The following is a 288,358-nucleotide window of genomic DNA, read 5'->3' as shown; positions in this document are numbered from 1 at the left end:
CGTATTTATGGGGTCCATGATTTGGATTCCTGACTGACCACTGCCGGCCGTAGTGGCCGTGCGGTTCTGGGCGCTACAGTCTAGAACCGAGCGACCGCTACGGTCGGAGGTTCGAATCCTGCCTCGGGCATGGATGTGTGTGATGTCCTTAGGTTAGTTAGGTTTAAGTAGTTCTAAGTTCTAGGCTACTGATGACCTCAGACGTTAAGTCGCATAGTGCTCAGAGCCATTTGAACCATTTGACTGACCATTCAACTTCCGTTTTCCTCTGTTTTTCCAAATCGCTTGAAGCGAGTACCGCAACACACGCCACGGACTTTTCTTCTTGACTCTTCAACCGAACAGACGAGGACGCATTGTTGTCGTTTACAATACGCCGCGTGTACAATCGCACCGCGCGGGGGCGTCCCTTGGCGAACTTTAGTCACAGTTACTGTTACGAACAGACCTGCGTAGTCCCATAACTACAGAAAATCAGATGACTGTATATAAAATATTGTTCACCAAAATATCTCAACAATACACAATTTCACCAAGTACCCTTTAATATAGACTCGACGAGTATTCTCCAGATCACTATATATTTTTCCACGAGGATTCTGATATCAAAATTAGACAAAAATAGCTCACACAGAATTTTTAAGATGTTTTTGTTCCCGCTCTCCATTAGCGACTGAAACAGCAGGAAACTTATACACAAGATGTGTCTCTTAACTTTCTCACCTCAAATACCTTTTGACTAGTTAAGATACGTGTAATCTTTTCTCTATAGTGAATGGGATATTGCCATGAGAACGCCGCAACTGTATATTATTCGAAAAATATATATTTCAACAGTCTTATCTGAAATTGTTACAAATGCTTATCAGTTTAGATCAGTTAATGATCCTATTCAGCTCTATAAATAGAAATGGAACATTAAGAATTAGCTTTGTGGGAGTAGACAACAGGTTGAAAATACATACATTTTCTAAAATTACACCTGATCAATCATGATCAAACCACTGAATGATATATCATTCAGTGGTATGAACATATTGCTCATCCAGCTCTCCGCCTTACAGACTGCAGATTAAAACCGTGCTCCAGACCGAGTCTTGAACCTGAAACTTTGCCACGGGTGAGTCAGTGCTCCACTGACTGATTGTGAGTTTCACCTCCGCTAGTACCTCTCCCCTGCCTTCCAAACCTCACACAAGATTTTCGGGGCTAGCTGTTAATAAAGGATTCTTGTAAGTAGGAGTATGCAGACATGTAAAACAAGGCAGGGTATGTAGCATTTGACGATTCAGAGTGACATTATTTTGGGATAGTGAAAACCCAAGTGACATTTTCGTACATTAGGTAGAAACTCACGCATTTTGTGCTTATTGACCACATCATTCCTCCACAATAGCGGATTTTATTAGTGGTTATATCACTACCCTTAATCTCACATTTTTTAAAACTTTTCAAAACCAAAATACGTGAAATAACAGATTAAAGTATATAAAACTGATTGACGTGTGTGGTGATGACAACTAGATGGGCCGAGTCATGCTGGGGAAAGTAATAAGGGGTGTGTGATTCCGCGGAATTGGAGATACAGGATTTGGGAACTTGACGCGGATATTTTGGGAGACAAAAATGGAACTGTGGCGACGGTGTTTATGATGTGGGAGGTACAGTGTAGATAATGGAATTCTGATTTACAGAAGGGATAGAGAGGAAGTAGCCTATAGCTGGAAGGAAGGACACACTTCCACGTGAATTATTGGTACAGGAAGTAAGAGCTGTTTGAAGTTGCACTTGGATTGTATTTGAAATGCATTGAGACAAACAGAAGACACGTGTTAACAGAGGCACTGTAGCGGCTCCGCTTCTGTGAGTAGTGGTCAGACAATGGGATTTTATTGGTAAAGTTTGCGAGATATAAAGAGCTACTGGAGGTTTCTACAGTTGCGAGGACGAGCAGGAACTTAATTAAATAGTGAACAATGCAAAAGCAGACAGATGCGGGTAGCAGGTTGGAGAGCGAGAGTGAAAAATTCGCAAGGGACGAGAGATTCTGGCAGGAGCAAACCAAGCAGTACTGAGCACATGACTGCAGATCGAGCTATGGTGGAGGGGCGTACACCCATCTCGCTCTCGATTAATGCAGAAGCATTCTTTCAGTTAAGTACCCAACATATGGATGTGACGATATTTACATTTCAGATATTTTGTGTAGTATTTACATGTGCTGAGACAATTTCACAGTACCCTACTTGTAAATGGCAACACGGGCAAAACTGCAATAGCGTTGTTGCATATAATAATCCATGGGCGTAGCCTCTGACGACCCTCTTGTAGCCCAAGGCTGAGCTATTAATTTTGAAGTAAGTTAATAATTTGGGTGGCTGGTCACACTTTCAAGCCACTAGGCAGAAAGAGGTAGCAAGGGTAGAATTTGAATAAACAGTTTTTATAATACTCATCTTTCATTCTTCTTCTTTGTTGTAATTGTAGGTTCGTAGTCCAATCTAAAACGTAACTTTTTATACTGGTCTAGAGGATGCTTGGCTTCATTTAGTGAATAATATGAACACTGGTGGACTTTCTGGAGTTGAACACGAATATTTTCAGTCATTTCAATTCACAATACAAAGCAAAGTCATCCACGAAACTAACACAACACACATAACTTGTACTCCATCTTCGCACTTCAAACTAGTACAACCAACTACTCAAAGATTTACCTCCAACAACATGTAGCAAAGAAAATACTATCGTACATCATCTTTGAAACATACATTTAAAAAATAAAGTATAAATAATTGTTTATCATTGCTTATCTTTTGAAGAAGTCCATAATTATCATCGTAACTGCGTTAACTGTTTATGTATGTTGACGTTTGTACATTTTCGTATAGCTGTAAGGTAGTGGATTTCTGGTTTTGAGTCTTCAACTTGGAAATCGGTCATTTCATATGATCAAAGATCTGTTACTACATTTATCTCACCACCACCAGTTTTACCACAAGCCAATATTCTAAACGTCAGATCGATATCATGCCGTTCCACTCTTTCTCTAGAACAGGCACGAATGAAAAAGAAATGACTGTTAAAAAAGCTGACTGTTCATGTTTGTAGAAAGATTTGAGGAAGCAATGAAGTGCTGTTTCAGAACGCGCCTGACACCTAGTGAGGGGAACGCGAACTGTTTGTAGCTCTGTTTGTGTCTGTAAACTGTATAACATTATCATGACACGAAAACGCAACAAGATTCTGATAAAAGATACATAAAGAACAACTTGTCATCTGTAACTCGTGAATCGTGTGAAAACCAAGTGGAGCATATAACAATAAATATAACTTCTGCTCAGTACATCCAATAGAGTTGTTAGTAAATAGCCTACTCGTTTTTAGAGCAGACAAAAGGAAAGTCACAGTGTTGCGAGTTTCAGTGGAAGTATCTGTGTGAGCTCTGAGTGGGGCTTTCATTTGCACGCTACGAATAAGGAGTGGTGAGTTAATTGTGGCTTTTAATTGTCGGATGTCCCTTTGTGGAAACAAACAATAAATATTAAGAGAGAAAGGAAAACCATGAATTCTCGTGCCAGCCATTCATACGATCGCTACATACAATAAAACAAGTAGTACTATGAGTTAGTCCATACAATTGATGAATCTTGGTAAAAATCAATTGGACAAACTTTCAATGTGAACATAAAAGAAAATATTAGCTCTTAGGGAGTAACTGTGATGACTTACTTACTTGGCAAATTGTATATTTTAAACAGCCATATAGTTTAAGGAAAAGCTATTCCTACATCACTTAACCTAAAGTAAAAAGGTTCTAAATTAGTAACTGAAAATTTAATTATTGAATCCAGTAGCCAGAGGCTGATATGAACCATAAACTAGGGCAACTATAATTTGCCTTAGCTGAACAAATGGTCAACTAATTAAAACAAACTTTTGTAGCTATGGAACTCAACTTCAAAATCCGAAAAGTGGTTTGAAAACAAAGTTCATTTATAACAGATCAATAAAAAGTCACAAAGGCCTTGTTGGCAGAAAGCTTATTGTGTGACAGTCTTTTTGTTGTGCCTATCTGCGACTCAGCATTCCGCTATATGATGAATAGCAACTATCCTTTTCATAATATTGTTACATATAGTAAATTTTATAAACGATAATAATGCTCTTCTCACGTCCTGACTTAGAGACACCGTTACCACGTTGCTGCAAGCTCAGTGTTCTGCACTCTTCTCTACAATCTCCATAGTCTTTCAGGATGAGAATACTCAGCGTTTTAACAACTTGTCCGTTCTTCTAAAGCACCATTCATTATACAGTTTGTTCTCGTGCTAAATTTCAAATAATTTATTTTGATAATCTCTAAATTCATTTTCCATTCACCCATTTGAATATCTCTTCATTCTTGTTTTTGTGCTACCAGTCTACTCCTCTCTTCCTCCAAATTACATTTCGTAAGTTTCGGGTCTTCCATGATCAAAATCATCTCAGGCTACACTACCTACACGACATTTCACTAACCTTTTTCTTAGCTACTTATCCAAGAACCCAAAGAAAATTTTCTTTCATCACAAAAAGTTTCCTTTGGTGCTGCTATTCTCTCTTCTACTTTTTCCTCACTCTCAAACAACTGATTATTATGCGCTTCACATGCTTAACTGTCTTCATGTTTCACGTCCTGTCAATTCTCACATGCATCTAACTTTTTTGTATTCGTATTTTTAACATTTATCTACATTACTGTGTGTTTCACATATTTCAATTTTTTCGAAACTACTATTGATTATCCTTTCATCTGTTGCACCGCCTCCTCCCTGTTCGAAATGTTTATTAATTATTTCAGACGCTGTGCACAGTCAGCCTTAAATAGCACCCCCGTTTCACAACCCTTTACAACTTTAATTCCTTTATTATTTCTTCTTCAGTTCGTATTTAATACGATGTCCCTCAGTTCCTACTGCACATTTCTAGAGGTTGTGGAGGAACTGTAGGACATGAAGTTTTACTTACATAAGTATGTCTAGAAACGGTCTGTTTTTATGTTGCAGGGAAAATAAAATCGATTTTTTTATAATAATGTTTCTCGGTCAGTCTTATGCCTACTATAGAACAAAACTTAAACGCAATACCACTTACATATTATGAGACTTGCAAAGATGTGGAAGCTGATTTAAATAAAGGGCCATTTGCATTGGTAAAGGTAGACAGCAGCATTCAAGTTCATAAACAAATGGGCTAACTAGCAAACTGAGCGAAGTACAAAGGACAAAAGCGCGATAATACTTGAACAATCGGCTTTATGCCACACTTCAAACAATGACAATCTGTCTGAAGAATGGTAAATACATAATATAGATTAATTACGGAATTATAGACAGATACAAATCTATATCTCGCAACACTAATGGTATTCCTCAAATAAATGTTCCTTGAAAATATTCAGCTACATTTTCTACACTAAATTTTAATCACGAATGCTTTAAGGAACACTTCTTCCCAATATGATTCGTGGGTACGGCAGAATTCTCATGATTCATTAAGAAAAGGAGAAGATATGAATCAGGTCTTGTTTGGGTGCAAAAAAATTGTAAACGGAGATCAGTAAATTGAAATAAATGTTCATATGTGTCAAACTGTAAACTACCAGCTTGTCTGAAAACACTGCTGATTTCCAAAGAAATGCTTGTAAAAGTTTTCAGATCAATAAATGCTAATTCACACTACATTGACATTAACGCATGAGTCAGAACATTCTGTGTTATATGTACTACAAAATAATGAAACAAAGTTCCGTGAGCAAAACATTCCAAGAAAATATCGTGCGATGTGATGTGATGTACAGCTGAAGATCAACAAGCGCACGTGCGCTTGTGCATGTGTGTGTGTGTGTGTGTGTGTGTGTGTGTGTGTGAGTGAAACTTTTAGAAATATTAATAATTAATAACAGCAGCAAAAAAATGAGTGGCTGTATGGACTTGGTTTATAATACCAATATGTTAGTTGCATAGTTTTCCAGTGTCATTGAGTACCCAGCCAGACGAAGTAATGATACGACACCATGATCTGATACCACACCACGTTCTCTGTTTATAGTCTACTGCCATCCATCTGATCGTCACTTGCTATTCAATCGCTAAGGAAGGAACTTCAGCACTGCAGATAGTACAGCTGAGAACACATAGGCTGAATATATCGACGTGCTAGCTTGCGACGTAACGCGACATAATGTAAGAAAGGGTTGTCGTGTGTACCAACACCGTTTTTCGCAACTCGTGTCACCATCCCATAAAATATTGCGACCTGAGTTGGAGCCCTGCCACTGCAGAATATTAGCAAAAGCAAGGACGGGAGGAAGATTATGTCGCGGTCTTACAGTAGGAACCGTACCGCTGCAGAACGTAGTGATCACAGGATCAGAACCATGATCCTTTCGAATACGAGCCTGCTGACTTATAGTACTTGTTGCACTACCTCGCTCGTTATATGCGAATCGATAGTGCAATGAGTTAAGTACTCAAAATATAACGGATATTTTCGTCTACTAAAGCACATTACGTTGAGGTTAATTTGTCAATCTCTGGACCGTTACTTATACCAGTTTTTGGGCTCGTAACAATCTTCTGCCCGAACAGGCCACGGAGGCCCAACGGTACTGACCGGCCGCCGTGTCATCTTCAGCCGACAGTCTTCTCTGGATGCGGATATGGAGGGGCATGTGGTCAGCACACCGCTCTCCCGGTCGTATGTCAGTTTGCGAGGCTGATCTTCTGCCTGATAAACATTAATCAAATACCTGCCTCTGTAGCTGAGGTCACCTGTGCAGTGGCGCTCTACTCTGAGGTAATCTGGTTCGAATCCCAATGGCGAGTGAAACTTTCACTGCCAGTATTTGGCTGGCAACAAAAGACAGATGATGGCGTAAAGTTCCTGAACACCAGTCTTTGCGCCCATGTCGTCGATTAAATTCCAAACCTCTCCACAGTTTCTATGGAGTCAAGGTATGTGGCACTGTGACACTATTCTTGGTGATCAGACTGTACCGTCGGATGGGGACCTTAACCTCGGCGACCCCCTCGGTGCTATTCGCCAGGAGTAGGATATGTTCCGGCACTGAATTTCACCCTCTTTTTCCTCTTATCATCATCATACAACACAAACGTAACACTACACTACACACGCGTCTGTTACTCTCATTTACATTCTACAAACACACATACGACGTAACTTGGCGACAGTCAGCTGTGGCACCCGTGGGATATCCCAATCAATAATGGCATACAACATTTACATTTCCAAGTTTTCCCTATGTAAAAGTATATGTCCTGAGTAGTACCTCTAAATGATCTGTTGACACAGTCAGCACGGGTTCAGAACGTACCGTTCTTGCAAAATATAACTAGCTCTTTATTCTCACTAAGCAATGAGTGTTATAGACAGGGGATCTAAAATTGATTCCATACTTCTAGATGTTCACAAAGCTTTCGACACCGTTCCTCACAAGCGATTTCTAACCAAAACGCATGCCTATGCATTACCGTCTCAGCTGTGCGACTGGGTTTGTGGTTTTCTATCAAAAAGGTCACAGTTAGAAATAATTAACGAAAAGTCATTGAATTTAACAGAAGTATTATCTCGCGTTCGCATGGAATTGTTATAAGCCTTCTGCTGTTTCTAATCTAAGTGAACTATTTAGGAGACAATCTGAACAGCCATCTTAAATTGTCTTCAGATGATGCTGTCATTTACCGTCTAATAAAACCATCAGAAGATCAAAACCAATCGCAAAATGATTTAGACAAGGTCTGTATGTGGTCAGAAAAGTGACAACTGGCGCTAAATAAAAGTGTGATATCATCCACTGAGTAGTAAAAAGTATCCGTTAAATTTCGGTTGTGTGATAAATCACACAAATCTTAAGTTGAAACAATGTTCAAATGTGTGTGAGTTCTTAAGGGACCAAACTGCATAGGTCATCGGTCCCTAGGCTTAACACTACTTAAACTAATTTAAACTAATCTATGCAAAGAACAACACACACACCCATCCCCGAGGGAGGACTCGAACCTCCGGCGGGAGGGGCTAAATCTGAAGGCTGTCAAAATAAGTAAGTACCTATGAATTATAATAACAAACAACTTAAATTGTACGATCACGTACATAATGTTGGGGGAAGGCAAACCAAAGACTGCGTTCTGTCGGCATAACACTTAGAAGATTAAGAGGTCTACTAAAGAGACTGCCTACACTACAATTGTCCGTCCTCTGCTAGAATACTGCTGTGGAGTATGGGATGCTTACCAGATTGGATTGATGGAGGGCATCGAGAAAGTTCATAGATGGTTCAAATGGCTCTGAGTACTATGGGACTTAACAGTTGAGGTCATCGGTCCCTTAGAACTTAGAACTACTTAAACCTAACTAACCTGAGGACACCACACACATCCATGCCCGAGGCAAGATTCGAACCTGCGACCGTAGCGGTCGCGTGGTTCCAGACTGAAGTGCCTAGAACCGCTCGGCCACTCCGGCCGGCAAAGTTCAAAGTCAGTCAGTTTTTATGATCGCGAAATAGGGAGAGAGTGTCACGGATATGATTCGGGAGTTGGGGTGGCAATCATCAGCACAAAGACGTTTTTCGTTGAGACGAGATATTTTCACGAACTTCAATCTCCAACGTTCTCCTCCGAATTAGAAAATATATTATTGACACTCTGCTCCATGGGGAGAAATGATCGCTGTAAAAAAAAAAAAAAAAAAAAAAAAAGAGAGAGAGAGACATGAGAGTTCGCGTGGACACATTTAAGTGTTCACTTTTCCCGTGCGCTGTTCGAGAATGGAACGGCAGAGAAAGAGTGTGAAAGTGGTTCTTCAAGGCACTTCAGTGTGAACTGAAGAGTAGTCACTTTAATGTAGATGCAGTGACCCCGAGGGTAATGAAGGTAAGTCGGAGTACAACATTCCTCCCTCATCAATTTGACTCTCACTAGGCGCTATTATGTACCTGTTGTAAATCAAAATTGTGGCCACAGCTGACTTTTCCAAAATAAACACCTCCAGCACTGCCATCAAATGACGCCCTACGCTGAGGATTTAGCAGCGGCAGGTCGACGGAAGAAATTCCTGCATCGACGGTAGCGCCGAAGAGTTTATTTCTAAATTCACAGCGGATGACCCAATCAATATTAAGACACATCTGTCTGTGCACAAACCTACTCCAGAAGTAATCAGATGATACCGGGAGTCAAGCTTCGCTAATTCTATTTGTGCTGTTATTTCTAAGAGAGATTGTTGATTTCAGTCTGAACTGGAAGTGCTGTGACTGATGGTCTGAACTGGAAGTGCTGTGACTGAGGTTGATCTGCTAGGAAATCCGCCGCTCCCGAGTGCGCCCGCTCAGACCTGCTGACGACGTCAGTGAGCCGACGCGAGGAATGGGCTGCGCTGGGAGTCCCCGTATGTGGGCCGCTCCCCGGACCATGCTCCCATTATTCTGGCCGGGCTTCACCGCCGCACCAATTAACGCCGTTCAATCCGTGCCAGTAAGCAGCAAGCAAAGCGGTCGCTCCTAAATAGTTTCTGTCCTTACCTGCACATCTTCACTTGCGAATCCCAAACTGTTGGATGTCTGAACCGGTTGTGTCAATTTTATCTTAATGTAAGTGATACATGTAAACACACAGTCGCGTGTGACTCTGTAATTGCCACATAAGAATGAACTACATACCAGGTGTACCGGTATGAAACGAGCATTAAGATACAAATGTGTCGATAGGAAACATTTGTTGTGAACGAGCCTTAATTATTTTTTTGTTTTGTTTTGTTTGGTTGGTATGACATCTGTCAAAGATATTTAGTATACATCAAGTCATGGAACAAACAACATCATATGTTTTCATCGTGTTAACAGTGACGAATTTTGTACCAGAAAGTGATGATTTGCGGAAAGCACTAATTTTTTTGTTTTCATTTGAAAAAAAAAATGCTGCAGAGTCGCATCGAATGCTTGTCGAGGCATATGGTGATCATGCTCTATCAGTAGCAACATGCAATAGATGGTTTCAACGGTTCAGAAATAATGATTTGGATGGAGGAAATGAAGAACGCGGAAGACCACCAAAAAAGTTCGAAGACGCCGAATTGCAAGCAATATTGGATGAAGATAATACTTTGAGTCAGAAGCAAATGGCAGCAATGCTAAATGTTGCACAACAAACAATTTCTGACCGTTTGAAAGCTATGGGAAAGATCTAAAAGTGTGGAAAATGGGTGCCACATGAATTGAATGAAAGACAGATGGGAAACCGAAAAACCATTTGTCAAATTTTGCTTCAAAGACATGAAAGAAAATCAATTTTGCATCGAATTGTTACTGGCGATGAAAAATGGATTTATTTTAAGAATCCTAAACGGGAAAAATCATGGGTTAATCTAGGACAGACAACCATCAACATCGACTTCAAAACCAGATCGATTCGGCAAGAAGACAATGCTCTGTGTTTGGTGGGATCAGAAAGGTATGGTGTATCATCAGCTTCTAAAACCCGGCGAAACTGTGAATACTAATCGCTACAGACAACAAATGATCAATCTGAACTATGCATTGATCGAAAAAAGACCAGAATGGGCCAGAAGACATGGCAAAGTAATTTTTTTACACGACAATGCATCTGCGCACAAAGCAAAACTAGTCCAGGATACAATCAAAACACTTGGCTGGGAGCTGCAACCCCACCCGCCGTATTCACCAGACTTGGCCCCTTCCGACTACCATTTGTTTTCATCAATGGGACACGCATTGGCTGAGGAACACTTCGATTCCTACGAAGAATTCGAAAATTGGGTGCCTGATTGGTTCGGTTCAAAAGACGAACATTTCTATTGGCGTGGTGTCCACGAATTGCCAGAAAGGTGGTCAAAATGTATAGAAATCAACGTTCAGTACTTTGAATAAAATGTTTTTACTTTTCAATTCAAAATTAGTGTTTCATTTTCACAAAAAACGCTCATTTCATACCGGTACACGCAAAGGGAGGCTTTTTTTTTACATCACATCTCGCATGCAGCCTCTCCTTTCCACATAGTCCGCAACTACAGCTAGTAAAAATTATCTAGAATGCTTTTGAGTTGACTAAATAAGATTTTCAGCAGGTAGTTTACGAAGTAACTGAAAAGGAACTGAATGTTATTTTCTTAATTATTGCAGCGAGATATGGAATGTTGTTGCGAAAAATTGCAGTCTGCTAAGCAATTCATGGGGTGATTCATGTTGGAGATTAGCAGAAGGCACAAGCAAACAAAAGTATCAGCGAACAGACAGTGATGAAATGTAGATGAACGGAACATGTATCCATCCAAGTTCCTTCCTGGATTCCAAGGCGTGAGAAAAGACGCATTCGGTGAACTAATGGAAAGCGGGAAGAAGGCACTCCAAAACGCAGGAACAACGTAGACGCGTACAGTAGAAGACAGAGTAGCGTGGAGAATTCTAGAGGATGCTACCTCTAGACTTCCCCACGCATTTCCATCTTCAGCCTTAACTCTGCATCAGATGTCAAGTGATCATGATCAATGATAGTGATCATGATGCTAATGGATAGAGTTGGCTTAAAATCATGGCGAGGCGTCCAGAATTGTTACATTAGATCAGGGGTGTACAGAGTTCCTTCTTTGCGGCTTTTACCCCTCACTGTTGGCTATGTAAGGGCACCAAGAATAAAGAAAATAAATAAAAAAATACCTATTTATGTATTTACATGAACTGTACCGAGGACTAAACAATGTTGTGTCCTACAGGCGCACGTGGAGCTCTTGTTGCCGTGACTGCTTTGTTCCGCAAGTGCACAAATTCAAAAATAACGTCTCGTGAGACCCACAGGTTATTCTTATGAAAAATTGAGATCCCCTGCCCCAATGCCAGCTACATTGGCGCGGCTCAAAAGAACTAAATTCTACGAGGTCCGCGTTTTCCTTTCCGGGAGAAAGTGACAGACGATTTTAAAAAATTGCAGGATTGGCGGGCCACCAACAGATCCACGGCCGGCCCCAAGAGATACCCTGGCCCCAGCCTCTGCATCCCTGCCTTAGACCTACCCTCAGCAAGAATGGTCCCCCCTAAAACGCATTGTTGTCGTAGGACTATGTCACCGAATCCCTAGGAACGTCCACTGAAATTAATTCCAAACATTAAAACCAGGTAACTTAAAGAGCGGAGGGCCTCCTTTTGCTTCTGTTACAGCGTTTCATCTTCGGGGATAGATTACCGCTAAATTCTGATTTATTCAAAGAGAACTTTTTTGTCATTTCTCGCTAACTGCGACGAATGGTTGTCTCAAGATTCTGAACCATTTAATTTACGACGCTATCAACGCTTTACTTTACCCTGAAGGTACAAGGTTAGATTCCACTCAGGCCTTCATCTACGTCTACATGACTGCTCTGAAATTCGCATTTAAGTGTCTTCGAACCAGCTTCAGACTCCTCCTCTACGATTCCACTCTCCAACAGGGTGCAGGAAAAATGAACACATAAATCATTCTGTACAAACTCTGATTTCTCTTATTTTACTATGCTGATAATTTCTCCCTATGTAAGTTGGCGGTAGTAAAATATTTTCAAATCGGGAGGAAAAAGTTGAAGAGTGAAATTTCGAGAAAAGATCTCGCCGCAAAGAAAAACGCCTTTGTTTTAATGATTGCCAGTCCAACTCGCGTATCATATCCCTGATATTCTCTCCCTTATTTTTGATAATACAAAACAAGCTGCCCTGCTTCGAACTTACTAGATGTCCTGTGTCAATTAAGTCCGGTAAAGATCCCATACAGCACAGCAGTATCGTAGCAGAGGACATACAAGCGTAGTGCGGGCATTCTCTTTAGTACACCTGTTGCATCTTCTAAGTGTTCTCTCAGTAAAACGTAATCTTTGATTTAGCTTCCCCACAACATTACCTATGTGATAATTTCTATTTAAGGTGTTCGTTATCGTCATTCATAGATATTCAGTTGAATTGACAGCCTTTAAATTTGTCTGATTTAGCCTGTAACCGAAATTTACAGGATTTCTTTTTGTACTCATGTGGATGACTTCATTTTTCCTCGTTTTAGAGACAACTGGAACTTTTCGCACCATAGAGATGTGTCTAAGTCATTCTGCAATTGGTTTTGATCTTCTGACAACTTTATTAATGGTAAATGGCGGCGTCATCTGCAAACAATCTAAGAGGGCTGCTCAGATTGCCTCCTAAATTTTTTATGTACAGGGTGTCCATAATTAAAGTTCCAGTTTCAAAACGCTGTAGAATGAGAAGCACTGATCTGAATGACTTAATATTTGAACATTTATTGACTTAGGTGGACACGTCATGGAACAAAAAATAAAAAATAAAGGTTGGGTAAATCTTAACAATAGATGGCGCTGTAAGCGTCATAACATGCCCACGAACAGGCGCGCGCCGCACGGCTGTTACTCAGGTTGCGTCCGAGACGCCCTACGACTGTTTCCACGAAGGATCGCCCGCTGGTACAACTGTTTTACGAGATCAGTGGTGGTGCGCCACTAGCCCTGCCAAGTTCCAGACGCTCAAGGGTATGAAAAAATTCATTGGTCCCGTGTCTGCTAAGAGTCGGGAGAAACTGATTACAAAATTCGAAGAGACACTCTTAGGAAGTGCAATGTGGCAGTGGTAGGAAGCAGTTGATCCGACGTGTCGAAGATGTGGCCGCAGTATTGCAGGAGGGATCGAGCGGTGGTGTACAAGCATGGACGGGAATTGCCTGAACGTTGGACACGCCTGGGAGCTCGGTGCATAAAATCCTAAAAAAATCCTGCATAGCTATCGTTACAAAATCACCCGTGTTCAGGAGTCGCTTCTTGTTGACCTGCCAGCAAGGCAAACTGTTGCTCTAGAATTTCTTGCTCGCATGGAAGTGCACAGTGAATGGCCATGAAACATTCTGTGGGCAGACGTGTCAACATGCAGAATTGCAGAATACGGGCAACGGAATATCCGCACGCCCATTCTGCAAAGGTGATTGTGTGGTACTGGTTGACGGCATCGTTTACCGAGGGCAGTATTTTTTCGAGATGAGAACCTTTTGCTCACCAACGTTATTCCAGCCCTCCAACAGCGTGGAATTGTGGGTAGCATTGCTCCAACTACGAATGTAGCTTAACTGAAGGTATGCACTGCGCAAGGCATTCTGAACGTGACCCCCTGGGACACTCCAATCTGTTACGGAACACGCTGTTTCTCGATTTCTACTTGTGGCGGAAAACGGAGAACATCGCATTGATCATGTCTTGGACAGTTCCCACGACGAATAGAAACCGATTTTTTTTTTATGCCGTTTTTGGCCCCAGAAGAATTAAAAACTATGCCATTTTGCTTTTTGTGCGGTTTTTGGTTCCAGGACCATTAAAGACTGATGTAATTTCGCTTTGCATATACGGTTTTTGGCGTCAGCACAATTAAAAACCGATTTTTCCGATCCGCTGTGGGTTTCCCTAACTGTTGACTATCGAGTTTGTAAGGATGGTGTAATGTGCAACGCAAATCATAGCCGCCTATTGCGATTCTTTTGTTATTTAAAGCCGGCCCCATTTACGTTAAGACGCTTACAGCGCCATCTGTTGGTAAAATTTCTGTTCCATGACGTCTCCCCATCTGCGTGAGCAATATGCTGTTCAAATTTGACGTCTTTCTGAGCAGTGGTTCTCTTTCCACAGCGTTTTGAAAATCGAACTTTAGTTATGGACATCTTGTAGATTAGAAACAACAGAGGGCCTGTAACATTTCCTTGCAGAACGCATGATATCACTTCTGTTTCACTCGATGACTTTCCTTTGAGCATGACATTCACTCGGTTGTCTTCGAACAATAAAGACAATCAGCCTTGGTTTGTTGATGTGTAGTGTATTACCGCGCAAACACAGAAGAGCTCACATTCTAAAAAGTTGTAATGCGGTGCGAAGTGTCTAAATGTTTATAACGTTTTAGTGAGTATCTTTCCCTCGTTTAGAACTGATGGTTCGAACACAAATCAGTCTAGACAACCCAGCCACCTAAATCGAGCTTCACTGTACCGTTCGCACGCGCCAATCCATGTAACGTGACTAATCGCCTCAGCTCCACACGCCATGCCCAGTTCTAACAGACTCCTCTCATTCGTTCGTGCAGTCGGTTGCTTCTGAGCAGCATCAAACAAAGGAACCGATTTTGTCGCCTTTCTGTATTCATTCTGTCACTCATCTTTCCATCTGGCCCTAACGGAAACCTTCTACCAAAATCGACAAAGATGCCTGAAGACTGGTTCGTTTTCAGTGCTTTAGAGTTTAGCAGTATCTGTCATTTCATCTCTTTGGTTTACCAGTGCCGCTTACTTCACAATAACATCACAAGCAGTACAAGTGGCAAATTTATGCCCTAAGAAACCACTCTGAGGGACTGCAGGAACTTTTGGGCGCCGTTAATCGTCACACTCAAACTTCTGTTTTCTCCGCTGGCTCACTGTAAGAGAAGAGGCGTACTTTATGTTGGGGTTTTGTGCCTGCGCCTATACAAGCTCGATTACTTCCTCTGACGTCACACAGATCGCATCGTGGGTGGTTGAGAGACTTTTCGTCACACAACAGTTGGTAGAGGGAAGTATTTTGCATACAACAAACATAATCTATCACCGCCTAAACAGCTGATGATTATTGATTAAATTGCTTTATTTTTCTCTCAAATGCATCGTACGTAATGAAGTAAAATATACAGTTTAGTCAAGGAGAAAGACACTGACCAACAGTTACTTCTTAGGAATGTATAATGACATAGAAAACGACGCCATTGTTTGCCATAAAACAAAATCATATTTTTAAAATAATCCAGTGATTATGTTTAAAGTATGTTTTTGTTTATGGTGTAGTTTTCTAAATAATTAAACATTCCTGGTCAGTGTCTTAAATGTTGACGCTTTCATTCCAACAAATTAGGTCTCAAACTTCAGAATGTGATGCTCTAAACAGATCTTATTCCAGACAACCGAACCAGTAAGACGAATTGGGTTGTTTTCCGGTCCAGGCTGACAGACTTCAGTCATTTATCTCGAGAAATCTGAAAAAAAATCGTTCACATTTGTGCATGAAATCTTTAAGAGTTGCCGCTGAATGCAGAAAAGAAAGTCCAGTGCGATTACCACCTCTTGGAACATTTCAGATGGCGGACAACTGAACCATTCCGAAGACTGAAAAGTGAGCAGATACGTCAGTGAGTTTAATGCTGTCCTTTGCTACAGTTCAGTCTTGTTTATCCGTGTCACTGTGCACTAAGCTCTGGAAATCATAAGCTAGTAAGTGAAGGATATGATTGAATCTGTTTAAGTAATATATTCGCTGATTTCTGAATCCATTTTATCCAGTGTAATATGATACCCCATAGACGGCCCCCCTCCCCACTTGCCACCGCCCCTGGTTGAAGTAATAGCTATGTCATCATAACAAGCAATAAAATTTTTGTTGATGTCAAGCTCTGTTAAATCAACAGCTGACATTTCAAAATGTTTGTCTTCATTTAATGTACTAAGATCGTGTCCTGACGTAAGGTCTGTCTTCTTTTTCTGATGTAAATGCATGGTCATACACCCTTAAAAGTAGGCCTTTCATACACGACAGTACTACATATCAGATACCTGTGTCTCTGCACTGGTGCTCAGTAACAGAAACTACTGTTTATACAACACTTGCCTATGAGATTCAGTGTCATGCTACTGGAATTGGCAAGTCTAATTAGTTAAATGTGGCCGTTCCAAACCCCATTATGTACAATACTTCGGAAAACGATTCACAGTTGTATACAAGAAGAGGGCCTGCTTGACAAAAGACTGACGTTATTTGTCTAGTTAGTCCAATAGGATTGATTTATAATGGCTCGACTCAGAAAAGAAGTGAACTGCGTGTAATAACGTACAAATTCTGACTTCCTCTAGACAACAGTTACTAGTAAAATAAATACAAGTGACTGAAAAGAAAGTGTGAAAGTATTTGGTTGACATGGGATCTATCTAGATCGTCCGTGGAGCTCTGTGCACCCCAGCGTTACGACTACTCAATATATAGTGGCCATATTTGAATCGTCTACACTGAGTAAATACATAAAAGTCTAAGAACAATAATGCAGTCATCGTAGAGGCACTGAGTGACCTGACGGGACGTGGTGATTAGCACTGTTATGTAAGGGACGACCGAGTTAAAAACCTCCGTCACGTCAGCCAAATTTAGGACCTCCATGGTTTCCGTAAGTAAATCGTTTAAAAGCCAAATGCCAGGGTGGATGTTTCAGAAAGAAAGTGTCCCATTCTCATATTGCGTCTCCGTCTCTAATTGGATCGTTGGCGACGGAACATTAAACCATCTATACAGGTCACAAAGATGAAAGACGGAGGGAGGTGGCGCAGTGGTTAGCACACTGGACTCGCATTCAGGAGAATGACGGTTCAAAACCGCGTCCGGCCATCCTGACTTAGGTTTTTGGTGATTTCCCTAAATCGCTTTAGGTAAATGCCGGGGTGATCCCTGTGAAAGGGCACGGCCGACTTCCTTCCCTAATCCGATGGGACTATGACCTCGTTGTTTGGTCCCCTCCGCCGGATCAACCAACCAATCAAATATGAAAGCTTCCTCAAAACGTACGCCGAAGGAGCTTTTTTCCTGACTCCTACTGTAACAACCGATCAACTGGACGACACCACATAGGCTCGCAAACAAACTGTTAGTCACTCCCTTAAAAGATTGGTCTGCCGCTTTGGAGCGCTGTGGATGAAGTTGATATGGTGCCAGGCGGTCACGTGAACTGCAACACTACCCTAAGTTATGGCAGTGCGAGGCCTACGAGAAAGACAGGCCGTGGCGCGAACGTGACATCACGTGACATTGCAGGTCTTACGAGTGCCGGCAGCCTTTTCCGTCGAGGAGCGAGCGACTATTTCGGGCGAGTTTAATAATTCTTGACTGCGCGTTCAAATGCATGCAAATTCTCGATAGCACACGACAAAAATTAAGACCCTTAACCGGTACCCCTTCAATTAAATATTGATTTTCCGTGGACCCTGCACGCAGCCGAGCGTTCCCGAAGTGCGGCGGACAAGCCTACTAATATGACGTCACAAGTTTAGTTGGCTCGTGGCAGTGACGGAATTCGCGGGAAATATGGGCCCCGCAACGAACTTATGACCTCACACCAGTTGTCCTGTCCAACATACATCGCGAACGCTGGCCTACATCCGGGGCCAGGAGGAAATCAGTAAGTCATGAAACAATACCCAATAAAGTCATTAACTTTGCCGTATGTTGTCTGTTTAAGTGCGTAGCTGGGAAGTATTAAAGTGGTCTCAAGTAGTAACTTACTGCCCGCTCGAGACGGTCGATTCAACTTGTAAGACCTGTCGTGCCACGTGCTGCGACGTATGCGGCAGAGCCCCGTGGCAGTGATGTGGTGTGTATGTGCGTGTCGGTGGTTCAGCAGATGACGGTCCAATGCCTAGCGTCGCTGCCTCTGGATCTGGGCGTCCTCGGTTCGATTCCCAGCCGGCTCGGATATTTTCTTCGCTCGAGGACTTCTTCTCATCTTCATCGACGCGCAAATAGCCGCGTCCGTTGGGAAAAATGCGTTCATCGCTAGGGTGACAATGTTGAGAAACATCTCCTTAGTAGAAATGGTTCAAATGGCTCTGAGCACTATGGGACTTAACATCTGAGGTCATCAGTCCTCTAGAACTTAGAACTACTTAAACCTAACTAACCTAAGGACATCACACACATCCATGCCCGAGGCAGCATTCGAACCTGCGGCCGTAGCAGTCTCGCGGTTCCGGACTGAGCGCCTAGAACCGCTAGACCACCGCGGCCGGCGATTTGTTGGTGTATCGATGCGGGCTGTCCAACGTGTCTACATGGGATAGTTGTCGTAGAAAGATCCTATACCACAGGGACGGAAGACAAGTGTGAGGTTTCGTCATTAACAATTGGTTTCAAACCCGACAGCAACTGCTGATAGCGCTGAATGCAATTTCATTTCAACCAGTTTTCGAGACTTTATTGCGAAGGGAAATACATTGAAGCGCCAAAGAAACTGGTATAGGCATGCCTATTCAAATACAGAGATATGTAAACATGCAGAATACGGGTCTATGGTCGACAACGCCTGTACAAGACAAGAAGTGTCTGGCGTAGTTTTTAGATCGGTTATTGCTGCTGCAATGGCAAGTTATCAAGATTTAAGTGAGTCTGTTATAGCCGGCGTACGATCGGATGGGACACGCCATCTCCAAGGTGGCGATAAAGTGGGGATTTTCCCGTACGACCATTTCACGAGTGTACAATCCGCTAAAACATCAAATCGCTAATGCCGGAAAAAGATCCTGCACGAACGAGACCAACGACGAGTGAAGACAATCATTCAACGTGACAGAAGTGCAACCCTTCCGCAAATTGCTGCAGATTTCAATGCTGGGCCATCAGCAAGTGTCAGCGTGCGAACCATTTAACGAAACGTCATCGATGTGGGCTTCTGGAGCCGAAGGCCCACTCGTGTACTCTTGATGACTGCACGACACAAAGCTTTACGCCTCGCCTGGGCCCGTCAACTCCTACATTGGACTGCTGGTGACTGGAAACATGTTGTCTGATCGGACAAAACTCGTTTCAAATTGTAGCGAGTGGATGAACGTGTATGGGTGCGGCGACAACCTCTTGAATCCATGGACCTTGCATGTCAACAGGGGACTGTTCAAGTTGGTGGAGGCTCTGTAATGGTGTGGGGTGCGTGCAGTTGGAGTGATATGGGACAGCTGACACGTCTAGAGACGTCTCTACCAGGTGACACGTACTTAAGAATCCTGTCTGGTCACCTGCATCCATTCATGTCCAGTTGTGCGTTCCGACGGACTTGGGCAATTACAGCAGGGCAATGCGACACCCAACAAGTCCAGAATTGCTACAGAGTGGGTCCTGAAGCACTCTTCTGAGTTTAAACACTTCCGCTGGCCACCAAACTCCCCAGACATGAACATTCTCTGAGCATATCTGGGATGCCTTGCAACATGCTGCTCAGAAGAGATCTTGCACTCTTACGGATTTATGGACAGCCCTGCAGGATTCATGGAGTCAGTTCCCCCCAGCACTACTTCAGACATGCCACGTCATATTGCGGCTCTTACGTGTGTTCGCGGGGCCCCTTCACAATATTAGGGAGGTGTACCAGTTTCTTTGGCTCTTCAGTGTACATGCATCATATTTTTGGCAAAGGCCATTCCTGACAGCGGCACATAAAGCTGCAAGTATTCAGTGGGCCACACAACAGAGAAGCTGGACAGCACAAGCTGCGCGGAGTGGCTGCGCGGTTTGAGGCGCCATGTCACGAACTGTGCGGCCCCTTCCGCCGGAATAAGTTAGTTTAAGTTGGTTTAAGTAGTTTGTAAGTCAGTTTGGTCCCTTAGAAATTCACACACATTTGAACATGGGGGCAGCAGGGGATTGGACGCACGTAATACAGCCCGAGGAGTCGCGAATGTGCCTTGTCAAATGATGGGAGATTTCGAGTGCGCCGTCGACCCAATGAGTCGTTTAACCCGCAGTGTGATGAGGACATATTCAAGCTGGACGTGCTTCTGTAATGTTTGAAGGTGTTTTCGTACTGTGACTCAACACACTCATTTTGGTTACCACGTACATGAACCAAGGTGTTTATTCAGCGACCTCGGTGACCAAGTGTTGCCCTTTTTTCTACAGTTTCGTGATGAGCATGCTGTGATCACTCCCGTCATTCAAGATGACCACAGCCATGTCCACAGCGCTGCACGCATACATAACTCGTTTGACGAACTGTCAGGTGCCATCGCACCTCAACTGTCCTGCTAAATTACTCTATCTTAACCCCATAGAAAATACCTGGGAGTATTTGGAACAGTGAATGGAAAGTCACAGTCAGCTCTACGGAATGTAATCATCAATCAGTGGTGTAAGAATGCAGTCTTGCGGCGGTAACAATGAATAATGATAGAGCACGAGAAATACTATACGAGGGTCTGCGCATTACTGCACGGAGACCCTTACCAGAAGAACCCACGCCGCCTAACATCGACAATAATAAAAAATGAAACACGAGCTTGTTAAGAGTCATAATTGGAAGAAAGTATGGTCAACAATCTTCTGCTTCAGGCAATAAGACCACCTCCTGTTTATGATCTGAGAAGAGGAGGAGGAGGAGGAGATTGATGTCTAGCGTCCCCTCGACATCGACGTTATCAGATACGGAGCACAAGCTCGGATGAGGGAAGGATGGAGGAGGAAAGTGACAGTGCCCTTTCGAAGGAACCATCGGGGCATTGGCCCTAAGCGGAAAACCTAAATCAGGATGGCCGGACGCGGGTTTGAACCGTCGTCCTCCCGAAGACGAGTCCAGTGTGCAGAACGCTGCGCTACCCCTCTCGGTCTCTGTCTAACTGCCTTCCACCTCATCGTCTAACTGATGAATAAATTGTCGAATCACCTGGCATCACATAAGCGTGACTATGCATACAGTTTTAAGAACTGCCATTTGCCAATGACTGCAGAACGATTCTACTGCCTCCGTAGCAAATCTCAAGTAAGGACCACGAAGACAAGATATCAATTAGGACTCGTAAAAAAGGATACTGAGGGTCTTTTTCTCTCGCTCAGTTTCCGAATACGAGATACCCTCCGCCATGAACTCTCTGTATTGCACCTTGTGGAGTATGTACGTGGATGTAGATAAAGAAGAACCCAGGCCTATCTTATCAGCCTAATTGACCGTCTTCAACTTAGTGAGGATAACGGATCCGTTTTGATGTCGTGGCACCAGTTACGAAAGTGCCAAACACAGCCGGCCGGGGTGGCCGAGCGGTTAAAGGCGCTTCAGTCCGGAACCGCGCGACCGCTACGGCCGCAGGTTCGAATCCTGCCTCGGGCATGGATGTGTGTGATGTCCTTAGGTTAGTTAGGTTTAAGTAGTTCTAAGTTCTAGGGGACTGATGACCTCAGATGTTAAGTCCCATAGTGCTCAGAGCCATTTTTTTTTTTTTTTTTTTTTTTTTTTTGCCAATCACATATTTCTTTGACGTAGTATCCCATGTCTTTGAAAGTGAAAGGGTTGAGCTGTTTAGGCAGACACTTATATTTTTGTGCAACGGTCAATATTACAATCAGAGCTCCTTTTGTTGAAGAGTTCTTTATGAAGAAGTTCAATGATATGGTCGTAGACGCGGCCCATTAAAGAGCTGTTATTTCTTTCGATACGTGGGCGATACGTTCGTCATTTGGTTACACGGACGTAAAAACGTATACAGTCCCTGAAACATCTCACCAGCATTAACACTAACATCTAGTTCATTATGGAAGTAGAAAAAGACGATGCCTTGACCTTCTTCGACGCCTCCGCAAACGAAATGGATGCCAGAAAACCCGCCGTACAATTGACTGGCCAAATACTGATCTGTTGTTTACAATTGCCACAGTAGTTATTGCGCTGACGACGCTTGTACGCCAGGGATAAAATCGATCTCGGAACTTTTTCGGACGGACGGTGTACGTTCAATTATGACGACAACGTAGGCACCCGTGACATCACCGGAGTCAGCTAGGGTATACAAGGGGGAATCAGCAAGTCGTGACCAGTCGTTCCACTTGGCAATGGCCAAGGAGCAGCTGATCGAAAACTCGCACCTTTTCAACCACTTGACTCGGCTGGTTTATCCATCAACAAGTGGCTTCAGAGGGATGCAGCACACCTGCAGAAACTTTTTGTCTCTCTCTTCTTCGCCAAACACAAGCCGTTATCGGCGATAGATGTGGTATTCCACTGTTTTAGCGTCACCTTTGGATGGGGGGGGGGGGGGAAGGGGGTGTTTGTCAATTGTTCTTTCGTTTACCTGAATCAATATGCATAATGTAAATGCACAAATTTCTGTGAACAGTTGTTAACAAAAACAATAAATCAGTTGTACATCTTTTGTGTTTTTGTAAATTATCAGAAACTAAGAATACAGTGGCTAAAACAAATTATCTTAAATAGAAATCTTAGATTGACCATTACAAGATTCTTAACTTGCCGTGCAGACTTCCCGGTTAAGTAGTACAAAATTTACCTGATACATTAGCAAGGTGTGCTTTGCTGCGTCCGTGTTTCCCTTTGTAACGCCGGAAATGCATATCCCCCTATTTCCATCTATTGTACTATAATTTGTTTTCCTTGTTTTGTTACCTCAAGATATGACATTTCTGTCTCTTTATATATTGTAATTGTTTTACTGTTTGTATATATATATTTATGCACTCATGTCGATGTATAATTGGTTTGTTTCGTAAATATTATTTGTATTTTTACGCTGGGTCTTGCCTAGGGAAAACTGCTATCGAACGATTACGTCGATAGGTCGTGTGACGAATCAAAGTGTGTAGGAACTTTGGCAGTGTTAACTCTGCCGCGTGGAGCGCGGGCAGAACAGTCAGAGTCTGGCGGGAGTAGCTAGTGGAGCAGGTGTTGTGTGACGCTCCCGCGAGTTGCCGCGCTTTCGGGGTTTGGCAGCATGTAATTGCGCTCGACTCGCGATGATAGTTTCTGACATGGTGTCGCGGACGGGAAGCATTAGCTGGCGCACATCAAGAGCCCGTTTCGCCTGGTGACCGTGTCGAGAAGAAGGCGCGCCAACATCCAGCTTCTGCAACAGCGACGGCCGACAATGAGTGACTGTCGCCACCTCCTCGATCGACGGCTTCGAACCTTCAATCAACCAACAAGGAAGACTAAAAGCACGTAAAGTTTCAGAACTGTATGGCAGACCTCAGCTTTTCAAATTGTTCCATTTGCCTCGCAAAATTACAGCAACTTAGCATGAACCTTTCTTGCTCATTGTCCCAATTGCATTGCCAAGCAGGGTCCCTTCCTTTTCCGAAATGAACCCGAGTGTCGTTGAAATTCAAACGCCAGCATAATTCCATTTCACTGCTTTAATTTCAAAGTTCAATTCAAGCATTAGCTGGCTACAATAGTTAGATTACACAAGCACAAATTAAGAGTGCGAGTTTTGTTACCGTATTTTAGCTTACCTGTGACTGCAGCTCAGCTTGGTACGTACTAAATTTTACTATTGTTAATTGTTCAGAATCATTTAATTCAAGTTCAAAGTTAATTCTCTTATTTCTAAATTGCGTAGATTCAAGTAGCTTTTGAAATGATTGTTGAGGTAGTCCAAGACTAACCTTATTTTACTGAATGTCGATGTGCTTCAGAAAGAAAGCTCACTATTAACTTCAGTCACTAAATTAACTTTCGATTTTCCAGTTTTATTAATTCTTTTGCTAAATTAAGTCAGAGTGTAGCGAAATTTATTACTTCTGACAAACTTTCAGTTTTCACACTACACGTGTCAACCTTCAGTTGCCACGCTTCTAGTGCTAATTATATGTGTAATAACCTTACTTTTTCAGTTACTATAGTAATTGTCCTTAGGACTGGCGACCGTGATTTCCTCCAAATCTCAAATATCTAATTACCGCTAGTTAATTGTTAACGTAACGGCCGCACATTTACTTTCTTTATTAACTTTATCCCTATTTCAAAATTAATTTCCACCAGTTTCACTTGCATTTTTCCTTTCATTTAGATGTAACCCTTTCCTCCCTCTTTACCGATAGATTAACTTCGGTGACGATTGCTTTTCCCAAATTTCCATTAGGTACACGCGGTTTAATTTTTCACTGTCATTAAGGTCGATAAGTGAGGGGGGAGGTTACACGTGGCGACCTGGTGACAGGACAATCTTCAAATTTGAGATTGTTCTGGACACGAATTTTGCATTGTACAAATCTCGTAACAAAGTACTGGTTACGAAATGGTCGATACGTCAGCGAGAATATTAGTGTGAGGAATCCTAATTAGATTTGAGATTTGGCATTTATATTGAAAATTATTAAAATGAGTGAAGGCAACAATTACCAAAATTTGGTAGACTTGGATACGGAACAATCGGCCGAACAGTGGGAAACGCGCACCGCGGTACCCATTGTTCAGGGGCAGGCGGCTAGCATGAAAGACGCGACCGCCGAAACGCAACAAAGAGCAGAAATGGAATTCCAAACTTTAGAAAATGTTTCAGAATCAGAAGTGAAAATCAAATCTGAATCCCTTGATGACGAATATGGGGGGACAATTAAAGAGGAAGCCGCTACGGAAGTAAAACCGGTAGTTTCCGGGAATTTAACTGATTTATTGAATGTTTTGATTAACGAAATCAAGAGTCAATCGGTCAAGCAAGAAGCTCAGTCTGAAAAATTTGAACGAATGCTAGACAATCAGAACAAAGCTATTAACGTTGTTAACAACAATGTTGGAGTTGTTAACACAAAAGTTGATAAAATCAAAGAAGATATTGTTGTAATTAATACCGAAATCGGTAATCTTAAACAGGAAATGATAGGCGTTCAGGCGGAAATTGCGAGCATAAATAGTCGTTTTTATTCCGAAATTAGCAGAATCGAGAAAAGTGTAGGAGAATCAGTTTCTCCGATCATCGAGAAAAAGGTGTCGGAACAAATTCAATTAGTGAAAAAAGAGGATCAAAAGAAGGTGGAAACTTTAAAGGCTTTAGTATCCGAAGTAGATACCAAAGTGACGAAGCAGGCTAATACCTGCGAAGAGAAAAAGAGGGAAGTAGAAACGCTTGCGACAACCACTTGCCAAGTGATTACGAGGGTGTCGGAATTAGAAAGGAAACTTGACGAAGAACAGAGCTATGTGCCAATCTGTGCACATAGTTCGGAGTTGTTGATTAAAGAGGAGCGGTTCGACCCCTTGAAAAAAGGCGGTATACACCCGACGGATTTCATTAAAAATTGTGAAAGAGTTTTACCCAGATCATGGACTGATGAGAGAAAAATTAATGCGATTATTGATGTGTTGGCTGGTGATGCCAAGCGTTGGGGCTTAAAGCTCAACATTACGGACCTGACTTTTGACGAATTTAAAAATTTGTTTCTGGCTGAATACTGGTCAGAGCAAAAACAGCAAAGTGTCTGGCGCGAATTTGTCGTATCGAGGCCTTTCGATGCGAATTCGCGCGGTTCGATGAAGGAGTTTTGTGAGGGCTGGATCCGCAAGTTGGAATATTTGCGTGACCGCCGCTCGGAATCCGAAATAGTCTGGGAACTCTACAAGAAGCTTCCAGATGATACAAAACGATACGTAGGAAGCAATTACAGGACAATCAATGATTTCCTGGAAAGAGTGGAGGACGAGGACAATTGGCGCAATAATCGCGACAGTGGCAGAGGCCGTGGTAACAACAACGGGTACCACAGCTACCACAACAACGATAACCACGGGAATAATCCATACCGCATCCATGGCAGCAATAACAATAATGGTTCGGACCGTAATAACAATCGGTACAATGCAAATAATAACAGGAATGACGGAAACCAGTATCATACTAACGTGATACGGGCTTCACAGAATAGTAATAACGCCAGAGGGTGTGATCAGCCGCCTCAGCAGCATCCGGGGACTGTATCTGCTGGGACGAGACAGGGAAACCATTAGCCGCGCCGGTGAGGGGCCGACCGGGCGTGGAGAAATTTTGGCGGCCCAATAACAGTAGAAAACCCAGGTGTCGTCGTTATGAAAATTCCGTATGGAATAATCAACGGCGGGAGAGTGTGCCAGTGTTAAGAGAAAGGAGTGCGCCCACAAGTAGTAGATCAGCTGTATACACGGCAGTAGAAGGTACATTCACTGTCTGTGAGAACAATTTAAGTAGTGTTCCGGAAATCGATTATAAGGTGCCAGCTGTAATACCCACAGCGGAACTGGAGATTGAGTTTAAGAATGATTCGCAATTGTTGAGAGAAGATCAGATGTCGGATAAAACGTCCGTCATCGAGCGAGGGGATGCAGAGAGGGATGAGGTCTGGTTAAGGCAGTTCGGTCGCTTATACGACGAACTAAGAGATTATAGGGGCCTGTACGGGAGAAGTATTTATGGAGAGCGCGGGCAGAATTTGCCGCGTCTCGTCCCACAGGAAGATAGTATTTGTAAAGTGTTGGAAAGTTCTGGCCCTAACCGGCAGACTTTACCAGAAATAGTTGATGTTAATGGGGAGCACGAGCAAGATTCGTCGTGTTTCGTCCCGCAGGACTTGAATGTTGAAGTAGTAACGGAAAGTTCTGGCAATAACCGGCAGACTTTACCGAAAGTTGTAATGGTAGAAGTAGCCGATCCATCCGACGCGAACATCCAGTTTAAACATTGCGAGAGTATTAAGGAGAAAGATTACGAAAATTTTAGTGATAGCCGGACACGATTGGTAGAAAACCACGTAGATTACAGTGTGTATGAGGTTAGAGCTGACGTTATACGGTCAGACGATAACAGTGTGGGTTGCGCAGATCTAGAGGAAGTAATTGCAGATACTACTGGGCACATTCCTCCAGGTAGATTGGCAGATGAGATCAATCTGACTAAAGAGGAATCAACGAAGGTGACAATTAGTGAATTGATAGCAAAGCAACACTCACTAGTTGACGAGTTACAGGAAAAGGTTTCGGTATTGGAGGCGACGCTACAGACTAAGCCTCAGGACAAACGTGTTGAAATTAAAAGTGTATGTGAAAAGAGGCTGAAAAAGCCGCCAGATAAACCGGATTTAGGATCTAAGCCGGATGGTTTTTTGTGGAATGACCTGGATATAGACGAGGATTTACTGTGGGAAAATAAAGAAACAGTCGAGGGCAAGTGTAGACAGGTAGTAGTGTCTGTTAATATGCACGACCTACAACTAAACGTGTTGATTGACACCGGTGCAGAATTGAGTGCTGTATCTGGGAAAATATTTGAGTTACTGAAAGACAGACCTGGCATCGTAGTTATGCCAGTAACAGGAGTGAAAATTATCGGTGCTACTGGGAAGGCCAGTAAACCGGTCACAAAACAGATTTTTGTCAACTTCGAGATATGTGGGGCACGATTTGAACAAGAGTTTGTCGTCGTGCCAGACTTAACTACGGAAGTAATTATCGGGTTAGATTGGCTATTAAAGTACCGTGCAGTGATTAACTGCGAAAGGAAAACTTTGACATGTATGTCACTAGATAAAACAATGGTAGTTGGTTTTGACGAGGCAGGAGACGGTGTGCATAGGCAATACCAGCCTATGCACATTGTTAACTGGCCGGATGACATTGACGTAGGAATGAGTTTGAACTGCCGTAACATGAGGAATTTCGGCATTGACAAAAGTGTAGAAAGTGAATTGGAAGAGATAATCAAATTCCCTCCACGGATTAACATTAGTATTGGTGTGAAAAAGGATCGTTTGCGAGAAGTAATGAAGCTAAAAGCCGATACTCGCATACGTCGTCATGACGCTAAAGCGCGTTTTGCTAAGTTTGCAATCGGAGACTTAGTACTTGTAAAAGCTCATGAGAAATCGGGCGAGATAGACCATGAAATCTCTAAATTTAAGTTTGTTTATAATGGACCATATAAAGTCATTGGTATACCTCACACAAATGCTTACGGAATATTGTAGACTTGAAATTGTACCAACCTAGGTGACCAAGGTCATTAAAGAAGTTGTAATTAATAAGTAATTAATTTTGATTAATCAATTTAATTTTAATCAATTTAATCATGATCTAATCAACTGAAAAATCCAAGCTGCTAGTTTAAGTTTTCAGCTGAGTCACAGTAGATTAAGGAATGTAAATATGATTTTATAACTAGCTGTAAGATTCCATGAATATGTGTTTTACTAGTCATTGCCGATGTACTTAGACGCTGTTTTAAGTTTCAGGCTTATACATGTGTGATGATGGACAGTGTTGAGTTATCCACTGTGATAGTGTTAATGGACTCCTTGAGATTACTCGGGAGTGAGTTTTTCCTAAAGAATTCAGTGAAACGGACGTTCTGGAAACGCCGTCACAAGGGCGAGTGAGATCAAGCGTGCCGCACACGCGGGCGCAACAATACTAGCGAGGCGAGCCGCTGTCGGCTCTTGTGCCGCTGTTGGCTCTTGTGCCGCTGTCGGCATTCTTTGTACTTGCGAGTACGAAAGGCGGAATAGTTTTTCTTCCCGGACAGCTGATGTGAAAGAATTCTGCTGTCAATATTTATGTTTTTTTCGATCTACTGAATATTATTTTCTTGTTTAGCGTTAAGTGGAATCTCATGACGAGATATTAATTATGAAAAGGTTATGTAAAAATGTGTATTCTATGTAATTAATTATTAATTTGCGTATTTTGATCTACCTGTTTTTATGACCATGTACTCTGATTAATTTTGCAAATAGTATTCCATTTCTCATAGTGTTACGAATTTTAATGATTTTGGAATAGCTAAACCATTTTCTATGTTTTCTATGAATTTTAATATGTTGTCAACCTGTTTTATTTTGTGCAAGATGACAGAGTGGAATAAGATTAGGAGTGTCTCCACTCAATTATTATGGTCTAAAAATTGATTTATGCTTAATTAGACGAATGCTAAATTTTGTTGATGTTTTGAGCATATGCATTTCCGCTGTTTCTTTTTTGGGACATTTTCTGAGTCTGTTTACGTTACACGAACATCCTCAGACAATGTGGGGCACGTGTAACGCCGGAAATGCATATCCCCCTATTTCCATCTATTGTACTATAATTTGTTTTCCTTGTTTTGTTACCTCAAGATATGACATTTCTGTCTCTTTATATATTGTAATTGTTTTACTGTTTGTATATATATATTTATGCACTCATGTCGATGTATAATTGGTTTGTTTCGTAAATATTATTTGTATTTTTACGCTGGGTCTTGCCTAGGGAAAACTGCTATCGAACGATTACGTCGATAGGTCGTGTGACGAATCAAAGTGTGTAGGAACTTTGGCAGTGTTAACTCTGCCGCGTGGAGCGCGGGCAGAACAGTCAGAGTCTGGCGGGAGTAGCTAGTGGAGCAGGTGTTGTGTGACGCTCCCGCGAGTTGCCGCGCTTTCGGGGTTTGGCAGCATGTAATTGCGCTCGACTCGCGATGATAGTTTCTGACATGGTGTCGCGGACGGGAAGCATTAGCTGGCGCACATCAAGAGCCCGTTTCGCCTGGTGACCGTGTCGAGAAGAAGGCGCGCCAACATCCAGCTTCTGCAACAGCGACGGCCGACAATGAGTGACTGTCTCCACCTCCTCGATCGACGGCTTCGAACCTTCAATCAACCAACAAGGAAGACTAAAAGCACGTAAAGTTTCAGAACTGTATGGCAGACCTCAGCTTTTCAAATTGTTCCATTTGCCTCGCAAAATTACAGCAACTTAGCATGAACCTTTCTTGCTCATTGTCCCAATTGCATTGCCAAGCAGGGTCCCTTCCTTTTCCGAAATGAACCCGAGTGTCGTTGAAATTCAAACGCCAGCATAATTCCATTTCACTGCTTTAATTTCAAAGTTCAATTCAAGCATTAGCTGGCTACAATAGTTAGATTACACAAGCACAAATTAAGAGTGCGAGTTTTGTTACCGTATTTTAGCTTACCTGTGACTGCAGCTCAGCTTGGTACGTACTAAATTTTACTATTGTTAATTGTTCAGAATCATTTAATTCAAGTTCAAAGTTAATTCTCTTATTTCTAAATTGCGTAGATTCAAGTAGCTTTTGAAATGATTGTTGAGGTAGTCCAAGACTAACCTTATTTTACTGAATGTCGATGTGCTTCAGAAAGAAAGCTCACTATTAACTTCAGTCACTAAATTAACTTTCGATTTTCCAGTTTTATTAATTCTTTTGCTAAATTAAGTCAGAGTGTAGCGAAATTTATTACTTCTGACAAACTTTCAGTTTTCACACTACACGTGTCAACCTTCAGTTGCCACGCTTCTAGTGCTAATTATATGTGTAATAACCTTACTTTTTCAGTTACTATAGTAATTGTCCTTAGGACTGGCGACCGTGATTTCCTCCAAATCTCAAATATCTAATTACCGCTAGTTAATTGTTAACGTAACGGCCGCACATTTACTTTCTTTATTAACTTTATCCCTATTTCAAAATTAATTTCCACCAGTTTCACTTGCATTTTTCCTTTCATTTAGATGTAACCCTTTCCTCCCTCTTTACCGATAGATTAACTTCGGTGACGATTGCTTTTCCCAAATTTCCATTAGGTACACGCGGTTTAATTTTTCACTGTCATTAAGGTCGATAAGTGAGGGGGGAGGTTACACCTTGGCGTACAGCAGCCAGATTAGACGACAGGAGTTGATGTTTCACATGTTGCAGTAGCGTCTACATCTACGTACATACTTCGGAAGCGACCGTAGGGTGCGTGACAGAGGGTACGTTGGACCACTAGTAGTCAGTTTCTTTCCTCTTCAGTTCAAAAATAGAGCAAAGGAAAAACGACTATCTACGTGCCACCGTACGACCCCTAATTTCTCGTATTTTTTCATGATTCTTACGCGAAATATATGTCGACGTAGTAGAATCGTTCTACAGTCAGCTTCAAATGTCAATTCTCTAAATTTTCTCAATACTATTTCTCGAAAAGAACGTCGAATTCCCTGCAGGGACTCCCATATGAGTTTTCAAAGCACCTCTGTACTACTCGCATCTTGATCAACGTAACGGTAACATATATAGCAGCTCGCCTCTGAATTGTTTCGGTGTCTTCCTTTAATCCGATGTGGTTGAAATCCCAAGCACTCGAGCGGTACTCAAGAACGGGTTGCATTAGTGTTCTATATGCGGTCTCCTTTACAGATGAACCACATTTTCCTAAAACTCTTCCGATAAACTGAAGTCGACCATTCGCCTTCCCTGCCACAATCCTCAAATGCTCGTTCCATTTCATATCGTCGTTCAACGTTACACCTAGGAAATTATTCGATTTGACTCTGTCAAGCACACACTACTTATGCCGTGTTCGAATATAACGGGTTTGTTTTTCCTACTCGTGCACATTAACGTACGTTTTTCCACATTTAGAGCAAGCTGTCATTGATCACATCAACTAGAAATTTGTATCCTCCGGAAGTCACTCAACGCGGACACCATTCTGTACACAACAGCATTATCAGCAAACGACCACAGACTGCTGCCCACCCTGTCCGCTATATCTTTTATATATATAGAATATACCAGCAGTACCATTACACTTCCATGGGACATTCCTGATGAACACTCACCGTTGAGGGCAACATACTGGGTCCTATTACGTAAGGGGTATTCGAGTCAATCAAATATCTGGGAATCTATTCCGTACGAATTTTTCGATGGCGCTGAGCCACACTACTGCAATAGTTTATAAAAGAGTAAACCGCCATTTGACTGTGTATTTTTATATTTATCTTTTCTACTACCCACATGTCGGCTTTTATGCCATTATCCATAACAATGCTAGAAGTTGTTAGACCATTATTAAGTCACGTCTGTTAAGGCTCTCCAAAGAATTTCCTGCTTTGGACTGCGTTAACAGACATGACTGAATAATGGTCTAACAACTTTCAGCGTTGTACTTGATAATGGCATAAAGCCGAAATATGGATGGTACAAAAGATAAATATAATAATACACAGTCAAACGGAGGTTTACTCTTTTTAAAACTATTCCGTATGCTCGTGCCCAGTTAGCAGTCTGTAGTGGGGCATCGTGTGAAACGGCTCTCGGAAATCTAGGACTACGGGACCCGCCTGTTGCCCTTCATCCGTGTTTCGGAAGAAGTCATGTGAGAAAAGGGAAAGTGAGTTTCGCACGATCGATGCTTTCTAAAACCGTGGTGATTTGTGGAAAGGAGCTTTTCCGTCACAAGACACTTTATTATCTTATCTTATTGTCGTAGGTACAAGAATTCTGCGGCAAACCGATATTAAGGATATCGGTCTGTATTTTGCGGGTCGATTGTTTTATTCCTCTTAGATACAGGCATCAACTGCGCTTTTTCCCAACGTCTTGAGAACTTTCCCTGGACTACAGATTCGTGATAAATGCAAGCTAAGCAAGGGACCAATGCCGGAGAGTACTCTTTACTTGTTTTCTACTCTAAGTTGCTTCTCTACGATGTCCTCGTTACGTGAGTCTATGCGACGGTCGAACGACGGTATGCTTGTACTATCCTCCTGCGTGAACGATTCCTTAAATGCGAGATTCAGAACTCAGAACTTCATCTTTCCTTGTTCTACATTCTATTTCCACGCCAGATTGGTCAACGAGTGACTGGATAGTAACGTTCGACCCACTTAGCGATTTTATGTAGAACCAGAATTTTATTGGTTTCTCTGCTGGATCCTTTGTGAAGGTACGACGGTGATAGTTGTGTGCATCGCGCACCGATCTTTATCCTGACGTACAAATCTCCACTATCTTTTACCTGTCTTCATTTGCGGAAGCAGATTGAGCTCACACATTCCACTACACTTTTATTTTTGTTTAAGACGACCCCCCTTCAACTCCTACTTGCTTTGTGTGGTTCCACGAAAATTCTAATCTTTTGCATATCCAGGCTACATGCCAATTTGACGGTTATTGCAAAAAAAAAAAAAAAAAAAAAAAAAAAAAAAAAAAAAAAAAAAATCATTCATTTTTAATTGACGGCAGGGAAGAATATAGTATGTCATCAGCGCTAGATGCCATACGGTGCGATGTAATCTTCCTGAAGCCACCGCGAGCTACCTCGAGAACTCCGCGAGGCGCGGCTGCTCCGCCACGCTGCCGGTAGCTGTGACGTCAGCACGCGCGCGCCCGTGTCGTTTTGCGCTGCTCTTTCGACAGCTGTAGCTGACGCGGGCGTTCCGAAGCGCCAGGAACGCTGTTACATCACGGGCCTCCTTTTCATGCCATAGGGGCTAGAAGTGGGGCAACCAGATGAAAGTAGTACCTTCGTCGTTACAAATTCGAGACCATGCGCGCATACATGCTTTGCATCACACACAATATTAAGAGAGTCCTCAGTATTACAACGGCTGGAATTTCGAGTTGTCTGAAGTTGTAAACTGGGAGTGTATGCAGAGCGACCGGAAACACGGGTGGAGAGACGCAAGTTACGATCCTGATTATTTGTCAAAGCAAATTCCAGTTCATCCGTTCACCATTATACTTCGAACAACACGCTAAACGCAATACCGGGGCATCTCATGGGATTAGGTCACAGCGGAAGTATTTGCTGCACTTACAGGTATAGCACTTGTCCCTACACACACGTCTAGTTACGTATGCATGGTTTGAGAGGCAGCTATTTTATAAGGCACTGAGGACGCAGTCGTTTACGGAACGTAATCAGTGCACTGGGTATCTGAATGTGCGACAAAAAAATACTGCAGGTATCACAAAAAAGAAAATCAAATGTGTGAGAGTGTAGCCTAATGGCGCCATTTAGAAACCTACTACAGTATACACCTCTTTTAATTTTGAACAGAACATGACCACAATACAGACGCGACAGAACACATTTTTCGAAGTAGTCGTACTTATTTTGCGTAATAACTAGTGGCTATGTATAAGAGTACATTGATTTATATTGTAGTAAATGCGATTTAAAATCAAAATGCACAAGAGGCGTTCAATAAGTACTGCAACACATTGATTTCAGTTGAAGAAAACGTGGTTCATGGTGTGGGTTCCTGTCGTCATGTCCTAGTTCATGAACCACGCGCAACGTATGAGTGGCCAAGTAAGTGGTCCTGGCAGTCGGGATACCAGTTACTTTGGAATAAGGCTGGGCATCTCGGACATAGTCTGAGTCGTGGTCACCTTTGTGCTCAGACGGCAAAGACTACCAAATCCACCGGTTAGTCCCTCAACCGTTAGGCGTAAAACCCAATGGGACCCGGGGCAAGTAAGGCTAGCAACCTGCTTCCCTGGTACTTTAAATATGATGCTGGCAACAATCAGAGCAAAATGCCTCGGACCTTTGGAGGTGACGGAGTCCCACCTCTAATTGACAAACCAGGGACTCCTAAGATACGACTCGGCAAACGAATGGTAACGAGATGGGGAGCTTTAAATATCAATGGGGGCTACTCTGGGAAGAAGGTAGAGCTGGCAGAGGCTGCAAGTAAGATGGGGTGGACGTTTTAGCTGTTAGTGACATTCGGGTAAGGGGTGAGAAAGAAGAGGAAGTGGGAGAATACAAGGTCTACCTGTCAGGAGTCAAAGCAGGAATAGCACAATGGGGTGTAGGGCTTTACATCAGGAAAGAAATGGAACCCAGCGTAGTTGCAATAAGGTATGTAAACGAAAGACTGATGTGGATAGATTTGACAGTGTCTAGCAAGCAAATTAGGATTGTGTCAGTATATTCGCATTGTGAAAGGACAGATCAAGATAAGATGGATAGTTTTTATGGCGCACTCAGTAATGTAGTTGTTAAAGGACAGTGTTCTGCTCATGGGTGATTTTAATGCCAGGATTGGAAATCGAACAGAAGGGTATGAAAAGGTTATGGGTAAATTTGGAGAGGATATGGAGGCCAACAGGAACGGGAAACAACTCTTGGATTTCTGTGCCAGTATGGGCTTAGTAATCAGAAACTCCTTTTTTAAACATACGAACATTCACCGGTATACTTGGGAAAGTAGGGGAACCAGATCTGTCATTGACTATATAATAACAGATCAGGAATTCAGGAAGGCTGTGACGGACACACGTGTATTCAGGGGGTTCTTTGATGACACTGATCACTATTTAATCTGCAGTGAAATTGGTATTGTGAGGCCGAAAGTGCAGGAGGTCAGGTCCATATGTAGGAGGATAAGAGTGGAGAAACTTCAGGATAAGGAAATCAGGCACAAGTGCATAACAGTGATCTCATAAAGGTACCAGTTAGTTGAATGTAGTCAATTACAGTCATTGGAAAAGGAATGGACAAGGTACAGGGACACAGTACTAGAAGTGGCTAAAGAATGTCTTGGAACAGTAGTGTGTAAAGGTAGGATGAAGCAAACAGCTTGGTGGAATGACGCAGTCAAGGCAGCCTGTAAAATGAAAAAGAAGACGCATCAAAAATGGCTACATACTAGAACTCAGGTAGACAGAGAAAGTTATGTTGAAGAAAGAAACAAAGCCAAACAGGTAATTGCAGCATCCAAGAAGAAATCTTGGGAAAACTTTGGAAGCAGGTTGGAGACTTTGGGTCAAGCTGCTGGAAAGCCATTCTGGAGTGTGATTTGCAGTCTTCGAAAGGGAGGTACGATGGAAATGACAAGTATTTTAGACAGGTCAGTAAAACTACTGGTGAATCTTGTTGATGTCTTGGGCAGATGGAAGGAATATTTTGAAGAGTCGCTCAATGTAGGTGGAAATACGATCAGTAATGTTTCAGATTTCGATGTACAATCGGATAGGAATGTTGATGGAAATAGGATCACATTTGAGGAAGTGGAGAAAATGGTCAATAGATTGCAGTGCGATAAAGCGGCTGGGTGGATGAAATTAAGTCGGAACTCATCAAATACAGTGGAATGTCAGGTCTCAAATGGCTACACAGGATAATTGAAATGGCGCGGAAGTCGGGACAAGTGCCATCAGACTGGACGAAAGCAGTAATCACACCAATCTTTAAACATGGAAACAGAAAAGATTGTAACAACTACAGAGCGCTGTGGGTAAAATCTTCTCAGGTATTGTTGAAAGGAAAGTGCGAGTATTAGTTGAGGACAAATTGGAAGAAAATCAGTGTGGGTTTAGGCCTCTTAGAGGTTGTCAGGACCAGATCTTTAGCTTACGGCAAATAATGGAGAAGTGTTACGAGTGGAACAGGGAATTGTATCTATGCTTTATAGATCTAGAAAAGGCATATGACCGGGTTCCCAGGAGGAAGTTATTGTCTGTTCTACGAGATTATGGAATAGGAGGCAAACTTTTGCAAGCAATTAAAGGTCTTTACATAGATAGTCAGGCAGCAGTTAGAGTTGACGGTAAATTGAGTTCATGGTTCAGAGTAGTTTCAGGGGTAAGACAAGGCTGCAACCTGTCTCCACTGTTGTTCATATTATTTATGGATCATATGTTGAAACCAATAGACTGGCTAGGTGAGATTAAGATATGTGAACACAAAATAAGCAGTCTAGCATATGCGGATGACTTAGTTGTGATGGCAGATTCGATTGAAAGTTTGCAAAGTAATGTTTCAGAGCTAGATCAGAAATGTAAGGACTATGGTATGAAGATTAGCATCTCCAAAACGAAATTAATGTCAGTGGGAAAGAGATATAAACGGATTGAGTGCCAAATAGGAGGAACAAAGTTAGAACAGGTGGGCGGTTTCAAGTACTTAGGATGCATATTCTCACAGGATGGCAACATAGTGAAAGAACTGGAAGCGAGGTGTAGCAAAGCTAATGCAGTGAGCGCTCAGCTACGATCTACTCTCTTCTGCAAGAAGGAAATCAGTACCAAGACTAAGTTATCTGTGCACCGTTCAATCTTTCGACCAACTTTGTTGTATGGGAGCGAAAGCTGGGTGGATTCAGGTTACCTTATCAATAAGGTTGAGGTTACGGATATGAAAGTAGCTAGGATGATTGCAGTTACTAGTAGATGGGAACAATGGCAGGAGGGTGTCCACAATGAGGAAATAAAAGAAAATCTGGGAATGAGCTCTATAGATGTAGCAGTCAGGGCGAACAGGCTTAGAGGGTGGGGTCATGTTACACGCATGGGAGAAGCAAGGTTACCCAAGAGACTCATAGGTTCAGCAGTAGAGGGTAGGAGGAGTCGGGGTAGACCAAGGAGAAGGTACCTGGATTCGGTTAAGAATGATTTTGAAGTAATAGGCTTAACATCAGAAGAGGCACCAATGTTAGCACTGAATAGGGGATCATGGAGAAATTTTATAAGGGGGCTATGCTCCAGAATGAACGCTAAATAGGCATAATCAGTCTTAAATGGCGATGATGATGATGAAGAAGAAGAAAACGCAGAATTTGTCGCGGGACATCGTGGAATATTCCAGCCTCACCCCCTACAGTTTCTGAAAGTTCCGATAGGTGGCAGCGCTATACGTAGCCTTCAAAATAGCGTCTGTAACGGAGATGCGTTCCAAGCGGCCAGCAGTCATTGAGTTTCTTTTGGTGGAAAACCAGAGCAACGTAGATATTTATAAGAGCCTGCAGAATGTCTACGGAGACACAGCAGCACGGTGAGTGGTTGGGCAACAAGGTCGTGCTAACCTGTCCCGTCTCCAGCTGTGACTCTAGCAATGTTGGAACGCGTGGAAACTCTCATTCGAAGCGGTCGATAGATCACAATCAAATACCTCGCTGCGCAACTGGACGTCTCTGTTGGTACTGCTGAAACACTCGTCCACAAGCTGGAGTACTCCAAAATGTGTGCCCCTGGGTTCTTCGCCGTCTGGGAGATGACCATAGACAGCAACAGGGTCATATGTGCGGAGTTGCTTGCGGTTTACGAGGCTGATCGTGAAAATTTTTGGACGAACATCGTCACAGGCGATGAAATTTAGGTTCACCACCCAGAACCGGAAACAAAACAGCGATCCATGGAGTGACAGCGCACCAGCTCTCCCCCGAATAAAAAGTTCAAAACCGGACTCTCAGCTGGTAATGTCTTCTGGGGCTCTGAAAGGTTTATCCTGTTTGCTGTCCTCCCTGAAAGCACAACAATCGATTCTGAAGTGTATCGTTCTACCCTCAGGAAATTGAAAAACGAATTCAGGTGTTCTTCGCCACAAAATCGCAAAACGATCTTCTTCTCCATGACAGCACAAGGCCTAACACGAATGTGCGCACCTGAGATGAGCTCACAAAATTTCATTGAGTGTTCTTCCTCATCCACCCTACAGCCTATATCTCTCTTACTTCCATCTGTTTGGCCCACTGAAAGATGTACTCCGCGGGTGCAGTACATGGATGATAGGGGAGGGGGGGGGGGTAGTTTATGCAGCAAGACGTTGTTTCCAACGTCGACCAGTTGAGTGGTAACATGCAGGCATAAAGACCCACATAGTAACGTGGCGTGGCGAAAGATTATGTTGAAAAACAGAGTTTCGTAGCCAAATGAGTTGGGAATAGTATGGTATATTGGAATCTTCAATAAAACCTACCTCCTTTCAGAAAAGAAATGTGTTGCATTACCCATTGAATGTTCCTCGTACAAAGAGGACGATGAAGTGAGAGAGAGAGGGGGGGGGAGAGAGAGAGAGAGAGAGAGGAAGAGAGAGAGGGTGAGATATGTGGCGGGGAGAGAGATGGGGAATGACAATGTTTCCACAACTACAGGTAAACATCTTCAGTCTCACATTATGGGCGCTTGTCCGGTTAGGAGTAAAACCAGATCCGATATTGCTTGGAAAGGTAAGTAATTTGTTTGCTTTTGTAACTGGGGAAGACAGATATTCAGGCCAATATTAATGAGGAGAGGATGGAGCAAACGCACTGTATGGTAATCAATAGGCGCGTAATAAATGTATTTCTCTGTAGGGAGAAGTAAGTGTCGACAGAGACACATTTGGCTGAAGATACGTGTTAAAGGAGCACCAAACACGGCCATCTGATACTCTTACAGACCCTCTGCTTGAGGAACAGCAGAACCGGAGTATTAGAGGGAAAATCTGGAGAATATTTCGCGTAATTTTCCTAGTCTTACAGTACTAGGTGGAAATTTCAAATTGCCAGCTGTACATTCCAATGCTCAAGTGTTTAAGGTGTGTAGCTGGGACAGCGAATCACGTGAAATGCTTCTAAATGCCTTATCCGAAAATTACCTTGAGGAGCTAATCAAAGAAGCGACTGATGAAGGCAACGTATTAGATCTGGTCACAAAAAAGCCCGAACTTTTCGACTCAGCGTAGAGCAGGGAAACAGTGAGCACAAGGCCGTTACAGCGTCATCGAATAAGGCTGTAAATATGAATGTGAAGAAAGGTAGTAAGTTATTTTTGCTTAGAAAGAGCGAGAAGAAACATTTCAGATTACTTGGGCGGTCAACACGAAAATTTCAGCTTTACATCTCAAAAACGTTATGCGCCAATGGGAGAGGTTCAAGAGTATTATAGAACACGTCTAGGCAGGTATGTGGCACTGTGACCATAATGACATCGAAACGGAGAATGACAGAACGGGCCCAAACAGTAAACATCTTTTCCCAAACGGTTTGGGTGAGGAAGATCAGACTATAGTCCCTCCTTTAACTTGACACACGAACGCCAAAATGACAGATATCAAAGTAAGTGACCAAGAGACAGAAGATCACTGAAGGCCACTCGACCCGGTGGGATACCAATAAGATTTTACACAGATATGCGAGAGAACTTGCTCCTCTTCTAGCAGCAGTTTAACGTAGGTTGCTGGAGAAGAGAAGCTTTCCTAATTATTGGAGAGAAAGCCCAGGTCATCTCCGTTTTCAAGAACGGTCGTCGAAAAACTTACATCGGCCTATATCTATGACGTCAGTCTGTGGCACACTTTTGAAACACGTTTTATGCTCGGGTATTATGACATTTCTGGAGACCGAAAATCTGCAAGGGTCAGGCAAACAGCGTTCGTTTGAAACCCAGCTCGCGCCGTTCGTCCACGGGAGCCCAGACAGCAGTACATACTGTCTCCAGTGGGCCGATGCCGCTTTCCTTGACTTCTGCAAAGCGTGTACGCTCCCGTTAGCTGAGTGGTCAGCGCGGCGGAATGCCACGCCAAGGGGCCCGGGTTCGATTCCCGACTGGGGCAGGAGATTTTCTCCGCTCAGGGACTGGGTGTTGTGTTGTCATCATCATTTCATCCCCATCTCCGACGCGCAAGTTGCCCAATGTGGCGTCGAATGCAATAAGTACTTGCCCTCGGCGGCCGAAAATCCCCGAATGGGGGATTCCCGGCCCACAATGCCGTACGCTCACTTCCATTTATTTCCGCAAAGCGTTCAATACAAGTCCTCACTGCTGCCCAATGTTCAAATGGCTCTGAGCACTATGCGACTTAACTTCTGAGGTCATCAGTCGCCTAGAACTTAGAACTAATTAAACCTAACTAAGGACATCACACACATCCATGCCCGAGGTAGGATTCGAACCTGCGACCGTAGCGGTCACTCGGCTCCAGACTGTAACGCCTAGACCCGCACGGCCACTCTGGCCGGCCTGTCCAATGTACGTAATACCAGTATACTGAACATCAGACTAACTCTGTGAGTGGGTCGAAGCGTTTCTAGCAAACAGAATACAACATGTCATTCTGAATGGAGAGGAATCTTCAGACATAAAAGTAACTTCGGGAATACCAGCGTCCCATGAGGGTGATAAAAGAGTATTACGTTCCGTAGTATATATAAATGGCCTAGAGGGTAACATCGTAAGTTCTACGAGGCTTTTCGTGAAAGATGCTATCGTATACCTAGAAGTCGAAAAGGCAGAAGACTGTTCCGGAATGCTGGATGACCTGCAGAGATTCTACATGCTGTGAATGGAAATTGGGCATCAACATAAACAATTGTAACGTATCGCGTAAATCTATACAGAAAGACCTATAATTGTATAGTTACACGACTGCAGATCAATCACTGGAAGTAGTTAGTACCACAAAATATATAGGAGTATGTGTACGGAATGACTTGAAATGGAACGACCACATAAAGCCGGCCGGAGTGGCCAAGCGGTTGTAGGTGCTACAGTCTGGAACCGCACGACCGCTACGGTCGCAGGTTCGAATCCTGCCTCGGGCATGGATGTGTGTGGTGTCCTTAGGTTAGTTAGGTCTAAGTAGTTCTAAGTTCTAGGGAACTGATGACCTCAGAGGTTAAGTCCCATAGTGCTCAGAGCCATTTGAACCATTGGACCACATAAAATCAATTGCGGTTAAGGCAGACTGATTGTAAGAGTCCTGAGGAAATGTAGTCCATGAACAAAGAACGTAGCTCACAAAATCCTCGTTCGTCAAATAATGAATATTGCTCGGTAGTCTGGGATTCGTACACGATTGGACTGATAGATTAAAGACAGAAGATCCAAAGAAGGGCGGTATGTTTCGTTTTGGGTTCATTTAAGAACAGCGAAAGCGTCACGGAGGTGATCGATCCACTCAAGTAGCAGATGCTACAAGAGAGGCATTGTGCGTCACGGTCTTGTTTACGGTTGAAATTCCGAAAGGGTTCGTTCCTAGAAGAATAAACCGATATAAAGCCTCCTCCAACGAATGTCTCAAGAAAAGATCACGAACGTAAAATTGAAAGATTCGAACTCACAAGGAGGCTTAGCGGCGATCATTCGTGACCGGCACAGTATAGCGGGAAGCGACACACGTACAAAGAGTACCCTCCACAACTGAGGTGTCAGAGAAATTTCTTCAAAGGAAAAACCCTCCAGCTAAGCGACATTAAAAAAATGCGAATGATTTAAAAGTTTCGCGTGCGTCTAGAACGCACATTCCAACAGCGATGGGATTATCTTTTTAATGTTACTTACAGCATACATGACTTTCGTAAAAAATCTTCAATGTTCTGAAAAGAAAAGCATCAGTAATAATTATTGCTATAAAAGTGATGTTTCAGGCTGGTGCTCTGGTTGTTTGCGTCATTGGTCAGTCATGGCCGTACTAACTTGGTTACTTCTGTGTGATGAATGAATGCAGCGTTCAATAAACATCTACGTTTGAGTCACAGCCGTAAAAACACAAACACATAGTTACCCTATTGTTACCCAGCACAACTACTCAAGAGAGACATACACGCGTTACACATATACGAGTCCCAGAACGTGGACAGCAGGAAGACAGGCAATGGTAAACCATCTCCACAAAAACCTGAAAAAGAAAACAACGCGAAATTCCCGCGTAGCTCTGAGGGTCAATAATGATTCGTGCCGTATTAAACATTTATTGCGTTACGACCGGTTTTGTTCTTAGAACATCTTTAGGTTTCCGAGTTGTGCTAAAATCATGTTATAAATGGTCCGGTTGTCGTATATGATGTTAAAGACCAGATTTAGAAACAATTATCACAAATGTTCTACCGACAACCTGGCGGAAGCATAGCGAGCAGACGCGGCATGCTGCATAAAGTAGACCGTCTACTGTGCGCACGCTTCCGCCGGCGGTCGCTTGAGTGTTTGTGATAACTCTTAATGAATCTGGCCTTTGCATTGATACGAGGGCGTGCTGAAAAGTAATGTCTCCGAATTTTTTCCTCGGTCGATTTTCGTGCTTCGCTGACGCAAATTGCAACGTTCTGCGCTAGAGCATGTAACAATGAAGGAAACAGTGGTCTTAACTTCAACGTGTGTGACAGAGCTCGGACTGTACGAGTGCTTACGGCAACAGACGAGACTCGTCCGAATCGGGATGATGAACTCGTCACAAAATACCGTCGGATAACACAGATACAGCTCTCATGTAGGTGTGGCATATCACGAGATCGTGTACAGGCCAACATAAAAAAAATGGTACAAATGGCTCTGAGCGCTATGGGACTTAACTTCTGAGGTCATCAGTCCCCTAGAACTTAGAACTACTTAAACCTAACTAACCTAAGGACATCGCACACATCCATGCCCGAGGCAGGATTCGAACCTGCGACCGTAGAGGTCGTTCGGTTCCAGACTGTAGCGCCTAGAACCGCTCGGCCACCTCGTTCGGCAGGCCAACATCATTGCAGAACTGTGATACAGAAGTCTGTGTGCTCTGTGGCTCTCTCGCAGGCTCACACCTGACATGAAACAGAGGAGATTAGACATATGTCAATAATTTCTTTTTCGATTTGAGTGCGAGGGTCATGGGTTCCACAATAACACTGTGAAAGATGATAAAAAGCTGGGTTCACAATTTTGACCACTTTGACCCCGATACCAAAAGAGAGCAGCAATGAATTCGCTACGAAGGACCACTGACGGCACAAAACTTCAAGACCACGCCATCAGCAGGAATATTCGTGCTCACAGTGTGGTGGAGTATTCGAGGTGTGGTGCGTTTGGAATTCCTGCCTAAAGGCATCATCGTACACTCTGCAGGGTCCTGCGATGCGATCTGAAAGCTCAAAACTGCGAATTACAAGAATTCGTCCATACACGGAGTACGGTCTCCTCCAGCATGACAATGCCTGACCACACACGGGCATTGCGGCATCTGAAACAATCCGTCGCCTCGGGCTCCCTGTCATCCTTCATCTTCCCGACTTGGCCCCATCTGATTTTCATTTGATTCCGAATCGTAAAGAACACCTTCCTGAAATTCACTTTGGTGGTGATGAAACGGTGCAAGCAGAGGTGAGATTGCGGCTCCGTCAACAAAGTCAAACTTCTACAGTGACGGCATCAACAAACTGGTCTGCCGTTGGGAAAAATGCGTTCATCGCTAGGGTGACAATGTTGAGAAACATCTCCTTAGTAGAAATGGTTCAAATGGCTCTGAGCACTATGGGACTTAACATCTGAGGTCATCAGTCCTCTAGAACTTAGAACTACTTAAACCTAACTAACCTAAGCACATCACACACATCCATGCCCGAGGCAGGATCTGAACCTGCGGCCGTAGCGGTCGCGCGGTTCCAGACTGAAGCGCCTAGAACCGCTCGGCCACAGCGGCCGGCTCCTAATAGGTATGTTACGTTTCCTAAGTGTCTTGCCAATAAAACGCAGTCTTTGTTAGCTTTCCCCACAACATTTTCTATGTGTTCCTTCCAGTTTAAGTTGTTCATAATTGTAATACCTAGGTATTTAATTGAATTTACGGCTTTTAGATTTGACTAATTAATCGTGTAACCGAAGTTTAACGAGTTCCTTCTAGCATTCATGTGGATGGCCTCACACTTTACGTTATTTAGAGTCAACTGCCAATTTTCGCACAATACAGACATCTTTTCTAAATAGCTTTGCAATTTGTTTTGTTCTTCTGATGACTTTGCTAGTCGATAAATGACAGTGTCATCTGCAAACAACCTAATACGGCTGCTCAGATTGTCTCCCAATTAGTTTATATAGATAAGGAACAGCAAAGGGCCTATAATACTACCTTGGGGAACGCCAGAAATCACTTCTGTTTTACTCGATGACTTTCCGTCAGTTACTACGAACTGTGACCTCTCTGATAGGAAATCACAAATCCAGTCACATACCTGAGACGATATTCCATAAGCACGCAATTTCACTGCAAATCGCCTGTATGGTACAGTGTCAAAAGCCTTTTGGAAATGTAGAAATAAGGAATCAGTTTGAAGTCCCTAGTCAATTGCACTGAACACTTCGTGCATGGAAAGAGCTAGTTGAGTTTCACAAGAACGATGTTTTCTAAATCCGTATTGACTGTGTCAATAGATCATTCTCTTCGAGGTAATGCATAATGTTCGAACACAATATATGTTCCAAAATCCTGCTGCAAATCGACGTTAATGGTATGGGCCTATAATTTAGTGGATTACTCCTACTACCTTTCTTGAATATTGGTGTGACCAGTGCAACTTTCCAGTCTTTGGATACCAGCCTTTCATCGAGAGAATGGTTGTATATGAGTTTTAAGTATGGAGCTACATTACATCAGCATACTCTGAGCAGAACCTAATTTGTATACACTCCGGAACAGAAGAATTGCTTATACAGGGTGATTCAAAAAGAATACCACAACTTTAGGAATTTAAAACTCTGCAACGACAAAAGACAGAGCTAAGCACTATCTGTCGGCGAATTAAGGGAGCTATAAAGTTTCATTTAGTTGTACATTTGTTCGCTTGAGGTGCTGTTGACTAGGCGTCAGCGTCAGTTGATGCTAAGATGGCGACCGCTCAACAGAAAGTTTTTTGTGTTAATGAGTACGGCAGAAGTGAATCGACGACAGTTGTTCAGCGTGCATTTCGAACGAAGTATGGTGTTAAACCTCCTGATAGGTGGTGTATTAAACGTTGGTATAAACAGTTTACAGAGAATGGGTGTTTGTGCAAAGGGAAAAGATCTGGACGGCCGAAAACGAGTGATGAAAATGTAGCACGCATCCAGGAAGCATTTGTTCGCAGCCCAGGAAAATCGACTCGCAGAGCTAGCAGAGAGCTGCAAATTCCACAGTCAACTGTATGGAGAGTCCTACGAAAAAGGTTAGTTATGAAACCTTATCGTCTGAAATTGGTTCAAGCACTGTCTGCAGGCAGCCCGTGACAGAGCACTTCATCACTGGCCTCCAAGAAGCCCTGATCTTACCCCCTGCGATTTTTTCTTATGGGGGAATGTTAAGGATATGGTGTTTCGGCCACCTCCCCAGCCACCATTGATGATTTGAAACGAGAAATAACAGCAGCTATCCAAACTGTTACGCCTGATATGCTACAGAGAGTGTGGAACGAGTTGGAGTATCGGGTTGATATTGCTCGTGTGTCTGGAGGGGGCCATACTGAACATCTCTGAACTTGTTTTTGAGTGAAAAAAAAAAACCTTTTTAAATACTCTTTGTAATGATGTATAACAGAAGGTTATATTATGTTTCTTTCATTAAATACACATTTTTAAAGTTGTGGTATTCTTTTTGAATCACCCTGTATAATTATGTAATATAAATACAGTTTAAATTCAGAGGCATTACGTTTCAACAAACCCTCATATACGACAACCAGACGATTTACAACACGATTTTAGCACAACCCGGCGACGTAAAGATGTTCTAAAGAACGACGCGAGGTAGAAAAAACTAACAGCATGTTAATGATGTGACACACTGTGGAGGACAGTGTTCCCTGATTAAAAGCTGAAGACTGGCGACAGAGAGAGACACCGGTTCGCATGCATCGCGCACATTGAGGACAGAATTTTACGTAACGGCGGTTGGTGTCTAGTGCGATGTTTTGAATGCGCCGCCAGTGCGATGTGGGACGCGCAGTCCAGGCCACGCGCTCGTCGCCGGCACTCCAGCTTTACGTAAACCGGGCGACACCGCTCCCAGCTGTTGCCCTCCTGTAATGCCGTTTCAGGCTGTCTTTTTGACAAGGTTAGTGGTGCCAGCGGATATTAAGTGCTGCAATGCTAAGCGAGTAGAGCTAAAGTATTGTCGAGTTGTCGTTGTGGTCTTCAGTCCGAAGACTGGCTTGATGTTGCTCTCTACACTATCCTCTTCATCTCCGAGTAACTACTGCAGCCTACATCCTTCTGAAACTCCTTGCTGTATTCATCTCTCGGTCTCCCTCTACGATTTTTACCCCCAACGCTCCCCTCCAATGCTAAATTGGTGATCCCCTGATGCTTCAGAATGTGTCCTACCAACCGATCCCTTCTTCTAGTCAGGTCGTGCCACAAGTTTTTTTTTTTTTTTTTTTATTCCCCGAGTCTATTCAGTACCTCCTCATTAGTTACGTGATCTACCCATTTAATCTTCAGCACTCTTCTGGAGCACATTTCAAAAACGTCTATTCTCTCCTTGTCTAAACTGCTTATCGTCATTGTTTCACTTCCATACATTGCTGCACTCCGTACAAATACTCTCAGAAAGGACTTCCTGACACTTAAATCTATACTCGATGTTAACAAAACTCTCTTGTTCAGAAACGCTTTTCTTGCCATTTGCTAATCTACATTTTATATCCTTCCTGCTTAGACCAAAATCAGTGAATCTACTTCCCAAACAAAATAAAACTCATCTACTATTTTAACTGTCTCATGCCCTAATCTAATTCCCTCAGTATCACCTGATTTAATTCGACTACATTACATTATCCTCGTTTTCTTTTGCTGATATTCATCTTATACCCTCCTTTCAAGAGTCTGTCAATTCCGTTCAACTGCCCTTCCAAGAATTACAATGTGATCGGCAAACCTCAAGGCTTTTATTTCTTCCTCCCAGACTTTAAGTTCCACTCCAAATTTTCTTTTGTTTTCTTTACTGCTTCCTCAATATACGGATTGAATAACATCGGGGATTGGCTACAACCCTGTCTCACTCCCTTCTGAACCCCTCGACACTTATAACTGCCATCTGCTTTCTGTACAAATTGTAAATAGCCTTTCAAATGGTTCAAATGGCTCTGAGCACTATGGGACTTAACAGCGGAGGTCATCAGTCCCCTAGAACTTAGAACTACTGAAACCTAAGGACATCACACACATCCATGCCCGAGGCAGGATTCGAACCTGCGACCGTAGCAGTCGCGCGGCTCCGGGCTGAAGCGCCTAGAACCGCTCGGCCACCGTGGCCGGCGTAAATAGCCTTTCGATCCCTGTATTTTACCCCCGCCACCTTTAGAATTTGAAAGAGATTACTCCAGTCAACATTATCAAAACCTTTCTTTGAGTCTACAAATGCTATAAACGTAGGTTTGCCTTTCCTTAACCTGTCTCCTATGAGAAGTAGTAGGTTCAGTATTGCCTCGTGTGTCCCTACATTTCTCCGGAATCCTAACTGATCTTCCCCGAGGTTGGCTTCTACCAGCTCTTCCATTCTTCTGTAAAGGATTCGTGTTAGTATTTAGCAACCGTGACTTATTAAGCTGATAGTTCCATAATTTTCATACCTGGCAGCACATGCTTTCTTTTGAACTGAAATTATTATATTCTTCGTTAAGTCTGAGGGTATTTCGCCTGTCACACACAGCTTACTCACCAGATGGAAGAGTTTTATCATGGCTGCCTCGTCCAAGGCTATCAGTAGCTCTAAAGGAATGTTGTCTACTCCCGGGGCCTTGTTTCGACTTAGGTCTTTCAGTGCTGTGTCAAACTCTTCACGTTTTATCATATCTCCTATTTCATCTTCATCCACATTCTCTTCCATTTCCATAATATTGTCCTCAAGAACATCGCCCCTGTATAGACCCTCTATATACTCCTTCCAACCTTCTGCTTTCCCTTCTTTGCTTAGAACTGGGTTTCCATCTGAGCTCTTGTTATTCATACAGCTGCTTCTCTTTTCTCCAAAGGTCTCTTTAATTTTCCTGTAGGCAGTATCTATCTTACTCCTAGTGAAATAAGTCTCTACATCCTTACATTTGTCCTCTAGCCATTTCTTCTTAGCCTTCTTATACTTCCTGTCAATCTTATTTTTTAGAGGTCTGTATTCCCTTTCGCCTGCTTCACTGTGTTGTCAAGATCCTTCCTTGTTGCTTTAATCACCGCGGTATTTTGGTGATCTTGACAGGGGCGAGGCTCCACTGAACGTCTTAAAAAAATTCACTCTTCCATCTTACAGCAGCAAATCGTTGCTGTGATTTGGCATTTATTGGTTTACTAAGATTGTAACAGCCTGATCCACAGGGTGGCAGATAAGAATGGAACACCGTTTTAAAACAAAACAGGAGGATAAACAGAAATCTAAAGTCAAGTAGTATGAGATGTGAGAGAGAGAAAAGCTGTGGACCTATGATTAAGAGCGCGACGGTTAGTTTGGAAGCCCCCACTTGGATGCAACTCGTAATTTACAAACGGAAAACGGATCATGTTACACATACAACAGTTAGAGAGTTAGACGTAAAAAATAATGGCTCCTTTCATTTGCAGTTATGGCTCAAGTTTCTTTTTTGCGTCTGAGGTGAATGTTGATAGCGTTAACGCCAGCCGAACTCATTAAGGTCTCCCTTATACCAGGAGAGAAGAGCAACCGTTTTATCGTAGGGGAATTCAGCCAACAGAACATCCATTGCCCACAGCTTGGTGATGAATTCTCGTGAAATTCCGTCAAACTGACTCTGGTGCAGGCAGACCGGAAGCTGGGTGACCGAAAACGCCTACGGATGAAGCAACTCAACCACTGTCCTGACATGCTTCAGTAAGGGCCTCCGCACGCTGAGCGACTCAGAAGCAACTGGAGGCCGACGCGAGTTGGGAACGGGTCGGCAGCGAATCACTTCCTGTGTAGCTAAATAGGGCTCCTCAGACGGCGCGACTGCAGAGTGACTCACCGATCAGTCGCTAGCAACACGTTGCCAACCAGATGCCAGCCATTTGGAGCCTGCGTTGCCCAGTGATTTGAGTTGCGTTGTATTCTGGAAATCAGCTCTGCCTGGTTTAATTCCACAATGAACGAACAGGCTGGGAACATTACCTTTGTACGGCAAATCGGAAAACATCCCATTTTATAGAACTATCAGATTCCAGACCACTGCAGGAGAATTTTGACAGAAAAAGTGGGGTATGAAGAGGGAAAAGCATTTCATATGACATGTATAATGTACTGTACATCTATTGTTTAGAATAAAATTACCACCACTTCAATTGAAGCAAATGTACACAAAAAGAACTTGTAAATAATTTTGTGTGAATACTAGCCTTTGTTGTCCTGTAAAATTACATTGTCAGGTGGAAACGAATAGTGAAAAGTCACAAATCTCTGATACTTGTAAATACCACTGTGTTCACATACAAATGATTTAACGCGCACAAACCTCCTTCACCATATTTCCATGTATATAAATCTCATGATATTTGGGTTTCAAAAAAAAAAAAACTGATGGCGGAAGAATCAACAGCACCAATCACTGTAGCACCGTTGAGTCGTTCTATAAACAGCTATTACATCTACATCTACATCCATACTCCGCAAGCCACCTGACGGTGTGTGGCGGAGGGTACCCTGAGTACCTCTATCGGTTCTCCCTTCTATTCCAGTCTCGTATTTTTCTTCGAAAGAAGGATTGTCGGTATGCCTCTGTGTGGGCTCTAATCTCTCTGATTTTATCCTCATGGTCTCTTCGCGAGATATACGTAGGAGGGAGCAATATACTGCTTGACTCGTCGGTGAAGGTATGTTCTCGAAACTTTAACAAAAGCCCGTACCGAGTTACCGAGCGTCTCTCCTGCAGAGTCTTCCACTGGAGTTTATCTATCATCTCCGTAACGCTTTCGCGATTACTAAATGATCCTGTAACGAAGCGCGCTGCTCTCCGTTGGCTCTTCTCTGTCTCTTCTATCAACCCTATCTGGTATGGATCCCACACTGCTGTGCAGTATTCAAGCAGTGGGCGAACAAGCGTACTGTAACCTACTTCCTTTGTTTTCGGATTGCATTTCCTTAGGATTCTTCCAATGAATCTCAGACTGGCATCTGCTTTACCGACGATCAACTTTATATGATCATTCCATTTTAAATCACTCCTAATGCGTACTCCCAGATAATTTATGGAATTAACTGCTTCCTGTTGCTGACCTGCTATTTCGTAGCTAAATGATAAGGGATCTATCTTTCTATGTATTCGCAGCACATTAAACTTGTCTACATAGAGATTCAATTGCCATTCCCTGCACAATGCGTCAATTCGCTGCAGATCCTCCTGCATTTCAGTACAATTTTCCATTGTTACAACCTCTCGATACACCACAGCATCATCTGCAAAAAGCCTCAGTGAACTTCCGATGTCATCCACCAGGTCATTAATGTATATTGTGAATAGCAACGGTCCTATGACACTCCCCTGCGGCACACCTGAAATCACTCTTACTTCGGAAGACTTCTCTCCATTGAGAATGACATGCTGCGTTCTGTTATCTAGGAACTCCTCAATCCAATCACACAATTGGTCTCATATACTCTTACTTTGTTCATTAAACGACTGTTACAGCGGCTTGTCAGCTACATACAGCCTGCAGTCTATATTTTTTTCTATGTATGGATGAATCCAGAATTTTCTTCATTTTTTTATGCACGAGTAAATAATAGTAACAGAGAAGCACTTCTTCAAAAATGGTTCAAATGGCTCTGAGAACTATGGGACTTAACTTCTGAGGTCATCAGTCCCCTAGAACTTAGAACTACTTAAACCTAACTAACCTAAGAACATCACACACATCCATCCCCTAGGCAGGATTCGGACCTGCGACCGTAGCGGTCGCGCAGTTCCAGACTGTAGCTCCTAGAACCGCTCGGCCAGCCCGGCCGGCATCACTTCTTCCTCTGTGGTTGAATCTGTGCTCGATATGCTGAGTGTAACCAATTTATGTTGGGGTGCAACAAAGAATACCCTCTCTCGGCTCCTGAAGAACAGACACCACGCAGAATCCGCAGCTGTGATACATATTATGCAAATTGAAGGCGGAGGGGGGAGAAAGAAATAAGTGAAGGAATTGATGATTGTCAACTGCATCGAGACTTGATGTGGAATCGGAGGCGACGACTGAAAAAGGTACGCCGCACTTGTGCTCGACCCGGGATTTCCTGGTTAATAGGCAGTTGCGTTAACCACTGCCCCATCCGGACACATTTGTCGCGAATCCAAGGACTGCCAGTAAGAACAGATATCACGCATTCATCCAACTGATTCGCCTCGATGACCAACGAATCCACAACCTTCAGTGCGGATGCACGATATCGTTCGACCTCCTGCGGTAATGCAAAAATTAGCGAGCGTGGAGGACACGGACGGACATTTCGGATAGGTGGGAATGTGGGTCGGCTGGGGAGCGTGCCCAGATAGTTCGTATCATCTGCGGTAAACACTGTGTCCGGATGACGCAGTAATTAATACAACTGCCTCGTAAGTGGGAGATGCTGGGTTCGAGTCCCAGTCTGGCACACATTTTCACTCGTCGCCGCCGATTCCGCACAGATACCTGATGCAATTGCTATCGTCAGTTCCTGTCCTTTCCATTCCTTGTTCCTCCTCCGCGTTCAATTTACGTAATCTCTGAGTTGCTTCGTGTGCTAAACTGCTTTGTCGGCAACTGGTCGCCGATACAGATCGCATGCCCGTCGCGTTCGTTTTCAGTCGCACCCCGTGCAGGCCGCCTAAAGGTCGGGACACACACGTCCGGGCCGTGCCAGGGCCGAGCGTCGGACGAGTGACGGCCGAGCTCCGGTCCGCTCCTGCAGGGGCCACACATGACCGGGGCACGTCCGTGTCTCTGTTGTTCCTCGTAGTGATCTGTGTTTCTGTTTGTGAAAGCTGTAAAACATGTTCACTAATTTTCGTTATAGTGAATTATGACTTATAGCAATTGCTTTAGACGAAGAGGAAAAAGAACGAGGGCAAACAAGAAGAAGAAAATTATGGAACCATTCGGTATATTGCAACAGAAATTTCGAATATTTAGAAGAATCCTTCAGGGAGATCCTAATAACCTTACAATGATTATGAAGGCTGCGTGTGTACTCTACAACTTTATTCGAAAAATGGAAGGTTATATGGTGCCTGAACAGAGGATGGATCAAAAGGAAACTGCTTAGGGATCCGGAAGATTATCAAATCTTCGACACCTACCTCGAATTCGTGGGAGATCAACAGATGCTGCATTTGCTGTACGAGAACAACTCGAAAAATTCCTGAATTCTCCACAAGGGACTGTGGAATGGCAAGAACATGTCACCTTGGCGATATAACGATGACATAAACCAAACATCTGTTTGTAAAATAAAAAGTAAATAAATATCTTTCGGGTATTAAAACTTGTATAGTTTTTATCTTACCTTTGGCTTGTAGATCTGTTGCAATTGTCTTCCAAACTCTGTCTTTGTACTCGATATTCCTGTAGTTTTCACTTCCCTGATCGTAAAGAACAGGAAACTTACGAACTTCCTCTATTAGTCGTTCCACATCCATGTTTTGTACACAGAACAGTCTTGCACAGCTCACAAGACAATTCTACGTCAGGCCGTGTCCGTCACGCGAAAAATTAAACACGGCCCAGTCAAGTGGGGCCAGCTACATTTGTTTTAGTGATGTATTTCGTTATCCGGGTGACGGCCGATACTCGGACGTGTCTCGGCACGGACACGGTCCGGACATGAGTGTCCCAACCTTAAGAGTTCAGAACGCAGTCCTCGCCGTCTCTCGCAAAAAACTGGGCTCAACCGTAGAATCAGAATGTTCGCCAAACATAAAAGGCAACTTTATGAAATACAAATGTTACAATATCTCATCGCCGACGTCGCAGATCGTTGGTTTCAGTTTGCGGAATGATTTATAACGTACCTACAAAAGGTTTTGTGACACCTGTACCTGAGGTTCCGCAGTTAATAGAAACAAGGCATCAGTTTCGAAGAACAATGTTTAACCAAAGAATGCAGATATTTATATCCGCACAGGGTTTTGTTAAGTATAAGAACGATCGAAACATAAAAACGATAAGTTAATGGGTTACTGCGGATAGTAATAACTTTGAGTAACTGAATGGTTGAATAAATTTAGATTAGAAAATAATTACGGTCGACAGCTCACAAATGAACAAAGATAATTTGCTTAAAGACTGACGTGACTGAAATCATGTAAAAACTGGGATTGAATGATAATGCAACAACTGAACAATATGCACTCGGGCGAGGTTAGATGTTAAAGACACGGGTAACATGGACAAAATGATATTAATTTGGTGTACACTGATATTATTTATAATTACGCACCCCAATAATGGGTAATGACCAGCAACACTTCATGGAAATCGTACTGAATTACGTAACACCGATAAAGGTGGCTGTTTGTAAATTTGCAAAAACGTTAACGAAACAAATTACTGTTCCGTAAGGGTCACTCTTCAGATTACGGCCGTCAGTGGTTTCATTTAAAGTACAACCATTTGGCTACGACAGAGTTACAATGATATAAGTAGATGAAATGTAACATACAACATAAAATTAGTTCATCGCAATAGCGTCAACATACTTTCGTTATTGAAATACAAACTGCTTTTGATTTGACCAACTGTCTGTAGTAGTATGTATGAAGAACTGTAATTACAACTGCCTCTGAGTCCAATAATTATTTAAATGAAAGTTAGCTTTAGAATTAATTCGATTTATCTTATTCTGATTATTTCTTTCACTTGTGACTTTCTCGGAAAGTTTACGATCTGTGTAAATAACAGTATAATGTTCGAAGAAATTAACCACTACGCTGGCAAGGCTTGTACACACCTAATTTTTTGTATTTGTGGGGATTCAAACGCTAAATAAATGTAAACATGGTCCGTAATAGGCTGTACTGTGATGTTTATTTAATGGTGCGATTAGCTAATTTCGACTAAGCGTCATTGTCAAATACATTTGTAACATCTGTATTTCATATCATTTTCAAATCTCTCTTAATTACAAATAAAAAGTAACCATATTCCGTCATTTTTTTACGAAACGATCCACGCTTCAATGACACCTTTTAAGATGGTATTCTGAACTATGCTCTATGTCCAACAACATGGTAATATGTTGCAAATATTCTTGATAACGACGCTTAATCGAAATTAGCTGATCGTACGATTAAATAAACATCGCATTAGAGCCTATTACGGACCACGTTTACGTTTATTGAACAAAATAACTGGTCTGAACTTACTTTGTGATGAGTTGCCTTTGATGCAACGTAATGTTTCTTATGGTATCAATTTTTGCCAACAGGCTCCTCTTGATTAGCGAGCAGCACACAATAATCTTGCTTAATGATCGGATCTTCTTATAACCGTGTACTATGCCCATAAACGTCCTCGTTCACTTACATAGTCTCCTTGCCACATATTGCAAAACCAATTCCAGAACAATTTCCATTTTGGAATTAGCGTTTCAACACTTCAAATTTGTGTCCCACCACAGATGATACGCAGATCTCTTCTTTGCCTCCACTATTACGACAGCGCGTTCGCGCCAACGATGTTATTGTTGCATTAAAAGATATTCTTTGGGCTCCGTGCAGTTCTCATTTCCGTGACATTACCATCCTGTTTACTACAAAGCTTCGACATAATATTTATTACTTGTTCTTCTCGCATCATATTACAGTTTCCTAAACACTAAATACTGACAAATCTCCCAAGTACATACATACAAAAAATGGTTTTAAAATCATGGAAATAAGTGTCTGTAAACTACGTGAGGCGCTGCGCAGCAGTGTTGCAAGTGACAGTGAAACCGGCCGAACATCGTCATCTTTATACTCAATGTTTACGGATGAGACCAATTTCTGTGGGACCTGACTGTTAATAAACAGAATCACGGCTACCTGGCAGGTATCAACCCTCAGTGGATAATCCATCGAAGATAAGATAGTGTAGCTAAAGTGGTGTTTTGGTGTGGAATGTGAGGTTTCCGTATTGTTGCACCCTCTTTCATTCAGGGAACACTAACAGCAGCCCGTTATCTGCAGTTGCAGAATAAAGACGTACTGTCGCCTCTTATGTCGGAAGACTGGATGTTTCCAACCCCTTTCAGCACGATGGTGCCGCACCTCATTACGAGCTAGCTGTCCAGGTGTTATTTGGGCAGTCAGTTCCCCGGAGATGGACACTTGGTAAAGGTAAAGTGGCGTTCCACGTATTTAAGTCCATTAGATTTCTACCTGTGGAGACATGTGATGGAAGATCTAAAAGCTTGCACACCTGGGGGAATGGACTGTCATCCGTTCTCGCATTCCAGCACATGTGTTGGTTAAAGTTCATGAGGAATGAGTGAAGCGGATAACAACAATCTTACAAAGATCTGTGCATGTCGCTCACGTCCTATCTGTTTTATCATCAGTATTTGCCTTGTTCTGTACATAATTCCTATACTCGAGAATGAAGAAAGCTATATTAAAATGAAAGATACTGTTGTTGTTTTTGTAAAATTCTTTATCTGTTTGACATGTCACATGGCCCCTTTTCGATTTGAAAATTACGAGTTGCATCCAAGCTGGTGCTTCCCAGCTGGCGGCCACATATTACCAAACCAATGTAGTAACATAACCTCGCAATCATTCACGCCCCTCTCCCATCTCGTACTAACTGACTCTAGATTTCTTGTTTTATCTGAGCGATTCGACACCTATGGGGCTCCCTATAGTACTATTTTTATTTATAAATCTGTCATAAAAATAAATCTGCAAGACCATTTCCCAAGTCATTGAACCTATTAGTGTGAGCTAGCAACAGCGTACTGGAGATAGCGACACACAGCATCTGCACTGGATCTTAGCACGTTGGCGAAGAGGAGAACTCGTAGCGGGGACGGTGGCAAACAGGCATTCGGTTGTCCAGTAGGTGAATGTCTTTCGCTCCCCTAATCATCGTCTGAATCTCCCGCGCAGCAGGTTGCCATTGTCCGAAACTTTTTAGATGTAGTTTTTTTATGCCTCAGTGAATAACGGCTGTATGCGCTCAACAACCAACGAACAATTCGAAGTACAAGAGATAGCCTCTAAGTATAATCATCTCCACGAAAAAACAAGCAAAGTCATTCATTTTTTTGTCTCTTTGCAGGCACATCCCTGCAGACTTCTATACTGTAGAACCCATAGCCACAGTAGCATAGGACGCCGCAAAGGGACTCAGAAAGTCAGTTGCGGCCAATTCGTTCGGCAGCTACGGGGCACGACAATGCGACAGCGCAAACGATCAGCTTTCTCTTCGCCCGTCTGCTGCCCAAAATAACGGACATTTCAACCATTCTCTGATCTTCAGCATCTTCGCAGCAGCCTGAAAGCAAGGACTCATAAAACCATTACCCGAGAAGAAATCTGCTAAACAATCTTACGACTACCGGCCCATTTGCATTCTACTAGCATTATCCAAGACTTTGGAATACACAATTCACGAATGGATCACTAATTAGTTAACATCAGATTACCTTTTAGATGAATACCATTCAGACTTCTTGCAAAATCGCCGCACAACGACAGCTCATGTAAAAGTGACTGACGAGATGAAACAAGCTGTGAGCAAACAACAGGGGTCTATTATGTGCTTTTTGGATTTCAGCAAAGCTTTCGGCACTGTCGACTTTGAATTCTACTTGCTAAACTCACAAGTCAAAATTTTTCTACATAGTGGTTACAGTCACACCTTACATCTCGCCAACAGTGTCTAATGGTTGGAACAAAAAGGTCTTACATGTTAATGATGTGTCAGCTATTCTCTCCCACTCCAAAAATAACCTATATGCTGACGACATTCACTTATATCTAACTGCAAGTCCAGAAAACGTGTGCACAGCCATACAACATGTAAATGTCGATTTACTTGCCCTATCAGATTGGGCGCAGAGCATAGGTTTGAAATTGAACGCACCTAAGTCGCAAGCAGTCGTAGTCGCCCACAAAAGGCTTACTATGCCTCTGTTCCTTCATTAATCCTAAACAGAAGAGAAATAGCCTTTCCTTCGTCTGCAAAGAATTTGGGGATAATTCTGGACCACCACTTGGACAGGACTGAACAGACAAGTGCAGACTGTAAGAAGGCGTCACCGTCACTTCACTAACTACTGAAATATAAAAAAGTATTTTCTTTCGCGCTTAAAAAGAAGTTCGTATAGTCATTATTACTCCCCATCCTTGATTATGGTGACGCTGTTCTAGTAAGACTTTAGTACGAATGTTCACACAGGCAGGAACTGATGATGAATGCTGGTGTACGATACGTTTGTGACGCACGCTTTTTCGACCATATCACACAAGCCTACAAAAAACAATTATCATGGCTATGGCTACGTGCCGATAAGCGTAGAGACTATCGTATTGTATGTTTGCTGCATGGTCTTTTCAATCACTGCACTCGCTCTTATTTATCTTGAACTCTTATACTACTACGTGAACAGCACACTGCTGTTCCCAACACAGTGAAATTTTCTGTGTACCATACATAACACTGTCAGGTTCTCTAAATCATTTCTGTATCAGGAACCCGACTTTGGAACAATCTTTCCAAAATTCCAGAGAAATTAAATTCCTTCAAAACTTCAAAAGACAGCTAATGGTCCACCTTCTGTCACAACAGCCATCTCTCTCACATTCTGTACAGCTCACTCCCCTCTGTCCACCTTCCTTACCTGTCCCTTGTCGGCAGAGTTCTCTGTTTTTATTCTGTTCTTTCCTAACAACCACTGTCATTGTCATTTCAGTCTTCTCCTCTTTCTTTATCCAGTCTGCTTTGACACCACTAAACATAACTTCAAATGTGCTAAGCTAGTCTATATCATTCGAAATGAGTATCACTATAATAATAATTAATATTGTTGTTAGTGTCAGTTATTATTATTGTTGTTATTATTATTATTATTAGTGTGATTTGTTATTATTATCAGTGTTATTATTTTTATTATTATTATTAGTGTCAGTTGTTATTATTATTATTTCTGGGAATGTTTTGTAATATCTTTGGTATGTCAGTTATTATCATCAGTGTTAGTAACGTTTTTAGCATTTGAAAGGGAACAACGCAATAATCCAAACTGAGTTATTTGAAGAGTACAGCAATAACGCCCCATCATACAATACAGTACTTAATTGTGCAGACGCTTTGACAGGTCAGACATGTGTCAATGACGAAAAATGAAGCAGCACACCGTCTCTCTGTAAGAACCAAGAATCGCAAGCGAAGAGGACGCCCTGGTGCTTGAAGACCATCATATCACAACTGAAAATCAGTCATGGAATGATTTCCAACACCTTCCACCACATTTTGAACTTGACGAAGCTTGCAGCCTGCTGGGTTCTGCATCTGCTCACAACCAGTCAAAATGTCAGCCGAACCAAGGAAGCAGTAGAAAAGTTGCAGCAGTGTCAGGCCAGTTGGGATGACTTCTGTAGTCACCTGATCACAACGGGCCAGTGCCGAGCGTGTCACTGTGATACCGAAACGAAGAAGCAGAATAAGGTGTTTTAACATTATGCGTACGCAGGCGAACTGTTTGGCCGCCTAAAACTGGAACGAGGTGAGATGAATTTGTTTGTGCAGCTGAAAGCTAGCAAGAGGCCCCAATGGCTCAGGACGTGCCGCAGCCGGTCCAGAAAGGTGGCGAGTACTGCCCTGTCCAGGTACGAAGGCGGCCACTGTGGCTCGAAATGGGAAAGTCCTCATGCAGGGAATTTGGACGGCAGTTTCTCGCTTAGCTGAAGAACAGACAATGCACCAGGAATGCCGGAATGTCAGTCTGAGATACGGCTACTTTCAACTCTTCCAAATTCTATAATGAACCACTGTTACCTAGTAAAGCAAATCTGCATGCGTCAGTGATCTCAGAAAAATGGGGCGCATCCAGTGAAACAATAACATTTCCAATATCTTAAAAACTACAGAAGTTGATAATTTACAACGATTAAATATTTCACAATGAACCTTAGAATTAACATCTTTTAGACGCTGCATGCGATTTTACTAAGCGATATCTCAGATCAGATATAGGAATGCATTGTAACTATCGTCCCTGAGAGGTATGTATCTTTATCTATTTATTTATTGATTTATTATGTTTTCATATTATTTTCATTATGCAAACGATTATCAGAAAGTCATATCCTCCACAATAACACAGCACCTGAATGCATCATGAATACCTCATATCTTGTCATCCTTGTGAAGTTGTTTAAGGAATATATCACTATTTTGCCAATAACTTTTGTTTAAACATAACTACAGTCGATAACACAAAACTACGGTAATTTAAGAAGTGGCCAACTCCGTGTGTTAGCTGACACAAATATTGAGAAGAGTGACGAAAGACGCTACTATCAAGTTCACATGTATAACGACAATCTGTTGTCATTTAACGCGATTGTACTTACACAATAATACAGCCTACTTATATACGAACAAATTCTTATTTATATTTTTTGTAAAAGGTATAAGTATGACCAAAGTTTATAGGTTTCCTTTATTTAAATATTGCTGTGATTAGTTATTTTAGTGGGCTAAGTGGTCAAGCAGAGTCAAAATCATGTCTGTAGAGTTTAGGAATGACGTAGTTTTGGTGGGAATGGCCTTCAGCCAATGAGAATTAAACAGTGGTGGAACACTGCTGGAGTCAATTGGAAAGAGATACTTTTCTAGAGGTGTGAGCAAAGGAGAGACAGATACACTTTTTTATGTTAGATCTTGAAGAAGCCAGACACTTTACATTGAAATGCTGGAGAAGACGCTTTACATAGAGAACTAGTGGAAGGCAGACCTGCCTGTGGCAGTGTGTGTTATTTGGCCGTGACGATGATAGATTCTGGGCAGCATACAGCCTCTACCGTACTTTAACTTTTGAAGAGACTCTAACCCTCACAAGGTCTGAATGTGCTCCAGTGCAGAACTGTAACTTATCCACTGAATTATTTTGAGCTGCTAAATATTTCGTGCATTGTGATCACGCAATGGACTTCATTTTTCACGTGCCTTTAATGACTGTTTAGTTTGGGGATTTTGCTACCATTCTCGTAACGCTCTCAAAGCAGTTTTATTGATTTAATAAAGTTATCTTTCTCTCTATAATAACTGTTAATCCTAGAACCACTTTCCACTTACTTGAGATATACTTCCTTGAATAACCGTTATTCAACAGAATGCTCTGATGTCGTCTACATCTGTTACTGATACACTCCTGGAAATGGAAAAAAGAACGCATTGACACCGGTGTGTCAGACCCACCATACTTGCTCCGGACACTGCGAGAGGGCAGGGCTGTACAAGCAATGATCACACGCACGGCACAGCGGACACACCAGGAACCGCGGTGTTGGCCGTCGAATGGCGCTAGCTGCGCAGCATTTGTGCACCGCCGCCGTCAGTGTCAGCCAGTTTGCCGTGGCATACGGAGCTCCATCGCAGTCTTTAACACTGGTAGCATGCCGCGACAGCGTGGACGTGAACCGTATGTGCAGTTGACGGACTTTGAGCGAGGGCGTATAGTGGGCATGCGGGAGGCCGGGTGGACGTACCGCCGAATTGCTCAACACGTGGGGCGTGAGGTCTCCACAGTACATCGATGTTGTCGCCAGTGGTCGGCGGAAGGTGCACGTGCCCGTCGACCTGGGACCGGACCGCAGCGACGCACGGATGCACGCCAAGACCGTAGGATCCTACGCAGTGCCGTAGGGGACCGCACCGCCACTTCCCAGCAAATTAGGGACACTGTTGCTCCTGGGGTATCGGCGAGGACCATTCGCAACCGTCTCCATGAAGCTGGGCTACGGTCCCGCACACCGTTAGGCCGTCTTCCGCTCACGCCCCAACATCGTGCAGCCCGCCTCCAGTGGTGTCGCGACAGGCGTGAATGGAGGGACGAATGGAGACGTGTCGTCTTCAGCGATGAGAGTCGCTTCTGCCTTGGTGCCAATGATGGTCGTATGCGTGTTTGGCGCCGTGCAGGTGAGCGCCACAATCAGGACTGCATACGACCGAGGCACACAGGGCCACCTCCCAGCATCATGGTGTGGGGAGCGATCTCCTACACTGGCCGTACACCACTGGTGATCGTTGAGGGGACACTGAATAGTGCACGGTACATCCAAACCGTCATCGAACCCATCGTTCTACCATTCCTAGACCGGCAAGGGAACTTGCTGTTCCAACAGGACAATGCACGTCCGCATGTATCCCGTGCCACCCAACGTGCTCTAGAAGGTGTAAGTCAACTACACTGGCCAGCAAGATCTCCGGATCTGTCCCCCACTGAGCATGTTTGGGACTGGATGAAGCGTCGTCTCACGCGGTCTGCACGTCCAGCACGAACGCTGGTCCAACTGAGGCGCCAGGTGGAAATGGCATGGCAAGCCGTTCCACAGGACTACATCCAGCATCTCTACGATCGTCTCCATGGGAGAATAGCAGCCTGCATTGCTGCGAAAGGTGGATATACACTGTACTAGTGCCGACATTGTGCATGCTCTGTTGCCTGTGTCTATGTGCCTGTGGTTCTGTCAGTGTGATCATGTGATGTATCTGACCCCAGGAATGTGTCAATAAAGTTTCCCCTTCCTGGGACAATGAATTCACGGTGTTCTTATTTCAATTTCCAGGAGTGTATTATAATACACAGACTCCGTCTGAGCAATCCTTGGAAGGCCGAGTGGTGCCGACCAACCGCCATATCATAATCAGGCGATAGGTGTTCCTGGATGGCGGTATGGAGAGGCATGTGGAAAGCAGACGATCCGCTCAGCCGTTGTCAGTTTTCGTGACCGAAGCAGCTACCTCTCAATCAAGTAGCTCCTCAGTTGGCTTCACAGCTTCGGTGACCTGATGTCATCCGGTGTTACCACTGTGTCGAGGCCATTGACGACGTTAGAACAGAACCCTTTTTATTAATTCCTCAGGTGCCTTTTATTTAATATTTCTGTTTATTTTGTTAACTGGCAATTCTAGCCAATGCATAGACTATTTGATTGAGGGAGCACGGCGACGGTTTATTATCTGCAGCGAGTTAGATGCTGGGCATGAAAGGAGACGTGTGTGGCTCGCCGCTGCGACATTCCCGAAGTATTCGTTCTAAACTGAGCCTCGCATAGACCAATTACCTAAGGTGCGAGCAACATTACGTTAAGTCGCAATCGCTTTGCTCGTATGGAATGCTGGTTAGGGAAGCTACTCAGCAGAATATCTCTTAGGTGAAGTCGCACAGTGGAAAAACGCCGAAAAATACCTAGACCCAACCACCATCGGGCAAGCTGATACCGGAAGCTTTTTGCGACTGCCACGGTGTGATGCTAACAGATTGAGCTCGTAAGGGACAAGCTGCCACAGGAGCATAATATTGCCGAAATGTCCTGATGGGGTTACGGGAAGCTCACAAGACAAAGCGCCACGGGAAGTTGTCCGTGGCGGTGTTTTTTGCACCACTACAACGCCACACCCCATCCTGCACAGGCCAGTCACACGCGCTGTGTCTCTGGGCTGTCACACGTCGCCTCCTGCGGCCCCATCCCTCGTATTCTCCTCACGTGGCACCCAGTGACTTCTTCCTCTTTCCTCTGATGAAGACACCACTGCGCGGCAGGCATTTCCAGAATGGCGACATGAGGTGCTTTTCGAGATGAAATGTTTTCAGATGAGCCAAATTCAGATTTCTAAAGCAAAGACCTCCGCTAAGTGAGCCATCGTTTGGAGTGTGAATTTATAGAGAAAAGCTAACACCAAGGTCCATAGTCGAGATTTCATTTTCTCTTTTTTTCCGAAGTGATAACGCTTTCTGACTACCCCTAGTATGTATATGGAAACTCAAACTATGTCCAGTTTGATATTCTGTGTGAAACTTCTTCAATAACTGTTATGTATGTGATGTAACCATTCAATTTATAAAGCTTTCCTAGTACATAACATTGTACATAAAGCTGTAGCCAGTTGTGATGTTTGTACACCTCAGTTTAACTTGTTCACCTGTGTTTAATGCTGCTTGTACGGATGACGTAACCTAAACAAAACAAAAAAAAAACTCTGTATTTTAGCGTGAACACTCGATTGTCAGAAAGTGGCTAGCTGCAAGTCGCGCTCTTACTTACTCAGCCCTGACCAAATGTATTCATACATACGCCTCGAACAACGAAAATGGGTATCCTGTGGACATACAATCCATCTAAATCAAAAAAAATTGTTCTGGGTTTGGGACCGCATTGTCAACTATAAAATTCTGACGTTTCGGCGGCTACTTCAAGACGCCTTCCTCAAGGTGCATCGCCAACTGCTGAAAGGCAGTAGTTTGATTACTTATGTTCTATGGAGGAGTGCTGTCATTGGTTATGAGGGTGAGGAGGAAGGGTATAAGGTGTCCTTTTATTGGTCTCTGCATTGCCGGAAATAGGCGTTTTCCATTGGAGTTTCCTTTATTGATTGCCATTGGTGGAAATCGGCGAATAGCAGCCCATTTTCCTATTCGCCGATTTCCACCAATGGCAAGCAGTAAGGAAACTCCAATGGAAAACGCCTATTTCTGCCAATGGCAACACGTAATGCAAAGACCAATAAAAGAACACCTAATACCCTTCTCGTCAGCCTCATATCCAATGACAGCACTCTGTTAGCCGCTCTGACAGAGAATGAATATTATTGGCCGCCAGCGGCTAGTGGAGGGGGATGCGCAGGAAGGTTGAAAAAAAGGGCCGCCTTCTTACATGACGCGTAGGTACATTAAATATTATTTACCATTTGCAGTTGTACATTTCACATAATATGCACTAGTACAGTTTTTTCTCTTCGAACTGTTACTATAAATACATGACGCAAAGCGGTTGAACTCTGGTTGCTAATCTCCATTTCACGTATTGCACTATAGCAGGCTGGTGGAAAAAACGCTCTTCCAAGAAGTACCACAAATAACAGTCACTTGCAGAACTTTAAACATATTATGTTTTGTTTCTTGGCAGGGCCAGACATGTAGAAGTCCCTCATTAAATAGAGAGTGATTGTTTACGTAAATTGCCTTGATGCAGAGAACCCACCAGTATCAGTTTACATGTGACCTCTTTGCAACAGCGTATCAACTAGGGGGGGGGGGGATAGGGGGAGGAGTGGTAACAGGGGGGATAGCCGCACCCTGCGAACAGTCCACCATTTAAGAAAATAAAAACAGCTTGACATTCTAAGAGTGAGGAGAGTAGTATTCTAACACTGCCCCCTTTTTCCCTTCCTTCACGACCACCTCTTGAAACTCTGGGAGGAGGGGGGGGGGCGAGATACATTTTCTGCCCCTTCCCCTCAGAATTCACTTGGAGTTTTATTTGATCTACAGGTAGAGCCAGTGAAAAAATTATGCCGCTGTCAAGAAATATGGGAATATGGGATAAGTATTTTTGTTGGTAGCGATTTTCGCTTATCACTGAAGCATCTCATAAAACCTGCTACATTCCGTCCTCTCCCTTTGTCCCATTTTTCTGTCTGTGGCTACTAATGGGGGACAGCCTCTTTATGCATTTGTAACAAATTTCTGCATAGCACTTTCGAACAGTAGTTGAGACTGATCGGGCCCTCAGGACCGGCTGTGTTGTGTAGGCGAACTACAGGGTGGCCAGGACGCCGAATTTGGGGGAGGAGCCCCGGACTTACAAGAAATCTTGACTGTAAAAAACTGCTTTTTCTGTCCCCTTACGTTGTCAACTGTTATCCTCTGCAAGTGCGTAATAATATACTGCTCAAAATAGGTACTGCCACCACTCTCAATACTTATTGTTCAGTTGTCCGCCTCCGGTAGCTGAGTGGTCAGCACGACCACTCCTAAGGGCCCGGGTTCGATTCCCGGCCGGGTCGGAGATATCCGCCGCTCAGGGACTGGGTTTGTGTTGTCTTAAACATCATCATCTCATCCCCATCGACGCGCAAGTCGCCGAAGTAGCGTCAAATCGAAAGACTTGCAGCAGGCGAATGGTCTACCCGACGGGAGGCCCTAGTCACACGACTGTTCGGTTCCTCTTGAATCTAAGTCCACGCACGTTCGCAGATCTGCAGGTGGTGCAAAACTTCTATTCTGATCAGTTTAGTCTCGCGGTCATGCAGGCGCAAGCCACGTGCGATCCTATCGAAAATGACAAACACTGGCCAACAATGCCCAAGCAGCAGTCGGTATGCCTGACCTGGCTCGCCGCTACGACAATGTCCGCCGCACCCTGCGAACAGTCCAACATTTAAGAAAATAAAAACAGCTTGACATTCTAAGAGTGAGGAGAGTAGTATTCTAACACTGCCCCCTTTTTCCCTTCCTTCACGACCACCATGCCTTCACTTCGTAGCAACATCGCTATGCATTGTTGCTCTGGTAACAAAGGTATACAATAGCCAGTGATTTTTCTTCAGTTTTCTACACAGAGATAAAGACACACACATTTGATTTGCAGTTTCGAGATGATGTGAGTGAACCTTTGTGGTGAAAGGTATGTAATTATTTTGCCATTTATTTGCCATAAATCTCCTAGTTCATTGTTGATTGTTCTCAGTAGTTCACTGAATAACGTTAATCTAATTATATTTCCACACTTCTCAGTGAAACTTTTATGGGAATGGGCAGGGGGAGTATCCGTAAGTATAGGCAAAAGGAAGGATGTCAGTTATTTCCGATACAGTGGAAACGTTTTTGAGTTAAAAGGGCTATGAAATATTAATGTAAAAGCGACAAAACAGTGCCTGTATCTACAGTGGAATGTTCAGAACTCGCTTGACTATCCATATCAGTGGCAAACAGGTCAGCTCGAAGGATTCAAGCAGGAAAAATCAAAGAAATGTTCCAGAATTAATTAACAATGGTTGGTGAATAAGCATTCCCTACCACCACAACACAACAAGTAGAGGTTTAATCAAGAAAAGAAGTCGATATTCACTATGTAACAATGCAAGTTACACTCATACAAACTTCCTGCATATAATATCATATCGAGAACTAAGATGGAATTCATCTCCTCCTATTTGCTGATGACACTGCTTTCCTAGCCCTTTATCCTACCCTTCAACGGTCCCAACATACCCTCCAAACCCACCCTGACCAGTTCACCGCTTGGTGCAACCAGTGGTTCCTCCATATCAACCCATCTAATACCCAGGCGATCATCATAGACCGTACCACCTACTCCTTTTGTCTCTGTGATTTCTACCTCACCATTTATGGCTGTCCTATCTACCCCACTCCTACCCTCAAATGCCTTGGCCTCACCCTCGACCGCCACCTCACCTGGATTCCCCCCCCCCCCTCCTTACCATCCAACGGATTCTGTCTCCTGAAACTCCTTTCTGACTGGACATGGAGTCTGCATCCTTCCACCATCCTTGATCTGCCCCATCCTTTGTTATCCCAGCATTGCTTGGATTTCCGTCCCTCCCAGGTTCTGTAAAGCCCTCCAAATCCTCAAACACCATGCACTCCACCTCGCCTTCCACATCCACCTTCTGTCCCCCACGCACATCCTCTACGACCCCATCCCCTTCCCCCACCATCTCCTTTTCCTTGAACATACCCACGCCCTGTATATTGTCCACCGCCTCAACCCCCTCACCCCCTGGAGTCTCCATTCCTCTCCACCCCCAGCCTGTTGCCGCACCTTTACCATTGTGTCCCACTCTCTCTCCATCTACACACCCTCCACCTCCTTTCCCAATGCAGCTTCCAGCACCTACCCCTCCCGTATGATGAGCTTTGCCCTGACGCCTAACCTCCCTGCCAACTCTAACCCCACCTTCCTCCTGCCTTCTCCTCAGGGCTCCCCCTCCTCCCCCTCCCTTGTCCTGAGCGGCTTCCCCTCCTACGTCCCCTCCCTCTCCTGTGCTCCCCTTCAGTGTCTCCGCACTCCCTCCTGCCTTGTCTTCCCTCTTCATCTCCTGCCCCACCTGTCTCCTGCCTCTTGGTGCACCCCCTGATACTCCTACTCTTTTCATCCCCTCCCCTCCCCTGCTGCACGCTGCTCTCCCCTCCTTTTCCATTCTCTCAGGCCTCTCCCTCAACAGGTCCCTCTTGGCAGTTTTATTGTTTGTCGTATGCACTTCATCTCCTCAAGTGGTTTTAAAGTGTCTTGCTCTGGAGTGTTTTTAATACAGTGGCCCACTTTTAACCTGTGCATGTGACTTCAGAGCACTTTTTGTGCTCTCCAAATCACCAACGCTGCTTTTCTAACTCTTTGTCGACTTTTTTAATTGTCCCCCCATCAACGTCTCCATGTCAGTGTATTTTTACCTCCATTGTCTCCTCTCACTCTGTTTTTATGTCCCCCTTTTATCTCCTTTAAATGTATAATTTTCTTCTTTTATTAGCTGTCATGTCATTCAGCTGAAGAGTGGCGGATTGTACCACTGATAGCCCTCTCCTGCCCATTTGGGCCAGGGGAATGAAATCACAAGAAAAAAAAACTAAGATGGAATAATTCTCGTAAGTTGCAAGAAAACTAGTATTTTGACACATGCGTTTGAGCTAGGTGTAGCATTGCAAGAAAATCCCTCCATAGCCCACTGCAGCTTTTCCCAAAACAAAGTACTCAGATCATGCTTTTATTCCACAGCAAGAGGAAGTCCACTGCTGTTGCAGGATCAGAAAAGTAAGACGTGTGTTCCGAAACATTACTATATAGCATGTTGTTACGAAGTTCATGACATGCACTACAGTCACATTTCAGTATGAAAATTTTAATTAATTTGACTAGTTACAAATATTCCTCATCTACGTCTCACAGGAATACATAATAAATTCATGATTTTACACACGCAGCTTTGTTTAGGGGCCACATTTCTCATAGTCAACCACGCGATAGTAGTTAAGCACTGTGTTATTATTGTTGCAGCCTGTGTATGGAAAACTTTTTCTCGCCCTGCAACATAAAAGAATCGAAACGGAAACCGAATTTTGAGGCAGAGCTACATCATTTTCTGAAATTAGTTTGTTCGGAAAACGTTTCACTATTCACAAACAAAAATTGAGAAAATACTGTTTTGGTTTGCGCCTGGGTTTTCTTTCCGCTATGCGACGTTCCTCGTATGATTTCACAAAAAATTGTATATTATAGTCGAACATTCGTGCTTGGCAGTGAAGTGGCTACGCATTCGGTATTAGTCATAGTTTTTACGATGTTTATAAATGAAGTATCATAACTCGTTGAACATAATTTGAAGAATTTGCAGTAAAGAATTACCTCACTGGATATTTCACGTTTTGTACAGATTAGGTCATGTATTGCAGCGATCGAACTGAAGCTAACATACCGAAGTAATTTTTTGTAGTGGTAATAAAAATGTATCTTACCAGAAACGAGTACCGAATAGGAATTGTATGCGTTGGTGATACGCCACACATGACAAACTTCTGCACGCCATGCATAGTTCAGCGTGAAAGTCATTACACAGAAACAGTTCAAGATATTGAAACAAGGTTCTAAGCAAATAATAGTACACAAAGAGATGAGCAGTTACCTGTACAATAAACACTGAGATGTTTTAATCTATCACAATGTGGAAGTATATTAATGATATTCGTTAGCTTATGGAAGGAAAAATACAATGCTAGAACGCAAGTCAATACTTACAATAAAACTTGTCGCAAAAACAGCAGCAAGTAATAATATACAGTCTCTTCTGCCAAGAAGTTTTAATATACTGCAAGTACAGCTTCATTCTTGCCTGTTACACAGCCACTGAGAAGAGCACTCGTACACAGAATACGAGATTAGAGTTCTCTGTATTTCATACCAGTTTCATTACAAATGTTATATGTAACTGCACAAACTTTGTTCAGTGTACTTAAATTGATTTAACAACTTAAAGTAGAATGTCAAATAAACACAAAAAGGCAGTGCTTCACAAGGCAGTCCATCATTGAACGAATATAGTAGTAAACATTATCTTTACAGCTCAAAATATTTTATTTACCATGTGAGTTTCCTTTTAATAAATCATCAGTCACTATCGATTTGGTATTAATTGTGCAAGTTTTTTGTCATGTCTAATGTTAATGTTCTACCATTTACACTGCAATATTGCTTTAAGGTGTAATTTGCACCCTCCTTTGCAGTTCACTATATAGATGTTCAATAATGTTTACAGTGATTCCTCTCACTTGCAATACATTCAATTAGAGTTATAATGTCATTTTTAAATTTCAGTATCTAACTTTTCGATCCCTTTTTATTTGTACATCGATCAATGGGTCATGGCTGATATTTATATACGATTATTACTGTTTTGTTATTTTAGGTGTCGTAATGCACAATGACACAAAAATCTATCATGGAATTTTTTGGAGATGGCAGTAGCACTAAAAAATCTCAGACCGTCTGTATCAGCGTTACCCATGCCAGTGGCCAGTCTGAGGCTGGTAGTACTGGTACTAATCGAAGATACAAGAAAGCACAAGCATTGATACTGGTAAGCTAAGTATTTTATGGTCAACTATGAGTGTTTCTTTCTAAGCTTGTGCTGTTGTACTATGCACTCACTATTATCATTCTTTGATTGTTGAAAGCTATTTTTATATTATTGTTCGCGTCATGTAAGAACGTGGCCAAATTTTCAGCCGTTCTGCGCATCCCCTCCACTAGCCCATGGCAGCCAATAATATTTATCCCCTCCACTAGTCCCTGGCAGCCAATAAGATTTATTCTGACTCCGAGCGGCTAGCACAGAGTTATAGCTAGAAGCTGAGAATCTCGCTCCTACGTGCTGCACTATAGCCGTACTTCGCCACAACCGATTTATTCATTCAACTGTCAATTTCTTTTTTTTCTTTTTTTCTTGCAGCAATATAGCTGTGAATTTGCATTTGGAAATGTTTAAGTGCGATTAAAAAAATGTCAGGTGGCGACAATAAACATGAAGTGCTTCACAGGCAGACGAAGCGGATTATTTACCGCATTTATAACTTTTTCAAAAGTGAATTTAAAATCAGGTCTCCTACTGTTGACATTTGAAAACACAATAACAGACTGCAGAACGATGTGGTGTCGGCAAGAGAACTGTAAAAAGAATTGTAAACGGAAGTGTCAGAGCTGTAGGAACGATAGAAACAGTTGGTCTCGTGTCGCCTGGAAAGCATCGAAATCGCTAAAAACCTGTAACACGAATGGATGGTTTTAACAACGATGTTTTAAAGTGTTTCATGTGAATGATGAATGCCCAATATCACAAAAAAGCGTTACAGTTATGCAGCTTCGTCAATGTAAAAAATTTTAAAAGACGTTGGTTCCAGATACGTTAAGAAGAGAGTTTTTAGTTCAAAGAAGTGACATAGATGCAGCACGAACTGTATCCCACGAAAGGTTCACGATACAAGGGAGGAGGTTGTCCAACATTGTGTTACCTTGATGAAACATGGGTCAATTAGAATCATTCCAAGAAGATCTGCTGGGAAATGAGTGATGGTACTCTCAGTTTAAAAGTTCTCATAGGGACAGGTTCTCGGATAATTATTTTGTATGCTGACTCTTCTTTCGGTTTTGTTTCTGAGAATAAACTTGTATTTACGTGTAAGAAAAACTGCAGTGATTACCATTCGGAAATGAACGTTGTCATTTTCGTTACGTGATTCACAACTCTTGTCATTCCTTGCTTCGAAGTTAGTCATTGCCAATTACAATTCAACTGTTTTAGAGAAAACATCAAGTACAAGTACCAGAAAAACGGATATTTTTCCCTGGCTTAAAAATAACAATATTAAGCACCGCATAAACCAGACTCGTGCGGATCTCGTGCAGCTCGTTAATTTATACAAGTCACGTGACAGAAAGTACAAACTTGACTTCCTTGCACGTGAATTGGGGTCACACAGTTTTGCGTTTATGCCCGTGTCACTGTCAGTGCAGCCCCATAGAATTAATTTGGGCAAAGGGTTTTACGGCTAGGCAGGAGAAAAAAACAAAACATTCAAGATAATATACAGTGAATCGCTTGTGCATGACGCAATACACAATGAAATAACAGACAACATCCCCCCCTCCCCTGTAGTGTGGGCACAGTCTGCGTGGCATGCTGAAAAGCTTCAGGAAGAAGAATTTGACAGGGAAGTAATGATGGATATAAGCCTGGAACCTATCATCGTAAATTTACAATCAGATTGTTCAGAAACAGACTCAAATAGAAGTGACGATGGTATTACGATATCGACTTTGGAACAAACAAATAATATTTCTTCGTTTTGAAGACTCACGGTTAAAAAAATGTTTTGTCAACATATAAGTTGCATACGTAACAATGAGAACTTCCTAGCCTTTTTGATTAGCACTTCGTATCCTTTTAGTTATGCAGACTATAACGTTCAAAATATTGCCCAAGGAGAAGTTAAGCTTCTCCCGTCATGTTGTTTACTACAATAACATGCGAGAATGTACCTGGATACATTCGTCAGAAGTCCGATATTTGCACATGTAAACGTCTGTCATTTTCAAGGCACGAACTGGATAAGGTCCTAAAATGACAGTAACTCTTACTTGTCGAGATATCGGTGGATTTCGATATTATCAGTGAGCACTCCCTGGAGTTATACGCAGATGGTGGTTAACTGTTTGCTTGTTCAATGGATTTTAAATGCGGTCTCTCACTGTAATATCGAACGTGTTGGTTTACACTCATACTGCCCGTTAACAGTGAAAAGTATGACAACTTACTGACAATTTTTACGATAGTCTTTTACATTAGTCGTTTCTACCACTAATTCATTTCTGCACGCAGCGATTGCACTTAATTTTAGTCAAATGTCAAGCAAATATAACCATTTCGGTTTGTGCTTGAAGTTAACTTTGTTGTGTATTAAATTTTTATTTATAACGCAGTTCAAATAGCAATAAACGGTAATTATTGCAAGCAGTTTCAATGACCTTATCGTTAGACAATTGTGATGTTGAGAAAAATTGTACTCCACGTCTTCACAAAGCTGTGTCAGCTGTTCCCGCCTCCTGACGTCACGCAGAGTAAATCTGTGGAACAGTGGACGCAACGTCGTCAAGACGTGACTTAATGTTTCTCTCATGTCGATTGATCGAAATTGGTTTTAACTTTTATTATTCCCCTCATATATTTGAACGCGTAATACAATGTACCGCAGGCATACGAGCCAGACTGTTGCCCGCAGCAACGCAGTTCGGCAACGTGGACTCTGCCCGCTCTCTGCTGCTGCGCATGTGCGGTTCTCATCCCCCCAAGCTTCTACATCTACATCTACATCTACATCCATACTCCGCAAGCCACCTGACGGTGTGTGGCGGAGGGTACGTTGAGTACCTCTGTCGGTTCTCCCTTCTATTCGAGTCTCGTATTGTTCGTGGAAAGAAGGATTGTCGGTATGCTTCTGTGTGGGCTCTAATCTCTCTGATTTTATCCTCATGGTCTCTTCGCGAGATATACGTAGGAGGGAGCAATATACTGCTTGACTCTTCGGTGAAGGCATGTTCTCGAAATTTCAACAAAAGCCCGTACCGAGCTACTGAGCGTCTCTCCTGCAGAGTCTTCCACTGGAGTTTATCTATCATCTGTGTAACGCTTTCGCGATTACTAAATGCTCCTGTAACGAAGCGCGCTGCTCTCCGTTGGATCTTCTCTATCTCTTCTATCAACTCTATCTGGTACGGATCCCACACTGCTGAGCAGTATTCAAGCAGTGGGCGAACAAGCGTACTGTAACCTACTTCCTTTGTTTTCGGATTGCATTTCCTTAGGATTCTTCCAATGAATCTCAGTCTGGCATCTGCTTTACCGACGATCAACTTTAAATGATCATTCCATTTTAAATCACTCCTAATGCGTACTCCCAGATAATTTATGGAATTAACTGCTTCCAGTTGCTGACCTGCTGTATTGTAGCTAAATGATAAGGTATTTATGTATATTGTGAAAAGCAACGGTCCTGCGGCACACCTGAAATCACTCTTACTTCGGAAGACTTCTCTCCATTGAGAATGACATGCTGCGTTCTGTTATCTAGGAACTCCTCAATCCAATCACACAATTGGTCTGATAGTCCATATGCTTTTACTTTGTTCATTAAACGACTGTGGGGAACTGTATTGAACGCCTTGCGGAAGTCAAGAAACACGGCATCTACCTGGGAACCCGTGCCTATGGTCCTCTGAGTCTCGTGAACAAATAGCGCGAGCTGGGTTTCACACTATCGTCTTTTTCGAAACCCATGCTGGTTCCTACAATTTCTAGTCTCCAGAAAAGTCATTATACTCGAACATAATATGTGTTCCAAAATTCTACAACTGATCGACGTTAGAGATATAGGTCTATAGTTCTGCACATCTGTTCGACGTCCCTTCTTGAAAACGGGGATGACCTGTGCCCTTTTCCAATCCTTTGGAACGCTATGCTCTTCTAGAGACCTATGGTACACCGCTGCAAGAAGGGGGGCAAGTTCCTTCGCGTACTCTGTGTAAAATCGAACTTTCTGCTCCGCCTCTATGCGCGGAAGCGCCATCCTATGTGACGCGGGATTTATTGTGATGTGTGCGAAATACGTTTTTATCCTTAACGACTTCAGGTACAGGCGACGGACGTAAAAGTCGTGGCATAGGACTGTCAAAGTATGGAGACATCCTATTCTCACATGAAAACACAATGGGCTCAATTTCAAGTACACCTGCTTCTGAAACAAAATTTCATCCATTAAAGAAGCATGAGTTTCCACGAAAGAATGGAAGACCTTGTAAATCGGAATGTTTTGTGGCTTATCCGTGTCTACATTAGGAAGAAAATAGTGGCAGTGTTTTCTGCTATGACTGCATTTGGTCTATCCACCTGGTGAATAATAATAGACTACAGAAGGAGACAGGTTTTCCTAAAGAAGGTTTCTGTAACTGGAAAAAAAGCTACGTAAAAGTTCAAGACATAAGAGAAAGGTCTTTTTCGTCGAGAGTCTCTCGCAATTATCCAGCAACTTGAAAATTGCACACCTGTGATTGCCGAAGTCGAGCGACATCCGCTGAACCGCTCACTAGTAATTATCAGTTCATTCAGATTCCTGGGTCGAACAGGAAACGCACTGAGAAGTCATGAGACGGTTTCTGGGAACCTCATGACATTTGTCGATGAAAGAATGATGTGTCAGAACTGGAGATGTAACGCCGGAAATGCATATCCTCCTATTTCCTTCTATTGTACTGCAAATTTTTTTCCTTATTTTGTTACCTGAAGATATGACATTTCTGTGTCTTTATATATTGTAATTGTGTTACTATTTGTATATATATATGTATATATATATATATATATATATATATATATATGCATTTACGTCGATGTATAATTGGTTTGTTTTGTAAATATTATTTGTATTTTTACGCTGTGTCTAGCCTAGGGAAAACTATGCTATCGAACGAATACATCGATAGGTCGTGTGGAGAACCAAAGTGTTTAGGACCTTTGGTAGTGTGAGCTCGGCCGCGTGGAGCGCGAGCAGACAAGAGTCTGGCTGGGGTGGTGCAGTGGAGCAGGTGTGTTGTGTGACGCTTCCGCCAGTTGCCGCGCTTTCGGTGTTTGGCAGCATGTAATTGCGCTCGACTTGCTATGATAGTTTCTGACGCGGTGTCGCGGACGGGACGCATTAGCTGGCACACACCAAGAGCCCGTTTCGCCTGGTGACCGTGTCGAGAAGGAGGCGCTCCAACATCGAGCTTCTGCGACAGCGACGGCCGACAATGAGTGACTGTCGCCACCTCCTCGATCGACGGCTTCAAACCTTCAATCAACCAACAAGGAAGACTGGAAGCACGTAAAATTTTAGAACTGTGTGGCAGACCTCAGCTTTTAAAACTGTTGCATCACAAAATACAGCAACTTAGCATGAACATTTGTTGTTCATTGTCCCAATTGCATTACCAAGCAGGGTCCCTTCCTTTTCTGGAATGAACCCGAGTGTCGTTGAAATTCAAACGCCAGCATTAAAGTAATATCATTCCATTTCACTGCTTTAATTTAAAAGTTCAGTTAAAGTATTTATAACTGGCTACAATATTTAGATTACACAAGCACAAATTAAGAGTGCAAGTTTTGTTACCATATTTTAGCTTACCTGTGACTGCAGCTCAGCTTGGTACGTACTAAATTTTACTATTGTTAATTGTTCAGAATCATTTAATTCAAGTTCAAAGTTAAATCTCTTATTTCTAAATTGCGTAGATTCAAGTAGGTTTTGAAATGATTGTTGAGGTAGCCCAAGACTAACCTTATTTTATTGAATTTCGTAGTGCTTCAGAAACAAAATTCACTATTAATTTCAGTCACTAAATTAACTTTCAGTTTTCCGATTTTATTAATGCTTTTGCTAAATTAAGTCAGAGTGTAGCGAAATTTATTACTTCTGACAAACATTCAGTTTTCACACAGCACGTGTCAACCTTCAGTTGCCACGCTTTCAGTGCTAATAATATGTGCATTAATCTTTCATTTTCAGTTATTATAGCAGTTGTCCATAGGACTGGCGACCGTAATTTTCCTCAAAACTCAAATGTCTAATTAACGCCAATTAATTGTTAACGTGACGACCGCACATTTACTTTCTTTATTAATTTTACCCTTCTCTCAAAATTAATTTCCACCAATTTCATTTGCATTTTTCCTTTCATTTAGATGTAACCCTTTCCTCCCTCTTTACCGACAGATTAACTTCGGCGACGATTGCTTTTCCCAAATTTCCATTAGGTACACGCGGTTTAATTTTTCACTGTCATTAAGGTCGATAAGTGAGGGGGAGGTTACAAAGATATGGCTAAAACGCCATGACACTTGGTTGGCACCAGCGATACAAAACGAAGTACTGGAAATTATGGCTCACATGATCCAGCGAGAAATGGTGCAGCAAATAAAAGATTCCTCATTTTACGGACTTATGGCACATTCGACGACAGACGTGGCTGGCCAGGAGCAGTTCACTCTTTGTCTACGTTAGACGCTCAAAATAAAAGAAATTTTTCTGGGTTTATATAGTCCGCCGGACTCCAAGGCGCTACCAATAAGATTGTCATTCGAAATTGAGTTTCTACACACCCACTTTTCCGATGGTCCAGCTGATACGTCCGGGCGGAACAAAGGGGTAAAGGAATTTTTTCTTCAAGACCTGCCAAAGAGTTGTTACACCCACTGCAGCAATCATTGTTTGGATGTAGCTCTACAGGAAGTTTCAAGAAGCTGTGATCCATCGAGCGATGTGCTCGTAGCTGTGAAAGACGTCTCAAATATAGTTCTAGAATCTGCAAGAAGGAAATATGTGTATGTAGATGTGCTACCGTCTGGTGTCGATGAGACAAATCCAAACCCAAAATCTCGACTGATATCAATGTTTCCTACCCGGTGGGCTGGATGAGTAAGACCTTTGACACGTTTCAGAGAAAACTATGAGCGGATCCAGAAAACGGTGACCAAAATATTGAATGTACTAAGCTCAGTTAGAGACGAAAGAAGGTCAGTCCTGCGGGGCCATGCGAAGCGGCTCGAAAAGTTTGAAACTATTTTTTTTTTAACATTAGCAAGTGAAGTGTTCGGACTGTGTGAGTAACTGGCCAGATTCTGTAGAATCCAAATTTTAGTGCAGCCAAAGTGTAAAATTCTGTAGGGGTTCTAAAAGTAGCTCTTGCAAATCTTAAGACTACAGAAGCATTTGATATGCTGGTAGAGAAATCAAAAGATTATTTTGTAAATCTAAATATGAAAGACCCAAATATCTCGAGGCCAATAAAAATACTAGCGAATTGCAGCACGCAGAAACACCGCCTGTTCCCAAAGAATTGTCTAAAGAACGAAAATTTAGAAAAGATTTCTTTGAAATTCATCTCCTTCTGAATGAGATTGGTCGAAGGTTCAACCAAGAGGATCTAAAGCGACTCTCCCCTCTTGAAGAGGTACTTATTGCGTTCTCCCAAACACATCCTCCATCTACACGACGTTTGGAAGAATTGTTTGGAGTACATGCAACAGACTCAAACCTGGATGGGCTTCATGCACAGCTGGAAATGCTGCGTACCATTATGACTGGTATAAAACCATGTAATGTATCCCCTATTGGAAGAAAACTTACTGCTGAACCTGGTAGGGTTAAAGAACTCTTTCAGAAAGTTTTTCGCCTCATCAGAGTGGTTCTGACAGTCCCAGTATCATCAGCACCCTCTGAGAGGTCATTCAGCGCCTTGAGACGACTTAAAAGATGCCTCAGATCAACAAGGACTCAGTCGAGACTCACCCATCTACTCCTTCTCCATGTTCATCAAGACAGGGCTCCAGAAATGAATATCATGGATGTCATGAAAGAATTTGTTTCCCGAAGTTTCGAAAGGAAACCTACATTTTGAAACTGTACGTATAATTTTGAATCTAAATGAAAACAAGTGCCTTCTTCTTTTTCAAACAAATTATGTTTTTCTATTTTTCACTAAAATGTGATGCACAGTGTTTGTAAAACAGTAATAATAACAAAAGGTTTCTCTCTGGTCGACTGATATTGCAGTCTACAATAAATATGAACTCCTTTTCGTAAATGGTCTCAAAACAAAGTAGGACCAATGCCTTCGTAGATAAATTAAAGCAACGATATTGCTTTCAGAGAATGTCCTATAAAATTGGGTCCATATTAGTATTGATGAGTTGTTTCTCTCTGTAGAACAACACAGCGCTGATTACCTAACACACCTTCCCACACTATCGGGATGCATGTATTCTTAACGGTTTTGCTGAAAGACATAGTCAGTAAAAGGGTTTGCTAGCACCCCACCCGCCTCTAAAGAAATAGTTGGTACGTCACTGCCTCTAGGTAGTTTTCTTCAGACGCTAATCCGGAGTTAAACAGAAAGGTTTAAAGTTCAGAAACTTCAACTCTTATATTTCAACGCATATTATGTGTGTTTCACACCATTTTGCTGGTTACATGTCATGAGGATTTTGTCACGCCAGTCTTCACTTAAATACTGAGGTCAACCTACAATGTTTCTAAGCACAGTATATATTCCGTATATGAACACACATCCCGTTGTTTTCCATTTCGTAGACACGCCATATATGCTGCGTTTTGCTGTAATGCTTGCAGTTACGTTAATCAGAAAACAGTTCGGACTCTCGTAAATGATGAGTACGTCAATAAAAAGCTTACTGTGTCTTAGCCCATACTACAAGACACCGCCATCGTCAGGATATTCTACAGCATACCAGAGAATCTCTCCGAGTCCATTTTTCAGATATGATTGACGAGGGTATCATTGCTACCCCAGATAATGTTTTATTTTAGTAAGCTAGATCTTGAGACGTTTGGTTCGTTGTTAGTATTATACTTTATTTTGTTCATTCTAAGATAAAATATTCCTTAACCTCTTATATTGCGTTTATTGTTCTAGGCGCGATATATTTAGAGAAATATTTGTCATTTTAAAAATCAAACATCTTTACATTTCTACATTTAGACGTCGACATTTGCTTACTCGCGAGTAGGTTATGTATGTTGTGCTTCGCTTCACTGTAAACGAACAAAGATGCTACATATAATTGTCAAAACCTATCAGTGTTCGTAGTTACAAATGTGACGTAGTTACTTAATGAACATTATACTTCGACCATGATGGAATTCGCTCATACAAGCCTTTTTTGCAGAACGTAGTAATACTGTTGAAGACAAATTGTCATTTCAAATATTGCGCGTCCGTACACCTGGTTCCACCCACAGGCTAGGAATATCTGTGGAGTGAGTATAATATGTGTAGAGGTATAATGTACCTCCATGGTACTGTCACTGTTACTAACATAAAACTTGGATTACATATGACGTTTGGTGTTTGAGGTTGGGGATAGAGTACTGTTCGAAATTCATACAACGCAGTATGATACAGAATAACGACTTTATTGTGCTAAAATGGTACACCATGACAAGGCACATCCACACGAATCAAAATCATAGAGCATACTGACTAAACACAATCAACTCCAAAGGCAGCCTGTTGTCAGGCAAGGTCGATAGTCAGCAGGGTTATACAACGTGGTTCCCCCATGTGTGGATCACTTTGGAAAGGTGACTGTCGTGGTCGCACGATGGTGCAAAAATATGACATCCATGCGACGGTGTGGTAGTGGGCGATGTGTCGTGGTCGTCATGCAGGACAGTGTACAAGTTAGATGTGTCAGAGGTATGGTGGTCTCGCACCCGTTGCACAGCACCTATGTGGCATCTTGAAAGTATGCGGGTGGGCGCGTATGCGGGTGGGCGCCGAGTCCGGCAATAGCGGGACTTTTGTAGAACGTCACTTGTCAAGGCGTTTAAAAGGGTTCAGCTTGCGGGAAGTAATCTTCGTGGTCCTCGATTGGGGCAGCGTAGGGGTACAATGTCCTGGGGGTGGCAATTGTGAGGAAAACATCTGTAGGCCCTCGTAATGCGCTGTCAGCCATGTCCCAGTCATTGGACAGTTCGTAGGAATGTGTGAAACGCCATTCCCAGCATCACGTTTGGGATGTTGACTTTTGAAGACCAGGAAATTATGATCAACTTGACGTTAATGTCGTCGGGTAGAAAGTCTTTGGCGTCGAGGTACACTAAAAAATTGCTGATGGCCACAGAGTGTCTGGTTAAGTCAGCTTGTTGTGTGGTGGAGATTAATGTGCCATCGGTGGATGGGTTGTCCTGAAGTATCCACATGGGTTTTAGACAGTCGATAGATACCGAATAGATACCCAATTCGGTCTTCTATTCAGCATAATTTTGAACATGTGTGTGCCGAGTTTTAGAGCCTCGTGCGGACCTGTATAATGAGGCTGTGAAACAGGCCAAACCCTGTCATCACGAAGCATGACGTGCTTGCTATCTACGAGGTTCTAAGTCATTAAAATTTTAGGGGTGCTGTGAGGCTATGAGGTGGTATCTTGAGCTGTGCAATGTATTCTTTTACCCTAATGGCGAGAACAGTAAGTTCGGTGGTTTCCACTAGCGGCACCTGTAGCACAAAGTCAGCAGGAAGGGCGAGTGGCTCGCAGTACAGTACTTCAGCGAGGGAGACGTGGAGATCGTTTCGTGGGTGATACATACACCGAATAGCACCCATGGTAAAGTTTCAGTCCAGAGACTGCCATAGCTTTTAGTATGCGATATCATCGTTCCACGAGACCATTGAGTGTGATAAGCGGTAGATCTAAAACGATGAGTTCTACGGAAGTTACATAGTTCACTGAACAGGGCAGATGCAAATTCTTGGCCTTGGTTGGCGGTCGTGGACACCAGACATACTTGTCAGGGAATCCAAGTGTCAGTGAAGGCTCTGCCTGCTAACCCTGCTGACATATGTTAAAGAGGAATGGGTTCAAAACACCACATTACGCGGTGACTGGTTGAAAGGATGCATTGGTAATATTCAGATGCAGGGATGAGTCCCACCAGGTCAACTTGAACTTGCTGGAACCACTTTTTCAGCATAGTAAACTGTGCGAGGGTGTCAGCGCATGGCGTCCTATTTTGCTTTTTCGGTAAGGTATGCACATGCGTGTTGTAACGGGACATCCTCCTCTAGCATTACTTTTCCCCAACAGTGGCTGTCGATACCAGTATTATTTTTAGAATTTTGGACAGGTAAGTATTATCTCAGCTGCTTTTCTGAAAACATTCATATAATTTTATACACAATGTGTTATATTTCAAGCTAACATTTATGAAAACGAATTACGTTATTTTGGAAGTTGTTGTTGTTGTGGTCTTCAATCCAGAGACTGGTTTGATGCAGCTCTCCATGCTACTCCATCCTGTGCAAGCTTCTTCATCTCCCAGTACCTACTGCAACCTACGTCCTTCTGAATCTGTTTAGTGTATTCATCTCTTGGTCTCCCTCTACGATTTTTACCCTCCAGTACTACATTGGTGATCCCTTGATGCCTCAGAATAAAGCTGCATACCCTCGGGTGATGCTGAGGGAATTAGATTAGGAAATGAGGCACTTAAAGTAGTAAAGGAGTTTTGCTATTTGGGGAGCAAAATAACTGATGATGGTCGAAGTAGAGAGGATATAAAATGTAGGCTGGCAATGGCAAGGGGTGATGCTGAGGGAATTAGATTAGGAAATGAGGCACTTAAAGTAGTAAAGGAGTTTTGCTATTTGGGGAGCAAAATAACTGATGATGGTCGAAGTAGAGAGGATATAAAATGTAGGCTGGCAATGGCAAGGAAAGCGTTTCTGAAGAAGAGAAATTTGTTAACATCCAGTATAGATTTAAGTGTCAGGAAGTCATTTCTGAAAGTATTTGTATGGAGTGTAGCCATGTATGGAAGTGAAACATGGACGATAAATAGTTTGGACAAGAAGAGAATAGAAGCTTTCGAAATGTGGTGCTACAGAAGAATGCTGAAGATTAGATGGGTAGATCACATAACTAATGAGGAAGTATTGAATAGGATTGGGGAGAAGAGAAGTTTGTGGCACAACTTGACCAGAAGAAGGGATCGGTTGGTAGGACATGTTCTGAGGCATCAAGGGATCACCAATTTAGTATTGGAGGGCAGCGTGGAGGGTAAAAATCGTAGAGGGAGACCAAGAGATGAATACACTAAGCAGATTCAGAAGGATGTAGGTTGCAGTAGGTACTGGGAGATGAAAAAGCTTGCACAGGATAGAGTAGCATGGAGAGCTGCATCAAACCAGTCTCAGGACTGAAGACCACAACAACAACAACAACCCTCGGGAAAAATTACGGCTGTAGTTTTCCCTTGCTTTCAGCCGTTCGCAGTACCAGCACAGCAAGGCCGTTTTGGTTAGTGTTACACGGCCAGATCAGTCAATCATTAAGACTGTTGCCCCTGCAACTGCTGAAAAGGCTGCTGCCCCTTTTCAGGAACCACACGTTTGTCTGGCCTCCCAACAGACACCCCCTCCGTTGTGGTTGCACCTACGGTACGGCTATCTGTATCGCTGAGGCACGCAAGCCTCCCCACCAACGGCAAGATCCATGGTTCATGGGAGTGGTTATAATCGACAAATACTAGTTCTGAGTGTACAGTTAAAAATTTTTATAAACATTTGAAATCACGAATTACTTGACACATTTAAAATTTCTATTATTAATCACGCAATCTAGTACTGTTTATTATGTTTATTTCTGGATTCATTTATGAAATAATAATCGAAAATAATGGAAATTCATTTGTCAAAAAAAATTGTAATCCTTTGGAATACTGTTATTACCGCAGAGTGAAGTAGTAGTAACCATGTCTCTGATGTGATCGGACGTATTTTCGAATTTTGGGTGAACAATGTAACTTCGCATTTGTTAATGTGAAAATTCAAAAGACTGTATGATAGACCAGAATGTGACAATATATATTAACATAACAACAAAAATTCTGCAACAAGAATCTTCAAAATTATTTAGATGAATTCAACCATGAGGACCTAAAATGAGCGAATTTCAGCTTCAAGAATCAGACCCCTAGACAAGAAGAACTGGAGCCGTCTCTACACGAAAAGCTAAGTAAACTAGAAAGTTTATTGTAATCTTCACTCCTCTCATTTTTTTCATAGAAGACTCTGCTTATTGTGGAAAATAACTGGAATTAGGAAGGAGTGGGCAGATTACGGTGTCCACTTCTTGCAGTCTTTCTTGACGTTTGGCGATAGGAAACGATCTGTAATGAGACATGTCATCGGTCACATGCTGAGATGTGAGAAGTTGTGCAGCTGGTCGAAGATGATTTTCTGGAAACGTTAAAGTACAAGAGGACAAGCTCTGTTTTGTGACATGTCACACAAGGTCTGTCTTGTTATGCCCGGCTTCAGACGACGTTCGAATTTTAAGATTAGTAGCTGTACCACTGAGGAGGTCTAGGAGGTATTTCGCCTGCTGTTGAGCCTTCGTAAATTTATCATAGTCAGTTGGTGCAGACACGGCGTTGAACTGTGACAGGTAATCGGCGACGACATTGTCTAAACCTTCCAGATGAATAAAGTTAGTTGTAAATTACGTGGTGCAATCTAGGTGGTGGATGTGTCTTTGGCACAAGTCTTCCAATGGGCTACTGACTGAGTCTGCTAGTGGTCGGCGATCAGTATAGATCACTAGTGGCCTGCCTTCTATGCTGTCCTTGAACTGCAGAATCGCCTCGCAGACCATGAGAAGTTGGCAGTCATAGGTGGGCCATTTGCACTGTGAAGGAGTCAACTTTTCGAAAAAAGTGTGAGTGGTTGCTGTACACCTGCTGCTTCCTGTTGGAGGACCAGACCGATCGAAAAATCACTCGTATTTGATGTTATCTTTAATAGTGTGTTAGGAAGTGGGTGTGTCAAAGTCATCGCCTGAGTGAGCTGGTCAAAGGCATTCTGTGTGACGGTGGTCCACCACGGCTCCCGTTTACCATTAGTGTTTCTACCTTTGAGGGCCTCTGTGAGTAATGGCAATAGTGGTTGTCTGCAGGGAGTGGCACCTATAGAATTTGATCATCGCTATAAATCGATGTAATTTTTGGTAGTCTTATGCAGCCGGTAGTTGGCAGAGGATTTCCGTTCACTGTGGTGTAGGGTGGATGTCCACAGCGATGATAACGTGACGGAGAGTTGTTGGAGCTGGAGATGGCTTTGTTCATCATTAATTATGACACCGTTTGCTGTCATTATATCGAAAACTTGTTTGAGGTGAGTTATGTATGCCATTGTGCTACGAAAAAATGTGGATGTCATCGAGATAAGTGCAGCAGAAAAGTAGCTTGAATAGAATACCATCTAAAAACCGTTTCTACATTTGCGCTGCGTTTCTGAGGCTATATGGCATTAAGAGGTACTTAAATAGGCCTAAATGTGTGATGATTGCTGTCTTTTGCACATCTACTTCGCTCATCGGTATTGGATGATTATCTCGTTTTCAGTCCAGCACGCTGAAGATAGATGCTCCTGCAAGGTAGTGAATAAAGTCCTGGATATTTGGTACTGGGCAACTGTCAATTATGGCACGTGTATTAAGAGTTCAGTAGTCACCATATAAATGTAAAGCACTGTCTTCCTTTGACGCTAGTTTAGTGGGTGAAGTCATGAACTGTGTGAATGTCTGACTATTCCGGCCTTCAAAAGTTCATCGACAGCCATCTTGGTCAACGAAGACTGTCTGGCAGGAGCCGACGTTTTCTGTGTCGGACTTGGGGGCCTGGCGTGGTGGGGATCTTGTGTACCGTTTGATATGTATGGTGCACTGGGTAAATTGCACTCTCAGATAACCTGTAGGTAAATGGGTGCATGGGTCGACAGCAGGGAAACTTGCATAGGATCTTTGAGGAGTGCGTGGGTGGAACTGCTGCCTCAGAGGCTGGTGTAGACGCATCAGAAGTGTGTTGTACTGGCGCGACGGGATCATTGTAGACGGACGAAGTTAGTCGAGAGTACAGTAGGTTGTGTCATGCTGCAGTGGGCTTCTAAGACTTATTTGAGTTGCCAATCGTATCGTTTCATTCTTCTGCGTGAGGCGGAAGGACTTCAGTCGGATTTGGAAGGAAAGAAACTGATTTTTGTTTGGTTTTAATGAGTGAGTTGAGCAGTCAAGTAGATGACTGTAACTGTCATTCGTTGGGGTACGCTGCTTTGATTCGACTGGAAAAGATGTAGTAAGGATGTGTCGTTATTCCGTGAGGGCGTAGCTGTGACGTCGGCGACTTCAGGGCCAGTATCACGTTGAATCAATGTGCTGTTGGATAAGTCTAGTAGAAGCCAGGAAAGGTGGAGGAAATTGACACTGAAATCGGACGTTGTTTGTGGCTGACGTTTCGAACCCTAGGTCCAGTTTGCGAGGCTCCGACGCATAAATGGTGACTGCTGCGTCGTTCACTGCACACAGCTGTACGTACAACGGTGCTGCTGAGTACTGTGGCGGGAAAGATCGAATGTGTCGCACTGGAATCGACTAAATAGGATTGTTCTCCGGTACGGTCCTGAATATACAGCCTTCCGTTGTCGGTGAAACGTGAGCCAGTCCTTTGCTTCGTGACATGAAGCGGCTTGAATGATAATCGTACGCCTATCACGGGCCGCGCTGCTGTTTTGGGTGATCGCTAGAACAGCAGCTGCAGCACGTGGCATCCCCTAACTTTTTTTTTTTTGTAATCTTATGTGATTTAACTGCTAAGGTCATCAGTCCCTAAGCTTACACACTACTTAACCTAAATTATCCTAATGACAAACACACACACCCATGCCCGAAGGAGGACTCGATCCTCCGCCGGGACCATCGCCGAACTTGACGTTGCACCAGCAGAGACGCGCGGTGGCGTCATGGAGTGTGCGGTCGCCAGCAGTCTGTTTTGTTGAGGCAGCTGCATTAAGGTCATCGTCTGTGGCGCACGCCTCCCTACATCGCAGTCGGATGCGGTCGGGCCAATGTGGCTGTCGCAGGAAGCAAAGCAAGCCGAGAACGGTGCTGCTGTCCACATGGTGGTATTGTTGTCAACTGAACTGATGCATTGTCGGTGTTGATAGCGGCGAAAATTCTATCTGCTAATTTGTGTTTCTAGTCCAACCGTTTACTCGTTGCCGAGCATTGCGTGTTGCACTTGAGACGGAAGTTTAGCTATACACATCGTCCACAGCGTGTGATAGTGCATCAGTTGAAAATCGACTGACGTTCGTAACGAGCGTCATAGTTGTGATGAGGCCACGAGCAGACCAGACCTCATCGGCGGCGTCAGTGTCGAGACCGGGATTAGTGATCGTGATGTTGTCATTATGACTACGGTTGCGAAAGTTAAAAAGTCGGTCAAGAAGGCTAGGAGAGCATTCTTACTAGAAAGGGCAGATTAGCAGTTGTTAGCATCCCACTAAGTAAATGAATCGACTTCATGTACTTCCACACTGGACTCGCATTCGGGAGGACGACGGTTCAATCCCGCGTCCGGCCATCCTGATTTAGGTTTTCCGTGATTTCCCTAAATCACTCCAGGCAAATGCCGGGATGGTTCCTCTGAAAGGGCACGGCCGACTTCCTTCCCAATCCTTCCATAATCCGATGAGACCGATGACCACGCTGTCTGGTCTCCTTCCCCAAACCAACCAACCAACCATGTACTTCCGGTACGATGGGCGTGGAAGAATTATGGGCAAATTATAAACACGCTGTAAATCACGCATTGGACAAGTATGTGCCGAAAAAGTGGGTTACGGACGGAAGAGACCCCCCCCCCCCCCCCCCCGTGTTTTAACAGCGCAGTTCGGAGAATGCTCAGGAAGCAAAGGCAGTTGCACTCGCGGTACAAGAAAGATCGGGAGAACGAGGACAGGCAAAAGTTAGTAGAGATTCGTGCTGCTGTAAAAAGAGCGATGCGCGAAGCATTCAACCACTACCACCGTCATACCTTAGCAAAAGATCTTGTTGAAAACCCAAGGAAATTCTGGTCTTACGTAAAATCGGTAAGCGGGTCGAAAGCTTCCATCCAGTCACTCACTGATCAGTCTGGCCTGGCAACGGAAGACAGCAGAACGAAAGCTGAAATTTTAAATTTAGCATTTGAGAAATCTTTCACGCAGGAGGATCGTACAAACATACCGCCGTTTGAGTCACGTACAAATTCCCGTATGGAGGACATAGTGATAGACATCCCTGGGGTTGTGAAGCAGCTGAATGGGTTGAAAATAAATAAATCGCCAGGTCCTGATGGAATTCCAATTCGGTTTTACAGAGAATACTCTACTGCATTGGCTCCTTACTTAGCTTGCATTTATCGCTAATCTCTTGCCCAACGTAAAGTCCCGAGCGACTGGAAAAAAGCGCAGGTGACGCCTGTATATAAGAAGGGTAGAAGGACGGATCCTCAAAATTTCAGACCAATATCCTTAACATGGGTTTGTTGCAGGATTCTCGAACATATTCTCAGTTCGAATATAATGAATTTCCTTGAGACAGAGAAGTTGCTGTCCATGCATCAGCACGGCTTTAGAAAGCATCGCTCCTACGAAACCCAACTCGCCCTTTTTTCACATGATATCTTGCGAACCATGGATGAAGGGTATCAGACGGATGCCATATTCCTTGACTTCCGGAAAGCGTTTGACTCGGTGCCCCATTGCAGACTCCTAACTAAGGTACGAGCGTATCGGATTGGTTCCCAAGTATGTGAGTGGCTCGAAGACTTCTTAAGTAACAGAACCCGGTACGTTGTCCTCGATGGTGAGTGTTCATCGGAGGTGAGGGTATCATCTGGAGTGCCCTAGGGAAGTGTGGTAGGTCCGCTGTTGTTTTCTATCTGCATAAATGGTCTTTTGGATAGGGTGGATAGTAATGTGCGGCTGTTTGCTGATGATGCTGTGGTGTACGGGAAGGTGTCGTCGTTGAGTGACTGTAGGAGGATACAAGATGACTTGGACAGGATTTGTGATTGGTATAAAGAATGGCAGCTAACTCTAAATATAGATAAATGTAAACTAATTCAGATGAATAGGAAAAAGAATCCTGTAATGTTTGAATACTCCATTAGTAGTGTAGCGCTTGACACAGTCACGTCGATTAAATATTTGGGCGTAACATTGCAGAGCGATATGAAGTGGAACAAGCATGTAATGGCAGTTGTGGGGAAGGCGGATAGCCGTCTTCGGTTCATTGGTAGAATTTTGGGAAGATGTGGTTCATCTGTAAAGGAGAGCGCTAATAAAACACTAATACGACCTATTCTTGAGTACTGCTCGAGCATTTGGGATCCCTATCGGGTCGGATTAAGGGAGGACATAGAAGCAATTCAGAGGCGGGCTGCTAGATTTGTTACTGGCAGGTTTGACCATCACACGAGTGTCACGGAAATGTTTCAGGAACTCGGGTGGGAGTCTCTAGAGGAAAGTAGGCGTTCTTTTCGTGAATCGCTACTGAGGAAATATAGAGAACCAGCATTTGAGGCTGACTGCAGTATAATTTTACTGCCTCCAATTTACATTTCGCGGAAAGACCACAAAGATAAAATAAGAGAGATGAGGGCTGGTACAGAGGCATATAGGCAGTCATTTTTCCCTCGTTCTGTTTGGGAGTGTAACAGGGAGAGAAGATGCTAGTTGTGGTACGAGGTACCCTCCGCCATGCACCGTATGGTGGATTGCGGAGTATGTATGTAGATGTAGTTAGTTTTGTTGAGGCAGCTGCACGAAGGTCATTGTCTGTGGCGCACGCCTCCCTTACATCGCAGTCGGCTGCGGTCGGTCCAATATGGCTTTCGCACGAAGCAAAGCATGCCGAGAATGGTGCTGCTGTCCACACGGTGGTAGTGTTGTCAACTAAACTGATGCATTGTCGGTGTTGATTACGGTGAAAATTCTATCTGCTAATTTATGTTCCTAGTCCAACCGTTCACTCGTTGGCGATCATTGCGTGTTGCACTTGAGACGGAAGCTTAGCTATACACATTGTCCACAGCGTGTGATAGTGCATCAATTGAAAATCGACTAATGTTCGTAACGAGCGTCATAGTTGTGATGAGGTTCTGTCTATTAACTGTTGTTCGTTGCAGATGACTTGTTGCTGCTGCTCCTCCGGTGTTCTGGAGAGGCGTTGTAGAAGAACTGAGTTGGCTGTAAAATATTTTTTGTTGTCTACCGGTGGTGCAAGGGTGATGTCCTTCTCACGTCTGCGTACTCACCCAAGTGGCTGAGTAAGTAACGTCACTGATGACCATATGCCTAGCTTTTTTTTTCTTTTTTTCTCATGTGTGTGTGGTGGTGGTGCTGAAGTCTGATCAACTTCGTTGATTTTTACTTCTGTAGGGAATGGAAAGGGTAAAAATTTTCGGTTTATTTATTTATTCTTCTTTCAGCTTTAGTCTGGGCACACAGAAGGGTCCTTTAACTCGCTGCTTTTGGTGTGTGTTTGGAAACATGTGTGCAGAAGTGCTAAAGGACTTTATGTCCTTAAATTATGGAGAATTACGTAGGGATAACATTTACGGAGGCTCAAATACTATCGCCTTCTGTACTTTATATTTGTGGTTGCGTAAGGGTTCTACCGTACCTACTGTGGTGAGCTGTGGTGTACTGTCGCGTATCATGTCCAACTTCCGAAGTAAGGTTCAGCCTTCTCCTTGACCTTGTCGGAGAGGTAAGTTTCGCTTAAGGCTCGATGAATATCATGATTCCGGATCCACCATTGGGCTCAAGTGATCCATCGTAGGCATCTGCTTTGTATAACCTGTAACTGCTTGTAGTTAGTGGCACACGTAGTACCCCAAGAGGTCGATCCATACAAAATAGATGGTTCGACTGTGGCGTGGTACAACTGGAGTTTCGTGCGTTGGCTGAGGTACGAGCTCTTCAGAAATGGGAGAAGAGCTCCCAGCATTTTGAGGCCAGACGTCTTCTTCTCCATAATGTGATGACTACACAGCAGTTTGGCGTCCAGATGCACTCCAAGGTATTTTACAGTTGTTGCCCAGGAGAGTGGCTGCTCTGATATCCGTAGGCGTTCATTGACTACGGGGTCTCCGACGTGTGAAGACAATAACTTTGGTTTTCTCTGCATTGGCCGTTATTTTGTTCCTGTGAGTCCAGTATATGTCTAGCGAGAATGCTGTCCGCCATAGCGAGCCATACAGAGAGCTGATCGGAACGAAACGGCGGCAGCTTGGGATGAACACCAAATCGGTTGGAAGCGACATCTGTGGACGTAACAACTGGCAACGGTAACGTAGACGAACGTCCATTTCTGATCGCGGCGCGGTTTGTAGCGCGGGAAGACTGGCTCTGCATTGACGGCTGCGTCAACACCAGGTCGAAAATTACCTCGCGCGGCGTGGAAGAAACAACGTCCATGGCGAGTGTCACTCCACTTCTTTAGAATACACTCTGATGGAGAGTCGGTTGCGAAGCACTTTATACTGCGGCACAGCACTCGTTTGCGTAATTCGCGAATTGTGATGCACAACGATTGCACAATGTCTGCATTGTCGATGCGTAGTATCCGGTTCGGTGTTTATTTACTGTAATTCGCGGTCATCACCAGTGTAGATCTGTACTGTGGGCTACGTTACGAAATACATACAACTCGATACGGTACGGAATAACATCATTATTTTGCTCGAATGCTACACAATAACAAGGCAAGTTCGCACGAGTAAAACCTCGGAGCTTATTGACTGCACGTATCAACCCCAAATATAGTCCGCTGCGAAGCGAGGACGATTGCCAGCTATGTTACACAACGTGGTGTCCCCAAATGTTCTTTGTTAACGTTTTTCAACACTCAACACCCAATAATCATTCAAATTATCATAAAAATTACAACAATTAAAAAGTCAAGAGTGATGAGGTGTTTCCAAAAGCCGCATGGCTGCATGAAGGTGTTTTATTCGCAGCTACCGGTTCCACATCAGTATAGCCGCATCTTCAGGTTTATAATGGTTAAATTTCGATAATGTCGATAGACAGTTACGGAGTCCCAGCCTTCGGGAAGTTATCCACTTGAGAGTCAAATCACATTGATGGGTTGTCGTAAAACGGAGTACAGCCAAAAGATGCTAAGAGTTAGTAACATATTGGGCTGAGTTTGTTAAATTAAAGCCGGTCTATACTTCCGGTAAATGGACGTAAAGTACACCAAAGTATAGTTCAACAACCCATGGATCTTACTTTCATTTCGACATCCAAATTCGAGATTTCTGAACGAACAGCGCGCGAAATTGCGGCTGTGACGCTTTTAGTCACTGTGACTGCCGCGTTGGAAAACTGGTGTGAGACCCTGGATACTAAACAGGCGGGTAGACGCCAACTGGCACAATTAGAATTAAATGACACAGGAATATGAGAACACGCTGCTGTATAAAGCAGCGAGTAAGCTCACCGTCTGAAGGGAATCAAAGCTTCCGGAATCACTCAAGTGCTTGGCTGTATTGTATTTGCTGTATTTCTCTTAAAAGAGCAAACACTAAATTGTGCCAGGTCGAAAAGTAAGTGTCAATTGTCCAATGGCCAGGCTCATAGCCACGGCATATAATTCATAATGTTCTGAGACAGCAAGCATTAGCCAAGCAATACTGCCACTGCCAAACACCTAATGACGTCACAACGCCTCCTGAAGGCAGTATTGTTAACTGTCCATGTGTGCACAACGACACGTGCTCAACATACGATAATCCAGTAAGAGGTGAAGTATTTGCTCAGGTTCAAGGTAACTGTAAAATGGGTTTGAAAAAAACAAAAGAACAGGTGATTAACACCACGAAAGAATCTGCCTCTCGTTAAAAAAAGAATCTGCATGTCGATAAAAATGTGAAATGATCGTATGGGATTTTTTGCTGGTCGACACCATCTGGGGTTGTTCGGCCTCGACACAACAATAACAGAAAAATGTGTAAAGAGGTACTTAGTGACGTGCATTCAATGAATCGCCATGGCAGTAGAATGTAACGAAGTATCGGTGTAACATTGAAAAGTAGTCACTATAAGCATAAATAAGATATCATCAATCCAAAGGTAGGCTTCAACATTACAGTAGTGCCGTTGACTTGCTTCCTTCCAATCTGTGAAATTACTCAACCGTGCAGTCAGGAAGGATGGTTAGATTATTATACCCCGTCGACAACTTACTCGGATTAGAGGAAGGTTGATGAGAGAAATCAACCGTGCCCTTTTCTATGGAACCAAGCAGGCAATAGCCCTAAACTTGGATAAGTAGTTTTATGTAGCCAATGCGCCCTTCGATCGAACAGCTTTGAAGGAAGAATCGTTGTAGTGTTAAAACCGATGAGCGACGCGCCGTGATATATTTCAGAAGACCTAGTTTTCCATCTGCAAAGCTTCGTTAGAAGGTCCACTACCAATGAAGTTTTGAATCCTTGAGCTACACTATTCCGTTTACTCAATCAGTTGCGCAACTTTTGAGGAGAGGCTGCAACATTGTTCGTTCAAGATTGTATGTTTACGTGAACGTTTTTCTCTTAACTATTACTATTAGATTAGGTTAGTTGTACCATTGTCATTTCTTTCGAAAATTTAGTTTTCATTGTCAAGTGCGATCCGCACTGGTTCTGTGTTATTTTGAGCTCCGTAAAGCGAGGATAAGTCTAAGTCAGATCGCTTCTAAGCCTGCAGTTATGAAGGTGACTTATTTACTTACAGGATGTGAATACTGCCGCCGCGTGAAATCACCTGTGGACTGTGTCGTTATGGAACATAAACTGTGCTGAAAACAAACATCGAAAATAACACATTTCTACACAAGAATCCCTATCACTATCCCTATCTCTCTCTCTCTCTCACCGAGCGAGGTGGCGCAGTGGTTAGCACACTGGACTCGCATTCGGGAGGACGACGGTTCAATCTCGCGTCCGGCCATCCTGATTTAGGTTTTCCGTGATTTCCCTAAATCGCTTCAGGCAAATGCCGGGATGGTTCCTTAGAAAGGGCACGGCCGATTTCCTTCCCCATCCTTCCCTAATCCGAGCTTGTGCTCCGTCTCTAATGACCTCGTTGTCGACGGGACGTTAAACGGTAATATCCTCCTCCTCCTCTCTCTCTCTCTCTCACTCTCTTTCTCTGTCTCCGTCTCTCTCTCTTTCTTTTCAACACACACACACATACACAGGTGCGCGTGCCATATAGTTGCAATATATATGGCAAGATTGAGTAAGGTGAAAAAAATGCATGTGAGGAGATACTTTTTATGTAAGTACATATAACTCCAGCCACTCACTTTTTTTGAATAGTTATTTATTATTCCAGGAACGGGTTTTTGAACCTTTTCAGGTTCATCTTCAGATAGTTTTCTGTAAGTTACATCACTAGTTCTAGCATAGTGGTGGGTGCTAGCTTGCGACAATATGGGCGGCTTTTCTCTGCTGCAGCACATGCTGGATGCTGGCAAAGTTTCGCTATCACAGTGCAAATACATACAGAGTGTGTAAAAATTGTGAAATGATGTACCAACTGGCCATCAACATGGAAGAAGAAAGATGGTTACTAACAGAAAAAAGCCGGAAATACTGTCGCAAGCCAGGACCCAACATCATGCTAGACATAGTGAAGTAACTTACAGAAAACCATGTGAAGATGTATCTGAAAAGGTTCGAAAACTGGTTCATGTAATAACAAATAGCTATTTAAAAAAATAACTGGTCGCAGTTTTATGTATGTACATTCAGTTAACAGTCACGGGTTCTAAAATATCCGTAACTGATCAACTTAATATTTCTTATCCTTTTGCAAACTTCCATGGACTTGATTGCTTTTTTGGTTTTTTAGCGGTGTCGATAAATCTCTAATGATTCTAGCAAATCTATAGGTGTATCCATGGAGTGAGATTGGTTTACCTATAGAGCGATCATTCAGATGAGAACAACAGAATTTTGTTGCCAACAAACGTCGCTCTAGTAAGTGCCTTGCAGATTTCGAATATAATTACATCGCTACTACAGACAGTTCCCGTGCAAAGATAGAATCGCTTTTGTACTAGCGAGTCAAAGACATCTCAAAGTTTCAATTCGATATATTAAATGAACTTGGCTTAAAGCTTTGACGACATAACGCAAGGGTATTTCGCTTCTTTGCGATACCCGTCGCTATGGTATCAAGAAATTCGTTGAAACTCGAGCTTGTACAGACAGCTTGTTTGAGGAGAAAATGCCGTACATTCCGATATTGGATTGGAGGTACCCCCCCCCCCCCCTCCCCCCACGTTCGAGAGATAGCACTTACGATGCCTCGGCTACGATTGTAGTCCGATGTCTACGGATGGCTGGGAAAACGGCCCCCCAGGGTTGACGACAGTGCAGATTGTGAATCTACATCCACTCGTCCAACTGTCTTCATTCACACGAAACATGAGTCGTGAAGTTCAAATGGTTCAAATGGCTCTGAGCACTATGGGACTTAACAGCTGTGGTCATCAGTCCCCTAGAACTTAGAACTACTTAAACCTAACTAACCTAAGGACATCACACACATCCATGCCCGAGGCAGGATTCGAACCTGCGACCGTAGCGGCCGCGCGGTTCCGGACTGCGTGCCTAGAACCGCATGAGTCGTGAAGTCCGCAGGCTGGTGTATAGGTGTGAAAACAACGCTGCCCACCTCTGCCATGAAAACCGTGCTAAACCGTTGGTCTGTATTTACCCTGCATTTTTGCACATTCAGTAGATAACCTCTTCAACAGTTCTGCTATATTTCTTGTTATCCTTTCTCACTAATCTGTTGCCACAGCACAAACTGAAACGATGTCTCCGTAGGTACAACATCGCTCGAGAAACAGAGACACAGGACCCGTATTTAGCGTGCTGAGTGCCTACCCGCTGACACCTACAAAACAGTTCACTTTTAATCCTGTTGGTTGCACAACACAGTGAAAACATCGACCTCTTTTCGATATCACAGCCGCCTCCCGAGACGTCCCCGCCGTCTGCGACCTGTGTCTGAAATTCCAAACGCGGCGGGCGACTAAGCGTCGCACATTACGTAAGGATTCATAGTAACCGTTACCTTGGCCGGTGAAAGCCGGGTGCGTGTCTTATACGGCCATCAGATTCGTGGCCAGATGATGGACTACTGGAAGGAATCAAAAGTACCAGTCCGACTGTCGAATGAAATGTGGCACATCTTTCCATATGCAATGAGGGACACCGCCGACCACCACCGATTAGTATACCTGGAAAGTCGCATAACTCAAATGGCATTCAGCTAGGTTCGCATAAGCGAGTAACGGAATTGGTCTATGTATTTTCGAATAATGCTTGCGACTCCAAACCTCAACGAATTCTGGGATACTGATCGTTCGTTCATTCCACAGTCTAGTGCTTTAGCGTCCAACAGAGTGCTTTTCCTTCAACGTTAATGTTAGTAGTTTCCAGTTCTTTTGTAGACATTCAGTTCCTATCAGAGACAAACGAGGTATCATATGGCACTTAATAGCACAAAGTGATTCAGGCGTTGTTTCATATTGTGGAACACTGACCAATTCTAAGAACAGACGATGTATGCTGCACTCAGAAAACTGCATACCTTCAGCATGAACGTTTCCCGAACTTTCCAGCTTTTACCAGTCCAATGTTCTAGTAGACTTACCTTCGATTTATAATTCTCTGCCCCTGGTATACCTTTTTGTTAGGCTCGATAAAGGCTTGCGTCTGAAATAGGTTAAAGGGCGATCAAGGAACAACTGAGTGTTTAAAGTTCAGTTAAATAATAGTAAAAGAGGAAACAAGCAGCAGCTATTTGTAACACGTTATTGTTTAAAAGCTTCCTTTTACCGTGTGCCTTGTGCAGTCACAGTCTTGGCAGTCCAGTGAAATATTGAAGTATTGTACCAAAGGTTATGAAACAAAAATTAGTTTCGTCAAATCTATGAAAATTAACGCTGCATATGTAGACTAAAATGCGAAAAAGCATACCTAATATCGCTGTCTCTCTCTCTCTCTGTCTCTGATTGCTCTCACGGCGATATAAACTAGTAAAATTTTCTCGAGCTTCCTACCGCGTCGCGTGGCTGAAAATCCACGAGCTTTCGGTCGACTGCTCCTCGTCCATTGTCAAGTGGTGATTGTGCAGTGGTTGCTGCTGCCGTTCTTATGTAGTCGCACTGCCGCCAGTGACGTCACTGGTACCCCGTCCAGCTACATCCAGACTACAGTAATTTCTTCGTTGCGCGCCCGCCGCACCCGCTTCAATATTTCGATTCCTGGGTCGTAAGCTGTACTGAGGTGCACGCCATCGTTTTTATTAAGGTTGTTCTCAGACGTTTTTATCTCGATCACTGCTTTGATTACGCTATCCCAGAAACAATTGTTCGTTTAATAATAGATGTCTTGCAAATCGGTGATCGTTTTATAGAGCAAGTTATACTGCCGTTGATTTCTCTGGATATCGTAGGCGCGAACAACTCTCGTCTGTCCGACATAAAACTGTCCACATCCACTCGGTATTTTGCATTTGCTGGGAGTTCTGAGGGACGCATCATGATTAAAAGACGTCACGAGTTGTCAATTTTTTTTTACGGATTATGCCTCTTTAGGTGCCGGCTAATCTTTCTTGTCACTGAGACACAAAACGGTAAAACGCAAGCATCTTCTTGTCTTCCCCGGCAGCCTTTTGCTTGTCTCTGTTGGGTGAAATGGTATGCGAAATTTGTCGGTTGTTGTAATCGTTTACCATCGATATTGTTCGTCATTGTCTAGTCCACCGCGGATATTTACGCACTTGGCGCGACTGGTTGGTGAAAGAAATGTTATCAATAGTGTATTCGATCCGTCAACGGAGGAAGCAGTCCTTCTGAATCAGATCTATAGTTGAACAAAGCTCAAAGTAAAGTTACCTCACTTCACAAATTAAAAACGAAAAAGCCTGTGGTGGATTCTAAAAAGAACGTCTGTGTTTCAAGGGGCCCAAAGGAAATATCGTATGGTACATAGGTTTGTCAACGGCGTCTGCTTACGAAGAATCATTCCGCCGACAGAATCAATCTGTAAGAGAGAACTGTGTGTGTGACGACGATTCCTCCTAGACACAATATCTACCAACCCTCTGGAATACTGACATCAGGGCAATAAGTTTAACACGTGCTCATAATACCACGCTATGGCCTCACTTGCTAGATGCTACCATGAAATATACCGACATACGCTGATGAGAAAAATAGTACGGTCATCTACTTAATAACAGATTCGCAATAAAAGAGTGATTGTACGTGGCACGGATTCTACAAGTTCTTGCTAGGATTCTAGGTTTCTGGGAGTATCTGCCACTAGGTATCTACGTGCAGGTGAAGCAATAAATTGCAGGCCGACAGCTTGTTCGCGCAGAGCTTGAGCCCGATAACGTGTCGGATCGGGTTCAGATCAGCCGAATTTCGTTGCCAAGACCTCAACGTGAGTGAAGTGTAACGTTCTTCACTCGCACAGTTCCGACCCTGTAGCAAGGACAGCTAGTCCGCTAGAAGAGTGGTTCCTGACTTCTCTTAGTGCGTTACCCCTGATTGCAATCAATTATTAGTTAATACCCCCCCCCCTCTCCGTTCTCCCCACTATATCCCCGTTCCTCCGCTTCCCCCCGTTCTTTCCACCATCATCAACTATCCGCCTAGCACGTAACTAAATTTTAGGATGAAAAAAATTCTTGAACACGTGACCAAAGATATTTAGTTTTTGTAGGTGTTTTATAAAATTCAAATGATTCAGATGGCTCTAAGCACTATGGGTCTTAACATCTGAGGTCATCAGTCCCCTAGACTTAGAACCACTTAAACCTATCTTACCTAAGGACATCACACACACCTATGCCCGAGTCAGGATTCGAACCTGCGACCGTAGCAGCAGCGGGGTTCCGGACTGAACTGCCTAGAACAGTTCGGCCACAGAAGCCGGCGTTTTATAAAGCCACAAACTAATGAGTGAATGAGACTAATAGTATTATAGTATTACTTATATCTAACAACCTTTTTATACTTGAGTTTTTCTCAGTCAGCACACATCATAAATCATGTTCCTAAGCCATTCAGTTCCTTGTTTTTATTTTTATTTTTATTGCTATCGTAGTCGAAAATCTACTTCCACCTCTACAAATCCTGAATATCACGTTTCTTTTCCATGAGTTACGTTCGATTTGTGTGTGTGTGTGTGTGTGTGTGTGTGTGTGTGCATGTGTGTGTGTGTGTGTGTGTGTGTGTGTTTGTATGTGTGTGTGAGTGTGTGTGTGTGTTTGCATGTGTGTGTGCGTTTGTGTTTGAGTGATGAAGCAATACCCTGTGCATCGTGAGTGCAACCTACAACTCTTATCTGATAAGAAAGTTAAATACCGAGCGAGGTGGCGCAGTGGTTAGACACTGGACTCGCCTTCGGGAGGACGACGGTTCAATCCCGCGTCCGGCCATCCTGATTTAGGTTTTCCGTGATTTCCCTAAATCGCTCCAGGCAAATGCCGGGATGGTTCCTTTCAAAGGGCACGGCCGACTTCCTTCCCCGTCCTTCCCTAATCCGATGAGACCGATGACCTCGCTGTCTGGTCTCCTTCCTCACACCAACCAACCAACCAACCAAGAAAGTTAAATCTCTGTGACAATAGACACTTACTACAAAACATGCTTCCCCTTCAATACTCATCTCCGTGGCGGCATTTGCTTCACCTGCTCCCTGCACCTCGTTTTGACATCAACGAATTTAAAACCACTGCTCTATACTCTCGGTTGGGGAATCGCTTGTTTGTTGGACACTCTACTTCTGTACTGGCAGAAACTGGAACGCTTCAATCTGCCAATGCTTTGAATCTGACCACTGCCACTAATAATAGTAATAACAATAATAATTCGAATCGAGAACAGCTGCCAACATGAGTAACGTAGAAGAAAATATCCTTGGAGTAGTGAAGCAACATAAATCACTTAATAAAAGCAAGTCTTCTGGTCCAGACTGTATACCAATTAGGTTCCTTTCGGAGTACGCTGATGCATTAGCTCCATACTTAATCATATACAACCGTTCGCTCGACGAAAGAACCGTACCCCAAGACTGGAAAGTTGCACAGGTCACATCAATATTCAAGAAAGGTAGTAGGAGTAGTCCACTAAACTACAGGTCCATAACGTTAACGTCGATATGTAGCAGGATTTTGGAACATAAATTGTGTTCGAACATTATGAATTACCTCGAAGAAAACTGTCTATTGACACACAGTCAAAATGGGTTCAGAAAACATCGTTCCTGTGAAACACAAGTAGCTCTTTGTTCACATGAAGTGCTGAGTGCTGTTGACAAGGGATTTCAGATCGATTCCGTATTTCAGGATTTTGTACCACACAAGCGGCTTGTAGTGAAATTGCGTGCTTATGGAATATCGTCTCAGTTACGTGACTGGATTTGCGATTTCCTGTCAGAGAGGTCACAGTTCGTAGTAACTGACGGAAAGTCATCGAGTAAAACAGAAGTGATTTCTGGCGTTCCCTTTGCTGTTCCTTATCTATAAACGATTTTGGAGACAATCTGAGCAGCCGTCTTCGGTTGTTTGCAGATTATGTTGTCGTTTATCGACTAATAAAGTCATTAGAAGATCAAAACAAACTGCAAAACGATTTAGAAAAGATACCTGAATGGTGCGAAATGTGTGAGGTCAGCCACATGAGTGCTAAAAGTAATTCGTTAAACTTCGGCTGCATGATAAATCAGTCTAATCTAAAATCCGTAAAATCAACTAAATACCTAGGTATTACAATTAAGAACAACTTAAATTGGAAGGAACACATAGAAAACGTTGTGGAGAAGGCTAACCAAATACTGCGTTTTATTGGCACGACACGTAGAAAATGTAACATATCTACTAAGGAGACTGCCTACACTACGCTTGTCCGTTCGCTTTTAGAATACTGCTGCGCGATGTGGGATCCTTACCAGATAGGACTGACGGAGTACATCGAAGAAGTTCAAAGAAGGGCAGCACGTTTCCTATTATCGGGAAATATAGGAGAGTGTCACAGAAATGATACAGGATTTGGGCTGGACATCATTAAAAGAAAGGGGTTATTCGTTGCGACGGAATCTTCTCACGAAATTCTAATCATCAACTTTCTCCTCCGAATGCGAAAATATTTTGTTGACACTGAGAAACGATCACCACGACAAAATTAAGGGAAATAAGAGCTCGTACGGAAAGAGATAGGTGTTCGTTCTTTCGGCACGCTATACGAGATTGGAATAATAGAGAATTGTGAAGATGGTTCGAGCCAGGCATTTAAATGTGATTTGCAGAGTATCCATGTCGATGTAGAATACTGTGTACAGCACTATAGTAACCCTTATGTAGTTACTATTTTGTCATGTAGGCAGTTAGTTCGTACATCTGCTTCCAAGTGAGTAATGGAGCAAGCTTTGGTGTATGGCAGGAACTTGGGGAAGAATTTTCATGAGAGGTTTAGCTTTTGTTACACTTATGTCTCAATTTTACCGTTATCGATGTGTGATACAAAACACACAGTATGTGAGGAAGAAGATGTTCATACATTTATTTCGTAAGCTATAACCTACAATGCACAGTGTCCCTCATTGAGTAATTGAGGAAAAAGAAACTATTAATAACATATATAATCAATATTGCAGTCTTAGAAAATTATGTAATAATAGACCTAACGAGCTTTTAAAAATAATTTTGCTTCATGGGTGAAACACAGTCAAACCCTTTTGGTTTTTACCCCTCAGAAAAATTCATTTTACCCTTCCGGTGGTGATTACCCCCAGGTTCGGAACCACTGTGCCAGAATATGCGATAGCAGTCGTGGGAGACATCAAGAATGAAGGGTGCAAGTGGTCTACAGTAATATTCACACGGCCCACTTCTGTCGTGGTGCTTTCGATTGTTACCACAGGTAATAATCCTGGTGGATGTCCCCATAGTGCAATACTGTCCCCACTGCGGTATAGTCCAAAAATCGCTGTGATTCACCAAAGTCTGCAATGCGCATCAGTACCACAAACAACAGAGACATCTGGCTGCAATCCGAAACGACGAATGGTAGGCGTTCTTGAAGACACGCCCTCGCTCTCAACACCACATCGCACAGAGCTAGGTACACTATGTGATCAAAAGTATCCGGATACCCCCAGAAATATACGTTTTTCATATTAGATGCATTGTGCTGCCACCTACTGCCAGGTACTCCATAGCAGCGGCCTCAGTAGTCATTCGCCTTCGTGAGAGAGCAGGATGGGGCGCTCCGCAGAACTCACGGACTTCGAACGTGGTCAGGTGATTGGGTGTCACTTGTATCATACGTCTGTACGCGAGATTTACACACTCCTAAACATCCCTAGGTCCACTGTTTCCGATGTGATAGTGAAGTCGAAACGTGAAGCGACACGTACAGCACAAAGGCGTACAGGCCGACCTCGTCTGTTGACTGACAGAGATCACCGACAGCTGAAGAGGGTCGTAATGTGTAATAGGTAGACATCTATGCAGACCATCATACAGGAATTCCAAACTGCATGAGGATCCACTACAAGTACTATGAAAGTTAGGTGGGAGGTGAGAAAACATGGATTTCATGGTCGAGCGGCTGATCATAAGCCACACATCACGCCGGTAAATGCCAAACGACGCCTCGCTTGGTGCAAGGGGCGCAAACATTGGACGATTGAACAGTCGAAAAACGTTGTGTGGAGTGACGAATCATGGTACAGAATGTGGCGATCCGATGGCAGGGTGTGGGTATGGCGAATGCCCGGTGAACATCATCTGCCGGCGAGTGTAGTGCGAAGAGTAAAATTCGGAGGCAGTGGTGTTATGGTGTGGTTGTGTTTTTCATGGAGGGGGCTTGCACCCCTTGTTGTTTTGCGTAGCACTATAACAGCACAGGCCTACATTGGTGTTTTAAGCACCTTCTCGCTTCCCACTGTTGAAGAGCAATTCGGGGATGGCGATTGCATCTTTCAACACGATGGAACACCTGTTCATAATCACGACATGTGGCGGAGTTGCTACACGACAGTATCATCCCTGTAATGGACTGGCCTGCACAGAGTCCTGACCTGAATCCTATAGAACGCCTTTGGGATGTTTTGGAACGCCGACTTCGTGCCAGGCCTCACCGACAGACATCGATACCTCTCCTCAGTGCAGCACTCGGTGAAGACTGGCTTGCCATTCCCCAAGAAACCTTCCAGCAGCTGATTGAACGTATGCCTGCGAGAGTGGAAGCTGTCATCAAGGCTAAGGGTGAGCCAACACCATACTGAATTGCAACATTACCGATGGAAGTTGCCACGAACTTGTAAGTCATTTTCAGCCAGGTGTCCGGATATTTTTGATCACATAATATATTTCTTTCTAGATCGTGACCAATATGTGTACCAAATTCGGCTGAAATCGTTCCAGGGATTTAGCATGAGCTTTTTGCCAGTGGATCTGCCCGCGCACGCACATGTCAAATGTATTTCATACACATTTAATATATTTCAAACCCATTCTTACACATATTTGACCATTATCTCTAGCAAATTTCGCCGTGCAGTTTCATTTTCAAGCAGGTCAATGTTTACAGAGTCGTTATCTCCAGAGCTATGAATTGTACAATGATATAATTTTGCAGGTACATCCAGTGGTATATGTGGCTACTATGTGCGAAACGTTTTGTGAACAGAGTTAGCAGTAAAGCAGTAATAAATTAAAACGCCTTGCAGGATACAGCAGTTTTTCACGGACGTCAGTATTTGACGTCATATCTGCTTAATTATGTGCCGCACTATGATATATTTTTGCCGGCCGAAGTGGCCGTGCGGTTAAAGGCGCTGCAGTCTGGAACTGCAAGACTGCTACGGTCGCAGGTTCGAATCCTGCCTCGGGCATGGATGTTTGTGAAGTCCTTAGGTTAGTTAGGTTTAACTAGTTCTAAGTTCTAGGGGACTAATGACCTCAGCAGTTGAGTCCCATAGTGCTCAGAGCCATTTGAACCATTTTTTTATGATATATTTTTGTATGTACATTTAGTGGCATATGTGGATATTGTCTTCGAAATGTATTGCGAATATAGTTGGTAGCAAAGAAGAAATAAATTTAAACGTCAGCATGCTGCGGCAGTTTGCGCGCATGTCACTGTTTATGACGTCATATCTCCTGAACAATATGTCACACAGTGACATAACTTTGCTAGTACATTCAGTGATTTCATGTCAGTTCTATCTGTAACATACGTCGCGAATACAATTTGTACCAAGAAGTAATAAATTAAAACGCCGTGCCTGATGTGACAGTTTTATTGCATGAACAATGAAAATGTAGTAATCGATAAACTTTTTTCCTTTCATCTTTTTTTGTGGGTTGTCACCGACAAAAAAATTGGTAAGGGTGAAATTATGTGTAGAGTTTGTTGTAAGCCACTAAGTGCTTAAATAATAGATGAATAAGTGAGGGTATTCGAGCGTCGTGCGCTACATTGTGGTTTCACCGCCACCCCCACCCCTCTAACAGGTTGCTAGCTCTTACCCCCATAGCGATTCTTTCCAGACAGTAAGTGATATGTGTACCAAGTTTGGTTGGAATCGGTCCAGTGGTTTACAAGATGTGGGATATCCATACACATAGTATACGAACATCCATTTTTATGATATGTAAGGATTACATCTTTACTTCTGAGTGGGGCAAAAGTTGTGAATGTTGATAATTGTACACACTCCCAAGTGAGACGGTTTCATATTTCACAAACGATCGACGAATCTTTTAGGCATGTGTTGAGCGCTCTGTAGCACTAGCTAACACGAGTGAGAGAGTTACATTATCGTCTAAGTATTAGCGCGCTAATGCACAACGTAAATTTCAAGAGCAGTCTAGAAAATTCGCGACAAAACGCTGGAATACTGAAATACAGTTACAAGATCGTGTACTATGCAAAAGAGAAGATCGCTTACATTAGAAAAGAAGTTATGTGGAATCTTAGAGTTTTCTGGATAGGTAGGTCCACTTTATTTTCTTGGTTTTTCTAACTTGTATGTTACTTCTTTTTATTTAGTTTTTATATAGTAACATTGGTACCCTGTTTCAGCACCTTTACAGCTAAGCAACTGCAGCTTCTTACTCCTTGGCTCTCTCTCTTTTCAAGCATTCATCCCGACTTGTGGGGTTTGCTGTTTTGCTACGTCTTCTCCATTCCTCCCTGTCGTTGACATCTTCTGGTCTTAAGCCAACAGCGTGCATCTCTCCCCTGACGTTGCCAGTCCATCTCTTTGCCGGTCTTCCTCGTCGTCTTGTTCCTCCTGGGTTGATGTGGAGTGCTATTTTTGCAACTGAATTGTCTTGGTTTCTCATGACGAGACCATACCAGCGGAGACAGGCCTCCCTCACTTTGTCGGTGATCGGCGCGACACCAAACCTTTGCCAGACGTCTGTATTTTCTACGTGGTCACATCGTGTCAGCCCCATGGACCATCGAAGCATCTTCATCTCCATGGTGTGTAACATTTGCTCCTGTTGTTTCGTCATAGGGCGACACTCGGACCCATACATTGCTGCTGGGCGTACCACGGTCTTACATACAGGGCTATTACAAATGATTGAAGCGATTTCATAAATTCACTGTAGCTCCATTCATTGACATATGGTCACGACACACTACAGATACGTAGAAAAACTCATAAAGTTTTGTTCGGCTGAAGCCGCACTTCAGGTTTCTGCCGCCAGAGCGCTCGAGAGCGCAGTGAGACAAAATGGCGACAGGAGCCGAGAAAGCGTATGTCGTGCTTGAAATGCACTCACATCCGTCAGTCATAACAGTGTAACGACACTTCAGGACGAAGTTCAACAAAGATCCACCAACTGCTAACTCCATTCGGCGATGGTATGCGCAGTTTAAAGCTTCTGGATGCCTCTGTAAGGAGAAATCAACGGGTCGGCCTGCAGTGAGCGAGGAAACGGTTGAACGCGTGCGGGCAAGTTTCATGCGTAGCCCGTGGAAGTCGAAGAATAAAGCAAGCAGGGAGCTAAACGTACCACAGCCGACGGTTTCGAAAACCTTACGGAAAAGGCTAAAGCAGAAGCCTTACCGTTTACAATCGTACAAGCCCTGACACCCGATGACAAAGTCAAACGCTTTGAATTTTCGGCGCGGTTGCAACAGCTCATGGAAGAAGATGCGTTCAGTGCGAAACTTGTTTTCAGTGATGAAGCAACATTTTTTCTTAATGGTGAAGTGAACAGACACAATGTGCGAATCTGGGCGGTAGAGAATCCTCACGCATTCGTGCAGCAAATTTGCAATTCACCAAAAGTTAACGTGTTTTGTGCAATCTCACGGTTTAAAGTTTACAGCCCCTTTTTCTTCTGCGAAAAAACGTTACAGGACACGTGTATCTGGACATGCTGGAAAATTGGCTCATGCAACAACTGGAGACCGACAGCGCCGACTTCAGCTTTCAACAGAATGGTGCTCCACCGCACTTCCATCATGATGTTCGGCATTTCTTAAACAGGAGATTGGAAAACCGATGGATCGGTCGTGGTGGAGATCATGATCAGCAATTCATGTCATGGCCTCCACGCTCTCCCGCGTTAACCCCATGTGATTTCTATCTGTGGGATATGTGAAAGATTCAGTGTTTAAACCTCCTCTACCAAGAAACGTGCCAGAACTGCGAGCTCGCATCAACGATGCTTTCGAACTCATTGATGGGGACATGCTGCGCTGAGTGTGGGAGGAACTTGATTATCGGCTTGATGTCTGCCGAATCACTAAAGGGGCACATATCGAACATTTGTGAATGCCTAAAAAAACTTTTTGAGTTTTTGTATGTGTGTGCAAAGCATTGTGAAAATATCTCAAATAATGAAGTTATTGTTGAGCTGTGAAATCGCTTCAATCATTTGTGATAACCCTGTACTTTTGTCTTTAGATGCTGAGGCATCTTTTTATCGCAGAGGACTCCAGTGACGTGTCTCCACTTGAGCCAAGCTGCATTCACGCTCGTCCGAGTATCAAGAGTTGTGTCGCAGTCTGAGGTGACGACAGACCCTAGGTACTCAAAATGCGTGGTCTTCTGCAGGTCTTCTTCGCCGATACTTGTGGTGCCTCTGGTTTGGGAGCCGCATTCTAGGTACTCCGGCTTCTGGACACCGAGGTGCAGTCCATTTCCAGCCAGTCTGTCCTTCCACGTTTGAGCCTTGTGCTGGAGTTCAGGGCGGGCTTGGTCGGCAGGTACCACATCATCTGCATAAAGAATAGTCCAGGGGTGTGAAGTCTGTATGTCAGCTGTTGCCGTATCCATGCAAAGGATGAATAGCAATGGTGAAAGGGCAGAACCCTGATGAATACCAACAGTTATTTCGAAGGGCGGAGAAACAACACTAGTGGAATTACCGTACAAAAGTTGCACTCAGCTTACATACTCTTCAGGTACGCCATGGCTGCGAAGAGCTCGCCAAATAAGATCGTGTGGGATACGACCGAAAGCCTTTTCTAGGTCTAGAAATGCCATGTGTACACTCTTCTGTCTCTCTCTGTGTTTTCCATCAAAAGGTGCGTGGCATGGATAGCATCCATGGTGCTGCATCCCTTAACAAATCCAAACTGGTTTGGTGTTACAGAGACAATACTTCTGAGTCTGCTATCAAGTACCCGTTCAAATATCTTTAAAGTATGACACAGGAGTCGAATAGGGCGATAAGTCGCGCAGTCGTTCATGTCTCCTCTTCCCTTCCAGATTGGAACTGTTATGCTAGATGTCCGTGCTTGTGGAAGTTGTTTTTCGGCGATGACTCGGTTGAAGAGAGAGGCAAGGAATTCTGAAGCAGGCTTTCCGAGCATTTTCCAGATTTCCGCTGGTAGGTCGTCTGGGCCAGTTGCTTTTCCATTTTTCATCTTGCTAAAGGCAAGCATTACTTCCTTGGGGGACGGGTTATAATTTTAGTTAATATTGTGTTTATACTGGTTGCTGGTGAGGAGGAAAGTTAGTTATTAGTATTTTATTAATGATCTCATTCATAAGCAGCCATATCACAGCATCACAGTCGCTCAAGAAAGTTATAATTATGCTCTACTTGTTTAGTGAGAATCGGACGATGGCTCTCCTTGTCCGCAGTCTCGATGATTCTAAGCGATCTGCAATCCTGTGTAAATAAAATGTCTTGGTTTTCTTGCGTTGCGTAGTCGGTCGGGAACCCTCAGATCAAGCGGAAAGTTTGCTTTGATAGAGTTTAATTATCCGATGAAATAATGGAGCTCTTGGATCTAATAATTGCGGGTTCGTTTCCAATTCATCGGAAATTCCTTCTGATTACCAGCGAAACGACACCTCCGTGCAAGTTTCCAATTAGAGAATACATATATACTGAAATTCCTTACACACCTTTGGTGTAAATGCTCAGTATATATTTTCTTGAGTAGCATACAATATATTTTAAATCTCTTTCTTCCAGTAATTTCGATAGCAAAATTACAATTATTCAATGCGGCTATTCAGCACGGAGAAGATCCTAGAAGTCCCCTCAACACACCAGAGAGAATATTACAAAGAGTAATTATGCGCTCATGGAATAGTAATAGTACTGTACTACTTCGCGCATCGATTCTGCGAATATATAGATGGTCAAGTAGGAAACGTAATTCACTCATAGAATTGTGCAGGGATAATTAGTAGAATAGAAAGAGATATTACAGGGTCCCAATGTAGGATCAGGACAAGTAATTGGTGGATGCGTAAACTCTTTGTTGCTGGTGTTATGAAAGTAGTCTGTCTAACGCTGGAGAAAAGTTTGTTTATCTCTTAGCAGTTTGGCGTCGGCTCCCTTGATGCGCATGACGTGTCCAGTGTCCTGAGTTGAACTGTGACGTGACTTAGAAGGACAGTAGATGTTGTTTTCTCCCGATGGTGTGTAAAGCAGGTCATACAGTGTCTGGTAATATTGGTCTTTTGCTGCAGCTACTGATCTTTTTGCTGCTGATTTCAGGCTGCGATATTTCTGGAGATCAGTGTCAAGTCGTGAGTTCCACTAAGTCCTGTACGCCATCTTTTTCACCTTGATTGCTTGCTTGACTTCAACGGGTTTGTTTATCAGTGTATTTTCTTCCAGGTATGGTTTTTCCCAGCGTTTTTGTCGCTGTTTGATGTATTTGTTCCACAGCATCTTTCCACATATCTTCAACCGACTGATCGGTCTTCACGGAGAAGTTTGCCAAGGCTGCCATCAACTCGTTTCGCTGGGTATTCGTTCGCCACCACTTAATCCGCTGAGGCCCAGTCTTAAGTTTAGGTTTGGGCTGTATAACACACCTACGAATATCGAGGACAAGCAATCGGTGTTGAGAGGTGATGCAGTCGTACGGAATTACTTTGGTATCCGTTACCGGCTTCATGTCTTGTTGACGAACTAGCCAATAATCGATCTGAGTAGCATGACCTCCATTTGTATAAGTAGCCAAATGTGTTGGCCTCTTTTTGAAGTATGTGTTGGTCACAATGAGATCATGAACTTCTGCAAAATCAAGTATCCGACATCTATCATCGTTCCGCACGCCGAATCCATCTCCTCCATGGCATCGCATATATCCTTCTTTGTGATTCCCGACATGTTCGTTTAAAACTCCTCCAACAATGATGGACTCATCCTGGGGAATTGCTCGAAGGAGGGCGCCCAGACTGTTCCAAAATTGTTGCTTCTCATCCTCAGTGCATCCAGTTTGAGGTGCATAGCAAGATACAATGTGGGCAATGATAACTATTGAATCAATCTTGGTAGACATGAGCCTTTCTGACACCCTGTTGACACTGGTGACATTGTTACGGAAGTCCTGGTCGACGACTATTGCTACGCCGTTTCGTGTACTGGTACTACGATAGATGAGTTTGTAGCCATCACCTATTTCTTTTGCCTTTGAACATTTCCACTTGGCCTCCTGGATGCAGGCAACGTCGACACGTCTGTTTTTACTGTTTTTAAGCATTTCTGCTATTTCATGATGTCGGCCGGTCAATGAACCAATATTGAGGGTAGCAAATCTCAATAGTTGTTTAGGTTGGACTAACTCTTTAACCTACCCCGCCCATGAGCAGGCAACCCTCGCCCATTTCTCACGTCACGCGTCACGCGGACGCAAGTGGCGCGCGTTGCTCCGGGGCGTGGGAGGGGGGGGGGGGGGGGGGGGGACGCCCTATCATGCTCCGAATTTAGAAGAGACGTTGCCATAGATGCAACAGAAAATAACTCAACCGACAGGTGGCTTCCTCTGTCGCTGAGGGCATTTTATAGCAACTGCCAGCATGTGATTAGGCCGCCCCTGACCTGGAGAACAGACGCCAGCTTCGCCGTTCCGAATTCCTTCTTCTCCGCCGTCGCTGCCAATGAGGCCTTCACCCGTAACCCTGGGAATGGATTCCGTGTTATACCCCACGGGATTGGGTCCCTGCCTGAACTCAGCCATCCTATCACTCCGGGCTACTGAAGTGTAGGATGCCCACCCCCGCGACGTGGACGCGCCAGACAGGAATTACCCCAGTGGAAGAACAGGGAAGGGGACCCTACCGCCCTGGAGCTGGGTTAATGATTGTGTATGCTGCCACAATGAAAGGCTTCTCACTCCTTGGCTATTCATAAAAAAATACTTCCATTAATACCGCCTGCGCCAACCTACGCCCCCCCCCCTCCCCCCCCCCCCCCCCCCCACGGGACAAGTTGGCCCATCAGTGGGGGCAAGTTGGCTTGTGGGTGTGATTTCATTATTTAATTTAATTACGACACTGATTGCTTAATGGAAAATATGACGATTTAATACTCATAAAAATCAAAATCGTAATTTGTGTTGTTGTTGTTGTGGTCTTCAGTCCTGAGACTGTTTTGATGGAGCTCTCCATGCTACTCTATCCTGTGCAAGCTTCTTCATCTCCCAGTACCTACTGCAACCTACATCCTTCTGAATCTGCTTAGTGTATTCATCTCTTGGTCTCCCTCTACGATTTTTACCCTCCACGCTGCCCTCCAATACTAAATTGGTGATCCCTTGATGTCCTACCAACCTATCCCTTATTCTAGTCAAGTTGTGCCACAAATTTCTCTTCTCCCCAATCCTATTCAATACCTCCTCATTAGTTATGTGATCTACCCATCTAATCTTCAGCATTCTTCTGTAGCACCTCATTTCAAAAGCTTCTATTCTCTTCATGTCCAAACTATTTATCGTCCATGTTTCACTTCCATACATGGCTACACTCCATACAAATACTTTCAGAAACGACTTCCTGATACTTAAATCTATACTCGATGTTAACAAATTTCTCTTCTTCAGAAACGCTTTCCTTGCCATTGCCAGTCTACATTTCATATCCTCTCTACTTCGACCATCATCAGTTATTTTGCTCCCCAAATAGCAAAACTCATCTACTACTTTAAATGTCTCATTTCCTAGTCTAATTCCCTCAGCATCACCCGACTTAATTCGACTACATTCCATTATCCTCGTTTTTCTTTTGTTGATGTTCATCTTATATCCTCCTTTCAAGACACTGTCCATTCCATTCAACTGCTCTTCCAAGTCCTTTGCTGTCTCTGACAGAATTACAATGTCATCGGCGAACCTCAAAGTTTTTATTTCTTTTCCATGGAGTTTCATACCTACTCCGAACTTTTCTTTTGTTTCCTTTACTGCTTGCTCAATATAGAAATTGAATAACATCGGGGAGAGGTTACAACCCTGTCTCACTCCCTTCCCAACCATTGCTTCCCTTTCATGTCCCTCGACTCTTATAACTACCATCTGGTTTCTGTACAAATTGTAAATAGCCTTTCGGTCCTTGTATTTTACCCCTGCCACCTTCAGAATTTGAAAGAGAGTATTCCAGTCAACATTGTCAAAAGCTTTCTCTAAGTCTACAAATGCTAGAAACATAGGTTTGCCTTTCCTTAATCTAGCTTCTAAGATAAGTCGTAGGGTCAGTATTGCCTCACGTGCTCCAATATTTCTTAGGAATCCAAACTGATCTTCCCCGAGGTCAGCTTCTACTAGTTTTTCCATTCGTCTGTAAAGAATTCGCGTTAGTATTTTGTAGCCGTGACTTATTAAACTGATAGTTCGATAATTTTCGCATCTGTCAACACCTGCTTTCTTTGGGATTGGAATTATTATATTCTTCTTGAAGTCTGATGGTATTACGCCTGTCTCATATATCTTGCTCACCAGACGGTAGTGTTTTGTCAGGACTGGCTCTCCCAAGGCTGTCAGTAGTTCCAATGGAATGTTGTCTACTCCCAGGGCCTTGTTTCAACTCAGGTCTTTCAGTGCTCTGTCAAACTCTTCACACAGTATCATATCTCCCATATCATCTTCATCTACATCCTCTTTCATTTCCATAATATTGTCCTCAAGTACATCGCCCTTGTATAGACCCTCTATATACTCCTTCCACCTTTCTGCTTTCCCTTCTTTGCGTAGAACTGGGTTTCCATCTGAGCTCTTGATATTCATACAAGTGGTTCTCTTTTCTCCAAAGGTCTCTTTAATTTTCCTGTAGGCAGTATCTATCTTACCCCTAGTGAGACAAGCCTCTACTTTTTTACATTTGTCCTCTAGCCATCCATGCTTAGCCATTTTGCACTTCCTAACTTTGTGTTATCATTATTATAATAAGAGTTTCATAGAAAAGTATGTCCAAAATTTTCATCCGTCTTCGTCCGAGTGCTTGATAGGGTCTTCATAGATCAAATATTTATTAAAAGAGTCCTTTCTTGACACATTAACACATGACAGGTGAGCACACCGCTTAGGTGAAGGGCCATCTTCATCAGTGAACCACGGTTAGCAGCGTAGGATCAAATCTGTCTCTCTTACATATGGAGGTAGGTAGTCAGCTGCGGTGAAAAAGTCCCTTTTTAATGGGGACATGCCTGTCTCTTTGAGTCCAGTCAGTCTGTTTCTGCGCGTAATTGCATTTGGTTGTTTGGTTTTCACAATGGCTGGGATGTCTTTTGTTGCGGTCGGTCGTTCGTTTGCTGTCATTCACGCATCGCACTCTGAGTTTAAAAACTTATTAATGGGGCCGTAAACACTTCTGTCGAGGGATTGCAGTTTGCGGCTACAGTTAGATGGAAAAGACAAAGGTGTGACGCTATTCTCCAAGCAAAAATCGGAGACTTCGGCGGATAAATGGGAACAATGGTTGTCAATAGGCACCAAGCAGGGATGGTCTTTGGGACATCGAACATGTGGCACAAAATGATGCATGTATTTCAAGAACTAGTTTCTGTCGTCTAGCCTCACGGATGGGTGCCATCTTTGTACGCAACAGGATTGTTTCTGATAAAGTGGGGCTTGAAGTTAACCCTAAGGAATATGAATATAACAAGCACTCTGTTGTCAATTGCACTAACAGGTAAAGCCATAGTGATGATGCTCTCTCAGCAGGTGCTAGCCGCTCTATTTGACGTAATCCCCTTGGAGCGGCTATTCTGTCGGCATGAAGTGATTCCAACTTTATCTACGTGCCAGATGCCACCAGGTATCAGTTTCAGTCTTGTCGAAACATTGGTCATGTTTTCAAAAAACAAGGCTGTGTTGTGCTTGTTGAAGCTAGCCATCGTACCAAACTAGTTGCCTGAGGAGGTCACATGGAGAGTGTCGGGTGTCTTTTCAGAAATCCGGAAAACTAATAATGTCCCGCCATTCCAAAGTTTTTCCAGTTTTGGGATGTCTTACGTTTTGAGAAGCAACTGCATAGGTATAGCAAACGCCTGACTTCATGTGGTGTAAGGCCAAAAGTATGTCTCACCAGATTTAGTAAGGTGCCCTTCACGTATGTTTTCCTGCGTTGGATATGATTTAGACTTTGACTACGTTGGACCTGTTATTAAAGTTAATAAGATTGCTTACTTACAAAAAGACAGTGGGGCAGGTCGCCCATGTGGGCCCGACGTGTCCATACTTTAGTGCTCGACAGTATAACTGCACTGACGCATCTGTGGAAAGACGACAGTATTGTTCCCACCAACCTTCTTAGTCAGTAGCTTATTCTAACAGCAGTTTTTAAAAAAAACAATTCAGATTGGCCATCGGCCCCTATGATCTATTTACCCCGCTCCCTGCTTCTTAAATTACTATACTGCTTTAGCTTTTTCAGAATTTCGACTTTTTTCAGAATTGTTATCGAGCTCCACATAACAAACTACAATCTTAATGCTCAACTGAATAACGCAAAGAGCACATTTAAAATACTTATACTGCGTAAAAGCCAGTGTCATGTATCAGTGAATTTTATGTCATGTTAACCGATCATCCACGTATTTTTGGTCAAGAAAATTTTTCATGTCTGATCAGAGACTGGTAAGTATTGAGACGTTTAATCCCAAATGTAGTTGAAAACGCATTCATCGTCATGAATGTGCAGTGAGTCAGCGCTAACCTGTAATCTCAAATGTCTGGGGTTCTGCTCCATGTTGATCTCTAAATTTTTTCTCAGTGCTTAACGCAACTTTCGCCCCTGGCATTCCTCTGTACGTGGTTCAGAGTTTCACTGTAAATTCCGACACAGCTGGTGATCAGAGCCAATACGTAAGCCAGAGGAAGTTAATGCGCATCACTCGTAGTAGATTCACGGTGCCAGTTCCCTCCAGCACTGCTTCAGTCATTAGTCGAGTCCATGCCACGTCGTGTCGCGGTACTTCTGCGAACTCGCGGGGCCCTGCACGATATGAGGCAGGTGTACCAGTTTCTTTGGCTCATCAGTGTTGGTGGAATGTGGAAAAAATTACTTTCTTTTATGCACAACTTAAAACAACATCCATAAATAAGAGGTGTTTTCAGTCAGTAACATAACACATCTTTTTCTCGGCCAGTTTCTGTTGAAAAAATGCGGAATTTATTGTGGCACATGGTAAAATATTCCCGTTTCATCCCCTATAGTTTCATGAAGTTCCTATGCGTAGGCTTGAAAACGGCGTCTGTAATGGAGGTGCGATCCCAGCAAAAAGCTGTCACCGATTTTCTTTTGACGGAAAACCAGAGCGTCGCAGATATTCATAGGCCCTTGCAGCTTGTCTACGCAGACCTGTCACTCAGCAACAACACCGCGAGTTGTTGGGTGAGGCGGTCGTCATCATCGCAACAAGATCCCGCGAACCTGTCCGATCTCCCAGGTGCCGGCCAGCCCAGCCACACACAGCTGTCACTCCCGTAATGTTGGGACGTGCGGACACTCTCATTCGAGGTGACGACGGATCACAATAAAAATCCTCGCTGCTCGACTGGACGTCTCTGTTGGTAGTGCTGACAGTCTCGTCCTCCGGTCGGGGTACTCGAACGAGTTTGCTCCTTCGGTTCCTCGTCGCCTGACAGAAGGCCGTAAAGAGCAACGAACGAGCACCTGTGCGGAATTGCTTGCGCCTTACGAGGCTGATCGTGACAATTTTTTATGGAACACCAACACGGGCGACGGAATATGGTTTCAGCACTTCGATCCTGAAAGACAACGGCAATGCATGGAGTGGCGCCACACCATCTCTCGTCCGAAGGAAAAGCTCAAAACCGCACACTCAGCCGGTAAAGTCATGGCAACGGTCCTCTGGCACTCTGAAGAGGTTATTCTATTTGATATCCTCTCTAATGGTGGAACTATCAACTCCGAAGTGTATTGTGCTACCCTCAGGAAACTGAAGAAACGACATCAGCATGTCCCCATAAAAATGCAAACGAACTTCTCCTTCTCCACGACAATGCAAGGCGTCACAGGGACAGCCGAGTGGAACTGGCAAAACTGTTCTTCCTTATCCAACCTACAGCCCGGATCTCACTCCCTCCGACCTCTATCTGTGTGGCCCATTGAAGGTTGTACTCCGCAGGGAAGCAGGATGTGAATGATGGGTAGGTTATAGGCCCTCCCACTAGGGTGGTGTAACGCCGTCGCACTGAATGGAGATCATATTGAAAGACAGGATTTTGCAACCAAAAGAGCGGGAAATAATGTAGTGAATTGGAATTCTGAATAAAACAAAACTGCTTTCAGAAAAAAACAATGTGTTGCGTAGATTACTGAACTCAGCTAATCGTTAAACTCTTACTAACAATGTTAACTTCGTTAAACGTTTTATCGCTGATCGTTAACTGGTAATGAAAGACTTTATGTCGTGGGTATAGTGAGATGAGCAAGTGAATCAAACATATTACCGTTGCTTAAATAAACTGAAGAACCAAAGAAACTGGCTGTAACCTCCCCACAAATTAAAAAAATAATATCAATAATAATATTCACATTTAGTGTAACCTCCCAAAGATTAAATTGCGTAACCTATCAATAATAAAATGTGACTAATCTGTCAATAATAAAAAATGTCGCTCACTTATAACCTTTCAATAATGACTGTGAATTCAAACTGGTGAATTTTGGACGTCAGCAGTACTGCGTCATGGCCCCGAAAGATCATTCTGAATAAAAAAGAGAAAATTCTTACCTCAATGAAGTCGCCGGATAACGCATAAATGTATGCTCCTATAAGAAATTATTCTGGCACAGCTCTGTGCGATGCTGGCCGATAGATTTGTCATTTATAAAAGTAAACAACTGATTTTTCTTTTCAATAATCGGAATGACCAAGGATTGGAGAAATTAGTAAATTCTTTAAATTGAAATGAATGATCGTCAAAAGTTACTTTTTATGAGAAAGATTATTACTAAGAGATTTTTTTTAAACATTTACATGGGACTTGAGATAACAATACTACATATGCGCGAGGCTGTTTTTACCTTACATTATATCGCTCAGGCTCCGCCATCGCTCCCCAAGACCGGCCCAGCCAACACGATACACACGACTGCTCGCTAGCAACTACTTACTCCTATTAACACACAGTTCCTACTGCAGTCAACACTGCTCTTTGGTCTGAGATTCTCTTATACCTTACATATCGCAGGCAGCGCGTGAGCAATACATCGAAATTACATCTGCTCGAATGCGCTAACAACAAATTCCTTAATCATGGACCTCTTACATGGTACACCTACCTAATATCATATAGGACCCTCACGAAGTGCCGCAACACGACGTGGCATGGACTCGACTAATGTCTGAAGTAATAATGGAGGGAACTGACTCCATGAATCCTTCAGGACTGTCCAAAAATCCGTAAGAGAACGAGGAGCTTCAGATCTCTTCTGAACAGTACGTTTCAAGACATTCCAGATATGCTAAATAATGTCCATGTCTGGGGAGTTTGGTGGCCAGCAGAAGTGTTTAAACTCAGAGGAGTGTACCTGGAGCCACTCTGTAGAAATTCTGGACGTGTGGGGTCTCGCATTGTCCTATTGGAATTGTTCAAGTCCGTCGGAATGCACAATGGACATGATGCTTACGTACGTGTCACCTGTCGTATCTATATGTATCAGAAGTCCCACATCACTCCGACTGCACACGCCCTACACCATTACAGAGCCTCCACCAACTTGAACAGACCCTCCTGACATGGGGAGTCCACGGATTCATGAGGTTGTCTCTGTACCTGTACACGTCCATCCGTTCGATACAATTTGAAACGAGACTCGTCCGACCAGGCAACATGTTTGCAGTCATCAACAGTCCAATGTCGGTGTTGACGGGCTCAGACGAGGCATAAAGCTTTGTGTCGTGCAGTGATCAAGGGTACACGCGTGTACCTTTGGCTCCTAAAGCCCATATCGATCATGTTTCATTGAATGGTTCGCACGCTGACACTTGTTGATGGCCCAGCATTGAACTTTGCAGCAATTTGAGGAAGGGTTGCACTTCTGTCACGTTGAACGATTTTCTTAAGTCGTCGTTGGTCCCGTTCTTGCAGGATCTTTTGCCGGTCGCTGCGATGTCGGAGAATTGATGTTTTAGCGGATTCCTGATAGTCACGGTACACTCGTGAAATGGTCGTACGGGAAACTCCCTAGTTCATCGCTACCTCGGAGATGCTGTGTCCCAACGCTCGTACGCCGACTACAACACCACGTTCAAACTCACTTAAATCGTGATAACTTGCCGCTGTAGCAGCAGTAACCGATCTAACAGCTGCGCCAGACACTTGCTAGATGGGCGTTGCCGACTGCCGGGCCGTGTTCTGCCTGTTTGCATATCTCTGTATCTGCATACGCATGCCTACACCAATTTCTTTGGCGCTTCAGTGTAGAAATGTTTTGGTTGGGGAAGCTTAAGTAGGACATCAAAGATAAACAAAAAAATACTGTTTAATCGTTTAATTGTTTAGTTTAATGATTATTCAGTTATCAATGTTAAATCACGGAAGAATCAAAGTACAACAGAATTAGATGGTAATCTTATATATGGTGTATGTTTTTTTTCCTTTATGAATATCAACACGTTAAAGTTTTCATCCGAGGGCGAGGCTCGTTCAGCAGACAAAATTTTTTACCTACGGAAAAACGTCGTTCGACTGCAGCACTCGAGGGTAAATTTCCTGAAACCTGTTCCCCAAGAAATACTGCATCGTTGAACGAGCCTTTTGACTACACGTCCAGCCACATTTTTACTGCACCCTGGACTTTTCACAGACATACTACTACCAGGCTACTCTTTAGATTGAGTGGTCAGACCAAAAAAATTTTCCCTTCACCTTCATTGTCGAGCTTCCGCCACCGCCACTTAAAGTATCTCTGTCTTTTGAACTTTCGACGGCTTTGTGCCTTAAAGTGTATTCTACAACGTTTTCCATTCGTTTTCCTGCTACAGGGTCCACCAGAAAATGTATACACTCTTTGTCAGGCTCTTTCGATATATCGAATTGTCGCTCGATTTGAGTTACGAGTGTGTTGTAGTATGGTCTTTGGCTCAACAGATCTTAGTACTCTCATCACGGTATGAAGAAAACAAGATGACTGCAGCACGCTTGACATTCGAGCAACGAAAATGTATTGTGAAGTGGTTTTTCAAGTTTGATAATGCAGTTGAAGTGCAAGGTCAGTGGAGGTATTGAGAAAACAAGATGACTGCAGCACGCTTGACATTCAAGCAACGAAAATGTATTGTGAAGTGGTTTTCAAGTTTGATAATGCAGTTGAAGTGCAAGGTCAGTGGAGGCGGAAGTTTGAAACAGAACCGCACCCCCGCCTGACAATTAAACACATCACTGACAAGTTTGAATTGCATTGAACGATTTGTGATATTCACAAAGGAAGATCAGGAAGACAGCGTACAGCTACAAGTCCTGATTCGTCAGCTCTCGTGTTGGAAACGTTTGTTAATTCTCTATAGAAGTCTGCTACGCAATGTGCATGTGAAGTGCGGATTAGCAATGCAAGTATACGAAGAATTCTGAAAGCTGCAAAATTTACATTCCACGATTACTGCACGCGATTAATGATGACGATCCTGATAGCCAAATGCAATTTTGAGAATGGTATCAGCAAATGGTAACTGATGACGAACAATTCGCGTCGAAGGTAGTGTGGAGTGACGAGGCACAATTTAAACTTAATGGAACCGAGAATGGGCATAACGGCAGTGTGTACTGGGCGCCGGAAAACCCGTTGTTTATATGGATAAAGCGGTCAATCTATAAGGAGTTCATGTGTGGTGTGGACTATCATCTAGGGCCTTAGTAGGACCCTTTTTCTTTGAAAGTTTACCTGGAAATGTTACAAACATCAATTTTGCCAGGTATACGTGTGCTTTATGAAGCTGATGAAGAGGTCTTCTACCGACAGGGCGCCACCACACTACCACCTAGCTGTACGAGCTTTCGTGGATGACGATTTTCCGGGGCGTTGGACTGGACGAAGAGGGCCCATTGAGTCCCCTCCACGGTCGCCAGATCTAACATCTATGGACTTTCACTTGTGGGGAACTGTGAAAGGCAACGTCTATCGACGTAAGCCACGCATGCTGGAGGAACTTCGCCATGAGATTACAGTGAGATATGCAGCGATCTCCACTGTGACTTTGCCGGCCGAAGTGGCCGTGCGGTTAAAGGCGCTGCAGTCTGGAACCGCAAGACCGCTACGGTCGCAGGTTCGAATCCTGCCTCGGGCATGGATGTTTGTGATGTCCTTAGGTTAGTTAGGTTTAACTAGTTCTAAGTTCTAGGGGACTAATGACCTCAGCAGTTGAGTCCCATAGTGCTCAGAGCCATTTGAACCATTTTTTTCCACTGTGACTTTGACTGATGTAGTTGCGGCGGCCGCTCGTCATTCTGTTACGTGATAGCCGCCAACGGTGAACATTTTCAACATTTAAAGTAACCATGCGCTAAACTGAAGGTTGTACAACATGTGTTATCAATTATTAAATATAAAATAAACACATAAGTAATACTTTTCGTTCCTTAAAGTGTATGTACACTATTGGAAATTAAAATTGCTACACCACGAAGATGACGTGTTACAGACGCGAAATTTAACCGACAGGAAGAAGATGCTGTGACATGCAAATGATTAGCATTTCAGAGCATTCACACAAGGTTGGCGCCGGTGGCGACACTTACAACATGCTGACGTGAGGAAAGTTTCCAACCGATTTCCCATACACAAACAGCAGTTGACCGGCGTTGCCTGGTGAAACATTGTTGTGATGCCTCGTGTAAGGAGGAGAAATGCGTACCATCACGTTTCCGACTTTGATAAAGGTCGGATTGTAGCCTATGGCGATTGTGGTTTATCGTATCGCGGCATTGCTGCTCTCGTTGGTCGAGATCCAATGACTGTTAGCCGAATATGGAATCGGTGGGATCAGGAGGGTAATACGGAACGCCGTGCTCGATCCCAACGGCCTGGTATCACTAGCAGTCGAGATGACAGGCATCTTATCCGCATGGCTGTAACGGATCGTTCAGCCACGTCTCGATCCCTGAGTCAACAGATGGGGACGTTTGCAAGACAACCTCCATCTGCACGAACAGTTCGACGTCGTTTGCAGCAGCATGGACTATCAGCTCGGAGACCATGGCTGCGGTTACCCTTGACGCTGCATCACAGACAGGAGCGCCTGCGATAGTGCACTCAACGACGAACCTGGGTGCACGAATGGCAAAACGTCATTTTTTCGGATGAATCCGGGTTCTGTTTACAGCATCATGATGGTCGCATCCGTGTGTGGCGACATCGCGGTGAACGCACATTGGAAGCGTGTATTCGTCATCGCCATACTGGCGTATTACCTGGCGTGAGCCGGCCGAGGTGGCCGAGCGGTTCTAGGCGCTACACACTGGAACCGCGCGACCGCTACGGTCGCAGATTCGAATCCTGCCTCGGGCATGGATGTGTGTGATGTCCTTAGGTTAGTTAGGTTTAAGTAGTTCTAAGTTCTAGCGGACTGATGACCTTAGAGGTTAAGTCCCATAGTGCTCTGAGCCATTTTTTGAACCCGGCGTGATGGTACGGGGTGCCATTGTTACACGTCTCGGTCACCTCTTGTTCGCATTGACGGCACTTTGAACAATGGACGTTACATTTCAGATGTGTTACCACCCCTGGCTTACCCTTCATTCGATCCCTGCAAAACCCTACATGTCAGCAGGATAATGCACGACCGCATGTTGCAGGTCCTGTACAGGCCTTTTTGGATACAGAAAATGTTCGACTGCTGCCCTGGCAACTCCAGATCTCTCACCAACTGAAAACGTCTTGTCAATGGTGGCCGAGCAACTGGCTCGTCACAATACGCCAGCCAATACTCTTGATGAACTGTGGTATCGTGTTGAAGCTGCATGGGCAGCTGTACCTGTACACGCCATCCAAGCTCTGTTTCACTCAATGCCCAGGCGTGTCAAGGCCGTTATTACGGCCAGAGGTGGTTGTTCTGGGTACTGATTTCTCAGGATCTATGCACCCAAATTGCGTGAAAATGTAATCACGTGTCAGTTGTAGTATAATATATTTGTCCAATGAATACCCGTTTATCATCTGCATTTCTTCTTGATGTAGAAATTTCAATGGCCAGTAGTGTACATTTTTCTGGCGGACACTGTATTTCCACTCGACTGTTGCCATACATTTTCGACTGCCAACACTTGTTTTTCTCGCTCGCACTCGAGTGTTTTCATCAATCCCGCGCAGCTGGCGTAACCACACACCTACATGATCCGAACTTGTCAGAACATGATTTCCGTGGGCGGCGCGGCGTCATTTTTGTCCTAAAGATTAGGTAACTAATTAACGATTAACGGACTCAGAGAAAGGTAATCTGATACTCGAAAAGTTACTTTCATTAATTAACGATTAACGGATAAACGGTCTTTTTGCCCAGCTATGATGATATCGTCCCCTTCAGAAGAGCTCATTATTGGAATTGAAAATGAAACAGAAACGTGATCTTGCCGTCTTGTTGCTTGTCGTATCACGAGTCGCAGCGCTTAAATCGCAAATTCTATCGCCCCAGTGAGAAGCGCGCCCGCGTTTGCTGCAGTCTGGCTTTAGTTCGTTTTAGATTTACAAGTTCGTTTATGTGAGTAGGATGGCAGTTCACTAGCTAGTTCATAGTTGCCCTTCATCAGCTTGGTTGTTTTTTAAAATGTGTTCCAACAATGCATTTCTAGTACCATAAACTTACAATGAGAGCGAAGATTCTTGTGACCTATGGAACGGATTTTAGTTCGTTGTTGATCAGATGACGCAGAAATCACTTGAAGTAACCAAGAAACACTACGAATAATCGAAATCGGAATGTGTGGACAGAGGTTTCATTCTCAGTCAAGCCGGCCGCGGTGGTCTAGTGGTTCAGGCGCTCAGTCCGGAACCGCGCGACTGCTACGGTCGCAGGTTCGAATCCTGCCTCGGGCATGGATGTGTGTGATGTCCTTAGGTTAGTTAGGTTTAAGTAGTTCTAAGTTCTAGGGGACTGATGACCAGAAATGTTAAGTCCCATAGTGCTCAGAGCCATTTTCTCAGTCAAGTTCGAAGTCTTTAACCCTGCGCCACACAATGCAGTGTGTTTTCGAGAGTCAACAGTTGTCAGTTTTTAGTAGCTACCCAAGTTTCATTGTACGTACGATGACAACGCCGGGAGCAGAAGAAAGACTCGCCTCGCTTTTACTGCTCATGCTGTCAATATGCAGGGTGACACTTATTGAACTAGATGAAATAAAATCGTCATAACTTCTGAACAGTTTGCGTTAGAACGTTCAAACTGCACTGTTGGCTGCGGGGCATGATGGGAATTAGTATGTGCATACATACGAAGCCCACTTTCATTTGCATGGGTTCGTTAATAAGCAACATTAGCGCATCTGGGGGACTGAGAATCCACAGTTTGCAATCGAGAAGTCACTTAACCCTCAACGAGTGACTGTGTGGTGAGCAGTGTCCAGTAACGGAATAATCGGTGCGATATTTCTTGATGGTACGGTGACTACCGAACGGTACGTGAAGGTTTTGAAAGATGATTTTGTCTCCAATATTTAAAGTGACAGTCATTTCGACACGATGTGGTTCATGGAAGACGGAGCTCGACCCCATCGAAGCAGGAGCATTTTGGTGACCGCATTCTAGCTCTGGGTTACGCAGAGGCCACTGGCATAGGCCTCGATTGGCGCCATATTCTTCAGATCTGAACGCGTGCGACTCCTTTTTGTGGGGCTGTATTAAATACAATGTGTACAGCAATAAGACCAAAACCATTGCTGTGCTGAAAACAGCCATTCTGGAGGTCATCGACATGTTCCGACAGTTCAGCGGGCTTGTAAAATTTCGCTATTCGTCTGCGCCACACCATCGCCAATGATAGCGGGCATATGGAACGTGTCGTAACCTAATATAACCGAATATCTGTAGTGACGTTTACATGTTGAATAAAGTGTGTGCATGCCTTAATCTGTAACTAATTTACGTTTTTCTTCATATAGTTCAGCAGTTGTCACCCTGTACTTCGCATTTGCTACTACGGAATTAAAATGTCTAAACATATCTTTGAAGTGATAGACCATCATTGCAGGTCGTAGATTTTAAGCCGCATTTCACAAAGTCGATATGAGCCCTACGATAGATGAATTCGACATTACTCATTAAGCAAGGAGGTGCCATGATAATGGAATGACCTCGCATTCGGCGGAATGGCGCTGCAGTTTCAGGTTTCCTATGGCTTTCCTGAATAGTTCGAAAAGGACACTGCCTACCTCCTTCTCTGTCCTTCCTCGATCCCAGCTTATCCTCCGACTCAAATGACCTTGTCGTCGAAGGGACGTCATAGCTTCATCTTCCTTTTTCGATGCTATCTACATTGCACAGTAAGCACCCGCCAGGACAGCGGTGCGTGTGTTAAAGCGCCGGCCCCGAATCAAATCCGCCCGGCGAATTAACGACAGATGTGGTTTTTTGGCGGTTTCTCACATATCACTAGATGAATACTGGGCTGGCATCCAAGTTACGTCTCAATTACACGTTTCACAAACCATTAGAAAACTTCTGCACACTGTCACATAGATAGCACTACACTCAGGCAGTTGTGGAATGCATATTTTGTTCTGGAGGGGAGCGGAAAGAGGGGGGGGGGGGCGGGGGAGAACTGGCTGGTCGGTCATCCGCCCACCCCTAAAATGAACCGTGTCAAATCCGTTTCTAACCATGTCGACCACATGCCGCTGGTGCACAATGAATGGCACAAGAAAAAGAAGATGACGCAAACTGCACAAAGTACTATATCTTCTCTGCAATTCGTAAAATGCTTTAAAGTAACTCGACGAAGAAATACGACCATTGTGCGTGACATTTTCGGACCACATAGTATTAATACTGTGTCAGCATGACAGATAGTGTAATAATGACCATAATACAGTGAAACCTCGTATAGCGAGCATAATTCGTTCCAGAGCGTTATTCATAGTGCAAAACACTCATTAAGCGAAACAATTTATCCCATATAAATTAATATAAAGGACGATAATGCGCTCCATACAGAAAGGGTACTAAAAGTTTTATGTTATTCACCCCATTTTCTCAAAGAAAATTATACATACAGTATTATGTACTTTATTGTTCTTTTTTATAGTCATTTGCTTCTGCTGATGCTTCAGAAAATGTGACACATCATTATCATCAAATTTGTAGGGCGCGTAGCCACCGCTTTATCAGGGTAGTGATTTTCAGTGTGCGAAGCACCGATTCCCATGCTTTCAGCATTTTTCCTATTATGCCAGAAGATCGCTGCTTTGTTGGTACCGCCTCCTCTTCCTCCTCCTCTGAAGAACTCCTCTCCACAACTTCCTGCTGTGAAACGCACTGCAACTCCACAAGCTCTCCGGTGGTCTTTTCTCGGCTGTGATCTTACACAAGCTCATCTAAATCATTGTTAGTCACTTCTAGTCCCATGCTCTTCGTCAAAGACACAATCTCGTTGACTACAGGCTCCACAGGTACTGACTCAAATGCCCCAGAGTCACATTCGACAACGCACTCTGGCCAAAGCTTCTTCCAAGCAGAAGTGAGAGCTCTCTCGGTAACTCCTTGCCACGCCTTTTCGATCATCTTTACGCAGGCAACAATGTTGAACTGATATTTCCAAAACTCCCAGAGAATGGGGTTGGTAGCTTCAGTCAGCTCAAAGCAATGCTCGAAGAATGCTTCAGTGGAGAGCTTCTTGAAGTTAGAAATAATCTGCTGGTCCATAGGCTGGACTAAGAAAGTGCTTTTGGGAGGCAGAAATTGGATCTTGATGCATTGAAATTCTTCAAGGAGGTGGTCGTGTTGGCCGGATAATGGGCGGGAGACATGGAGTAGCAGATTCATCTCAATCAAATATTTTTTCACCGAAGGACCAAACACTTCATTGATCCAATCGCAAAAAAGATCACATGTCACCCAAGCCTTGTTGTTGGACCTCCACATCACATTCAACCTCTCTTCTGGACGTTACACTTGTTGAAGGCTGGTGGAGTTTCTGAATAGTAAACAAGCGGCGATTTAATTTTCAAATCGTCGCTTGCATTGACACAGAATAGCAGTGTGAGACGGTCTTCCATTGACTTGTGACCTAGTAATGCCTTCTCCTCTGCTGTTATAAAGGTACACTTCGGCATCTGTTTCCAGAACAGACCGGTCTCGTCACAATTAAAAACCTATTGTGGCAGATAACACTCAGAATCTACGAGCTTATTTAAATTGCTGATGAGTTCTCTGCTGCGTTTGTGTCGGAGCTGGCTGCTTCGCCGTTCCTCACAACGCCGTGGATGCCGATACTTCTCTTACGACTCTCAATACGAAACCGTTATTTAGGTACTCTTGTCATTCCTTTAGAGGCATCTACCTCCTGGGAAGTGGATAGGTTGAAGTTAGATATAGTGGGAATTAGTGAAGTTCGGTGGCAGGAGGAACAAGACTTCTGGTCAGGTAACTACAGGGTTATAAACACAAAATCAAATAGGGGTAATGCAGGAGTAGGTTTAATAATGAATAGGAAAATAGGAATGCGGGTAAGCTACTACAAACAGCATAGTGAACGCATTATTGTGACCAAGATAGATACGAAGCCCACACCTACTACAGTAGTACAAGTTTATATGCCAACTAGCTCTGCAGATGACGAAGAAATTGAAGAAATGTATGATGAAATAAAAGAAATTATTCAGATTGTGAAGGGAGACGAAAATTTAATAGTCATGGGTGACTGGAATTCGAGTGTAGGAAAAGGGAGAGAAGGAAACATAGTAGGTGAATATGGATTGGGGCTAAGAAATGAAAGAGGAAGCCGCCTGGTAGAATTTTGCACAGAGCACAACATAATCATAGCTAACACTTGGTTTAAGAATCATGAAAGAAGGTTGTATACATGGAAGAACCCTGGAGATACTAAAAGGTATCAGATAGATTATATAATGGTAAGACAGAGATTTAGGAACCAAGTTTTAAATTGTAAGACATTTCCAGGGGCAGATGTGGACTCTGACCACAATCTATTGGTTATGACCTGTAGATTAAAACTGAAGAAACTGCAAAAAGGTGGGAATTTAAGGAGATGGGACCTGGATAAACTGAAAGAACCAGAGGTTGTACAGAGTTTCAGGGAGAGCATAAGGGAACAATTGACAGGAAAGGGGGAAAGAAATACAGTAGAAGAAGAATGGGCAGCTTTGAGGGATGAAGTAGCGAAGGCAGCAGAGGATCAAGTAGGTAAAAAGACGAGGGCTAGTAGAAATCCTTGGGTAACAGCAGAAATATTGAATTTAATTGATGAAAGGAGAAAATATAAAAATGCAGTAAATGAAGCAGGCAAAAAGGAATACAAACGTCTCAAAAATGAGATCGACAGGAAGTGCAAAATGGCTAAGCACGGATGGCTAGAGGACAAATGTAAGGATGTAGAGGCCTATCTCACTAGGGGTAAGATAGATACTGCCCACAGGAAAATTAAAGAGACCTTTGGAGATAAGAGAACGACTTGTATGAATATCAAGAGCTCAGATGGAAACCCAGTTCTAAGCAAAGAAGGGAAAGCAGAAAGGTGGAAGGAGTATATAGAGGGTCTATACAAGGGCGATGTACTTGAGGACTATATTATGGAAATGGAAGAGGATGTAGATGAAGATGAAATGGGAGATATGATACTGCGTGAAGAGTTTGACAGAGCACTGAAAGACCTGAGTCGAAACAAGGTCCCCGGAGTAGACAACATTCCATTGGAACTACTGACGGCCTTGGGAGAGCCAGTCCTGACAAAACTCTACCATCTGCTGAGCAAGATGTATGAAACAGGCGAAATACCCTCAGACCTCAAGAAGAATATAATAATTCCAATCCCAAAGAAAGCAGGTGTTGACAGATGTGAAAATTACCGAACTATCAGTTTAATAAGTCACAGCTGCAAAATACTAACACGAATTCTTTACAGACGAATGGAAAAACTAGTAGAAGCCAACCTCGGGGAAGATCAGTTTGGATTCCGTAGAAACACTGGAACACGTGAGGCAATACTGACCTTACGACTTATCTTAGAAGAAAGATTAAGGAAAGGCAAACCTACGTTTCTAGCATTTGTAGACTTAGAGAAAGCTTTTGACAATGTTGACTGGAATACTCTCTTTCAAATTCTACAGGTGGCAGGGGTAAAATACAGAGAGCGAAAGGCTATTTACAATTTGTACAGAAACCAGATGGCAGTTATAAGAGTCGAGGGACATGAAAGGCAAGCAGTGGTTGGGAAGGGAGTAAGACAGGGTTGTAGCCTCTCCCCGATGTTGTTCAATCTGTATATTGAGCAAGCAGTAAAGGAAACAAAAGAAAATTTCGGAGTAGGTATTAAAATTCATGGAGAAGAAATAAAAACTTTGAGGTTCGCCGATGACATTGTAATTCTGTCAGAGACAGCAAAGGACTTGGAAGAGCAGTTGAACGGAATGGACAGTGTCTTGAAAGGAGGATATAAGATGAACATCAACAAAAGCAAAACGAGGATAATGGAATGTAGTCAAATTAAATCGGGTGATGCTGAGGGAATTAGATTAGGAAATGAGACATTTAAAGTAGTAAAGGAGTTTTGCTATTTGGGGAGCAAAATAACTGATGATGGTCGAAGTAGAGAGGATATAAAATGTAGACTGGCAATGGCAAGGAAAGCGTTTCTGAAGAAGAGAAATTTGTTAACATCGAGTATAGATTTAAGTGTCAGGAAGTATTTTCTGAAAGTATTTGTATGGAGTGTAGCCATGTATGGAAGTGAAACATGGACGATAAATAGTTTGGACAAGAAGAGAATAGAAGCTTTCGAAATGTGGTGCTACAGAAGAATGTTGAAGATTAGATGGGTAGATCACATAACTAATGAGGAAGTATTGAATAGGATTGGGGAGAAGAGAAGTTTGTGGCACAACTTGACTAGAAGAAGGGATAGGTTGGTAGGACATGTTCTGAGGCATCAAGGGATCACAAATTTAGTATTGGAGGGCAGCGTGGAGGGTAAAAATCGTAGAGGGAGACCAAGAGACGAGTACACTAAGCAGATTCAGAAGGATGTAGGTTGCAGTAGGTACTGGGAGATGAAGAAGCTTGCACAGGATAGAGTAGCATGGAGAGCTGCATCAAACCAGTCTCAGGACTGAAGACCACAACAACAACAACACCTCCTTGTTCGTGAGGATAGTGCAAATAGTTGACATAGACCGATTGTATGCGCGTGCTAAATCAGCAACGCTTACAATACGTTCGCGTTTTTCAATGATTTTAAGTTTCATTTCTAAGGTCATTATCTTTTTCTTATGGTCGTCTTCTTGTTACTTTATCTTCGGGGACATTTCTGTGAAGGTAATTAAAATTTGCAGAGAAAAGAACAATGTGCGAATAGAAGTTTAAATGTGTGATCACAAGCTACATAAAGATTGTAGCAGAAAGAGCGCCAAACTCAGACTGCAGTACGTACCAAAGACATTGTTCATAGGAGGCTGCCGACAATGAAAGGTATTCATATAGTTGAACGTTTCCCTGCCGCACGCGAACGGCAGATGACGTCACACTATATTGTCGTCACTCGTTATGTGAAACATCGCTCGTTAAGCGAGTCATTTACGATTTGTTTTGCTGGCTATGGGAATTGTGCTTTATGAAGGTGCTCGTTAAGTGAGGTTCCACTGTAATACGATCACAGCCACCTCCAAGTCTCGACGTTCAAGGGAACTGGAATGCTCAGTCACTTCTAAATGTTTCCCTCCTCAGTTGCTGACGTCGAAGAAGATAGATAGCCTGTAACTGATATAACAACGCACCCACAATGATCGCACGTATTTCGACAAGGTCGAGATAACGACGGTAAAGGATGAGAACGCCTTCGGTAACGAATGTCTCCTCACTGGGAGACAAGCGATGCGGAGAATTCCCGCAAATGACGCAATGAAAGTTGACAGTCGGTGACTCACACGCGTTAAGTGCGGCGCTGCGCGGCCAACAAGACGCGAAAGCTGCACCTGCAGAAGCTGTCGGCGATTTGGAAAGGAACTGCATCACGCAAATGCTTACAGTTTCTGAGACAACAGAAACAAGTCCTCGCGTATAGCGAAGTCACACAAACGTTTAATTCGCTGCTGCCAGTTGTAGGTGTCAACTACACTTTACGGCTCTAAAATCTAAATTCTTTCGCAGGTCTTCAATCCTCGTTCAGCTTAACCGAGTATCGAACGTGTACTTTAATATATCTGCGTTCAAAGAAGCCATCATGCAAAACAAAACAAAAATCAACAAATTAAGAACTAGATTTGTTCCGTACCAAGCTACGATACAGATATTTTCTTTAGATGCTCGACCACTACCACGGGATCATGCGTACGGCTAAGCATTACGTGAATTCCGTTATGAGCTGTTATTTTTTGACTACTGTCTCCTTACAATCTTCCACTCATACTTTGACTCCTGCCGGTGACTCACAAACAGCAATTTCATGGGTAACAGAATTAAACGAATTGCATGGCATACTGTACGCTGATGAGCCGAAACGTTGTGACCATCTGCTTAGCAGCTTCTTGGTCCGTCTTTGGAACCTAATAGGTCACTGATTCTGCACATCGGGAATCCGGCAGTTTGTGGTAGTTTTGTGCAGGTATGTGGCATTAGTTGTCAACGCACACGTCACGTAATTCGCGTAACTGACGGGTCGCTGATTTGCGTACGCGGTGATGGCACTGTATAGCAACCCATATGGGCTCCATAGGATTTACATCGCGCAAATTTGGTCGCCGAGACATCAACGTGAGTTTACCATAACACTTCTCAAACCACTGCAGTACGGTTCTGGCTCCGAGACACGGACCATTATACTGCTGAAAGATGACATCGCTGTCAGGGAAGACATCAAACATGAGGGGATGCACGTGGTCAGCAGCTGACAGCGTGTCTTCGACTACTACCTCAGGTCCCACGCAAGCGCAGGAGATTGTCTCTTGTAGCACAATGCTGCTCCCGCCAGCCTGCGTCCGTGGCGCGCTACACGTTTCCAGTCGCCGTTCGCCTCGATGACGGCGTTTGTGGAGACGACCAGCGACGTAGTTTAGCAGAAATATCATTCACCAGAAGAGCCGACACCTTTCCATTGATCGACGGTCGACTCCTGATGGTCCCGTGCTAACTAAAATTGTAACTGAAGTTGTCACTGAGTCAACATATGAACACGTAGGGGTGGTCTGCTGTGGAGCTCCATGTTTAACAATGTTCGATGAACGGTGTGCTCCGAAACACTTGTGCTTGCACGAGCGTTGTGCTCTTTCGGCAGAGATGCCACAGATCACCATCTGTCCTACTTTACACAGCGGACAAGCCTCCGAAACCCACGTTCTGTCAAGAGTCGTGGACGTACAACCATTTAGCTCCTAGTGGTGATTTCACTGTCTTACCTCTTCCCGTAGATGCCCACGACAGTAGCACGTGAACAATCGACCAGCCTCGCCGTTTTCGAGATACACGTTCCCGGGTTCTGAATAATAATAATAATAATCTTTCCTCTGTCAAAGTCGCTTATCTCAATGCATTTCCCCAACTGCAGACCATATCTTCGCTAGAGTGATCCTCGGCCCGTGTCTGCTTCGCATACGTACTTTTGCTGTCGCGTCACGTGCGGCGAACACCACAAGGCCGTATCGAATGTCGCGGCGGGCAGTGGTCATAATGTTTCGGCTTACCACTTCATTGCTGAGAAAATTATTGCTCTCTTGCGGTCTTGCGCCGTTAAGTCCAGCGCATCTCTTTTGCCAAACTGGCCGATTCTTGATTAAGAGTTAATCCGGCTACTGAACGAAGCGTCAAAAGATTAAAACAATGAACACACTATCTGACATCCTAAAAACAATACGCTGTATGCGAGGGTGGTTACAAAATTGTATGGCCTGGAAAATACAAAGTTAATTTTTTGTTTGTTCGCATTTGTAAGTGCGCTGTCTTCGTACACGTTGAAAAGGAGCCAAAACGGAATGGCGCAGCCTACTCATCAAGCAGAGTACTGGGGGTCAACTCGCTTTCAGTATTTGATGGGGACCAATGTTGCTACAGTCCATGCCGAATTCGTGGATAATTACGAGGAAAATTACGACAACAATGCACCATAAAATGACGCAGAAGTTAGATGGTGGAGACGCGTCCAGCATGGTGAAACAAATCTGAATGACGAAGAACGGAGTGGCACACCATCTCCCTGTGAAAATCTGGGAATCACGAGACAAGTGGACACCGCAGTGGTCGAAGACGGGTGTATCACGATCAGGATGACAGCGAATTATTCACTGTATAGTTTGCACAGCACCTGCCACAGTATTCGGAACAATCGCGGCCCGCTGGGTTCTGCAACCGCTCATACCAGCCATGCAAAAAAGCCGCCGCACCGGAACAGCAGCGGAAATGTTACGGCGGTGCCAGACCATCCAGATCACACTGACCCCGTTATCCGCCTGGCCAGAATCCCTATCAACTATTTTGCTAAATTTGCACCAGAGTTCCTCTACATGATCCTGCCAAGAGCTAACAATTCAAGTTCCTCAATGGGGTTTTACAGGGTCCAGTCACGTTAGTGTCACCACCTGCCAAAAGCCTGACTAAGAACCTATTGCAGCGCGGACTTGCAAGAAGAGAGCCAATGACGCTCTGGAAGGTACCAGTGGGGATGTGGAGACACGCTGTCTACAGTTCCGTGGCCAGTGCGCTAGGTTTCACGGTTTAGCATCTGTGGCGCGAAAAGCCCGACATAGATGGTCCCACAGATTGTCGCTTTGGTTTAAATATGAGGACTTTGGTGGCCTGGGGAGTACGGTAAACGCATCCTGGTGCTCTTCGAACACTCACGCCCATTGCAAGTTGTGCGGCACGTTGCTGGTAGATGCAATCGTGCCGAGGAAAATCAACCTGCGCGTAAGGATGGACACGGACCCCAGGGATAGATGCTTACTTGTGTTGATCCACTGTTACTCCCAGAATGATGATACCATCCAGAGAGTGTCACGAAAACATTTCCCAGACCTCAACAGTCCCTCCTCTGGTCTGGACTGTTTCGACGATTGTTGCAGGGCCGTACACGCCAATAGCAAACTGTCTGATGAAGCGTAAAACGTGATTCGTCTAAAAAGGTCACATGCAGCCAGTCACTGGACGCCCAGGTGCGGTGTGGCGTGTAAACTCCAGCCAGTGTTCAGGAAGGGTGCACGAACTAGGCACTTGCTGCGAGGCCCCAACATTTTTCTGAGCATTCGTTGTGGGCACACTGTTTGCTGGTAACTCCTTAGTTCATCTGGGCCATCAGCTGGTCAGTAGTTGCACGTCTGCTCACCCGCACACATCTTCGCAGCCGTCGTTCATCCCTGTTATCTATGGCCCGTGGTGCACCACGTTGCCTGAGTGCGAGTTTTGGATAGCGCCATTTTACCACTTTAGCCATGGCGCCACGTGAACAGTTTACACACTTAGCGTGTGCCCGATGGGCAATGATCGTGTCCTCTTAGACGTCTAATAATCCGCTCCTTTTCCACATAACGACAAGGACTGCACTGTGTTCGGCGTCTCTCCATCACGATTTATATACCCTCCAGTGCTAGTACTGTCCGCCACCGGTAGCTGAGTGGTCAGCGCGACAGACTGGCGATCCTAAGGGCCAGTCTGCCTTCGGCAGGGCAACAGAGCGGACGCGTACGTGTTGACTTCGTGCGGCGCGCGAGCTCGCCTTGTTTACTTTCTGACGGCCGTTGCTTAAGTGCCGGCTTACCTTGTACGATCCATGGCGAACCGTTACCGTAAATCAACACTCCGATTTACTTTCTGCAACGATTATGCCCGACCCAAAGCACTTGAGGTGGAGCGTTTTCTGCGAGAGGAAGTGAAGATCCCGGCGACCGATATTATAGGCATACATTTGTCCATCGTGAGCAGCACGGTCTATGTGAAAATCATTAACGACGCGGCGTGCGAACGCATACTACGTGAGACCAAACAGGGGCTCCGCTTCTGTCACGCTGATGGCAATGTGGGAGAGGTAACCGTCGACCACGCAGGCTTAGGTATGCGAACGATACGCATTTTCGAATTGCCATTCGAGCTTCCAGCTGAGGAAGTCGTCGCGGCACTACGCCCATACGGCACAGTCCACGGCCATACTGCGGAGAAGTGGACACAGTTTCGGACGTATCCTGTCCTAAACGGGGTCCGACAGGTCACCATAGATCTCCGAAGCCACGTCCCGTCCTACCTACAGATCGGCGGATGCCGTGCCATAATTATATACGATGGCCAGCCTCGGACCTGTTCCGGGTGCGGCAAAGAAGGCCACCTTAGATCCGAATGCCTACAACGGCGTATTACGCAACTTCCAGCTGCCGAAAACCACCCACGTCACAACCTACAGTGCTACCGGTGACCTATGCCGCTGCTCTGGCTTCTCCTACCACTTTGCAACGCCGCCCGGTCACCACAAACGACGCCACCAACGAGCCCGACCAGACACCGACGGAGAGCGCCTCGGACGACCCGCCGCCTCGGCCGGCCATTGACGCCGCTCCGAAGATGCCGACGCAACCAGACGCTGACCCTGATCTCGGAAACACGATGGAGATCGACTCGCTCATCGTTCCTACAGCGGCCTTTCTGCCAGAACGACGTGACTCCCTTCCGTCGTCGGACACGGAGGGTCGCACAAGGAAACAACGTTCCCCGAAACGTCGCAAGCGAAGACGTCGCACCGTTTCCGGCCAAGAGGAGACGTTACAAGTCGAGGAGGACGTACCCGTCGACCAGCACGAAGCCTCAGAACCCGCTACTGCTGACGAAGACGTCATGAGCGCGGAGACATCTATCGGTGTGCCTGCGCCCCGTGCTGACGCTGAACTAAATCATGAACGTCTCACAGGCGACACGACACTACGCACAATTACAACATCTTCTGAAGACACAATGGACGATACACCAGTTTCCGCTTCGACGGCGTGGCACGAGGAGGAGGTCACGGAGCAGGAGCCGTTACGGGACCCTGCGCCGTCACGGCCGCACCACTAATCATACTCTCCCCAGACTCCCCTGCGGCCCAGCGGGATAACGTTCCGCTGCGACGCCCACACCCTTGCGCGGACGGCGGAGTGGACCAGCCACCAGCAATCCGACACCAGGCCTACCGGATAGCAACCATCAACACCAACAACATCCGTTCCAGGGTGAAAATCCGCCTTATGCAGGAGATGTTCTGGGCTTCGGATATTGATTTCGCCCTTCTGCAGGAAGTTCACTTGGCTAGTCTCCCGGATATTAATGGCTATACCGCCCACGCCTCCGCGAGTGATCCTATGGGCCGCGGGGTGGCCATCTACGTCCGCCACGGGATTTCTGTGACCGATGTCGCCTTCCTTCCATCAGCTCGGGGCATGGCACTCACTGCCATGGGGACACGCATCGTTAATGTCTACGCTCCCTCAGGCACCGAACGACGGCATGAAAGAGCCCAGTTTTATTCCGAGGAAATCGCTCCCCTGTTTTTAGGGCGTTATGACCATTGCCTACTAGGAGGTGACTTTAACAGCGTTCTGCATCCTAAAGATCAGATTCCCCACTATACTACATGCCAGGAGCTACGTATAGTGGTGCGAGACCTCCTGCTTCACGATACCTGGGAAGTACAACACGGCGACCTTACTGGCCATACCTTTCTTACAAGTCATTCCGCAAGCCGACTAGACAGGATATATGTCTCACAAACTCTTAGATCTGCGATACGGGGTGCCGAACGCTGGCCGCTGGCCTTTTCCGACCATTGCGCTTACATCTGTACGGTCCTCCTTCCGCCGCAATCAGTATGGCGCAGCCGTGCGCCATGGAAACTCAATACCTCACACTTGCATGACCAGGCGTGTCGCCAACAAGTCACTGACACGTGGACAGCCTGCGAACGACGCCTTCCCCGCTACCGCTCGACATTGACATGGTGGTTGGACTGCGCCAAGCCGGCGATCCGGAGGACACTGATGAGATACGGGAAGGACATGGCCGACTGGCATCGCACCACTGTTGACTTCTATTACGCGATTCTCCGAGATCTGGATGCTCAACCGCCAACCCCGGACAACCAGTTGGAACGGCAAAGAACTAAGGCGAAGATAATTGCGCTGGCACGCCGGAAATTGCAAGGGGTCGTGATACGGACGCGGCGCCACGATCACGCGGATTTAGAAATTCCATCCATGCATGATATAGTGTCAGACAACCGAAGGCGTCGTCGGCAGATCATCAGCACTTTGACAACGCCTCATGGAACGCAGGTGACCACTCAGAATGACATCGTCCGCGCATTCGTCGAGCACTACCGTCGTACTTATAGTGATGACGACTCTGAAACTGCAGCAGACGACTCCATTTTGAATTACGTCACGCGCACCCTCCCCCACACGGAGGCGGATGCTTTGACAGTGGCGGTCACGCTAGACGAAGTCAACAACGCAATCGCCAAAGGTGCAGTCAACAGATCGCCCGGCATTGACGGCTTACCGATTGAGTTTTACCGTACCTTTCGGGACCTCATGGCCCCACGGTGGACGACTATGTATCAAGAACTGATAACATCTGACCAAGCAATCCCACCCGCCTTTGCTGAGGGCATCATTATACCAGTCCACAAACCGGCCCGTGGTTCGATGGTCACGAGTTACAGACCGCTCACCCTCCTCAATGCCGATTACAAGATTTTCGCGCGCTTACTGGCAATGCGGCTCCGAACTACACTCCCTCATATCCTCTCGCCAGAACAAACGACGCCTGGCGGACAGATTAACATACAGACTGCCACAGGGGAATGCCGCGACTTATTTGCGATAGCGGCGGCCTGCAGGCTCCGGGCAGCGGTCGTCGCTATAGACTTCGACAGCGCCTTCGATAAAGTGCGTCATCGTTTCCTGTTTTCGGTGGCAGCCCGAATGGGCATCCCCCCTCCGTTTCTCGACGTCATCCGGCGTCTTTACGACAGTGCCAGTTCACGTGTCCAAGTCAATGGACGTATAGCAGGGCCGGTACCTATCTGCCGTTCGATACGGCAGGGGTGCCCCCTCTCTACCCTCCTGTATGCTATTGCCCTTGAGCCCCTTATTGGGGGCTTGACGACCAAGCTTTCTGGCCTCACCCTACGCCAACACACTTTTCGCTATCGGGCATATGCTGATGACCTCCTCCTCCTCATTCGCTCCGGCTCTGAGATTCGGGATGTCCTCGACTTGATTACCCGTTATGGGGCTGCCGCTGGCAGTGCCATGAATGTCGCCAAATCTTCTGCAATGTACATTGGACGAGGCCTCCAGGAGGGTGAAGTGGCACCACTGCCGCTTGTGCGGACTTTCCGGTACCTGGGCATTACCTTTACCCCCACGGTCACACGCACGGCGGCAACGAATTTCCGTCGCCTGTTACACATCATCCGCAACGACGTCCGCCAGAACCTCTTGCGCCGCCAGGACACACTTCAAAGGGTTGCGTTTCTTAATCTTTATGTGGCATCAAAATTGGTTCACATCGCGCAAGTTCTCCCTCTGCCAACTGCAATTGGGCGCAACCTTCAGGCGGCTTTTGGCTATTACCTCACGGCTGGTTCAATGTTTAAAGTCCGTTATGAGACACTTACCCTGCCCACACGGTATGGTGGCGTCGGGCTCGTCAATGTCCGTATGCGATCTGCAGCCTTGTACATGAGTACCATGAGAAAACAGTGGATGGGCCAGGGTACATCTCTAACACGCAGCTTGCTTGAGGTCCTCCTACCAGCTTCCACCCCACCACCAGTGTCTGTCGGCCATATCGTGCCTCATTTGTCCCATCTTTCGACCTTTTTCGTCGACTACAGTTATATACATACCAGTCTCCCAGATACACGCCCACCTAGGACTAAGGATTTTTACAGCCTGTTGCTGCGCTGTGTTCCCCGGAATGTGATGGAGACCAAACACCCCTCCATCCAGTGGCCCATAGTGTGGACTACCGTCCACCAGCCCTTCCTCCCTACGAACGTCCGGGCGCTGTGGTATCACATAGTCAACAGGAAATTTGCCACGAAGCAGCGCCTGCACAACATTGGCTTGTCAGAATCCCCTCTTTGTCTCCTTTGCCAGCAACTGGACACTGATGAACACCGTCTGACATGCGCCTCATCGCAAGATGTATGGCGCTTCGTGCAGCAAATCATTGCCTGCTATCTCCGGGTGCCACCGGACACAGTCGAGCCTCGAATGTTTCTATACCCGGAGGACCGACATTTTCCCGCCGCCAAATGTCATGCTATTACGTGGGTCAAAGGGTGGGCGGTCGCTTATCTCTTTAATGAGGGACCTAAATCCCGCCTCGACTTCTGGACCTATTTACGAACAGCCCATGCAGCTCTCGAAAACACGCCACGTTACCGAACATTATTTGCTAACTATCTTCGAGCGGTCCTTGTTAGACCTCCACTGAGTTGGGGGGTGCCTGGCACAGAGGGCACCCACCCCTCCTCCCCCGGCGGTGTCTGAGTTTCAACCGCCTACGATCTATTCTACTTCTGACCTCCGCGGATGGGAGAGCGCGTCGCAGATTGCGCGGATTTTATTTCTTTTTGCTTTTCCTTTTTCCTTTCTTTTTCTTTACCTAGAATTTATATTTCTTTTATCTTTCGCATATGTGTTCCCATAATTTCATGCTATTAGTGAATATTACAAAAACACATGCAAATAAATAAATAACAACGCCTTCCACTACTGTTGATTCCTGTTTCTCCCACTTCCCTAAGCACCACAGGCTCGGTGGTGGTGCGGGGGACACTGTGGCCAGGCCTCAGGTTTCGACCCCTGCCCACTTTGCCCCCCGAGCCCCCACCGGTCCACTGTGATAATTAATTTATATAAAAAAAAAATTAAAAAAAAAATAAAAAAAAAGGGCCCGGGTTCGATTCCCGGCTGGGTCGGAGATTTTCTCCGCTCAGGGACTGGCTGTTGTGTTGTCCTAACCATCATTTTTTCATCCCCATCGACGCGCGGGTCGCCGAAGTGGCGTCAAATCGAAAGACTTGCACCAGGCGAACGGTCTACCCGACGAAAGACCCTGGTCACACGCCGCTCACTCACACTGCTAGTACTGCCACCTGCCATCTGTGAGTGGTTATTGCAGGTTGACGTCGAACATAGGTGGCGGCCACATTAATGTGACTGTACCGCGTATAACGACCGGCTGATGTTGCTTTATTAAACGTTGCTGCTACCTAAAAAATAGTTCAAATGGCTCTGAGCACTATGGGACTTAACGTTTAAGGTCATCAGTCCCCTAGAACTCAGAACTACTTAAACGGATGCCATATTCCTTGACTTCTGGAAAGCGTTTGACTCGGTGTCCCACTGCAGACTCCAAACTAAGTTACGAGCATATGGGATTGGTTCCCAAAAATGTGGGTGGCTCGAAGACTTCTTAAGTAATAGAACCCAGTACGTTGTCCTCGATGATGAGCGTTCATCGGAGGTGAGGGTATCATCTGGAGTGCCCCAGGGAAGTGTGGTAGGTCCGCTGTTATTTCTATCTACATAAACGATCTTTTGGATAGGGTGGATAGCAATGTGCGGCTGTTTGCTGATGATGCTGTGGTGTACGGGAAGGTGTCGTCTTTGAGTGACTGTAGGAGGATACAAGATGACTTGGACAGGATTTGTGATTGGTGTGAAGAATGGCAGCTAACTCTAAATATAGATAAATGTAAATTAATGCAGACGAATAGGAAAAAAAATCCCGTAATGTTTGAATACTCCATTAGTAGTGTAGCGCGCTTGACACAGTCACGTCGATTAAATATTTGGGCGTAACATTGCAGAGCGATATGAAGTGGGACAAGCATGTAATGGCAGTTGTGGGGAAGGCGGATAGTCGTCTTCGGTTCATTGGTAGAATTTTGGGAAGATGTGGTTCATCTGCAAAGGAGACCGCTTATAAAACACTAATACGACCTATTCTTGAGTACTGCTCGAGCGTTTGGGATCACATTCAGGTCGGATTGAGGGAGAACATAGAAGCAATTCAGAGGCGGGCTGCTAGATTTGTTACTGGTAGGTTTGATCATCACGCGAGTGTTACGGAAATGCTTCAGGAACTCGGGTGGGAGTCTCTAGAGGAAAGGAGGCGTTCTTTTCGTGAATCGCTACTGAGGAAATTTAGAGAACCAGCATTTGAGGCTGACTGCAGTACAGTTTTACTGCCGCCAACTTACATTTCGCGGAAAGACCACAAAGATAAGATGAGAGAGATTAGGGCTCGTACAGAGGCATATAGGCAGTCATTTTTCCCTCGTTTTGTTTGGGAGTGGAACAGGGAGAGGAGTGCTAGTTGTGGTACGAGGTACCCTCCGCCACGCACCGTATGGTGGATTGCGGAATATGTATGTAGATGTAGATGTTGACCTAACTAACCTAAGGACATCAAGCACATCCATGCCCGAGGCAGGATTCGAACCTGCGACCGTAGCGGTCGCGCGGTTCCAGACCAGCGCCTAGAACCGCTCGGCCACACCGGCCGGCCTGCTACCTCTCTCTGCTTCCAGGCAGTAGTGATAAATTTGCTATTGCTGGTAACTGAGGTGTAATGAGGTACCATACAAGAATAGTTTGCGACAGTCGGTACCGGAAGTACCGTGGACGTCCGTTCGCAGCAAATCACTCTGCCCGCTAGAAGATGGCCACTGGGGCTGCAGCACTGCCAGGAAGAGGGGTGAGATGATCGTGCACGAGCACAAGTTGTCAGTTGCGAGTCGTAAGTTAGCCTGAGTCGTCGAGTGAGACAGAAACAGTAGCCGATAGAAAACAGTTGTCAGCGAACTGTAAGGTTCATTATCGAAATTATGGCTTACTCGAAACAGTTCAGCTACGCTCAGTTTTAGCAAATTCACATATGCCACAATACATCGTTAACCTCAAATGCGGCGGGGAAAATGAGACCGCGAGCGCGGCAGGTTAACGACGGACTCCAGCCTGTTCCGTACTGCAACTTACAGCACTGCCCGTACTGAACTCAATGACGAGAACCGCGGCGCCGGTGATGCTACTGAACCCGTGACTTCCAGAGACGCAAGTTTCACGCGGGAGTCCTACCAGCGCCGAGCAGCAGCCATCACATTACCAAGAACGCGAACGTTACGTACGTCTTACTTGAAGTCTCGTAAGTCAGCGCGCCAAGTTTCCGACACTTCCAACAGATAGCGTAGCTGCAGGACAGTTTCAAAATGGCGTCTGTAGGTGATGTACGTTACAAGCAACGTGCCGTCATTGAATTTCTCACTGCAGAGAAAGAAACTGTGGAGAATATTCACAAACGCTTGTGCAAAGTCTGCTGTCGACAGAAGTACACTTAGTCGCTGGACACGGAGGGTGAGATCATCAGAAGGCGATTCGGTGGAGCTCCACGATTTGCAGCGGTCGGGGAGACCATATACAGCCGTCACACCTGACCTGTTGCAGCGAGCTGATATTGTCAACCGCCATCAAAAGGAAGCCATTCGAGAAAGACATTTTGAGGACGATCAGGAGGTGATTCACACGCTGAAGCAGTGGCTCCACGACCAAGACAAGGATTGGTACCGACAGGGCATACACGCCCTTGTTTCGCACTGGAGGAAGGCCATAGAACGGGACGGAGATAACGTGGAAAAATAGGGTGTGTAGACTAAAGCCATCCTTTCGTGTGTGGAATCCTCATTATGTTCAATAGAGAACTGTTGATGAAAAATATGCGGTGCACTACTTTCTGGACAATCCTCGTATATCGACGTGGAAGGTTGTAGGATGCTCACATTTTGATAGCCTAAAGGATAAGTATTTGTGACTGTGCGCTATGAGGAGTGATCCAGGGCCGAAACAATGCACAAGTTTTCGCAATTACAATAAAAAACGTTTACTAAAAATACTACACATCCATCTTGTAGAAGCACTGTCCCTGCAGACGGAGAGGCTTGCATGTTCGCAAGAAGTTGAGGGCTGTGCCGGCAGTAGCACAGTTACTAGAAGGGTCTCCCATGCCGGACTGGCTTCAGCGGACGGACCCACAAATCTCCATCTCCCCTATATCTAACCCCCTAGTCCTATCCCAGATACCCATCCAAGGTGTGATGCGATCCGTGCCAATGCGTGCGTGGCAGAGCGGAAGACGTATCATTACTGGAGCCTCAAGCACAGCGGGCGACCCCCCTGAGTAATTAGCCATATACTGCGTTCCGTGGTGTCAACTGAATGTATCCCCAATTCTCGTGGGACCAAAATGGAGAATACGAAACAAGAGAAAACAAAAACTGACGGACATGAAGAGACCCCAACCGATAGAAGCTGTTTCCGCAATTGGAGCGGGTGACAGATCAATCCAAGATGTGAAAATTGTCTCGGAGAAACTCACCAGGTTAAGATTAAGCCCTTATCGGGGACACAGAGGAGAAAACTTCTCAAAGAATAGAAAGAAAAGGAAGGTGAAGAACTGCTTCCTAAACAAAAATGGAGGAAACTAAAAGGTTTTCAACTTAAGACCGCAAAAAAAGATTGTCACAGATTGAAGGGAGCAGACTTCTTCCACCTCTAGATCAGGAGACAAGAGCACAAGGCAGGAGTCTAATACTCCCACTTCTCCGGATGACAGAATTCTCGTTTTTTAAACCCATTGTCTTAAAATAACTTTGCTCTGTAGTTCTGCCCGACACATATCGGCACAAGTTGGTATATACAGACGCTTGTGTTCAAACACTACATCTACATCTACATTTATACTCCGCAAGCCACCCAACGGTGTGTGGCGGAGGGCACTTTACGTGCCACTGTCATTACCTCCCTTTTCTGTTCCAGTCGCGTATGGTTCGCGGGAAGAACGACTATCTGAAAGCCCCTGTTGTTTATTTCTCGTTGACACACATAACAAGAGTCGCCGCCATGCTAGATCACTGAGGTTGCCTGCAAACGTAAACAAAAGGCGATATGTACCGCTCGGCCACCGCGGCCGGCACACACACACACACACACACACACACACACACACACACACACACACAGTACCTTGCCCCACACATCTCATTACCTTGGTCACTCTTGTCACGTTCACTGGTGCTGGCACAGTGGCAAACTATAGTTACGCTGCGATGTGATATATGTGAACTATTGTACTTGTTCCAAAAACTAAACTCCACCCGAACAGGCCGTGAAGGCCCAACGGTACCGACCGGCCGCCGAGTCATCCTCAGCCCAAATTTGTCATTGGATGTGGATATGGAGGGGCATATACTCAGCGCACTGATCTCCCCGTCGTATGTCAGTTAACGAGACCGGAGGCGCTATTTCTCAATGGAGCAGCTTCACAAGGGCTGAGTGCACCCCTTTTGCCAACAGCGCTGGGCAGACCGGATGGTCACCTATCCAAGTGTTACCCCAGCCCGACAGCGCTCAACTTCGGTGATCTGCTGATAGGAACCGGTGACCGGTGTTACCACTGCGCCAAGGCCGTGGGCACTTTTTACTTGTCCCATGAGCTAAAAAAAAATCCCTTGGAGGTGCCGGTTTTTGAAGATGCTACTGAATGGCAAACCCACAATGGCGTCCCCAGAATGTGTTAAACGCGCCCGTCTGCTTCTGTTTTCCGGCCAGATCTCCAAGCGTCGCCCAAGTATTTGGGTTGGTAGGAATGTGCGCCTCAAGAACTCCTTTATCCACTGTATTGTCTCGTGTGTCATGTAGCAGCAAGTGAGTTGTAATAAAGAGTGTTGGCTCAATACTAATAAGCACCTTCTGTACTCAATGTGGATCGATATTTCCCACATATCTGTTCCTATTAGTTAGTTGAGGGGGTATTAAACGACGATCCGCCACGAACTGTAGAGCTCTAGCCCGACAGCCAGATGGCGGTAGAACGGGAGGGCCTAAGTGAATTACCGGGCACATTACCCGGGCTCGGATATCATAAGCAGTTCTAAACTCCCGTGAATCAGTGTCGCCAACTCGCCAAAATGAAATATGCTGACTTTCTATTAAAAAGCAGGAAAAAATTGAGATAAAACAATGCGTACTATTGTGCAATTTTATTTTCCAACAATGATTATACTTTTACATGACTTTATACAGTATTTATTTTCGTAATTTGGAATCTGCTGAATATTTCAGTAAGGCAAACGATTAACTGTCAGTGTGTAGCCTTGATTGAATTATACAGTGTGGTCAGAAAATGTCTGAAACGCTTGTAGGGATGTTGCAGGGCAGGTTGTACTGAGATATGAATGTTACATAAAAAATTGATACGTTGCGTCTTTTCCGAGTTATTTAGCATTGAAGTTAGCCAATCAGATCGTCGCGCGCGTAAATTCAAGTTTCAGCTAACGAGACAAAGCACTCGTTAGGCAACACCGCCCCTGGCAGGCCGCTTGAATGTGCGCGCGCGACGCCCCGATTGGGTAAATTCTGTGCTAAATAACTCGGAAACGGAGCAACGTATCGAATTTCTTTCTTAACATTTATGTCTCAGTACAACCTGCCCTGTAACATCCCTACAAGCATTTCCACATTTTCTAACCACCCTGTATGTGCGTCATAATATGGAAATACTAAACTTGCATTTTGAAAAGTTCAAAACGAATGATATGCATCATATACATGTTAATTTAAACATAAATTTGCTTCCGTGAAATTTACGTTTCGTACTGTTTCATCCAAATCGTCTGCGTATTGTAGTGAGACTGACTCACCTACATAAGACTGCACTGGTCCAACTTGGTTTACAATGCTAGGTGGAGGAATGTAATCCTTACAAAAGTTATTGTGAGGTCGAAGCTCTGCTCGTACTTTAAGAACATCATTCATCATCTAAGAAGCCATTTTCTTTCCATAATTCACAATGTAGCACTGAGTAACTGCCCCGAAATATTTGTTTACACTACTACTTGCTGACACGTCAGCAAGCAGACTGAAAGTCCTATCATTTACATTGTTGTGCTTGTTGTTGTGGTCTTCAGTCCAAGGACTGGTTTGATGCAGCACTCCATGCTACTCTATCCTACGCAAACCTCTCTATCTCCCAGTGACTACTGCAACCTTCATCTGCTTAGTGTATTGGTTCAAATGGCTCTGAGCACTATTGGACTTAACATCTGAGGTCATGAGTCCACTAGAACTTAGAACTACTGAAATCTAACTAACCTAAGGACATGACACACATACATGCGCGAGGCAGGATTCGAACCTGCGACCGTAGCAGTCGCAGTAGTCGCTTAGTGTATTCCTCTCTTAGTCTCCTTCTACGATTTTTACCCACCACGCTTTCCTCCTGTACTAAATTGGCGATCCCTTGATGCTTCAGAATGTGTTCTACTAATCGATCCCTTTTCCTTGTCAAGCTGTGCCACAAACTCCTTTTCTCCCCAGTTCAGTTCAGTACCTCCTCATTAGTTACGTGATCTACCCATCTGATCTTCAGCATTCTTCTGCAGCACATTTCAAAAACTTCTATTCTCTCCTTGTATAAACTGTTTATCGTCCATGTTTCGCTACACTCTGTACAAATACTTTCAGAAAGGTCTTCCAGACACTTAAAAATATATACTCGATGTTAACAAATTTCTCTTCTTCAGAAACGCTTTCCTTGCCATTGCCAGTCTACATTTTATATCCTCCCTACTTCGAACATCATCGGTTAGTTTGCTTCCCAAATAGCAAAACTCGTCTACTACTATAAATGTCTCATTTCCTAATCTAATTCCCTCAGCATCACCTGATTAAACTCGACTACATTCCATTATCCTCGTTTTGCTTTTGTTGATGTTCATTTTATATCCTCCTTTCAAGACACAGTCCATTGCTTTCAACAGTTCAAAAATGGCTCTGAGCACTATGGGACTTAACTTCTAAGGTCATCAGTCCCCTAGAACTTAGAACTACTTAAACCTAACTAACCTAAGGACATCACACACATCCATGCCCGAGGCAGGATTCGAACCTACGACCGTAGCGGCCGCGTGGTTCCAGACTGTAGCGCCTTTAACCGCTTGGCCACACCGGCCAGCGCTTTCAACAGTTCTTCCAAGTCCTTTGCTGTCACTGACACAATTACAAAGTCATCGGCAATCCTCAAAGTTCTATTTCTACTCCCTGAACTTTAATTCCTACTTCAAATTTTTCTTCTGTTTCCTTTACTGCTTCCTCAATATACAGCTTGAATAACATCGGGGAGGGGCTGCAACCCTGTCTCACTCCCTTCTGAACCACTGCTTTCCTTTCGTGCCCCTCGACTCTTATAACTGCCATCTGCTTTCTGTATAAATTGTAAATAGCCTTTTGCTCCCTGTATGTTACCCCTGTCACCTTCAGAATTTGAAAGAGAGTATTTCAGTCAACATTATCAAAAGCTTTATCCAAATCTACTAACACTATGAGCGCAGGTTTGCCTTTCCGTGACCTATCTCCTAAGATAAGTCGTAGGGTCGTGTGTTCCTACACTTCTATGGAACCCAAACTGATCTACCCCGAAGTTGGCTTTTACCAGTGTTTCCATTCGTTTGTAATGGATTCGTGATAGTATTTTATCCAGATCACATCTCCTTAAATTCCTACCTTTTTACAATTTCTGCAGTTTTAATGTACAGCTCATAACCAGTAAATTGTGGTCAGAGTCCACATCTGCTCCTGGAAACGTCACACAATTTAAAACTTCGTTTCTAAATCTCTGTCTTGCCATTGTATAATCTGTCTGAAGCCTTCGGACGTCTCCAGGCCTCTTCCACGAATACAACCTTCATTCATGATTCTTAAACCAAGCCCTCGGACGTTGGCGCGCCAGGCTCCAGTTCACCATCAGCAATGGGGGGTAAAGCTTTGACAATGACAGTCTCTCGTGCTGGCGAAACGTCAGTAAAATCATCGGAATTACGTCGGCCAAAGACCTCGAGACAGCAGCCAATAGGCACTTTGTCAACAAGTGGCCACGAAAGCCTTAATAATTTTGTTTCACTCTGAAGACTTGCATTTTGTCAGAAATGAATAGTTTGCTTTCAACTTCACCTACAACTGTGACGCTCTTCCTTTCTGTAGTTTGAGTTACTTCTACTAACCTTACAACAAATACCTGGCATTCCACGATCACAAGTAAATTTCTTGCGAGATTATTAGCATTTCCCCTGATCCCTATGTCAGATACGCCAAGGATATTAGAGTAAATTTGCCACAGGTTGCCATTCAATTGTTTAGTTGTCTTCGATTTTATCTTGTTAATAGCCCCACAGGTTGCCACTATTTAATATTCATTTCACTGTAGTACATCAAAGTTATTATAACTCTCGTTTCATTTAGTATTCGGAATTTCATTAACCTGTAGCGTCAGCCCCTTTCGAGTAGAGAGAATAATAAAATATTAAACGAGATCCCATAACAACTTCCTTCATTACTATGGTGTTGAGATACTTAGCAGATGTCAGCTATTCTGCAACAGTGTTTCCAGTAATGCTACAACTGTTTATATTTCGTAGTTACGCTTTTGATCTTGTGTTATGTATGTGCTAACGAGCCCAGAACACACACCAAAACAGTTATAGTTTGCTTTTTCTTGCCTTCTAACTCAATCTAATAATATATTTTCATGGGATATTAAACCGTGTTTTGAAATCTTAGTTCAGTGCAGATCATTTTCCTTTCATCAGCATGGATTTCAATGCTTTCCTATAGTCAAGAAAAAACAAATGACTGTGGAAAAGCCATACTTTCGGACAGCAGGCCAGCTAAATGGTGTTAAAAGAATCCAGAGGTAGCTCTGAAACTGTGATATGGCCATGCACTTCAAACGGAGATAACTCACGTGTGCGCAAAAGAGGTTACATCCCGTATGCTTTCTACGTTTTATTGTGTATTGTTTCCTGTAGTTGTTGACTCCTACAGCCAGCGGCTAACTTCAGGTTTTCATATTGGAGATTTTGCGAATTTTTCAATGATTATATTTTCATGAATGCAATAATCAAACAAAACCAACTTTTTATTATACAAGCTGTTTGCGAAAAACGTTCTTTGTACTGATTGTTTCATATTCTAGAAATGGAATGGACCAAACGAGCATTTAGCATTCTAATTTAGGCGTATAGTGAGGAAAGGTGTCTGTATGATCATCAGAACTCTCTGTACCATAATAGAATTCGTCGAATGTATGTGATGTCTTTAGGTTAGTCAGGTTTAAGTAGTTCTTAGTCTAGGGGACTGATGACCTCAGATGCTTAGAGCCATTTGAACCTTAAATGCGCGATTTTCGATTTGTATATGTAGTGCCGTAATTGACGGAAGGTCACATTTGATTTGATTCATCTTTTGCTTCATTTCACCATGCTAGGAAGGAGAAACTGGCAATAGTCGGCGAGAGAGTCTGATCACAAAATGAACAAACAAATGGTGTAATTCTTGCTTCTGACTAGACGAAACTGCCTCCTACATTACTCGGTTACTTGAGCGAATTCCTTCATTGTCGACAGCAGCCATTTCCGTTATCATGTAGTTCCGAAATTCCTGCGGATCTTCGGGCTTCAGTTCCTTCAATAATAGGGAATATATGCCATTGCCTTCCTGCCTTCTGTCCAGCCAGGACGGAACCCAACTATGTCTAGCTTTTCGTCGTCGGTGTCGTGCCGTAATGGTAAGCGTTGCAGACACTGCCTGGGTAATAGTTCAAAAAACGAACTGCAAGACGCTGTACAAACGTAAATTTAGATAGATTTATTCTTGGTCTACCAAGTTTCTTAATAAATAATTAAGAGTTCACCCCGTAATTCAGAAGAGTAATAAGATAATTTCGTAAGAGTTACATAAGAGGACAACAGTTGTTTAATAAATAATATTAACAAAAATAGAACAATCAGTTAATAAACAAGAACCTTGAGCTCTCAGATATTGTTAGTCTGAATGAACGACTTTACAAGCAGTCAGTCTCCTGGGCGCTGTATTACCGGCGTGTGCGCATGCGTGGATTCTTGTCAGGACCATCTCGCGTGCATCGTGCATTTCATCGGACGACGCCTACCACTCTGCAGTTCCGAACATGTGTACGCTTGGGGCGCTGCCGCGTAGGCGTACACACTTAGCACCCCCTAGACGGTCAATAATATTTATGTACAATATTATTGGCCGCGTATGGGGCACTTCAGGTGCAAGGGCCTTAGATGACATTGCTGGTGGCATAGAGTGTCGTTGGTCAGACCCAGCCGAGCGCTCAAATAGCAAAATCAGTGTTCGGCGACCCTATAAGGCTACACACTTAAGATTGTTGGTCGGTCGTCCGATAAATTTCTCAGTATCTGTGAGTTACTTTAGCGCTACTCACTGCTTATCAGTTACTTTATTTACGGGTAATTGAGGGTAAGAGGTCACAACCAGCAAGGGTGCCAACAGACACATTAGAAGGAAGAAAACTTTCGGCTTACCTTACCTACAGGTGCGACCCCACGCTTGTTTTAATGTTACGCTTGTTTTAATGTTTGCAGAATGTTAGATGTACAGACAAGTGTATATCAATAAGGAAAGAGGCCAGTAGGGCGGAATAATCGGAAGTCTACACATCTTATGCATTTTACTTCATACTTTTTACAATGGCAAAAGAAAGATTTAGAACCTTATTAGGTTTTTCTGAACAAACGAGGTGTTTCTACAAATGGAAGTGGGTATACAAGAAAAGGCAATTTCAATGCGGTAATATCGCTTTGAAGAGATGATATAATGGTCTTTCATGTTGGCATCCCTGAGCGAACGAAGACAAAATGGTGTACAGTGCTGTTATGTGAATGTGTGTTGGAATTGTTGCTATTTCTTTTGTAGTGAAAGTACATGGAGGATCTGTGATGAGTTACATGCACTTCAAGATACATTTTATACTAATGCTTGAAGTAATTACCTGGAGTTTTCGTTTAAATGTGTTACCAAGTGCATTATATTAATTGTTGGCGCTGGATTAGGAAGTAACAACTGTGAGTATGGGATTAAAACCACATTGTATAACAACTTTGTCTGTGTTCCTTAGAGTGGCTGTTCTGGAATTATACTATCATAGAACAATAAAAATTTGCTAATTTCTGTAGGAACATTAATCCCAGACTTTACATAATAATTGCGACTCTAGGAAGGTCGTTCTTGGGCATTATCGTACCTTACCATGAACTAAAAATACTAAGTATATTCATTTCCCAGTTCTATATGCGAAGGGTTATTTGTGTTGGTTGTATTTAGTTATTTATTTTGTAATTCAGTTGGGCATGTTCATCAGTATTATCATCTTATAGAATACGTCACACACCGGTACACAAGGAAGAAAATAAAATCGCCAGAACTATTTATCATATGATGACGGGGGAAAAATCGACAGAATGGAAGTACGATAAAATAGTAACATGTAATATAGTGTGACATTTTAGTTATTCAAGTTTTAATGGCGACGTGTGAAGACGAAACAGGCGACTGGACTAAACCTTTAGTGCAAAGGGAGAAGGTATGTTATAACATTGGCCAAGGAAAGGTATTTTCATTCCGCCAGTCGCTGAAATAATGGGAAAATCTATCAGAGTGAAGCCATCCTACCCTTAGGTGAGATAAACATAAACAACGCTTGGACTTTCTGAGGCTGTATGACGGTTTACTGCAGAAATGAGAAGTCAAGCAAGCACACAGTAAAAAAGTCTTGTATACATAGCTGACTTCATTCCCTTTGGGGAAGGGTGGATTATTTTTATTTATTTTTTTTTCTGCGTAAGAACAACATGTACGAAAAACGAGGTGTGCGAAATCTCAACCCTAAAACAGTGAAGGGGAGAAAATGTTAAATTACTAAACCATAGTAAATTTTACTATTCCATATTTTTAAGTATAGTTATAAGGTCTCCATTGGTACGTCATATACAAAATAAGTACACAACGCCCTGTTTTTCACCCGCTACTAACGATACGGTTCTAGATTGTGGGGAGCTGCGAATTGTACGATAGGCCTACCATCAGCAATCATAGATTTTGCGAGGGTTTAGTAACCTATAAAAACAGATTAACGTCGAACGAAATTGGCCGTAGATTTATGTAGAAGCAGAGTACCAGCAACATCCAGTAAACTGGTAGACGATCGGTAACCTGCCTGCATCGGCCGTCCGAAGACTCACCGTTGCTTTTGTATCGTATGTGACCATTTTCATTTCTGTTGCGACATACCTGTACTTTAAACATTACATTTTTTTGTTGTTAAAACACATTACGTGTTTTGTTCTGTGACATTGTTTATTTCAGTGTCGTTATCGATCAGCGAAGGAAACAATATACCCTAAATTTTTCATTTCTTTTCTCCATTCGTCGTGTAAGCAATGGCCTGTAGTTCCCAGCATGATGCCCAAGTTTGGTTTCTGGGTATGTTATGTCGACTCTTGTTAGGTAGGTACTACTTTCTTGAATGTTAATTTACACGGCGTATGGTTTGTGTTCCCAGCCTAATATCGAGTCAAACGGTAACGCCTATACAGGAGAAAATCCATGTGATTTGAAATGAAATGTTTGGAACATAAAGAAAAAAATTTTTTCCTAGTGTAGTCATTACAATGTTTTACCAAGATTCGTCAGTGAAAAGGTACGGTATTATTATAGTTTCTAAATTCGTTATTTTTCTGGCCACAGTGTCCGTAATTACTTTGAAGTTGTTAAAAGTACCTTGTTTAATCGTCTTCCTGCATACTGGTCACCATTGTTTCTTCGTCAGTTAATGTTCAGCTTTAGATCGAGGTTGTTGCTGTTGGCGGTACTGGCCTAAGACTACATAATGTCAATTCATTCAAAGATTACTAGTACACTTTAGAGAAGGTATGTTAGTTTTTGTACTAGTTAAGATGAACAAGCTTTACGTCCCGTTTGGCCCACGCAGATCTCACCGTCCATGGAATGTTAAAACCTCACTCAGCCCTCAAAATTCCTTCGGTTACCATTGTCAGTTTGGAGAAAGAAGAAGCGAATGTTCCCCCGAGTTATTTTTGACGCGATTCTTTTACGTTGTAGAGACAACACACGTTTTTATTCATTGTTATTAACTGCAAGGCCCCTGAAATGTCAAATAAAAATGTCATTCAGACCACGAAAGCATGTGCTGGTAAATGAATTCGGCAAATCGTATGCGCCAAATAATTTACTTGCTGTAACCTGAGCCTGCCAATGGCGTATTGCATTGAAGAAAGATACTTGGCTATATAGTACGTGGCACTGGCAGGCCCTCGTACTGCTGAATCGCAAAAAAAATGGCAACACACATTCAGCCGTATGCGTAGCAATATTCCCATGAAAGGTAACATTTCCTGAAATCGCCTAATATTTGCCGCAATAGATCCGTTGGAGAAAGATACTGCCGATTCCCTTCCGCCGTCCGTGCCTGTTCTCCGTCTCGTAGTGAACTCGCCGTCGGCAGGATGATGAACCTTAATCTCCTTTGTCACCAAAAATTGGCACTCATAAATCAAAACCGGTGGCAAGAAAACTGCATTGAACTGAATCACGGGTTGCAACAATTACATGACATTTCATTTGCTGGTAAAGCAAACTGAAAATACTTGAACGCATAGAAACATACAAGTACCATAACATGAAGTTCTCAGTCAGTAGTCAGTCCCGTCAACTAAGTGACACATCGTTTCTCAACACAGTTCGCCAAGAACTCAGTGTTGTCGTCTATAAACTTTAACTAAATCTGTTTGAAACAGTTCAACTGTTTTACTGTAACGTTATAACGATTTCAACCATTTAAACAGAATGAAACTGTGTACAAGATGACACAGGCCTAAATATTACCGGAATATGTAGATGTAATCAGTACGTTAGGCCGGGAGCTTCATGAGCCCGGATAGCTCAGTCGGTAGAGCATTAGGCTTTTAACCTAAGGGTCCAGGGTTCGAGTCCCTGTTCGGGCGCTATTTTTGTCTGGGTGCAGCAATGCTCTCTGTAAGCACTAAATTGGACATTAGTATGACAACTGTAGATTATAAATGTATTATTATACATAGAAATTTTGTTAAATAGCCCATGTAGAGCGTATGCGAGAGTGACTATTAGGTTTCAAAATGTGGAGCAAGAGCGTAAGGCCCTGTGGCGCAATGGATAACGCGTCTGACTACGGATCAGAAGATTCCAGGTTCGAATCCTGGCAGGGTCGTACATTTTTTATTTTATCGGGTTACTCGAAACGATGTGTGATCAGTCAGATTGTACTATTCTATGCTTGAGTATTTTGTTGTTTTCATGTAGCATCTGTTGTTTCCAAAATTCCTGAAACCGTATGGCGCGCTGTAGTCAGTAGTCATTCAATATGGCTGCGTGGTGTTACTGGAAGCTGATGCTGTAGCCACAGAATCACCAATTAAACCGTCAGGACCCTCCTACATGGACCGTGTAAGAAGCCAATGCTGCTAAAGCATCCTATAATTTTTTACAGTTGCCGACTTTCTTCGCCTTTGTGTGATAATGTTTTCACTCGGTATTTCATAGCCTAGAGCAGATACTGACAGTATTCGACGAGAGGAGCTGAATATATAGAGTGATCGTCGTCCGTGTTAGTTGTTGGCATATCGGCAGTTTTCTCCAGGTGAAAGAAAACAAATAGCAAAAAAACCAACAACCTAACAAAAACACAATATTGCGGTGTCAGCATGTCCAAGATGCCAACAGAAAAACAGTCCACATGGAAAACGTGACGTTTCAGAGAATACCGATCAGAATGAGATATGTTCATATGTTTGCATGTGTACTAAAGAGAATGCAGTAGCTTTTAACGGAGTGAAGTTTTGCAAAATTAGAAGCACCTATCCCTAGCGTAAGGAATAATCTGTAATGCCGGCTTCACCTTTTACCGTTACAAAGCGACGTTGTGCTTAATAGTAAACATATCTATTGATTCACAGATAGCTCTGTTTGTGTGGGAGATTCGGTTTTAAGATTTACAGGGCCTGACTAAATACGTGCCACCACCTGCTGTAAAGAAAGCCACGTGTACTTTATTAGCTGGTAAAGCATCCCTTCTTATTATTCTTGAAAGTAAGCAGTTAGTGGTGCATTTTCGAACGTTGTGCTTATTGAAAATTTGCAAACATAAGTAATTTTAATTGCATTTCGGAGTTTGAAGAGAGAGAGAGAATTCTGCCTCTGTATGAATTGCTCACATTTGTGTACTACTTTTAAAACAGATTAGTTATTTAATGTTCACAATAGCTTACTTGTGTGTTATTGTCATCATAAATAGGACTGTCAGATCCATTGATGTAAACAGATAGCATATTTAGGCAACAAAAAATTGTGTGATATAGTTAGTTATATGACAGCTCTGTTTATTATTATTTCAGGATGAATAAGTGCAGTTATACCTAGAGAGTAAATAAGACAGATGCTGATTTTTATAGATAAAGAAGTAGTTATGATTTAAAACTCTGTTCCAGTTGTGAAAATTAATTCACTAACTTTCTTTTATTATCAACAATTTAGCAGTTCCAGAAATTATTATGTGACAGAAAGAAACACAGTAATGAGAATTTCTTTGGAACACAGGACTTGTGTGAAAATGAAGGGAACATTTATATAATTAAAGTTAGCAGAATTCATCAATTTATTATGTTTTAGAAATAAATTACTTATATGTAGGCTATCTAAATATTTTTTCAAAAGATTTCATATAATAATTACTTGAGATAATTTTCTTATTACATATAGTGTCAGTGTCTTTTTCTGTGCGATTTGAGAACATCTGGAGAGAGAGGTATGTTGTGTTTGGGAAGGAAACAATGTTAAGTTTTTAAAAAATATGTTGCCAGATTCTTGCTTTTCTTCTTGGCTTAGGAGCAAGTAGTACTCGGTGCCATATATCTTCAGTAGTTTTGGCATAAAGATTACAGGTCACTCTTTGATACTGAATTTGGCATTGAAAACATTTGTTGTGAGAATTTATTATTTTCTGTTCAAGAATATTTCACATTATAATTTACACCAATTTTATGAATGGTTACTTAAAGATCAGGGCAATAGTGTAGCTGCATGGTACAAAATATGTTTCTCAAAGTCATATTGTCACTATAAATATAGCCAATATTACCTTACATGCTGTAGTATATTATCTCCCCTTATTATGTGAGCTACCTACCACCTTTTACACTTTACGGTTATAGACATTCTTCTAGGGAATAGAAGAAAGTGCCAGAAATGAAACTTTTTCTGTTTGTTCTCAAATTTTATTTTACTGTCCGTTGTATGTTTTATTTCACTGGGTAAGTGATCAAATATTTTGGTTGTAGCTCTGCACACTCATTTTTGCACTGAAGATAGCCTTAATGTGGCATAATGAATGTTATTTTTTTCTTCTTGTATTGTAATTATATACTATTGAACTGCAGAAGACTATTTACAAGAAAGTTCATGAGGGAATAAATATACTTGTGGACCAGTAGTCACAATGTCTGACTCCTTAAATAGATGTCTACAAGGCTATCATGGGCAAGCACTTTATATTATCCTTACAGAAAATAGCAGTGATTGGATGGTTCTACACTTACTAAGTTGTCACATGGTTATTTGAATTGACTTAATCAATTGTTGCATACAACATTTCCATTCAGTAAAAGTATCAGTGTAACTGTATCTTTGTCAGTCTAATTCAAGAATGGATGGTTCTACACTTACTAAGTTGTCACATGGTTATTTGAATTGACTTAATCAATTGTTGCATACAACATTTCCATACAATAAAAGTAACAGTGTAACTGTATCTTTGTCAGTCTAATTCAAGAAAAAGTGGAGCACAGTAATAAATTTGAGCACATCACACACGTGATATTTCCTCCACCACAAAGTCTATGTAGCTATATTTTATTTGTGTAAGGTGCAGTCAAATGAAAATTAGCCAGACGTAAAACCATAAGAAACTGTTTATTATTTCATAAGTAATTACAGTAACTGAAGTGAGGTGGTGAATGCCTTCATGGAAGAATGTTTGCAGTTGCCACAAAACCACATTAGTATATAGCTGTGCATCCCTTCATCCAATGCAAATTGACGACTTTGTATGTCTTTCTTCAGTGTTCCAGAAATGTGGAGATTGCATGGGGAGGGGTCAGATTTTTATCGAGGTTGTGTAAGGGCTTCCAAGCTAAACTCTACGGCATAGTTGAAACAACCTTGGCAATTTCGGGGGAGGGGGGGGTCGCATTTTGTTGGCAGGTGTTTCAGCATCGCTGCAGAAGTTTCATTGGGAAGGCGTTACATATGCTTCATACAGTCCCAGACTCTCCCCAGGTGCTTGCCATATTTTTGAAGCCCTGAGGAAAGACATTTGTGGCCTTCAATTACCTTCATTTGAAGAAGTGATAGACTAGTGAACCTAACCTTACCTAACCTAACCTAACAGTCATGGTTTCATAGGCAACAAAAAACATTTCCAGATGAAGGTATTGTCTGGCTTGTCTCACAGTGGGTTAAATGTATTAACAGTTATGGTGGTTACTTTTAAAATAATATATAGTTTACTTACTTGTATGGTGAGACAGTATTGATTGTAAAATTATTTTTATCACGAATAATGTGTTTCACCATGTTAAGGGTTCAGTTTTTTCTAAAAGGAAAGGAAAAGCACTAGCACTAGTGCCTTCTGTTGACGTACCGGCCTACTAGTACAGGAAACACGTTTTTCGTCTGCACTGTAGTTTCGATGTAGCCATTTATTAGACTTTTCACTCACTTGCTCTCCAGGTTCATTCTCTCTAAGTGACACTCCATGCTGTACTTCACCCACTGATTCTATTTTTAGGTACTTTTCTTAACTTTGTCTGTGTCCCTGCCTCCCCTTTACATTTGCCTTCATACATTAACCCTGGTTTTTATCCTTTTAAGTTAATAAATTTAGTTTTGTTCCAGTGTATCTTGCTTGAAAGTTACAATTGTTCTGACTAACCGCCCTACCAGCCTGTGATATACATTCTTTTGATAATCTTTCATGAGTGTTAATTTGTTTTTGTATGTTTTCTAAATTTAGCACGGCTTACACTGATGCCCCTTAATTTGTTATTTTAGATAATTACATATTTGATTTTTGTTTTCTTTTAGAAAAACCCAAAATACATTATTTGTAATAAAACAACTTTGCAGCTGAGACTGTCTCATTATATAAGTGTGAAAACTGGTACTGTACTAATATGCCCATCATGGAATGTAATAAGATTACGTACTTTTCCCATCTTTCTTGTTTTCATTTAACTGCTCCTTAAATGATTTAAAATATTCTGAACATTAACATGTGGATGAAAAGTGTGTGTAATACGTCATGTGACATCTGTGGACTCAGAGTACAGAAGATTCAATGAATAATTTTTCCTTTCCTCCTGTTTCTTCTCTATGTTGTCTGAATTTTTCGTAGATTACTCCATGGAAATCATACATTGATGGATTAAGGCCATAGTATGGACCAGCCCCACTCCACCCCATCCAAACCCCCCCCCCCCCTCCCCTCCAAATTCTATGCTCATTTAATGTGACATTACATTTAAATCATCACACACAAATACAAATATAATTGCATTGTCATAACTCTGGAGACAGGGAGGGATTGTGTGTATCAGTATTGGATGGAGCCTTGAATGAGGGAAATTAATATTAGGAAAGATGAGTAACGTTCTGCAGTTTTCTGTCTTTTGAATTTGCATATGTGTACTAATCGTTCATCTCTAGATGAGTGGTTGCCTATCCTCTTTTGTTTTTTCTTTGTACTTGAAATTGCACTATTGTAAATATTAATGAAATCTATTTGTCAGTATAATCATAAAACCGCATCATGTAGAGAAAATTATGGTGTAAAGATTTGATGTAAGTTAATATGGGTGTGTGTAATATTATTCTTGTAATTTCTAACAAAACACTGTTCTAGGATCCAAATAATCTCAGACATTTAAAACAGAATAAGTTACATAGTTTTTCTTTTTTAATAAACATTGACATCTCTTTTTACAGATGCCTTATGGTAAAGGTGCTGAGATCTGTTAACAGTTTATGCAAAACATTTTGAATTCTTCATCAGGCTAACTCATGACAAAGGTTAGTTTGTAATATTATGCTGTTACAAAGCAAAATATTGCTGAATGTTGACACTCATGTCATATTATATATGGTGAATTGTTCACTATTTGCAGGCAGTTGCTGTGTCTGCTGGGCCTTACATCTGTAGGCTGACACATTGTTTGAGTAAGAGATGGATCTGGCAAGAAGTGCTCCACCACAAACTGGAAGAACACAACAGGGTAATGGTTTCTACCTTTATTAAATATTCAGTTTTGACTTCCATAATCAATAGGTCTAAAATTCATTTTATATGGATGAAAGAGCGCTTACAGCCTGCCAAAGCTAACGACTCATGTGGTGAATGATGTTAACTGAGTATGACAGATTCTTACTTGGTTGTTGGTGGTGAATGAGAATGCTCATTTGTAATTTTCTGTGGTTCATAAATAAAATTAACAGGTATTTTGTTCTATGAGGTTACAATTTGAATATATTGTCACAGTTTTTAGCAAAATTGGAAATAAAAAAATACTATTAGGTCATAGTAATGATGAAAATACAGCTCGAGCCACACTGTACATCGATCTATTTTGGCAATCGTATTACCATGTTGAGTTTCATTGGCTGTGCCAGCTTGCAAGCACACTGGCACATTTGAAATTAACCTAGTCCTCTACCTGCTACAGGTTGGTCTTGTCACCCCATTTTTATTTATTTATTTATTTATTTTTCCCCCAACAAATAAGTACGAAAATCAGATAACTAGATATGCAAAAGTTATTCTGCCTCTCACCATGTAATGTAATGAATTCATATCTTCTGCCAAAAGAAGTCAATAGATTCAGTAATTCTCCTTAGCTACTATATACTATCATCCGATTGGCTATGACAATTTTCAGCAAATTGTCAACATTGGCACACAATCCTAGAGCCATCGACACAGCAATTGCACTTTAGCCTTTTATGTAGGCTGTATTTACTTTTATATCTTCCGAACTGTGTACAGGTTGTTTCCAGAGGAAATGGACCTAAGTTTAGAGTGATAATATGGACTATGGCTTGTGACCCAAAGTGCATTGTACTCAATTGCCTAATGACTTTTATGTCAATTTTTTGAGAACAACAGTTATTTTTGCTGCATGGCTATTGAAGAACAATTTTCATGCATTTCATTTGTGAAGTGATAAAGCACCTGATGTCAAGCAAGTCAGCAGGAGTTAGTGATATATGAGGGTACTTCAAAAAGTAAGTTACATATTATTATAGCACACCAAATAACTTTTATTGAAAGCTGCTCTACACATCAAAGTGACACAGATATGTGACATTATTTTTTGTCATAGCCGTAAAGTCTCTGGAAGCAGTGGTTGGAACATTTAACCAATCATTCAATTCCTTGGCTGGAGAAATCCACTTCTTGGTCACAGAGCAGCGTCACTCATGGCTGTGCAGCATTGGTCAAATTGTTGACACCAGTTCTCTATGGCTGGACATGACATTGCATTTGGTCCATATACTACCAGAATTTCATAGTGAATCTCTGTGCAATTTAGCTGTTTTGTTCTGTCCTGCATACTTCAGCTTTGGAGTACACTTTCAATTGCCATGCCATTTCATTCACTCCCAGAGATGCAGTTGGTATCCACACTGCAGCAGAACTGCGTGTAAGGGAACACATGCTCTATTCTGACAATGCACCACTGTTGTGCAGTAGTCTTAGCATGGGACGACATGCATAACTTGCTTTGTGAAGTCCCTATGTATCTTGTAGTACATACATCAAAAAAGGTTTTGCATCCCCCCGGTTCCCAGAACTTCTGAAGATAATCATTGACTGTGGGTATTGTATCATAGACACAGTCCCCACTAAACCCGCCCAAAGATGTAAACAACCATGCATGAGCAGCACCTGTTAGATTGGGGGGGGGGGGGGGGGCGGGCATCCAACGGCCGATTGGTTCCAGTCATTCCACCAGAAAGGAGGTACACAGCTCGTGTTGCCTGTAGTTAAACCATGCCTAGACTGTCAATACCATGGTTCGGTTGCGTCCGCATTCTTTCTTTGTGCCAGGAAGGGCTCTCAACAGGGGAAGTGTCCAGGCATCTTGGAGTGAACCAAAGCGATGTTGTTCAGACATGGAGGAAATACAGAGAGACAGGAACTGTCGATGACGTGCCTTGCTCAGGCCGCCCAAGGGCTGCTATTGCAGTGGATGACCGCTACCTATGGATTATGGCTCGTAGGAACCCTGACAGCAACGCCGCCATGTTGAATAATGATTTTCATGCAGCCACAGGACATTGGGTTAAGACTCAAACTGTGCGCAACTTCACTCCCGACATCCATGGTGAGGTCCATCTTTGCAACCACGACACCACACAGTGTGATACAGGTGGGCTCAACAACGTGCCGAATGGACCACTCAGTATTGGCATAATGTTCTCTTTACCGATTTTGAGTGTCGCATATGCCTTCAACCAGACAATTGTCGGAGACGTGTTTGGAGGTAACCCGGTCAGGCTGAATGCCTTAGACACACTGTCCAGCGAGTGCAGCAAGATTGAGGTTCCCTGCTGTTCTGGGGTGGCATTATGCGGGGCCGACATACGTCACTGATGGTCATGGATGGCACCGTAACAGCTGTACAGTATGTGAATGCCATCCTCTGACTGATAGTGCAACCTTATCAGCAGCATATTGGCGAGGCATTCGTCTTCGTGAATGACAATTTGCACCCTATTGTGCACATCTTGTGAAGGACTTCGTTCAGGATAACGACATCGTTGACTTGAGTGGCCAGCATGTTCTCCAGACATGAACCCTAATGAACATGCCTGGGATAGATTGACAAGGGCTGTTTATGTACAACATGACCCACCTACTACTCTGAGGGATCTACGCCAAATAGCTGTTGAGGAGTAGGACAATGTAGACCAACAGTGCCTCGATGAACTTGTGGATAGTATGCCACGGTGCATACAGGCATGCATCAATGCAAGTTGATGTGCTATTGGGTATTAGAGGTACCGGTGTGTACAGCAATCTGGACTACCACCTCTTAAGGTCTCGCTGTATGGTGGTACAACACGCAGTGTGTGGTTTTCATGAACAGTAAAAAGGGCAGAAATGATGTTTATGTTGACCTCTATTCCAATTTTCTGTACAGGTTCCAGAACTCTTGGAACCGAGGTGATGAAAATCTTTTTTTGATGTGTGTAATTAGAAAGTATTGAGTCAATGCCAAAAATCTGTGAGACAGGTGACTTATCACCAGATTTCCAGAAAAACATTGTCATCACAATAGTGAAGAAAGAAGTTGTTGTTGCTCAGTATGAAAACATCTAACTAGCCATGCCTGTAAACAACTAACCAAAATAATGTACAAAAGAATTGATATGTAGTAAAATTGTAGGCATATTGGATTCGGATCAAATTGATTTCAAGAAAGGAAAACATACTACAGAACCATTGTGATATTCTGCTTAGTAATTTGAAGCAAATAAGAAAATAAATAAATAAATAAATCAAATCATCTAAACTAGTGGCAGTAATAAAAGTGGAAGGTTAACAGAGGCAATTTTGCATTGCGAAATATGAGAGACAGAATTGCAGCTTGTAGATTGAATTAGTTGTGAAGTATTATGGCCTGAAATTGAGTGCAGTGGGAAAGGGACCTTCAAGCAAACAGGACACCATGGAGGGAATGCATATGGATATTTACTACTGTTGAAACTTATGTCAGTGACAACAGTATGTGAGTAGCACATGAACTAGATGAAACTGCGCTCCTCTGCCTTCCATTGGAAGCTGGAGTACCTGGCATGGTGTACACCACATTCCTCCCCCCTCCCCCCCCCCCTCCACCCTCCACCCAAAAGCTCTGCACTCTTGCTGTGTACATTGATGGCATTTACCAATGGTGGGGAGATGCAGGGGGGGGGGGGGGGGGGGGAGGTTAGTGTTGGACACAGGCACCGACTAAGACAGAAGCTGTTATAGCGGTTGATGGCAGAGCCCCATCTGCACCCCACTCCCCAGCATGCACCTTGCGAGGGACTGCGAGAATCAGCCGGAAAATCGGACACAGCGTGCACAACTGCGCACAAGGACTGCGAAGCTGCCACTGAAGCATCTGCGACTGGTGACAGACCCTCCAGATTGTCCAGGGATGTGAATGGCTGCAGTGGCGATGTTGGAGGCTCCACATCAATATCCTGGGTGCCTCATTGTAAAGTGGAGGTTGTGACAAGTTTGAGGAAGACAAGGATGGCTGGTATCACAGAATCACACAGCTGAGGGAAACATGTCAGATTCTGATGCCCCCAGTGCAGCCCAGTCAGTCCTTGACAGCGTAAGAGGATCTTTCGAAAACAGTTGTTACGGCACTCTGTTCCCAACAATGATCCTTACTGGAAATCAGAACAACACTTTGTCTTGAGGCTGTAGCACAGTGTAGGACATTGGTGGAGGGCGCATGAGATCCAGTGGAGTGCAGTTCCGACATCCACGAAGTTCTACCGGTGTATAATGACAGAAACATTGAAGTGGAAGGAACACAGCTTGTCCCGCTGAGCCTTTAAGTTTTGTATGAAACATTCAGCCTCCCCATAGTACTGCAGATATAATGGAGCAGTAGCAACTTTCTGAATACTCTTAACTTCACAGAAATGCTGAAAGTTTAATGAAGTAAATTGGGGACCATTGTCTGATATTACGACCTCTGAGGTAAGGGCCATCACAGTACTGGTGGTCATGTTGGACCGCATGGAAACCACAAAAGGAATTTTGCTGGATGCATCAATAACGACTGGCCAACAACAATTCTACTAAGGTCCAGCAATATCATCATGTAGTCGTTGATGAGGACAGCACTGTCTTGGCAGTCAAGAGAATCACTGCAGAGGAGCGGATTGATGTGCAGCACGTGCCATGCAGTTAGCGGTCAATGGTTCGACCTGTGTATCCATGCCAAACCACGTACAGTGGCTAGCAGCACTTACATCATGCAGTACTGGCACTACATTTGCGCTCAGATGTCAGTTTATGCTGCAAGCAGTGATGCCTACTGGCCACTGTACAAGCTATCAACTGCCATGTACTGTGTGTCCAAAACAGACCGAAAGCTTACAGGATTTGTGAAATTGAAATTGATATTTTCATGTCTAATAATGGTGCTTGTTCCTACCGGTTCCATATCAGTTCTCATTGAGAATTCAAACTTGTTGTCATTGCTGTAGTTAAGTGAATAAAAAGTAATAACTTTCATTTCTATAAAGATATAAAAAAATTGGCTTGTGGCAGGACTTGTACCCAGTACCTTCTGCGTTCCAGCCTAAGAACTTGACCATTATGGTGTGGTTTGAAAATCTACATTGTTGGTTTAAAAAATCTACATTGTTACTGCCGCTTTCGTCATCTAGTGGATCACAGGAATTTCTTTTATGTTGATTGTTTGCAAACGAGGGTCCATCAGAGTAAATGATTGCTGGGTATGATGTAATACCTGGAACCCTAACATACACAACCATACAAAAAGTCAGTCCTGATCCTGGCGACCCCTCCTTGTAAGGGGAATAGTACCTGAAGTTCCTACAGTAAGTAACAGTCGGGATTACTATTTCAAAGTAAATCTGAAAACGGGGAAAGCAGTTTCAAAGCACTGTCAGATAGAAAAAAATTGAATTGAAAGTCAACTCTTTTTGCCAGGAGTCTCTGGTGGTTTCCCAGGATTATCTTTGCAGAAATTCTGAATTCTTTTCACGGAGCTGGAGTTTTCTCATGCATGCGTCATCGTTTGTCTGATAATCTAAGAGAGGAAGTGGTGCAGCTCTTTATTTTTGCTCTCGTGCTTGCAATACTCAGTGGCATTGTTAATTATTGTTGTAGCTCCATTCTGTAAAATACTACCTCTTACCCTTCTCCGAGGAGTGGGAAGAGTATCTAGCATTGCCCGTGACCAATCAGAAACTGCTTCATCACTCATAAAGAGACATGTTAAATTGTGATGCAGCACAACACACAACAACAGTTACTTTGCAGTGGCTAAATACGCAGTGTTGTGCATTAGGTAACTCAGGTTGGCAGCAACCAGTCACAAAACGTGAATGGGTCAAAGTGGACTGCCTCCTGCCGATCTAGAAGTAGGGAGCATTTGTTCACCTCTTTGTAAACAAGACTTTAGTGCCTACAGTAGAATGCATGAAAAGGGTAGAGAAATTAAAACTACTGATGATGCCTGACACGAATAGGCGAAACATCTTTGATTAGGAACGAAATAAGCATTAAATTGCAAAATTTAGTGTTTTCTTATCTAAATGATAAACATAATTGAAGTAGCAACTGAAGAAGAACTGGCTGCATATATTAACAGTATTATTTTGGTTTCATTTTCTGTGTAGGAAATTAAAAATTCATAATTATTCTTTGCTGAAGGGTGTGCTGTGAATCAAAGGTCATGGTAGACAAAAAACTAGAAAACTAAAAACAGTCTATTTCCCTTTTTATTTCTTCCAGTGAAATGCTTGTTGTGTTATAATGCCATTAAGTAATTACTGTATATGAAGAGACCAGGAATAAAAGAGCTAAGTCCATCTCTTTTTAATTTTTTGAGTTTTTACCAGTATATGAAAGTACAGTAACAGACCCTATATTTCCTGCTATAATAAATGGGAATAAATTAGCTGCCATACTGTAAATGAGCTTCGAAAAGAAGCTGTACAGGGAAAGAAAGAGCTCAGTCCACATGAAACTGGATAGAGGGTTAGTACATAAAGTGCTGAACTTAATGGATTCTGTAGTTTTGCAGAATGCTTATTTATATTGTTTCATTTCTGTACTTACAGTACAGTGTAGAAGGCATAGGGCAGATGAATGTGAAGCAAGATTTGACAATGCAGTCCACAAGAATGGAATATTACAGAATTTGAAACAGCTGCTAGTATGACTTTCTTAGAAGTAGATACCTTAGGGGTTGCGAAGCAACTCAAATCGCTTGATACAGGCAAGTCTTCAGGTCCAGATTGTATACCGATTAGGTTCCTTTCAGATTACGCTGATTCAATAGCTCCCTACTTAGCAATCATATATAACCGCTCGCTCACCGATAGATCTGTACCTACAGATTGGAAAATTGCCCAGGTCGCACCAGTGTTTAAGAAGGGTAGTGGGAGTAATCCATCGAACTACAGAACTATATCATTGACGTCGGTTTTCAGTAGGGTTTTGGAGCATATACTGTATTCAGACATTATGAATCACCTCGAAGGGAATGATCTATTGACACGTAATCAGCATGGTTTCAGAAAACATCGTTCTTGTGCAACGGAGCTAGCTATTTATTCGCACGAAGTAATGTCCGCTATCGACAGGGGATCTCAAGTTGATTCCGTATTTCTAGATTTCCGGAAAGCTTTTGACGCCGTTCCTCACAAGCAACTTCTAATCAAGCTGCGGGCCTATGGGGTATCGTCTCAGTTGTGCGACTGGATTCGTGATTTCCTGTCAGGAAGGTTGCAGTTCATAGTAATAGACGGCAAATCATCGAGTAAAACTGAAGTGATATTAGGTGTTCACCAGGGAAGCGTCCTTGGACCTCTGCTGTTCCTGATCTATATAAATGACCTGGGTGACAATCTGAGCACAATCTGAACAGTTCTCTTAGGTTGTTCGCAGATGATGCTGTAATTTACCGTCTAGTAAGGTCATCCGAAGACCAGTGTCAGTTGCAAAGCGATTCAGAAAAGATTGCTGTATGGTGTGGCAGGTGGCAGTTGACGCTAAATAACGAAAAGTGTGAGGTGATCCGCATGAGTTCCAAAAGAAATCCGTTGGAATTCAATTACTCGATAAATAGTACAATTCTCAAGGCTGTCATTCAACTAAGTACCTGGGTGTCAAAATCACGAACAACTTCAGTTGGAAAGACCACATAGATAATATTGTGGGGAAGGCGAGCCAAAGTTTGCGTTTCATTGGCAGGACACTTAGAAGATGCAACAAGTCCACTAAAGAGACAGCTTACACTATACTCTTTCGTCCTCTGTTAGAATATTGCTGCGCGGTGTGGGATCCTTACCAGGTGGGATTGACGGAGGACATCGAAAGGATGCAAAAAAGGGCAGCTCGTTTTGTATTATCATGTAATAGGGGAGGGAGTGTGGCAGATATGATACGCGAGTTGGGATGGAAGTCATTAAAGCAAAGACATTTTTCGTCGCTGCGAGATCTATTTACGAAATTTCAGTCACCAACTTGTTCTTCTGAATGTGAAAATATTTTGTTGAGCTCAACCTACATAGGTGGGAATGAACATCAAAATAAAATAAGAGAAATCAGAGCTCGAACAGAAAGGTTTAGGTGTTCGTTTTTCCCGCGCGCTGTTCGGGAGTGGAATGGTAGAGATATAGTATGATTGTGGTTCAATGAACCCTCTGCCAAGCACTTATATGTGAATTGGAGAGTAATCATGTAGATGTAGATGTACAGAGTTCGAGCACAATTATGGGATGGAATGAAAGAAATTGCAGTTCTTCATAAGGCATTTGTCGCAATGCATGGCATATCAAAAAGAAAAATTCAGTATTTAGTGCCTAGTCTTCGAGCTACCAGGAATGACCCTATTGATAAGAGAGGGAAATATGGGCACAGGTCCTGGAAATTAAGCAACATATTGCCTCCTTTATGGAATACACAGTTATTATGGGTTAAAAGATACAACTTAAGTATACTTTCTGAGGAACTGGATGTAAATACTATGTTCAATTTATTCAATACTTAACTCGTAAGACATCTTATGAAACATAGAGAGACGTATTTCATATGAACTTCAGTATTTCCTTTTGGTATCCTTATACAGATGCATGTAGCACCTGTGACAAATATGCAGGCAAAGTGAAATACCTAGAATTCGATAAACAACAGTGTGTTGAAGTAGCAGAAATAAGAAATATTGAGTCTTGGTTGAAAAATTTGAAAACTTCAAATGATTTTCACAGATTTGCAAGCCACCGTGTTTTATTAGAGGAAGGAAAAAAAGCTAAGAAGGAAAGCTAAGAGAACTTTGAAAAGGAAGCCATATGTATGGATTTTGGGAAGAATATGCCTGTGCCTGACATCATAACTAAAATTGTGTGTTATAAACATCAATTATTTATGTAAGCTTTAAACATCCATTGTTCATCAAATGCAGTGTGCATTTTTTCCTTTATCCTGAATGTGTTGTCAGAAAAAGTAGTGATGACATTTGTTCAATGATCCATACATTTTGTTACAATTACCTTCACATGCCCACAAAAAATCTTGATATATTTTGAGTCACATTCCAGCCAAAACAAGAACTACACCCACATTTGATTTTTGCTCAGCTTGCTTATACTAGGGAGAAGATTTAACAATATCAGAGTAACGTTAGCAATAAGAGGACATTCTTCTTTGGAATGTAATAAAACATGGCACTTACAAACCAGAAAACTCACACAGAAGCCCCCAAAGATTGGATAAAGTGTTTGTAACAGATTGGTCAGATTTTGTTGAAGCTATATATGGAACTTTTTGCCAGTTGACTGCATTCCTGAAGCCCTTTTTAAAAGCAGAAGGGTCCCTTTTCTGGATGTATAGTTAGAGAGCTCATCATAGACAGATATCACCCAAGACTTGTCAAGTTCAGAATGACTTATGATGGAGCTTGGGAGACTGCTGCTTTTAAATTGGCTCATCCAGCTGAAGGACCGAGTGGACTAGAGTTTGTCTTGCCTGAGTTTCTTTGTACCGGTAAGATCGTGTGATATCTCCAAACCCTACTTCCTTTTTGTTACAATATAGTTTTAAATTCTAGATTGTTATACATTATATTTTCGGTCCTACTGCCCATCTCTCATGACAAATACCAGGATCTGCTTATTTTGAAACATTTTTGATAGAAGCACAAAAATATTATGACTGTCTTTCTATTGGGTGAAGTTCACAGAATAGGCAATCTTGTGCTGTTTTTTAAGTATAATTTGATTCTTACTTCAAGTAATGAAGGAAAATGAAATGATACTTTGAATTTATGGACTGAGCCTCTTCTTTAATGGAATAAGTTATTCCTACTAACTTTTTAACATGTAGCATCAAGAGTCTGAATAAATATTCAATAATATTGTTATATACCGGGTGATCAAAAAGTCAGTATAAATTTGAAAATGTAATAAACCACAGAATATTGTAGATAGAAAGGTAAAAATTGACACACATGCTTGGAATGACATGGGGTTTTATTAGAACAAAAATGAAAATAAATATAAAAAAAAATCACAAAATGTCCGACAGATGGCGCTGGACAGCAAAACGTCAGTGACTGCTACCGCGATGGGTGAGAGGTACGCCGATATGTTACAGAATCGCATCATCCCCAGCCTGGCTGATAAACACCCGCTGGAACGTACGATGTTTATGCAGAATGGCGCTCCACCCCATATTGCTAGACGCGCGAAAGATCTCTTGCACGCGTCGTTTGGTGATGCTCGTGTGCTCAGCCACCACTTTCGTCATGCTTGGCCTCCCAGGTCCATGCAGTTATTGGCTTTGGGGTTACCTGAAGTTGCAAGTGTATCGTGATCGACCGACATCTCTAGGGATGCTGAAAGACAACATCCGATGCCAATGCCTCACCATAACTCTGGACATGCTTTGCAGTGCTGTTCACAACATTATTCCTTGACTACAGCTATTGTTGAGGAATGATGGTGGACATATTGAGCATTTCCTGTGAAGAACATCATCTTTGCTTTGTCTTACTTTGTTATGCTAATTATTGCTATTCTGGTCAGATGAAGTGCCATCTGTTGGACATTTTTTGAACTTTTGTATCTTTTTGGTTCTAATAAAACCCCATGTCATTCCAAGCATGTGTGTCAATCTGTACCTCTCTATCTACATTATTCCGTGATTTATTCAGTTTTCAAATTTATACTGACTTTTTGATCACCCGGTATTTACAGAATAATATGTAAAGTTTGTAATTTTGCAAAATAAGTGTAAATGTTACAGAATTGTAAGATTGAAAAAAGATTTAAATAGAAATATTGTTTTGTAAAAATGTATAAAACTGGGCATAGCTCTTTTTTTTCCTTGACTCTTCATATCTCTGTGGTAGACAACATAAATGTTTCCAAAGTACACTGGTTACATTGTAACCAGTTGTTATAAAAGCACTTTCTCCCATGAAAATTACCTATATTAATCTTTGAGCGTTTTTCGTAACACAAGCAGGCATGCAACGCACTTTGTAAACGTGAAGGAATAGCTGTCTTTATATTACCAAGGTAAACATATATTACCAAAATTACAGTTTAATCTTAGTTTAATTAAACAACAGTAACATTGTATGAGCTGAATTACTGTTTAATTAAATAATAGTGAAGTAAACCTTCCATTTTATCACTCTGTTGCCGCAAACAAGTGTTACCCCACAGTAATGACCCATTCAAAACATTAAACAGTGCAGTTGCACTAGATCCCAGCCAACCGCTTACTTGATAATCAATGATGTCATAGGTGACTATCTCATTGTCAGATTGTGCTGCTAGCTCAGAATCTGAGTCATTTTCTTGCATGGATCTTAAATTTTTTTCTCACCTCACTTGCTATTTGTTTTATATTATTGCTGCTCACTTGGAAATATGACAATACAACTTATTAGTGTGTTAACTGAAGCAGTAATGAAGGAATAGTTATGGGTTTGTGTGTGTAAAACAACAACGGGATGTACAAAACAATGTTACTTATGATTGACGCACTTTGCACACAGATGCGCCTGTTCGAGGTTAACTTTATCTGGTTGTTCAGAATGTTAAGTCCTCCTAGTACAAATTGTTGTGCAAATCACATAGCACATTTTTTCTTATAGAGTATCCATTAGTACCTGTACCTTAATATAAAAATACCTGTGCCTTTGAGCCAGTTGCTATATTGCAGTTACAGCATATTTATGTAGAATGGGTCCTTCATCCCCCCTCCCCCCCCCCCCCCCCCCACACACACACAGATAATATAAAGAGACTTCATGTATTATATTATTATTATTATTTTTAGATGATACAGCTGGCAGTGTAAGGCAAGATGAGTCACAAACTGGACCCTTTGCAAATGTACTCTTCCGTGAAATTCACAAGAATGCTTTGCTGAGAAAACTGACAGTGGAGAAGAGAATGGGAGCATTTCCTAAGGTAATCTAGTTGCTATTAGTTTACAAATGCCAGGTGAAAGATAAAAATACAAATAACAAACATGTAGAGTGAAATTTTCATTCTGTAGTGGAGTGTGAGCTGATATGAAACTTTCTGGCACATTAAAATTGTGTGTGGATGGAAACTCGAACTCGTGACCTTTGCCTCACGCAAGCAAGTGCTCTATTGACTGGACTACACAGGCATGACTCATGTTCCAACTTCGCAGCTTTACTTCTGCCAGTACCTCAACTCCTGCGTTCCAAACTTCACAGTTCTTCTGCAAGACTTGTGGGGCAAGCACTCCTGCAAGAAAGGTTGATGCAGAGGTATGGCTTGTCCACAACCTGGGAGATGTTTCTGGTGGGAAATTTTCATTCTGCAGCTAACTGTGCACTGATACAGAACTTTGTGGTACCTTCCAGGGTTCGAGTATTGTCTGCCACACAGCTGTAATTTGCCAGGAAGTTTCAACAAATACTTAGTTTCTAAATTCTAGTAAGTACTGAGTAATTTGACGAAAAATTTGTGCAACAGTTGAGATTAATGTTACATAATGTCATACTGTTGTCTAATTATGGATAAGAAAATGGGACTAAGGGTATACTACTACGTACAGAAAACTGAATGGCTCACCAGAGTCAGAATAGGGTCTAAGTCTCTCCCCAACTCAGGAGTACAAGCTCTGTAGCTCCTGAAGGGATTCAAGGTGTCTGTGGTGAGATAAAATAAATTATTTAGTTTATCAAGGACACAGAAATTTAACACTTTGATTGCCAATCCTGTTAGACAGGACACACAAATTTCTGTAGACTGCTGATCCCTTCATTTGACAGGGTATGATATTTCTCACTTTTAAGTGTGAAATCACATATGTTGATGGGCTTGATTGGTCTTCATTGTGTTGCTAGAGACATCTAGTTTCTAAAACAGCTATAAAAATTAAGGTCAAGGTTTACAGGATCGGCAGGCAGTGTTAACTATGATGGAGCACTGGAATTTGTTAGTAGGGAAAGGAAGAGAAGGAAAAATAGTAGGAGAATGTGGACCCAGGGGAATAAATTAAAGGGGAAGCCACCTGGTAGTATTTGGCACGGAGCACAATTTATTTATTGCTAACACTTACTGTGAAAATCACAAAAGAAAATTGTAGTTGTGGAAGAGACCTGGAAGCATGTCAAGATGTATAGCAGACATGGACACTGATAACAATTTCTTAGTTGTGGAATGCAGATAAAAACTGAAGAAACAGTGTAAGGAGTTAGTAGCCTGGATAAGTTTAAATATCCAGAGTTTGGTGAGGATTTCAAAGGGAGCATTAGGCAAAAACTGACTGGGATATCCAAAATAAGTAGGTATAATAGAAGATTAATGGACAGCTTTGAGAAATAAACCGGTAAAACCAGCTGAGGGATATTCAAACACTTGGAATCTTGGAATAAACACACAATAAATTTAATTGCTAAAAGGAGAAAATACGAATGTATGGAAAAATGAAACAGGCAAAAGGACATATTTATCTAAAATATAAGACTGACTGCAAGAAAGCTGCAAAGCAGAAATGGCTAGAGCAGTTCAAAGCTTTAGGATGGTTCAAATGGCTCTGAGCACTATGGGACTTAACTACTGAGGTCATCAGTCCCCTAGAACTTAGAACGACTTAAACCTAACTAACCTAAGGACATCACACACATCCATGCCCGAGGCAGGATTCGAACCTGCGACCGTAGCGGTCACGCGGTTCCAAACTGACGCGCTTAGAACCGCACGGCCACACCGGCCGGCAAAGCTTTAGGAGCATGCTGTGCTATAGAAAATGTAAAAGTTGTGTATTGGAAAGTTAAGGGAACTGTTGGAGATAAGAGAAGAAGCTGTATGAACTTAGAGAGCTCAGATGGCTGTGAACATTGAGGGTTTTGATGGCTAGCCAGTATAAAGCAATGAAAGGAAGACAGAAAGTTGGAGGGAATATATAGAAGAGTCGTATAAAGTAGATAGAATATGAGATGAGATGCAGGATGCAACATTGTGCAAAGAATTTGACAGAACACTGAAAGATCTGAGTCAAAATTAGGCATCTGGGGGAGACAACATTCCTCCAGAATTATGAAGATACTTGTTAGAATAAACCATGACAAAATTATTCTGTCTGGTACGCAGGATATAAGACATGGATGAAGTAGCTCCAAACTTGAAGAGTGTAGTAATTGCAACATCAAAGAAGACATGAGCTGACAGTTGTTGTGAGTATTACTGATATAATAGTTTAATAATTCATTGTTGTAAATTCCAGCAGTCGTCTACAAGAAGGATGGAATGAGTGATAGAAGCTAATCTGAGGTAATACACTGTGTGATCAAAAGTATCTGGACACCGACAAAAACATAAGATTTTCATATTAAGTGCATTGTGCTGCCACCTACTGCCAGGTACTCCATAGCAGTGACCTCAGTAGCCATTAGGCGTCGTGAGAGAGCAGAATGGGGCACTCCTCGGAACTCACAGACTTCGAACTTGGTCAGGTGATAGGGTATCACTTGTGTCATACGTCTGTATGCAAGACTTCCACACTCTTAAACATCCCTAGGTCCACTGTTTCCGATGTGATAGTGAATTGGAAACTGAAGGGACACATACAGCACAAAAGCGTACAGGCTGACCTCATCTGTTGACTGACAAGAGACCGCCGACAGTTGAAGGAGGTCATAATGCATTATAGGCAGATATCTATCCAGACCATCACACAGGAATTCCAAACTGTGTCAGGATCCACTGCAAGTACTATGGCAGTTAGGTGGGAGGTGACAAAACTTGGATTTCACGGTCGAGTGGCTGCTCATAAGCCACGCATCACGCCGGTAAATGCCAAATGACACCTCGCTTGGTGTAAGGAGCATAAACATTGGACGATTGAACTGTGGAAGAATGTTGTGTGGAGTGACGAATCACGGTACACAATGTGGCAATCCAATGGCAGGAGATGGGTATGGCGAATGCCCGGTGAACGTCATCTGCCAGCGTGTGTAATGCCAGCAGTAAAATTCGGAGGCGGTGGTGTTATGGTGTGGTCACGTTTTTCATGTAGGGGGCTTGGACCCCTTGTTGTTTTGCATGGCACTATCAAAGCACAGGCCTGCATCGATGTTTTGAGCACCTCCTTGCTTCCCACTGTTGAAGAGCAATTCGGGGATGGTGACTGAATTTTTCAACGCAACCGAGCACCAGTTCGTAATGCACGGCTTGTGGCGGAGTGGTTACATGACAATAAATCTCTATAATGGACGGGCTTGCACAGAATTCTGACCTGAATCCTATAGAACACCTTTGGAATGTTTTGGAATGCCGACTTCGTGCCAGGCATCACTGACCGACATCGATACCTCTCCGCAGTGCAGCACTCCGCGAAGAATGGGCTGCCATTCCCCAAGAAACCTTCCAGCACCTGACTGAACATATTCCTGCAAGAGTGGAAGGTGTCATCAAGGCTAAGGGTGGGCCAACACCATACTGAATTCCGGAATTACCAATGGAGGGTGCCACGAACTTGTATTTCATTTTCAACCTGTTGTCCGGATACTTTTGATCGCATAGTGTATCAGTGTGGATCTCAGAAAAATGCTATACTGATCCTACAACTTAGCTTAGGAGTAAGGTTGAAGAAAGGCTGGTCCACATTTATAGCATTTGTAGATTTTAATAAAAACTTTGTGAGTTGTTGATGACTTTGTAATTCTGCCAGACATGGCAAAGGGCTTGGAAGATCAGTTGAACAGAATGAATAGTCTTAAAAAGAAGGCTAATAACAATGGTAGTAAAACATGATTAATGTAGTGTTGTCAAATTAAATCAGGTGATACTGAGGGAATTAGATTAGGAAATGAGACACTATAAGCAATAGATGAGTTTTGCTTTTTGGGCAGCAAGATAACCATACACAGCAGAGGTGAAGAGGATGTAAAATGAAGACTTACAATTGTAATAGCCTTTATGAAAAGGAGAAATATGTTAATATTGAATGTAAGTGTAAGTAATGGATGACATATTTTCTAGGAGATTCCACAACTGTTGAGATATTTTTAAAAAGTTTTATTATTATAATGTCAGTTGCACAAATCCACACTCGATTACTAGTTTCAATTGTAAGCAATGATCATCTTCAAGCCTAAAAATAACAGTAAAGGTGACATATTAAGATGCAGTCAGGAACAGTTATAAGACATTTGCACATAAGCTTTTGCCCATACCCATCATCAGAAAAAGAGAAACACACACCATTCATTCACACAAACAAGCACATCTCACACACACAACTGTGAACTCCAGCAGATCAGGCCACAATGTGTTCTGGCCCAATTTGCTGGAGTTAGTGGCCATGTGCGTGTGAGGTGTGCTTACTTGTGTGAGTGAATGGTGTGTGTTTCTGTTTTTCTGACAAAAGCTATGGCTGAAAGCTTATGTGTAAGTATCTTTTAATTGTGCCAATCTGCAACTTTTAAAGTTTCATCTTTACAGTAAGTAGCAGTCTCTCTTTTCTCACTTTGTTGATATTCCTACCCAGGGTTTCCATTGTCTAACTATTTTGTTAGATGGCATAGAAAAATATTTAAAATTAAAGACATTAAAATTATACCTGAATATTGAAATTGCATGTCTAAATATAAAATACATGAAACAATATATGATAAATCACGAGAGTGAAAAGTCACAGTTCTTCAAAAAGGAGAACGTAATCAAAGTTGCACAATAAAGGTATACTTGTGAGCAGATTCCATGGCATCAAGCATTCACTGAACCCACTATTCAGAATGAATCCATAATCGTGAATGATGGTTAGGGGAGGGAGGAAGGTGGGAGGGGAGAGAAAGTACTGATATGTGTGACATTAAAATATAACAAATAACTGTCTGAAAGAGGTAATACTGGAAGAAGCAGCAGCAGCTCACCACCTTCTCTACAGCCCCAATCAGTGGAACAAAGCATTAGCAGCTCACAGCACTTGCTGCCATTGTGGCTGCAAGGCAGTGTGGCTGCAAGCAAACTGAGCCAAATGTGCATTTGCACAATACACATCAGATGCCTTTTGTTGGAAACTGCATCACCTTATGTATTAATGTTTCATTCCATTTTGATTTCAGATCAGAAGGTGATTGAAACTAGCGACCAAGTGTGAATTTCTGCATATAGGTCTGTAGTAACAACTCCTTTTAAAAATGAAAAATAAATATTAGGAAGTGTACGGAAGTGATGACAGTAAGTGATGACAGTACAGACAGAAAGAGAAGAGTATCATTACGAATGTGGTGCTACAGAAGAGTGCTGAAAATTATATGGTTAGATCAAGTAACCAATGAGGAGATTCAAATCAAAATGCTACAGTCATTGCACAGCTTTTTATATTGGTATGACTACCAACCAGCTGTCGACCAGGGTGAACAACTACCTAGAAAACTTTGGCCAAGAGCAAAGTAGACCACCCTATGGCAGAACATGCAGCTGAATGTAACTTGGTTGACTTCAATGGCTCCTCTCCTCCACCACAAGCTTTTCTGAAATGTGCAGGTGGAAGATATCATTACACCACATTCTCCACTCCCGTACTGGATTTTTCTGTTTGGACACTATTTGCTCAACTGTAGATCGATAAGATGGGATGCTCTTCGTGTCGTGTATTTTAGTAGAACATGAATACAGCAAATGATCTAACTAGACAAGACTGTTCAATACGTGTAATTAAAATGAATATATAGATTTTCAAGAAAATGAAAGCACAAGATTACACTTCACAGTTATGATCATGTTTATATTGAACTTTGCAAAGCAACCTTACAAACCAGAAGCACAATCCAATGTCATGTACAAAGCCAACATTCTCGTTCAATTTAGGATGGAAGAATTGGAAACAAAATCGAATGAAATAAACTTGATAAATTGTGCAGTAACCAGCTTCTCAGTCCCTGATAATTCATGCTCTCTTGTAGCCTTTTATGAAAATTGGCATGCAGAAAGATAAAAAGTCTCAGCCTGTCATTTACCTTACACAGCGACACAGAATTCACCACAGTAAATTAACTTGGAATCTAATGTGTCATAGCTTTCCACATGAACAAATAATTTCGCCAGATCAGTCTGTTTCTTTAGATATGGCTCAAGTAAAAATCATGTCCCAATGCTAGAAAACACAGAAAACAGTTCTCCTGTGAAGGCAATACTATTCTCTCCAGGCTGACTTTATTTTTGAACAAGGAAGCCACATGGCAGTATCTGCCGCCAAGGTACATGATTAACTGAACGCCAACTGCTTTCTAAAAACAAGGTTTCCTGTGCAGTGATTTAGCAAAGAGCTTAGAAACAATTAGAATCAATGCTAGTGAAGCTGGCTGCCTTAATATGTCAGAGATAGTTGTAATATGAGTATTATAGATCTCGAGAAAGAAAATAGGCCATGAGAAAATGAGTCAACAACAGGCACCTTCCTGTGTGGACAAATATATGTTGCAGCTAGTTCACTTGTTGTTGTTAAGTTATTGCTTTCAGTAAAGTAACCATCAGATCACCTGTAGCAAGCACTGTAAAGGGCGGTGGTGACTAATAGAATCACAGCTGAATTAGATGGAATTCCAGCTAGTAATGAGTCAAGATTTCAGCATCATCATAGTCACTACTATAAGAAAATGTATGAATGAATAATCATAATGTTTGTCTAAAGCAGTCAGACAGTATTTCAATTATATTGCCTGTCAGATTCAAAGAGGAACCTTAGCAGATCTGATGGACTAAAAAGTGTGCCAGAAGGAACTAATCAGTCCCCTTGTCTCCTTTGACAGGATTTAATGTATGTTTGAGAGCCCTGTTTGTTTAGAAATGTTATTCTTCTTGAGCATTGAGTGGAACATTTACACTGCTATGGGCTTGACCTCTCTCTTGATATGTTCTCTCACTATTGCACACACTGTTGACTGGGAAACGGTGAACAATTTGCAATTCATTGGCCATGTCCATATCTAGAATTGCTTACTAATTTCACAATGCCTCATAAGAAGCCACTGAAAGGGGTGTGCACTAACAATTAACAGAAAGCTGTACAACCAGTTGGATGAGTTTGAACATTGGGACAGCATCTGGGAATTAATGAATCACAGCACAAACAAGATGCACCTGTTCTAAAGTTCAGCTCTTCTACAAAGACTATGTAACCATTGATGGAGTACATAGGATTACTCAGAAGTCACGAGCAGGTATGTGGTTTGGGCAATTCATCTCTGGCCTTGCAGCCTTTCAAATAGTGAGAGCCATATGCCACCAAATTATAAAGTAGGCAAGAAGAGAGCAGGGTGTAGAGCAGAATTAGTCCTGCAAATTAACACTATGCACTGCACATCACAGTGTCATGCTAGTCCAGGAACCACATGTGAGGAATGGAAAACTTCCACACATGACCACACTGTTGGGCACCAGAATGCCAAGACAGTGATCATCATTCTTATAGTTACGCGATGAGCATCCTGTAACAATGGAGTGGTGTAACGCTCATTGCAAGTGCATTATCACCTGCATATACATGCAGTACTCCCACATGATTGATCCTTACCTTAGTAAATTAAGAGCTGTAGCAGTGTACAGTCATGACACATATCACATAATGGTAGTTAATGTGAATATCAAATTGGTGCTTTATCGTAGCAGCATGTCAGATGGACAGGCTGTAATGTTGCAAGACTTGATCTGAGAATTGGACCTGACTGATCAATAAAGGACAGCCAAGCTCATTTGTAAATAGTACCAAGTGCAGAGACCAATATAGACATTCTTGGCAAATTGGGTAGCAGCTAATAATTATCTCGAGAGGTTAAACAACACCTGACCACCTGTGACAGTAGTATCATAATCTTTGATATCAGAACAGTAAATGTAAATTCTTCATATAGCAAAGGCAGTAGTGAACTGGATGGCTATGATTTGAAGAGAGCAAGTTGTAATGCACTTATTGCTAAACTAGCGTCTTTCGAATTAGATCATTTACGTGAAAACGTTGACCTCCGGGCATGTGCTCTTACAGAGCTCCTTCAGCGTCCACGTGCATGTCACATGCTGAAGAGGCAAAATACGGCTGTCCCTAAAATATTTTGGAATAGGTAGCTGACAGAGCTGTGCGCCAAAGTCCGTAATGCAAGGAGGAATTACCACTGCTCAAGAAGGAGGGACAAGAGAGATAAAAGGTTAAATATATTTTGGCATTGTAAACAAACGTATAGAAATAAGGTCTGAGACACTAAGAGGGAGTACTGGGAGTTGTGTTTGAATGAATATCTGAAAAAAGACCTGTGGTGTCATCTGTACAAGTTTCTTACTAACAAAATTAAGTCTCTCACCAGCCTGTCCATCCTTCCAAGTATGATGAACTAACTACAAATAGCTGGAGAAATTCCACTGAATATTTACTAAACATTCTTTTGCCAGATGCCCATGCAAATAAAGAAAGTAACCGTCAGTCAGTGCTCTGTACTAATGACAATGCCCCACTCCTGTTTGTTGAGAAAGAAGCAATAGTAATGATAGTCACACTAAAAATGTGATAGAGCACTGGGTCTAGATGGGTATCCATTCAGAGGCGATACAGAAAGTAAGTCCAGTCGTAGTGCCATTCTTAGGGTGTCTATTGAATGAGGCATCAAGACAGGGCTGGGTACCAGAGACGTGGAAATCTGCATGTGCAGTTATCATAAAGAAAGGCCTTGATAAAGATCCCATGCAGCCAAAAAGCAGTAGACATATATGTTTAATAAACACATTAGGGAAAGTTCAGTAGTGGCCACTCTGTGAGTATTTTGAAGAACACAGAGTGCTTCAGGGTCTTCCACAAAGGTAAATTGTCAGATGACACCAGTAATGAGACTCTCTAGATTGTAAACAGGGGAAACAATAAATATTGTGAAGTAATTATGATTGATATTGCAGCCATATTCGATACTCTGTGGAAACCTGCGATGTTCAATCACCTAAGAAGTCTCCGCAAGAGCCACATGGGCAAATGGCTTGCCAGGTGTAAACAATGAAAGAAAAAATACCACTAAGGGCTGTGCACATGACTTGATACCTAGACCAATATTTTGGGACCTGACAGTTGAGCTCCTGGTGGAAATGCTGTATGGGATTGATGAAATGAACAGAGTTGTGCCTTATGCCAATGCTATTTTGGTGACAGTCTATGGAGATTCCATATGGAAGCTTGAAGAAAATGCAAACCACCTGCTTTCAAAAATGCAGTGTTGGTGCAGTGCACTAGTGCACAAAGACAAACAGACAGACATGACAGTTTTATTAAGTAGAGAAGATTAAGTTACAGTGTAAAATTAGTACTTTCATACTGCATTATGAGAGTTAAGAGAAAAAATGTATGCACTTGTGCAGAGAATTATCAGTGTACTGAATGTATTGTATGACCTGCTTGAGACACACAAGGAGGCAGGTTTTATGATCCCAATAAATAAATGAAATAAAATAAAATAAAAGTGTAAATCTCTGAACCCAGTAATCAATTTTGTTAGCACTACATTAATGTTGATTTATATCAGAGGAACTTGTGCAAGGTACGCCATATTGCCTCATTACTATTAAGTGTTCATTTAAAAAATGTTAACAGATGGTATAAATTTTAAATTTTGCAAATAAATTATTATAGATTAAAGTCATTTACAAAACTGAAATAATGGAGGAAGTAGAATTCTTAAAACATTTTTTTTTTTCTGAAGGAAGAACACCACACATTCAGAAAACTGCAGGGTATTTCCGTCCCCTGTACCTAGATGTGCCCCCCTCCCTGTTCTCTCCCTCCCTCCCTCCCTCCGTGTGTGTGTGTGTGTGCGCGTGCGCTTGTGCGCTCTCTCTCTCTCTCTTCTCTGCAGTCCACATACGAAATTCAACACACTTTGCAACTAAACATAATTTGTATTGATGTTCTCTATCTGATCAAAAGTATACAGGTGCCTATCAGTGGACATTAATAATGGATTCATGTTTGCCTTTATGACTGCTTAAACTCTGCTGTTAGGGACATTTTTGGTGAGATGTCAGGAGGGATGTCAGCCCATTCTTCAACAGCCGAAACCAGGAAAGTTGTGATGTTGGATGCTGGGGACTGAAGTGATTTTGACATTCTAACTCATCCCAAAGGTGTTTCATTGGGTTCAGGTCGGAACTCTGGGCAGGCCAGTCTATTTCTAGAGTGTTACTGTCCACAGAACCACTTTAGCATTTTCTCAAGCGTAGTAGGGGACCAGACCCTAATCTTGAAAAACACCTTAATACCATGACACCACCTTCTCCACACTTCACTATTGGCTCTATACTCGATGGACAGGTAATGTTCTCCAAGCATTCACCAAACCGAAACCATTCCATTAGATTGCCACTGTTTCATCACACCAAATCACGCATCCACAGTCCTGTGGCATCACGGTTAACACCAACTCGAGTATCGCTTAGCATTGACTGCAGTAATGTGTGGCTTACGAGGGGCTGCTTGACCATTGTATCCCTTTATTTTTAGCTCCTTAATGCACTGTCCTTGTTGTAGGTGGATTGTTGGAAGGACTGTGGAACTCACAAATGATTCCTTGTATTGAGTTCATGTGATTTTACAACAACCCTTCCAATGAAACTTCCTGGCAGATTAAAACTGTGTGCCCGACCGAGACTCGAACTCGGGACCTTTGCCTTTCGCGGGCAAGTGCTCTACCAACTGAGCTACCGAAGCACGACTCACGCCCGGTACTCACAGCTTTACTTCTGCCAGTACCTCGTCTCCTACCTTCCAAACTTTACAGAAGCTCTCCTGCGAACCTTGCAGAACTAGCACTCCTGAAAGAAAGAATATTGCGGAGACATGGCTTAGCCACAGCCTGGGGGATGTTTCCAGAATGAGATTTTCACTCTGCAACGGAGTGTGCGCTGATATGAAACTTCCTGGCAGATTAAAACTGTGTGCCCGACCGAGACTCGAACTCGGGACCTTTGCCTTTCGCGGGCAAGTGCTCTACCACACAGTTTTAATCTGCCAGGAAGTTTCACATCAGCGCACACTCCGCTGCAGAGTGAAAATCTCTTTCAGAATCTGTAATTGGTTTTGCAATAAAATTATGTTTACTACGTGAAAAGACATTGGAGACCTTAATTTAAGACCAACCCTGTACACACGTTCTGCAGGTATGTAAATGCAGTACTCCCTGCCTCCTGTTGTAGTGGCGGGTCTGCGTCTTGTGACATGTGCTGATCAATTCCCATTACATAGGGGTGTCCAGATAATTTTGATCAGCTAATGTATGTTGTATGAAACAGAGGAAATTGAAGACGTCATTACTTCATTGGCTAAATAGGTAAATCTTTTTAAGCATTAATATGTGTTAGTGGACAAAAGCTTTCAGCAGATGCGGGTCATTGACTGAGTAGTTTTATCTCAAATGATTTGTATATGTAAAAATGTGGAACCAATCCTGGCTCAGTGTTGTTCAACCCAAGCATTGGGTTGAGATCAGATGTTCCTTCTGCCCCCTCTCCCCTGTAGGTTCTTTAATACGAATGTAGACCTGGCAAGAAACCAACTCTAAATGATTTTAAATTGGCATAATATTTGTTGTGTTCTTTGTACATCACTTAACTGGGCTATTACAAATTAGTTTGTCAGAATTAGAATTCACCCTGCAGATAACTTCATTTGAATCTGGATAATTAAAATTGAGCCTGTCAGTTATAAACTGCTTGTACATAATGTGTTGGAAAAAATCAGTTTTTAAGAAAATAACTACAAAAACATTAGTACAAGGGTCACCTTTTGAAGTTTTTACAAAAACATTCTTTTTTGTACAAATATTTTATTGTTTCTCAAAATGTATGCCTATAAAATTTTTACACTTTAGCATGTGTTTGAACCGATTCCGGAAACCTTTTTCCCACAGATGTCATTACCTCAAAAACATGATTTTGGAAGGAGTCCTTGAGGTGATGAAAATTGCTGTCTACCCTTTATTCAGTGACACGCTGGAACAAAAATAAGTTGTTAGGTGATAAATCGGGTGAATCTGGGCAGTGAGGCATTAATTCCATGTTTTCTTCGTCAAATTATGAATTATTTGACATGCTGTGTGACCACTAGAATTGTCTTGATGAAGCATGATGTGACATTTTTTGATTGTTATTACTGAATTCATTGAAGATTTGTGACAAACAAATTGTTTTATATCATTTAGAATTAACTATTCTTTGATCCTTTAAAATGATTATCACAGCACATCCAGATTAACTTAAGAAACAAGCGATCATTCTCTGTCAGTTCCAGCTTCACTGTGGAATGCTTGTGCAAAATCAGATGTTATGTAGTTTTCAGTGGGCTTGAGGATGCCTGTCTCGTGGTAGGTCAGGTACCGTTTGTTTTGAGTTGTGTTGTGCATAGCATTGAACAAAAACCAGTTTTGTTCGGCCTCCATGAAATTCAGTGTTGACCAAAGCACAACCATGGTAATGAAATTTTGCGAACCAATTGCAAACAATCTTTTCTGAAGTTGGTTGATAACACTAGTTGAATACAGCAAATTGAGGTATTGTTGTTGAGTTGAACCTTTACAAAAATCTTATGATCTCATGAAATCTTCGTTTCCTTTAAGCTCTCACTGTAAACAAACTACTCAGCAACTTTATGAGCTATCATTATTTTGACAGTAATAAATGACAAATTTTAAAACAGTAATGTCCCATCTCTGTCACACTAACTAATGGTTGTTTGTTAAAGCTTGAAAAGGTGACTCTTGTACTCCTTATTGTTGCAAACATTTTATCATGGCATATTTATTCTTTCAACAGAAAGGTGAACGCGTCTGGGTTGTTTTTTGTGTACACGATGATTCGGAGCCACTACTTGAAATTTATAACTGTAAGAACAAAGCTGTTACTCATAAGCCAGACTGGTTTGTCTCTCTCAGCAACTGCTTGCATGTTTCACCTACGATCTGTCCCCAAGAAGATGAATATGAGTTTGTAATTACCTTGAGTTCTGATGTTGTCCGTCTTACAGCACCTTCCTGGTAAGTCTTCCTTCCAGTTTCTTCTGTTATGTGATAAATGTAATGATGAACTGCTGCTAATATTATTTCATTTAGGAACTGTACTTCATTTTCATGCCCACAGTTTGGCGAAAATTACACTCACTTCAGTCATCAGTAATGAGAAATAGTTTCCCTGTTATAAATTTGGAGAAATATTGCTTTCAGTCCTATAAAATAATCAGACTGCTTGCAACTGTTTACAGCATGTATACACCTGTAATCAAAATGTTTGCTTATCAGTTGTTTTTGTTTATTTTTTAATTTGCTGTCTGTGATTCGGTACCAGGGCTCCTCATTACGAAAAGTTTACATTAACTAAGAAGAATTTTTCATGTCACTGTGTTGTTAATACTAAAAAGAATTTTTCATGTCACTTTGTTGTTAATAGTTAAGTAGTGTAAAAGAATGGATCCATGTAATTTTTGTATAACTGGTTCTTTTATTTTCTTGTGATTGAATGTAGGGACTTAATGATGGAATGGGTGGAATGCATAAGCTCAAAACTACGGGAAATGCACATACTGTCTCCACGTGAAAATGTATACAGCAAAAACCCAGAGACAGGGCCTCGACTTCCATTAGCACCTACACGTGATCCCAACTCGCCACTTCCACCACCACCTGCAGGCCCTGCCACAGCTGTACCTGGTATTGAACAAGTTGCCAGTACCGGAGGAGGTAATGAGCGTTGTATGTATAATATGAACATGAAATAGTGAGTAATCCTTGAGTAACAAGTGATGTTAGTAATTACTTGTGTTATTGTAATGAAAAGAATCGAGAATTTAGTGTTGTTGTGATAAACAGTTGTGAAGCCAGAATTACTATTTCCTTTGATACAACATTTCGTAAAGAAATTGCGAGGATATTCCTGCGTGAGTCATATTGATTGTATGCCAGTGACACAGATGTGCTCGAGTAATGTGCATGTGTTTGAAATAATTTTATGATTTACATTTTAGTGATTTGAGTGGTAAGGTCCAGCTGTATCTCGATTATAGCTTTTATTTGGGATTCACATGGATGTTGTGTTGCCTGTCTTTCAGATATATTCACAGTCCGATAATGTGGGATAGATTGTGCAGGGAGAGAAACAATTTGCCCTGTGTTACATTGAAGGCCAGGATCGCCTGGGTGAAATATCAGTGAAACAGAAACTATTTGTCTGTCTGGTGCGGAGATGCAGGTAGCCATACGTAGGTTTTGAAGAAAGGAAGTGGGGAATCACATAGTGAGGTCTTTCATGTTATATGCTGGACCTCCTTAAAAGAATAGCAATATTATGTCCATTTCAGAAGTTAAAAAGTTTGTAACCAATGCGAGAGATTCGCCGTTTTCCTTTGCTATCTGGTCTTACCAAGTGAGGTTAACAAAATTATTGAGTTTAGAAAAAGTTGATACTTCCACATGTTGTGATCGTACATTACAGCTTGTTACAAAGTGGTTATATTTTTCTTACTGATCATAATTATTAAAGTGCTTTGAAATTAAGTAACCCATCACATTTTCCTTAAAGAGTTTGGAATGGAAACTGTGTATACTGGATATGTTAATTTTGGTGCAATGTGGGCCATACGTTGCTCTGTATAAAATATGGCAAAAAGATAAAAATTGTTTTTTTGTATACATCTTAGTCGAGGTTAACATTTCATTACTGTTTGTTTTAATTTTCCTTAGGATTCAGCTGCGCACAGGATGTGACAAATCCACTGTCATGTTTGCCTGTTGGCTGCGTTCCATTTGTCTGAAATATAGAAGTTTTACTTACGTAATAATATCCAGTTAGTGTTACTGCTGATAATGTGTTAACATATTCACAGTCTAGTATTACTTATATGTGCCTGTTGGTGATGTAATCTGTGTTCATGGCATATAAAATTTTCTCAGATTAATTATAAATAATTTGCCAAATGCCTTGCCATTGTGGTAACACCAGTTCCCATCAGATCACCGAAGTTAAGTGCTGTTGGGCTTGGCTAGCACTTGGATGGATGGCCATCCAGGTCTGCTGAATGTCGTTGGCAAGCGTGGTGCATTTAGTCCTTGTGAGGCCAATTGAGGAGCTATTTTACTGAGAATTGGTGGCTCCGGTCACAAAACCAGAGGACAGCCGGGAGAGTGGTATGCTGACCATATGCCCCTCCATATTCGCATCTGGTGACACCTATTGGCTGACGATAACATGGAGTTTGGTTGGTACCATTGGGCCATCCGAGATCCATTTGGACAGAGTCTAGTTTAGTTTTAATTATAAATAATTTAAGGATTAAAGGTAACAACTCGTTGAATAGCTGAGGCTCTGTGTTGTCTGTTGGCACATGTACAAGACTGAGAATGTCACTAGCTTTTGGGCAGATCCTTATTTAGAGGTATAGGAGCACACATACACACAAAAACACCTGTATGGTGCATTTTGCTTGTTGACCACATTCTGTCACCACTATCACCACCACATTCAAATCCCACGTGCCGGCTCTCTCTCCCTCCCAGGTGGCGGCTGCCCTCACTGAACCCTCACTCCCAATCCCCACCTCCTTTCTCACCTCACCAACTCCACCTTGCATAACCTCTCTCCCCAGTCAACTGCAGTGCTTTCGTATTACACTCAGCCAGTACAATTCAGCCATACAGATTGTCCCGTTAATCCAAACTAATTGGGACCGGACCTTGTTCGGATACCAATTTGTTCGGATTAGCCAGAATTATGGTTACGAGTTTCTAAAATGACGTATACCAAGTGGATAAATAGGTACACCATGGTAACAAATGGGAACAATGGCTCACTCTCACTCCCTGCCCTTGTAGTTGTGTATTGTTGAGACCCTTGTAGTATCTGAGGTCAGTGCACTGCAAGTTGGCTCGCAAAGCACTTGGTTTTGTTAGTTATCAATCACTGGCAGGCGTAAGACTTGCATTGTATTTGTTCAGGTCTAGTGGTGTACGTATTTTTGTCAAACAGAAATGTACAACGTTAACTCTCAAAGAAAAACTGAATGCTTTGAAGCAGATAGACAATTGGTGAGAATGTATATAAACTGGCAACAGAACTGGGTGTTGGTAAAGCAACCATTTGTGATTGGAAGAAGAACTCTGAGTGAAGCTTGGATCAATCCTGTGCAATGCCTTCAGGAAAAACACTTGAAATTCGGCAGACTTTGAAACAGGCCCAGTACAATAAAGTGGATGAAGCTCTTTTTCCTTTGGTTTAAGCAGGAAAGAGAAAGGGGAAATCCTTTGAGTGGAGCACTGGTTCAGGAGAAGGCTGTTTACCGGAAAAAGTTAATGAATGGTGATGAGTATGAGTTGGTTGGACAGATTCGAAAAACGCCATGGGATCCGTCAGCTAACAGTTACTGGAGAGAAGCTTTCTTCTGACCGTAATGCAGTGAAGGAATACTTGGGTGAGCCTGAAAAAAATGATAAGAGCGGTAAAGTATTTTCCCCAAAGAATTTATAATGCTGACGAGACTGGCCTTAATTTTAAGGCATTGCCAACAAAAAGCCTGGCATCAAAAGCAGAAAACCATGCCCCTGGTTTTAAAATGTGCAAAGACCGTGTGACTTTATTAGCATGCAGCAATGCTGCTGGTGATCACAAGCTGCCTTAAATGCAGATCGGCAAATCTGCTAGGCCCATAGCTTTTCAAAACTGCAACATGAAGCCCCTCCCTGTATATTATCACAACAAGAAAAAAGCATGGATGAATGGTAAGCTGTTCAAAGAATGGTTTCATGGCCAATTTGTTCCCTCTGTTCGGCGGTTTTCTAAGAGAAATCATTTGTCTCTCCATGCAATCCTTTTGCTTGATAATGCACCATCTCACCCCAGCACCGAGGAATTATGTGATGAAGAAATTGTGGCAAAGTTTTTGCCACTGAATATTACACCACCTCTACAGCCGATGGACCAGGACGTACTGCAAACATTAAAACTGATTTACAGAAAATAATTTTTAAGAATGCTAATCCAAGATGATTGCAGTAGCCACCAGAAAGATCGCGGGAGGCGCACATCGGCACGGCGCGTCACGGATGGTAGTTGCTGCAAGTAGAGTCCTGTCCTCCAGAGGGCACGCGAGAATTCGGACGCGACCTCTGCCGGCGTAACAACAACAACAACAACAACAACAACAACTCAGGCAGCACCGGCCGTGCCCAGTGAGTTAACATCGGCATGCCGAGGACACTGTCCCTGTCTACGCTAAGTGAAGTGCGACATAAACGTGAACAGTATTAGTACACAATTGGCGACGAGTAGGGTCGTTCTTTCACGTGTTGCGTCATTGTTCAGGTTTCGCAGCTTATCCATGGCATGGAGGATTTAATGCGGGTTTTGGTTGAGCAGCAGACGGAGCTCATGGCCACCATGAAACAAGTGCTTCCGGCGTTGCTCTCCACGCAATCTGCTCCAGCGCCGTTCCCTCCTCCCTTTCCCCCGTATGACGAGATGGCGGAGGATTGGGACGCATATGAACATCGTCTTCGGCAGCATTTCCAGGCGTTTCATGTTGCCGATGCGGAGGTATGTCGTGCTCTCTTCTTGTCTTGGATATCTCCCTCGCTGTATCAAGTTTTGCGGCAGCTAGCGCCGTTGCAGGGACCCTCATCCTTGTCTTTTGACGCATTGTGTTCATTGCTGTCTTCATATTATCGCCGCTGCACGCATGTTGTGGCGGCTAGGGTCGAGTTCTATCAATGCAAGAAACAGCCCCAGCAGTCTTGTCGGGCGTGGGCCGCTACCCTGCACGGTCTTTGTCGCAAGTGTCATTTTGTCACGGAGCGGTCGTGAGAGTCGTATGCCGAGGTTATGGTACGCGACGTCATTGTTCGTTCGGCCCCTGATAGGGAGGTCCGGCAACGGGCCCTGCAGTTGGAAGACCCTTCCCTTGAGGAAGTCCTGCCCATTGCTCAATCGTATGAAGTCTCTCACGCAGCAGGTCAACAGCTGGAAGCGTGGTGCGACGTCGCGGCGGTTCAGGGCGGCGCGGCAGTTCAGGGCGGTGTGGCCGCGTCCACTGTGTCCGGGGTGGATGACGTGCGAGCGGTACAATCCGGCCGTTACGGCCACTCCTGCACGACGCGTAAACAGAAGTCCGGCCGCCGGCACCTGTTGCCATCCTGTGCGTTGTGCTATATACATCATGATCGGTCAGAGTGCCCACAGCATTGGGCCGTTTGTCGCAAATGTAATAAAAAAGGTCACATTGCTAAAGTTTGCCACTCAGCCTCAAAAGAATCGAAGGAAGCAGGTACAGAGGACATGGACGTTGACATTCAGGAAGTTTCATCGGGCCAGGCTCCCGACGCATCAGCATGCAAACTCTTTATTGAGGTGTCGGTTCGGTCGCGCCGGTTACACCTGCAAGTAGATACGGGCGCAGCAGTTTCGTTGTTGAATGCACAAACTTATTCCGACCTTGGATCGCCCCCGTTGGCGCCAGTTTACCGGCGTCTACGCGGTTATGGTAAACAGTTCATTCCCCTACTGGGTCAATTCACTACCGACTTGACTTACAAATCAGTTACTCGGCCTATTACTTTTATTTTTGTCAGTGATGCGAGCTCCGCTAACCTTTTTGGCCTGCATGCCTTTCAAGCTTTTGGTTTTTCTATTGCTGACACCATACAGTTGGTCTCCGAAGACATTCCCTATCAATCATTGGAATCTTTGATCTCCAACTTTCCAGATATCTTTGAGGAGGGCCTGGGGCGTGTTTCAGATTTTGAAGCTCACTTAACGTTGAAGGCGTCAGCTCGCCCGCGTCTTCTACGCGCGAGGCATATCCCCTTGGCTCTCTGCCCTCGGGTAAAGGAAGAGCTAGACCGGCTGACAGCCCTAGGGGTCGTTCTTCCCATTTCTTCTAGTGAGTGGGCTTCGCCCCTCGTTATTGTAAGGAAGCCCTCGGGAAAATTACGTCTTTGTGGCGATTTCAAGGCCACCATTAATTCCCAATTGGTGGTGGACACCTATCCTTTGCGTCATGCTGATGAATTGTTCTCCGCTATGGCGGGAGGCCAATATTTTTCAAAAATTGATCTTTCAGAGGCTTATCATCAGATACCACTTGATGAGGACTCCAAACGGCTGGCGGTTGTCAACACCCCGTTTGATCTTTACCAATACCAGCGGTTGGCCTTCGGAATATCCAGTGCCCCGGCGATATTCCAGCGTTATCTTGAGCACGTCACGTCGACAATCCCTCATTGTATTAATTACCTTGATGACATAATTGTCACAGGCCGCAGCACGAAGGAACACTTGCACAACCTTCGCACCCTCTTTCTTAAATTCAGGTCTGTGGGCTTGCGTTGCAACCTGCATAAGTCAAACTTCTTCCAACCGTCCATTGAGTATGTGGGCTCCACCATCTCTCGGCACGGCGTCCAGCCACTAGGAAGTTTGGTCCAAGGTATCGTCGACCTTCCTCGGCCCGCTTCGCTGAAAGAGTTACAAGCTTTTTTACGCAAGATAGCCTATTACCACTGGTTCATTCCCAGGGCTTCCACCATAGCCCGCCCCCTGTACTGCCTTCTGTGCAAGGGTGTTCCTTTTGATTGGTCGCCTGCATACGAGCGAGTGTTCACCTCGTTGAAGGGCCTCCTCACGTCAGCCCCTTGTTTGGCTACTTCTGACCCCCATAAGCCGTTGGTCCTGGCTACAGATGCTTCGCAGTATGGGGTGGGGGCGGTCCTGGCCCATCGCAATGCAGATGGTTCCGAGCAACCACTGGCGTTTGCGTCTAAAACGCTTAGTCCCGCGCAGGCCCATTACTCCCAGGTGGAAAAAGAGGCTTTGGCCATTGTCTACGCTGTTACCAAGTTTCACCCTTTCTTGTATGGCACGAAGGTTCAGTTAATCACTGACCATAAGCCGTTGATATCGTAATTTGGCCCCGCCTCTCAGATTCCGGATAGGGCGGCCCACAGACTACAGCGCTGGGCCTTGTTCCTCTCTAAGTACCATTATGACATTCATTTTCGCCCTACCGGACAGCATGCCAACCTGACACTCTTTCCCCTTTTCCGGTGGGCCCGGATCCTACGTTCGATCGAGAGGAGATTATGTGTTTTCATTTGGATGTGGCGTCCTGCCAAGCGGTTGATGGCTTCCTGATCACTAGTTCTCGAGTCACCAGGGAAACGGCAGCTGACTCGGTTCTCCGGCAAGTAGTTCGCGTCATTCAGCAGGGTGGTCATCCCGCCCTCCAGGCCGGGCCTCGGACCCTCTTCATAATTATTTTATTTTACGAGACTGCCTCTTGGTCTTGGAAGGAGTTCTCCTTCTGGCTACTGATGATACAGCTCCTCGCGTGGTTGTTCCTGCAAGTTTACGAAGGGAGGTCCTCACGTTATTACATGTGGGGCACTGGGGTGTTTCCCATACTAAAACCTTGGCTCGCAGACATGTGTACTGGCCCAGTATTGACAGAGAAATTGAGCACTTGGTGGCCACCTGTTCCCAGTGTGCGAGCCAACAGGCATCTCTCAGGGCAGCGTTCTCTTCATGGCCGCCGGCAACCCAAGCATGGGAATGTGTTCACATCGATTTTGCGGGCCCGTTTCTCAATGGCTTTTGCCTCATTGTCATTGATGCTTATTCCCAATTCCCATTTGTGGTTCGCTGCTCCTCAACCACTTCAGAAATTGCAATCCAGCACTAGCAAAAATCTTTTCTGTGGAAGGTCTGCCAATCACCCTGGTCTCGGACAATGGACCGCAGTTTATTTCGCAGACCTTCCAGGGTTTTTGTAGGCGCTTCGGTATTCGGCACGTTTGCTCTCCCCCCTTCCATCCACAATCGAATGGGGAAGCCGAGCTCATGGTGCGCACATTTAAGACGCAGATGAAAAAGTATGTGCACGAATTTCCTGCGTAGGAGGCGTAGACGTTTTTCCTGACGGCATACCGGACCACACCAATGGGAGAATGCAGCCCCGCAGAGCTCCTCCATGGGCGCCAACCTAGGACTCTGCTGCACCTCCTCCGGCCTGGTCCTCACCAGTCTTCGCAAAACGGAGTACCTGGCTTTCCACTGGGTATGTCGGTCTGGGCATGTGGGTTTGGTCGCAATCCACGTTGGATACCGGCGGTGATCCTGTGCCAAAGTGGCCGCCGGCTCTATACCTTGCAGGCGGGGGACCGGGTGGTACGTCGTCACCAAAATCAGCTACGTCCACGTTTGGGCACCCACCCTCCGACCTCTCGGGCACCGGCTTTCCCATTGCCGGCACCCGTGTTGGTTTCTCAGGGGACATTACCGCCTCTTCCCGCTGTGACTCAGCCGCACTGCGATGGTTCTCAGCCTTGGCAGCCTCCAGTAGCTCCAGCACCGGCATCGCCATCGTTCGAGATGTCCCAGCGAGAGCCAGCCCCCCTCACAGGCCCGGTTTCTCAGGAGGCTGGTTCACCTGTGGTTGTCCCTTCCCCATCGTCCCCGCCACTGGGTCTTGCCCCTCCCGAGGTGGAACAGGATCCGGAGTTCGACAGCTTGTCGCCCATTCTGTCCCGGGCTCTGGTGGTGGGACGACGGGGGCCTCTTCGTGTGGGTCATTTCCAGCCGTATTCGAAGGTTCCGGCTCGAGGGTTGGCAGATCCCCTCGACTCCGGCCATCCAATGGATGTGGAGGTCATCGCTCCTGCCCGCCGCTCTACCTTCCGACGCAGTGGATCACAGTGGCTTCACCCCCCGAAGGAGGAGTAGTGCTGTAGCCACCAGAAAGATCGCGGGAGGCGTACATCGGCACGGCGCGTCACGGACGGTAGTTGTCGCAAGTAGAGTCCCGTCCACCAGAGGGCACGCGAGAATTCGGACGCGACCTCTGCTGGCGTAACAACAACAACAACAACAACAACAACAACTCAGGCAGCACGGGCCGTTCCCAGTGAGTTAACATTGGGCATGCCTAGGACACCGTCCCGGTCTACGCTAAGTGAAGTGCGACGTAAACGTGAACAGTGTTACTACAATGATAGCATTCCTTTAGTGGACAAAATAAAAAAAAGACCAATGTGAAGGATGCTGTTTATTGGGCCACTGAGGCATGGCAGAATATTTCAGAAAATACTCTGGGAGAAATGTGGAGAAAACTGTGGACGTCTCTTGAATTTCAGGACAACCTAGTTGAAAATGAAGAGAAAGATCTACTACAGATGATACAGACAATCCCTGGATGTGAAGAAGCTAGCGAAGGAGACGTAGATGAGTGGATGGCAGTGGATGGCAACAGATGGGCCATGCGTGGAGAACGTCACTGACACTGATTTAGTTGCTGCTGTGACTCAAGACCAGGAAGAAGGGGACAGCTGTGACGGAAGTGACAATGAGCCTGAAAGTGACAAAGGAGAGCTGGTGCCACACAGTGATGCAGCAGAAGCCCTTGATCTTGTGCTACGTTATTTGGAGCAACAGCCCACTGCTACACCTACTAATTTGATGTTTATGAGCGATGGCACAACTATGCGTCATACAACAGACTGTCTTCATTACGCCAAAAAACAATGGCTGAGATTTTGTCATCTAAAAAGTAGGGATAAAATGTCCGCTGTATTTTAGTAAGTTTGATAGCTTTTCTTTCATTGTTATGCATTGTTTAAACCTAATATTTTCTTGCCAAGTTTTCTAATACTTGTTTACTGTACTATGTAAATTAAAATAGTGTGTGTGTACAGCAGTTTACTGCACAGTTATCCATACTTAGACTAACATTTTTCATGTTCGGATTAATAGAACATTTGGATTAGTGTGACTGTTGTATATGCAGTCTGTGGCTCCGTAGATGAATATTCTCAAAACCTAACAACGTTCTCAGTCTTTTTAAATAAAACCATCATTAATATGCATATTGGCAGCTCAGTGCCTCAGCTTTTCAGTTAATTGTTACCTTTGTTCCTTGAGTTATTTGTATTCCCTTAAGGTCCTTCCATTACTATATTCGTCATATATTAAGTAGAGAAAATTAATTTTATGCTTCATTACATGCCTGATTTGACTAAACACTTATACATTGTCTGTTATTGAGTCGTCAACCATTTAATTTCAATATCAGAATACATACCCAACTCTTATCACTGCCAGTGCTGTCTCCAGTATTACCGTATGCACTGCCAGTGGATACAGCAACAACAACACTGTGTTAATGCACTTCTTCGTTTACTATGTAAGTGCAACTACTGAGTGCACAACCATGTGATGTGCTGTGTGCCATCACCACTACCAACTGTTGGTCACAAATTTTCTTGCAATATTGTCTCCACAGCCCATCCCCATGCATTGCCAATTGTCAGTGATCGTGTTAATTCAGTTGAGCTTTTATGTTATCTGCTTACCCTCAAGGAACACACAGTGCAAGCACTGTTGCTTTGCACCATATTACAAATTTTTAAATTGGAACAAAATGCTTGCTTTTATAACTGTGTAACAATTCTGTAAACTTAATTTACTAGAACATAATGTTATCTGTCTTGGTTTAATGTTATCTGTCTTGGTTTGAATACTAATTTTTCAAATGACATAATCTGATTAATATTACTTATTAGTTAATGTCAGTCACATGACACTACAGTGCTGCCGGAGGGACTGTTGGCTTCCCCTTGGTTAAGGCTCAGTCAAAGGGATAGTGTGCCTTCAGCCCAGGTAGAATGCAGTCAGTGATAGCAAGACAGGGATCTGCATTCCAGTAGTTAAATGACATTTGTTCAGTCAGTTTGTAACTTTGGATCTCGCTCTGCTCTATGATGGAAATTGCCTACTCCTCCTTGTTTAAAAACAAGTCACTTGTGGGTTGTTCATCACCATGTGAATTTTATCTCTCTACAAGAGCGTAAGACCAATGCATGAAAGTGAAGGTTTAGCACTTCTAAAGAAAGTAACAAAAGTTCTGATAGAAATGAAGTACACAGAAAAAATGAAGTGTATTCTAGAGGAAAATTGGCCTCTATAAAATCTTCTTACAAACACCACAACTCCTGTACAATTCAGAGTCTACTATGATGGCAGACGTGCGGTTATGCCCCTCTGTGTAATGCTTATGCCACTGGTACAGTTGCCCATCAGGTACAAATTTGTAATGAATTTTATCGCAATTAGACTAATCCCAATTGCACTTTTACAAGGATAATGGTCTTTTGCCATCCAGGTCTTCCGTACCCAAGGCCAGGATCTTTTCCAAAGTAACAACACAGAATAGTAGTGACCATAAGCAACAGCTTGTAATTGACTGCTGCGTGACCACACATGAGAGTTAAAGCAGCAGGAAAAAGCACAGCAGCTGGCTGATGTCTGACAGCATCCCTATGGTTGCACACAATAAGCTTTTTCGAGTGAACTTCGTTCCTCTAGGCCTCTGTCAGTATCACAGTCCAAATCAAACTTTAATTTGGGGTTATAAAATCGCAAATCCTATTCACCAGTTACTTCATACACTCTGGCTCTGTTTGAGAAAAACGCAGTGCTTATTTCTTACATTTGAGAGAGCAGCGCCGAAGCCCATCTGCCCCATTCACCTCCAGAACTCTCAGGTGCTTACCAGTGGTGTTTCTGTCACCCTTCCCTCTCGCAGTGTTGCTGTGACATAAGCCAATATCTTTATCATGAAAATAAACATGCTTGTGCTTAATTTGTTCTTAATAACTCCCTAGCACTTGAATTACAGAGCTATGTACACACATCAAAAAATTTTTGCATCACATCGGTTCTGCGAGTTCCGGAACCTGTACATAAAATTGGAATAGAGATTAACATAAACATCATTTCCCCCTTTTTTATTGCACATGAAAACCACACATTGCATGTTGTACCACCATACAACGAGACCTTCAGAGGTGGTGGTCCAGACTGCTGAATACACCAGTACCTCTAATACCCAGTAGCATGTCCTCTTGCTTTGATGCATGCCTGTATTCGTCGTGGCATACTATCCACAAGTTCATGAAGACACTGTTGATCCAGATTGTCCCAGTCCTCAATGGTGATTCGGCGTAGATCCCTCAGAGTGGTTGGTGGGTCACGTCATCCATAAACAGTCCTTTTCAGCCTATCCCAGGCATGTTCGATAGGGCTCATATCTGGAGAATATGCTGGCCTCTCTAGTCAAGCGATGTCACTATCCTGAAGGAAGTCATACACAAGATGTGCACAATGAGGGTGCGAATTGTCGTCCACGAAGACAAGTGCCTCGCCAATATGCTGCCGATATGGTTGCCCTATCGGTTGGAGGACGGCATTTACTTATCGTACGGCCGTTACAGCGCCTTCTATGACCACCAGCGGCATACGTCGGCTCCACATAATGCCACCCCAAAAGAGCAGGGATCCTACACCTTGCTGCACTCGCTGGACAGTGTGTCTAAGGCATTCAGCCTGACCGGGTTGCCTCCAAACACGTCTCCGACTATTATCTGGTTGAAGGCATATGCGACACTCATCGGTGAAGAGAACGTGATGCTAATCCGGAGCGGTCCATTTGGCATGTTGTTGGGCCCATCTGTACTGCGCTGCATGGTGTCGTGGTTGCAAAGATGGACGTTGGGAGTGAAGTTGCGCATCATGCAGCCTATTGTGCATAGTTTGAGTCGTTCATTCACATAGTGGCATTGCTGTCAGGGTTCCTCTGAGCCAGTCATCCACTGCAGTAGTAGCCCTTGGGTGGCCTGAGCGAGGCATGTCATCGACAGTTCCTGTCTCTCTCTATCTCCTCCATGTCCGAACAACATCGCTGTGGTTCACTCCGAGATGGCTGGACACTTCCCTTGTTGAGAGCCCTTCCTGGCACAAAGTAAGACTGCAGATGTGATCGAACAGTGGTATTGACCGTCTAGGCGTGGTTGAACTACAGACAACATGAGCCATGTACCTCCTTCCTAGTGGAATGACTGGAACTGGTCGGCTGTCGGACCCCCTCCATCTAATAGGCGCTGCTCGTGCATGGTTGTTTACATCTTTGGGCGGGTTTAGTGACATCCCTGAATAGTCAGAGGGACTGTATCTGTGGTATAATATCCACAGTCAATGCCTATCTTCAGGATTTCTGGGAACCGGGGTTATTTAAAACTTTTTTTTGATGTGTGTATAATTTTCACCATGACTGCTTCCTGCTTTACCTTAGTTACTTACTGACAGAACTATTTTGTCTTTGCCAGAGTGCTTTGGTTGGACCAGCCCTCCTTTCCAGATGTGGAAGGGTGTCCGCTTATGGATACTGCGTTTTGGTTTTTGTCTGCCTCTTCTATGGTTGTGATCCTCTGCCTCCTTGCTCATGCAAGTGAGTATCCCCTTGTGCCAGCCCACAACTCAGCTCTCTCCATAATTGTTTGACACTGCCAGCCTCATGAACTGCACTGGCTCACCATACACCTGATATTGAACTGAATTCTGATTCATGGATTTAATTAAAATCACTGTAACTTCGTTCTGTTGCTCATACAGCAATCCCATTTGCTTACCAAAAAGTGAATATTCTAATTTACACGTCACAGATTAAAAATATTACTAAGCTAGAGTGTGGGAATTCATGCTCATCACATTGCCATGCCTCAAGTTGACTTACTTTTTAGGTATTAATGGTACTGGCGATCTTTTTTAAATAAAATTCAAGACCATAATCTTATTAAAAGCAACTGAGAAGATTGGGATACATCTTACATTTGCTGCAGCCGTGATCTTTCGGTTTCGAACATGTGGTATATTGTATATATATCTGTTGAAGTGACACTTTGTGTTGTGACACATTGGCAATGGCAGACAGATTGCTCTAACACTAAGAGCTCTGGCTAGAACTCGGTTACAAGGTGTGAAGGGTCAACTGGCGAGTAACTGACACTTCCTTTTTAAAAAGGAGGAGGAAAATATCACTCTTCTGATTGGTTTGCTGTGGTACCCCAACAGATTTTTTTCCTTGTGCCAATATATTCATTTCAGAATAGCACTTGCACCCTGTGTCCTTAATTATTTGTTGGATGTACCCCAATATCTGTCATCCTGTACAGTTTTTACCGTCTACAGCTCTTTCTGGTACCATGGAAGTTATACAATGATGTCTCAAAAAATGTCCTGTCATCCTGTCGCTTCATATTTTCAGTTCTTTCCTTATGTTTTTTCCTTCACCTATTCTGTGGGGAACCTCCCCACTCCTTATTTTATCAGTCTACCTAATTTTCACCAGCTTCCTAGAGCACCACATCTCAAATGCTTTGATTCTCAGATTATAGTTGCCTGTAAACATGTAATTTCAGTACTGATTTACATGCTCCACAGCCAATAGTACAGGCCATTCCATTTCTACCCCAACTATTGACAGTTATGTTATAACAACAACAAATACTCACTCGCTTTTTGTGGGCAATTTCTGGCAGATAAACACGCGATATATGATGTTTTATGTTGTAACATCAACCCCCACTCCCTCTTCTGTATCTGTAAAATTAGCATAGTTTCTATAGTCATGCTTTGGCCTTTTCTTTTTTAAACATTTGTTAAGTTAGTACAAATGTTTAATGCTATTAAAAGGTAACTTATTTTTAATGCGTCCATGAAACAGTCAACTCTTTTATGAAAGTTGAGAGAGTAATCTTATTCAAAGCAACTGACTAGACAGGGAACACCTTATATTTGGCTACAACCATGATCTTTTAGTATTGCACACGTGTCTTACTGTTTGCAGAACTAGATCACAATTTATTATTCACCATATAGAAGTCACTCATTTTGACAAGAGCAAAAGCTGCAATGAAAACAGAAAACTGTCTATGAGAAACAGATCCATGACCTCACTGCACAGGATAATAGACATGCAATGTTGTATCCAAATAGTATATGTCATTATCATTTACAAGTGCTAATTGAAAGATGAAGTGCCCACCACTGAATTTAATGAAAGTAAAACTTAACTAATATTTGATCTGGTAAGTGACGGAACTGGAACATTTGAAAGATAAAATAAAAATAACATGAAAAGTTAGTACCAAAAATAATATAAATCTCTGTATATAAAAGACAGTGTCCTGACTGACTGACTCATAATCGCCCAGCCCAAACCAGTAAGGGTAGAAACTTGAGATTTGGAGAAGGTATAGATCTTACACTGTAGACATCATTTAGGAAGGGATTTTTTTGGAATTCTGACCCTAAGGGGGTGAAATGGAGATGAAGGTGTGTAATTTTGAGGCCAGATCTATGAAAGTTGGTATTTAGTTTCTCGGTCAGAAATAAAGAAATACATGTTTGAACATTTTTGGAAATTTAACATTATGCTGGTGAAATAGTGAGTAAAAGTTTTTTTTTAATGTATCATTATTACAGTAAAGAACAGCTAAAGTATTTTTAAAGCTGCTCTGTGGACATTGGTATTTGACTTCATTTACAAATAAAAAAAAAAAGAGTCAGTGCTTTTGGAAATTGAACCCCCAAGGGGGTGATATAGGGGATGAGATTTTTTATGAAAATATTCTGTTATGAATATATTATTAAAGCTAAATATATGAAAATTTAAATTTGACTTTTCAGTTAGAAATAAAAAATACATGTTTCACTGTTTTTGGAAATTCAACCTCTATGGGGGCTGAAAGGGGGGGGGGGGGATGAAAATATTTATGGAAATATTTTATTGTACAAGCATTTTTGAAGCTAGATCTATGAAAATTTGTATTTGGCTTCTCTGTTAGGAATAAAACATAATATCCCTGTTATTGGAAATTCAATCCGTAAGGGGGTGAAATAGGGGATGAAATGTTTTATGAAAATATTTCATTGCGAAAGCATTTTTAAAAGCTAAGCCTTTGAAAATTGGTGTTCGACTTCTCAGACAGAGGCAAAAAATAGGTATTCCATTGTTTTTATAAATTCAACCCCTAAGGGGGTGAAATGGGGTCAGACTGATTCACTGACTTATAATCACCAGCCCACACCACTAAGGATAGAAACTTTAAATCTGAAGAGGGTGTGAGTCTTATATTGCATGCATTGTTTAAGAGGGGATTTTCTGAAAGTCCACTCCTAAGGGAATGGAAGTTGTTTGAAAGTGTGTCACTATTAAGGGAATTTTGAAGCTAGAACTACAAAAACTGGTATTTGGTTTCTCAGCCAGGAAATAAGAAATATGTGCTTCAGCATTTTTGGAAATTCAACCACTAAGGGGGAAAATAGTGTAAGGTTATGTCTGTGACAATTGGTAATTGATATCTTGGCTAGAAATAAGAAAATACATGTTTCTGGAAATTCGACCCCTAAGGTAGTGCAATAGGGGATGAAAATTTAAAACAAAAAAATCTGTTACATTAAAAAATTTTAAAACTAAATTTATGGAAGTTGCTATGGAAGTATCTCCACAAGAACACAAAAGGCATGATCAACAAAGTCTTTGGATTCCTGCTACCACAACTGCTTTTTGTTCAGAAGTGCCTTTAGAAAAGACCAAGCTTATATGGCCTTAATTAATGTGAAAAGCTTAGAAGGTGTTGCAATTTATGAACAACACAAAAAATTTGACTAAAAACGAAACAAAAACAAAAAATCTCAGCAGGCCATACAGTCTTACGTGATCAAAGCAGTGAACACTAAGCCAGTTACAAAATATTGAGAAAATCTACAGTTTAAAAAGAAACACAGATAAACTGAAAATTGAGAAGAGAAGTAGAAATAATACAGCCAATTTGATATTATCATGCATACTGATAAATTACATGATTTACATGAGAACAGTGTATTAATAGATTTTGTTGCCGACTCTTGCAAAATCACACAGAGTTGTATGATGTTGTTGTTGTTGTTGTTGTTGTTTTTGTTGTTGTTGGTGGTCTTCAGTCCAAAGACTGGTTTTATGCAGCTCCCCATGCTACTCTATCTTGTGCAAGCATCTTAATCCCCGAATAAGTACTGCAAGCTGTGTCCTTCTGAATCTGCTTAGTGTATTCATCTCTTTGTCTCCCTCTACAATTTTTACCCTCCACGCTGCCCTTGAAAAGTAAACTGTTGTGGTGCAGTGGTTAGCACACTGGACTCGCATTCGGGAGGACGACAGTTCAGTCACACGTCCGGCCATCCTGAATTAGGTTTTCCGTTATTTCCCTAAATTGCTTGAGGCAAATGCCAGGATGGTTCCTTTGAAAGGGCACGGCCGACTTCCCCGTCCTTCCCTAACCCGATGAGACCGATGACCTCACTATTTGATCTCTTCCCCCAAAACAACGTAACCCAACCAAACTGTTGATTCCTTGATGTCTCAGAACATGTCCTACCAACCGATCCCTTTTTCTAGTCAGGTTGTGTCATAAATTTCTTTTCTTCCCAATTCTGCTCAGTACCTCCCCAATTAGTTATGTGATCTACCTATCTAATCTTCAGCCTTCTTCTGTAGCACCACATTTCAAAAGCTTCTATTCTGTTCTTGTCTAAACTGTTTACCGTCCATGTTTTACTTGCATACATGGCTACACTCCATACAGACTTTCAGAAAATACTTCATAACACTTAAATCTGTATTCAATGTTGTCAAATTTCTCTTCTTCAGAAACATGTTTCTTGCCATTGCCAGTCTACATTTTATATCCTCTTTAGTTCAATGTTTGTCAGTTCTTTTGCTGCCCAAATAGCAAAACTCATCTAGTACTTTTAAGTGTCTTCTTTATCTTCCTTTCAAGACAAGTGTCTATTCCGTTCAACTGCTCTTTAAGTCCTTCTCTGTCTATGACAGAATTACGATGTCGTATGACAGAATTACAATGTCATATGACAGAATTACAATGTCATAACAAACCTTAAAGTGTTTATTTCTTCTCTCTGGGCTTTAATTCCTGCTCTAAATTTTTCTTTGGTTTCCTTTACGGCTTCATCAGTGTACAGATTGAATAAAATTGGGAATAGGCTACAACTCTGTCTCACTCCCTTCTCAACCACTGCTTCCCTTTCATGCCCTTCGACCATTATAGCTACTGTCTGGTTTCTGTAAAACTTGTAAATAGCCTTTCGCGCCCTGTATTTTACCCCTACTACCTTCAGATTTCCAAAGAGAATATTTCAGTCAACATTGTCAAAAGCTTTCTCCTTCCAAGATAAGTTTTAGGGTCAGTATTGCCTCACATGTTCTTACATTTCTCCAGAATCCATACTGTTCTTCCCCAAGGTTAGCTTCTACCAATTTTTTCATTCTCCTTCAAAGAATCTGTATTAGTATTTCACAACTGTGACTTATTAAACTAATAGTTCAGTTATATTCGCACTTTACTGCACCTGCTCTCTGTGGAATTGCAATTATCATCTTGTTCTTGAAATCTGAGGGTGTTTCACCTTTCACACACATCTTGCACGCCAGATGGAAATATTTCGTCATGGCTGGCTCTCCCAAGATTGTCAGTAGTTCAGATGGAATGTCGTCTACTCCTGGGCTATCTTTTGACTTAGGTCTTTCATTGTTCTTGAAAATTCTTCTAGGAGATCATGTCTTCCTTAATCTTCCATCTATGTTCTCTTCCATTTCTATTACAGTGCCATCAAATACATCTCCCTTGTGTAGACTCTCCATATACTCCTTTCAGCTTTCCCTTCTTTGCTTAGGACTGATTTTCCATATGAGCTCTTAATATCATAGAACTGCCTCTCTTTTCTCTGCAGCCCTCTTTAATTTTCCTGTAAGCGATATCTATCTTTCTCCTAGTGATGTATGCATTTGAGCACTTACATTTGTCCTCTAGCCATCCCTGCCAATCTCATTTTTTAGACGTTTATATACCCTTTTGCCTGCTTGATGTACTGCATTTTTATACTTTCATCTTTCATCGGTCAGATTCAAACCGTCTGTGTATCCGAGGATTTCTACTGGGCCTTGTCTTTTTACTTATTTGATCATCTGCTGCATTCACTATTTCATTTCGAAAACTACTCATTTGCCCTCTACTGTATTCCTTTCCCCTTCTTGTTGTCAACCGTCACCTAATGCTCCCTTTGAAACTCTCAACAATCTCTGGTTCTTTCAACTTATCCATGGTTCCATCTTCTTAATTTCCAACCTTTTTACAATTTCTCCTGTTTTAATCTGTAGTTTGTAACCAATACATTGTTGTCAGAGTTCACATCTACACCTGGAAATGTCTTACAATTTAAAATCTTCTTCTGAAATCCCTGCCTTTGTTATATAATCAGTGTGAATCCTCCTGGTGTCACCAGGTCTCTTCCACATGGACAACCTTATTTCATGACTCTTGGATTATGCTGTGTGCAAACTTACACAAGGTGGCTTCCTCTTTAATTCCTTTCCCCCAGTCCATATTCACCTGATACTTTTCCTTCTCTTCCTTTTCCTACTATTGAATTGCAGTCCCTCATCACTACTAAATTTTTGTGTCCCTTAACTATGGGAATAATTACTTTTATCTCATGATACATTTCTTCAATCTCTTCTTCATATGCGAAGGTATTTGGCATATAAACTTGTACTGCTGTGGTGAGGTAGGCTTCTTTTCTGTCTAGGCTATAACAATGTGTTTACTATGCTATTCACAGTAGCTAGCCCGCATTCCTATTTTCTTTTTCATAATGAAACCAACTCCTGAATTACCCCTATTTGTTAGTTATAAATACAAATTTATAACTCTGTATTCACCTGGCCAGTAGTCGTGTTACTTCTGCCACTGAACTTCACTAATTATCACTATATCTAATTTAACGTATTCATTTCCATCTTTAAATTTTCTAACCTACTTGCTCAATTAAGGACTCTTAACAGTCCACATTCTGATGTGTAAAACACTTGTTTTGTTTATACTTATGACAACATCTTCCTGTGTAGTCCCTGCCCAGAGATCTGAATAGGGGACACTTTTACTTCTGGAATATTTTATGCAAGAGGATGCCATCATCATCTAACCATACAATAACTCTGCATGCCCCCAGGAGAAGTACGGTCGTAGTTTCCCCTTGTTTTCAGCCGTTCACAGCACCAGCACAGCAAGGACATTTTGGTTGATGTTAACAATGCAAGATCAGTCATTCATCCAGACTGTTGCCCATGCAACTATTGAAAAGGCAGCTGTCACTCCTCAGGAATGTTTGTCTGGCCTCTCAAAAGATACCCCTCCATTGCGTTTGCACCTACAGTACAGCTATCTGTATCACTGAGGCACGCAAGCCTCTGCACCGGCAGCAAGATCCATGGTTGATCAGGGGAGGAATAAAGTTGTATATGATGTTAAAGTTGTGATCTGCTCATCACTTGCTGGTGCGTAATGTTTGGCACAGGTGTTGTATTTTTGATTGCATACACACACACACACACACACACACACACACACACACACACAGGGTCAGATCATTATAAAAGGGAGCCCAGCATTCCTTTGCTGGGTATGGGCTTGGCGTACCCGGGTTTCTGTAACTGGGTTCTGGCGTACACTGCCAGTCCTCTGTAACCTTAAGCTCGGGTCACGCTCTAGCAACCACGTTGTGATATGGCAGTGGAATGTCATGTCACACAGAATGGGAATCTTGCCTTAACTATCCAGATCCCATGAAGCCTAAATCACCTTCTTGTACTCGCAGTGTTTCAGGTAGTCCGTTGGGTAGTATTCATACACAAATTCCAAAGAGACCTCATGCGGCTAATGTGACTGCAATGTCTGTGGATGTAACAGAGAACAGTAATAGTACCAAACCACATTATGCAGTAGATAATGCATTTATTGTTGTTAAACATATAGCAGGTTCCCTTGAAAAATGTCGTGCACTGCTACGCTGAGGGCAACCTAAGTGAACAAATTGTAAATACCAAACTAATTGGTGAATATGCTATCTCCAGTGAGTGTCACACTGGGCTAAGTTGTAAAGAAGCTGTGATGTGTTGGGATGTTATGGATAGAGATACCACAGAACTCCATCAGGAATGGGAAAGTGAATGTGTCACTGAAGTACAGAATTTCATGAAAAGAGTTGATGGTGAGCTACAGAAATCAGATTTCAGTGAAGTTGCCTGAGTCTATTGCAGCAGGCTTTCTCCATCTGAAAGTTAGACCCTATGTACCTAATCCAATGTACTGCTTTATGTTTCAATTCTTTGATCACACTGCCATGGGCTGTAACAGTCAGGCTACATGTGGAAGGTACAGCTCCGCTGCCTGCAAAGCAGGTATTCAATGTGCTGCCCCATCCATGTATGCCAATTGCTACCAAGCACATCCAGTTTGAAGGAGGGAATCCTTATCTTTGCAGAAGATAAGGAAGTACAGGGGATTTAAGTCATCCATCGCATCTCCTATTCTGACGCAAAGAAGGTGTATAAGATCACACAGCCAGGCTCTTTCATGAAGTAGTTTGCTTCGGCATTGAAGCAGCCTGTACAGAAGACTAGTGTTGATAACCAGACTTGGACAGCTGAGCAGAACACATCAAACTACATTTTCACATACAGCTGCAAGCCCGCACCGTTAGTCCAACAACCAAGCCTTCATGTGTCTAAAGTAGTGGTTGCCAAAACTGATGTCAGAAAGGAGAATGGCCCCCATAGCAGACAGTAGAAGAAATCCAGTAAAATATTTCTGTTAAAATGACCTTGCCATCATCCTCAAAATCCTAGTTTATAAGAAAAACCAACAGGCCAAAATGATCAGGTCCAAAACCATCAGGCAGTGCGACCTTGGTCCTGTCTGATGGACCAGATTTTGACCATTTTATAGATATTATGGACTTTGATGTCTGCTTGAAGAAACTGATAAGTCCCTCAAGTAACTACCTCTCTCCCCTGCTGCAGTCTCTCTCTCCACCACAATGGAACAACTGGAGAAAGACAGAAGAAAACCACATTATTAAGATGGATTCCCTAATTCAGTGAAATTTAAATGGGTTCGTGACACGTGAAAGCACTACATCTATTAGCTCTGGGTAGACTAATGTGTCTCTATCTTCAGGAGCCACATTTTAAATTCTCTTATGCTCCTGAGCTACATGGGTACATTTTCCATAAAAAGGACGACCTTAATGGAGAGAAAGCTGAAGGAGTAGTGGCAGTGTTCGTAAACAGTGCATATTACTCCTCACATCTCTCCCTCACAACTGGTCTACAAACAATCGCTGTATCAGGGCATGTGTATCACTTGTTGTTGTTGTTGTGGTCTTCAGTCCTGAGACTGGTTTGATGCAGCTCTCCATGCTACTCTATCCTGTGCAAGCTTTTTCATCTCCCAGTACCTACTGCAACCTACATCCTTCTGAATCTGCTTAGTGTATTCATCTCTTGGTCTCCCTCTACGATTTTTACCCTCCACGCTGCCCTCCAATACTAAATTGGTGATCCCTTGATGCCTCAGAACATGTCCTACCAACCGATCCCTTCTTCTGGTCAAGTTGTGCCACAAACTTCTCTTCTCCCCAATCCTATTCAATACTTCCTCACTAGTTATGTGATCTACCCATCTAATCTTCAGCATTCTTCTGTAGCACCACATTTCGAAAGCTTCTATTCTCTTCTTGTCCAAACTACTTATCGTCCATGTTTCACTTCCATACATGGCTACACTCCATACGAATACTTTCAGAAATGACTTCCTGACACTTAAATCAATACTGGATGTTAACAAATTTCTCTTCTTCAGAAACGCTTTCCTTGCCATTGCCAGCCTACATTTTATATCCTCTCTACTTCGACCATTATCAGTTATTTTGCTCCCCAAATAGCAAAACTCCTTTACCATTTTAAGTGCCTCATTTCCTAATCTAATTCCCTCAGCATCACCCGACTTAATTAGACTACATTCCATTATCCTTGTTTTGCTTTTGTTGATGTTCATCTTATATCCTCCTTTCAAGACACTGTCCATTCCATTCAACTGCTCTTCCAAGTCCTTTGCTGTCTCTGACAGAATTACAATGTCATCGGCGAACCTCAAAGTTTTTATTTCTTCTCCATGAATTTTAATACCTACTCCGAATTTTTCTTTTGTTTCCTTTACTGCTTGCTCAATATACAGATTGAACAACATCGGGGAGAGGCTACAACCCTGTCTTACTCCCTTCCCAACCACTGCTTCCCTTTCATGTCCCTCGACTCTTATAACTGCCATCTGGTTTCTGTACAAATTGTAAATAGCCTTTCGCTCCCTGTATTTTACCCCTGCCACCTTTAGAATTTGAAAGAGAGTATTCCAGTCAACATTGTCAAAAGCTTTCTCTAAGTCTACAAATGCTAGAAACGTAGGTTTGCCTTTCCTTAATCTTTCTTCTAAGATAAGTCGTAAGGTCAGTATTGCCTCACGTGTTCCAACATTTCTACGGAATCCAAACTGATCTTCCCCGAGGTTGGCTTCTACTAGTTTTTCCATTCGTCTGTAAAGAATTCGTGTTAGTATTTTGCAGCTGTGACTTATTAAGCTGATAGTTCGGTAATTTTCACATCTGTCAACACCTGCTTTCTTTGGGATTGGAATTATTATATTCTTCTTGAAGTCTGAGGGTATTTCGCCTGTTTCATACATCTTGCTCACCAGATGGTAGAGTTTTGTCAGGACTGGCTCTCCCACGGCCGTCAGTAGTTCCAATGGAATATTGTCTACTCCGGGGGCCTTGTTTCGACTCAGGTCTTTCAGTGCTCTGTCAAACTCTTCACGCAGTATCATATCTCCCATTTCATCTTCATCTACATCCTCTTCCATTTCCATGATATTGTCCTCAAGTACATCGCCCTTGTATAGACCCTCTATATACTCCTTCCACCTTTCTGCTTTCCCTTCTTTGCTTAGAACTGGGTTTCCATCTGAGCTCTTGATATTCATACAAGTCGTTCTCTTATCTCCAAAGGTCTCTTTAATTTTCCTGTACGCGGTATCTATCTTACCCCTAGTGAGATAGGCCTCTACATCCTTACATTTGTCCTCTAGCCATCCCTGCTTAGCCATTTTGCACTTCCTGTCGATCTCATTTTTGAGCCGTTTGTATTCCTTTTTGCCTGTTTCACTTACTGCATTTTTATATTTTCTCCTTTCATCAATTAAATTCAATATTCCTTCTGTTACCCAAGGATTTCTACTAGCCCTCGTCTTTTTACCTACTTGATCCTCTGCTGCCTTCACTACTTCATCCCTCAAAGCTACCCATTCTTCTTCTACTGTATTTATTTCCCCCATTCCTGTCAATTGCTCCCTTATGCTCTCCCTGAATCTCTGTACAACCTCTGGTTCTTTTAGTTTATCCAGGTCCCATCCCCTTAAATTCCCACCTTTTTGCAGTTTCTTCAGTTTTAATCTACAGGTCATAACCAATAGATTGTGGTCAGAGTCCACATCTGCCCCTGGAAATGTCTTACAATTTAAAACCTGGTTCCTAAATCTCTGTCTTACCATTATATAATCTATCTGATACCTTTTAGTATCTCCAGGGTTCTTCCATGTATACAACCTTCTTTCATGATTCTTAAACCAAGTGTTAGCTATGATTATGTTGTGCTCTGTGCAAAATTCGACCAGGCGACTTCCTCTTTCATTTCTGTCCCCCAATCCATATTCACCTACTATGTTTCCTTCTCTCCCTTTTCCTACACTCGAATTCCAGTCACCCATGACTATTAAATTTTCGTCTCCCTTCACAATCTGAATAATTTCTTTTATTTCATCATACATTTCTTCAATTTCTTCGTCATCTGCAGAGCTAGTTGGCATATAAACTTGTACTACTGTAGTAGGCGTGGGCTTCGTATCTATCTTGGCCACAATAATGCATTCACTATGCTGTTTGTAGTAGCTTACCCGCATTCCTATTTTCCTATTCATTATTAAACCTACTCCTGCATTACCCCTATTTGATTTTGTGTTTATAACCCTGTAGTCACCTGACCAGAAGTCTTGTTCCTCCTGCCACCGAACTTCACTAATTCCCACTATATCTAACTTCAACCTATCCATTTCCCTTTTTAAATTTTCTAACCTACCTGCCCGATTAAGGGATCTGACATTCCACGCTCCGATCCGTAGAACGCCAGTTTTCTTTCTCCTGATAACGACATCCTCTTGAGTAGTCCCCGCCCGGAGATCCGAATGGGGGACTATTTTACCTCCGGAATATTTTACCCAAGAGGACGCCATCATCATGTAATCATACAGTAAAGCTGCATGCCCTCGGGAAAAATTACGGCTGTAGTTTCCCCTTGCTTTCAGCCGTTCGCAGTACCAGCACAGCAAGGCCGTTTTGGTTATTGTTACAAGGCCAGATCAGTCAATCATCCAGACTGTTGCCCTTGCAACTACTGAAAAGGCTGCTGCCCCTCTTCAGGAACCACAGGTTTGTCTGGCCTCTCAACAGATACCCCTCCGTTGTGGTTGCACCTACGGTACGGCTATCTGTATCGCTGAGGCACGCAAGCCTCCCCACCAACGGCAAGGTCCATGGTTCATGGGGGGGTGTATCACTTGTTGACAATATATTCAGTCTACTTACCCCTCCGTGAGATGATAGATGAAGAGGCTCTCTGTGACTCTTTACTCAGCTCGCACCCCCATCTCTCCGTCCTCTGTGGTGATTGTAATGCACACAATGTGCTTCAGGGCTCTGCAACCACTTGCTCCAACAGTAGAGCAATTGAGACTGCTTTCAGTCTCTCAGTATGTTATCTGGCCCTTGCAAATGCCACTCAGTGTGGGAAGTGGTAAATGACTTGTATTCAGGTGATCACTTCCTCATCTGGATTCACCTGCCTGACAGAATGTTGCCTGATAGAAAGCCGTTGTGATGGGTGTTCAGTGGGGCAGCCTGGGTACTTTACAGCCAGTTTATAATGTTTCGATCCCAGACAGGATCTGGGAATGTGTGGATCATATTACCCAAGTTATCCACCACATTGCTGAAGAAGCATCCATTCTGAATTCTTCAAGATAGTTGAAAGGTATGCTGTCCATCTCATCCCGTCCGGTAAGTCTCATCTGATCTTGGGTTCTGGGTGACTTTTCCGAACTCTACTCCTTTTCCTAAAGCTCTCCAGTTTCTCTTCCTTCACCCCTCTTCCTTCCCCCCTCTTCCTTCCCCTTCAATCCTTCTGCTGGAAGAAGCAGGCACTGGCTCCGAAAGCTTGCATAAGTAAAACCATTTTTGTATATGTGTGATCTCCTTCTGCCACTTGGTGATTAGATTTTTCATCTATCCAATTAAATTAAATTAAATTAAATTATAAGAATTGTTCCTGTCTGAATATTACATTTCAGTCGTGTTTTTCAACATTTAAGATGGGTGTCGTAGTTTTAAAGTTGTGTACACTGATTAATCCAAACAAAAAGGATTCCCATGGTTGTTCCTTAGTGTTCCCTGACGTCAGGATTCACCTCACCCATGAATATACTGTATTTATCGCAGAGCTCCATGCGATTCTGAAGGCACTTTACCAGATCAGGCATCCTCAGAGTCAACAGTTTCTCGTCTGCTCCAATTCCATTAGTACTCAACAGTTGTTGCATCACATGTACGCAGCAGAGAAAGTGGTCCAGTTACTGCAGCGGTAGGGGAAGTATGTGTTATCCTCTTTGGTATCAGGGCCTATGTGAATTTGGGAAAATGAAGAAGCAGGGTTACTAAGGAGGCCTACAAGGGAATGTGATAATACACAATGTGCTGTGCCCCTGCAGAATGTCATTTCCCAGGTGAGTTGGAGATGCATGCAATTGTAGGAGTGGCTGGCAGTGATAGAGAACAAACTGCAGTTGGTGAAGCCAACTGTCTGGCTGAGACATTCGTCATACTGGTTGCTCTAGTGGAATGAATGGGCCCTGACCTGCCTCCAAATTGGGCAATATTTCCTAATGCACGGCTCTCATCTCCTGTGAGAGGACCCCCCAGACTATGATATCTGTGGCTTGAAAATCACTTGTGTGGCATACTCTTAAGATATCTGCCCTCTGTTTTAGCTAATGATGAGACAAGTGTGATCAAGCCATTAAAGTTGTGTGAGATGTGTGGACTCTGGTGGTAGTTTTTAGGTTGAAGATTTTAGTACATTGCAGAGTGGCTTGCTCACCTCTTTTATTTAGCAATCAGCGAGCCACAGCTATCTGCTGTATTATTTTAATCTTTACACTTCCCTTTTTACTGCAAGTTTTAGATTGTACAATGTTGTTTTGAGTGTGTGTGTGTGTGTGTGGGGGGGGGGGGGGGGGGGGGTGCCCCAGGGTATTCTTTATGGTTTCTGTGCAGTTCACATTTTACTAATGTTGTGATCTTGATCCACATCAATCCCATTGAATTTTAGTCTAGAAGCTACAGACTGTGCTGTCGTGTATCCAAACTGACTTAACATTATCACACATTGTCACATGCTTTTGTGCAAAAGTCTGTATGTGTGTGAAGAAAAGAGAAGAGGTCAGGGTACGGAAAATCAAAAAAGGAACTACAGATTAAAGCACATACGAAAAGCATGTCCTTTTGAAAGTTTTTAATGAACGTAGCCATTCCTGTATACATAGTCATTCATGTTTTAGTAACATCTTTGGGGCATCGGTCACATTTGGATTCATAAGGAAATATAAATTCTCAATGGATTATTCATGAATTAATGAGGAGAGGCCATTGACTGGTTGCTCCACAGGTGGTTGATGAAACCGTTGTTGCTATGGCAGACAGCACTGCACGCAATTCCCTATTATCAGGCAGTGCACTTGCTGTATCATGACAGTTGAACATCCTGTGGTCTACTGGATGGAAGGTGCTTGGAACCATTCTCAAATGGTATCGTACAAGATCCATATCACACGGCAGCTTCCACTACAGGACACACAAAGATGTATTGACTTCGCCCTCCACTTTCTCACAAGGATTGAAGTTCACGAGGGCTGGCCCTGGACCATCCTATGGACAGACGAAGTTCATTTTTCTCTGACAGGTGAAGTGAACACACAGAATTGCCGAGTGTGGGGATCTTCACCTTCAGTCACTGTGCATGAAGTTCCTCTGCATTGTGAACATGTCACCGTATGGTGTGGCTTCACGGCAATGTTCATCATTGGCTTATTCTTTTTTGTACAGGTTGGCACTAAAAAACCAAAGAAGTGAAGTTGACTGGCCAGCATTACTGCAATATGCTTCATCAGCATGTCGTACCCGCCCTGTAGAAGAGAAACGCATTGAACTTATCAGTTTTCACTCAGGATGGGGTCCCACCGCACATCACTCGTGTCACCTGCTTCTCCGAAACACATTTGGAAACGATCGAGTTATCAGCCAACCATTTCCATATGCTTGGCTGGCACAATCACCTGACCTCACTCCCTGTGATTTTTGGTTAGAGTCTACCTGAAGGAGAGGGTTCACCCAGGGAACATTCACACATGTGCCGATCTGAAGTGCGTCGTACCAAGAGAGGTAGCCAGCATACCTATAGACATGCTTCGTTCTGCTGTGCAGAATGCAATTCTGCGCTTTCAGACTTCTGGATACTGATGGGCGCAGCAGTAATGGTACAGGTAGATAATGGTATGATGTACCGAGAAGTACATTAAAAGTGTTTCAATTGAATTAATTCTGTGTTATTTCTCTTCCCCGTGTCCTTGACATTAATGCTACCAAGTTTGGTACTTGTATGGTAATTAGTTTCCATGTTATAGCATGTTAAATAGGGAAAATTTGATTATAACCACCCGGTATATATTACTGCTTGTAATTTTGTAAAGCACAGTGAAGTTACCTGAGCTTACAGTTAAATTAGTCACAGAACCATATATTTTTCATTAAAAACTGTGTAATTAAGATAATTAATTTTAGAAAATATACTTTTGTAAGTTTTTTTTTTCCTCCCCAGTTACCAAAAGGAGGAGAATATAGCCATGTCATGTCTTTTTCTTTCCCCCAGAAAGTTCAAGTACAGAGCAGTCGCATGATTTTCCAAATAGTTCTGCTTCATCTTCGGAAGACACAACTTCTTCTGTGCAGCAACTGAATTATGATGATGTTACTGTGCAACAGAGGGCATGCACCACATCGCTATACATCACTCAGTCAGAGCCACCAGTTTACTCAAGGTTTGTTTCATTTCCTGAAAAAAATATGTTGTTTGTTGAAACCTGAGCTCTACTATTTCATATAAAACTTTAATTTGGAATGTCAGCTAACTATTCAGACATTATTCAGACACTGACTATGGAAATATACTTTCATTGATAGATAGTACTTGAAAGAGAGAAACACATGTAAGCCATGGTGTTTTTAGATAAGGGATAGTTATTTTAGATGTCATAATTTAGAACTTTTGTGTTATTAGGTAATTACATATAACACAGATTAGCCTGAGTAATGACTTCACTTACAGTGAATGAAGGCACATTCTCAGAATTATTTTGTGACCGCTGCTCAATGAAATTGTTCTTCCTGTTATACTTATCTAATAACTTCAGAGCTATACAGTGAACAGAGTGGTCTCTTGGCTGCGTCATACAGCACCATCTGCCCCTTATATCTGTTTTAGACACGGTACTATTCATAATTGACAAAGCTACAGTAATTGCACCAGCAGTCATCTTTGTTCTATAAAATGTAGCAAATTTGGGTGTGAGACAACTGCAGCTTTTTAATCACTATTCACTTTATTTAAGCATATTGCAAAAGCTCGCCAAGTAAGTCATAGGCCATTGTTTGAACCAAACAAATCTTTCTTGATTATGGCGAATATAGTGATCTAAGGAAAATACCTTCTATGCTCAAAGCATAGATAACTTCAAAATTTCTGCACAAGTTTCTGTATAGGCAAGCTGCCTTTTTGCTTCTCCCTTCCTTTCCCTCCCTTCTTCCAAAAAGAATTCCAGTTTTTCCATAGTGGCCAACACTTTTTTACGTGTGTGCCCGCTGCTCATGAATTTCTTCAAATGACTCGAAATGTTACACAATAAATAAAAACAGTTGAATAGTTGAACTAAAGTTGCTCCACAGCACTGTTGCTATTCAAGGTTATTAATAAATGGTGAATCAAACACACTGTTAGCATGAAATGGGAAGGTTTCATGAATTGGAGCGGCACATTGTTCAGTATGTGAGAAAGAGATACAGGGAAGGTGGGTTGTGGATGCTGATCTGGCACCCAATAGTGTCTCAGATGTAGTCTGTCAGTTAAAGATCAGACTAATTTGGTAGCCAAGATATCAGTGTGAGTTCATTATCATGAATCTCAAACTATTGTAGAACAGTTTTGGCCTTGTGACATAGACAATCATCGTGCTGGAAGATTATGTTGTTGGGGAAGACATCAAGCATGGAAGCACGGAGTCCTGATAACGTAAAAATGTTCATGTAACCTGTAGTTATTGTGGCACCTGTGATTACTATCACAGATCCTATGAAAGCCCAGGAGGATGTCCACCTTACCATAGCATTCAACCCCCTCTCTCCCTCACTGTTCTGTAGTGCAGTGCATTTCACTTGGATGGCAGGGTATCCAGGCAGGACCATCAATCTGGTGTAATAAGATACTTGATTCATGTGACCAAGTGACACATTTCATTGATGATCCCATGCCCACTGCAGTCGTAATTGTAGATGCCGTTAGATCAACATGGACACACAGGAGTCGTATGCTGCAGAGCCCCATGTCAATCAGTGTGCACCGATGATGTGCTCTGGAACATTTCTGTCTTCACCAGTATTTTACCCTGTCATCAGATTCACTGCAGATTGCTGCATATCGTGCATAACAGAGAGGGCGGGCCTGATGATGTGCGAATGTCTGACACTTTGGTGCCTACTCATGGTTTCACCACCTTTCAGCCACTTTCTAAAGATGCTCTTGACAATAGCACATGAACAGCCTATCAGCTTTGCCGTTTCTGAGATGCTCGTTCCCTTGTGATGGGCCATAATAGTCTTCCCTTTGGCAAAGTCACTTAATGTTGATGGATTTCCCCACTTGCAGCGTGTTTTGTTCCTAGAATGGTTCCCTGTTCATCTCCGCTCTGCTTATACAGTTCCTTTACTGTGTTAAGTTCCTTTACTGTGTTAAGTGCCTCCAATGCCCCCAGGTTGCATTTAGCCTTGCAGTGGGCAGTGATGATAATGTTTTTGCACATCAGTGTACAATTAGTGTATTAAAACAGCATGACTGTTTGATAAGCACTTTGGACAATGCCAGTCAGACCCCTGTTTATTTTAGTATGCCGTCAAATGTTGCTGCGAATGCGTAGGACAGGCTGTTCCAGATAACATGCCTGTTAGTGGGTAGTCGCATGCCCGCAGGCATGGGTGAGCAAGGCTGACCAACAGCAGAGACAGGAGTAGTCAGGCAGCCAGGTCTTTGTGATTGTACTGCAGAGGCTGAAGATGTGTGCAAGGGTGGCCAGCTGTGTCACATATGCAGAATATGTGCAGCTGGGGAGCCTGGAAATCCAAGGGGTGCCCAGAAGCCCCTGTGACTTTCAAGGCAGTTGGTGTAGAGTGTTAAATTTTTTTCTGTAAGAAAATGAATGAATTACGAATGATTCAAATCCAGATTGGTTAATCGTCATTTCTAACAGAATACCAGACTATTTGCTATACATAAGGAGAATGTAATTGCTGGATTCTGACTGAGAAGATTAAGGACCTGATAAAGAACAACAAAGACATAATAAATCCTAGTGCCATGATCTCACAGTACAAGTAGTGGGTTTTGTTGTGTACGGATGTTGATGTGTGTTTCCTTTAGGAATAGATGAAACAGGTGGTGGTGTGAATGGATGTTGGTGTGTGTTTCCTTTAGATTGTATAGTTGTTAAATGAAGTATGAAAAGCCATTTTCCGTTTCCTGCATATGCTTCTCTGGTCTTGGAACTCCACAGAGAAGATTGGTTCTGTAGGAGCTTTCTGATAGTTCAGATTAAGAAATACTACATTGTACTGTAGAGATTTGTTATTATGAAAAGTGAAAGTATTCTAAGTTGTTGTAAGGTCTGTGAATATACCTCCTTTAATTTGATTATGTTCATACCCATCCTTGTATTAGTTACTTCAGATTAATCATTTAAGATCCACAGCTCTTTCCTATTTTAAAACATGCATGTTCTGGGGTCAGGAATGGGCTAGCCTGTGCAAAATTATTCTCTTCAATATCAGTAAAAGTGTTGAAACAAGAAAATCAGCAAACAGGGTTTTGGATTGCTTGGCTATTTTCCAGGTTTGAATGTGGCTATAATCGTATCTCTTTTCCATATTTTGCTTTCTTGCTTGCTTGGACAGAGTTATTCAACAACTGTAGTGACAAGGTCTCTCTGATGGGACAGAAAGTTTGATTTTGGCATTTCACAAGTGCTCAAGACCAGCTGTATTAACTATATATTATTTCTCCAGATAGAAGTGTAATTCATTTAATTTCAAATACTTGGAAAAAATCTACTTCACGTGACCATGTTGTTTTGTGGTCTCTTCTTTGTCTACTTTGGTGCAAGAAATTGATTTGCCATTTAGTAAACATTGATTATGAGTCTGACTTGCTTTAACTGAAATAGCCACTTCATTAAGTCTAGGGTGTGTGTTTGCCTATTCAGATTGTAAATAATTTTTGGTCCCAAAAACTGAGCATTGTATGATGTTTATATTTCATTGTTTGTTCAGATTACAGTTGTAGGTTCTCACATTCTGTGGGAGTTAATGAGCTGTACATTCTATCTGAACAACTTACTTCATAGTTCTCTTGCTCTCTATCGGTTGAAATAGAAAGCTGTAAGTTTGCTAGTGTTTTGTGCCTCATCACAGTGCTGGTGTTTTAACAGTGCTCTTTGCGGTTCTGGCTACTGAATACATGTAGTAAATTAACGTGTTATACTGCCGACTTCTTACTTTGCTTGTTACTAAATGAGGAGTGATGCAATTCCTGGCCTGTATTGCACGCTACTGAAAACTCTATGGAGCTGAAGGTTTGTAATATTTTGAGTAATGTATGCCACTTTTACTATCATACATACTTGGAATGAAACAAGGAGCACAATTATAGTGCCAGTGGTGTGAGCAAGGCAGAGCTGGTTCTCTCGTAATGTTCCTTTCTCACAGGCAGTCCGTATGTTGGACAAAACTTGCTCAGTCCACTTAATTTTCCTTGCCTATGTTTTTATCTGCTATGAAGAGATTCATTATACTGTTAACAGTTGTAGTAATTTAGCATTAATGGTAACTGCTTTTTTTCATGTAATGTGGTTGTTTAACAACATACGTAGTTTCCTTTTTGTTTCCTTACTAGAGCGAAATGCATAAGTCATTACCTTTCACCGGCTTACTAGTAGTTGAAATACGAGGTTTTTATCTAATAATGCAATAAAAATATTTTTGTTTTATTTTTGAAATGCAAGATTTTCATTCTAAGCATACAATATTTTTTATTGTCTTTTGTTCTTTTCTGTTCTTGATTGTTTCAGGTCTCGTCATGTTCTTTGTCGTACATCATCTGTTCCTGATTCAAGTTCTTTGAATGCATTAGCTCATTCTCCAGTAGCTCTACGAAGTCCAGCAAGAGATGCTCATAATTCTGTCACAGATACAGATGATAATGTGACAGTTGTTCGTGTCAACTCTGACCAAGTTCCACTGTCGGCAGGTTACCACCCAGTGGCCATCTTTGACTTTAGCACAGCTGCAACACAGATGAGTGTCAATCAGACTGAATGTGACAATGCTGCTGGTGAGCTTTTCTTAGATGTAAAACAATATTGTATTACGTGCATGTCTGGAATTACAGTGTGGGTCATAAGTTCATAGATGACATTTCTCCAGTCTTCTCTTTACCTCCATCAACCCATCTGCCTTCCAAAATACAACACGGAGAAACATTTAATGACTTCAACACATTGGACTCCCCAATAGTCAATGTAGTGAAATACCATTTATGTCTACTTCTATGCTCTGCAAACCACTGTGTAGTGCACGGCAAAGGGTATATCCCATTGTGCCATTTGTTATGGCTTTTTCCTGTCCCCTTCATCAAAGTGCACGGGAAGAGGGATTGCTTATACACCTGAGTATGCGCTGTAGTTAATCTAATCTCGTCCTCACAATCTCCATGACAGCAATGCATAGGAAGCTGTAATATATTCCTAGATTAACTTGAAGTTGTTCTGAAAACTTTGTAAGTAGGCTTCCACAGCATAGTATACTTCTGTATTCAAGCATCTACCAGCATGCAACTGAAAATTTGCAGTCATTCCATTTCACGTCCTTACAAATTGGTATCCCCAGGTATTTGTATTATATATCATAGAAGAATCAAGTTTGCCAAGATTGCTAGCAATTCCTTTTATTACTACGGCCAGTTTTGACTGGTCTGCACTGTCATCATTGGATCTTGTAACATTATTAGATGTACATGCTCATTAGAACACTGAAAGCCACATAGTGATGTTGCGTCAAATTGTAATAAAAAATGACAGGGATCATCAGCATGTCACAAATAAAATAACACACAATTAAAACATACAAGATGTGCTGGTGTCCCAACATTATCTAATCGCTTACACCACAATGGCGATCATTGTATGCTGGAGCATCAGCAAAGCATATTGTATGTTTTAATTGTGTGTTATTTTATTTATCACATACTGATGTTCCCAGCCACTTTTTATTACAATTTGATACAACGTCACTATGTGACTTTCAGTGTTCTAAGAAGCATGTATATCTGATAGCATTGCAAGATCCGATTATGACAGCATAGGTCATAGAAATGAAAAGAATTGCTAATGATCTTCGCAAACTTGGTTCTTCAAGAATAATATAACTTTCAGATTGCTTCCAACCACTGATGCAATGTCGAAGTAATATAGTATTTGTATGAGCTGACCAATTTTCAAATTTTACTTTGCCGTCTGTCAGACATTTTATATCACTGCACAAGTGATCAAAAACTTTTGTTGTAGCGTTGTGGTAAGTACACCTTTAATGTGGTGTAATGAATGTAATTTTTTCTTCTGGTATTGTAATTACACTAGACTCTCACTAACCCGGCCATTCCTGGAACATATGAGTGCCGGATTAGCAGAAGTGCTGGATTATTGAGTGTCTGAAATTTATTTTATTCGTTTATTTTGAAAACATAGGAGATATAGTGTACTGTACTTCATCAAACCGAAGGATGCAATTTTAAAACATAGAGGATAAACTTTATTAAATCCAAAAATACATTAATTTTCAAAGAAAACTTAGTCCTTGAGTGTGTACTGTACATAATTATACAGTCGTATCAGTCACTATGAAAGATGTCCCCAATTTTTAACTGTCACAATGATGATATGCAATGGTGGCATGCTTTATCACGCATCCGCTTTACAAGCATTGCTGAGACTGTACACATCTAAACTCTGCGAGTGGATAATATCCTGTTTATGAAGAAGTTGTGAGCACAGCAGGTGCCATGATTGTTCACAATCGACCAAAACTGCATCTGGCACAATGTTGCAAGACAATTTCTGGTGATTTTTAATCACAATCTGCAAGACTTCTGCACTGATTTGCAACTGATGACAAAACCTGGATTCATCATTGCACAGCAGTCAGAAAGGCAGTCAAAGCAATAGACAAAGGCATCGAAGAAGACAGAGATAATTTTGTCAGCTGCTAAGGCAATGGCCAGTGTTTTTTGGGATCATAGATTACTTGGAAAAAGGCAGAACCATGACTGGGACCGTATTGTGCTTCATTGTTGTATCATTCGAAACTTAAAAAGACCAATGTTCACACACAAAAATGTGCTCCTTTATCAGGAATATGCACCATCCCACACATCATTGATAACAATGATGAAAGTGCTTGAATTGACTTTTGAATTGGTTTCTCATTCAGCCTATTCACCAGACTTAGCCCCAAGTGTTTTTTCCTGTTTCTGTTCCCTAACTTTGGCTTGCTAGTTTGCAGAGTTTGACAGAATCTACTTTTACGATGGGGTGAAAAAGCTGGAGGATCATTGGACCCAGTGTATCTCTGTCAAAGGACTTTATATTGAAGCATTTTTCCTTGCTTTTTTACGAGACATATCAGACCATCCTCGTAAATTTCCCCAACAAAATCTCACTGGTGTCAGTTTCAGGTTTAAACCAGTTTTCTGTGCCTAGTATTATGTGAATTTCACTGTGTTTTATGGATGCTTCATGCAAATGCTGTGGCAGTTAATCACTAATATTTTAATACTCTCACCTTGAAGGAGGGTGGCATTTCTTTGAATCTTACACGGATACTTCCAGAGATCGCACATCTGTTATAATCTGGGTTGACAGGACAGTTGCCTGATCTAAAAAAAACCTATTTGTGCACCTCACACACATTCAGCTGCCTTGGTAGCAGTCTCTGATGTGTGGTGCACACATGACCTGTTTAAGGGGACCCTACAGTTCTCAACCCAGTTGCACAAGTCTAGAAAGTTGCAGTCTAGCTTCTCACAGAATGTTTGCTGTCTCTGGTTCAATCCTCTTACTCAACTCAGACATATGGGCCATGGTCTGTTCTGGGGAGAATGCTGTTGATTGTGAACTTTGTTGGAATTCCATAGGCAAGGTTGATATTCTCAACTTTCTCTGCCAGTCACTGGAATGATCCAGTATTGACTTCTGAGCCCAGATAACAGGCACTATTTGTCCCAACGTGCGCCACAATATGTTGTTCAGTAGAACAGAAAACCAGTTCAAGTTGCAAATTTTTACTTTTTATTCATTTGATGACTAGGCGATGATTTGAAAATGGATCTCGGCCTGAAACTAGTCATCAAATGAATAGGAAGTAAAAATTTGCAACTTGGACTGGTTTTTTATTCTACTGATTAACAGAAGATGCTGACCCAAGCTACTCCGGCATGCTGGAAGTTCACAAAATTTGTAGTTTTTGTGGACCCTGTTCCATCAGTGACTGCTGATAATGTCGAATGAGGCCCACAGGCATACACACTGAGTATACACGGCATTTCATCCCATATCCCATGCTGCCATTTCCCTAAGGGGTATTATTATTCGCCATATGTTTGAATTGCCAACAATTAATAGACCCCTACCCTTTTCCATTGCCTCTCCATAACATGCGACATAGTAAGTTTCCCAACAAGTGAAGTGAGTCTCAGTGGCTCAGTTTCAGCAGTTGACAACACCTCTGATTTGTTGGTTCTCCCTGGTCCCAGTTTCCCCGTGCCACTCACAGTCAAGTAAGCAAGTAGTGAAAAATCCTATGTTAATTCCTTACATACACAGGATGGAGACAAGTGATGTAAAAATTTTGCATTAATTAAAAAAATTAATAGCCAAGGTCACAAGTAAAGAACATTATGTTGTGACTAGTTTCTGTTGCTTATACAGCCACCTTCAAATTGGTTATAAAACGTATAGTGTTTGCTCATAAAATGAGATTAAGAGGCGTCACAGTGATCTGTCGTGTAAGAGATTGATCTCGATAAAATAATGGCATATGCCACTGAGATAAAATATTATGTATTCAAAACCCATATTACAAGTTCACAATGACATACATTTAAATGCAGTGTCGTTACACCAACAACTTGTCAACCAAACTGTGTTATATACAGGAATGCTAGTTGGTCTAATAGTATGTGGCCCATTCAGATTTGTAAGTAGATATGTGTTTGCTGAGATTTAGACAGACACACACACACACACACACACACACAGAGAGAGAGAGAGAGAGAGAGAGAGAGAGAGAGAGAGAGAGAGTGAGTTAGTTAGTTTCTCCTCCCCCCCCCGCCCCCCACCCCACCCATCCCCACTTCTACTCCACAACACTGGAGCCCACCTGGTTTGCCACCAGTGAATTACCAGTTCCCCACTGAAAAGGAGTCTCAGTGTTGCGTCATCCACATTACTCATTATGTTTGTCACCTTTGGATTATTTTTTCTTGCCAAAACTTAAAATACACCTGAAGTGTTCAGAATGTGACTCAACTTAAGATATCACCAGAAGACAGTGATCTGCAAATCAGAAAAATGCTTTCCTGATCTGCAAATCAGAAAAATGCTTTCCCTTAGGCCTTCAGGTGATTGAAAACTTATGCTGAGCAATTTATAGTGCCAAATATATCCTATTTTGAGCAAATAAACAGTCGAAACTATTACATCTTTGAGTTAATGTCATTGTTACGGTATGGGAACTTATGGACCACAAAGTGTGCAAATGTTATATTTATTTTGACTAAAGTCAGAAACATTTATGAAATATGTATCATTTTGACACAGAATGACCTAGTAGATAGTGTTGGAAGTTCCATGCGGCTTTTCATGGATGATGCTGTAGTATACAGAGAAGTTGCAGCATTAGAAAATTGCAGCGAAATGCAGGAAGATCTGCAGCGGATAGGCACTTGGTGCAGGGAGTGGCAACTGACCCTTAATATAGACAAATGTAATGTATTGCGAATACATAGAAAGAAGGATCCTTTATTGTATGATTATATGATAGCGGAACAAACACTGGTAACAGTTACTTCTGTAAAATATCTGGGAGTATGCGTACGGAATGATTTGAAGTGGAATGATCATATAAAATTAATTGTTGGTAAGGCGGATGCCAGGTTGAGATTCATTGGGAGATTCCTTAGAAAATGTAGTCCATCAACAAAGGAGGTGGCTTACAAAACACTCGTTTGACCTGTACTTGAGTATTGCTCATCAGTGTGGGATCTGTACCAGGTCGGGTTGACAGAGGAGGTAGAGAAGATCCAAAGAAGAGCGGCGCATTTCATCACAGGGTTATTTGGTAAGCATGATAGCGTTACGAAGATGTTTAGCAAACTCAAGTGGCAGACTCTGCAAGAGAGGTGCTCTGCATCGCGGTGTAGCTTGCTGTCCAGGTTTCGAGAGGGTGCGTTTCTGGATGAGCTATCGAATATATTGCTTCCTCCTACTTATACCTCCCGAGGAGGTCACGAATGTAAAGTTAGAGAGATTCGAGCGTGCATGGAGGCTTTCTGGCAGTCGTTCTTCCCGCGAACCATACGCGACTGGAACAGGAAAGGTAATGATAGTGGCACGTGAAGTGCCCTCCGCCACACACCGTTGGGTGGCTTGCGGAGTATAAATGTAGATGTAGATGTAGAACAGTTATCAAAATAATATATTACACACATATTGGAATACTTATAGCATTCTAGGTAAAATAGTTAATTGGTAAAAATTTTTATTTTGTGTTAACTGGATTTCTTGTAGTGCTGACTAAAATTACTATTTTCCAACATGCTTCAACCACAAATTGTATGTCATAACACGCATTTTTGAGAGATCTTTCCAGTGTGCTCACCGAGTTGGTGAACATGGTGAATGAAACTGAAAACTGTGAAGAACAGTGAAAAGTGTCAGAATGTAATGTGGATGTGTGTGTTTTCCCTCAGTGGCCAATAGCAGTAGAGCTTACTGTGGTGACGTGAGCAAAGTGATCTCTAGTAGGTTTGTTCGAGATATAGTTCCAACCACTCGAATCGTGTGAATGCATTCGACGCAATCATTCTCCCAGTTCCCATGGTTTGTGACTGTTTGAAAGCTGTTTTGAGTTGCAGGCAGTGGACAGTTGCAACTAGTTTCAATCGATCAGAGGAAATTCTTCTGAGTGACTCCAAAGCCTTCAATAAGCCTGCTTTAAAGAAATCACTGCATGTGTTTGCATAGCTTTGGTGTTCAGTTTTGTAGCACTCTTGTTGAAGAAAATAAGTACTAGATTCCTACTAGCCTCTTAAAGCAACTGAGTATTTCAACCTTGTGAAAATTTAATACAGCCTAGTGTAATTTTATTCACTTGATGTGGATTTTTCTGTAGAAGTGTGTTGCAAATGTAAAGCCTGGGGCATCAAAAGCAAAGTACTCTCACTTTACTCTTTTAGTGTCACTTTCAAAATGAATAAATTTTCTCACTTCCGTACAAGGGTGTGATCACAAGAGCTGATAATTGGGGTCACATACTATACTCCAGGGCTTCACAACATAAGTGCTTGCGGAGCAAGCTGTGAGCAGCAAGGCGCGAGCACGGAGCAGCGCGAGCACGCTACCCCCACTACCGGACCAGAGCGGAGAGTGGGGAGAGTCACGTGGGGCACACAACAGCTGCCGCCAGTCAATGTAAATCCGCGGCCACCTGCAGGGATATCACTCACGAATTATTACTGCGACAAATGAAACAAATAAAGGAGAATGTACACGTGCCACATAATTTTATTAGCTTAGTGTATGCCTCTACATTCGTATTAATTTGTGAACTGTTACACAATAATAGGTGTCACTGAAGTGTGGGATTCTCGGTTATCTTGTACTTTTTGCCCTTTACAATTGCGTCTATATTCAGAGTAATTGTTCCTGTGCGTTGTAGGCGCAGCGTGCAGTTTAAATTTCGATCGGACAATGCGTTTCTCAGGCGCTTCTTGTTACATTTCATTGCAGAGAACAGTTGTTCACAAACATACGTGGAACCGAACATTGATATTATTGTAGCCGCCAGTTTGTGCAAACGAGGAAATCTATCCTGGGGGAAGTGTCTGTAGAATTCCAAAATGTTGTTCTTGTTCTGAAATTTGTTTCTGTATTCTCTGTCACACTGCAGGTCAATAATTTCTAGTTGCAGCTCAGGACGAATCCCTTCAACATTTGCTGAGTATGGAGAGGAGAACAGATAAAAATCACTGTCTAGTGCTTTCAGATCTTGAAAGCGTTGATCAAATTCTTCCTTAAGGGCAACTAAACTATGTGAATAACGTTCACAGTCTTTGTGAACATCTTGCATGGATGATAATTTAGGAAAATGAGCTAGATTTCCTGTTTCCAGCTGACTCACCCAAAGTGTCAATTTCATTTTAAAAGCTCGTATTCGATCTATGAAATGAGTAATTAGCAGATCTTTACCTTGTAGTGAAGTGTTCAAAACATTCAGATGGCTAGTTAAATCTGCTAAGAACACGAGACCACATTTCCATGAGGGCTCTTTCAATTCAGGAACACACGTTATTTATTTCCATGAACATATTTATCTCATCTAATAGGCAAAAAAATCGATTTAATAATTCGCCACGACTAAGCCAGCGGATCTCGCTACCATACTGGCTTTCTACATCCTCAAGAAAGCTTTTAAATTGCCTGTGTTGTAGCCCATGCTTCCTTATATAATTGGCTGTACGAACAACAACACTCATCACATTTTTTAGAGTGATACTCTTTGCACATAAGTTTTCCTGGTGGATCACACAGTGAACGCCCCTTATTTCATTCGGCACGGTCAGGTTTTGCATTTTCTCCTTCAACAGCGCTGGTGAACCGTCTGTAGACACTGAAACTAAAGAATTCCACGACGATCCTATATTTTCAACACTTTCTTCAACACTACTTAAAATATCACTTCCGGTTGTAGTGTTCTTCATGGCTACTACATCGAGGAGCTCCTCCCTCACCTCTAATCAATATGGTAAGCTGCACTGTTCCAGTGATATCAACACTTTCGTCCAGAGCTAGAGAATATGCCATAAAATCTTTACAGATATTTGCAAGCTGGCTCTGGACGTCGTCTGCCATGTCCTGTATGCGACGCATAATGGTCATGTTAGATAATGGCACAATCAGAAACTGTTCAACTTGAGATGGACACAAATGTTCCGCTGCAACTACCAAACATTCTTTTATTAAAACGCCATCAGTGAAGGGGCGCAGGGATTCTGCTAAAAGCAAAGCAATTTTGTAACTCACTCTGAGAGCTGCCTCAGTTGATTTTTCTTCGTCGTCCAGATCTTCTTCGGATAGCTTCCTTTTAAGTTTAATAACTTCCTGTGCACGATCTGGTCTATCACATTTTCCACTTCCGTAGTCTTTCGCGTGGTACGACATATAGTATCGCTGCAAATTAAATTTCCTAAAAGAATTCAGCGTTTTGTGACATACTAAACATTTTGCAACACCATCTTTTTCTGTAAACAGATACAGTTCCTCCTAATGGGGGTTGAACTGCGAAAGCATGGTTGGGGTTACACAACGGCGACTTGACATGATTCATAACCAGTGAAGTGACTGTTAGAGCTGATCGTAGTACTTTTAACGTTACACAGTCGGCGCGAATTCAATAGGCACGCTGCGGCCCTATTCAAACGTGCGCGCACATTTCCCCTCCCTCCCCTCCCTCCATACTCCGCGACCTTGCACCTGCTCGCGAGCACGTGCGTGAGCAGACACGAGTACTTGCGCTCAAAACCGGCCAGTTGTTAAGCCCTGCTATACTCATTGCTATAAATGACATGCGCACATTAAGTTGGCTCACTGTAGAGGGGAGTTGGCATGGGTAGAAATACGCGTACTGTGGTGTTACATATATATTAGTGAAATTAGGCTGCTTGCCAGATTCATAGCCAGTGGACACATTGCTACCACTCCCTACCAACTAAGCTGATGATAGTTTTTCTTCAAATTAGAAAATTTATGGCATTTTTAATGTCTCGGCAAATACTACATGTAGTTTATTAACATTGGTACTAATTATCTGGAATGTATTGTGAATGAGCAACAAAATTTGTGTTACCAAAATCAATGAGATAAGTATGTTCACTTTTTTCACTATACGCACATAATCAAAGTATGTAAAATCAACAGAGGGTGTTGATGAGAAAAGTGGTCTTAGGAACAATTAAGAAAGTCTTCAGTTAACATTTGTATCACTGCTTCTCCAAGAAGTGCCAACCTCAAGTGGGAAGCAGAAATGTTTGACTCAATTTCATTCATCATAATTGATGTTTTTGGTAAGCCTGCAGCTGTCATTCTTTCTTTACATAATGGAAACTGCACCACTTACGTATTTTTCATGCTTAACCCACCACATTTCAAGAATTTCAAGTTGTCGTGGTCAAATATTTACATTAGTATTTTTGTGTTGTGCTTCTTGTCTTACACTCTAGTTGTGTTTTTGATATTATAAGGTACTGTGCCCTTTCCGTTATCCAGAAAAACACACACATACAAGCAAACTATCACTCACACTGTTTGTGAAATTTCACCCACCCACCCACACACACACACACACACACACACACACACACACACACACACGCAGAGAGAGAGAGAGAGAGCACTTTTTTCTGCGTAATGTAGGAGGCACAGCACAACACCTTAACCTCAGAAAGACAACACAGTACAGCAGAGGCACAACACACACACAAACAGCTCTCAAAATACTTACATAAATATTTGCACTTGATAAGAATAAATTTTCGAAACGCATAGTGCTAAGCATGAAAAAAATACATACCGAGTATGCTGTTTTATTATTTAAATCGGATGCATTTGAGCTGTGCGAAGTGAACAGATGTGTCAACTAGCACTACAGATGGTCGGGCAACAAACTGTGCTGAGTAGTCAAAGTGGAGCGGTCTGCAGTATTGACAACAAGTGCTGTTTGCACTTCGAACTCGTAGCTTGCTGTCGTGTAAACACAACAGTTTTCGTGAAAGCATGTATGTACACACAAGTTTCTCTTCACGTGTGGTACTTATTTATACCAATAAATATGAAATAAAGTTAAGCTTGCAGTGGTTTAGTGTTTCTCTGCCCCAGCAATCCATTACAGTCTGTCCGCCATCACAAAACATTAAACACCATTGAGGACTGTAACATAGAGGCGCAAGCCAGCTGCCACCAGTTCATACTAAGAAGTCCCTTCCATACATCCTAACCACCCGTGGTTGTCACATCTGCAGTGATGAGCGACCCCTCTCGAAATATACCAAGGGGTCTCACTGAAGCCTTCACAGACTGTAATTCTCCTTCCAACCTTGTGCAAAAACAAATCTAGCATGCTGTATCTTTCCACTCTCCCACCGCCTCCCGAAGACCCACTGTCTGGCCACAGAGGAGCATTCCTCTTGTAACTCAGTACCACCCAGGACTGGAGCAACCAAATTACTTTGTCTGGCAGGGTTTCAACTACATCTCGTCGTGACATGAAATGGGAAATGACCTGCCCACTATCCTTCTCACCCCTCCTATAGTGGTATTTCGCTGTCCACCGAACAACCCAATATGCTCGTCCATCCTTACACAACCCCTGCTTCCAACCCCTTACTTCATGGCTCATACTGCTGTAATAGACCTAGATCCAAGACCTATCCCATACATCCTCCCACCACCACCTACTCCAATCCGGTCACAAACATCATCAGTCATGTGATCTACAAACTAAGATGGAATCACTGTGCTGCATTATACGTGGGCATGACAACAAACAAGCAGTCTGTCCACATGAATGGCCACTGACAAACTGTGGCCAACAAGTGGACCACCCTATTGCCGAGCACGCTGTCAAACATGACATCCTTCATTTCCATGACTGCTTCACAGTCTGTGCCATACGGATCCTTCCCACCAACACCAACTCTTCTGAATTGTGCAGGTGGGAACTTTCCCTGCAATATATCGTATGTTCCTGTAAACCTCATGGCCTCAACCTTCATTAGTCACTGTTCTCACCTATCCAGTCCCTTCACTGTTCCCATTCCAGCACTACACAGCCGTCATTCCACCATCACACTCTGTCTTTTTACTTCTCTCCTTTTCCGCTACTATTTGGATGTAAATTTTCTTGAGTACCAGTACTGTATTATCTCATGTTTGGTTCTTTATTATGGCATAATGCCATGCGAGCTAGAAGATGGAAAACGTGCACATGAAACGCAGCGAACAGTTGAAACTAGCCAACAATGTGAGATTAAACACTTTGTTTCAAATAAATTGACTGCCTCAGCGCAAAAGATTAATAAAAGCCAAATCTCTTTAGCAAAGCGACAAAAATAACTTCATTGTTCTGCAAGGTGGTTAATGCTTGACTGTTAGAAAGCTGGAAATAAAACCTGAATATAATAATATATTTCAGCCTTCCGTAACTATGCGAACGTATTTTAATTCATTTGATATCTCCTGGCCACAGAAATCCGTTTTGTTTTCATTTGATGTGAGAGTAACAAATGAAGAGGAAACAGCAAAATCACTAAATGTAAACACAGGTCACCTGAAGACTACCCACCTCCACACCACAACTCAGGCTGCTCTGTGCAACAGCCCCAGATCTACTATATTTCTGAACCGGGGCAATACTAGATAGTGGCTCCCAGCCACACATCCGTAGCCAGAAGGGGAGAAGGAACTACACATATGCGACTCAACTGCGCATGCACAAGAGCCCGCCCGCAACTGCTCAAACGAATCTAATGTCAACAGCTGTCATGTCACGCTCATCGGAGGCAATTTGTAGTTATGAATCATTGCATGGTCTTTCTAAAGCCTTTGACACACTTTGCTGTTGGCAGACGCTTGTATGAGCCTATGTTTTGTTGTTGTATGTGGCAGATTTCCTTTGCGACTTAAGTTTTATTTTCGTTTTTTCTTCCTCTTGTTAATATTTTGTTGCTCCAGTATTATCCTGCAGATGCGGGATACAGTAATATCCTTTGTTGGAGTATTGGTTCTTACCAGTCAAAATCACAAAAATTTAACTGAAAACTAAAACACTGAAACATTCCCAGAATTCTAAAAAAATTCCCAGGTTTTTCCCCGTTTTTTTTCCCAGATGAAAAAATTCCCAGATCTCCCGGTTGTCCCGGGTTGTATACACCCTGTATAGTCACGAAATTAAATTTAAAGAGACCAATAATGTATTCCAAATGTCAAGTTTCTGGGACAGCTTAATTATGCAGTCTATTGAAAAAGAGATGTTGGAATATGTTATAAACAGTGGCAGATCTTTTCATTTAAACTAGGCTTGACAACTGTAACTCAACTTATTAAGATCCTGCTGGCCATACATCTGCCAGAGTTGTATAATGCTGAGAGAATATACATTTCATTAAATAAATATCAGTGCAAGTTCTGAAAGACAAAACAGCATTAAATAGCATAGCAGGTATTGAGAATCAAACTAATCTGTAAATAGCAGTTCGAAACCAACAGTCGTTCACAGTTGATTAGAGTCCAGGCAGCAAGTACACACAACAGTCCAACTTACAGCACCTGAAGAAGACGACTTGGTTGATCATTAAAATATTGTCCGTAAAATGGCAACAACTATGCTGAACATCTGGAAACATACATTATCTCTATTCTGTTCAGTTTATATTTCAATGTTAAACATTCACAAGCTTTTATAAATTTTTCGGTTTTACCACTGCACAACGGTATCCTAGTTTCAAATGTATGTACAGCGGTACATCAATTTTATGTTTTTTGCAATTCTACACTATAAATACATAGCCCCTGTAAAAAAATCTGGAATATCAATGCTAAAAAATTCCCCAATTCTATGTTTCTTCCTAGTAAGGTTTACCTCGATTCTACGTTCTTACTTGACATCTCACTTTACTTTGTCCCATTTTCTTCCAATTGACTTTTGATGTGACTATACAAGTTATAAGTGGCACAAAAGACAGACGGTTTGCACCCTGGATGGTGGCGGTGTTAAGGTAATAATTTATGCCATTGCGGAGAGGGGAGTTGTGAGAGAGGAAATGTTGACATAATCCACAATCGGCACTGCCAACATTGCTAGCAAAGTTTACGTTCATCACACAGTCAACGTGAAGCATTTTGAACCGAGACAATGCATGACAAAGGGGCCCACAGTTGACAGCTTCTCTTGTGCCACTTGTAACTCGGTCTCATGTCTTTCCATGTATTTCCGATGTACTGTATTCAGCAACAATATCAATCACCAACCTTTTAAATTCAAACACAGAGTCTGGAAGAATATGCTTGGTCAGAATCAAGGAAATGTCGGTCATCTCTGGCTAGTGAGCTTTTATTGGCTGGCGACTTGTTACGTTACCCAACAGCCAGTGCAGTAACCACACCACACTAACACAAGTAAGAAGTTTACAGACCTTCGCCTACAAAACATTTGGAATTGCTTAAGTACTGGATTGTAAAGTATAAACAGGCACAGAAGCTATAAATCAAAGTTGTTTAGTCCCATAAACCCCATCAATCACTCAACCAATCAAAGTGTAAGAATTTCATTCTTCTCCTCTTACGTAGCAATTTTACCAATACTTATAACATCAACTGTCATAACCAAATTGCAACTCCATAAACAAACAAGACAGAAATTTCAAAATGTCACATAATATAAGAAACCTATTAAAAAAAGTGGGCTTTGCCACTAGTAATTCTGTAGGGTACGTAACTGAAAAGACTATCACTTTTGCTAATGATGTAAGAGAAGAGGAGTTTGTGGCACAACTTGACTAGAAGAAGGGATCGGTTAGTAGGACATGTTCTGAGACATTGAGGGATCACCAATGTAGTATTGGAGGCCAGTGTGGAGGGTAAAAATTGAAGAGGGAGACCAAGAGATGAATACACTAAGCAGATCCAGAAGGATGTAGGCTGCAGTAGGTACTGGGAGATGAGGAGGCTTGCACAGGATAGAGTAGCATGGAGAGCTGCATCAAACCAGTCTCAGGATTGAAGACCACAACAACAACAACAACAACAACAACATAGTGCAATAAACTGAAAATCGTGAAACATGTTAAAAACTGTTGCATTGCAACATCTCGGATGTTTGTTTTCCACCTGCAGCCAATAACTGTACAGCATGGTGATGTCACGCTAATGCAATAGCTTGCAGCATACACAGTGATAAACAGCAAGCTTATTTGGCAGCTTGTTCCAAAGTATGGCTGATGTTATCGGTGTATAGCAAATGTAGTGACCGCGGCTTCCACTTAGGTTTAATTTATATAATAATACCTTGCACACCCTTCACTAGCGTGCATTAATTTTACTTGCAGTAGTTCTGCTTGGAGCCTGTCGGCAGAATCTGGAATATATTGTGCCTCTACTGACTGCAGCCAATGTATACTACTCCAGTTGCTATGTACGGTACCACAATTAGGATGTGTTCAAAAAACATTTGTTTTTGTACAAGGTTGGAAGGAGATTTACAGTCTGTGAAGGCTTCAGTGAGACCTGTTGGTATATTTCGAGAGGGGTCGCTCATCACTGCAGATGTGACAACCACAGGTGGCTAGGATGTATGGAAGGGACTTCTTAGTATGAACTGGTGGCAGCTGTCAAAATGGAGGTACTGCTGGTGGTTAGTAGGCTTGATATGGTTGGAGGTGCTGATGTAGCCATATTTGAGGTGGAGGTCAACATTTAGGAAGGTGGTTTGTTGGGTTGAGTAGGACCAGGTGAAGCAAATGGGGGAGAAGTTGAGATTCTGGAGGAATCTGGATAGGGTGCCCTCACCCTCGATCCAGATCGCAAAGGTGTCATCAATGAATCTGAACTAGGTGAGGGGTTTAGGAAGGATTTTTTCTAGATGGCCCACGCGAAGGTTGGCATAGGATGGTGCCATGCGGGTTCCCCTAGTCATACCCCAGATTTGTTTGTAGGTGATGCCTTGAAAGGTGAAGTACCTTTGGGTGAGGATATAGTTGGTCATGGCGACTAAAAAGGAGATTTTTCATTTGGAATCCGTCATGCGTTGGGAAAAGTAGTGTTCAATAGTGGTAAGGCGTTGGGCATTAGGAATGTTAGTGTGCAGGGAGGTGGCATCAACAGTGACAAGCAGGGCACCATGTGGCAACTTCCCTTTTCATAATATTGCCACATTCCATCCTGGATTTTCCATTGTTTGATTTTTGCCTGATGGCTTTTCTTCGATCCTAACCCAGTGCTGGTTTCCTTTGTTACTATTTCCTAATGCATCACTATACTCAATGTCCATCATTCTTTCTCTTATTTTCTGTGTTTCTCTTGTTGCCTTACAAACCACGCTGCACACACTAATTATGAGCCACACTGTATCAGTCATCTTGGCCACGCACAGCAGACAGCTACAAGACCACGGTGATTGTTGGTGCATCATCTTATGTCCCACATTACTCGTGCTCATATAATTAATCCTGTACCTCCAAATTGATCAACCAAGCCCAAACCTTCTTGCAGTACCTTCTTTTCACCTGCAAAACTCTCCTCTGCGCAATCCCAAATTCCTGGAACTCGTAACACACATTGAAACTCTTGCCCTGCAGGAACTTGAGCAACATGCACAATGCCACCTCAAGCAGCTCTCCATCCTGCTCACTTCCTACTCCCGCCTTGGAGTACCACTGTCCACCACCTCTACAACAACCTCCAAACCTCCCCCATAGCTGACATACCCTGTCTTGCAGACCTACTACATTTAACCCACCTTCTAAAACTCCCTCCCACCACCACACAGAATCCAGAACGTAAACAGACTGGAAACACAGTAACGAACCTTTCGTCCAGAAGCCTCAGCCCCACAGAAATAGCAGTCATTTCCAGAGGCCTCACCTTTTGCCTCACTCCCAAATTCAATCAAGCAGGATGTGCTAAAGGCCTTCTCTCCTTCTCCCAGTCCTTATAGTGGAAACACTTTTTTGCCACCAACCTACCAGTCAGTCTCAACCACAGACCAAGATTGACCTTGCCTAATTCAGTTCCCTCCTCCATCCAACGCTGATCCACCCCCATTACCCCCATATCACCCCCTGTTAACTTCACAGAATTTCTTAACCTCGAACCTTGCTTCACTATCATTCCCCAAATCCCTCAACATGCAAACTGATCTTACACCCACAGAAAGAACCACAGTCTACCATGTAAAAACTGATCCTCACCTTATAATCCTATCTGCTGACAAAAACTCCACCACTGTTGTTTTGAACCTCAATGATTACCTGGTGGAAGAACTCCGCTAGCTGTCAATCACTTCCACCTACAAACCTTGCCACAGTGACCCCATTCCAGTAATCCAGCGGGACCTCCAGTCACTCTTCAAATCCCCCGCACTCCTACCTTCTACGTGCTTCCTAAAGTCCATAAACCTAAACACCCAGGACACCCCAGTGTGGCCGGTTACTGTGCCCCCACTGAGAGAATCTCTGCTCTCATAGACCAACACCTTCAACCTGCTACCTGGAACCTACCCTCCTATATAAATGGTACCAACCATTTCCTCCACTGACTCTCCACAATTCTCCCTTTACCACATGGTGTCCTGCTCATCACTATTGATGCCACCTCCCTTTATACTAACATTCCTAATGCCTATGGCCTTACTGCTATTGAACTCTACTTTTCCCAGTGCTCGGCAGATTCCAAACCAACCACCTCTTGTTTAGTCACCATGGCCAAATGTATGCTCACCCACAGTTACTTCTTCCTTCAAGGCATCACTTACAAACAAATCCAGGGTATGGCTATGGGCACCCGCATGGCACCATCCTGTGCCAACCTTCTCATGGTCCATCTAGAGGAATCCTTCCTAAAATCCTAAACCCCTCACCTGGTTCAGATTCATTGATTACATCTTTGCAAACCAGATCGAGGGGTGAGGACACCCTATCCACATTCATTCAGAACCTCTGCAACTTCTCCCCCATTTGCTTCACGTACTCAAGCCAAGAAGCCACCTCCCTAGATGTTGACCTTCACCTCAAAGATGGCTGCATCAGTACCTCCATCCGTATCATACCTACTAATCACCAGCAGTACCTCCATTTTGACAGCTGCCACCCATTCCACACCAAGAGTTCCCTTCCATACAGCCTAGCCACCTGTAGTTGTTGCATTTGCAGTGATGAGTAGTCTCTCTCGAAATATACCGAGGGTCTCACTGAAGCCTTCACAGACCATAATTGTCCTTCCAACCTTGTACAAAAACAAATCTAGCATGCCTTATCTTTCCACTCTCCCACCACCTCCCAAAGTCCCACCATCCAGCCACAGAGGAACATTCCCCTCGTAACTCAGTACCACCCAGGACTGGTGCAACTGAATTACATTCTCCGCTAGGGTTTCAACTACCTCTCGCCGTGCCCTGAAATGAGAAATGTCCTGCCCACCATCCTTCCCACCCCTCTCATAGTGGTAGTCTACTGTGCACCGAACCTACCCAATATACTCGTCCATCCTTACACAACCCCTGCTCCCAACCTCTTACCTCTTTCCTCTGTAATAGACCTAGATGCAAGACCTGTCCCATACATCCTCCCACCGCCATCACCACCTACTCCAGTCTGGTCTCAAACATCACCTATCCCATCAAAGGCAGGGCTACCTGTGAAACCAGTCATGCGATCTACAAGCTAAGCTCAAACCACTGTGCTGCATTCTATGTGCGTATGACAATCAACAAGGTGTTTGTCCACATGAATGGCCACCGACAAACTGTGGCCAAAAAACAAGTGGACCACCCTCTTGCTGAGCACGCTGCCAAACAAGATATCCTTCCTTTCAGTGACTGCTTCGCGGTCTGTGCCATATAGATCCTTCCCAGTAACCCCAGCTTTTCTGAATTGCACAGGTGGGAACTTTCCCTGCAATACATCCTACGTTCCCATAACCCTCGTAGCCTCAACCTTCATTTGCCACTGCCCTCACCCATCAAGCCACTTCCCTGTTCTCATTCCAGTACTACACAACCGTCAGTCCACCATCACACACAGTCTTTTTATTTCTCTCCTTTTTCGTTACCTCCTCCACAACTCTCCCCTGTCCTCCTCCTATCTGGAGCACTACACTGTCCGCCAACCGCCACCCATACCATAATCTCTCTGTTCCTCCCCCACCCCATCACCATTCCCATCATGTACTGGTGCTGCTGCTCGCAGTGTGGTTTCAGTTGCCTGAGACTATAGTCATGTGTGTGAGTTACATGTGTGTGTGTGTGTGTGTGTGTTTATTTTTGATGAAGGCCTTACTGGCCAAAAGCTATTTATTTGTGACAGTTTTTTTGTGTTTCGTATCTGCAACTCAGCATGTCCACTATATGGTGAGTGTCAAATTTCCTTTTCATAATATTGTTTGAAATGAGAAAAGAATTGGAAAGAAACTGCATCAAAGAATTGGAAAGATCAGAATGAAACAGAGTTCGAGTCTCAGCCTGGCACTCAATTTTAATCTGCCAGGAAGTTTCGTATCCGCACACATACTGCTGCAGAGTGAAAATTTCATTCCTAAACATCCCCCAGGCTGGGGTAAAGCCATGTCTCTGCAATATCCTTTCTTCCAGGAGTGCTAGTTTCACAGGAGAGCTCCTGTGAAGTTTGGAAGGTAGGAGACGAAGTACTGGTGGAAGTAAAGCTGTGAGGATGGGTTGTGAGCCATGCTTGGGTTGCTCAACCGGTAGAGTACTTGCCCGAGAAAGGCAAAGGTCCCCAGTTCTAGTCTCAGTCTAGCACACAGTTTTAATATGCCAGGAAGTTTCATATCAGCACACACTCTGCTGCAGAGTGAAAATTTCATTCTGGAAAAAACCCCCAGGCTGTGACAAAGCCATGTCTCTGGAATATCATTTCTTTCAGGAGTGCTAGTTCTGCAAGTTTCGTAGGAGAGCTCCTGTAAGTTTGGAAGGCAGGAGACGAGCTACTGGCAGATGTTAATAAGCTGTTTATACTACTGGCGCAGTCGTTGACAGACATAGGACTCACATTCAGAAGGAGCAAGGCTTAATTTCCGGTTTGGTTATTCAGATTTAAGTTTTTTTTCTGGTTTCCCTAAATTTCTTAAGGCAAATGCCAGGATGACAGGATGATTCCTTTAAGAAGAACAGCTCATTTCCTTCCACGTCCTCTCCCATTCTGAATTTGTGCTGTATCTATAAAGGCCTCATTTTCAGTGGGTTGTTAAAGAAGAATGTTCGTCCCTTCCTTCCTACTTTTGCCTAGGGTTCTCAATCATGAGGTCCTTTGAGTAGTTTGGATAGTAGGAGACAGATACTGCCATATAGAACCTGTGGGGTATCGCTAGACAACTCATATAGCTCAGTTAGTAACAGCATTGTCCAGGGAATTCAGGATTTTGTGGTTTAGTCTCAGCATGCCAAAACAGTTTTAATTTTTTTGGGAAGTTTTGTTACCACACACACACACACACACACACACACACACACACACACACACACTCTTAGACTGTGGTACAGAAAATCCTGTATACCTGGTTGCCACAAGTTCTTGAAATGAGGGAATATCAAGGAGTTTCAAATGTATCGGGGAAATTTGGAAAAAAAAGAAAGAAAGAAAGAAAAGAAAAACCACTGGAAAAATTTCATTTTCGTCTCAGTAGGTGAAATATGAAATGGTTTGTTTACCAAGATGTTGTGCATCATCACTGACTGGGCACAGCTGAGAACATGTGCCACTTCCTACTCCCTCATTCTTACTGCTTCTCCCCTTCCTACCACTCCCCTCAGCTTGCAGTCACTGCTGCCACCACTTCTTGCTGCTAGCCTAGCAGCTGCTGACTAGAGGCAGGGAGGCATGAGGAGTGATCTGTTTGGATCTGATTCTCAGAGATTGGTGACGCAGAGGTCAGAGATGGCAGTCATGTGTGCATAAATTTTGTCTGAGTGATTGTGTGAATAGGTGTGTGCTCTCGTTTTCTGACAAAGGCTGTGGCCGAAAATTTAGTTGCGAGAGTGTGATTGTCATTTCTATGTGCCTTTGGGCAGCTCAGCAGTCATCTTTCTGGAGAGTTGCTCCCTATCCTCATTAGTATTGATTCTCAGAGGAATTGCACAAGTTATCTTTTGCATGGATTAATCACCACAGTCTCTTTTCATCAACATGCTGTCTGTGACACATGACTAACAGGCCACATGAGTGGATTCCTACAACAGGCCAGAATTGCAGGCCATTTCTGCGGGTATCTCTAATGGAACGAGCCTACTGATTTAAAGCCCATCGTTTCCCACTAATGTGCAGCCTATGCCCTCGGATCTAGTCCCACTGATCTGCCCGCAGGCCAGGTCTGTTGGTGTGTGGCATAATGTGGTGGATTATCGTGGTTTATCCATGGACCCAGGACCCGAGGTGCTCCTCGGCAGGCCATTGGAAATGTGACTGCCTCACCACAAGTACATTGTACAGTGCGGTGTTTTATAGACATTTTATTTATTCAGGGTGTGTACGACCCATGACAACCGGGGGATCTGGGAGAAAACCAGGATTTTTTTTCATCCAGGAGAAAACCAGGAAAAGCCCGGAAATCTTTTAGAATTCCAGGAATTTTTAATTGTTTTAGTTTTCAGTTAAATTTTTGTAACTATGTCTGGTAAGAACTGATACTGTAACAAAGGATATTACTGTATCCTGCTACTGCAGAATAAGACTGCAGCAATCAAACATGAACAAGAGAAATAAAGGAAAATAAAACTTAAATTGCAAAGGAAATGTGGAATATACAACAACAAAAATCAGTGCTCGTACACCTGTCTGCCAATAGCAAAATGTGTCAAAGGCTTTTGGAAGACTACGCAATGCTTCATAACAACAAATTGCCTCCAATGAGTGTGATGTCACAACTGTTAACATTAGATTCATTTTAGCAGTTATGAGCAGGCTCATGCATGCGCAGTTGAGTCACATATGAGTAGTACCTTCTCCTGCTTCTGGCTACAGAAATGTGGCTGTTGGCTGTGTAAGCAGTCACAGCATGCAGCTAGATGCTACCGGGAAAAATCTTACTGGCACGCCCAAGCTGCCAGATTCATACATGCGCAGCAGGCCCGGATCTAGGAGGGGGGGGGGGGGGGGGGGCAAACTGAGGTGTCTGACCCAGGTGTCAATTTCGTGGGGAGGGGGGTGGGGGCTAATTCATATTCTTGAGGAAAAAAACCTTATACTATTTACATATATTAACAGGTTTCTCAGTATTAGACAATGATATTTTGATTTTTCATGTAGCAAAACGTTTGATGAACTTTGATGAGGTAATAGATTTGCTGAAAGGAAAGCACGCCATGTAAAGCTGTAGCAAGATTAGAGAGAAAAATATGCTAGGAGCTAAGAATTGAATAAATGTGTACTGTCTTGCTTGTTTCTTGCCTTTACTGGTTTTATGTATCACATATTTAATTTTATGTCACACAAAACAGCAAGTTATTAGCTAGTAGGAAATAAAGAGTGCAAATTTTCTGAAGAGTTATTGTTCTCTCGATTACAAATAATCCCATCCAGTATTAATTAGGAGTCCCCCCCCCTTTTTTTAAGAAAGAAAGAAAAGGGGGGGGGGGGGGGTCAGGATGCCAACGAGCCAACTGGGAGCAGGAGAGGCATCACAGGACATTTTAATTTCCACTGTCCTGAATATAGTTTGATGGCATCCATTACAAAATATACATGTTTCAATTCCGGAGAGCAAAATACAGTGACATACGAGAGAAGAATGCTATGTGAGGAGGTGTGGCACTGCACTTCAGCACACTAAAAACCAAATAACATGTCTTACATTTTGTTGAACACATGTGTTTTATGTATCAGACTCTTCAGAAAGATGTGCACTACAAAATGAACACGTTTTTGAAAATTTGATTTTTTAATTTTTGACATCATAACTCAAACACTTGGTGGGAGGAGGTGGGGGGGGGGGGGGGGGGGCGGCACTATCTAGTATTGCCCCGGTTTGGAAATATCATAGATCCGGGTCTGATGTGCAGAGCCGTCTTGAGTTATAATGGGGAAGTGGGTAGTGTCCACGTGACCTGTGTTTACATTTAGTGATTTTGCTGTTTCCTTTTCGTTTACTGCTCATGCATCAAATGAAAACAAAACGGATTTCAGTGGCTGGGAGTTGTCAAGTGAATTAAAATACATTTACATAATTACGGAAGGCTAAAATATGTTATTAGTTTCAGATTGTATTTTATTTCCACCCTTTTGACAGTCAAGCATTAATCGCCTTGGAGAACTATGAAGTTATTTTTGTTGGTTTGCTAAAGAAATTTGGCTTTTATTAATCTCTTCCACGGGGGCAGTTAATGTGTTTGAAACAAAGTGTTTAATTCCACACTACTGGCTAGTTTCAACTGTCCACCGCATTTTGAGTACATGTTCTCATCTTCTAGCACGTATGGCATTATGCCATACTAAAGAACCAAACATGAGATAATACAGTACCGGTACACCAAGAAAATTTACATCCTGAAAACCACAATGTAAAGCTTAATATCAGGTCGAGGCCTACTTCATTGGGAATCTTTACCTACGAATGTACGCTTTTAAGTGTGCACTCTAAATGTGCACATTTTAGTATGGGTCATGAAATTCTGATGCTCTTGGAGTATCCTCTGATGTCTTGTTTCTTTTATGACATAATGTAAGATCTTTTAATGTTTTACATGTATGAACATATGCGCTTCCAACGTCATCGTAGCTGCGCAAGCACGGTGGCACCTGTTACCTGGTGCTCCCTGGCAACTGCTGAAACGAACCTATTTCTAACAGATCATTGGAAAATATTGCAAATGGTGGTTTGAAAAGCATTATTTTCAAATTAAATTTCTTTTTACACAGGTTGAACTATGTGTGAGAATGTATGATGAATTTCTAAAATCACATAGCGATTGACTCTCATTTAAAAATCAACTCTTTGATGACAAGCCATTTAGAAGAATTTTGAGCCCAGAAGATCAGACATTTATGTCGTTATTAAAAATTTTACTAGTGTATTTGTGTGATATATCTTTAAGTGTAAGACGTGCAAAAATCAACATTATATGTGAAAGCTCAACTTCTCTTGCAGCTTATGAACCTTAGGGACGAATATTATACATGAAAGCTTTGCTTTTCTTGTAGCGACACTATGTATTCGTATATTAATTTAAACCATTAACTTTTGATGTTTGTGTGTTTGCACTACTTAAGTGAGGTTGCTATTGGCTGACTACATCGCGTGTCCTATGCTCTGAATATCCGCTGTCATCGGCTGGTGAGATCACGTGACATGAGCGATGACTGGCTTACAAAAGTGCATCGCAGTCTCGATTTCAGTGCTTCGGAAAGCAACATGCGGTGTTTGGTGGAATTCAAATTTATACTTTCGTAATACGAAAATATGCAGCATACATTCTGTTACACATCCAAGATCTTTCCAAAATGTGTTTTTTTTCCCCTGAGTTTCGTTTTCTAAAGTGCCGGAAAATTCTCCGCCTTTGTATAAAACCATAACTATGCAAAGGATTGATAAGTTTTACAGTGCCAAGGGAAAATATACTGTCACTTAACACAGAAAAAGAGTGTTTTCATCCAGGAGAAAGTGTATTTTTAACTTGCAAATCTGGGATTTTTTTTTCTTGTCTGCATATACACCCTATTATTGTAGTATATTTTGGTAATTTGAAAATAATTTATGAACTAGAAAGTATAGACGATAAGAAGAAGAAAATTGTGGCAGTCACTGGCGGTTGTACACCATATATCATATATTTCTTGAAAGGAAAATCACAAAATACCTGTAAAATAATAGATGTACCACAGTGGGTAATAACTGACAGTGTTGGTTTACCCAATTCTTCCCCACCTTATACACTTCTTTCAAGAGGCCTACAGTTTTATGAGGTTATTTCTGAAATCAGTGAAGGTATTTTAAATCTGTCTTGTGACTCCAAGGAATGCTTATTTTTGTCACCAGATATGTTTTGCTTTATTGAATGAAAATAACAACAGTGGTCTTAATGAAATGCATATAGGCCTACGATGTGGTTTGCTTTCTCCATCTAAAAACAGTTTATTACAAGAGATGTTGATGTTAGTACATTTTTTTGTCAATTTATGTCTTTACTTACTCTTGAGATATCAAAATTCATCAGGGAAAATGCTAAAACTTGTCTGGAAATCAGGGAATTTCACTTTGGGAAACCTGTGGCAACCTTGTGTATAACTTCAAATGTATTCGCAGTTGCGAATATAAACAACTATCAGCTACATAAGGGAATGACGACAATGAAAATTTGTGCTGGACCGGGACTTAACCTGGATTTCCCTCTTTATGAGAGCCGTCTTCTTGGCTACCCATGCACGATTCATGGCCAGACCCAAACTTCCATATGTTGTCGTTCCCACAACACAACCTGTACATGAACCTCCTGTACAAGTTGAATTGTTATTGAGTGCAGACTGATCACCAGTCTCTGAGTGTGGTGTAGAAGCTGTTAGTACAGCAGACCTATTTTCAGAAGATATGGCATCCCATTGCCCTTTCAATCATCCTGAATTGGATTATTCAATTTTTCCCTAAATCACACCAGAAAATTACAGAGAGATTTCCATAAAAATGGCTAACACTTATCATCTTCCCCCATCCTTGTCCACTTGATTTAGTAGCCCACGCCTAATGAGACTGACACCAATCGGATGTTAAATGGAAACTGTTCTTTGTGCCAAGTGCTGATTTTGCTAAGGCTGTCGTAAATGCCACAACAGTTCTCATGGAGAATACGTCTCTCTAAATGACAGCATTGTCTGGAAACAAAGGGAAGGAATATTAGGATTTAGTGTTTGTCAACATCGACATCATTAGAGGAACAGCACAAGCTCAGAATGTTTCAAGGATGGGGAAGGAAATTGACCAAGACTTGTCAGAGGAATCATCTCACATTTGACTGGAGCAATTTAGAGAAATCACAGAAATTCTAAGTCTGGATGGCCAGATGCTGATTTGAACTGCTGTCCTCACGAATGCAAGTTCAGTGTGCTAACCACTGCGACACATTGCTTGCTGTGTCTGGAAACAGTATTGGCGACTTGCTGAGAATATTTAATAATGCATTTATTCACTTCGTCCATCTTAATTAGTCTCTTTTTTCTGATCTTCTTGTTGACGATATATGTTATGCTGCATAGCTTTCGTCCTCTATTTAAAAGTAATGTTCTTATCCCAGGAAGTACCTATCAAGTTCCAACAATATGAAAAGGAAAATTTGTTGCTCACCATGTAGAGGAGGCATTAAGTCGCAAACTGTAAGACTTTTTTTGTCCAAAAGCAAAAAGTTTAGCAGTCTTTGAATTGTGTCTGTTTGCAACTCAGTGTCTCCTTTATGTGGTAGGAAGCAGTCTATTCTTTTCGTATTGTTGTTATTTCATCATGGAATTTCCATTGTTTGATCTTGATGGTTTTTATAATTTTAGCTACTGTAGTTGGTTATTTATGCTAAAATTTTGCACATAAAATTGTACTCCTGGTTGAAAGCAAGGGGGACATAACAGCTATGGAACGGAATGAACAATCTTGTAAGTGTAGCATAACAGTTAAAGCTACACCAGGCTAAGGCAAATATGCTGATGGGCTTTGTTAACTCTCTAAGGATGCAAACTATGCCTACAGAAATATTTTGGTGAGAGTGTACCATCTGTGTACAACCACATTTTCCAAACCTTGGTTGCTAGTAGCAGTCTCCTTGTGAATATTGTATACAGATCAGGCTTTTAATTTCATATGAGTATCATCCACTACACTTACATCTTACCTTGTGAGATTTGTTGGTTATGATGATGAGGAATAAATATGTGACACACAAGCTTATTTTATATTTCCACTGTATGTAATTTTTTATGTTTCTTTTTGCTGAACATATGATTCCTATGTACTAGTTGCAATACGAGAGAAGGAAAGTTGCCACTCACCATATAGCGGAGGTGCTGAGCCGCGATAGGCACCATAAAAAGATTCACACAATCATAGCTTTCGGCCATTAAGGCCTTTGTCAGCAGTACACGCACGCACACACACACACACACACACACACACACACAAGTGCAACTTGCACACACATCTGCAGTCTCAGAGAGCTGAAACTACACTCTCTGAGACTGCAGATGTGTGTGCAAGTTGCACTTGTGTGTGTGTGTGTGTGTGTGTGTGTGTGTGTGTGTGCGTGCACTGCTGACAAAGGCCTTAATGGCCGAAAGCTATGATTGTGTGAATCTTTTTATTGTGCCTATCGCGGTTCAGCATCTCTGCTATATGGTGAGTAGCAACTTTCCTTCTCTCCTATGTACTAGTTGTTTCTGCTCCTGAGGAAGATCAGTTTATACTAATCAGAACCGAGGTAAAGGTTTGAATAAACTTTTTATGTGCAACTGATTGGCTGTATGCTTCCCATTATATATATATAGTGATCCATTTGAGATGACACTGAAGTAAAACATTATGTACAAGAAACTGTGCAAACTGATTACTTGTTAACATTACATACATGCATAGGAGAGTATGGAGATTGTGTTTGAAGTTTGTGTCACAGCACATTTGCACTCAACTTGTCTGCCACTGTGAATGCAGCGTATAATACCGCGCACCTGTGTTGTGGCATTTCTGGAGTGATTTGCTGGAAGACCATTGTAGTCACCTGTGTAGGTCAGTCAGATTCTGTAGGCTTCTTGCATACAATTTTAACTTGAGCCAGCCCCGTGCAAAAAAGTCTGTAGGTGTTAGGCTGGGACTGTTAGGAGACCATGGGCTAGGTCCACCACAGCAGCACCAGCGATTGTTGAATATCTGGTTTAATTGTTGCTGTACTGAGAGAGCCCAGTTCTTATGGAGTAGCGTCGTGTTGCCCTGTTGGTAGACAATGGTGCCCAGTACCCTATCTTGCTGTAATTGAGAGACCACATACTGCTCAATTATTTCAAGGTAATTGAGTGCAGGAACAGTCCCCTCTGCAGAAAAAGAATGGACCAATAACATTGAACCAACATATGAAAGGTCGCTGGGTCTCTATGACGCGCGAAAATTTCACATACCATGTGACACATTGAGCATGTTGTTGCGACACAGTGAGCTTTTTACTCAACAGTCGACACTCATTGAGTGTGCTAACTTGGTGCCACCTCTGTACGATATGTTTCTGACATCTCGTATTTGTGCTGTGAACTACACACACTGTTGGCTTGCCTCCCAGAGCATGGTCACTCAGTTAACTCCCATCGTTTGCACGTACATTGCAGAAAATTGCTGAGAGATATATACATTAGCTTAATAAATGTAACATAATACTTTTGTGACCTCTCAAAAGGATCACACTATATATCCTTTTCTGTTTATAATGTGGCCTTGGCTGATTTATAATGTGGTCTTGGCCACAAATTGATTTGCATCACTAATCAAGGGATATTGCTTTTCATTATATTACAGGACCAGTTGAACAGAATGAAGTAAGTGATACCTCACTTAGAAATTTGACAGATGCTAGACAGAATCTATCAGATGTACAGACAGAAGTAGTACACTCAAATAATGTGGCACCAGATGCCTCAGATTCCAGTGACAGTCATTACGAATGTGTATTTTTGGCTCGCACACCTGCAGAAACAGCTACAACCCTAAAATCGGAAGATGAGAGTCCAACTCTGTTGGTGGATAGTCCTCTTCTAGCTAGTACATTGCAAGATACAGTAGTTCCTACAGATGGATATCAGAGAAATGGCAGATTCAGAGCTGTTTCAGGGTCAGAGACACAGGTTTTAAGATCTGTATTAAATCCACCTGCTATGGAGGCTGCAAATTTGCACAGGGCTTCCGATTCTGAGAGGCAGAGTACCACCTATTTGCCTCCAAGACCGACTGATAGGCAAGACATCGTGCCTGCAACCTCTCCAAGAGCAGATGTTGTGAGGAGACCTGGCGGTTATTCTACTAATCAAAGTGAAAGACAGGAAACATTGGCAGGTAGCACATCGAGAGTTGGAGGATCTGGACTGACAGCAGGTCGACTGACAGAAAGATGTGAAACATCTCTGCAAGGCGCATCATTAGCATCACAAAGAGCTGTAATCACTTCGACTGGTAGAATCCCAGAGAGGTCAGATCACATTTCTGCTTCTGCCACGAGAGGAGCCAATGTTGAGAGGCAACTACAGCCTGCACCGCATCCTTATCACAGACAGGTAAATTTTATAAATCAGAATTTTTTACCTTGAGGTTTAGTGTAAATTTCATGGTAGACTTAACTGAGGTATAATGATTTATATCTTTACATATATAAATTGAAGTTCCCTGCTCACTATATTCATGCAAATCTCAGGAACTGCCGTTGAAATTTTGATACATTAGTTACTAGTAGGTAGCTTTACTCAGAGTATGAGATAACTCCCCTCACCCAACAGGCTTCTTGAGAAGAATTTATTTTTAACTATTCTGACTAATCAAAGCTCTTGCCAAGAAGTTAATATTATATCCATTCTAAATTTATGCCATTTATTGATTGTGTACATTTTGATATTACAAGCAGAAATAAAATAAATAAATAAAAATTGAGTACATTAATTTGTGGAACAATTTACCTTTCTACATTTTTCACTTTCTAACCATGTCATCTGTAGTGTCACTATTTTTTATCATCCTAATAGCATAACTGTGACATTTATGCATATTTGGCTGTTTCTTCCAAATATGTTGTGATTTGTGAGGCTGTGTTTACCATTAGACCACAGATATTTTTATTTGAATACATATCAGATTTTGCTTCTGTGCTGATGTGAGGCTGTTACAATGTCTCTTGCTTTCAAACTTATCATCTGCCCTCTGCTCCCTGATTGGCTATATAGGACCAGCAGCTACCCCCCCCCCCCCCCCACCCCCCCCACCCCCCCTACCCCCCTGCTAGACTCTTACAGTCTCCTGCAGAAATTCAATTTTGACTACAAATGGATTTGGGCACGCGCTTTTTAAACATTGCAGACGTTCCTAAAAAGCCATAGTACATGTTATAGATTCCCATAGTTGGCAACATGATGTAATTTTCTGCCTGCTCACTACTCCTCACCCTGCACTCATCTAATTCCCAGTCAAGCTGGTACCACTGCTCCCCCATCCAACCATTCCATAGTGCTGAGCTCGAGCAGATGCAAAGCATGGACTGCAATATCTTCTGGCGTGCTTGTCATACATGACAGCAACAATAAGAAGTGATAGGTAAATAAAAGATCACAATCACGATTCAGTCCAGTTTTTTAAGTTTCGCTCATCACGTGATCTACTGACGTCTGTTGCTACTATTTCCATGACTGGTCTTGCCGTTGTAATTTATTTTCGAGACAACAGTTACAGTCAGTTTAATATGATTTATTTCATTTCTTAGAAATTTCATTCTGGGTCAGTTTTTCTTCTTGTTTCTTCTTAAGGTCATCATCATGTTGTAAAGCTGATAATATTTTTATCCGATGTGTGAACTGCGACCGAATTCATTGTTGCAACCCACTTAATAAACCATCACAGTCTCTCATGGTCAAATAAAGTATTGATCAGGGTTCAGAATCAAGTAATTTTTTTGAATGTTACTTTTATTTATAATGCAGAATTAATATTTGTAAACAGTACCTGTACAGGTATGAGAACTTTTATCACAGACCTGTTCAAATACAACAACAGTTTTCATGTGATAGTACTATTAGTACTATTTCCCTCTGTGTTTCACAGAAATTGTCAAATTTTAGTTAGAGCAATAGAGTGTTTTAGTGGCTAGTTCATAGTCTCTCCTGTATCCCTTGCTGTAATGGTGCGTGAGTCAAATGTAACATGATTGTTCAAACAATGTCGATACCGTTACAAGCACTTCGGCATTTCAGGGAATCTTGAGCCTGTTAGAACATGAGTATCATTTGCACAGCCCTGTCCTTAATTCTCAAAACAAATTTGCATGTGACATCAATATCTAAAGCTTCATCTGTGAGTGTGACAACCCCTATATACTTTGTTAAACAACATAAAAGTGCTAACCTGTGCAGCAATAGTTTAATCTGTGAAAATAAGATGACCCTGCATTTCTTGAATAAAGAATTTGGGGAATGAACTCGCCTTGTACTTGGATAAATATGGTAATTTATAAATATTTCGTGCAAATTGGCCAAACTATGATGAATTAAAGACAGCGGGCACTATGAAAATGATGCCATTGCTATCTAGCTACAGGAAGAACTCACAACATGAGCAATTGCTGTGCAATTGAGAGGATCTGTTTCATCTTCACCTGCAGCGGTAACAGTTCTCCATTCACCACGAGACAACATCATCGTGGTTGTGTCAGATAATGTCATTTTCCACTCTGTGGTTTGCATTTTTTTCATTGCCTGTGCATCTTCACTGATCAAGTCAATGGTGTCCAGTACGGACATGAAGTGACTTCTAATTAAAAGACTTGCACTTGGCCATTGAGCCATGATGATGATGATGATGATGATGATGATGATGATGATGTGGTCCTCAGTACTGAGACTGGTTTGATGCAGCTCTCCATGCTACTCTATCCTGTGCAAGCTTCTTCATCTCCCAGTACCTACTGCAACCTACATCCTTCTGAATCTGCTTGGTGTATTCATCTCTTGGTTTCCCTCTACGATTTTTACCCTCCACGCTGCCCTTCAATACTAAATTGGTGATCCCTTGATGCCTCAGAACATGTCTTACCAACCGATCCCTTCTTTTAGTCAAGTTGTGCCACAAACTTCTCTTCTCCCCAAATCTGTTCAGTACCTCCTCATTAGTTGTGTGATCTACCCATCTAATCCTCAACATTCTTCTGTAGCACCACATTTCGAAAGCTTCTATTCTCTTCTTGTCTAAAATATTTATCGTCCATTTTTCACTTCCATACATGGCTACACTCCATACAAATACTTTCAGAAATGACTTCCTGACACTTAAATCTATACTCAATGTTAAAAAATTTCTCTTCTTCAGGATCGCTTTCCTTGCCATTGCCAGTCTACATTTTATATCCTCTCTGCTTCGACCATCATCAGTTATTTTTCTCCCCAAATAGCAAAACTCCTTTACTACTTTAAGTGTCTCATTTCCTAATCTAATACCCTCAACATCACCCGACTTAATTCGACTACATTCCATTATCCTCGTTTTGCTTTTGTTGATGTTCATCTTATATCCTCCCTTCAAGACACTATCCATTCTGTTCAACTGCTCTTCCAAGACCTTTGCTGTCTCTGACAGAATTACAATGCCATTGGCCAACCTCAAAGTTTTTATTTCTTCTCCATGGATTTTAATACCTACTCCGAATTTTTCTTTTGTTTCCTTCACTGCTTGCTCAATATACAGATTGAATAAAATCGGGGAGAGGCTACAACCCTGTCTCACTCCCTTCCCAACCACTGCTTCCCTTTCATGCCCCTCAACTCTTATAACTGCCATTTGGGTTCTATACAAATTGTAAATAGCCTTTCGCTCCCTATATTTTACCCCTGCCACCTTCAGAATTTGAAAGAGAGTATTCCAGTCAACATTGTCAAAAGCTTTCTCTGAGTACAAATGCTGGAAACGTACGTTTGCCGTTCCTTAATCTAGCTTCTAAGACAAGCTGTAGGGTCAGTATTGCCTCACGTGTTCCAATATTTCTACAGAATCCAAACTGATCTTCCCCAAGGTAGGCTTCTACTAGTTTTTCCATTCATCTGTAAAGAATTCGCGTTAGTATTTTGCAGCCGTGACTTATTAAACTGATAGTTTGGTAATTTTCACATCTGTCAACACCTGCTTTTTTTGGGATTGGAATTATTATATTCTTCTTGAAGTCTGAGGGTATTTCGCCTGTCTCATACATCTTGCTCACCTGATGGTAGAGTTTTGTCAGGACTGGCTCTCCCAAGGCCGTCAGTAATTCTAATGGAATGTTGTCTACTCCCGGGGCCTTGTTTCGACTCAGGTCTTTCAGTGCTCTGTCAAACTCTTCACGCAGTATTATATCTCCCATTTCATCTTCATCTACATCCTCTTCCATTTCCAGAATATTGCCCTCAAGTACGTCGCCCTTGTATAGACCCTCTATGTAATCCTTCCACCTTTCTGCTTTCCTTTCTTTGCTTTGAACTGGGTTTCCATCTGAGCTCTTGATATTCATACAAGTGGTTCTCTTTTCTCCAAAGGTCTCTTTAATTTTCCTGTAGGCAGTATCTATCTTACCCCTAGTGAGATAAGCCTCTACATCCTTACATTTATCCTCTAGCCATTTGAGCCATGTGAAATGATTATTTACAGAATCTGTACTTTTATAAGTACCCTCTTCTATACATTTTATAAAATCAAACCCCCCTGCTGTGTTTTTTTTTTTTTTGTCTGTAGGGATTTTGATACAGTTTTGACTAATATATGTGCTCATTCAGGTGGACTGAGAGGTTCGGTACCTCACCGTTTCTATTATCGCCATCAAACGTCACTCTGAACACCGGTTGAACATCGAACACACAACATTGGTGCTTTCTTAGAACTTTACTGGTGCATGCTGCTTACTTTGTTTAAGTTATATGAAAGTGACATTATTCAGCAGCCTATTGTTGTTCTCCGAACTTTAACCGTAACTCTGCGCAGTGTTCCATAATAAAATTACCACTATGCCACCCATTTTGTTTGGCCATAGATACCTGATGTTACCCATATGAAGCTGGGGCATGTTACTAGACTGTAATAAATCAGGCACCTAATTATCAATGAAGATAAAAAGTCAATTGTCAGCTGCACAAGAAAACTTTTGTTTGGTTCACTTTACCTGCTTCAACAGTTTAACCCGTCATTTTCAGAAGAGAAATAGGCTCAGATCATTAGTAAGCAAATGTCAAAATAAGAATCAGATGGTGACGTGTAACAAAGGATTGGCTAAAAATACATATATAAAGCAGGTATTTTAAAAAAAACTTATAAAGATTAAAGAGCAGAAGTAAAACAGGTCTCTTAAACAGATGTAAAATAGTTCAGCTTAAAAGCCACGACATACTTTTGTGACAGAATCAGTAAAACAGAGTGACATCACTAAAAATAGATGTTATGTGCAATGAGTGACAAACAATTATCAAATCCTCGTCATATATACTGTGTGTAACAAAAGCCAACCACCAAACTGATGATATCAAGTGCATTTAACATGCCTATATACAAAGTGGGAGCACTAGTGTATATGCAAATTCTACTAAATTCTGTGACAATTGAAGCGCAAGTATGCATTAAGCCTTATAAAACCATATAAAACAGTCAACAACAGACCATAAACCATGAACCAAGTGTTAAGCAACAGACATATAAAAATAACATTATTACTCTGCAAAGGAACGCCCAAGGAAAGGTAAACTGTTCATATTTTATTACTTTATAGTGGCGCCATGGGCCACAGGAACAGCGACAGGATGTGGAACTGTTCAATATACTGGAGACGAGGCCGGCCGCTGGACACTCGTTAGCAGGAAACACAAGTAAGTGAGCTGCAGTCCTGCTTCAATAGCAGAAAGTGGACATTGCCAAGTCCAAGACATGTGAGGACCCCTAGCACATGTTTACAAGTTGACTTGCTGTGTATAAATGTGTCTGTAGCATATGTCGAAGCTAAGTAAAACTTGGTGTGTGGGAGCAAATAAACCTTGGTAGGCATTTAAACAATTAAGTGTGTGACAGTTACACATAAAAAATAAGTTGTCATTTGTGGTTATACCAAGACGACATTGTAAGAACTAAAAATCTGTGTTACAGAAATGCCATTAGTACATATTAAATGGTAAAGACAAAGTAAAATTACTATTAAAATCTGTGAGCAAGGCAGCTTTGACTGTGTAATCAGATATAACATGAGTTGGACATAAAATAGGTCACTTTAAATCATTTAACAGAGAAGCTGCACAATAAAAAAACAATCTGTTTTTCAATTCAAGCTGATCATTCAGCAAATCCTTAAAAGATGGGAGGGGGGAGGTGTAAGTTTGTTTCTCAGTTTTAAGATGTTCTGCTAAATTTGATTTCTAAGAATTCTCACCGTCTTTGTTGAGTATGAGCTCGCAAAAACGGATTTTGAAAGCCCTCCCTGTTTGTTCTATATAAAAGAGCTCAGGCACACATTGCATTGAATTTTGTGTATCCCAAATTTGAGATATTTGTTGAGTGTAGATCTCTCGTTATGCGTTAACAGCAACTTAGTGACATTATTAGTGGAAAACGCTACATTGAAGTCACATTTTCTTAACAGCTTGGCAATTCGATATGACATGTTTCCTAGGAAAAGAATTGTAAAAACATTTTTTCTCAGTGACACCATGATTATTAAGTAAAGAAGAATAGGCTTGCTTACTAGTTTTATTTTTATATAGTTTTTGGGCAGGACTAGCCAGATACACGTTGTTGACAGCAAGGTTGTTGACAGAGACAAGAGGAACATCAAATATGTGATCAATCATAGCATGAAAAAATGACATTTTGTGACAAAAAGGGTGACAGGAAAAAGCGGGGATGATGATATCTGTCATAGTAGATTTCATATGGATGTCAAAACTAATTTTTCCATCTACCAGTTGCAATTTCAAGTTGAGGGAACTAAGTTCATGATATTGATTTTCTATTTCATCCAATTCTTATTTTGACATCAGCTTACTAATGATTTGTGCCTATTTCACTTCCAAAGATGACAGTTTAAACTGTCAAAACTGGTAAAGTGAACCCAGTAGAGGCTTTCTTGTGCAACTGATGATTGACTTTTTATCTTTATTGAAGTATTCTGCAACTGCTGAACTACAATTATGATCAAAACCATAAACTCACTGCCTAGTGTGGTAAAACAATCTGTTGCCACCTACAAGAACATAAAGCTTAAAATCCTTAAATGTAGCCAACACGTTTTGTTTAATAAGCACTGTCTTCTACGAAATCTGATTCCTAAATATGTATCAGCTTATGTGAAAATTCCCAGAAATTGTGCTCCTTTCACCATTATTAGAAAATGTGTCTCCTACTTAATTAACAATGAAATAAGTATGCTTTATGGCAGGAAAGACTTTCTCAACTATAAAGCTTATCTTTTGGATTTAGGACTCAGGAGACTGTTGCATGCCTTGTAATTTGAAAGTATTGTGAATTCAATTCATGAGTGGGCCAATTGTGGAGCGAGATTTGATCATTCAGCAACACTGTAAAAAGTTCTTGAATATATTAGAAACAAAACCAATGTCGGAATATCATTTAAAAAACTGAACTTAACCTGTTAAACAAGGCTCAGAAGCATAATGTTGACATGCCCCTAGATCAGTCTACAGCTATTAAACTTGTTGATGTGAAACTTGCTAAGGACTCTGTTAAACTTGACAGATATAAACAAGCCAATATAGGCTCGAAGGTTAATCAGATAATCACTAAAGAAATAGTAACACTTGTCACAAAAGGAAAGATGATTGTCTTGCCCCAGTTAGGTGCGTCAGGTGAGCTTGTGCTCAGGGAAGAAAATTCACTCATCGTCAAGGCAGACAAATGCAACTCCTCTGTCATCTTATACAGATGACCATGTAAACCAAACATGAGAGGCCTTTCCTGAAAATAGTATTCACACCATCTATAGGACCCCAATTGCTAATTTCATTAAACAGCTGAAAGTAGCCTTCGACTCTTGTAATTCCCTTTACTCTCCCAAAGATCATGACAGATTGTTGACAACGACTCCCAATATGCCAACTTTGCAATCACTAGTGAAGATACATAAAAATAATTGGCCTGTACGTCTGATTGTTAATAGAATTGGTAGTTATGGGTATTTCTTATCCAGAAAGCTACTGTTTCTACTCAAGAAATATTAAATGTATGGTATTCCTTTCACAGTGAAAAATGGGAAAGATCTCTTTAAAAGATGCTACCTTTCCCTCTGGTCATCTTCTCGCATCACTTGATATCACAAACCTCTACACCAATATTCTGATGAATGAAACGATCCTTTTTATTAGCGAAAACCTCACAAAGTACAAGACATTGAATACTGATGAAAGTAACGAAATGGTAACACTTTTGGGTATTATTCTCAGATATAATTATTTCAGCTTCAGTGATCAACATTTCAACAAGATGGATGCCTGGTTATGGGGAACTGCCATCATTTTGAACTTAGCTTTTTCAAATCTTACCCTGTTTTGGCCAGTAACATTTCATTTAACGGACGGTATGTGGATGATACTGTTGCCATATTCAATGGCAATGTGAGTGATTTCATATCTCTTAGTGACTCTCTGAACTACTTCCACGCGTAAATCAAATTTACATACAAATAGAAAATCAGTTCCATGAACTTAGTTTCTGGGACTTGAAATTGCGGCTGGTAGACAGAAAAATTAGTTCTGACATCCACAGGAAATTTGCTTTGACAGAGAACATCATCCATTGTTCTTCCTGTTATCCTTGAGGCACCATATGTCATTTCTTCATGCTGTGATTGAACACATATTTGAGGTAGTTCTTAGTCCCTCTGCTATTGCCACAGAGCGTAACAACCCTAAGAACATTGCTGTCAACAACAGGTATCTGGCTAATCTTGTGCAAAAACTATAGAAGTTTAAAACTAGTAAGCAAGACCATCCTATACTTAATGAAGATGGTGTCACTGGGAAAAAATATTTTACAAGTCCCTTCCTAGGGAACCTGTATCAAATTGCGAAGTTGTTAAGAAAACATGACCTCAATGTGGCGTTTTCCACTAATAATGTCACTAAGTTGGTGTTTATGCATAATGGGAGATCTACACTGACAAATATCTCAAATCTGGGCTATACAAAATTCATTGCAACTTGTGGCCTAGATTTTATGTTAGACAACTGGAGGGGAGTGGGGGGCTTTTAAAATCCGTTTTTGGGAGCACTTACTCAACAAAGATGGTGAGAATTCTTAGAAATCAACTTTTGCAGAACATCTTTAAACACACTTAAACCCCCCGGTGACCTTTACTTGATGTTGCCCCATACCGTTGACAATGGGTGCAAAATGAATCTTTTAGAAAAAGTTGAAATTTATGAACATATAAACCTTAATGCTAAGGATTTGATGGATGATCAACTTGCATTGAAAAACGTTGTTTTATGATTGTCGAGCGTCTCTGTTAAATGATTTACAGTGACCTACTTTCTCATGTTCACCTTGCGTTGTATCTCATTCAGAAGTCTAAGCTGCCTTGCTCACAGGTTTAATAGAAATTTTATTTTGTCTGTTCTGTCTAATATGTACTATTGACGTTTATGTAAGATAGATTTTTACGTTCTGATAAGGTCATCTTTATACAACAATGAACTACTACTTATTTTTAATGTGTAACTGTCACCTGTTTAACTTTTTAAACAACTTCTATGGTTTATTAACTCACACACCCCAAGTTTTACTTAACATTTACGTACGGTACAGGCACTTTTCCACACAGCAAGTCAACTTGTAAACACGTGCTGGAGCCCCTTGTACGCCTTCGGCTCAGTGACATCTACTTCCTACTATCGAAGCAGAACTGCAGCTCACTTGCTTGTGTTTCCTCCTAATGAATGTCCAGCGTATGGCCTTATCTCCAGGATACTGAACAGTTCCATGTACCGCTGCTGTTATAGTGACCCACAACTTCACCATAAAATAATAAAATCCGAACGGTGTACCTTCCTTTGTTTATCCCTTTACATAGTAATAATATTATTTTTCTGTGTCTGCATAACACTTGGTCCTTGGTTTACAGTGTTTGTCAACCGTTTTATATATTTTTATAAGGTTTAATGCATTCCTGCTCTTCAGTTGTCGCAGAATTTATCACTGTTTGCATTTGTGCTGTTGCACTTGTTGATGTGAATTTGCAGCTATTGCTGCCACAGCGTCATGAATACTGGATCTATGATACAAAAACTTTGTCTGCCTCCCTAACACAAACACGAAGTTCAAAACCTCATGTCAACATAACACCGAGTCCGCGTAACAAAAAGTGATTTATTTCACTACTCTTTTACAAAATACAAAATACACTGATAGCTGCCAAAATATTTCGTGCCTTAACTTCTTAAATGTAATAGATAACTGACCTAAAAATACACCAGATACGTCCATAGCCGCACCAGAGGCTAAGCAGCCATTAAGTATTAGACCAAGTCCTCAATCACAGCCATATAGAATTAAGCTCAGTATCAAAGAGTCATAAGCTAAACACAGTATGGTTCGACATTGTTGTCCTTAGCAGGACGCCATACGACATACCACAGTGGTTGGTTCAGTCTGTGGCAGGCGGGCTCTTAGATTATCGAGCTTGCTGCCTGAAGATAAAGATACAACTGTTTCATACGATTTCTTCACTCACAATGTGACATTTATTTGCAACTGTTCCTTTGCAGTGTTTGCAGAATTGAAAAGTTCATAAAATTGAAGACTTTTATAGCTTTGAGAAGTAACATTGTATTGAAATATTCATATTGAAACTGTACAATGACTTGAACATGAATTTGAAGGCACCAAAATACTTTTTTCATATGGAAGGGATTTTGTGTTAAATAATACATGTGGGTAAAATATTGTATTTTCAGTCTCATCAAACTTTATCACAAATTGATGATATGAATATAATAGAGGGAAACATTCCACGTGACCTGTCCTTTTTTCCCCTTAAGGTAAGTCTTTCCGCTCCCGGGATTGGAATGACTCCTTACCCTCTCCCTTAAAACCCATATCCTTTCGTCTTTCCCTCTCCTTCCCTCTTTCCTGATGAAGCAACCGTTGGTTGCGAAAGCTAGAATTTTGTTTGTATGTTTGTGTTTGTTTGTGTGTCTATCGACCTGCCAGCACTTTCGTTTGGTCAGTCACATCATCTTTGTTTTTAGATATATTTATCACAAATTGGTTGCATTAACCTCTAAAATTTTTCTCTTGCAGGTACATACTGTACATTCAGAGTTTATACGGGTTAAAAAAGAAAGAAAAAAAAAAAAAAAGAAATTGGCTATTGTTGTTAGTAGTGTCATTCGCAGCATCAAATGTTTGATAGCGTCCATCATTTTATTCATTTCATCATTCAAATGTACGTCTAGTAGCTGTGAATACATTTCTTAATGTCCCCTATTTCTGTTGTAATGGGGACAGGAACAGTAATTTCTGTTGTCACATTAGTTGTTGTGTGCATGAGTCAACTAACTAACTAATCTTTTGATTTCTGAATGGTCTCCAAAATGTGTCTGTGTCATAATTGGCACTGTACATACGTCACCATTGACCAGAACAAATCCATCCATTGGTACTGTAGGATAATAATCTAATAATGTAAAAATGATCTGATTACTCTGCCATTGTATGTAAGAAAATAAATGCGCAATTTAAAAACAAAGAAAACAAAATGGTTATGATTCAAAGTTTACTGACTTCGCACCAACATCATTAAATTTGAAAACTGATGGAAGTGGTTTGACACTGGCAGTACCCAAAAACAAGTGGAGACATAGCAACAATAACAGAACAAGAAATTCAATAAATTTGAGTGACATTGCAGCTACAGAAAGATTATATGTTTGTTCGGCCGAGACGCAAAACTTTTCATGTTAAACGATTTTTGTTTTCCTTTAGAAGAAAATAAATGTATGAAATTGCTTAGTATTTTGTCAGAACACTGTATTTTTTCTTACTAACTGATTTTTCATGTTAAACATTTTCGACTGTACGTATCTATAGTGATCAAGAAAAATGTATACTTCTGTTTTATATTTGTATATTTTCAGTGTAAAATTGCTTTGTCAGTAACATATAATTTTGTTCCTGTTTTAGGTTTCATTAGAAAGTGTAACAAGTGGCAATAGTGGTGTTGCTGTTAGTCGAATGACGCTAAGGGAGCAACAAGTCTTTCAGTTACGCCGTGAAATGGCACATCCTGGTGGAGTTAGATTGCAGTTACGTCGTAAGGACTGTGTGGGATCTGTTGCACTTGTTGATATATTTGGTTCTGTGTGGTGAGTTATATGTTGTTTAAAGAAAAGAATATTCTTTTTTCCATATGAACAAATCTTTTACTTTCATTTCTTTGATGGTCCACTCCGCCATAACACATTAAAAGAATAATAAGATATTGTTTTAAAAATTTACCATTCCCAGTGGAACTCATCAAAGACAATCAGTGAAATTGCAAATAATTATTAAATTTAATATATTTTTTGTATAATCATCTTGACTAACTGTATTTATCAGGACACATTATACTGATTTCTACTGAATTTAAAATTCTCTACTTGTCATTATAGAGGCCAGCTACCTCCCTGACCTTGTAATCTTGTTTCAAAAACACCTTTTGTCTTTTCTTTGTACAGATGATAAATACATTCTCACCCACAACTACTTCTCCTTTCAGGGGAAGGTATTATACAAACAGTTCACCAATACAGCCATGGGCACTCACAGGGCTCCATCAAAAACTACTTGAAAAGGTGCATCACACTTGCCAACAGGTCTCTGTTCAGGCAGGTGATGCAGGTACTCTCGTTTTGGATGTGCCCACGAAGATTGTAATGGGGCCCATGATACTTCTGTCATTGTCAGCAAATGATACATTAGCACAATGTCTACTCGTATGCATCTGTTTTTTGCCTACAGTACATTGCATGTGCAACCTGTACTTTCAGGAATATTGCACCTTAATTATCTAACAATGATTTGAGGAATTCTTTATGAACACATGGGGTTGTAAGTGTGGCTCTCCAGGTCACCAGGCTACTCAGGTCATCAGACTTCACTCCCGAGGAGTACATTGAGGGTGCTGTTCTCAACTTTGACCAATCTCTGTGAGTTTTTGGTGGCAGTTGAGTAGTCTTGGATCATGATAGGTCTCTAACACTTTTTCGTGTTTTGGGGAATCCATGCCAAATTGCATCATGCTATCATCAAAGCAACAGGGAATACTACACATTTCTATACTGTTTGTGGAGAAAGATGATCTGTAACAATTGGCAGTGCAGTGCTAATGTAGGCTTTCAAGTGCAAATTGCTATCAGTACTGCCTGAAAACCACAGTCACCAAGAGCTGTGACATCACAGGCAGTACCATAGAAACACAAACAAGCAAAATCGCAAAGCATCCACGTAAAGCCTACTTTAACTGTCGGGGATCTTCTTTCACCATACAGCTTATTGGTGAGTGTCTCAAATTCAGTTGATCGCAAGTGTGTAAGCAAATGTGTACACTGAACTGAGGCAGAAATTCTGACCTCTGTAAAACAGTGTTTGACAGAATGGCATGTTCAGAGCTCTAGTATAGGTTGCTTGCCATCTTGCTGATACTGAAACTGTACTCAGATTTGGAAAAGGAAAGATAAATTGTTCAAGGCCTTCACTGTCAACACGGGAGTAGCCAGCTATGTCAGTGTATTGACTTTAATTACTGACATCTGCTCACATGTGCTGAGAGGCCTGGGACAGAGTGTGAGACAGCATCTACATTCAGTGGGAAACAGAGAGAGACATATCAATAAATTAATTCCACGCTGTTGGTGTGTGACACATAACGAGGTAACTTTCACTATCATCATAAATTTCTGTTAACCATGTAAATGCATTCAAGAACCAAAGATGACCGAAGAGATAGAGCTTCTTTTGACAGATGAGAATTTCACTTGGTATAAGTCGATGGAAGATTCAGAGTGTAGTGCAAACATCACAAGGCCATGCATCTCTGCAGCAAGTCATTGTACAACATAATGCGTTTCTGGAACACCATGCTGCATATTTTTGTTGATCAGTTTGCTTTTTCCAATGAAATGTTATTAGTCACTGAACAGAACACTATGCCAGCTTGTAAGTGATAATGTACATTTTCTTGAATGAATGGCTTTGTGTAACAAAGCTGGATGTAAATCACATATAATTTGTTTGGGGATTATTCTCGACAATTTCAGTACAGGACCTAGACATGGATAAAATAAAATAGCTTTGAGTTATCTCTCAGTGATACATTTGTGCTCGCATTCCAACGTGTGCACTGGCTACACTGTCATGGGGCAGCCACCTAGACAACAAGCTGAATTACCTCTCATATTGAATACTGATTTCACCTTCTGCACAGATCAAAATATGTGAAACACTGTTCCTTGATTTCCTGTTTTAGATGGTATGATATCTACTAATAGCTAAACTATCCTGATTCAGAGAGTCTTGTGACCAGTACTGGCAGATCCTTTGAATTCATGACACATTTTCTTTGAGAGTTACTGCTCTTTGAGTCATGGAAGGAGATGATTTCTGAACTATCAAAAGTAATCATTCAAAATGCTGATCTGCACTCAATGCCTCAATGGGACTGCATTTTTAAAAAGATCAACACACACAGGTGGTCGTGGAGACGTTTTCAAAACAGTTGCATAAGGGTTGAAATTTGCAGTAATGTATCAAACCAGACAATTTCTTGGATATCTGTTTTTTCTTCTTTTATTTGCAAGAATGTCAGCGGATGTAATCTCAGTCTTACTCATGGTAACTTAGTGTCCCTTGTATCTAAGAACATCAGAAAATAAAAAAAATTAAAAAATGGTAACTGAACCTGCTGTCTATTTTAATTGGAATCGACTCTTTTTTTCCTGGTCCAGCACCATTGCAGTACCTCATATTGCTTGCTGATATACAGAGCTCTAACGTTGCCTTACTTTACATTCTTCTCTTTCCACAGTGCTCATATCTTGAATTCCATCTTCAAAAACTTTTGTTATTTGAGTCGAAACTCAAGTTTCTTGATTCATATGCTTCTCAATCCAGAGTACTTGGTGCATCTCTTCTTAATGACATACAGGATCTTTTATGCTTTACTTGTAATTTCTCTCAGCATTAGTTATATGTTTTTAACTAATCACCCTTTTTTTGAACTTAACATTCAGCTGTAGTTAGGCTTCAGTGTAATCCCAATCTATTAGTCTCTTATTTTGTGGTTGGTAAGAAGATTTAAGCTTGCACAGTTTGAATGACAAATTCATTTTATTTGTGTCTCATTCCTTCACTTATTTTCCACCAAATTGACTCAGTTTTGGCATACACGTTATCTTGTGTGCTGGTGAGCTTATAGCTCATGTCTTTAGGTTTCAGAAATACATTCAAGACTATACCGCTCTGTCGACTGATAACCAGTAAGTAATCAGCAGGGGAAGTTCCAACGTATGTGATTCAATAAAATCTCGGTTTACAAGCCGTGTCATTTCGAATAAAACACTCGAGCTTTTGATAGCTGCCTCTGCTATCGTCATCTGGATTAGGAGTCAATGACTGACGTGGCTGACACGGTGTTCTGCTTATATAGATGTAATGGTAGCATCAGGAACCTTCCAGAGAGAGCTGGAGTTATGCATGCAGGAATGTTGGACAGCTCCTAGTGGCCCTGTCCCACCGTGGGGCCAAGTGTTGTCACTTGGGTGAGCGGCCGGCGTCACCTATGTCTTTGCTTTCACTTAGTGTCCGAAGCCCGCCCCCATGCCCTACTAAGTGTGCAGCCTGGTCTCTGTTACAATTGTTGCTGTTTATTCTAATTCCGGCCATTTCTTTGATAACAGACTCCCAGTATGATGATGATTGTACCAAAACTCTCATTTTTTCAAATTGCAATATAAGCTCATTTTCTGGGCAATGTGCGGCCATGGCCATCTTCTTGAGTTCCCATTATTTGACATATTGTGATTGCTGTGCACAGTGCTCTGCAACAGTGTGAATGATTTGACCTGTGTAAATACTATCACATTCACAGGGGACAAGATACACGCCAGGAACTTGAAGACCTATGTCGTCTTTAACAAGGTGTAACATATTTCTTATCTTGGAGGCAGTCCTGAACATTGGTCCAGCCCATGTCGCAGCGCGCGCCCTATCTTGCTAATAGCTATGAGTGCAGCTGGCTTGGCCTCTTCCGCCAATTCACAAGGCATCTTTCGCCAATAGCACTGGAAAGCCTTACCTGTTTCTCTCTTGCTGGAGCCATTTCTCTGAACACGTGCATCAAATGCTGAAATTCAGAGTCTAGATGGTCATCAACAGAAATAATCTTTGACCTGTGTACTAATGTGTTCAGTACAACTTTCTTATGTACAGGGTGGTCAAAACTGTTGATATTTAAGTACTGGTCAGTGTGTATAGATTTCCTATACACTGAATGACCTAGCCAGCCACCTGCCATCCATTCAACTAAAATATCTGAGAACGGAAGCTTGCCATCCTTCCCCAACTCGGCTGTAAATTTAATGTTGAGATGGTCATCGAACAGGTGGTTGATGAACTTTTGCAGTGCATTTTCACCATGAGGCCATATCAAGACGGTGTGATCGATGTACCATAAGAAGCAAGATGGTCGCAATCTTGCAGAGTTCAAAGCTTGCTCCTCAAAGTGCTCCATGAAAAAGTTTGTGACAGCTGGGGACAGTGGAGATCCAAGGCTGTGCCATCCATTATCTCACAATATGTGTTGTCATACATAAAGAACGTTGTTGTTAATGCATGATGATCTCAGGTGGAAACTGTTGGGCCAAAAGATCCAGGATGCCTTGTACTGGCATTCTTGCAAAACTCTACACAATGCCCAGACTAACCATTATGTCTTTTTGCCTATTATTACTTTCTTAAATGTCTCAGTGAATGACTGCAAGTTAACAATGTGAGTTTCTCAGTGTATCAGTTTGGGTACTAATGACCCTGCCAGATGTTTTGCCCATCTGTAGGTGGGTAAATTGATTGCACTAACTATAGGCCCCAGAGAAATATTTTCCTTGTGTATCTTCGGCCATCCATAAAGTCTGAGAGGTCTGGCAACACATGGCACTAATTTCTTCACCACTTTTTCGGCATACTGGAGTCCTTTATTAACTTCGTTTTCTTTCTGACAATGGTCTGCATTGAATTGCAACTAAGCTTCTGATACGTATCATCTTCTAATAAATGCAGCACCTCCAGATGGTACTCTTAGGCATGCAGGATGACTGTCATTTCCTTTATCGGCTGGGAAGACAACTGAGTTCTCATTCTCATGAAATAAGCATAAGCCATGTTGTTCCTTCCAGCTAATACTGGATTTCAGTGGCTTAGCTTTCAACAGGATAAGGCGAGTAGATACTCAGACGTCATCACCCAAATCGTGTGAGAGATACCTAATGTACTGCTCTATTCCACTGACAGTATCCAGTATTGGCAGAATTGCGGTGCTGGAGAAAAATTAAGGCCTTCACTCAGTGCTGCAACATTGCCATCATCCGGTTCTTGGTTGGAAAGATTAACGACAGTTCTGTGGGTTTTATTGGACTTCAATCAGCACCTCCGCAAGTTAAGCAGTCAAACTTGGAACATTGCTTGGATGTCATCTTGCACTAGCTCGCATGCTGTTGTAGTGCCATGGGTACATCTACCCACTCCCAATCAAAGAGCGACAAGGTTGATTCTAGAAGAATACAACAATCAAGTTGGTTTCTGGCATTAATATCAAGTTCATACCTTGTCTGTTGTATTCATTGTCTCGCTATGGCATGACTAGTTTTCTTCAAAATTCTGTCCAATGCAACTATTCGAATCTGGTGCTTGGTTACAGCAAAGTGAGGAATTACCTCCTTGTCCCAGCAGCGTTGTAAAACTGCTAAGGAACTCAGGAGATGTGATTTCTTCTTTCACAGTTTCTCTAACAGTTGCACACTGTGCATTATGTCCTCACTATAGAGGAATGATATACGTCCTCAGCAGGCGCGGCTCGTGGTTTCTATACTGGGGAAGGCTGCGGGATTTATCGACCGGAGCCAACATAGACCTTGGGTTTCGCTACAGATTAGTCTGACATGAACAACTAAGAATTCAGGGGGAGGGAGGTGGGCAGATCACTCTCTACCCATAATTTTACATACTGTATCTTCTATAATCAGGTATTAAATATCATTAGAAGCTAACTTTGAGTTAAAATCTTTGGTTAGTGTTTTTATACGTCATCATTACATTTTCTGAAACTTTGCAGCAAATCATATGAAAAGACGCGTTTCCGAGAGATCTTTAATGCGATGAATGTTAACTTTGTGGCTGCTTAATATTTTTGGTGTTTTCAGTTCTAAACTTAAGGCGTTTATTGTGATTTACCTCCAAATCTCGAAGTTTACGAGTTCGCATGACGATACTGTGATGTTTTGGTGATGTCACAGGTCTTGTGCTGTGATTGGGTGGCATGAGCAATCCGTGCAACTGCCATATTAATTCACATGTCTGAGAAGCAAACAGTTCGTATTTATTGTGTATTATTAAAATATGCATTTATGTGAAATAGCGCACTAAAGATCTCTCCAAAATACGTCATTTGTAGTACGGTTTGTTGTGCTAAAGTACACAAAATGTGACACTGGAGCTCAACACACTGTACCGATACCAAAAGTGATTCGTTTCGGAAAATGTCATCACGTTTATGACTGGCTAAACATGACACTACCCTTTTTTTACTCACTTCACTTAATAGGCTAAGTAGGACTTAATATAAAGAAATTACTCTTATCAATTATGAATGCACTTTTGCTTACCTCAATTCATTTGTTTATAGACGAAGTCAGCTCATCTCCCCTTCTGCGCAGCAAAATGGTCTATGACCATTTCATTGAAATTTAGCCGATTCAGTAATTCTTTTTCTAGGGAACAAATTGCAAGGGCATGAAGTCTGTCCTCACTCATAGTGTTCCGCATAAATGTTTTCACTTGCTTTAACATAGAGAAGCAGCGTTCTGCCTCTCCAGTCGTCACAGGGAAGGTTACTATCATTTGCAGAAGTTTTACACTTTCAGGAAAAGCTTTAACCAGATTGTTATCGTAAAGAAAGTTCAACAAAGTCAAAGCACCTGATGCCTTCATAAAATCTTTTCAGCTGTACAACACGTTCAGCTCATGACGTAGATCTGAAGACTGTAAATTGAACGAATTAACAGCTATTTTAAGCTCTTTTTCTGGAAAAATAGTTTGATGTTTTGCAAACAACGAAGGATCAAACAGCTGTGCGATCGATAAGTGATCATTGAAACTGAATCGTTCTCTGATCTGAGTTATGATGAGGTCGCAAGCGTTTCGTGCACACACTATTCTTGATTCTGTGAAACGTCCCCATTTTGTAGTTGGTTCTACCTGTTCCCAGTGATCGTCAGTTTAAAGTGAGACCCTAATTTGCTGGACAGAATATGCAAAGTGCGATACATGTTCAACAGTTTTCACTGCATCAATATTCCTCTGCTGCAGTTGATTAAAGAGAATGTCACAATGAGGCATGACTGTATTAAAAAAATTTAACCAGAATAGGAAATCTTCGTCTCGTGGGAAACCCTTCAGTCCCGTGGCCTCACTCAACAATTTCCTTTTGGTATTTGTACACAGTGTACGGCTAGAAGACTGGGAAAAAAGGTGGAAATTCCTTCCAAGTTGCTAAAGAAGATCCGCACTTGTTTATTGCCCGTCACACAACATTCAACAATTATATTTAACTGATGGGCGTAACAGTGAATAAAGTGAGCAATCCTGTACATTTCTCTAATTCTAGTTTGAACTCCACTTTTATGGCCACTCATAACAGGAGCACCGTCGTAACACTGAACTATCAGTTTTTCAGGTGTTTCATGTACATTCATTTTCTCTAGCTCGCAGAGAACAGCTGCAGTTACATCGTCTGCAATGTGGCTTTTTGGGCGTACAAAGGAAATAAATCTTTCATTTATTTGTCCCAGTAGCTCATAGCGAATTATTAGGACCAATTGTGACAAATTTGCACAGTCAGTAGTTTCATCAACTTCTGTTGCAAGAAAGTTTGCCTTCGACAGTTCACTCCTGATGAGATTGAGGCATACCTCATAAATTGATTCCAGGAGTTCATTTTGAATTGTCTTTGATAGGCCTAATAAAACACGGTTTTCTGATTTCTCAGTGTGCTGCTTCAAGACGCAGTCCAGTTCTGCCATAAGACTGACTAATCCTCGAAAAATTCCTGGGTTTTTGGAATCTTCTGTTTCGTCGTGGCCCCTTAAGGCAATCAGTTTACCCAGAATATACTGATTTTTTGATACATTTTTATTATATATATTTATATTACGGCGGTAAGCCCTGTCTAATTGGCGCATAATGTCCACTTTCCCTAGCATTGAAAACTCAATGAAACCATTTAAATGTTTTTCGCTGGAATTATGTTTTTTCACCTTTGCATGAAAATTCTTTAAGTCAGTGATACCAGTTTCAGTCCAGGCACAATCAGTACTATTTGTAAGAAGACAGGTGAAACAGAAAAATGCATTTTTCATTTCACAACCACTCAGCATCACCGTACATTGCTCTATTAAAACTGAGTTCGTATCCTTGCCTAGATTTGCACTGTTTCTGTTCTTGATTGATCGTTAGATCGGGTCTGGGTGCACCAAGTTCTTTCACTTTCATCCTATGGCCATGTTCCAAGTTTTTACGTATTAAATTGCACACTGAATTCATATTGCGCTGGTTTCACACTCGCGGTATGTCGCAGATATTCACAAGCAAGTAAAACTCACTAAAATCTTGCAAAATACACTCCGAAAAAGAAACTTGCTAATATCACACGATATCAACAAAAGCAGTCAGCATCAGCAAGCAAGGAAAGTAAAGCAACGGGACAAATTTCGCGTGCTTTTTCCTCTAATCACGTATGAAACTGTCACTAGATGGCAGTACTGTTATGTTACTGTAGTCTAGTGCACTCTGGCGGGATGTTTGCAAACTTATTCTAAGTGTGGATAAAATAGCCAATGGCAGAAACAAAACAACTATGTAAAGCATCATCAAAACAATAATACTAAACGTTGATTAATGACGCATCGAAGTGTAGCAGAGACGTGCAAAGACAGAGATTGAATAGCGAAGTTTCGCCCACTCTACATTCCTTTATTACATAGATAGTGGAACGTGAAAAACGTGTGGTGGTTGGTATGACACCCTTAGGCTGCAAGCTCTGAGCCTTCGGGTCACCCATAAAGAGCAATACTATGTAGAAGCCACGCCCCCAAACCGCTGCTACATGCAGCTTACGGACGTTCCAAGGCGCAGCCTAAACACTACTAACCGTTCGGAAAACATCTATCGATTCAAACAATTCCAAAAACGTTGACCGTTGAAATATGCAAAATTCGTCCTGATAATTTAAATTATGTAATATATTCTTGCGAAATTTACTTTAACATATATTTTGGGGCGGCTGGGTCTCAGAGCCTTTAATTACGAGCCGCACCTGGTGCTCAGAATCTTAGACGGTGGCATGCTGCAAAGTATTTATTTACAAACCTCATCATTTTGAATATATGCACATTGGCTGGTACTTAAATGCCAATAGTTTTCACCATCCTGTACCCAAGAAAGTGGTACTAACCACGTTAGTGCACAGGGCAAAGACTATTTCTGATGACAGTGATTTAGAGTCTGAATTTCAGCATTTGAAGCATGTGTTCAGAGAAAATGGTTCCAGCAAGGGAGAAATTGCTAAAGCCTTCAAGTGCCACCAATTAAATACACCTCATGAATTAGTGGAAGAGGCCAAGCCAGATGCATTCCTTCCATACCGTGGAGCTACTAGCAAAATAGGACATGCACTGAAGAGAACACGGACTGTGCCCAGTGTTGCAGCCTGCCTCCAAGATAAGAAATACGTTATGCCCTGTTAAAGACAACATAGGTTCTTTGAGTTCCTGGCGTGTATGGTTTCCTCTGTGAATGTGGTCATATTTACACAGGTAAGATCATTTGCACCATTGCCAAGCATTGTGCAGAGCATGCATGACATATCAAGCAAAGGGAACTTGAGAAGTTCGCTACGGCTGGACATTACCTAGAAAACAAGCACAAAATACCATTTGAAAAAAATGAGAGTCCTGGCACAAACATAATCATACTGGGATTCTGTTATCAAAGAAATGGCCAAAAGTAGAATAAATGGTACAATTTTAACAGAAAACAGGGGTACACGTTAGTAAGTCATGTGGACAGGCTTTGGACACTGAGTGAAAGCAAAGACGTAGGCTTGACACTTGTAGGAAGGTGGAAGCAGCAGTTTCAAATGTGTTGTCAGTTGCTCGCACCACGTGTCATCACTTGGTCCCATGGCAGTATGGGGCCGCTAGGAGCTGCCCAATCCGTGTCCCGCGAATATGCTCCACTCCGGCTCTCACTGGAGGTTCCAGACGCTGCTAGTACATATGTATAAGCAGAAAACAGCACCAGCTGTGGCTGTCAGTGATTGCAGCTCCTGATGATGGCAGAGACAGCTTTCGAAAGCACAAGTATTTCATTCAAAAGACACTGCTTGTAAACTGAGAAGATTTGATTGAAGCATGCCACCACGAAAGACTCCAAGAAGATACATGATTCACTCAAAAATGTTCTAATACTGATAAAACCCAGTGCAATATACCAGATGGTAAATGTACAGCAGAAGTGAAAGTAATATCAGTTGTGCCCCAAGGAAACATAATGGGATGGCTAGTGTTCTCAGTATACAGGTTGATTGTGAAAAAATGTAGAACGACTTGGACAGTAAACCAGAATGAATGTTTCATTATACAGTGAGGAGCACCAGTATGCTGTGTGAAACCTCCTGGCAGATTAAACACTCTGCTGGGAGGTGAAAGCTTAATTGTGGAAGTAGTCTTTAGCTGTTCCATTGCTGTGTGTTATCCCTTCTTCCACTAGTGTTAGTTCAATGTGGTATGTGGGGCATCTGTTGTTGAGTTTGGAAAGTAGATGAGGAGTGTACCGGCAGGCCTGAAACTGTGAGGATGGTTTCCTGGATAACTCATCCCAGACTCACACACAATTTAAATCTGTCGGGAGGTTTCAAGTTTGTGACAGCCTTTTTATTATACAGGGTGATTCAAAAAGAATACCACAACTTTAGGAATTTAAAACTCTGCAATGACAAAAGGCAGAGCTAAGCACTATCTGTCGGCGAATTAAGGGAGCTATAAAGTTTCATTTAGTTGTACATTTGTTCGCTTGAGGCGCTGTTGACTAGGCGTCAGCGTCAGTTGATGCTAAGATGGCGACCGCTCAACAGAAAGCTTTTTGTGTTATTGAGTACGGCAGAAGTGAATCGACGACAGTTGTTCAGCGTGCATTTCGAACGAAGTATGGTGTTAAACCTCCTGATAGGTGGTGTATTAAACGTTGGTATAAACAGTTTACAGAGAATGGGTGTTTGTGCAAAGGGAAAAGTTCTGGACGGCCGAGAACGAGTGATGAAAATGTAGCACGCATCCAGCAAGCATTTGTTCGCAGCCCAGGAAAATCGACTCGCAGAGCTAGCAGAGAGCTGCAAATTCCACAATCAACTGTATGGAGAGTCCTACGAAAAAGGTTAGTTATGAAACCTTATCGTCTGAAATTGGTTCAAGCACTGTCTGCAGCTGATAAGATTAAAAGAATCGATTTCTGTGATTTTATCCTTGCTCAAATGGAAACAGATGAATCTTTCGTTTCAAAGATTGTGTTTAGTGATGAAGCAACTTTCCACACTAACGGGAAAGTCAACCGTCACAATGTCTGTATATGGGGCACTGAGAATCCGCGGGAAACAACTCAGTATGAACGTGACTCGCCTAAGGTGAACGTTTTCTGTGCCATTTCAGCCAATAAAGTTTTTGGTCCCTTTTTCTTCCAAGGTGCTACTGTAACTGGACTACAGTATATGGAGATGTTAGAGAATTGGCTGTTCCCTCAGCTCGAGCAAGAAGCACAACAATTCATATTTCAGCAGGATGGAGCGCCACCACATTGGCACTTATCTGTCCGTAACTACCTGAACGTCAACTACCCGAGGCGATGGATCAGCCGCCAGGCAGCCCGTGACAGAGCACTTCATCACTGGCCTCCAAGAAGCCCTGATCTTACCCCCTGCGACTTTTTCTTATGGGGGTATGTTAAGGATATGGTGTTTCGGCCACCTCTCCCAGCCACCATTGATGATTTGAAACGAGAAATAACAGCAGCTATCCAAACTGTTACGCCTGATATGCTACAGAGAGTGTGGAACGAGTTGGAGTATCGGGTTGATATTGCTCGTGTGTCTGGAGGGGGCCATATTGAACATCTCTGAACTTGTTTTTGAGTGAAAAAAAAACCTTTTTAAATACTCTTTGTAATGATGTATAACAGAAGGTTATATTATGTTTCTTTCATTAAATACACATTTTTAAAGTTGTGGTATTCTTTTTGAATCACCCTGTATACTCTCAATGTGCATAACCTGTAATAAAAATGTAGAAACAGAGTGTAATTGATTGCAGTATCTATAGACCCCATCACATTATTTGTAACTCTTATGGTGATACCTGCATATACAATACTCTGGTAACCAATGTGAAGTGCGTGGCAGAAGGTACTTTCTATTGTCCCACTGGTTAGGGCTTATTCCCATTCCATTCACATATGGAGCACAGGAAGAATGATTGCTTGAATGCCTCTGTGCATGCTGTAATTAATCTAATCTTGCTCTCACGATACCGATGGGAGTGATACATAGGGGGTGGTAGTATATTCGTAGAGTCGTCATTTAAAGCTGGTTCTTGAAACTTTGCTAGTAGACTTTCTCGGGATAGTTTACGTTTGTCTTCAAGACTTTGCCAATTCAGTCTCTTCAGCATCTAGGTAACACTCCGTCAGATCAGACAAACCTGTGACCATTGGTGCTGCCTTTCTCTGCTTCCATTAAATATCCCCTGTTAGTCCTATTTGGTACAGGTCTCACACACTTGAACAATATTCAACAATGGGTTGCATGGATGATTTGTAAGCAACCTCCTTTGTAGACTGATGACATTGCTGCAGTAGTCTACCAATACACTGAAATCTACCTCTTGCTTTACCCACAACTGAACCTTTATGATCATTCCATTTCATATCCCTAAACAGTGTTAGTCCCAAGTATTGTATTGGTTGGTCGATTATAACTGCGACCCATTTATCGTAGGATACTATGTTTTTTCTGCTGTGTGAAATGCACAATTTTACATTTCTGAGCACTATTTAAAGCAAGTTGCTAATCTGTGCACCACTTTGAAATCTTATCAATATTGGACTGAATATATGTGCATCTTCTTTCAGACAGTACTTTGTTATTGTTAATTACATCATCAGCAAAAAGTCTGAGGTTTCTATTAATACTGTCCACAAGGACATTAATATACAACATGAACATCAAGTGCCCCAACAGACTTCCCTGGTGCACACTCAAGTTATTTCTACATCTGATGATGACCTCATCCAAGATAACATGCTGTGTCTTCCCTATCAAAAAGTCCTTAATCTAGTCATAAATTTCATTTGATACACCCTATGAACAAAGTTTTGACAATAGGCATAAGTGTGGTACTGAGTCAAATGCTTTTCAGAAATCAAGGAATACTGGATCTACCTGACAGCCTTGATCCAAAGCTTTCAGTATATCATATAAGAAAAGTGTAACTTGAGCTTCACGTAATCAATGTTTTCAGAATCCATGCTGGTTGGCATAGAGGAGGTCATTCGGTTTAAGGTACTTCATTATGTTTGAGCTCAGAATATGTTCTAAGATTCTACAACAAATCAGTGTCAAGGATATTGGATCACCTCTACCCTTCTTGTTGACGGGTGTGACTTGTGCTTTCTTCTAACTACTGGGCTTGGTTCTTTGTTTGAGAGATCCAAGATAGATCATAGTTAGAAGAGGGGCTAACTCAGTTGCAAACTCAATATAGAATCTGATAGGGATTCCTGCAGGCCCTGGAGCTTCATTCAGTTTTTAATGATTTCTGTTGTTTCTTAATGCCACTGACACATAATATGTGATGATTGTTTAGTATGGGCAGTGAAACATTGTTTGACCAAGATACATGAATAAATGGGCCGAAGGTGCCAGCTAAGCAAATTTGCAAAACCTACTCTGATGATGAGGGTGAATGAAGAGACTAGCGTGAAATCTATGGATCTGAGTACAAGCAGAATTGGCCACTATCCGTGAAAAAGTCTTTCTCTTTTTTTTCTGAATATGGCAGCTTGTGGGTGTGATAGCACAGCGTCTAGAAGTAGTAGTGTACTGTGGGCAGGTAAGTTAACGCATTTGTTTTGTACCTCCATTTCTTTAGGACGTATACACATCTAATTAACAAGTGACATAGGAGATAGCTCTGAATTCAGTTCACAGTTCCCAGATGCAGATACAGCCATCTTAACAGGGACATACGTGCTCTACAACCTGTTGAATTCCAGAAAATCTGCAGTTGATGGGTGGTCATCGCTACTTATAGACCTCAAAATCCCAAAATGACTTTCCAGAGGATCTTGCATGAATTTTCCTGTCATTATGTACTTAAAACCTCTGGGCCATAAATACTGTGAAACTTCCAATGTACTCTTTACTGTGACTCTGAGAGATTCTATTGCTCTGTTGGAGGAAAATATATTATTTTCTAAGCACATGGTTTTGTAAAAGTCAACTAATATTTTCTGTGAAGGTGAATCTTTGTAGAGTGAGTTATTTGGTATTTTAGAGTTCAGCACATCTGATACGTTATTCGTATCTCTCATGAATAGTTTTGTGTTTTCACTGCCACTAAAATTCTCAGCATTAGTTTTGCGGGAAATTTCAATTGCATATGCAGTTGAATTGGTGAATAACTAAAAAGCCAGCTGTTCATTCAATCTTTGGAAAGACACAGGGCCTATATGGGGAGAAGTCATTTTGGGCAAGCTCTAAGGTCTGCAAAATCATCGGATGAGTCCAAAGATAAACTTGTCAATAGAAATTAAAACATATTTCTTGAATTTTATATAGCAACCTACTTCTAGTGTGAAAATAGTTCCTTATACATTTTAATGGGTGTACATAGTCTGAAAATGCCCGAAATTTTCTGTCCTAATTAACTGGATTTTGTGTGCTACATCAAACATTTCCTGGTTTGCCGGTTATTCTTAGATTAATCCAAGGCTTCTTATTTGGTTGACTTCCATCACTTGTGAAACATATCACTCTTGTTGTGTAGCTTCATATTATCACAGCGCAAAGGTTGTTCCATAAAATTTCGGGCGTGCAGCCGCATAAATTCGACTTCTTCTTCTTCTAATATTTTGGCAGAATACCATCAAGCAATCTTCAGAGAGAGCCGAGGTAACTGAAGCTCCAGCACTGCTCCGTCCTTTTAAACCTGTGGTCCAGACCACTGTGCATGTGATACACAAGGTACCAGAGACGTTGATTGACGGCAAAGAGGTATAACATATGCATGGAATTAGATCTATGGCTGCACGGTCAATCCACACGGTGATATCAATTTGTCGCTGCGAGCTGCACTGTTGCGACGTCTTCGCAAGTTTATTACACAGATTGCTGGATTCCAAGATTTGTCCAAGCGGAAGCCACTATCTCTGTTAATTAAATTCGTCGCCAACCAGATTGAAATTGCTTCTTTCACTATTGAGTCCCAGAAAGTTTAAGTCAGGGCTAAAATTTTGATGTTATCGTACACTATAGAGTGCCCAGTGTCATTACAGTGCTCTGCCACTGCATATTTATTTGTTGTAACAGCCGGGTGTACCTGCATTGCTCTGTGCATCGCTCCTGGACTGTACATGTCATGTGACTGATGTATGAATGCCCACACTCACAAGGGATCCTGTAAACCCGAGCTTTATGAAGCATCTGATCATCTTTAATGGAACCAAGGATTGCTGCTGTCTTTGGTGGCGGGCGGAAAATCACTTTCACTTTGTGGCTTACTGAGAATCCATCCTATTTTTGATGATAGGCTTCCCATGTATGGCAGAAAAGCCATGGATTTAAAACTTCCCGTGTCTTCTTCTGCATTTCCTATACCCACTGTTGGCTTCATTTGTAGTGCCTTACGTATCTGCTGTGGAGAGTACCCATTGGCTTCAAAAACTCTTACTCATGTGTAAAAGCACGTCCTCCAGACTGCCCTCATCAGCAATGACGTGTGCTCTATGTACCAGGGTTCTGAGTACACTCATCGTCCGCGAAGGTTGGTGGCAGCTATTTGCGAGTAAATAGAAATCCGTATGGGTCGGTTTTTGATATATTGAATGTCCCAAACTGCCATCATCTTTGCGCTCTACCAACACATCCAAAAATGGAAGGCATCCATCTTTTTCGATTTCCATCGTGAACTGAATTTGTCTGTGGATGGAATTCAGATGGTTGAAAAATTCTTTTAATTTGTCTTCACCTTGGGGCCACACTTCAAACGTTTCATCAACATACCTCCAAAACACTGTGGGCTTCAAGGTAGTGGCTTCCAGTGCCTCAGAACCCTGCTACATAGAGCACACGTCATTGCTGACGAGGGTAGTCTGGAGGACGAGCTTTTACAACTGAGTAGAGTTTTTGAAGCCAATGGGTACTCTCCACAGCAGATATGGAAGGCACTACAAATGAAGCCAATAGTGGGTATAAGAAATGCAGCAGAAGACATGGAAAATTTTAAATCCATGGCTTTTCTGCCATATATGGGAAGCCTATCATCAAATATGGGACGGATCCTCAGTAAACGCAAAGTTATAGGTACTTTTTGCCCTCCACCAAAGACAGCAACACTCTAGGGTTCCGTTAAAGATGATCAGATGCTTTGTAAGCCTGGGGTTTACAAGATCCCTTGTGAGTGTGGGCATTCATACATCGAACAGATGACACGTACGGTCCAGGAGAGATGCACAGAGCACCGCAGGCACACCCTCCTGTTAGAACAAAATCTGCGGTGGCAGAGTACTGTATTGACACTGGGCACTCTATAGTGTACGATAACATCAAAATTTTAGCCTTGACTTCATCTTTCTGGGACTCAGTAGTGAAAGAAGCAATTGAAATTCAGTTGGTGACAAATTTAATTAATAGAGATAGTGATTTCAGCTTGGACAAATCTTGGAATCCAGCAATCTGTGTAATAAACTCATGTAGATGTAGCGACAGTGCAGTTCGCAGTGACACATCGATAACACCGTGCGGATTGACCGTGCAGCCATAGATCTAATTCCATGCATATGTTATACCTCTTTGCCACGGATCAAAGTCTCTGGCGCCTTGTATATCTGTGGCCGCAGGCGCAGTGATCTGGTCCGCAGGTTTAAAAGGATGGAGCAAGTACTGGAGCGTCAAGTCACCTCGGCTCACTCTGAAGATGACTGGACGGTATTCAGCCGAAATATTAGAAGAAGAAGTCGAATTTAGGTGGCTGCACACTCGAAATTTTATGGAACACATCTCTCTTGTTCCAACTGTACGATTATCAGTATCAGTGTTTTAGCTAGGATATCACAACACATTGCATTTTTGCTCACATAAACTGCAGCTATTTGAATCAAGCTATAAAGGGGAGGAATAATAAACATGAATACCAAAGTGTGGTTTGTGGTTTGCCAAAGCCCCCCACCCCCACCCCCACCCCCACCCCCACCCCCTCTGGAGTTAAATCACCTAAATCTACAAAACCACCGTCTTTGAGTGAAGAGGAATTAGACCAAATGTCTTCCCTTAGTTAAACGTCATTGAAATTTACAATGTGTAAATGTTTATTTTCGCCCTTTTCATTTTTAAACACTTCTCTGGTAGCATGGTATTTATGTTGAAACCATATGAGCATCGAAATCCCTTGCAGAGATTTCTTAAATGATGTTCGGAAGGCAGAGGAAGTAAGTCATGCCTTCAACAATGCCTATAGTCCTTAGGAGATTTAATTTTCTGAAGCAAGCTTTCCAGAATAAACCCATCACTGTATCAAATACCTGTTGGGCTTGTTTGGCACTTCTTAAGTATACTGTCTATGACTAATTTCTGTTTCCTACTCAGGAAATTCAAAGTAATACATTCACAGGACATGGACTGTGTTACAGTAGAAACTTTCCTTTCTAACAAAATTACTCTCTCTCTCTCTCTCTCTCTCTCTCTCTCTCTCTCTCTTTCAGCAGCTGATTAGTGTTCTCACTAGCATTATTTTAAGATTTTTGACTGTATGTCTCAGACTGTTGATAATTTTTCTGCCATCAGCTTCACTGTCTGCTACATTGGAAACACTAGGTACTACAAGTGGAGTGCAAATTGCTGAATAATATTGATACATAATGGGACTGCTTTTTTCATTATTTTCTTTGGAACAGATTTCCATGTTTTCAAGTGAGTTGTTAATTAGCTTGAGAAGTTTGGAAACGTGAGTCACTGACCATTGGTTTAAATTGCGTCTGGTTCTCGGTATTTTGACACTGTTTCCTTCTATAATGAATGAGTCCATTTTAAAAAGCAAATCATCAGTGAAATGTTTCTCACGTACATATGATTTACTTGTTAATTGAATATCCATCCTCAGAATAGATTTAGCCCATTTAGCAAAATCACTGGTGTTTTTTGGGAGTCAAAAAAAGTGCCCACCTGTTGCAGATAATATGTCGTACCCTGATTGACACCCAGGAACAAAACAACACGCCCTACTCATTAATGCAGGTTTCTTTGTTGGGTGACAGTAATTCAATAACACCACACAAATTATCAGTAAATGTGCAAAAAGTCTGCAACACGCATAAATATTGCTGTTACTTTTTGATAAAAAATTCTTAAACTTCATGAAATGCAACAGATCACAACAACAACTCTAAATGCGTCTTACCAGCCACACTGTTAGAAATCTACTTCAGCCAGTCACAAGCGACTGCTGTACAGCCTGTTGGAGGGCGCAACAACTACTATTATAAAAGATATGACGAAAACAAAAATAAGGGCATTTCTCCTTCTAAATGCTATGGTGATAGTGTACGCATTTGAGTAAGTTACTTGGGAATAGGACATTTTATTTACAAGAGATTCGGATTGCTTTGGAAATTTCACTTTTTTGTTTTACTTCCTCAGTCTCACCCTTTTTTTTTGGAATTGGCAGGGGAGGAGGGATTACAATAGCTGGTTGAATACAGACAGACATAGTCAATAATTTGCACTAGCAAAATTTCAGTATGAAAAGTGTATATGCAGGTGATGTAACTTCTCTTGAGCCATTTCATGTTTATTGAAATTCTTAGTAGTTCTGCCGTTGACATATAAGATGTGTTTCTTGTAGCTCAGTTTTGATTGTGAAGGCTAAATATTACCTTTGTTGCAGTGCAACTGACGTGTAGTTACTTCTTGTAATTAAAAAAGTAATACCATTTTCTTGATATTTCAGGATAGCTGGCTGGAAGCAGCGTGAACATCCAATGTTGTACAATGCCCTGCATATTGGTGATCAGCTTTTAACAGTTGTAGGAGTTCCTGTTCAGAGTGCAACGGATGCCAACAGGCTTATTAGAGGAGCCATGGGACTCTATGTAAGTCAATCTTTTATAACCATAGTTGAAGAAATAAAATATGTGTTGTTGTCAACCTTTATTAATTGCACAGTTACCAGAAAACAAAGAGTAGGATATAATTTTTTTTTTTTTTTTTTTTTTTAAACAAATTTTTAAAGACAGGAACAAGTTCTGGCAGTCGCAAGATAAGGAATATTTGAGCATTGTATGCAGTTCTTGTGAGTTTTCCCTGTTGCATGGTGAGGATCGATAAGTTATTCTCTTTCTTGACTGACAAACTGAGTAAGTGTAGTGACCCGCATTGATTCTTGTACAATTATTTCTAGGCATAATAAAATGTTGTGTCCGTCATCTGCGTGTTTTTGTGGTGAAAACAGTAAGCACTACTTATTCTACTCAGCTTCACCAGTTCACTGCCTTATGCTTGGAATAAGGGTCAAGACAGATTGGGTGCATTACTTTCTCCCCTTGTTCACATGAAGACCACAGAGACACTCTTCCACTTTATTTCCTTTCAAGTGGTGATGTTCAAATGCTAGTAGAACCAGTGGAATGTTTCAGATACACAAACGTGAATTTTTAAGTGATATTGTAAATGACAAAACAACAAATTTTGTAACATTATCTGGAAACAAAAATCAAGATTCAGTTTTTGTTTTCCAAAAGAAGAATCCATAGAGATTCCATAAACTGATGACAGAAAATGTTCAAGATTAATGAGTGTTTTTCTTTTTCATTGAAAGCAGAAATATTTTTGGTCACCCAAATTCAGATACTCTGGAAATGAATGTTAGTAGATATGTTGCATATTGACTACTTGGTTATAGCTAATTGTAGCTGTCTTCCATGTCCTACAGAATTGCAGTTGCAAATTTAAGTGTCACATATGTTATGAGCACAAGTGTCAAAAGGCCAGCATAATAGCAGCTACTCAGTTTCTTATGCTGATATATATTTCTTCATTAAGCAGGTTGAGACATACATCTAAACCGAGCGAGGTGGCGCAGTGGTTAGCACACTGGACTCGCATTCGGGAGGACGACGGTTCAATCCCGTCTCCGGCCATCCTGATTTAGGTTTTCCGTGATTTCCCTAAATCGTTTCAGGCAAATGCCGGGATGGTTCCTTTGAAAGGGCACTGCCGATTTCCTTCCCAATCCTTCCCTAACCCGAGCTTGCGCTCCGTCTCTAATGACCTCGTTGTCGATGGGACGTTAAACACTAACCACCACCACCACCACCACCACCACCACCACATACATCTAAGTACATATATACTTTCAAACAATGGAAAATGTGGGATGGAATGTAACAATATTATGAAAAGGAAAGTTGCTACTCATCATATAGCGGAGTTGCTGAGTCACAGATAGGCACAACAAAAAGACACCCTCAATTAAAGATTTTGGCCATCAAGGCCTTCGTTTCAGTTGCCTGAGACTGCAGTTGTGTTTGAGTGTGAAGGCTTCAATGAATGGCTAAAAGCTTTAATTGTGAGAGTTTATTTGTCGTGCCTATGTTCAGCTGTACACCTGACAACCCAAGAATGTCAAATTAATAAGAGACGGGACAGATTCACAATAGTACACAAAACAGGTCAGAATATACACTCCTGGAAATTGAAATAAGAACACCGTGAATTCATTGTCCCAGGAAGGGGAAACTTTATTGACACATTCCTGGGGTCAGATACATCACATGATCACACTGACAGAACCACAGGCACATAGACACAGGCAACAGAGCATGCACAATGTCGGCACTAGTACAGTGTATATCCACCTTTCGCAGCAATGCAGGCTGCTATTCTCCCATGGAGACGATCGTAGAGATGCTGGATGTAGTCCTGTGGAACGGCTTGCCATGCCATTTCCACCTGGCGCCTCAGTTGGACCAGCGTTCGTGCTGGACGTGCAGACCGCGTGAGACGACGCTTCATCCAGTCCCAAACATGCTCAATGGGGGACAGATCCGGAGATCTTGCTGGCCAGGGTAGTTGACTTACACCTTCTAGAGCACGTTGGGTGGCACGGGATACATGCGGACGTGCATTGTCCTGTTGGAACAGCAAGTTCCCTTGCCGGTCTAGGAATGGTAGAACGATGGGTTCGATGACGGTTTGGATGTACCGTGCACTATTCAGTGTCCCCTCGACAATCACCAGTGGTGTACGGCCAGTGTAGGAGATCGCTCCCCACACCATGATGCCGGGTGTTGGCCCTGTGTGCCTCGGTCGTATGCAGTCCTGATTGTGGCGCTCACCTGCACGGCGCCAAACACGCATACGACCATCATTGGCACCAAGGCAGAAGCGACTCTCATCTCTGAAGACGACACGTCTCCATTCGTCCCTCCATTCACGCCTGTCGCGACACCACTGGAGGCGGGCTGCACGATGTTGGGGCGTGAGCGGAAGACGGCCTAACGGTGTGCGGGACCGTAGCCCAGCTTCATGGAGACGGTTGCGAATGGTCCTCGCCGATACCCCAGGAGCAACAGTGTCCCTAATTTGCTGGGAAGTGGCGGTGCGGTCCCCTACGGCACTGCGTAGGATCCTACGGTCTTGGCGTGCATCCGTGCGTCGCTGCGGTCCGGTCCCAGGTCGATGGGCACGTGCACGTTCCGCCGACCACTGGCGACAACATCGATGTACTGTGGAGACCTCACGCCCCACGTGTTGAGCAATTCGGCGGTACGTCCACCCGGCCTCCCGCATGCCCACTATACGCCCTCGCTCAAAGTCCGTCAACTGCACATACGGTTCACGTCCACGCTGTCGTGGCATGCTACCAGTGTTAAAGACTGCGATGGAGCTCCGTATGCCACGGCAAACTGGCTGACACTGACGGCGGCGGTGCACAAATGCTGCGCAGCTAGCGCCATTCGACGGCCAACACCGCGGTTCCTGGTGTGTCCGCTGTGCCGTGCGTGTGATCATTGCTTGTACAGCCCTCTCGCAGTGTCCGGAGCAAGTATGGTGGGTCTGACACACCGGTGTCAATGTGTTCTTTTTTCCATTTCCAGGAGTGTAGTTGTCGAAGCAACAAAAAACCACGCTAGATGTAAAAGAATGCAAGACCTCCAAGATTGGCAGTGGATTTTAGATGCTCAAAACCTAGTGCATGCTTCAATGTGGATGCTTTTAATACTTTCCACAATGGAACTCTGCCTCGAAAATCCATGTGTGAAGTATACCAGCAGCAAGACAATCTTTCTGTCACTGTGTGATTGCAGTGACATGTTACTGACGAAAGTGTCATTAAAACAGGGTTACTAAATATGGTTTTCCAAAACTCTTTCACACAAAATGATGCTGTAAATATTCCATAATTGGATTTAATAACAGTTGTCAAACTGACTAATTTGGAAGTAGATATCCTCTATTTGCCAGAGGAGCTTGAAGCCAAAGACAAGTCTTCTTTTCCTGGTTCTATACCATTTAGGGTCTTTTGGGAGTATGCTGCTGAAATAGCTCCATTTTTAGCAATCATATGTAACCACTTGCTACACTACAAATCTGTACATAAAGAGTGTGAAATTCTGGTCCAGATTGGATACAGTTAGGTTCATTTGGGAGTACACTGATGCAGTAATTCCATATTTAGCAATCATATACAACTGCTCACTCTATCTGTACATAAGAATTCGAAAGTTACAAGTCACACCAATGCACAAGAAAAGAAGCGGAATTAATCTGCTCGAGTACAGACTCCTATCACTGACTGTGATTTGCAGTAGGATTTGTAAAGGATAAAGCTATGAATGGGATTTGAACCCATCAGAGGAGTACTGTGACAAAACCGGGCCACCACCCAGTCAGCCACAGCTGGCAAGGGGACTGCATTGACAGCAGTTTCACAACCCCTCTGTGATGACAGACCATACTTCCTGCAAACAGGTCTCACAGCCCACAGAAGTATTGTAGCCCAAATACGACAACCAGGGGGTCACCAACACATTCCAGATAATTCGGCACGACAAACTAACCAATATAAACATCAGGAGAAGCAGTATTTATCATGGCCGAATCAGCTCCATCAATCAGCCAACTGGGGCAGTATGTGATGCGTGGCCTGTGTCAGTCGTTGGGCAAAGTGCATTAATCTGCAAGGAGACTACATTGAAAAATAAAAAAAGTTTCAGTGATGTAAGTACTTTTTTTCTATTCCATTCCAGCAACTTTTCAAACCACTCTCGTACTATCGTGAAATGGGAGAGAGTGTCACGGATGTGATACATGAGCTGGGGTAGCAGTCATTAAATCAAAGGTGTTTTTTGTTGTGGTGGGATCTTTTCACGAAATTTGAAGCACCAACTTTCTTCTCTGAATACAAAAGTATTTTGTTGACTCTCACCTAGGTAGGGAGAAATGATAATTGTAATAAAATAAATCTGAACTCACATGAAGAGATTTTAAGTTTTTGTGTTTCCTGCACACTGTTCAAGACCAATTACTGTTCTGCAGTCCCCTAAAGAGGTGGTAGTGATGTGCAGTGTAACTGAAGAAACGAGAAACGTTTCTTGGAATTGCTTCATGAACAGACAACTTTTGTACGTCTCTATTCGTGACGAAAGAGAGAGAGGGAGAGAGAGAAGACTTCATGAGTTCTGCATGAATTTTAACCAGTAATAGCAAGTACCTTGTTCAAGAATCACAAGAGAATAATGTTTACTTGGAAAAGGCCAGGAGACACTGGATGTTATCAACTGAATTACATAATAGCAAGATGAAATTTTGAAATCATGGATTTGATTGTAAGACATACCCAAGAGCAGATATTGACTCAGATCAAAGTTTAATGATGATAAAGATTTGGGAAGTTGAAGAAAATCACCCAGAAGAATCAGTACACAAGAAAGTGTAATACTGAAATGTTGAAGAATCTTGATGTGTGTTTACAGTTTTCTGATGCTTTAGATATTGTGGTAGTTCAGTTCTGAAGAAATTGGCATCTTGAAAAACAGTAATAATAAAATTGAAGACGTATATAGGTATGTTGTTGTTGTGGTCTTCAGTCCTGAGACTGGTTTGATGCAGCTCTCCACACTATTCTATCCTGTGCAAGCTTCTTCATCTCCCAGTACCTACTGCAGCCTACATCCCTCTGAATCTGCTTAGTGTATTCATCTCTTGGCCTTCCTCTACAATTTTTACCCTCCACGCTGCCCTCCAATACTAAATTGGTGATCTCTTGATGCCTCAGAACATGTCCTACTAACCGATCCCTTCTTCTAGTCAAGTTGTGCCACAAACTCCTCTTCTCCCCAATCCTATTCAGTACCTCCTCATTAGTTATGTGATCTACCCATCTAATCTTCAGCATTCTTCTGTAGCACATTTCGAAAGCTTCTATTCTCTTCTTGTCCAAACTAGTTATCGTTCATGTTTCACTTCCATACATGGCTACACTCCATACTCCTTCGACCATCATCAGTTATTTTGCTCCACTAATTGCAAAACCCCTTTACTACTTTAAGTGTCTTATTTCCTAATCTAATTCCCTCAGCATCACCCAACTAAATTCGACTACATTCCATTATCTTCGTTTTGCTTTTGTTGATGTTAATCTTATATCCTCCTTTCAAGACACTGTCCATTCCGTTCAACTGCTCTTCCAAGTCCTTTGCTGTCTCTGACAGAATTACAATGTCATCGGCGAACATCAAAGTTTTTATTTCTTCTCCATGGATTTTAATACCTACACCAAATTTTCTATCTCAGTCTTTCATTCTTATAGAAGAATGAAAGACTGAGATAGAAGCACTGGGATTAAAAAGAGCATGAGACAGGGATGCATTTTTTGTTCTCTATTATTTTAACCTAAATGTCAGAGAGAGGTGGTGAGGCATTCAGAAGTGGGAATAAAATTCAAGCTGAGAGGCTATCAGTGACTGATAAGAACTGGAGGACCTATTGAAGGGAATGAACTCTCTTCTGAACACAGAATTTTGATTGAGAGTAATCCAAACAATGATGAAAGTAATGAGGTGTTGCAGAAATGAGATTAATGACAAACGAAACATCAAAACTGGGGACTGTGAATTAAATGAAATTAAGGGCTTCTACTACCTCAAAAGCAAAATAATCTATGACTGGCAAAGCAAGAAAGAAATAGAAAGCAAACTAGTTCAGTTAACTAGAGCATTCCTTCCCAAAAGAATCTGATAAGTATCAAACATAGGTTTTAATTTGATACGGGGTGTTCTGAGACTGTACCACTTGGAGAATGTTCGTGGGAAGAAGTGAATGGTGGGTTAAGGAAAACTAAAGAACGTGCTCCAAATATGATATTATAGATGAACGCTGAGAATTAGATAGGAAATTTGGTGCTTCTCTGCAAAATCATTGAGAAAAGGAATATGTTTATAAACCGCTAACTAGAAGAAGGAACAGTATTATAGCACATGTTAAGACCTTGTGGATTGACACCTGTCTAAATAAGTCACACATCATTTTGTCTGTGGTTGTTACATTCAGTTGTTATCTGACAACGAACCAATAAGCCGAAAGCCAATTCGAGGTCAAATAAATGTTATTTGCAGTACAGCAGGAAAGTGTTCCCCATTTAATAGATTTGCCTTGTGCTGTCAAGCACTGACAGAAAATACATTTAATGTCATACCCACTCATTCTGTGATATTTTGCATAGTGGGTTATTCCTACAGAATTGGTGAAGTTCATGTAGCTCTCCGTTTTAGTTTAACTAAATAGAAGTCTCAGGAGATAACTTTACCTCATTTTTATCATGTTTAATTTAATGTCCAGTTTGCTCCTATAGTTCAAAATACAGGCATATTTTCTGTTGCCATCCCTTACTCGGTATGTTGACCACAGAATACGGAACTAGCATTCGGTAGAAAGAGGGTTTAAATCTCCTTCCGGCCATTCAGATCTAGTTTTTCATGATTTCCCTAAATCACATAAGGCAAATGCCAGGATTTTTCCTTTGAAAAGAAAATATTAATTTCTGTCCCCACCCATCCTTAACTTGAGTTCGTATTTCATTCAATAATAATTTGTTGTCAACTTGAGCTAAACTCATTATATCTTTACTTTAGGAATTAAAGTGTTGTTGATTCTGCCTTGTCAGTAGGAGAAATCAATCTTACTTTTGATAAAATCTATTGACTTTCTCGCATTGCTACATCTGTCATTTTTCTACGATGTGAGAAAGGTGTATCGAAAAGGTAACGTCATTATTGCACTATTGTTCAATTTTGTATTGGTGACCCAGTTTTGATCCAGCAGAAGAGGTTGAGCATAAAATAAATTGTACGTATGAAGTGTTGCATTCTAAAAAGTAGCCTCTGTAAAGATTTGAGTTTTAGATGCTCTTTTTTAGTCATGTCATTAAAGAAAATTGGTATCTCCTTTACATTTGATGTAATTTTGTTTTTTAACCATAGGTGGAGCTCGTTATTCGTCGTGTACCATTTGGACGTGTGTTTGCCATTCATCGAGAGGCAGATGGACAGAGCTTAGGTGTGGTGCAGGAAGGCAATACAGCTGAAGTACGTGATGTTGTAGCTAACTCTCCAGCAGCTCGGGCCGGTTTGGCTCCTCGAGCACCAACGTGTGATGGACTGTCACTCACCACGTGGACTCTGACGGAGATAAATGGTCGACCCTTAAACCTATTCTTCAAGGACGGAGAAGTTCGTGACCGTCTGAATGCTGTCGGCAAAGAGGTTTCTGTCTTAGTACAGCCTTCTGACTTTGTGAGGCAGCTTAAGAAGCAGCTGAAAGCCATCAGAGGTTATAAGGATTATATTGTGCAATAGCGGAAGTGATTTATTTTCCTTAAACATCACATGTCCTGTCCACAGCCCTCTACCTTTCTTCACATCCATATTTACTGACAGTAGTTCTCTTTGCCCTGCCTTTTCTTCACACACCTTTCCCCAGATAGCTTGGGTCCATGCCATCCAAGATATCTACCAAGTACATCATTCATTTAGACTTATTTTACATTCCTATTCTTCATTTTATCATAGATATATAGTATAGAGTAAATATCATTTTTTAAAAGTTTTGTCTTCCAGTGAGGTGTCTGGTGCCTTCAGAATAAGCATACTGTGATACGTAATTGCTATAATAGACTTTAGCTTACATTTGTTATGAAAATATCATAACACTTACAAATTATGCTGCTGCTTACTGGTATTAAGAGATAAGTATTTGCGACAACTGAATTTAAATCATTAATATAATGTATTAGAAAATCATAACAACTGTGATACAGTATTTTTAAACTCGTCGTCTTGTTTTCCCCTTCCAGCTATACCAAATTAATTTGAAGTGATTAGTGAGTAATAGCTTCCTTGTATGTGTCCACTAAAATTACAATGGTAAGAATAACAGGTTAACAATGCACTTTAGAGCTGAGGAAGTAAATTTGTTTTTTCTTTGTAACTTAATTTTTTGACACATCAGTCTTCTGACTGGTTTGATGCGGCCCACCATGAATTCCTCTACTGTGCCAACGTCTTCATCTTTGAGTAGCTCTTGCACTCAACATCCTCAATTATTTGTTGGCTTTATTCTAATCTCTGTCTTTCTGTACAGTTTTTACTGTCTCTGCAGCTGCCTCTAGTACTGTGGAAGTTATTCTTTGATGTCTTAATACATGTCCTATCATCCTGTCCCTTCTTGTCAGTGTTTTCCGTATGTTCCTTTCTTTGCTGATACTGTGGAGAACCTTCTCATTCCTTCCTTTTATCAGTCCACTAATTTTCAACATTCTTCTGTAGGACCACATTTCAAATGCTTTGATTCTCTTGTTTCTGGTTTTCCCACAGCCTGTGGTTCATTGCCATACAATGCTCTGCTCCAAATGTACATGCTCAGAAATTTCTCCTTCAAGTTAAGGCCTATGTTTGATACTAATAGATATCTTTTGGCCAGTAATGTCCTCATTGTGTGTGCCAGTCTGCTTTTTATGTCCTCATTGCTTATTCTGTCTTTGGTTACTTTACTTCCAGTGTTGCAGAATTCCTTAACTCGCCTACTTCATGATCACAAATTTTGATGTTAAGCTTCTCACTACTCATATTTCTGCTGCTTCTAATTACTTTTGTCTGTCCTTGGTTTACTCTGTGTCCATATTGTGTGTTCATTATACTGTTCATTCCATTGAACAGATCCTGTAATTCTTCTTCATATTCACTGAAGATACCAATGTCATCAGCAAATCTTATCATTGATATCCTTTCACCCTGAATTTTAATCCCACTCTTGAACTTTTCTTTATTCCCATCATTGTTTCTTCTGTGTACAGACTGAACAATAGTGGCCAAAGACTGCATCCCTGTATTACACCCTTTTTAACTTGAGCCCTTCGTTCTCAGTCTTCGAATCTTATTGCCCGGGGTGGAGGATTTCTTGTACACGTTGGGTACGGATACAGACAATTCACGAATCTCATTCTCCACTCCCTCTTAGTCCATCCCCTTCTCCCTCCTCTGCCCATTTGCTCCTCTCCCCTCTGCCCATTTCTTCCTCCCCCTCTTTCTGACCATCTTCTCCTGTCTTCTTGCCCCTACCCTTCTCCCCCATCTTCTCATCCCATATCCTCCTTTTCTCAGTGCCCATCTCCCCCCCCCCCCCCCGTCACCCCCCCCCCCCCTCTCTCTCTCTTTCTCTGCTCATCTCCTCCTGCCCCATCTGTCTTTCTGCCTCCTCCTACGTGCTGTCTATGTCCATCCCTTTCTATATCCATCTTGATCTTCCGCCAGCTGTACTCATTGGCCCATGTAGTCCCATCTTGCAATGCAGCCTACATATCAGTGACTGGAAAACTGTTTCTTGCCGTGATGTCCTGATCAGTAAGGCAGCCCAATATTGTTCCTACACAACACAACTGTTGCGCAGGACATCCTGTACAGCAGTTGCTGAGAAAACATGTTCTCACCCACGACACTGTCTCTGTTGTAGCTTGGAGGCTATAAACCCCACAGTACTGATGCTTGTGAGGTTTGCTATTCATGTGCCATATTTGGTTGAAATTGATCCAGGAGGAGATCCAGGACATACGTACATACCGTATTTACTCGAATCTAAGCCGCACTCGAATCTAAGCCGCACCTGAAAAATGAGACTCGAAATCAAGAAAAAAAAAAATAATTCCCGAATCTAAGCCGCACCTGAAATTTGAGACTCGAAATTCAAGGGGAGAGAAAAGTTTTAGGCTGCACCTCCAAATCGAAACAAAGTTGGTCCATTGTAATATGAGGCACAATTTAGGTCGAATGAATGACGATACAGCTACAGTAGTTTGGTTCCAGTCGTAAGCCTAGCAGTTAAGCTTTTCCAGGTAGCAATTGCTATGCATCAGGCGCTCCGTCCATGTAGCCTTCCTTTTTCACGTGCTTCGTTTTTTTTTTTTTTTTTTTTTTTTTTTTTTTTTTTTTTTTTTTTTTTTTAAAAATCTGATGAGTGACGTTCTCTTTGTTATAGGTGTTTACGTCACTCTAAGCTGAAAATGCATTACTGTACTGTGTCATGCATTGTTTGTCGCGTTCTGATAATGAGTGTTCACGGCCTGTCGCCGCTCGCGGCGTGGCTTGCTTTTGTGCACGCTACCGCCGCTTACTATTAAAAAAAAGAGAGGAATTGTCTTATAAGCAAAACAATGGCAAGAGAATGCTTTTTGTTGTTACTTACACTGCAGCTTTCTTTGATAATGATCAACAAGAACCAATAATAAACTGCATCTGATAGAAGTTCTGAACGAGAGTTTAGCGAAAATTTTTCTGCGTTTGAAGATCTTTGCAGACGCCTCTTTGGTACATTACATTCTGCACAGAAACTAGAGTCATCTTAGATTTAAAAATCTTGTCAATTGCCATGCTTCATTTCTGACTGTATCACTATTAGGCATAAGAATAATACGAATATAAACATCACATGATATGTATATTCTTCCGCGTTTGCTGTTGCCTCACTCTAGTTTCGTAGTTTATTAGGCAGACAGGATTTAAATGAGATAGCAGCAAACACGAAAGAATACATGGCAAAATGTTTATATCCGTATTATTCTTATGGTGAATAGAATACTGCATGTGATTCACAATTTATAAAAGTTCCTATTAGCAACCATCTCCTCACAGATAGGAAAAAATTTAGAACGTAGAGTTGGCCATATGTACAAACATCCCAAATAGTCTTGCCAGTCGTACATTGAAATGCTGCTACATTCGAAGGTGAACAATACGGAATTTGTATTTACTTCGTTGGATAATGTATGAAAATGCAGTGTGGTTGAAACTCAGGGCGGAGAAAAAAAGCTCGTCTTCCACCTTTTTTTTTTTTTTTTTAAATTTATTTACTGAAGCAAAGGTTTTGGCGCCAGTATTTATCTTTGTGCTTGCAAAGCATGCCTGTGTAACACTACATATATTCGACCACAGAAGTTAGTTGTGGCGGCACCTACCAACATTTTTCAGAATTTCCACTTACTTTGCACTCGATTCTAAGTCGCAGGCGGTTTTTTGAATTACAAAAACCGGAAAAAAAAGTGTGGCTTAGATTCGAGTAAATACGGTACATACATTTATGAACACAGCTCATCCTCCCACTCTCTGCGTCGACCTCTTCTTCCCTCTGGCTGCCTACCTCACCCTTCCTCCTCTGTCTGTATATTCCTCCTCCCCAGTGTGTGTGTACATCTCATCCCCATTCGCTTTGTCCATTTCCTCCACCCATTCTCTCCGACCTTATCTTCCTCCCCCCCTCCTGACCATAATCCTTCCCCCTCCCCCCCTCTCTGACCATATCCTTGACCTCCGCTCTCTTTCCATCTCTGCCTCTGCCTCTTCCTATTCCACCTGTACACTATTCCTCTACACCTTCCACCTACCTCATGCACCTCCCCCTCCTCCCGTCTCTGTCATTTTCCTCCTCCTCCTCACTCCCCTATCCCCCCCTCCCCCCTCTACCCATTTCCTCCTTCTCCTCACTCCCCTATCCCTCCCTCCCCCCCCCCCCCCCTCTACCCATCTCAGCCCATCTCCAGCTACACTCGTCGGTACTTTTAGACCCTGTAAAGCACTGCTGTCACAGCATGCCTGTCATTTATTTGCCCATGACATAAAGGCTGACATGCAAAGCAGGCCGATACTACACCAACACAAACCTGCCTGCCATGCAAGGCAGCCTGCATGTCAGAGCTTGAAAAAGGTTTTGCGCCCCTGACATGTAGGCTGCCCAAAAAAGCAGGTTGATTTGGCAGGCTGTTGTGCAGGGCAGCTACACCCCAGGGCTTGCAAAAACACTGTTTTGCCCTTATCTGCACTCCTCTTGCAGCTAGGAGATTACAAACCCTACGTACTTATACTTGTGATTCTTGCTGTTTGTGTGCCAAATTTGCTTGAAATTGATCCAGGGATTTGGAAGGAAAACCTGGATATACAAACATATGCTCTGCTTTATGGTATATAACAGATTACCCATTGTTTCCTGTAGCTTACTCCTATTTTTCTCAGAATTTCGAACATCTTGCGTCATTTTACATTGTTGAATGCTTTTTCCAGGTCTACAAATCCTATGAATGTGCCTGGATATTTCTCCAGTCTTGCTTACATTATCAAGCACTTCATCAGAATTGCCTCTTTGGTGTCTTTACCTTTTGTAATGCCAAACTGATTGTCATCCAACATAGCCTCAATTTTCTTTTCCATTCTTCTGTATAATGTTCGTGTCAGAAATGTGGATGCATTGATTGTGCAATAGTTCTACTCTGCCAACTGGAATAATCATTTGGATGATAACTCCCTCAGTGATTTTGGAAATTCTGATGAATTATTGCCTTTCCCATTTGTCTTATCTGATCTCAAGTTTTATGTAGCTCTTTTCGATTCTGACTCTAATACTTGACCCCCAATCTCTTCCATATCGACTCCAAGTTCTTCTTCTGCCACGCCGTCAGGTAGTCCCTCCCCATCTATCAGTATACTCTTTCCACCTAGCTACACTCTTTTGCTTTTAACATTGGGATTCCCATTGCACTCTTAATGTTGCCACACTTGCTTTTCATTTCACTAAAGGTTGTTGTGACTTTTATATGTGCTGAA

General features: G+C 42.3%; 1 protein-coding gene and 2 non-coding genes across 4 annotated transcripts; all 3 read left to right on the top strand.

Moving 5' to 3' along the window:
- The first annotated feature begins 152,067 nt into the window (after positions 1–152,067).
- Positions 152,068–152,140, top strand: Trnak-uuu. The gene has a single exon. It is a non-coding gene; the product is annotated as a tRNA-Lys (tRNA).
- Positions 152,141–152,309: 169 nt separating this feature from the next.
- Positions 152,310–152,382, top strand: Trnar-acg. Its single transcript has one exon. It is a non-coding gene; the product is annotated as a tRNA-Arg (tRNA).
- A 149-nt stretch (positions 152,383–152,531) lies between these two features.
- LOC124612925 lies at positions 152,532–283,340 on the top strand. Of its 2 annotated transcripts, XM_047141422.1 has the most exons (13): positions 152,895–153,039; positions 153,128–153,260; positions 157,212–157,295; positions 157,391–157,498; positions 169,333–169,466; positions 182,319–182,539; positions 183,024–183,238; positions 211,357–211,525; positions 215,876–216,138; positions 243,389–244,140; positions 255,767–255,948; positions 275,164–275,305; positions 282,695–283,340. In XM_047141422.1, the coding sequence occupies exons 4-13, from the start codon at positions 157,450–157,452 to the stop codon at positions 283,067–283,069; spliced, it is 2,502 nt and encodes an 833-aa protein (XP_046997378.1). In that variant the 5' UTR covers positions 152,895–153,039; positions 153,128–153,260; positions 157,212–157,295; positions 157,391–157,449; the 3' UTR covers positions 283,070–283,340. The 2 variants fall into 2 exon arrangements, with proteins under 2 accessions (XP_046997377.1, XP_046997378.1); XM_047141421.1 differs by lacking the exons at positions 152,895–153,039; positions 153,128–153,260 and adding an exon at positions 152,532–152,618.
- The last annotated feature ends 5,018 nt before the right edge of the window (positions 283,341–288,358 follow it).

Source organism: Schistocerca americana, chromosome 4 (assembly GCF_021461395.2).
Source record: "Schistocerca americana isolate TAMUIC-IGC-003095 chromosome 4, iqSchAmer2.1, whole genome shotgun sequence".
NCBI classification, from domain to species: domain Eukaryota; kingdom Metazoa; phylum Arthropoda; class Insecta; order Orthoptera; family Acrididae; genus Schistocerca; species Schistocerca americana.
The sequence above is the reverse complement of the archived record's forward strand: the minus strand, read 5'-3'. Positions and strand labels throughout refer to the sequence as shown.

Coding starts and splice junctions, on each gene's coding strand:
- LOC124612925 (XM_047141421.1), top strand. CDS start 157,450: ATGGATCTGGCAAGAAGTGCTCCACCACAAACTGGAAGAACACAACAG. Junction 211,526..215,875: donor GAGCCACCAGTTTACTCAAG/GTTTGTTTCATT, acceptor TGATTGTTTCAG/GTCTCGTCATGTTCTTTGTC. Junction 216,139..243,388: donor TGAATGTGACAATGCTGCTG/GTGAGCTTTTCT, acceptor ATTATATTACAG/GACCAGTTGAACAGAATGAA.